Genomic DNA, 288,358 nt, shown 5'->3' on the forward strand with positions numbered 1-288,358 from the left:
AGATAGAAAAGGCTAATTTTTGTGGGCAATAAAATTAAAACATTTTTTTATCTGGCTTTATATTCTAGTTTAACGTTATAATTTGAATGAATACGTCAAATCAGAGGCGGGAGGGAGCTCTAAGCCTAAGGGGCCCCAAAAAGTCAAAATAATTCTCATTTGTCATGTGAAACATTAACGCAAAAATTGCTTGGACAATTTTATCCAATTATTATTTTCTTGAATAGAAAGCGCTTTGTCTTGGCTTTTCTTCTGTCTCGTGACCTTGCATTGCCTAACGATTTTAATATGTTAATGATAAAGCACCTCAAACTGCCACGGAGCAAAGTATGGGGCATTTAAATGCTTCCGGTGTTTTAAACTGAAGAAGGGTATGGATAATATTAGCAGTTCTTCCTTCGTTCCTACAACTTCAGATGCAGCTATTGCCCTCTGTAACGGGCACGAAGATGATTTATCTTCCGAATATCCTGATAAAGTTTTACGTTTCAGGAATGTGCTTAAATCTGAAATCAAGTTCTTTGGCAAAGTTTCTTCTCCTTGATAGCTCTACACTAGCTTCCAGTGTTCTCTGTATCCTGTACCGCCTTCTGTTTGTTTCCTACTCTTCAAGTAACAACCACGAAAAAGGAACTATATTTCTCAAAATTGAAACTTAGGAAAAACTTCTGAAGGTAGTGTCGAATGGTATGATTCAGCCCAAAATTTACCGCTCAGTAATCTCACTCTTGAACGAGAAAGGGCAAGATCTAATGTAAAAGTATCATTCGCTGCCCAGAAGCCAGCTTTCTGTTAAGCAAGGTGGTTTGATTTAAATCAAAATTTAAATTGGGGAATTCTATTTTAAAAAAATCACTTTAAATAAAATTACAGAATAATGTAAACAAGAAATTTGTAGATATCAGAATCACTTTTTGTGAAAGTATATTAATGGCGTATTCATTTAATGGTGTTTATTATGCTCTAAGAAAGGAAATAAAGGAAACAAAATATATGTTCTGATGGGGTGAAGCTCATACAAAAATAAATGTAATATGTCATCTGAAAAAAAAAACACTTAAATTTCCCTTGATTTAAAATTCAGTAATTTTTATAAGCAAAAATAGCACATTTTTTAAATAGAATAATATACAAAATACTAATCATGTTAAACCGTAAATAGTGTCATTTTCATTAAACTGTAAATAAATATGCCAGCTGATATTTGGCTAACTATCATTAAAACCTCTAAAATTCGGTTACAAAGACTGTAAATATTATTTTAAGTTAAAATTATAAAGTACATCCAGAATTTATATTTTCACTGTAAGAAAAGTTACTGAAATTATAATAGTTTCATTAACACACTTAACAAACATTTTCATATTAGGTTCATTATGTTCAGTTCCAGAAACAGAGAAATGCATATTTACATGTAATTTGTTATTTGCTTTAATCAAACTGTTCAAATATTCTACAGGGCCGTTTATCAGAAAAAGCCTTTCTATTTTAAAAATATGTCTATGTGTACGATGCCAAAGAAAAGATCGATTAAATAAAAAATATTGAAAAAACATTATTTTTATCCACCCAGCTGTTAAGAGGGGCGGGGAAGGGGATAAGTAAGTATTTGTATTTTCTTCTTTTGAATACATAAATGTCAAAGAAAGATATGTTAGAATATGTGAAAATTCAGAGGTAGAGCATCGATTTGTATAATTATTAATGTAAGTGTAGCCACAACCAGCCATTCTAAGTAATTACATACATTTCCTGGAAGAATCTGACTGTACTTGAGGGACCCAAATTTGTTTCTTGCGGACGCGTACTTTACGATTTTGTTACGCCACTGCGTCAAATATTTAATATTACAAGAACATTAAGACGTAACAACAAAATAGGATTCACAATTATCATTATCATCTAAGCCCTAAAATTCAAAGTAAACTGGTACAATTAATGTGCAACAAAGTCAAAATTGCTAATTAAAAAAGTCAAATTAGCTGTATCAATTGATTAACGCGTCTGACTACCATGCTAAAGGTCCCGGGTTCGATCCCCGGCCGGTTCAAATCCGGGAACTTTTCTAACGTCGGAAGCGGCCCCGGCGCCCACCCAGCGTCGAATAACAATGGGTACCTGGAAGAAACCCTGGGGGGTAAAGGCGGTCAGGGGCGTGATGCTGATCACATCACCCCTACTCACGACCGGATCAAGAAAGTGTGGGGCGTTACCCCCACACCCCCTATACGCCTTCATGGCGTAGTGCTAAGCACAGGGGAGCACTTTACTTTTTTTTTTTTTTTTTTTAAAGATTTCACACTTACGGTGCAAATGACTATCGTTTTAAGATTTGTTGATGTTGAAACCGATTGTGTCGAAGACCTTGAAGGTAGATACTTTGGGCCCCTAGACAGGATTGTGGTTTAGTGCAGCCCCTTCCCCCCGCTCTATCAACCAAAGACATTTTATGTGCGTCCTTCGATATTTTCTACTTAAGCCATGGTTTGTGACATTTACATCCTACAAATTTTGAAATGAGGAAACAAAGAACGACTCATTAAATAATATATAGGTTATATTTAAAGGTTCTTACTTAAGGATATTTCAGTTGTCTTACTGTCTAAAGAACATCTTAAAAACGTACTATTACTACTGCCTTGGTTAATGAAAATTCCAGCAGCGTGTTAATGTAGCTCTGCCAAGTGTAAATTTCTCTGTCGCGTAGTATTAAATATAATTTTCGTCATAAATTAATTATTATTATAGGTAAAGGTAAAAAGGTAAAGTGTTCCCCTGTGCTTAGCACCACGCCATGAAGGCGTATAGGGGATGTAGGGGTAACGCCCCACACTTTCTTGATCCGGTCGTGAATGGGGGTGATGTGATCAGCATCACGCCCCTGACCGCCTTTACCCCCCAGGGTTTCCCCCAGGTACCCATGTTATTCGACACTGGGTGGGCGGCGGGGCCGCTTCCAACGTTAGAAAAGTTCCCGGATTTGAACCGGCCGGGGATCGAACCCGGGACCTTTAGCATGGTAGTCAGACGCGTTACCGACTTTTTTTTTTTTTTTTATCAGCATATATACAAAATATGTCTGCGTTCTTACATAAATTCTGTTAAAGTATTGTATAGAATTTTTAACATAGTAAGTATTATAGTAAGAGTCCCATTTTGGCTATCTGATACAATATTTTTGGCGTAAACATGCATTTGTACCTGTAATATAAATATACATTTCTTCATATATTTAATACCTGTTTACACTTTCACACCACAAGTACATAATTATTGTTTTCTAAACAACACTGAGGTAGTTTCCAAAATACTCATACATTTTTTGGATATTGTAACATTTTCCATCTAGTTCTTTTTAAATACTGTGTGAACAAAATGCTATTGCTCTCATACTTTTTACAAAATACATAATATATTGTATTAGCTATTAACCAAATTACTGCATTGTTTTTCTTTTCTGGAAAATATTTGAAATCTGGTCTTGTACACATCGACGGTTGAAAGTATTGGGGTGATGTTCGACATATTTGTCCTAGATATGTCGTTAGGCATTTCCAAATTTCCTGTACTCCATTACATGTTACTATTCTATGCTCAATGGTGTCTATCTCTCCACATATGTTGCATTTATCAGTTGTTAGTCTATTGATATTATGTAAGCGTTCATTAGTTGGTATAATATCATGTATTACATTGTACCAAACACTATACACTGATGTATCCAGAAATTTCTTATTTAAATTTTTCCAAATATTTTGCCATCTGTTATTGGGAAAATGTTTTTCAATGCGGTGTGTTGGTATCTGCAACTGTTTGTGAAACAGTGGATACAAGTATTGAGAGAGTTTTACATCTTCACCTTTTGGCGGAAGCACCACATAACTGAATTCTTGCATCAAACTTCGGAGATATAACGGTCCTTTTTTCAATCTCCGTAGATCTGGCGGATTTTGGGGTGGAAATTCCTCCGTCCATAACTGTATCCATAATGATGTAATGGAATCTTCGATGCCATAGAGCGTATAGGATCTTGCCAGGAATAGGGATTTGCATTTGATCTCAATATTTGTGAGCTCCAATCCTCCTTTTAGTTTCATTTGCCATAGATTGGATAGTGGTATTCGAAAAAAATGGCCATACCACATAAACCAACCAATTGCTGAATTCATTATTCTGAGGTATTTTTGATTGATTGGGATCACTTGGGCCGTATAGTTTAATTTACTAAACATATATGTTTGCAAAAACCACACTCGTTGTATCATGTTCAACTGTCTGCTTCGCATTTTATAACATTGTATGCGAATGTCTCTCGCTATCTTTTGCCAATTGGATTCTAACATTTGTTCCTCGTCCCTGTGAAAAATTATTCCTAATATTTTAATTTCCTGTACATATGGGATCCCTATATCTGGATATTTTTGATCCCATGTGCCAAAGGGTAGCGCCTTTGATTTTTCCATATTTATTTTGGCCCCACTAGCACGGCAGTATTTATGTATCGCTGCCATCATTTTTTCCATTTGCTCGTTTGTGGTGATACAAGCGGATAAATCATCTGCAAAAGCAAACACTTGGTTTTCCTTAAAGGCGTGTATCGCGTCGGGAGTAGTTTTCCTGATATATTGCAGCAAAGGATCCAGGGTTAAAGCAAACAAGAGCATACTTAGTGGACATCCTTGCCGAATTGATCTTGTTATATTTATTGGGGACGACAGGAATCCATTGACCATTATCCGAGATGTTGCCCGTTGATAGAAACCTTTCAAAATATTAATAAATTTATCACTGAATCTATATGCCTTTAGCACCTCAAACAGGTAGCCATGCGACACTAAATCAAACGCTTTTTTGAAATCAAAAGCAAGCACACATGCATCAAGTTTCTGCACCAGATAATAGGATATCAGATCGCGAATCCCTCCAACTGCACTGAATATGTTATGCTTTTTGCCAATGCATGTTTGTTTCTCGCTGAGTATCCGTGGTAAAATTAACTTTAACCTATTTGCTAAGATCTTTGCCATTATTTTATAGTCACAATTTAGTAATGTTATTGGTCTGTAGTGGTCTACTTGTTTTGCATGTGTTTTTTTCGGTATCAATATGATGATGCCTTCATTTTGTAAAACTTTTCCATTTTTAAAGGCATCTTGTATGATTTTGATTAGTTCATATTTTATAATCTCAAAAAACTGCAAATAAAACTTGTAACCGATACCATCTTTTCCTGGTGCTCCTTTAAGATTGCATGTTTGTAACGCTTCATATACTTCTTCTATTGTTACTTCAGTATCTAAAAGTTGTCTATCCTCTTCTTGCAAACCATTAGTTAAAGAATTCAGTATTGTCTCTCTTGCTTCTGATTCCCCCTCCCCGGTTTGATAAAGCTCCCCATAATAGTCATAAAATATTTGCATGATTCCTGGCTGACTCGCATGCGATTCTCCTCCTGAATCCACAAGATTGTTTATCATGAGTGTTTTTTGTTGTTTTTGCATCTGTACATAGTGATACATCGAAGTTCTTTCATCTTGAATTAAATTCTTGGAATTGGTTCTTATTGTTATGCCTTCCATTTGTTGCCTCTGGAGTGTTAAGATTTTGGCTTTATACTGCTGTATGGCTTGGTAATTTTTGGTGACATCTCTCCCTTGACATGCCTCGTGTAAACACTGGTAATAAAAGTTGATCAATCCATTTCTGTCTTTTGCATTTTCTTTTCCATACCAGCAGAAAAATGTTTTTAATTTTGGTTTTACATATCGAACCCACCAGTCATTATGATTACTGTAATACTTTTGTTGTTTACACCAGTCGGCCCATTTTTGTGCAAATATTTCATTGATATGTGGAAGCTCTAATAACTGTATATTTAGCTTCCAATATGAAGGACCCCTGACTAGTTTTGTTTCTTCCAGGTTAATTGCCATTTTTACTGCCATATGATCAGTAAAGGGCGCTGGCAATGCTTCTATGGATGTTATATTTTTTATTTGATCTGTATTTGTATATAACCTATCGATTCTCGATCCAGATTTATTATTAAAATATGTAAATATTATATCCTGTCTCTTCTGTAACCAAATATCTTTCAAATGCAATTCTTCAATTAATGTTGCAAGGGCTGGACTCTTTTGATAAGCTCCTAAACAATCGCTGGGATTTAATACCTGATTAAAATCACCCCCAAATATTATTTTAGATTCATTTAACGGTAGCAAATATAAAATGTCCTGATTATAAAATTGTTCACGTGACTGTCTATTTTGATTGCCTGATGGGGCATAAATATTCACAAAAGTATAGTTCTTACTTTGAAAGCTAATGCCTCTCCCATCTACTAACTTTTTTACATTAGTAATGGTTAGGCCGTTTCTAACAAGTGTTGCTGTCCCACGGCCATTGATACCAGTATTAACTATCGCTTCGTAACCATATATTGATGGAAAGTCACACGTACAAACTTCCTGCAAAAACAATACGTCTATGGAGTGTACCCGTACAAATTCTTCTAACATTTTACATTTTACAGGCGAAAAGATTCCATTAATATTAATAGTACATGTTCTAGTGGTATACACCATTAATAAATGAATAATATAGCACACAGTTAATAGTACTTTCCGATCGTCCCTCATAACGTTGAAAAAAAAATGCAAACAACAAATGAAATATCAAATTAAATTTCCCTTTTTAGGGTTTACTTCTTCTGTTCATTACTCTATTCATACCTCCTACCTCTCTCACTGATCTCCTCTTCGCTACTGTGTTCTCGCTACCTTTCGAAGTATTTTTCGTCCGTTTTTTTGCACCCACCTGCTGAGATTTTTTCCACTTTGACACTGAAGTGACACTTTCGTCACTTTCTTCTTCTGTATTCAATTCACTTTCCAGCTCACAGTCTTTTGATGGTCCCTTGTCCTCCTCTTTTGGGATGTTGTCCTTTGCAGCTGGGATGGGAGGAAGATCAACTGAGTTTCCTTCGTCCTGCATCTGGTCATCCTGCATTTCTTCACTTCCTTTTTCCTCTTGTTTGTCTAAGCCCCGCGACAGGTTAAGTTTGCAGCAGGTTTTATGTATCAATCCACTCTAGAGCGGCACTCAGCATCCCCGTGCCAATCTTACCTTAACCGCTGAGCTGTTCATATCACAGACAGTGAGAAAATTCGCAGTATTGCAGCGGAACTATTTTCTCCGCGCACATTTGGGTCTATATATGCGAAAAGTTGCTGCAAGGTTAACCTGTCGCGGGGCTTAGGTGGGAAGTTCCCGGTTGTTTTGTGTCCATCGGTAATATTTTCTGGCTGTGTTCTTCCTTTGTGGTCTCCGTATTTACCGGTGGGAACATTTCCACCGGGCGGGTGTCACTTTATCCCCTTATCTTTCATTTGTTCTTTTATCACATTTTGTAAACCTTCCGACCTGTTTTGATTATTATCTGGTTGGAACTGATTTTTCACGTTCGAGGAACTCCCCCTTTCCACTACTATATCACTATAATTTCTCTCTCGGTTTTTATTCGCACGAAGCGTTGTTATCTGACGACTATCACATTGCCAGCTATCGTGTCCTTCTTTTCCACACACCCTGCACGTTCTCGGCTGTCCGTCGTATATCACATGGCATTGATGAGATTTTACTGTAATGAACGACGGAATCGGTTTTTTCAGTTCCATTTTTACTATTCTCACCCCGTTGTAAACTTGATATTTAAAGTTTTCAGACCACGTTTCTTTGTCTATACATTCCACCTTCCCAAATTCCGTCATTTTTTCTTTCACACAGTCATCATCTAGTTCTAGTGGTAAGTTAAACACTCTTACCGCTTTTCTTTCCCTCCCCGCATCACTCAAAAGCACTTTTACAGTTTCACCATTATCATAACAAAAGTTTGTTTCCGGACCACATTTCTCTAATATTCGCGTCATTATAACTTCTCTGGTACATTTTACGAAAACACATCGAAAATGCGTAGGTATTTGTATTCCCAAGATCTCATCTACGTGGAGTTGAAATTGTCCATGAATAAAGTCATGAATTTCTCGCGCCGACGGCCTCGGTGCCCCGAACGGAAAACGTATCTGGATGGTATTTTGTCTAATAATATTCATCTTTTTACTATTCTAAAGTACTTTTCCAATTCTACTTACTCGCCAGCCAACTGCACCAAACACCACAAGCAACACGCACACGGCACTCCCGCTCGTTGTTTCCTGAAGGCAACTTTTCACTGTTGAAAAGGCTTCCACGGAACTATGCCGACTGAGCCACCGCGGCCACAATTTATATTATAGACTATTATATAAATATAATAATTTGCTGACGTTTCCTTGATGACTGTATATCGATTCACATTGATATTTCAAACTTAAAGAACGAATGGAGCCTTGCATTCTAATCTCGCCCAGGGCCTCGCGATATGTTGCTACGCCACTGTACCTAAGATTTTTGTAACTCCTCAAATTAGTTTCATTATTATGTCAAACCAACTACCACACATTTTCCAAATTTGTTTCGAAGGTCTTGAAATAGGTTTGTGTGTCTTATTCATTTTATGTCACTTTTCTGGTCTTGAAATCGTAAATCTCCTCTCGGTTTCATTTTCACGTTGTTCGTTTGTTGAAATGTGTAAATAGTATTGCCTGCTATTTGCACCCGTATGAAGATACAAGCTAACAATAATTATATTTTTTCATCGTATTACTATCAATGCGGTCTGTAGAACTAGATAACTAGCAACAACATTTTTTTTGTACAGGGTACAGAGTCTGAAGAAAACCTTGCTAGAAGGTTGAAACGTTATGTTTAGTTTATGTTTTAAAATAAAATAAATTTCTGCGTTGGTCAGCATATTGAGTTTTTCATATCATGGAAACAAGGCTTAATGGTGTTACAACAACATGAGCGAACAACGATTTGTTGAAAAAGATGACAATATTCAAAAACCTTTTATAATGCAAATTCTGATTTCATGTTCCATTTTACGAACCATCGTGCCTTAGTGTTCAGGGGGGGGGGGGGTCTTGAGCAACTAATTCAAATATTGAATTGGCAAAATTACACCAGAGAGAAAATCTGTTTGATTGATTGATTCATTTACTTGGTCAATTTATGCACAATAAGGCTAATCGGGACTGGACCAATAGTTTAAAGTGGGATCCGAACCACTATGTGCCTCCACCGGGTATCGAAGCCAATACCCCTTGATTACAAGGCGACGACACTACCACTGCGCCAGAGGGGAGCACCCCCCCCAAAAAAGTATAATGTAGAACAACCACCAGTAACACAAAGTTCCAAAATATTTACGATGGCACTTTTTGCGAAACTTACAGGTGTCAGCAGTGGCGGGAATTAGGGGCGGGGCCGAGAGAGTGCAGTTGCCTCCCCCCTCGACTTTTTGAAACTTTTGCACCACGCTAACCTCATGTATCAAGGGAAATTAAACTGTCCTTGACCACCCCCCCGCACTTTTGCACCTTGACCCCTTAGTTTTGGAACCCAATCGCCGCCACTGGGTTTGAGTGATACAAATGTTTTCTACCAAGGAATAAATGTCTGCAATTTCAAAAAGTTGGCAACGGTGACTGCGTGACTCATGTATCTGGAGACGGTGCAAAACCGGAATGAGCGTTCGCTGAAGATAAGCGAGCTTCTTCTTGCAAGGCCTTCCAGTTACCCGTGGGCTTTCGATGCTTGACGGGTCAAAACCCAGGTATATAGTTTTACTCGCCCGCCCGACCAGCCAGGCGGGCCTACTAAGCGATTCTGACCAATATGCAGCCCTCTGGCTGCGCAACGTCTGTATGCAGAGCGGGAGATGTGAAATTATGTGATCTTATCATCTGTGTAGTACCAAAACGGTATGTTTCCGGACAGGGGTTCCTTATGAAAACTTGATCTACTAAGTCCCCTCTACAACCCCAAGAAGTGTGTAATATGAATTCTGAATCACCCTGTATAGTTCATGAGAAGATTGTCATCTGCCTAAAGCATATTGAAGGTTTTTCATTCTCAAACAATTGTGAAAATTTATTTGCAAGCATTTCAATTTCCTTCTTTAGTACCATTCAAAATCTTCCGAGAAAGAAACTTGGATAAGTATTCTTATATTGAATTCTGTTTGAATGATATTTCTAAAGTAATTAATCATGCTAAATATATATTCTATGCTAATGATATCAAGATATACGTACACTGAAATGGCTACTGACGATAGACATGTTCATTTGCAATCTGATCTTAATGCGGTCAGTAACTGGGTGGTTATAATCAACTTGTTATGAATACAGAAAAATCCTTTATTATTACTCTTACAATGAAAATTCAGTGGCGTAGTCATAATTATAAATTGGACTCATGTGCAGTAAAACGAGTTGAAGTTATTAAAGATTTGGGTGTCGTTTTAAACAACAGGCTTGATTTCAAAGATCATGTATATGAAATTGAAAGAAATGCTAGAAAGGAAAGCGGCCACTTAATCAACAAATGGTGAAATTCAAACAACCTATTATTATTACTTCAGTTATTTACTGTGTGTATATGACCTCTTTTGGAATACAGTATAACAACTTGGAATTTTGCATGTAACAATAATATTAAAATCAGTTCTTGAAAATGTACAGAAAAGATTTGTTTCATTTTTGTACTTTAAATTCAGACTCTTTAGGGTTTATTATGAATATTATAATTTGTTAGACAAACAAAATATTTCTTGCCCCTTGGAAAGAAGAAATATTAACGATTACAATTTTATTTGCACATGAATTAATGGAAAACTTGATGTACCTACCATATTTACTATCTAAAATTACACTAAAGACTCGTTACTGTGCACTCCGAAAAAACTGGTCTGCAATTTCTGCCATTTCTTATTGTAGACATAATAGGTATTTTAATGTTCATATGTCCCAATACGTTCCTAATCCACTAGAGTCTAATAACATATTATTATTAAAATAACATGTGTAATTTTAATCTTAACGTGTTTCTTAGTATAAGCGATTGCATTGCACTTTATAAATTTGTAATTCTTTTATTTTAACGTAATTGATCTTCTTACGTATTTTATCATGTAGTACACTTGTTTATTTCTTTATTTTATTTATTGTGTATATGTCATCATAAACTGTTGTATTGGGCATGTATGCTATTTTTAGCAGTATAATTAATACAAGACTTAAATAAATTCTATTGATCGATAATGGTCATGCGATAATTTGGATCCCGTGGCATCTATGGCCATGATCCATGTAGCTATGTACTCAAGCTACTTAAACATGTTGTGACGCACATTTCTCAACAATATTTTCTGCTTTACGATTAACCATGATTTTCTCAAACATCACTCTGATTAAACGTTATTACAGGCTGGATGAACATCATAGCCACTTTATACACGGGAATTGTCGGGAAAATTCCCTCCTGGGATCAACCACCCACAAAACGAATCTAGGTCTCCAATAAGGTTGTGAGATGCCCTATCGACTAGGCAACCAAGCGCAAGTTTTTAAGAAATCCAACTTATTTTTGAGCTTTCATTGTTTACTGAGTTGTACCATTGTTGATTGTTTTAGGACTTCTGATACATTGTTTAATTCACTTGTTGCCTGTGGGAAAGATACGTGCATGTGGTGAAACGTCAAAAAATAAAAATTTCTCAAGCACAAATTATACAGCTTATGCATTGGTCTTCACATATAAATTCGTATTCTGATATTAGCGAACCTCTTTTGGAATTGAAAAAAGTATTTTAAATTTTACTCTGAGCACAATTAGGCAGGTAAATAATCCACTGGAGTCGAATAACCTTTTATTATGAAAAATAACATGTGTAATTTAACTATTAATTATTTTATTTTAACGTAATTGGTCTTCTTACTATATTTTATCATGTAGTATTGTGTATATGTCATATATTAGGTATCATAAACTGCTGCATTAAGCATGTATGCTGTTTTTTAGCAGTATAATTCAAGACTTAAATAAATAAATAAATATATTGATCGATTATGGTCATGCGATAATTTGGATTCCGTGGCATCTATTTTAAATTTTACTCTGAGCACTGTTAGGCAGGTATATAAAGGCTGGTTCATCCACTTGGCTACCCAGTTGGATGTGTCGTCATCACAACTGTGAAATCACTTTTAAACTTGTGAATAATTATTCTCCACTTGAACTACGAGGGGCGTCCAAGACGAATTTAGAAACTCACACAAAGCGACCAAGCAGACGGATCATATTGTGCTAAAGTAATGTTTATACCTTTACCTATTTACTCAATTTTTTTACATGCTGCTATCTCTTTCCAGGTAATTGCTGAGACAGTTGAAAGTTACCCTTGCGACTGAAGAGCAATTGAAGATGGAACTGGTTCATCTTGAATGTATTTTCTTCCTCTCTTGAACTCGTTAACCCAGTTGTAAACGGTGGCAAGTGTCTTTGTATACCTTGACCAAAAGGGTCTGGCTGTGGATGGTCTTAGGTGGAAGGCCTTCCAGCATCAAAACTCAATCAGCGCTCGATACTTCAATTGCTGTTCAGCCATAATTTAGTCGGAAGGGTAACTTTTAACGGTCCCAGCAATTACCTGGAAAGAGATACCAGCATGTAAAAAATTGAGTAAATATGTAAAGGTATAAACATTACTTTAGCACAATATGATCCGTCTGCTTCGTCGCTTTGCGTGAGTTTCTAAATTCGTCTTGGACGCCCCTCGTACATATAAAATAACAAATATGTGATCAGTGACAAAAAAATAAAATAGAACTATTGATTAAATTTAATTTATTTTCTTGCCGATTTCTTTTACCCTTTTTCAGTCCCTACTTGTCCTAGTTTAGCGCCCTTTCTTAGTGTCTATGTCTCTCTTGTCCCTATTTACCTGGCTGGTTTCATTGTTTTTATTTATTTAAAATGAGCCCCCTTTATAAAGTGAAGTGATTATAAATATATCGAACCCCTTTGTAAAGGACAGCAAGTATAAATACATCGTAACGTTATTGGAAGAATCACATATATGAGCTTCTATTGTACATTTAATGTTATTTACAATAGTTAAAATTTCATATGCAGCAGTGGTCGAATTTAGGTAACTATCAAGAGAGAAATTTCAAAAGTTTCTCTTTTAGTAGTTTCACGTTTATAGTGCATACGTTGTTATAACAACAATACCAACAAACCTTAATTATTTCAAGGCCCTTTTTGGCAAAATATGTAGTTCATTTTTAAAAAGGCGTTGCCGAGAGGTGAAGACACGCCCCTCATCCCCCATGTGCGTGATTGTTAGCCAGATTTCCATCTCTTATACATGTACTTTTTAAGTATAATACATTTCGTAAGGTTCCCACTGACTTGGAAATCCTGGAAAAGTCATTCCAGCTACGCTGATTGGAATAAACAATGTGAGTTAAAGTGGACACTTTCACCGCAACTTGCGCATGGCGCAATCAGTCACTTCGCAAGTCAGCATATCTGTATCTATAGAGCTCCAACGCACTTAAAAACACAAGTCATATACTTATCACCAACAGTATTCACCTGTCATCTACACCTTGAAATCACAGCTCATTCAAGACACCCTCCACAGGAACAAAACAAAGTCAATGTATCACATCAGCCAATGACGGGTTGCATACCCGTCCACTGTTTCTTCAAATGATTGGTCAGTAGGTAACGCGACCTACACAACTCGTTTGAAACTACAAATCAGTCTTCTCATTGGTCGAGGAACTAGAATGGTAATTGAGCACTCTCGAAGGTACGTCGCTCTGTTTCACGTCTGCTCCACTTCATTGTTGTTCATTTCGTTTGTTGTAATCTCGATACCAAAAACCCCTCTGAGTATGGGCTTCAGATCCTCGAAGAATCTCTGCGTTCTTCTGGCTGTGTTCTGCAAGTAGAATAAAATGTATCGTTAACTACATGCTCATTGCCTTCTTTGGGTGCACAGGTAAAATTAATTTATAAAATTCTTATCTTTGAGTGGCACACATGGAAAAATTCTGATTACATTAATGAATATGAGACTTGTTGCAACGCTAAGAGCCATTGGAAAATGACAGTTTTGTTTCCTGCACAAGCAATGTGGTGTAGACTCGTTGGTGCCACTGTCTATTTTTCTTTTTTCTCTTTTAAATTGTGCCTTTTTACCTAATCGATCAGAATATTTTAAATTTTACCTTATGACAGAGAGGAAGTAATTTGGAACAGCTCGTTTTAGGATACGAATAATAGAAGAGACATAATGTGTAACACAGCATAAAAACTAAATTAGAGTTGGATAATGTTAAACTTTTGTGAAAATAATAAATGTTGTTTGCATACAATATAATACTTAGGCCATCGTCAAAATCCCTATGGCAATATCTGTCGATATTTCATGTCCCCAGTGAAAATGCAGTGTCAAGTAATATTTGGGTTTTGTAACTAAAATTAGTTTGAAATGTCAGTATGAATTTACAATACCTTCTCTGAATTTGTTCTGTAATGGTTAATCTTACTGTATGTTTTTTATTTTTTTATTTTTCGTTTATGTAGTCATGTAGGTTTCTGATTTCTCTGCTTAAAAACACCTACCATCAATACTGCTGTCATTTGGTTTATTATTTGTGTAGATGCTAAGTTCAAATGCAGCTGGTCTCATGCCAAATACATTGTCGTATTTACACATTCTAATGACTTTCGTCAATATTAAACGCGTACTTACATAATATTACTTGAAATATGAAGCAGCAATATTTTGAAACGTAATCAAGGGGTCCCAGGTCCGATTCCTGGTGGAGTCACATAGTGGTTCGTATCCCACTTTAAACTGTAGGTCCAGTCCCGTTGTGGCTTACTGTGCATAAAGTGGCCTTAAAACACCAAATCAATCAAATCAACGATGATAGACTTTTGATATCAATCACTTCAATTTATGGTGTAAGGTTCCATCTTGGGTTCATCCATCCTGTCAGCGAACTCATTAACAAAAGTATAATGATTTCAGCCCTTAAGATACACCTGTGTGTAAAATTTATGTTTGGAAATGGGGAAAATTTGATTTAGATTAATATTTAAGCTACTTAGAATTTGAATAATTTCTTATGGTCCTACTTAGAATTCGAAGAATAATTCCTTAATTTCTCCTGAAAACTGCTCCAGCAATCAATCAATGCTGTTGTAAGGTGATTTTTGTCCTCTGAGACATGAATGACGACATACTTACCATAATCGTGTTCCCAACAACTGTGGACACGTTCGTCACTAAGTCGAAGGCTGCGTTGAAGACGTTCCCTGGGGGCTGCAGCTTCACCGGTCCCTCGTCGAACTCCGGGATATCTTCCGTTGAAGATGCCTGGAAAAAATGAGCAAAGATTAAGTGAAGATGAGTTCCTTTCGTTGTTGTAAATGATGAAGATGGTCTATCGAGCTAACAATCAGACTTTCGGAGAAGCTGGTGTCATTCTCATCTTCCGGACGGTAGCTTCTCCGGCACCCAACTGGTAATTAACCATAGAACTTCTTCATTACAGATGAACAGAGTATTTAAGAAATAAGGTATGCTCTATCCCGGGAATTTATGGAGCAAGCGAACGAAAACAAGTCCTCTGCGCAAGAACTGACTCGAAAGGACTCGACCAATGAACGCGTGAGAGCGGAAGTGAGTGCATAGAAGGGAAAACGCTGCTGCATCTATGAACCGTTTCCAGCAGCGTGTACTGCTTTGCTCCACCAACTCGCATCCTCCCCTTCTCTACCGTTATGCTTGGCCGTGCTCTACAGATTCCACGGACAGAGTGTTGGTATTTGAAGGTATAGTCGACGCGCTAGCTACGTTAACGACCAGCTGGCTTTGAAGTCGACGTAGCGCGCCCATTGGCTCAAGGACTCCACGTGGAGTAGACGAGCAGAATGACAGCTGCGCCCATTGGCTCAAGGACTCCACGTGGAGTATACGAGCACAATGACAGCTGCGCCCATTGGCTCAATGACTCCACGTGGAGTATACGAGCACAATGACAGCTGCGCCCATTGGCTCAAGGACTCCACGTGGGTAGACGAGCACAATGACAGCTGCGCCCATTGGCTGAAGGGTAAGTGTCATTGACGTTAACGAAGTAAACGCGTGGACTATACAGCAAGGTCCTCATTGACGTATGATTACAAAACTAGAAATTTCAGAATAAAAACTAACAAACGATATGGTTGTTTCAGTTGCAGTGGATATGGGCTTTTTTAAAAATATATTTCTAAACCGTAATTTTATAAAAAATATATTATATTTGTATCAAAATACTCATTTGCAAGTAAACTACAATTTTAAAATCCAGCCTTCCTATACACTGAAGCCATTTCTACACTAAAGATTAAAACAATCCAGGAAAAACTAAAACATTGTTTCAAAATACTTGTAAAATTGAGAAAAATCGGTGATATTTTTTGTACGGAATTAGGTGATTCCATCTACCGTTAACTCTTCACGTGGATTGGATCTACATGTGTAATTCAACTTGATTGATTGCACATGTACATTACAATTTGCAAACTCATCTTTTATTACTTTTATTTGTTACTCCAAATTAATAATACGAATACACTGATTACTGATGGAAATCATAGCTATTAATTAAATTTTATATTTGTTGCTTTTAGACTTGACTGGAAAAATTATCTTTGAGCGACGTCTGGTAATTTCAAGCAATTTTCTCACAATTACTTTTTGTAATGGAATGCTGTTCCGGAAAGGTTTTACCGGACTTCTTCCTAGTTTTCAAAATACTGCTGTCCCGGATTCTAAGTTGATGGTAGGTGGTGAAAGATTCAGCTTGCAATTCCTTCTCGATTGATTGAGTCACTTGGTTTATTTTACGTCGCTTGTCTGCCACTTTTGGCTAATCGAGAAGCTGAGGATGGGGAATGAGTTATTGACTTGCTCTTTTTAGTCCACTTCGTGCACAGATAGGCTAATCGGGACTAGGCCTACAGTTTAAAGTTGGATCTGAACCACTGTGTGCCTCCACCGGGAGGAAATTGATGGAAGAAAACTCACAAAACACATCCACGCCCAGGTCGAAATTTGAACCCAAGGCCCCTGACGTCGTAGCGCTCTGTGCTAACCACTCAGCCACGGACGTCGGCAGCAATCTTTTCTCATTTTCTGTTAAACCATGTATACAGTTCCACGCTCCTTTGCATAACCAGTGTTTGGAGGCACATAGTGGTTCGGATCCAACTTTAATCTGTAGATCCAGTCCCGATTAGCCTTACTGTGCATAAAGTCGACTTAAAACACCAATTCAAACCATGATCAGTGTTGCAATTAGAAACATCACAAGGGAAGGGAGAAGTATAGCTTCCTCTGTTTAGAAGTCGGTGCCAGCCGACCTTTTAGGCGGTTGGTTAGAACAGGGGCCCCGGGTTCGAGTCTCGAGCTGGACATGGATGTTCTTTGTTAGTGTACCTTCGTCAATTTCATCACTCACTCTCATCGTGGCAGAATATCGACGCAAAATTAACCAAATCAATCAATCGGTAGAAGTCGATAATACAGAGTAGGGCAGAGAAACTTGATGATTTTTAAAATTATATCTGGTGTTTGAACAATGAAAGCGCGGTTGTAAGGTCCGCCCTGGATCGTTACTTGGTTGATGGATCTATTGAGCCTCGGCTTCACGCTCAGTAACTCTTCGGGGCTTGAGTCTCCTCGGCTTAAGGTTCGGGTTAATCCGGCTGCTTCAGTTCTCGATGAAAGGTCCGTCGTAATTCTGGGTCAAAGGTTCTCAATCTACTTATAGATCTTAACCAAGATTCTACAAGCAGTCGACAATCCTTCTTCCCACTAGGTTCTGTCGATATCTAGTTAAGTATTATTATGATATAAATCTAATTCTTGTCCGCCAAGGGACACGACAGATACAGAGTGGGAAAGACAGCCTAATCTTTCGTCTTTTCTCTGTGACAACGTTTTCATAAGGTAGAGTCTGCCTGGCTCTTACACAATAGCATTAGCTTTCTTGCATTGTTGTCACCGATCATAAACTTCCAGCTCAGCTTGCTGGCAGAAAGAAACAAACTCTTGGAACTTATAACTAACACCAGGATGTATAGTTTATATACGAGGTGTGTTCCACATTACTTGGTAATTAACCATTAACATATAGAATTATAGTTACAAAAATAAAATATTAAGTTTATATACATATTTGTAACGTGGACACTGCTACACGTTACACGATGCGTTGCGTTCCACGGCTGCATGGTGACTAAAATGTAGTAAGGAGAGGACCCCCACCACATCCCCTCGAACAACACCACCACGCGATGAAACGCAATACTAAAACAACAATCGGCAAGTTTTATCTTCCCCAGAAAAGAGACGTTTCAGCAAGCGATTACAGCAATGTGTAGGCCAAAATTGGCACCATTTGTAAGATGTTATTTTTCGCACTAAATATTGAAGTAAGTCATTTTTTAAAGAAAATAATAATGGCATACATATATATAGCTGTAAAGCTAGCACATGAAAAAAGTACGAACCATTTTCATTGACTGTGTCATATCATTTTAAAAATCATCAGGTTTTTCTGCCCCACCATGTACATTCCACACGTTTTCACGGCACATAGTGGTTTCGATGCCACTTTAAGATGTAGGTACAGTCCCAATTAGCCTTACTGTGCATAAAGTGGACTTAAAACACCAACTCAATCAATCAATCACACATTTTCACGGATACGCCAAACTGGTGCTGTAACACCACCACACCCAAAACGAACGCAACTGATAGGCAGTGGCGTCGCGTGCGGTTCACATATGAGTGTTCACAATAATGTTTTTGTACTGAATGCAGAGATTTACTTCTCTCCCTTGTAACTTCATATTCAATTGAATAACAGTTCAATTTATTTTCAACAATTTCTCCCCAAAATCACGCTATATTTAAAGTAATACAAGAAGGACCTAGGGGAAATTGTCCCTGTCCCCCTTAAAATCCGCCAGGTTTAGCGAATTGTCGCTAAAGTTTGCAACTATGTAGCACAGACCTTTTCGAGGCCCCCTAAACATGCCTTGTATATGCTGCACTCTGGTGCCGAATGTAAGAAGTATTGTCGCTTGCATCAGTGTTCGCACAGCGAAGTGAACATCTTTTGGGTATAGTGGCCAACAGCCCCTTAGCTACCAGCCCTATGCAACACGCACAGCAATTGTGTTCAACATCCTCCGTGGAACACCGTGAGAGTCAGTGTTACCAACTATCTAACAAAAAAGTTTCTAACAAAAAAGTTATCAGACGTGAAATAAGTCGTGTCAGAGTAAATTGTGTTTATATACTCGTACATCAAACATAGTATTTTTTCGAATAAATATACGTATGTGCTTGTGTGTGTGTGTGTGTGTGTGTGTGCATTTAATATGTACGTAATTTAAGACATATACATGAGTGTTTACGTGCTCATGCGAACATTATCAGGCGACGCGCCTGCCGATAGGACATTTTCGTGTCAATGACACCGCCTTGTAACTTTATCGCAACCGTGTTTTAAGGGAGAGCTCATACCACTGTTATGATAACATTCCTTAAGGTCCCAACACTTGTTTACACATTCCATTGTTTCTCATCATGTAGTCACTTGAGATGCGTGACAACATAGCAACGCATTATATAAATATGCATGTTCTTGAGTATAATTCCCCGACTTGGAATTCCACATGCAGTTTTCATCTTATCATTAATTGCAGAAAGGATACAAGAAAAACAATTGCTTTTATCTATACTATAAATGTTATCTAAGCATACCTTGTCAATATATAATGATTAACGCTGAAAGCTAAGAGAGAACATTCGCATAAGAATTCCTGTTTTGTGTTTTAATGGAAATATTTGTGGTGCCTGAATGTCTTGCATCTTTAGTATGTAGGGTCCAGTATATAGACCACGAATGACTGTAAACATTACTACAATATCTAAAATATACTTCAGAACAATTCCAATGTGCAACATTTGTATATTAATAATATGAATATTATCTGTACTTAGATAAACTTTAAGTAGGGTGTATGATGGATTGGCAACTGTGGGCAAGAGATTATATTTATTTTGTTTTCTTATATAATTTCACAGAGCTTTCACTAAGGTATTCATAACCGACACATTTTTTTGTATTATCTAGTGTTCATATGTTATTTTTTATGCTCAAAGCCAATGACCGGTTCTCATTTTCACTATTTTCTTCACTGCGCCACCTGTACGTATGATTGCACATAATAACATGCTCTTAAAACTTTGGATCGTTAAGATGTTATAATTTTAAATCTTTTTCCAAACTGGACATAACTGTAAACTTTGAAATTGACTTGTCTCTGATTCTCATTTGAGGTACATGATATTTCAATGTGGATAACAACATTTACAAAAATAACATTTCATAAGTTATAACACCATTAAGCCTTGTTTCCATGATATTGAAAAACTAATTATGCTGACCAAGGCAGTAATTTATTTTATTAAAAACATAAACTAACGTAACGTTTCAACCTTCTAGCAAGGTCTTCTTCAGACTCTGTATCAAGTACAAAAGTAACCAGATACAACAAAAGGGCAATATATACTATACACAAACATTACTCCCTCCAGACTATTTAGAAAGTTGTTTGGAACTTTCTAGCAGATGACTTTCACTTCCCAACTTTACTTTCACCTAAAAGGCTAAACACAATTACTTCCATAGAATGTGGTTGGACTTTTTAATCTCACGCTCTTTTCCCTTCATTTTTCTTCCTTCTCCTCTCCTCTTTTTCTCTTGTCCTTTCCACTCTTTCCAACATCTTCTTCCATTCTTTGTTTAACTTCAGTCCCCCATTCCAGTTCATTGTGTCTTCTTCACCTTTCTTCTCTATTTCCTTGGCTTCCTTCCATTTTCTAACTAGCATTCTCTTCTCCCTTCCTATCTGCTTAGCCTCATCCTACTCTATGTCATGTCCTGTTTCTCTCGTGTGTTTAAATATTGCATTTCTCTCTCTCTTAAGTCGTACATCATCCCTATGTTGTTTCAACCTGTCTTTCAGCCTTTTTTTCGTTTCTCCTATGTACACACTCTGACATTCTTTACATTTTACTTCGTAGATAATCCCTTCCTCTTCTTCTTCTCTGTTTTCCTTTTTCTTGTTAGCATTCCTCGCTATTCCTAAGATGCTTCTCCTTCCCTTCCTGTAAGTTTTAATGCCCGCTTTCCTAAGCACTTTGCATATCTTTTCTGTGGTCTTCCCCATACTCCTTATTCCTTATTCCATTCCATACTCCTTTTTTTTTCATTTCATAAGGTGTCAAATTTAAATTGAACTTATATTTGAGGTACGTGTGTTTGAAAATGAAAGTAAGAGGAAGTGTCCAATATAGCCAATATTCTAGTTGTAATGTATGTACTTTAGATACTTCAAATATCTCGATTGATATGTTATTTATGATTAATTTTCAATTTTTATGTGTGTTTATGCATATGTTTTCTTATGTATATACAGTGTGATTGAGAAGTCCGCGCACTCATAATTTTAAAAGAAAACTACTTAGGCATTCGTCTGGATGAGTTGGCAAGCCTGCCAGTAGGAATTGGTAAGACCTTGAATAACGAGTTTGTTATATTTAGAGCAGTGCCGCTGTTACAGTCCTCGGTGTGAGACATACAATCACAGTTTGTGAACAATGCTTTTTAAGCACATCGCCCACTGAGACACGGAGAAACTTCTGTTGTCTGCTTCTATTGAAATCAAATGGTGTAACGCCCACTGCGGGGTAACGCGCTGAACCGAATCATGGAATTTTCGTGCCAGAAGCAGTGATGTGCGTCTACGCGTATACGACGATAGTCTACATTCTACACGTAGACTATTTTATACACGTAGATGACGTAATCTATGTAAACAACATGACGAAAGGTGATAACTTAGCAAAGGGCGCCGTGGAATAAAAATAATAATATACTACGTATCAGTTGCTGATGTGTGAGGAGAACTTTTCATACTCTTTCTTCAAAATTCGAACAATTTCTAACCTAACTTAGGAAATATTCTAGTGTTTTATGGGGAAAAGATCACTCTTGCCTCACGACTGCCATCTGTTGTTGTTTTTTGCATACTATTTATCTTCTTTCATAATTGATGAGAGAAGAGAAGAGAAATTTTGTTGTAAATAGGATTCTTTGCAGTTTGTTAGGAACCAATATAGTTGAAAAAGTCATTTTCCTTTCATGAAACCCTTCAAAATTAATTTAAATGCACTTTAGATTGTCTACGTAGTCTATGTAAACTACAACCCAATGTAATCTACGCGTAGATTACGTGTAGACAACGCATGTAGACGTAAACTTATAGTCTAAGGCACATCACTGGCCAGAAGTCTGCAGGTTATCTTAAAGGCGTCAGTTGCGTTCTGTTGCCACATTGCTCCGCGCCTCAGTGGGCGTTATGCTTTACGCGCACACAGCGAGTCGCTATGTTGGAAGCATATTTTCAGTATGTCATATGAAAGATGGAGAAGTCTATATCCCCATGATCCGGAAATAGCTAAAACCGCAAAGGATAACTGTTTCAAATTTAATTTCAATATTCCATTTGTGTATTTCGACGCGCGGAAAGTCGTTTGCCATCTTGTCAGTGTGTTATTAGCCTCAGAGATTACAGTATTACTCACATTTAGTTTACAAATTATTTTTTTAATGTATTTATAGATATAGTTAACAAATGTATGTATTCATTACGTTCACAAGCTCAATAAATTAGAAGCAAAAAATTATCAAACTCTGAGTGCGGGTACTTTTTCGAACGCTCTGTGTAAGCCATAGTAAGGATTACTTAGGTTCCCTATTGCGCTTGATTACTGGGGTTCAATGTAGGCCTACTTGTAATCAAGGGATCTCGGATTCGGTCCCCGGTTGAGGAACATTGCACAGTGGTTCAGATCCCAATTTAAAGCTTAGGTCCAGTGCCGATCAGCCTTAGTTGAGCATAAGGATTACGCATATTTTTTTTAATATTTATGTGCCTTTATGTACATTTTGTCCAAGAACCGACAGACATATTTCATTATATATGCAAACCACATAACTAAGCTGTCAAGGGTAAAACACATGGAACGTTCAAGTTGTTACGCTTATCACATACTGTCCACAACGAACTACAAATTTTAGTATTTTCTACGCTTGAATTATAACATGGTGGAAATTGATGTATGTAAATTGAGCATATCTAAATATGATGATCAATTATTACTAACGTAATAAAGACTTATTTATATGTTATTCATACGGTGTAAGTTGTTCGTAAGTCTATGCATGTGCCAGAAGGTGTTTTGTAGCATCCTGTAGTTAATACGTTTATGAGAACTTTATAATATTGTCTCTCATTGAACTATCTAGATAGATCATATAAATGTTTTATAAATCATAGCTCACCTTCATCTTAGACCACGAAATTGATGATTTTTGTACTGTAGTAGAGATATTGGACCGGTTCTACGTCATACTTGGTACGAGGCCTATTATTTTTATTAATTTAAGCACAATGGAAAACCTATTTTGACGATGCTTTTGTCGATTTTATACTATTGCAAATCTGTGATTTTTCACCTCGTACTGCTCATAATTTTTTTTTGTTAAAAGTTAAGTATTTAATTTATTTTAAAGCTACGTAGCTCATAGTAATTTTGATCAGCTTGAGTTTTGATGTGATCAGATGTTACTTGTTGTCTCTGGAAATTCTGTATAAATAACATAGCTGAAAATTTTATCTTAATAGCTACAATTATTTTATTTTGAAAGTGGTTCAAGTTATTTTTCACACAGATCGAATTTGTATGAATTTGTATTTGTATTGAATTTTGTATTTTTTCCGAGAAAATTTATATATAAATATCAGAGCTGAAAAAAATATTATAATTATAACTATTGTCTTTTTTAAGTTACATTCTATCAATTATCGTAAATTTAAAAGAATCTTATTGAATTTTGACTTGATTGTGCGTCTTATTGTTATTTACTTAAAGCATATTTAAAAAAAATGTCATCTACCAATTTCATCAAATGTGCTATTTGTGGGAAATTCATCTCCAAAAGTAATATTAGCAAGCATAGGGCAAGATGTATCGAAACAGGTTCGAAAATAAATCGTTCGTTACCTACTAGGTATTGTACTCAATGTGAAAAAATAATTAGCATTGCTAATTTAAGTAAACACATGAAAATTTGCAAGGCATCAACCGGACATGGAACATTGAAAAGAAAAATTGATCATCCTGAAGCTGAAGCTTCTACTTGCAAACAAATTAAGATGTCTAATGATCAAAAGCCGATTAGATCTGCATTCAACAACCAACTCCAGGATTTCTGTTTTACTTCGAACCCACGCTGTGATATTTCTAGTTTCTTGAGTGAAATTAAAACATCTATCATAAATATTCTGAAAAATAAACTGCAAAACAACTGCATAAAAGTATATGTTGATCTAATTTGTGAATATGAGAAACCCAATGGTACAAGAAATATTTTCTTTCACAAAACGAAAAACCAAGTTCTTTATTTGGCAGACATTGATAATTTGAACTTTTCTTATTCTAATCTTACTAGTGAATTGATTAGGAAACACGATGAATTCGAGGCTAAGGGATCAGGTTGGTCTCTTTGCGGTAGTTCTCAAAGGTTAATCGCTTATGTAAAAAAAATTACACCTTTTTCTGCTTCGAGCTATGTTCCACTTCCGGTAGAAATTCAGCATAAAAAAGCTGTGCTGAAGATTCATAACACCGACAATAAGTGTTTCATGTGGTGCATTTTAGCAGCGCTTCACCCGGTTCATTATTCAAATAATCCATGTCGGGTTAGTCATTACACAGAATATATCGATGAGATTGAATATGCTATGACAGGCATCGAATACCCTGTTGCTATTTCCGACATAACAAAGTTTGAAAACAGGGCACGAAATGGAGAAGAAAAACGAGTAGCTATAAATGTATATTCGTATACTTCAGTTAAGCATTTTGTGCATCCTGTTAGGATAACTAATATTGTTGATGACGAAGCCATAGAAATCAATCTGCTTCTCATTGCTGACGATAATGTTCATCATTACACGCTAAGTCGTTCACTCTCCCGCTTGATCAGAACCCAAACAACCAAGTATGATGCACACATTGAAGTTTGTCCAAGGTGTTTAACCGTATTCGACAATCGTGACCGACGTAATTACCCACATTTTTTAAAATCAAGAAATTGCCAAACAAAAACTTGCTGAACATAAAATCTACTGTGGAGTTAACAGACCGGCTCGCATGTTGATGCCCAAAGCAAATGAATTCGAAGAATTTAAAATGCTCAAGGCCTTGTTGGAACATCCGGCCATCATCATTGCGGACTTTGAGGCTTTTCTCAAACCATTATCTTATTGCGATCCGGATCCCGAATTGTCTTCCACAACACCGTACCAGGTTCATGATCCAAATAGTTTTGGATATGTTGTTGTTTGGCAAGATAGGATAGATAAACCATATATATATCGCGGACCGAATGTTATTGAACTCTTTTTCAAAACGATGGTGGAGGAGGTTGAGAACATTGTCAGCTTCTTATGTCAATCGAAATCAATGCTTCCACTATCAAGCGATGAACTTCAATCTTACAATAACATTGAAACGTGTCCGGTGTGTGATCAACATTTCACGGATGAGAATCGGAAAGTATTTCACCACAATCACTTCACCGGAAACTACATTAGTGGAATCTGTAACACCTGCAACCTCAAGATCCAGAAGCCCAAATTCGTACCAATATCTTTTCACAATGGATCCAATTACGACTTCCATTTCTAAATTAGAAATCTTGGATACGATACGCAAAAAATAGATATTCTTGCTCAAAACGAAGAGCGTTATATTTCAATAAGTAAAAAAGTTAAGATTCCAGCAACGAATGAAATCATAGAGATGAGGTTTCTAGATTATTTTAGATTCCTATGGGCAAGTCTCGATGCTTTAGAGTGAAAACTTACTGACGAACAATTTAAAATTACAAAAGCTACTTTTCCCAACATACACCTAGAACTGATTAAACGTAAAGGCATTTATCCTTACGACCATGTAACCGATGAATCTAAATTTGACGATAACACTCTCCCACTTCAAAAATAATTATTTAGTCAACTGAAAAAGACCGGAATCACAGACGAAGAATACGAACATGCGAAATTAATATGGAAGGAATTGAGATGCAATACTCTTGGCGATTATCACGTTGCGTATCTCAAATTAGACGTAACAATACTAGCTGATGTTTTCAAAGTGTTTAGAAAAACAGCATTAAATATTTATAAATTAGATCCAGGATACTTCTACAGTCCTCCTGGTTTGGCGTGGTCTGCTATGTTGCTCCAGACCAGGATCATGTTGGAATTGATATCGGAGGTGGACATCTTACTTTTTATAGAAAGGGGGATACGTGGGGGGATGGTGCAATGTTCGCAGAGATACGCAAAGGCAAACAATATTCACATGTCTGGGAATCAATACGATGCAAATCGACCATCGAATTACATATTTTACGTTGAGGTAAACAATCTCTATAGATTCACCATGATACAAAAACTTCCATACGGAGGATTCGAGTGGCTGGATCCTATTTCAATTGATATTAATCATTTCGACGATCGTGAAATTGGTTTGTTCATTGAGGTAGACATTGAATTTCCAAATACTTTGCATGCTACTTTTTCCGGTTTGCCTCCGGCTCCCGAAATTAAATGTCCACCTGATTCTAATCAAAGCAAGCTTATGTTAACTCTAGAGAGAAAAGAGAGATATGTCGTCCACTACAAGAATCTCCAGTTTTTGATTGGGAAGGGTGTTCAGGTAGTAAATGTGAGAAGAATTCTCAAGTTCAAACACTCTCCATGGTTAAAATCTTATATTGAGACCAACAAGAGACACAGAACAGCTGCCATTTCAGAATTATATAAATATTTTTATAAATTAATGAATAATGCCGTTTATGGAAAAACGATGGAGAACGTCAGGAAGCATATAGACATAAAATTGGTTTCAGATAACAATAAATGTAGAAAATAAGTATCTGATCCTAGATTCAAATCGCGAAAAATTTACAACGAGAATTTAACACTTTTTAATCTAGATATAAAATTGATAAAATTCAGAAAACCTATTTACGTTGGCGCAACAGTTCTCGACTTGTCAAAACTGTACATGTTCGAATTTCACTATAATATTATGAAACCTTTCTATAACGATAAGCTGCCAATTTTGTACATGGACACCGATAGTTTTATTTATGACATACAAACACCTAACCTCTACGAAGATCTTAAACATCCTTCCATGCTTGGGTATTTCGACACTTCTTTCTACCCTCAACCCAACAGATTTGGAATACCTTCCCACAACAAGAAGGTTCTCGGCAAGTTCAAATGTATAGTGATACGGTGATATAGTTGTTGAGTTCGCTGGTTTGCGTTCGAAGAAAAGAGAGCAGCGTCACGAAGAAAGCAAAAGGAACGTGCAAAGATACTGTGGAAAACAAACTAACATTCCAGGATTATATTTGTTGTCTTTCTTCACAGTCAAGGATACTTCGAGAGGATAATAGAATACAAAGCTCAAACCATGAGATTACAACGAATAAAATAAAAAAAGTAGCCCTGGATCCACACGACGACAAGAGGTGTGTTCTCGAGTGTGGAATTCATACTTTGCCTTGGTGGCACTTTAGTTTAGAAGTTAATAATAATTGCAGTCAACACATGTGAAAAAAAATAAACCTAACATTAAACTAAAATTTTGAAAATAACAAAAAAATTTACACGTAGTTTAATTTTTTATATATTATTCGCTACTATTAAAATTTTTCTATCACTCTTTCATTTTTTACATCATAAATATATGATTTCTCCACAATTAAAATTGCACTGCATGTAGTATTTTCAGATAGGGTTTCATGAAATTCACATACTAATTTAATATTAGTTCGATCATTTATAACTACCAATTTTCTTTTTGACGCATTGATTAAAAACATTGGTCTGTGAATTATGAACTCATCTGGATTATAATACATGTCTATGTTACCTTCAGTTACTCTTTTAAATGCACTATAAGCTTCATATAATTTTAAATAAACTTGTTCTGCAATGTTTAAATTGTAATTTTCACGAGGAAATACTTCATTTCTGCCATTCTTCAGATACACATTTTTAACTTTCCAATTATCAAACTGGCTGCTATCCTTTTCCTGATTGTCATCTCTCCCTGTGTGAAACGGCACAGCTACAAACTCTGGCATGTCATATTGCAAAGATTGGAACTGATTAGTAAGATCAAATTCAAACAATTTACCCTCCACTGACCTCTGAATGCATTGATAAGTATAAAATTGAATCGGAATTTGGGGATTTTTCAAAATGTTGGCTTTGTATTTGAGAGCATAATTCAACTATAGGCATTGGCAACTCCATAGACTGGATCACACATTCGCAGCTTCGGGTAAACTAGCCTCATTAGTTGTTCCATCTGCATTCAAAGTTTTGTATCTTATGATGGCATTATAATCTTTGGGTGCTCTGCGAAATATGACACTCAAACCACTTTTCCACATAATTTCTTTATAATCAGAGAAAAATCCAAATATCAATCTCATGGGGAACAGTACTGTGTGACTTGTTGCTTGAATTTTTGTTCCAGCTTCGAACCCACCAACTTTATAATATGCACTCTCTGATTTGGACAGTTTCAATGTCCCTACTGTAGTGGATGTAATTCCAGGGCAATCAATCCTGTCAATTACTGTACCATGCTTTGTCACTTCAATTTGAGAAAATAAGAATGGAACAAAATTATCTATAAGTTTTATATTAGCCCCGGGTGGGGGATATTCTTCACCATTATTTTGTTTTACAATATCAAATTTTATATACAGATCAAATCTATGTGGATGAATGAACCCGTCCCCTACCGTGATGTCATACTGTATCTCTTTGTTGGGCTGACTCAAATTTGCAAATGTTCTCCTGTTTGGAGGGAAGGACTGTAATTCATAAATCTCGATATTTTCCAGCTTGGTATTTATTTATATATTTTAAATATTAATTTCTATTATCGCAGTGCTAGTAGCACCGGCAAAATCGATGATTTCATATTTCTCATTCGTAATAGTTATCTCTATGTAATTAACTTTATCAATAGAAACAGGGAAATAGACTGGTGGGAATGGGGGAATAGAAGATAGGTTCCATAAATTCCGAATTCGGTTTAAATGTAGCAATGATACCTGTCTCCTTGTGACTGCCATTCGAATTTTATTCTGCTTTGATAATCATACTTTGGCAATGTTACAGGGAATTTTGGTATAAATTTACCTATGTGCCTAACACCTGTTTCTAATTTGCTATTGTTTTCAAATCCTAAAAGTTCCCCCGTGGTAGATAAGTCCACTGTTTCATTGGTAGTTACAATCTCCATTCTGTGTGTTACAGAATTTTGAGAAAGCAAGACAGTGGTTGGAAGTTCAAATTGTAAAGTAGATAAGTTATACTGTCCAGGAGGAATAATTATTTTTTCATTACCTACTTATATAGTATTGTTGTAGGTAGTTACATTCGGAATCAGATACATACTGTAGAATGCTCTTAGAGCTATGGATTTTGGATAGATAATATCATTGTGAAGATGTAGTTTCAAAACCGAAGTCTCGCTGGAGAGATGGAAAATTCCCATATTTAATATATAATACATCTTTTTGAAAATCTTTTAATTTGATGTTTGGTATTTTATTTAAAATTCTGAGCATAGTAATGCAAACATGGCCACATATAATTTGATCGAAATCTTGAATACGATCGTCGTTGTAATAAATTTTAACATGTTTCAAGTAACGAATTAATTCTGTAGGGGGTATCCCTCCGAAAGAATCGAAAATAAAAGCATTGTCATTTTGTTTATAATAGCATATCCAGTGAGTACCAACGTTTTCGGACTTGTCCAAACTCACCACGCCACATTCTCGAGAGTGAGGACTACCTTTAGGGAGAGAATCAGACATGAAACCCCCCTGAAGTGTTTAATTTTAAATATTTTAATTAGAGATTCAATGTCTTGGTTCGTGAGAGCTTCTTCTTTTTTTTAACTTACTGAGTGCTCTAGACTTCACACCTTTGCCTATTTTTTTCTCCATGGCAAGATTATGACGCTTTTGCTCTTCTACACTCTGTAAAAAAAAATAGCATCACTTCATTATTTTTGGTCGTCAGCATTTCGCTCGTGAATTATCAGTTGTTTTATTGATTTAATTCGACTTGTCGATTTGTTTTCCTAACAATTATATAAAACACTATATCTGTACAATATATTTTTATTATTTAAGTCATAGTTACGTACATAATGCACTTGACAGAACTAATATCAAAATTATTGCAAATATAGCTTGTGGAACGTTTTCGCACAAAGACAATTTTTACAAGTAAAAAGATTGAACAAAGGTTTTAAATGTATCATGATATGTTAATTTGAAATGATAGTAAGTAAATACATTGACTAGTACTTAGTGTGGCCACCCCTGGCCTTCCTAAGTGCTTCCAACCTTCGAGGCATGCTATGAATGAGATTTTGACAATATTCGACCTCAATTCCATTCCAAACATGTACAATTGCTGCCATAAGTTCCTCTTTTGACATGTACGTCTGATTACCAAGTTTTTTGCACATCATAGCCCACAGGTTTTCTATAGGATTCATGTCTGGAGAGTTGGGTGACCACCAAAGTCTTTCAATATTCATATCATGAAACCAGTTATTCACCACCTGAACATGGTGACAGGTTTCATTATCGTCTTGAAAAATAAAGTAGTCCAAATTCTGTCCAGAAAAATGATCTCCTGCAGTCTGTAGAACTTTCCGATTCAGGATTTCCAGATATTGATCAGCCTTAACGGTCCATGTGCAAAATGCATCCTGCCAATCCCTTTTGCAGAGAAACATGCCCAAATCATAACACTGCCACAAAACTTCTGAGTTTCTAAAATACAAGATTTTGCAAGTTCTTCTCCCTTCCGCATCCACAGTTTAACTGAGCTGTCATTCCCCAGCAATTTAAATCGTTTTTCTTCAGAAAATATCACAATTTCCCAATCTGCATCATTCCATGCGCCATAACGTGTGACAAACTCATGTCTAGCTTTTGCATGTGCGTCAGTAAGTCTGGGTTTTTTTCGTGGGACGTGTTTAGAAACACCCTGTTTCTTTAGTCGGGATACTACAGTAGCATGAGTAAGATTAACTCCCACCTTATTTTGAAGTTTATGTGCAATTTGGCGTGAACTAATTCATCTGTTCTTCAGTGCCATGTCCTTTATCATACAATCCAGTCAAGGTGATGTCTTTTTCTTTCTGCCACAGTGACTTCTCAGTGATGATTTTCCATGTTCTTGTTACTTTTACAGGCAGCGGCTAACTGTGGATTGATGCATTTGAAGTTGTCGACCAATTTTTCTCTGAGAATGGACCATCCATATGCAAAGCAAGAACCATTCCTTGCTTACGTGGTGAAATGTCACACTTTCTGCCCATTTCTTTCGAGAAAACACGCTCAAATACACTACACAGCACCAGAACACTTCACAAATATGATAACGTATACAAAGTGTCAATAATGAACATGTAGTTTGCAACATAAAACACGTCACAAGTTGCACTACTAACAATCGTTTTACAGATTCCTGACAATTGATTACAAAGCCTTGCAGCAGTAACTGATTGCAACACCCTCTAGCGGACACTCCAAACACTAAATCAACAAAAGAATAACACCACACTACGTAGTGATACCAGACCAATACTTCAATCAATTGATTTCAAGTTGTGCAGGAAAGATGCATGCATGCGAAACTCAAAATTGTCAACATCCGTAATAAGAATACAGTGATGCTAATTTTTTTTTACAGAGTGTAGTTCTGCTTTATTTTTTTCGAATCAATCACAGTTTTGGCAATAGCAGCACTACCCCCAGCCAAGCTCCCAACTGCCCCCAATGCAGCCAGGATAGCTGGAATGCTGAATATGAATCCACCACTGTGTGTTTTCTTTCTTGCATTTTGCAATCGTTTTAATTGTGGCGTACTGAGTAATAATGTCATTCCGTTCCCTTTGGCTATACATTGCCTCTTCTTTTCTTGTTGTTTTTTGAGTTAAAATCGAATTAAGTTTTAAATTTTTAAGATCATGATACGGTATTTGATACACAACTCCTTTTGGTTTCATGTTGTTGTTGTTATTATTATTATTTTTCAGTGTATTTATATTACAAACCCCACCCTAATTTTTGTTTTGTATTCATAGCAATAGTTGTACCCAATGCTGTTATTTTTTCACCCAATGATGCATCTCTGCTTGTTAATCTTCCAAAAGCTGCCTCTTCCAGTTTTTGATCAGCCACATGACGATCATTCAGATCTTTGTGTGTGTTGTATGCAATATCATGTTTTTTGCAAGCTGCATCCAAAGGATTAATACCCCTGTCCCCTCTTTCTATTCGTTTCTCAAGTTTTGTACCAGGACCACAATATTGGTAACCAGGTACGTGTAACTCGAACGGAAGTTTATTAATAATATCATTCACTAAACCTCGACCCTCTGATATATTCCAGAATCTAGGAGGTAGAGTATTGATAATTTTAATTAAGTATCCTATACCTTTAGGATCGTTTACAATAAAATTAGCTAATTTGTCACTAATCATATTTACAATACCCATTTTCTCATTATGGAAATTATTGTTGCCAGCATTTTCCTCTCCTGCTATAACAAGCAACCTATCTATAAGTTTTCTCACATCGTTTACCCATACAAATTCCTTAGGTAGAGTATTGTATTGTTTTATACCACTACCGGTTTTGAGTTGATTCCAGATAGGTTTAATCAGATTTTTGTATTTATCCCCGCTGCTCGATTTCACACGCTTTTGACTGGCATCGTTATTTTGGTACAAAGCATCAGAGAGTGTCAAAATTTCAGAGTAACTTTGATAATCATCTTCTGTAAAATGTTTTGGTTGTTTTTTGGTAGTGAGCTCCCATAGCCCTACGGTACCAGGATATCTGGAACAGCTGTTTCTCCCACCCAAATTAACATTTATGTTGTCCCCTTCAAATGTTACTTTAGACTAGCCAATTTTTCCATACTACGCCTTCATTACCCTCCATAGTTGGATATAATCCAAATACTTCATATTTTTCGAATTTTCCTGTACTCAAATAATCCCTTGCCAGAGGACCCAACTCGATTTTCTCTGACTCTTCTTTAGCTGCTTTAGCAGGTGGTTCCTTGAGTACCAGAGGAGTGTGGATGCTAGACAATGGCGTAGGAGGAACATCTGCATAATTTTTAGCAGTAAGAGGTACCAATTCATTGATGAGGTTTTTATTTTGTTCTGTCACACTGTTAATCTCTTTACCAAGACCACTGATTGCATCGATAATAGGTTGGTCTTGACGCTTGTGTTGTTCGTAAAAACCTCGATTCTCTGATTTCCAACCTTTGAAACGTTTGGACAAGTACTCTCGTAATTTCGAATTATCTTCTATTTTATGTTTTGTCATATTTTTGTTTTTTTTATTAATGGTTATTTTATATCGTTTCAACTTTTAAAAAGTCATTGATTTTATTTCTAAATTTACCATTGTTAGGTTTACGAGTCATGTCGATAGTGACAAATCCAAAATCGTCGCTGTTCCAACAAGATGAACAGAATTTTTAAAATTGGTTGTAATTTAAGTCTCCTCCCACATAATCATCGTATACATGTTTCAAATTAGTATGATCTTGACGAAACAAACAGATGAAGTTTGTATTATCTCGTAGTAACTGTTTGGGAATTTTGGAATAAGTTTGAGCTAAATAAAAGCAGTCTATTTCTTTGTGACGACCCTGTGTAAAAAAAATTCTAATTTCATTCTGATTTTCTAGAATAACATCATCAAACACAACAGAATTTTTCAAACATTGGTCGAGAGGTTTTATTGTTGATGCAAATGTAGCTACGCCCAGTCCCTCGTACAGCTTCATGAGTTGTTGGTATTTCGGTTGTTCTAAACTCTTTGAGAATACATACAAGTGTCTATTTTTTCAATCTAGCCAATTGGGGGCAAGCAAGAAATTATCAACCAGCAAAGTGGTTTTTCCACAACCTGATGGGCCTGCAATAAGGCATCTTATGTTACCAGGTAACAACTCTCCATTTTTGTTATTGTTTCCACTACATCTGGTAAACGCTGTACCACATTCCAAGTTGGTATCAAACAATCACCTGGTTTGCTTCTATCCAACTTTTGTCTGGCAGACCTAACCATTTCACATACAATTTATTATTTTTCTTCTTCAATATTTTCTCGATTAGATATGTATCTCGATATTTTGTTTTACTAAGTTCCTCTTCATAGAATCTCCCTTTCAATATTTTGTTATGATTATCTTTTATGATATATGTATTTCTATTCCCTGGTAAAACTTGAACCACTGAGAATAACTCCGTACTCCAATTTTTGTGAAACCCTTCTCGAATAACTGTTTATATTTACTGACCCTTACCTGATCCCCTATTTTAAACTTTGGCTTCTTGATAGTGTATGTATACTTTTTACAATAAACAGTAGAAATCAATCGTTGCTCATCAGATTTGATACCTCAGCAGGTTTCATGTGAATAGTACTGTGTACTGTATTGTTGTAATCATGAACTAGCTCGGGTAACATTTGCACCCATTTATAATTGCCTTGCAGAGTGAATTGTCTCCACATGCGATTTTTTAATGTTCTGTTGAATCGTTCCACTATACTAGCTTTCAGATCACTCACTGTATGTAGAATTATGTTTAATATTATGTTGTTGCATTAACTTAGCAAATAGAATTGTAAAATTATTTCCCTCTATCTGTCTGTAAATATTTTGGTATCCTTCCCTCACTGAATATCGACTTAAAAGCCTCGGTAACACAAGTACCAGTCTTGGATTTTAGGGGAACAGCCCATGCATATTTGCTAAAAGTATCAATAACTGTAAGCATATATTTGTAACCATGATTTATCTTATCCAAATTTTTTAAAGTCCCCCTTGGAGGGGCCATCTCAATCAGATCAGCCTGAAACAGATCATTTATACCTTTTGTTACTACATTTAATCGCTTGTAATTTCGACGGGCTGATTTGTGTAATTCTTGAACTATATCTTGTCTTGACATCGAGTTCGAAGTGAGAATATCGCATAAAATGGATTGTCCTCTGGGTATAACCGCTTTATGTCAAATACTAACTTGTCACCAATTTCAATATCAAAAACTGATAATTGTTCGTCGTCATGTACTTTATATTTATTGGTAGACTCATCCTAGTATGCAATAGGTATTTGAACTGCCTTGTGTATACCATCTTTTCGTACTATAGTAAACTGAGGAACTTCAATATGTTTTCCATGTTTGTTTTACAAAACTAAACTTCAGAAATCGTAAACTACCATCAACAAAAAAATCATGTACACTGGCGAACTTTAAAAAAAGGTCTCCCTCCTCTTATTTAGATTGCAAGGTAGTTGGAAACACTTCATTACTCATGTATTGGATAAGAAAGTGGGGGAAGGCAGTTGCAGACAAGGCCATCACTACCCTATGCGCACGTAAATTTGTTTCCGGAAAGCTTTCTGTTGGAGTCTTGTCAGGCATGATCTGGGCAGTTTGTGGAAGAATTTTGTGTTCCTAACCCCCTTTCTCTCGGTGTGTGTGTGCGTGCGCACGCCGACACCTGTTTCTTTTTAAGTTTGGCGTATTTTTATTGCATCGAATAATTGGTGTTATGGCTGGGAATGAACCAGGTAAGCAATGGGCAAATAAAAAAGGATAAAAAATATCAAAATTCCTGGCATGAGTAGTTAGTAGTAGTAAAGGTTAGGTAAAGTTCCTCGTGCGTATAGCAACGTGCATTGAAGGCACATTTAAGGGATGTGGTAGTAGGGCACCGCATATTCTCGAGCTCGTCCATTTTAGAGGAGATACGATCAGCACCACGCTCCAGCCGTCTTTTTTTCGCCAGGGTTGTAGTAGAAATGAGAAAATAGAAATGTTTTGCATTCTGCGTATGTGACAGTATTCTTTGCATATTGTCCCTGAAGTATCCGTTAGCATCCTAACCCGCAGTTTTTTTCAGGATAAACTAGTTGAAGGTCGCGAGTTGTTCCTGAGAAGTAATGAACATATCACAGAATGCGCACTAGTTTAGCTCACGTTTCTTGGAGGGAGGGGGAGAATGATATACAAATTTATTCTACGAATGCTTACGTCATTGTGACAATGAAGTATATTTTGCAGACTAACGAGAATCTGGCGTCTAGACACAAGGCCAGTATAATTATATGTGAAGTTTGGACTGTGTCCTACGTTTGTGATTGCCTTTCACAAATTTCGTCTCAACACACCTTTCATCCTTATCTATGTGATTACTCAAAAGTGGAAGAAAAGCGAAGTAAAATAAATAAATCAATTGGTCATTGTGTCCCTGCGTTTTTCAATATTTCTTCCTGAACGAAAATTAATGTTTCACCGATGTAATGCATCACTATAGTCATGTGAATTATTATTTTCCGTAATCATAGTGTGCTTAATCATTCCTTAAAGCATAGACTTTAACGCTGTTGTCCTTAGTGTAAACGATCTTAACTGTGTGGAAGTTTTTATATAGGCAAAAAAATGGTTAAGAGTAAATCCCAATTGATTGTTAGAAATTTAAAATATTATAACTCTGACGTGACGCATATTAACTGTTCTTAGTTCGCTGTCAAGGAACGATTTCTCCTAACTAAAAAGGATTCCGGCCTCCGTGGTAGAGTGGTTAACACAGCCTGCTTAAACACCGCCTCGGCATTGTGTTCGTTCGGTGTTCATTGTGACTGTACCTTCATCAGTTTCATCATTTCATCGCTCACCCTCATCGTCGCGTTTAGCCAAAAGTGGCAGAAAAGCGAAGTAAAATAAACCAAATCAAACATAAATAATGTGACGGGAAAAATATTCCATTACCAAAAATAAAATATATAAATATACAGTAATTACTTTGTTGACACTGCAGTTTTTTTGGCAGTGTGTAGCTGTCTTAGGGTCGTATGTTCGAATTAGCTGACCTCAAAATATACGAAGAGTGAACAATTAATGGAAATGGGGATGCACATTTCAATTACTTTAGTAAGCGTTCAGTCGTAAATCCTGTGGACACAGTGTGATTTTCGTGCAAGGAAGGGTTCCTGGGACATCAACTAGATCGACGTTTACTTATAACATTACGAGGGTATGGATTTCTCTCAACAAGTGCAACAAATGTTTATGGTCATGGAAATTATTTATACAATTTGCTTGAGTAACGTCGATTTCTACCTCTTGAAATTAATGGTGACTGGAGATGAAAAGACACACGTGGCAGATTGTAACGTGCTTTGAAGACAGAGGTCTTAAGTTCGAACCATGATTAAGGCATGTTTTCCCCATCACATCCATGTTATCAATCGGTTAATCATTCTCATCGACACGGATTAACCAAGAGGCAAAAAGGCAACGTAATATATCCTAAATAGAAAATAATACAGAAAAGGGGCAAGGAAATGCACATATCGTGCCGAGTCGAGGTTGTGTGTTGCAAGACGGAAATGTGTAACTATTATCGCAAGAGCACGTTCGATTATATTAGGGCAGAACCATATATCACACAATACAGGTGAAATTGTTGTAGGTTGACGTGAATTGTTAATCTGCCTAAACTCTTAAAATACTCTAATATCAGGTTTTTTGTTCCACTTATTATTTCAATTTCGAGGGTCTTCATGACCGAGTGCTTTGCATATTGCCCTATGAAACCGGAGACCCTATGTTCGATTGATTGATTCATTGATTTGCTTTATTTTACTTCGCTTCTTGTGCCACTTTTGGCTAAGTTGCAAATATGGGGGAGGCCTTCCCGATGGCGCAGTGGTATCATCGTCGCCTTGTGATCAAGAGTTCCCGGGTTCGATACCCGGTGGAGGCACATAGTGGTTCGGATCCCACTTTAAACTCTAGGTCCAGTCCTGATTAGCCTTACCGTGCATAAAGTGGACTTCAAACACAAACACAATCAATCAAACTCAATCAAATATGGGGATGAGTGACGATATGATGAAATTGATGAATGGACACTCACAAATCCATGCCAAGGCCAGGATTCGAAGGCGGGACCCCTGGCGTCGTAGCGTGATGTGATAACCACTCTGCCACTGGGAGCGGAATCTATTTTCGAGGCTTGGGTAATATTTAAGAGCTTATTGTGTTCGTTCATTTTTTTCCGGTCACTCCAACATTCGTCCTTATCGTTGAAAGTAAACAAGAGGGATATAATATGGTCGTAAAAATAGCAAAGTTACCACATATGCCTGTCACGTGCCGAAAGAAACGACCTTCTTTGCTAGTTTTCTTTTTATATTTGTTTTAGAGCTAATGACCAAAGAGAGAAAAGAAACGATGAAAATGAACAACCTATTTTCATTCATGAAGGAAATAAATCGCCAGCTCAGAACCTGATTTCTTGAAAGCTCAAAATGGACAACAAATATTTCTTCCAAGGCCGAATGACCACAGAAAGAAACGCTGTGCTAATTCCTTGATGACTCATGGTTAACATTGCTCTTCCGTGTGGTGTTCACGACTGACAACTGTGCAGCTCTTCCTTATCTTGCATAGAGTTTCGGCATTGACGCTGGAGTGTTTCCAATTCAATATCGGTTTTTGTTTGTTGCTTCCAAACTAACTGAGAGGAGGGAGACCTTTTTTTAAATTTCGCCAGTGTACCTGACTGTACAGATATAATTTGTAAACATTGCCAGCATTGGCGTACGTCCAGTGTCCTTGAGCATTTGGAACACTTTGTAGCCTAACAATTTCCATAGAATAAAATTGACGATTATCTACGTCGTCTAGTCTGCTTAATACCGATTCCAAGTGTTCGCTGATAGTACGAACCAACTCACCGTAGATAGGTTTGATTTTTACATCAACATACAGTTGCTTATATTCCTCTTTGAGATCGTGAAGTTGAGTAGCAAAACCTGATAAAGAAGATTCTTGACTTGCTTCAAGAGTAGTAATTTGTAACGTAATATTAGAAATAATCTCTTGTAAATTTTCTACAAGTTTCAATTCAGAACTCTGGGTAGCAAGATCGTGTACTAGACTTCTGATTTCTGTAAATAATGCATGTAGTTCGTTAATTATTTGATTGTTGGGGAGAGTGGCAACAGTTTCTCTGATTTGCGCAATTTCTGCTTGAATGATTTTGATATCCTCAGATTTTAAAATTCGATGTACTGCTCTCCTCATAGCTCTGATTTCCTGAGAAGTAGGCAAAGCAGCTACAGTATTCTGAGTGTGGTGAGAGTTAATTTTATAGCATCGAGTTCTGTTGCATCAGCTGCATTTTTCAAAATTTCTTGCAGTTGCGTTATGTCATCCTGCGTAGGTGTAGACTGTTGCAGTGTCTCTAATTTACACTGAATGTCGTCAATAAGATGATGGAAATGCGATAATTCTGATTCAGTATTCAAGCTTTCAAGCTTAGTAACTTGCTGTTGAAGTATAGCTAGGATATCAGTAATGCCAGGCAGTTTCGATTCCAGAGTTTCCTGTACACTTGTTAGCTCATTTCTCATAGTTGCCATAGTATCTTCTATGTGAGCTATGGTACCTTGTATCTTCCCAAAATCTTCATAAGTCTCCAACTGCAATTTGATGCTGGCAACGCTCCGAGCAATAGCATTTAATTCAGAAGATGAAGGTAAATTATTGATAAAAAAACTTCCAATGTCTGCAGTTTCGATTGAACTTCTGTTATAGCTGTATGCAGTTCATCCGTCTGTAATTCAGATTTGATACTTTGTAATGTAGGAACTTCGAAAGATTGAAACTGTTCTTGCAATTTAGCAATACTAGCATTTACCTGCTCATATTCTTCTTGAGTTTTGATATTCTGGATGATGGTTTGCAGTTCGGTACGAATACTATTTGCCTGGTCATTTAATTGCTGTTTCAGCTGTTCGGTATTTGTTCTCTGGATTTGTCTAAACTTATCAAGTTCTTTTTTCAAGTTGGCAATATTCTCTTCTAAGTTCTGAAGATTATCTATTGAAGCTAAATTAGTATATTTCTCAAGCAAAGATTTGAGTTCTCCATCAATTTTTACTATAGGATCAATCAGTTGAGTTTGAAGATTTGTAATCTCTGCTTGAATATTTAGATTTAGCGAATTCTGTAATATGAGTAAATCTGATTTCAGTTTCTTTATACCTACATCTAAACTAGCAATCTCGCTTGAATTATATGGAATCTCCTGTCGCCTTCTATTACCAAATATATCCATAGTTTTTTTGTTTTTAGGTATTTTATATATTAATAAGAGGATAGATTATTCTTATTTCGTTAAACAGAGGAATCAATTTATCATTCTCTCCAATTATTTCAGCATACAAAAATTCACCAGCTTCCACATCATAAGACGTATCAGGAAGTAATGTACTATTTTAATTCTATAAAAATTTCGACCAATGTGCAAAACTGCCGCATTCGGTGGAGAAACGTTTATTTGAATTTTCCCACTAACAGGTAACTTATATGATGATAAGTTATTATTAAATACAAATAAGTGCTTTCCAGTATCCTCGTCAACATGAGACCAAATACTATTCAAGTGAACAAGAAGTAACCCTTTCAATTGAAGATAAATTTCTCTAAATACATCCATGTTTACTGGAATTCTCTCTACAGGCTGATTATGTTGTTGCTTTTTAAACCCAAAAATATTCAAGACGTTTTATTTTATATTAGCTATTTTTTATTATATATAAAATATATATTTGTACCAAGTATAAAAAATATCACCCTGTGCTTAGCACATGAAAAAAATTATGAGCAGCACTACAACAACACGTCCGCACTCTTCAAACACTCTCACGATACTGACTGACCTGTAATGCTTTCGCATTTAAATAACCTAAGTGCGGACGGCGTTTGAAAACATCTGAAACAGTGAGCCAATCAGAAGACAACACGTCATCGCATCACGTCATAATCGAACCAATCAGAAGACACCTATTACGTCATAACCAACCAAGTAGACCAGAAGTAGACCAGAAGTAAATTTGTGTGGGTGGGCGTGGGTGTGCGTGGGTGTATACTTAAAAAAACAAAACTGGAAAAAGTCACAGGTGTCTGTCAAGTGGACCGGAAGTAGACCGGAAGTAAACCGGAAGTAGACCGGAAGTAAATAGGTGTGGGTGTGGGTGAGTGTGGATGGGTGTAGATGGGTGTAGGTGTACTTTAACTCGTAAGAAATTATGACATTCGTATGAAGTACGAGATGAAAAAACACAGATCTACAATAGTATAAAATCAACAAAAAACATTATCAAAATAGGTTTTCCATTGTGGTTAAATTAATAAAAATAATAGGCCTCGTACCACTCGTACCAAGTACGAGGTGAAAAATCACAGATTTGCAATAGTATAAAATCGACAAAAACATTGTCAAAATAGGTTTTCCATTGTGCTTAAATTAATAAAAATAATAGGCCTCGTACCAAGTATGACGTAGAACCGGTCTAATATCTCTACTTACTGTATTTTATTATTGACATTACTTAACATTTCTAAATTAAGTAGATGTTTATTGATTTCACTGCAACAAAATACAGGGTGGTCCTAAAGAGTTGACGTACCCGAGTAAAAATAGGACAGCAAACCATGAATCAAACATGCCAATATGAAAGAGAGAGAATCTTGGAGTGAAGGTAATTTTTTTAAATAATGAAGGTGGTATAATCAAGGGGTCGATACCCGGTGGGGTTCAGATACCACTTTAAACTGTAGGTCTAGTCCCAACTAGCCTTCTTGCTCATAAAGTGAATTTTAAAACCAAAGCTTAAACTCAAGTAAGGTGGTATGAATAATAATAATACGTCCCTGCAGGAACTATACAGTTACAATTACGTTAATTATGTACGTAAATGTGATGATTTAAATGTATGTTTTTTTGTAAAAGTTTCAATAATAGATTGACTATGTAGAAACTTCCCATTTTGGCTCCAACGGTAACTGTGAATTGTGGCTCTTACCATCAGATTAATCATTCCTAGTTAAGATAACAGTTTAACACATATATGAGTCATTAATTTAAACTTAGAAGTAAATATTCCAATTAGTTTAGAGTTTCCACGAGGCAGTTAATGAAATTAATTAATGGATAGTATTAAGAAGAACTGATTAAGCAAGCAAGTAGACAGTGAGAACTATAGCTTGAGATTTATCGTAAAAATATTATAGACCTTGTATTTTTTTGTATGTCTTTTATTACAGTTTATAATTGCCCATTACATTTGTCATTACATATGAATAAATATATTTTTATACAAAATAAGAAGTTCGCATATGCATTTCTGGTGTATATAAATAAATGTGAATAAATACATAAATTATAGTATGGTAACATAATACAAAATTCGGACAATGAATTATATCTTACTAGGTACCGTTAATAGATTAATATATAGTTGTTGCAATAAAAAGTATAGTAAATGTAAACAACGCATATCTAAAAAATAATACATGGATATGTTGTTTGACTGTAACTTTTAAAAGATTAACAAGGTTAAATTGTCTGTTTATTTTTTATGAGTTGTGGAAATTTTTTATGACATATTAAAACTAATATTGTTGAGACAATAGAAAATAATTTCATGATTCAGTATTATGTCTATCCGGAGATCTATAAATTTTAGAGAATAACATTTTAGCACATTACGATAGTAGTAGATAAGATACTTAAGGCCCCAGTGACTGCTATAATGCAATCCATAGGTAACCAATGGGAGAGCTGTTTTAGTTCCAAATGTGCTGTGCTATGGGTATACGCTGGTTTACCCCTTGTGCTTTTGTGTATGAATTTCTTTTGGATGATACACCTTGGTGCTGTGTGTGATGAATAGTTAGTTACGTATGTGTAGAAAGTGCTGAAGGAAAAAAAAGGGTGATCGGACTGGAGGCACATCCAACTTTTAAAACATGTTCATAGCACCAAACCTCCTAAACAACTAAAATGCAAATTTTCACAATTAGAATTCCAATAATGCCTTCGTTGTTAGGTTAGGTCAGGTTTAGGGTTAGTAACCGATTTTCTAAACATGTTAGGAGCTGAATGTACCTAAATACAGACTCGATAAAGGGCTGGAAGGTTCATAAAACGCTCCACCTATTTGATCTTCATACGAAAATTTCCAAATTTGTGATTTGTGCTGCTAATTTTTATGTTTTCGAATAGTATTGTGTCAAGGCTGTTTCCGGGAGTTAGGCCAAATTATCCTAGTACACACCTTGTTTTGTATACAATAAGAATTCTAAAATGCAAAGAAACATTATCACCAATCTAGAGAAAATTAACGAGTAAGTCATGAAATGAAATAATATTACGAAGAAAACCATAATTAAACAAAAATTGCGCCATTTTTCAGCACCTTTTTGTATTACGTACATCTTCGATACCGATTTTTGATGTGATAAACTTGATCAGCATAAGAAAAGTAAAATCTGACATAAATGCAATATTTATTGTTTAGTTTTTTGTTTATCGTCTGTGGAAGATCTATAAATCTCAAACTTCAATAGAACAGAATCCTATGCTTCGATGATCTGCTATCGTGTTTCACATAATTCAGTCTTAGATTTAATTCCTCATAATTTTGAATTAGTCTCGGAGCGTTGAAACAAAATCAACTTCTGTCCAAATAGTAAAACAAATATTGGCTTACATAATCATACAGTGGATTCTATGTATTAACGCTATTAAATAAATTGTAAATGGTGAATAATTAGAAGTAGTTTAAAATGTGAACAAATGTCTTGTAGATATAGATGGAAAGAGTCGCCATCTAGGAAATATTCTAGAGACATTGATGAAGTGTTAAAAACTTGATAAAGTTGAAAATATATTCTTCCAATTTCCACTGTTTTAAAGTTTAGTCTTTGTTAGAATTTAAAATTAAAGGTTCTGTAAAATGTCTAATTATCAGGTACTGCTGAACTGAACCTATAGACTGGAGATTTGAATTCCATTGTTCTAAGTGGGAAACAAGTAGCTTAGTAATCTGATTATTTTTATGTCTCGAGAGGAAGTATTGCCCCCAGAGGGGCTAGGGTGGGCTTAGGCTGACACTGAAATAGTTTTACCTACCCTTCTGCCCACCAAAATAGATATTTTCATAATCATTTAGAATAAAGCAAGAAGCGCACACACAGAGAGAGAAAGTGATGGAAAAGGAAAAGGGAAGAAAAAGATAAATAATTATAATTTATTTTCATTAATTTTAAAAGTAAAGAACAAGAAAGAAGGGAAATGCAGAAACAAGAAGAGAGATTAATTAAAAACGAAACAAAGAAAAGTTAGAGAAGAGAAATAACTATGGTGACAAGAAGAAATTTAAAATAAAACGAAAAATCATATTGAGGAAGAGGATAAATTAATAATATTAAGCAAGACAAGAATTCAGGCGATTAAGAAGGAAAGACAAAATTCGGAACGAAAGAGAATGAGAAGTAATAAGAAAACAGAAACGAGAAGACAGACGTAAAGAACGAGATAGAAAAGGAAGGAAAAGAAATAAAATACAGAAAAACAAAAAGTAAAAGAGGGAGATACTTGAAGAAGGATACAAAAATAAAAAGAGAGAGATAAAAAGTGGAAAGGAAACAATGAATTGACAGACAGGGAGAGACAGAAAAAGGAGAAACCGATAAGGAAAAGGGAAAATTTGGAAGGAGAGAGAGGTAAAATAAAAGAGAAGGGAATCAAGGGGAGAGAGAGAGAGAGAGAGAGAGAGAGAGAGAGAGAGGAAAGGAAGTCATGAGAAGACAAGAATTTTAGCAGCTACAACCACCTAAGCAGACTTTACTTAAAAGTATATTGTTCATCTTTGAGGATTATCCATAAGAGTAAAACAAATTTAACAATCAGAAAATTGTATGCCTAGTCCCACCATGCCGAGTGTAATGGATAAAGAAGCACATCGAGAAGACAAAGACAAATGAGGAACAGGCCCTACGGGTAGAAAACAATGCATAACATTGTTGTCCGACCCTAACACAATTGAAGACCACTTTAATTGACCCTGAGAAGAAGCATTTGAAACAGCTCTACAATTTAACCTTGTCTGATCCTTTAAGATTCACACAATCAATCAAAAACAAATGTCATGGACTCTTTGAGCAACACTCAAGAATACAACAGCTGCAAAATTGAGCATACAAGAAACCCGTACAGGTACTGGCCACAGTGAAAGTAATGCCCCAATACAATCAAGATCGGAATTAAGCGGACACAAATTGTCCATCACCACATTTATTGGTTTGTTTCTTGTGACAGCGACAGTTAGATAATAGTAAGATAATTATCTTTAGCTCTTTGGATTATTTCTTCTTCTACGGTTGCATATTGGAATAGAGGTTGCTGTCCTCTGTTTATTTACTTATTGTTCTAATTACTTGGTCTCTTTAGATTCATCACTTAACATTTTAAATCGAGTAACTGTATGTCAGTTACTTTTTAACAGGTAATTCTTAAGGAGAGTTAGTCTAACTCAGCGAATTTTCAAGAGTAGGCCTACCAGTAACTCGATAGTTTTTGAGAAGAGTTACTATAACTCAGTTACTTTTTAAAGAATAACCCTACCTGTAACTCATTTACTTTCTAAGAAGCTTAACTGTAACTCGGTTACTTTTTAAAGAGTAGCCCTACCTGTAATTCAGGTACTTTTTAAGAAGCTTAACTGTAACTCAGTTACTTTTTAAAGAGTAGCCCTAAATGTAACTCAGGTACTTTTTAAGAAGCTTAACTGTAACTCAGTTACTTTTTGAAGAGTAACCCTACGTGTAACTCAGGCACTTTTTAAGAAGCTTAACTGTAACTCAGTTACTTTTTAAAGAGTAGCCCTACCTGTAACTCACTTAATTTGTAGAAGAAAAACTATAACGTAGTTACTGTTGTTGAGAATCAAGTAATGAAATAAGCACTTACTTTGCAGCTGCAACGTCAAGTAAACTTGAAAGGAGCAATCTTGCCACGAAGATTATTTTACATAAGTAAATTTATAAAATATCTGCTCCTCTTAAGGATTTCTGGAGGAGTTTATAGTACTTTGTTTTTTCCCTCTAAAAGTGAGCCCCTATGCTCCTCTCAGTTACTTTCGTTTACGTTTTTGCATGGAAGGAAACTTTGAATGGTTTTGAATTTCTCACCTTCATATTTTCATATTTAAACATAGATCAGGTATATTATCACTTTTAAAAAAATAATTTTAATTTTGGATGTCGTTAGGAAAAATACTACGATTGATTGATTTTTTTACTTCGCTTTTTGTGCCACTTTTGGTTTTTGGATGGGGATGAGTGATGATATTATGAAATTGATGAATGGACACTCACAAACATCCAAGACCAGGCCAGGATTCGAACGCGGAACCCCTGGTGTCGTAGCGCGATGTGCTAACCACTCCGCTACGGAGGCCGGCGAAAAATACTAAGAGTTACAGATGATTCAAAATACAGTAATTGTAAAAGAAACTTAGAATTACTTTGGCGTTAGTATAACTGAATTACTTTTTGAAACTAGTAACTATAACTGAGTTACTTTTTGAATGAATTTCTCGGTTACTTTAAAAAGTAACTTTGCAAAAAATCTTAAACCAAGAGTTGTAGTGTAGAAAACATATTCAGGGACACTTTGCATTGCCTACTATTATCTGTGTCGTCAACTGTACAATGTACATCTTATGTGCTTATAGGGTAAATGTCATGCTAGTAGTGTTAGCCTGTGTTTGCGCACACTGCACAGTGAACAAATATGGTGGAGGACAAATTGAGAACGCTTTTCTCTGAATCTGACTGTACATCCTTGAGTGATGTTTGTGTAAATATCTGACTACATTGCTTTTCTTAAACAGCACTAACATAATTCTTTGGTACAAGGTCTATAAAATACGATAAACTGTCATGGCCAAAAGGCTCGTTCTGTCCTGAACTCGGCTTGCTCAATCAGCTTATTTGTAACCTATAAATTCATGTTCAACTTCGTTCTCTACCGTTTCATCCGGTTTTGGCGTTGTCGTCGTGCGGGCATTGGCGCCTGGCCATCTTCCGGTCCTCTGGTATTCTGTGACGTCACCGAAGTATTTCGTTCCGGCGTCCAGAAGAGAATTGATTTTCTGTAACGAGAAGTAAAACATATTAATTTGATAAGCAATTTTTAAGGCAAAGTAAACAGGTGAAAAACAGGGGCGTAGGGCGTATTACCAGTTAAGTCTCAAAATACATTTTTTTTAAAAAAACAGAATTAATAACACAAACATTTTATAAATTGTTACACCTCTGCCTACTTCAGTAGTCCACCATACGTGGTAGAATACTTTTCTTGTGTTATGACGTCAATTGTTTAATTTAGTAAAATGGTTATTAACTAACCTGTTGTTTTTGTTTAGACATTTTGAAGTGAACCAAAAATTTGCTTTTGTAGAATTTTAGGAAGCATAATTAGATTTTTGTAGAATCTTGACAAGTATGATTTGATTTTTGTAGAATTTTAACAAGTATGGTGTGATTTTCGAAGAATTTTAACAAGTATGATTTGATTTTTGCAGAATTTGAACAAGTATGATTTGATTTTTGTAGAATTTTAATAAGTATGATTTGATTTTTGTTATTATCGTCGCTTTTCCGCCACTTTTGACTAATCGCGACAATGAGGATAAGTGATTATGTAATGAAATTGATGAAGAAACTCTCACAAAGAACATACCTGCGCAGGCCGGGATTCGAACCAGGGACCCCTAGCGTCATAGTGTTTTATGTTAGTCACTCCGCCACAGATGTCGGCGGAATTCTAATACATGTAATTGAAGGAAGGTTCTTCGATATCAATAGTGTTTATTATTAGTATCTGCTACAATGTGTTTATTGTTAATTGAGTGAAAACATGTGCTGTGGCGAGGATACTTGAGATATTTTATTAGTTGTTCCATAAATTTTATCACGTATGAGGCCATTCAGACCTCGTTCTCCCATAAGTAGTCAATAGGCCACTTTACCATGTTAATGTAGGTCAAATGCAACAATAATACATGCAACCCTTCTGCACTACGTGCTCTAAAATGATCTGTACAAAACACAAAATATAAAATAAACAATACAGGAAATTTCAATTAAAACAAAATTAATTTTGTATACATTGTAAATAGTGTACACTCTGTCTCGATTATCTCTGGAGCAAAGCCGCGCAAAGTGGCAGAGAAGGGAGGGAATCGAGTGGGTAGGGCGAAGCCGTATACGCTACTCGACGGCTGGTAACTGTAGTCACTAGTCCCCTCCACGCAATCCAGTTCCCTTTCACGTGTTCATTGGTGGAGTCGTCTCGCATCACTACTTGCGCAGAGACTTGTTTCCGTTCGCTTGCTCTAGAGATACCCGGAACAGGTAAACATTAGAAGGTTGAGTATGTAGCATTTTCGCTGTCTCATTTTTATGGCTTCAAACAAGATGAGGTGAAAGTAAGATGCCATAATCAGGTGAAAGTTACCGAATGTTTAGAGAAATCATATTTCTAATATTTTTCAACAAATGTACTCTATGTGATCAAAAGTATCCGGACACACCGCGAAACGTGTGTTTATCATAGAGGGCGACACAGTACTGCCATCTACCGTGCGGAACACATAGTCAGCGAACTCAGTAGTCTGCAGACAGTGTGAGATAGCAGTATGGGATGGTCTGAGGAACTCTCAGACTTTCAACGTGGTCAGTTGGTTGGGTGCCACTTGTGTAGGAATTCTGTGTGTGAGATTTCCACCCTCCTAAACATCCCTCTGTCCACTGTTTCCGATGTTATAGTGAAGGGACGTGTACAACCCAAAAGCACGCAGGCTAACCTCGCATGTTGACCTCCAGAGACCATCGAGTGTTGAAGAGGATCGTACAGCAGTAGTATAAAATACAATATTATAAACTCAACTTATAAGTGTAGAAAAGAAGAGGTTATTTGATTGAACAATCCGATTTGCCTACACTTAAAACAATGCCAAGAGGGGCTTATACCCCAATTCTTCAAGTGTGATATGCTCTTAATTTTAAGAATTCTGAATTCTAGTGTAGAAAAGAAGAAGCCTCAACAGCCCGATTTGCCTATACTTAAAACAATGCCAAGTTCCCATAAGATTTTATTGTTTACAGTGTGTTTTTTCTGTCAAAATCCCAGAAATCTTGAATTTTAGTGTAGAAATGATGAGCCCCCCCTCAGATTGATTCCGCCATATGTACAAAGGCTGAATCTCTCAGTTTGTTGTCTATAAGCTTGTCAAAAATATGCCCCTCTTGATATTGTTTTGGCTACACTTGAAATTAAGCGAAAAATACTTATATTCTTATGCAAGCAAAACTTCCCGATCAATACAATAGGTCAAGGGCAGGCTGTTTCATGTTCTTCTAATCTTTTGATCAGTCCCATGTCCCGGCCAGCAATAAATCATGCACGCCTGGGAGATTATATCTGCTGGCATGCAAGAGATATAATCTACACTGTGCCCTTTCAGGGAAAATTGCATGCCATCCATCATGTCATTAACTCCAAGGGAAATTCTTAGTAAAGAGAACATTGGCCTTTTGCATGTTGTCATGTCATATAAGCCTGAATTGGGTTCAGGTTTTGTCTCGTTCTGATAATATAAACACGAGTGGAACTTACAGATTATTCATTTCATATTTCTGTATTTGAGCTTCCCTGCCACGAGCAGAAGGGCTGTTAAATTTAGGTAAGTAATATATATAAAAGCTTCCCTGCCACGAGCAGAAGTGCTGTATTTGAGCTTCCCTGCCACGAGCAGAAGTGCTGTAGACATAGTTCCATGGCTTATATGTTTTATAATAAAAAGACCCCCCGTTTCAAACCTAGTAGAGTATATGGGCCTCCCCGATGGCAAAATATTAATATTGCTATCTTGTAAAACAAGAGCTCTGTGTTTGAGCCGGCCCTCTAGAATTGCTCTGTGACTCTCTCATTTCTTACATCATAAACATATGATTTTTCACCTATGAGAATAACACTACATATGGTGTCATCGGGGAGTGTATCGTGGAATTCATAGATAATTTTAATGTTTGTCCTGTCATTAACCACAACTTGTTTCCTTTTTGAAGTGTTGATGACAAACATGCGTCTCTGTGCTTTGAATTCATCTGGTGTGTAATACATGTCAGTATTGCCAGTAGTGACCCTTTTGTATGCTGTAAATGCTTCATATAATTTGAGGAAATCATCCTTGGACATGTCTAAATTATAATTTTCTCTGGGGAATACCTCATTTCTGCAATTTTTAAGATATATGTTCTTGATGTTGCAGTTATCAAATCTGCTTGAATTTTTTTCCTGATTATTGTGTCTTCCAGTTTGAAACAGTACCACCACAAAATCCGGCATGTCATATTGTATACTGGAGAATGAATTTGTAGCATCAAACTAATAATAAGTACCAGTTGCAGGCTTCTGTACACATTGATATGTATAAAATTGTAAAGGAACCTGTGGATTTTTTATTATATCAGCTTTGTATTTAAGAGCATAACTGGCCTCATATTCAACAACTGGGATTCTTAGCTCCATAGTCTGAATAATGCATTTGCCTTCATCAGGTAGGGTATTGGGCAGAGCTTCCCATGTAGAGTTTAATGTGCTGTACCTCATCAAAGCATTATTATCATTGTCAGCTCTTCTAAATGTGATTCTTAAACCACCCTTCCACATAATATCTTTGTAATCTGAGAAGAATCCTGGCAACAGGCGCATTGGAAACAGCACTGTGTGGCTCTTGGATATAATTTTATCACCAGCCTCAAATCCACCTATTTTGTAGTAAGAAGCCTCGGTTTTGGATAATTTTAGTGTGGCCAAAGCTGTGGAGGTAATGCCGGGATAATCCACTCTGTTTATAACAACACCATGCTTTCTGATCTCAATTTCAGAGAACAGATGCGGCACAAAATTGTCCACCAATCTTATGTTTGAATTTGCCGGATAATCTGTTCCATCGAGCTTTACAACATCAAATTTGATGTATAGATCTGCTCTGTGGGGGTGTATAAAGCCATCCCCTACATCAAGATCAACCTCAATTTCTGTGTTGGGTTGATTTAAATTTGCAAATGTCCTCCTGTTTGGGGGGAATGATTGAAGCTCATAACTCTCAATATTTTCCATTTTTTTTGTATGTATTTTTATTTAAATATTAATCTCTATGATTGCAGTTGTTGTGGCTCCAGCAAAATCAACTAATTCTTCTTTTTCATTAGTGACCATCAATTCAATGTTATCTATTCTATTATGGCACACAGGAAAATATAATGTTGGGGATGGAGTGTAGATGATGGGCTCCATAAATTCAGAATTAGGTTTAAATGTTGCAATGATGCCAGTTTGTTTGTGAGTGCCTATGCCATTTGATTTGGTGATCATACCCTCGGCCACATTACAGTGAATATTCAGAGTCTCTATGGATAGAAATTTAGGTATATTAATAGCAGTGTGTTTGATGTCTGGTTCAAGTTTTGTGTTGTTCTCAAAGCCTAACAGCTCTCCTATAGTACCCAGATCCACTGTTTCTGTAGCAGATACAATCTCTACTCTGTGAGTAACAGAATTTTGAGTTAATACTATACCTCTGAGTAATTGAGCATTTAGAGTGGACAGATTATATTGCCCTGGAGTGATGACAATTTTTTGATCCCCTACTGCAATTGTGTTGTTGTGGTGTGTAATATTAGGGATCAAGTACATGCCATAAAATGCTCTGAGAGCTATTGTTTTGGGATACACTATATCATCATGTAATTTGAGTTTTAATATTGAATTTTGGCTGGTGAGATGGAATACCCCCATGATGTTTCAGATACCACAGGGACTTTTGAAAATTTTCAATTGATGGTTTATTTATTTGAGACATATATCTAAGAACAGATAAACACAAATGTCCGCAATTAACATCTTTGAAATTTTGAACACGGGCATTATTGTAATAAAGATTAGCTGATTTTAGATATTTTATTAAATTTTCAGGTGGAACACCTCCAAATGAATCAAACACAAATGCCTCATTGTTTAAATATTTAAGATAGCAGATCCAGTGGGTGCCCTGATTTTTGTACTTATCCAAATTAACAATGCCACACTCTTTGTTGAGTGGTTGTTCTGGCAAAGAATCAGACATGTACACACCTCTAAAATTTTTGATGCCCAGTGGCTTGATTAAAGCTTCAATATCTTGGTTTGTAAGCGGCTCTTGTTTTTTTAAACTTATTCATGGCTCTCTTAACACCTTTGCCTTGTTTCTCCATGGCCAGGTTATGGCGCTTCAATTCATCTAATTCTGCCCTATTCTTCTTGGCATCTATTACTGTTTTTGCTATGGCAGCTGATCCCCCAGCCAAGCTCCCAACAGCCCCAAGTGCTGCTAAGATGGCCGGGATAGTAAATATGAAACCCCCCCACATGTGATTTTTTCTAGATTGTTGTAATTTTTTTAATTGGGGGGTACTAAGCAACAATTTCATACCATGGCCCTTTGCAAGACAAGAATTTTTTTTCTTCCGCTGCTTTTTGGTTAAAAGGCTATCAATAGTTTTAAGAGATTTAAGACCTGCATAAGGTATTTGATACATAACACCCTTGGCCTTCATTCTAGGTTTATTATATATATATTCACAGCCCCCACCCCAGTTTTTGTTTGGTGTTCATAGCTATGGTGGTCCCCAATGCTGCTATTCTCTCACTCAAAGAAGCATCTTTGCTTACAAATCTACCAAATGCAGCCTCTTCTAATTTCTTGTCTGCAACATGTCTCTTGTCAAGATCAGAATGTGTGTTGTATGCTATGTCATGGTCTCTACAAGCAGCATCTAGGGGATTAACACCAGGGTCCCCTCTGTTTAATCTATGGTCCAATTTTGTACCGGGACCACAATACTGATAGCCTGGAATATGTAGTTCAAATGGCAGCTTGTTTATAATGTCATTAACCAACCCCCGGCCCTCAGAAATATTCCAAAACTTAGGTGGTAGACTATTAATAATTTTTATAAGATATCCAATCCCCTTAGTGTCATTCACTATAAAATTAGACAATTTTGTGCTTATCATGTCCATATTTCCAACCTTTTCATTGTAAAAATTGTGGTTGCCAGCATTTTCCTCCCCAGCTATCACCAATAACCTATCTACAAGTTTCCTGACATCATCAACCCAGACAAATTCTTTAGGCAGGGTGTTGTATTGTTTGATTCCACTGCCTGTCTTAATTTGTGACCATATGGGCTTGATTAAATTGTTGTATTTTGCTCCACTGCTAGACTTGACTCTTTTTTGTGTGGGATCATTGTTCTGGTATAGAGCATCTGATTTTATTAATATTTCTTTGTAGTGTTCATAGTCTTGATCTGTATAGTTGCCAGGCCTTTTCCTAGTCATCAGTTCCCACAACCCAGGTGTGCCGGGATATTTAACAAAACCACCATTTTCTCCAAGATGAGATTCTGAATATACAATAAGATCATCTCCCATAAATGTTACTCTAAAATTGCCAATTCTATGTATGATGCTCCCTACACGCTCTGTGTCAGCATATAAGCCAAAGACCTCATCTTTGTTGTCTTTAGGTGTGCTTAAATATTTTTGAGCAAGAAGAACCAATTCAATAGGATCCAGAGTAGCTTCAATTCTTCGAGGAGCAACAGGACTAGGTGTATGAATACTGGAAAGTGGGGTGATTGGATAATCTAATATGTTCCTTGCAGCTACAGGTACAAGCTCTGTGATCAAATTTTGATTTTGCTCTGTAACAGTTTTGATATTTTTACCTAATTCACTAATAGCATCAATAATGGGCTGTTCTGTTTGTTTGTGTTGTTCATAAATTCCTCGGTTCTGTGATTTCCATCCCTTAAATCTTTTTACAAGATAATCTCTTAATTTAAGATCATCAATGATTGGTCTTTTCATGGTTATTTATATATGATTCAATGTCTAGAAAATTGTTGATTTTATTTCTGTATTTGCCACTATTGGGTTTTCTTGTCATATCAATTGTGACAAACCCATAACTGTTTTGATTCCAGCACCTACTGCAAAACTTGGAAAAATCATTGTAGCTCAAGTCCCAACCTACATATTCATCATGTATGTGTTTGAGGTTGGTATGATCTTGATGAAACACACATATAAAATTGCTGTTGTCTCGGATCAGCTGCTTCGGTATTTTTGAAAAAGTCTGTGCCAGGTAGAAGCAATCAATGTTTCTGTGTCGGCCCTGTGTAAAGAAATTTCTAACCTTGTTTTGATTATCCAGTATAATGTCATCGAACACAACAACAGAATTATCGAGACATTCATGGAGTGGCTTAACATCTGGTTCAAAAGTGGCTATATCCAATCCATCATATAGCTTCATCAGCTGCTGATATTTTAATTGTTCCAAGCTCATAGAAAAGACATACAAGTGCCTGTTTTTCCAGTCTAACCAGTTGGGTGCCAATAAAAAATTATCAATCATTAGTGTAGTTTTACCACAAGCCGATGGCCCAACAATAAGACATCTAATATTTTCAGGCAGCAACTTGCCATTTCTCTTAATCTGCTGTTCAGGTTCTGGCAGCCTTTTTATAACATCCCAGGTGCTCACATTATCACTTTGTCTGCATCGATCCAGCTGTGTTCTGGAAGTCCTAGCCATTTGACAAATAACTTGTTGCCTTTTCTGCGGATGATTTTTTCTATGAGATATGTGTCAGGCTGTTTAGTTTTGTTGAGTTCTTCTTCATAGAACCTGCCTTTGAGAATTTCTCCTCGTTGGTCTTTTATTATATATGTGTTAAGGGTCCCAGGTTTAACTTGAACCACTGTAAATAATTCAGTGCTCCAGTTTCTTGTAAAGCCTCTTTTGAATAAGTGCTTATATTTGCTGATTCTTACTTGATCACCCACCTTGTATTTGGCCTTTCTTGTTGTTGGCTGGTATCTAGGATAATAAACAGTCCTGATCAATTTTTGCTCATCAGATGAAGTTACTTCAGAGGGTTTCATGTTGATTGTGGAATGGACAGAGTTGTTATATTTATGTAGAAGTTCTGGAAGAATATTAATCCATTTATAATTACCTTGAAGTGTAAATCGTTTATACATAAGATTTTTTAGGGTTTTGTTGAATCTCTCTACAATTGAGGCTTTGAGATCACTGTAACTCGAATAATGTTGTATTGACTGGCTTTTAATAAATTGTTGGAACACAGAATTATAAAATTCTTTGCCATTATCTGTTTGCAAATAGCGCGGTGATCTTCCACTCTGATTGATGATTGTCCTGATGGCTTCTGTAACACATTTTCCAGTCTTGGATTTGAGTGGCACAGCCCAGGGAAATTTTGAAAATGTATCTATTACAGTGAGTAGATACTTGTAGCCCTTGTTGATTTTGTCTAAGTTTTTCAGCTGTCCACTTGCCATCTCAATCAAGTCGCTCTGCCATAAATCATCTATGCCTTTTGTGACTACTGGCAGTCTCTTATAATTATGTCTGTCTTGTCTGTGTAATTCATCAACAATAATTTGTCTAGACATAATATGAAAACAAGAATATTGCAACTATGGGGTGTTCAGCAGCTGATACTACAGGATTTTCTAAATATAATTTGTCTCCTATTTGTATATGAAATTCCAGAGAGCCATCATCTTCAGCATAAGATGTTTCTAATGTATTGGGATCTGTAAAATACTCTAACTCTGCACTGGTGATTTTTGCTTTGTTGTCAGCATTTGTTATTGATAAGGTGGGGTAGTGGTGTGCCTGTGGTTGAAGCCAATATTTGATCTTGATTGGTCTCAGTGTGCCCCCAACAAAAAATTGGTAATAAAATTGTGCAGGGGACAGCATATATATTTTGCCACCTGGTGTAAATGGTGAATCATATTCTTTGTTGGGGATGCTGTACAATTCAAGAATTACTGTATGTTTTGGATTCTCAATTATGCCTGTTATTTCTTTTTCTGCTGTAAGCAATCTGCTTGTTACAGATTCAAGGTGCTCATTGATGGTCCTAACAACATCATCATGGCCTGGCTTGATTTTTATGTCCACAATAAGTTTCTTGTATTGTTGCACAATCTCTTGAAGCTGGGTGGCAAAAACAGACAGAGCATTTGCTTGATTGGATTCCATGGTCCCTAGCTGTTGCTTGATATTAGCTACAATTTGTTGCAAATTTTCAATAACTGCCAATTTTGAATTTTGAGCAGTAAGATCATGGACCTGTCTTCTGATATCCTCAAACAGGGCATGCAGTTCATTAATATGTTGATTAGTTGGTAGAGTGGCCACTGTCTGAGTAAGTTGTTTGATCTCTGTCTGGATATTCTTGATATCTTCTGATTTCAATATGCGATTCACTGCCCTCTTTATATTTTTAAGTTCCTGTGATGTAGGCAGATTTGTTACAGTATTTTGCAAAGATTCAAGTGCCAATTTCACATTATTTAATTCAGAAGCATCAGCCACATTTTGCATAGCATTTTGGAGCAGGGCTATATCTGCCTGAGTGGGTGTTGATTGTTGTAAAATTTCAAGTTTTGTTTGGATATCATCGATCAAGTGATGAAAATGAGATAGTTCAGATTCAGTGTTGAGGTTTTCAAGCTTTGTGATCTGTTGCTGGACACTGACAAGTGTGTCTACAATACCAGGCAGGCGGGATTCTTGTACATTTGTCAAATCACTTTGCACTGCTGCTATTGTACCCTCAAGATGGGTTATGGTACTTTGAATTTTTCCAAAATCTTCATATATTTCAAGTTGCAGCTTAATGTTGGCAACACTCCGAGTTATTGCACTCAAAGCATCAGAAGATGGCAAGTTGTTCATAAAATTTTCAAGTGTCTCAATTTTTTCTTTAACCTCGGTTATGGCATTGTACAAGGGGTCCAGATTAGGTATCTGTAATGATTGAATCTGTTCTTTTAGAGTGGAAATCACTAGATCAAAATCTTCTTGTGATTTTATGCTTTTGACAATTGTTTGGAGCTGTGTCTGGACATTATTTATCTGCTCTTCCAATTGTTGTTTCAATTGCTCAGAGTTGGTGGCCTGGGTCTTAAATTTGGCTTGAAGAGCTGCTACAGCTTCTTCTAAACTTTGAAAATTATCCAATGTGGCCAAGTCAGTATATTTCTGAAGCAGCAATTTGAGTTCAGAATCAATTTTAAGAAGAGGGTCCATGCATTGTGATTGTAAATTTGTAATTTCTAGTTGAAGACTGGCATTAAGTGTGGTTTGTAAAGCTTGTAAATCACTTCTTAATTTCTTGACTCTGACATCAAGCATCAGAATCTCATCACTGTGATCTTCATGTCTTGTATGGCCAAATATATCATTAGGCATTTTGTTTTAGTGGTTATTTATTATTGAATATCTGATTCTTAATTCTATAAAAAAAGGTATAAGCTTGTCATATGATCCCGGGACCTCAATATATAAGCAGTCACCAGCAGAAACAGTATATACAGTGCCAGAAATCATGTTTGAGTGCTTAATTCTATAAATATTTCTCCCTATTGAAATCTTGACATTACCCTCAGGGGTTGTAATAAATTGCAATTGACCACCTACAGGTAATTGGTAATGATTTAAATTATTGTTAAATATGTACAATGTTTTACCTGTTTCATCATCAACATCTGTAAATATGTTGTTCAGATGAATAATTAACAAAGCACTTAGTTTAGATATTATATCAGAAGAGGGTTGTGGTGTTGGCATGTCCATAATAGCCTGTTTTTTGAACCCAAATAAGTTCATAGGCATGTTTATTTATTTCAAATCATGCTCTGTAATTGGGCATTGATTACCATTTTTCAAATCACAATGACCCCATGGTAGAGTATGTATGCCACATGATAAAATGCATCTCTTATCATCATGTGGGTCCAGAGCCACTTTTCTTACAGTATTTGTAGTCAACAAGTGATCCACACTCTGAATTCTATTTTCTGATGTTCTGATTGTGCTACATGATTTGAGGCAATTTTTGTAATCTTCAAATTCAAGCTCTTTGTCTACAGTCACTCTGCCAATGCCCTTGGCCTTTTTTGCAACAACACCACTACATGTTTCAAAACTGTACATCTTGGCCCTTAACCCAGCAAATGCCACAATAACATCACCAAGTGTCTCATCTTTTAACTTGCCAGGCACCTTTTTGTTGTGGGGTTTAATTTTTGAATGTTCAGTGGTATCAAAATATTTAAACAATTCAGGCTGTGCTATATCTTGATAAACATCTTCTGTTTGAATATCAAGAACAAAATTATCTGTGTCCATGTACATCAGTTTTACACGATCCTTATAAAAAGGCTTCAACACATCATAATACAATTTTAACATGTGTAATTTGGCCAATTCCAATATCACAGCCCCTACATAAATAGGCTTATCAAACTTAATCTTTGTTTTTTTCATGTTGAAAAGTGCCATATTCTCATCATAAATTCTTCTGTAATTGAAGTTGGGCTTTGCAATCAATTTTTTGCTCCGGCTGGGGTCAGTAATTATTTTAACATCAATATGTTTTCTGACATTTTCAATTGTTTTGCCATACACTGACTTGACCATCAATTTAAACAAGGTCTTATCAAATTGACTCATTGCAGATGTTCGAAGCTCTGTGTTTGTATCAATATATGGTTTCAACCATCTTGAGTGCCTGAACCTCAAAACTTTTCCAACTTTGGTCACTTGAACACCATGATGCATCAGGAACTGGAGGTTTTTGTAATATATGACATAATCCTGTTTCGGCTCTAGAGTCATCATCAATTTCTTCTGTTTAGAGCCAGGTGAACACTTAACCTCAGGAATTGGGGGCAGATCAGAAAATGTGTTGTGTAAATCATCAGGAATTGTCAGATCAACTTCTAAGAACAGGCCATAGTTACTGTCATCAAAATCCTGAAGATCTTCAATATTGAAATCTTCAACCCACTCAAGCCCTGCATATGGCAATTTATCCATCATGGCATAACCATAGAGGCTGTTGGCATCTACATACAGTATATAATTTGATGGCAGTGCTGGATCATAATCAGGAATATATTTGTTATTTGCTCTGGCATATCTCTGAGAACATTGCACCATGCCTCCTCTTATACATTGTTCCATTAACAGATACATATCTTGATCCTGGATCAGATCCAATTGCATTTTAGTGTTTAAAAACATTGCAGACCATGCTAGGCCCGGAGCACTGTAAAAATACATTGGATCCAGCTTATAATTTTGCATGGAAGATTTTCTGAATGCCTGCAGTATATCAGCTAAGAGGGTCACATCAAGTTTTAAATAAGCCTTGTGATAATCACCAAATGTCTGGCATTTTAAATTGTTCCACATCAATTGAGCATGGTGATAATCTTCATCAGTGATTCCAGATGCTCTGATTTTGCTGTAAAACTCTTGTTGTGGTGGCAGAGAACACTCATCAAATTTAGAAAAATCTGTAACATAATCATATGGATATACACCCTTCCGCTTAATTAATTTCAGATCCTGATTTGGAAACAAAGCACATGTGATTTTGAATTGATCATCAGATAATTGAATGGCCAGTGTAGCCAGGCTAGCCGATAAAATTCTGTATGAATCAAGAAATCTTAAGTGAATAGGAACACCATTAACTTTAATTATTTTGCTAATGGCAATATATTTTTCATTATTTTCAGCTAAAATATTTAAATTCTGCTTGTCAAACCCCTCGTACCTGATCAGATGATGAAAATCATAATAGGATGCACCATGGCAAAATATAGGGACAAATTTTGGTCTCTGGATCTTAATATTACAGCTATTACACAGGGCCATTTTGAATTTGCCATCTGTATGAGAATGGTGTTTCACCTTGATATTTGTATCTGAGAATTCAGAATCACATACCGGGCATTTTTCTGCATTGTTGAAATCTTCAATCTGTTTCTCTGTTAAAGGCAACATAGGTTTTGATTTTAATAATACATTAGATGCTATGTCACGGCACTCATTTTCTATTGTAAGTGCAAATTCTTTGATGGCATCTGCTCCCATGTATAAATATTCTTTACTAACAACCCCATCCTGTACAACCACATAAAAAAAACTAGAAGGTTCATGTAACTGGTATGGTGTAATTGAAGGTTCATCAGGATCTGGGCTACAGAATGCAAGGGGTTTGAGATTTGATTCAAAATCACAGACTATATATGCTGGGTGTTCCAACAGGGCTTCAAATTTTTTGAATTTGGCATTTTCACCTGGATTAGGCATCACCATATGAACAGGTTTATGGTTGCCACAGTATTTCAGATGCTCAATTAACTTGTTTTTAGCAATTTCTGCATTCACTTCCCGAACCCCATTTATTATTTTTTGACCATCAAATACAGACAAACATCTTCTGCACAACTTGAATATTGTATTGGATTTGCCTTGTTGTTTTCTGACTAAAGCTTCAAGACTGTGTATCAGAGTGTAATGATATGTGCCATCTTCTTCAATTAAGAGCAGATCAATCGGAACAGCAGAACCATCATCAAATGTGCTGATTCTGAGAGGTTCTATCAAGCAATTGCCACGGCCAGTAGAACAAGTAAATACATTAATAGATAATTGTTTACCATTAATTTCCCGGGCCTTTTTTTCAAATTTATCAATATTCTGAACAGACATTGGATATTCTAAACCCTCCATTGATTCATCAAAATTGTGTTCATATTGTTTATAATAAGTTATTCTCTCAGGATTCCTTGAAACTGGAAACAAAGCAGCTAAAATACACCACAAAAAGCATTTCTCATCATTATTTTCTATATTAACCACGGCTCTTTTGTTTTTAATATTGGCAGGTAATGGCAGATATGTAGATCCTTGTAATGGGCTGAATTCAGAAATATTAACATAGAGCTTGTGTGGAGAACCGCATAGGCTCCATCCAGACTCTTTTGCTGCAAATTCAGAGTGTTTAATATTTAATTGATCTATCAAACTGCTTATTATTTTGTCTAAATTTGCATTTGAATATACAGGTACAGTTTCTGTTATGTGGGGCTGTGTAAATTTTGTGCCATTTGGTTTCTTATATTGTGTAAACAATTTGAGGGACAGCTTATAAGAGCCATTTTCTGCATTTAGAATTGCCTGCACATTAGGATTTATACTGTTCAAAAAATTCTTAATGTCACATTTTGGCTCTGATACAAACCGGTGATCCCTTAATTGGTCATTAAAACTGCTATGGATAGGTGGTGCATAGCGTGGCTGCTTTGCTGGTCCAGCATTAACAGGTGTTTCATGCTTCCTTTTCAGACCAGATGTAGATGGTTGAGGGGGCAATATTGATGACTGTTTTATGCCATTTGTAATAAGCCTTGCTTAATATTTTATGGCATCTTGGACACATTTTTGTGGCCTTTCTGCATTTCTTAGGGTCACAAATATGCCGGTGTCTAGACCAATTAGAACTAGATATATTTTTATTACACTGATTGCAATATTTTTGATTTGGCATTTTTGTTGTTTGTTTATATATGGACAATATGCCAAAACAATTATAACAGCAGCTAGTGGCTGAGCTGGTGCTTTTATACCCAAACAACAGCAATAACTAGGCTCTGGTGATCCCCAATATAAAATAGTTTTGCTCTTTTATGCTGTTGTACAACACACTTTACCAGGTTTCAGATCTGGGAGCTATCAGTTGTATATCAACTAGCAGTAATTATTCTCAAAATCTCACATGTGGAGATATTATTTTGCCACATGTATTTCAATCTTACACATTTTATCAGAACTCAAACCCGAGCCTCTTGTTTACAAGGCAACAATATTAACACTTTGCAATCAGGGGAGGCTTCACATTTTATCAGGACTCAAACCCAGAAGCCTCTTGATTACAAGGCAATAAAAACCATGGAGCTATGCACCACACTCTACTGGGTCTCAGAACCCAGGAGCTATGAGCTTTATATCAATATATACATGGCGGAATGAATCTGAGGGGCGGCTCATCATTTCTACACTAAAATTCAAGATTCCTGGGATTTTGACAGAAAAACACACTGTAAACAATAAAATCTTATGGGAACTTGGCATAGTTTTAAGTGTAGGCAAATCTGTCTGTTGAGGCGTCTTCTTTTCTACACTAGAATTCAGAATTCTTAAAATTAAAAGCATATCACACTTGAAGAATTGGGGTATAAGCCCCTCTTGGCATTGTTTTAAGTGTAGGCAAATCGGATTGTTCAATCAAATAACCTCTTCTTTTCTACACTTATAAGTTGAGTTTATAATATTGTATTTTATACTACTTACAGCATTGTCGTCAATCATCCATCGCCACCATCACACAGGAATTCCGAACTGCATCAGGATCTACTCCAAGCACCATTACTGTTTGGCGCAAGGTGCGGCAACTTGGTTTCCATGGACGAGCAGATGCTCATAAGTCAAACATCACACAGACAAATGCCAAACGCCGCCTCGTGTGGTGCAAGGAGCGTAGAAACTGGACCATAGAACCGTGGAAAACCGTTGTGTGGAGTGATGACAAACAGTACACAATGTGGCGATCCGATGATAGGGTGTGGATGTGGCGAATGCTTGGTGAACGACATCTAACAGCCTGTATAGTGCCGACAGTGAGATTCGGAGGTGGCGGGGTTACAGTGTGGTCGTGTTTCTTCTGGAGGGGGCTTGGCCCCCTTGTTGCTTTACATGGCAATGTCACGGCACAAGCTTACGTTGACATTTTAACAGCTTTCATGCTGCCTACCGTCGAAGACCAGTTCGGGGATGATCATTGTGTCTTTCAACACAACCGAGCACCCGTCCATACTGCAAGGCTTGTGGGGGAGTGGTTTGACGACAACAACGTCCCACTAATGGACTGGCCTGCGCAGAGTCCGGATTTGAATCCCACAGAACATCTCTGGGATGTTTTGGAATACCGACTTCGTGCTAGACCACACCGATCCACATCAATACCTCTTCTCATTTTGGCGCTCTGCGAGGAAATGGCCTGCCATTCCTCAGGAAACCTTCGCACCTGATTGAAAGTATGCCTGTGAGAGTGAACGCTGTCATCATGGCTAAGGGTGGGCCAACACTGTATTGAATGCCAGTGTTTCCGATGGAGGGTTCCCAAACTTGTACTTTATTTTCAGGTGGGTGTCCGGATACTTCTGATCACATAGATAATTACTCAATGAAAATTAGTAAATTGGCACAAAAACTGCACATTTTGAAATTCAATTTCTTATACATCTGAATACGATAAAAATATTCTTATATGGGTTAAAAGAGCATTTTCTTATCTAATTTTCCTTATTTTCTGTGGAGTGGTTAATAGGAGTGTCGCATCCCCTGCCCCCCACTTGCACCACTGACTTTAAACATACTAATTTTAGGACATTCTGAAGAACATACTAGACGTGGTATATTGTATTATTAATATTATCCTTGCTGTCCCATACTTAACATTTTGGGAAAATCTGTTGTGGGCTCAATGTTAAAAACAGTTCTTACAAAATGTGGAGTTACGTAGAAGATCTTTAGAACGTAAGAGAAAATTGTGGTTACGAATTCCTACCCAGAATACGAGATCCAGAATGGTCCTTATTGTCCTCTTGTCCCTGTCCCCTCTGTAAGGAAGGAGTGGTCCAAACACATCCTCCGTCAGAGTCACCTGTTGAGAGAAAATGTAAACTACATTAATTATAATTAATACTCTGTACATGCATGTTTCTACATTCGAACTAAGGGTGCTAAGGAGCTATGCAACAATCTAAACACGTGGCGACATCTAGTGATCGCGATGACGGTTTCAATTGAGCATAATGTTTATTAGCTTTTATTAAGATGTACACCAAATCTAGGACGCTTGCATGAGTCCAAACAATTTACGAATTCATACTACAATTTTATTTAATATCCACAAGAACCCTTGTCTCGTTTATAGACTAAACAACACAATTTATACAGTGAATTAATTATCTTGGCTGCGGGTCCAGGCACCAGAGCCTGTAACACTGCAGTTACCGGCTGTACTACTGTACAGTCACGGACAGTTCTGGGTTGTAACGATTCCATTTAGCATTAATGGTATAATTACAACCCAGAAGTGTTCGTGACTGTACGTGGAAGCGAGGTTGATTTTTGCGTGCATTTGTGTGTGTGTGTGTGTGTGTGTGTGTGTGTGTGTGTGTGTGTGTGTGTGTGTGTGTGTGTATAATATATAATTGAGGAGTTATAAAAAAATGATTGCAAGTAAAGTATTGAAAACGTTCATGAAGCCAGTCCAGAACGCACGAGGAACTCAAACAGTTTTTCTATACACATACAAATGTGCCATGTGCGCACCACGGGTGATTTATTGATTTGGTGTTTTAAGTCCACTTTATGCACAGTAAGGTTAATCGGGACTAGTGTTGTCCACGGGACGAGACGGGACAGGCTTTTAAAAATTCGAGACGAGACGAGATTGACCATGTGTCATGAGACAAACGAATATTTTCGAGACGAGACAGCATTTCCACGAGACGAGACAGGCCAAAGTCTCGTCTCGTGGGCAACACTAATCGGGACTGGACCTACAGTTTAAAGTAGGATCCGAACAGTGATGTGAGTCTACGCGTAAACGACGATAGTCTACATTCTACACGTAGACTATTTTATACACGTAGATAACGTAATCTATGTAAACTACATGGTGAAAGGTGATAACTTAGCAAAGGACGCCGTGGAATAAAAATAAAATTATACTGCGTATCAGTTGCTGATGTGTGAGAACTTTTCATACTCTTTCTTCCATATTAGAACAATTTCTCACCTAGGATAAAACCTAACATAGGAAATATTCTAGTGTTTTATGAGGAAAAGATCACTCTTGTCTCACGACTGCCATCTGTTGTTGTTTTTTGCATACCATTTATCTTCTTCCATAGTTGGTGAGAGAAGAGAAGATAAATTTTGTTGTAAATAGGATTCTTTTCAGTTCGTTAGGAACCAATATAGTTGAAAATGTCACTTTCCTTTCATGAAACCCTTGAAAATTAATTTTAATGCATTTTAGATTGTCTACGTAGTCTATGTAAACTACAACCCAATGTAATCTTCGCGTAGATTACGTGTAGACAACGCATGTAGACGTAAACTTATAGTCTACGGCACATCACTGGATCCGAACCACTGTGTGCCTCCACCGTGAATCGAACCCGGAACCCCTTGGTTACAAGGAGGCGACGACGCTACCACTGCGCCATTGGGGAGGCCCTTGTGTTTCTTACGCGGGAGCATAGATACAAATCCCAAGGTTTCTTATTCTTAGTATCGTACGAATTACTCCTGTTTCGCCGAAACCTGTTTGTGTGAATATATACAGAATAATTTACTTGCATGTCAGAATGATGTTAATTTTATTATCTTATACAGCTCAGCGCTTGACATAAGTATGGAATTAGTTCTCAATAAGGAGTTGATCCCTTTGTTAGTTTAATTCTGAGATAATTTATCTTAAAAGACGATTTTCACTTTATTGCGAGAGCCCTTAACATTATTTTGCTTACAGTAAGGGGCTTGCTCCCGTATTATGTGACGGACTCGGTTAGAAATTATGCTACATGCCAAAAGATGGGTTTCATTTGAAGTCAGGATGCGCACAGCCGCCATGTTTGCGGCCAATTTGTTTTGTCGTTTGCAAGGAAATATCCACCACGTAGCGTTCGTTACATCTGCAATAACTGCAAGTTTGTTTTAAATCACGAGTATTTGTGTTAGTATCTCCCGCCCGCCCGCTTCAATTCCGTATGCTTACAAAATCTGGCCTCAAATATGGCTGCCCCGAAACCACAATGCAACAGTCTGTGACGTAGGTGGAACGCACCTGTAATTTCCAAATACATTTCTACAGTCTGCGTTTGAGAAACGAGACGGTGAGCACATTCTGTTAGCATTTGTTCGTTCGTCGATTACATCAACATCTGCCGTACGTCTGTCTCTCTTGCTATTATTGATATTTCATGACAGTCGAAACACGATGGAGACCTTTTTAGAATGAACGCTCTTAAATTTCAGTCCTCATTTATTTGAAATCGCTTTCGAGGTAAAGTTTATGAGAAAGAGTTACTTGTTTCTATGACACCTACCACCAAGCAAGCGTTGTCGAAGTTGTTTTGCGACACTCCGATATCCACATTTTTTTCTCTAAAAACTGGAGGTCGTGAGGGGGAGACTCACCTTAACCCCAATTTATTGTCACTACTGTTTTCCCACAATATACTGGAAACTTATCTATATTTTATATTTTAAAGCTACGGTGCTCTAGTAGGGAGAGTGTCTGACTGTCACGCTGGAGACCCGGATTCGATTGCCGGTATGGGTGAACTAGGTCGGAATTCTTGTCCGTACATGTCTCTGATTCTCTGGGATACACCCAGCCTCAAAAAAATAGGTGCCTGGTAGCATTGGCGGATTTAGTTGAAGAGACGCGCGGGGGCAGGTGTCCCTTCCAAAAACTGATGACCGAATAGCATAGAAAAAAAATTAGCATTACAATTCGAGCAATCCTTTTCCATATAGTGTACGAAAAAACAAAGTTAAACACATAAACATTAATCGAAACTAGATTTACTACACAATTATGTAAGTCGACGCTAGAAATCGAATCCGGGGCTTGTTTGTTGCAAAGCAATAACGCCAACTTATAAATCACACAAAGTAAAACAAATCTACATCAAATATTTCCCAATCTGTAACAGTATCGCCTGAGGTAATGAATTATTAAGCCTATCTCTATCTGTGATCATTGTTTATCTAGATAAAATATAACTATTTCTATTTCACAAAACTACTAATGATAACATCCCTTATAATAAAATGTTCGTGGGTTCATTCCCTGATGGAGGCACATTGTAGAGCAGTTCGGATCGGATTCCACTTAGAAGGTCCAGTCCCGGTTAGTTTATCAAACAACATAATGTGAATATACTCGTATATATATGTATGTATGTATGTGTGCCTATATACAGTAGAGCGTCGATTATCCGAACGTCGGTCAACCGAACGACCGCTTAACCGAACTGTGTACTCGCTCACTTTCAGATATCTGTAATGAAAAAAGTACGTGACTTAGCTGCTCGTAAGCGTGTAGGCTTGCTTAGACAGACCAAAATAAAGGATTTTTTTAAACGTTAATTTTGTGTACTGTGTGTATTGTTCATGCAAAATGCGTATGTAATATGTACATATTTTTGTTTAATAAACTGTACCACATACTATATATTCCTACTAAAGTTGCCTTTGTACGTTACTTTGTAATACATACTTAAAGAGATGCCTGTTTTTATGAATAAATTTACTGTACAGTACTTCTTTTTGGCAAATAAAGTTCGATTATCCGAACAAACCAGTTTTCCGAACACCCATGTCCCCCAATTACTTCGGATAATCGACGCTCTACTGTATATATATATATATATATACAGGGTGTTACAGTTCGTTTCCAGCGATTAGGAGGTGAATCTACAACTGAAACTAAACACAAAAGTTCATGTGGCGAAATGCCGAAAACGGCACCCATTCGGAGTTATTGAGGTGGGAAAAAGTGGGAAAATTATGTTTACAAAGAAATAGTGGCAGAACGGCCAACCATATGACCGCGGCGAAGGGCGTTCTACAAAGAAATGCGGCATGCTCTATTCAAAGAAAGACATGGCAGATGTGTGAAGTTGATGCGCAAGGGATTCCCAAAAGGAAGCGAATGGGTCTGTTGAAGTCATGGGAGTAGGGAAGGGTTAAGCGAGATGTGTTATCCACGAGAAGTGATATGTGGAGACTGACAACTAAGAAGAAAGCGAATATCCGTAGTGGACATCACCATTACGTAGAAAAACAAAGATGGTGGTGGTGCTGCGCTAGGTTGCATATGTGTCGACATGATCACTGTGTGCAGAGTGGTGCCGAGGGACGAACAGACGATGTTCAAACTGTCTGCCATTAACTTCCACGCAGAGATGACAGCGCCGAATCAACGATTGTCTAGTGCGAGCAAACAACCCCGAGGTGTCTGCATCGTCGCTGCGGCGACATTAATGCGTGCAACGAGATCCTCGGCCGACACGACAGGTGTTTCGCATACGAGGCGTTTCATCTCTCCCCGCAGAAAGAAGTCCAGGGGAGTAATGTCTGACGATCTTGCTGACGAAGGGCGTTCCAGAAAGATATGCGGCATGCTCTATTCAAAAAGCACATGGCAGATATGTGAAGTTACGGTGTTAAATGCTGTCAGGGATCGTCCTGACACCAGTACGCGCGCTATAGTCAGTGCCCACAACACCTCCCATGTTAATGTGTGGCGCGTCCTATTCGAAGAGGGAATGTACCCTTTCAAACTTCAAAAGGTGCACTTTTACCTCAGGACTTTGACCCACGTGTGGTGTTTTGCCAATGGTTTTTGCATCACATGGAAACTATCCCGAATTTTGTGAACAGGGTGTTGTGGACCGATGAAGCAATGTTCACTAAAACGGGCGTGTTCAATAGTAAAAACAGTTACGTTTGGGATTTTGCAAATCCACATGCAATTCTCGTGGCACACCATCAGCACAGGTTTGCGGTTAAAGTGTGGTGTGGGATAGTGCATGACCATTTGATTGGGCCGTACATTTTCCCTGTTCGCCTGTGTGGTGGTACATATCATGCATTTCTTCGTGATGTTTTGCCTGAACTGTTGAAGGACGTGCCCTTGGCATTGAGGCTAGGCTAGGACTATGGTTCCAACACGATGGTGCACAACAACATTTCGACCAAAATGTGCGTCACTTCCTCAATGGCTTGTTCCACAATCGGTGTATTGGTGGGGGTGGGCCTGTGCTGTGGCCAGCAAGATCGCCGGATCTTTTTCAGTTGCCAATAACTTTTCACCAAATGAAGTTACATGAAATCTGATTTCAGATTTGACATCCTGACAAAATTCTAGCCTATGGTCATGTATCACATGACCCACTCGTCATTTTAAGTAAAAAAGTTGAATTCAAGATGGCCGAACCAAGATGGCGGCCGTCTCCGTGACATACTACAAAAGGTCCCCCTAGGCCTATTTTGTGTCGCTCATATCAAATTCCATGAAAATACATCACTGCGGATTTGAGAAGGGATGGTAAGGGACTTCTGATACACACTGTATTCTCGTAAATTTATACCATCATATTTCCAACACCATGTAGCAATATCGTAACATTGCTCTGTTCTAATTTACCTTGCACTTGCACATAATACAGTATATGACATTTATATATGTTTTGTGTTCTGGGGTAGAAAGTATTTAAAAACATTATGAATTTCCACCACAGAACCACAAATTATTATTATTATTTTGGCAGTTTTTACACAGTCTCGAATTATCAGCATTGTACACCCAACATCTCTAGCGTTTGCACCCCCTCGATATAACTTTCCACTCTTTTTCTATTCAAAAACAACTGCCACAACTGCCTGCAGTCGAAGCGTCAGTATCGTGAACCAGGATCTGCACCAAAACGGTGGCGAATGGCCGATCAGAAGATAAACTCGTTTTGATGTTCCTATATCGCGATCAAGTGTTGAACCGTCTTCGTGCAATGGAATTTTCCACTGATCCTTTCCCGATCCGAGTTTAAATTTTTATCTTCGTTCGTGCACACGATCATCAGTCATGAAATTGGCTGTAGATTAACTGCTCTGTCGTTTAACGTTAACTTGAAGGTGAACGAACAACTGAGAGATTTGAGACGAGGCCGAGATAACCATCCTCATTCACAAGACGAGACGAGACGAGATTGCGACACAGAGATACTACCCACACAAGTATGTCAGAAGCACAAAAGACGCAAAATAAGTCAAGAACACGGAGTGAAGAAAACCTGAAGCAAAGAAGTCACCAAATAAGAAAGAAGAAATAAGATTATTTTAATTTACTCTCATCACTGACTAGTCAGGGAGTAATGGCATGTTTGTTTTGTCCTGTTTCCTTTCGAATATCACCACGGTGCTCACCGAAAGAAACGGTCTCCTTGTAGTTTATATACATAAACACACACACACACACAGAGAGAGAGAGAGAGAGAGAGTCTTAAAATATCATGAATCATTGTATTTTTTAGTATTTGCGAGAAGTGCTTCCTATTCAGAATTTTTATTTTACCCTGAAAAAGGAATTATAGAGATTTATCTCTAAACTTTAGACGTTTTTATTCGGCTGAGAGCGCTACAATAACTAAATTGAACAATTGCACATTCTACTATATGGTTTAAGAAATTACAGAACAATCCGTCAATACAGTTAGATATTTCGACTGTTGAATTTTTAATAACTTGTATTCAGCCAGTGCTGGAAGTAAAAAATCATATTCGGGCTTGGAAATTCCTCCCACCAGCGCTTACCCATTCCAAAATAACACCTCACATCCTTTGTAAAACTTTCATAGAAAAATAGAAAAGACACATTTCACACGAGACTGGAGTTGAGAACAAACATGTCTTTATTTTCCTGATTAGACAGAAAGTTAAGCCCTGTTGGACCTATTTCTAGCCCTGCAAAAAGTTAATAAAATCAGATAGGCTAAGTAATAAAGAACTGTATCGATCAATGTATTGCAAATTGAGGTTGTATTTAAAGAGTATTCCTCACAAAGAACTTCTGAGAACTTAAAAATAATTTCAAATAACTCAATAAACATAGATGAAACTAATACGTTTTATTATTTTTATTTAGTGCATATAACTGCAAAGAAAATTGCAAAAACTGTTTTTACATAAGTTATTTTTTAAAATATTATTATTTATTAAAATAGATATTTAAATATTAACTGCGCCATCTGTTGACAAAATGTATACTACGTAAACGCACGGAGAAGGGTTTATATTAATTCAAAGTTTCATAATTTTAAAGACTAAACGACATTTTTGCCTAGTTATTGTGGAATACATTTTATATATAAATCTAACTGCTAAAGAAAATAGAGAGACATGTTTTAGACTTGATAAACGGAACGGATCTTATCGATATCAGTGGAAAGTAAGTATCGTTCAGTCATTAGTATTCGTAGCTATGCCTAAAATTTTACCAATCTGTTAATTTCGTAAATGTTCCGTGGAAATCGGACATCTTCATACATTACCTATTTTGTTCATTTGCTTCAGTCGCAATATTATCATATTCATAGCACGTTTAGCCTATACTTATTGCTTAAAACAGTTGTAAACGATTTGACTAAAAGTATGTGCAAGAGTAGTTTGAAAATCGAAACCGTTAAAATCGGGACATTGGCGTTTTGATGATTTTCATTTTGTAAATATGTAGCTTACTACAGCTGCATTACAAGACAGAGAACTACTGTCAGTATTCATGGCATCAGTTATAAAATATTACTTAGTGTTTGTATTGTAGTAAGTAGATTCATCATTCTATTGAGATTTTATTCTATTTTCTTATCCAATATATATATAGCCCCAATCCCACCACTCACTCACTCACTGACATAAATGTTCTCCATGAAGGAAGCCCCGGAGGCGAAAAACGCCCGATTACGACCCCCCATGAAATCGTCCCAAAAGTCCAAGAAAATTCAAAAATCGCTCAATCGGCCCTTCCTTAAGGGTGAAAATGCCCTTTTTCCACGTCCCTAGCAACCGTTGCCACGGGCATTTCTTTTGCACACATTGTTTCCTTCAATTCTTAATTGTCCAGATACATTATATTTCTCACAGATCAATAGCACACAGATGAATGAACTCCTGGCTTTGAAAAGGTGCCTGAAATAAGGGTGACATCTACATAATAAGGAGTTTCAGCCCAGATACAATTCCGTATATATTGTTATACTCAATGCGTAAATATCTACATCGTGCTTGTTTAACTCAATGTTTAGGGGGTATAATGACATGCAATTCCTTAGAGCTTGCCGTACCTGTTGTTGTCCATGGAAACGGACGTTGCTAGGGAACTTAAAGAATGTTTATTTTCACCCCGAAAACTACTGTAAGGGAATTATGCTAAACTCTTCGAATTTCAAAATGCGAGCATCAGAATTTATTACAGAGGCAAGGTAGGAATTTGAGGGGAATGACGGAAAACAGTTATTATCCAATTACGTTAAAAAATGTGAAAATGACAAAAGAAGTAAATATAACATTTTCAATTTAGTGTCGCAATTTAATTCGGAAATGCAAAACATCCAACTACTTATCTTGAAACGGTTATTATTTACTCAGTTCATTATGAAGAAAATAGAGAAAAATATTTTGAATATTTGTACCATATTAGAGCCCATACACACATAAAGTTACTTTCTAAACTTTTCAAACTTATACATTTGTTTCCCATCATCCAATACAACATGCAGACATTTTCAAAGTCATTAAGATCTATGAAGAACCCTATATATAAGATGATTGCTTTTACAACGTGGCCGAATGTCATGCATGCGAGCGTACAAGACGTGGCCAAAGGCCACGTCAAAAGTACGCGAGTCCAATATATATATAGCCCCAATCCCACCACTCACTCACTCACTGACATAAATGTTCTCCATGAAGGAAGCCCCGGAGGCGAAAAACGTCCGATTACGACCCCCCATGAAATCGTCCCAAAAGACCGAGAAAATTAAAAAATCGCTCAATTCGCCCTTCCTTAAGGGTGAAAATGCCCTTTTTTCACGTCCATAGCAACCGTTGCCACGGGCATTTCTTTTGCACACATTGTTTCCTTCAATTCTTAATTGTGGAGATACATTATATTTCTCACAGATCAATAGCACACAGATGAATGAACTCCTGGCTTTGAAAAGGTGCCTGAAACAAGGGTGACATCTACATAATAAGGAGTTTCAGCCCAGATACAATTACGTTATACTCAATGCGTAAATATCTACATCGTGCTTGTTTTAACTAAATGTTTAGGGGGTATAATGACATGCAATTCCTTAGAGCTTGCCGTGCCTGTTGTTGTCCATGGAAACGGACGTTGCTAGGGAACTTAAAGAAAGTTTATTTTCACCCCGAAAACTACTGCAAGGGAATTATGCTAGACTTTTCCAATTTCAAAATACGAGCATCAAAATTTATTACAGAGGCAAGGTAGGAATTTGAGGGGAATGACAGAAAACAGTTATTATCCAATTACGTTAAGAAATGTGAAAACAACAAAATATGTAAATATTGCATTTTCAATTTAGTCGCTATTCAATTCGTTGATGCAAAACATCCAACTACTTATCTTGAAACGGTTATTATTTACTCAGTTCATTATGAAGAAAATAGACAAAAATAGTTTGAATATTTGTACCTTATTAGAGCCCATACACACATAAAGTTACTTTCTAAACATTTCAAACTTATACATATGTTCCCCATCATTAAATACAACATGCAGACATTTTCAAAGTCATTAAGATCTATGAAGAACCCCATCTATAAGGTGATTGCGCCCACAACGTGGCCGAATGTCATGCATGCGAGCGTACAAGACGTGGCCAAAGGCCACGTCGAAAGTACGCGAGTCCAATATATATAAAGCCCCAATCCCACCACTCACTCACTCACTGACATAAATGTTCTCCATGAAGGAAGCCCCGGAGGCGAAAAACGCCCGATTACGACCCCCCATGAAATCGTCCCAAAAGTCCGAGAAAATTCAAAAATCGCTCAATCGGCCCTTCCTTAAGGGTGAAAATGCCCTTTTTTCACGTCCCTAGCAACCGTTGCCACGGGCATTTCTTTTGCACGCATTGTTTCCTTCAATTCTTAATTGTCTAGCTACATTATATTTCTCACAGATCAATAGCACAGAGATGAATGAACTCATGGTTTTGAAAAGGTGCCTGAAACAAGGGTGACATCTACATGATAAGGAGTTTCAGCCCAGATACAATTACGTATATATTGTTATACTAAATGCGTAAATATCTACATCTTGCTTGTTTTAACTAAATATTTAGGAGGTATAATGACATGCAATTCCTTAGAGCTTGCCGTGCCTGTTGTTGTCCATGGAAACGGACGTTGCTAGGGAACTTAAAGAAAGTTTATTTTCACCCCGAAAACTACTGTAAGGGAATTTTGCTAGACTTTACGAATTTCAAAATACGAGCATCAGAATTTTATTACAGAGGCAAGGTAGGAATTTGAGTGGAATGACGGAAAACAGTTATTATCCAATTACGTTCAAAAATGTGAAAATAACAAAATACGTAAATATTGCATTTTCAATTTAGTCGCTATTCATTTCGTTTATGCAAAACATCCAACTACTTATCTTGAAACGGTTATTACTTAATCAGGTCATTATTAAGAAAATAGACAATAATAGTTTGAATATTTGTACCTTATTATAGCCCATACACACATAAAGTTACTTTCTAAACTTTTCAAATTAGCGAACTTGTACACATGTTCCCCATCATCCAATACAACACCATCTAAAACATGATTGTGATCACAACGTGGCCGAAGGTCACGCATGCGAGCGTACAAGACGTGGCCAAAGGCCACGTCGACAGTACGCGAGTCCAATATATATAAAGCCCCAATCCCACCACTCACTCACTGACTCACTGACTCACTGACATAAATGTTCTCCATGAAGGAAGCCCCGGAGGCGAAAAATGCCCGATTACGACCCCCCATGAAATCGTCCCAAAAGGCCGAGAAAATTCAAAAATCTCTCAATCGGTCCTTCCTTAAGGGTGAAAATGCCCTTTTCTCACGTCCTTAGCAACCGTTGCCACGGGCATTTCTTTTGCACACATTGTTTCCTTCAATTCTTAATTGTCCAGCTACATTATATTTCTCACAGATCAATAGCACACAGATGAATTAACTCCTGGCTTTGAAAAGGTGCCTGAAACAAGGGTGACATCTACATAATAAGGAGTTTCAGCCCAGATACAATTACGTTATACTCAATGCGTAAATATCTACATCGTGCTTGTTTTAACTAAATGTTTAGGGGGTATAATGACATGCAATTCCTTAGAGCTTGCCGTGCCTGTTGTTTTCCATGGAAACGGACGTTGCTAGGGAACTTAAAGAATGTTTATTTTCACCCCGGAAGCTGCTGTAAGGGAATTATGCTAGACTTTTCGAATTTCAAAATACGAGCATCAGCATTTATTACAGAGGCAAGGTAGGGATTTGAGGGGAATGACGGAAAACAGTTATTATCCAATTACGTTCAAAAATGTGAAAATGACAAAAGAAGTAAATATAACATTTTCAATTTAGTGTCGCAATTTAATTCGTAAATGCAAAACATCCAACTACTTATCTTGAAACGGTTATTACTTACTCAGTTCATTATGAAGAAAGTAGACAATAATAGTTGGAATATTTGTACCTTATTAGAGCCCATACACACATAAAGTTACTTTCTAAACTTTTCAAAGTTATATGTTCCCCATCATCCAATACAACATGCAGACATTTTCAAAGTCATTAAGATCATTGAGGAACCCCATCTATAACATGTTTGCGACCACAACGTGGCCGAAGGTCAAGCATGCGAGCGTACAAGACGTGGCCAAGGGCCACGTCGAAAGTACGCGAGTCCAATATATATATAGCCCCAATCCCACTGACTCACTGACATAAATGTTCTCCATGAAGGAAGCCCCGAAGGCGAAAAACACCCGATTACGACCCCCCATGAAATCGTCCCAAAAGGCCGAGAAAATTCAAAAATCGCTCAATCAGCCCTTCCTTAAGAGTGAAAATGCCCTTTTCTCACGTCCTTAGCAACCGTTGCCACGGGCATTTCTTTTGCAGCACACATTGTTTCCTTCAATTCTTAATTGTCGAGATACATTATATTTCTCACAGATGTACAATACACAGATGAATCAACTCCTGCTTTCAAAAGGTGGCTCAAACAAGGGTGACATCTACATAATAAGGAGTTTCAGCCCAGATACAATTACGTATATATTGATAAACTCAATGCGAAATTATTATCTACATCGTGGTTGTTTTAACTAAATGTTTAGAGGTATAATAACAAACACTTATTTAGAGAGTTTGCCGTGCTTGTTGTTCACCATTGGAAACGGACGTTTCTAGGGAAGTTAAAAAAGTTTATTTTCACCCCACAAACTACTGTAAGTGAATTATACTAGACATTTCGTATTTCAAAATACGAGCGTCAGAATTTATTACAGACGCAAGGTAGGAATTTGGGGGGAATGGCGGAAAACAGTTATTATCCAATTACGTTCAAAAATATGGAAATGACAAAAGACGTAAATATTGCATTTTCAATTTACCTTGAAACTGTTATTACTTACTCAGTTTATTATTAAGAAATTAGACAATACTCTTTTGAATATTTGTACCTCATTAGAGCTCATACACACATAAAGTAACTTTCGAAACTTTTCAAATTAGCGAACTTATACACTTGTTCCCCTTCATCCATTACAACATTCAGACATTTTACCCCATTATGATTACGCTCACAACGTGGCCGAAGGTCACGCATGCGAGCGTACAAGACGTGGCCTTGGCCACGTCGAAAGTACGCGAGTAGTAACTATATTCAGGAGAGCATATGCTGTTTTAAACTAGATATGAGTGCAATCATAAAGATATCAAGAAGACACCCGGAAAGATAGATAAAGTAATTAGACTACTTGGTCGTGGTTCTTTCCAAACTTGTCATAAAGGTTGACCAAGAGTTGAAAATGTTAATTGAATATTTTATTATTTTAACTACGTCTTAACCACACTTCTCCTGGTGTCATGACGAAACGCAATAAAGAGTAACCAAAAGTCCTACATTGTTACTATTTTAGCAGATTTTACTTTGTTAACTGAATAATATGAAGACAATGGGTTTTTCAGAGCTTCTGATTTTGACATTTTGAGATTCGAACAATCTGTCGTAAAGATAACAGTAGGCAAATTGACCACCGATAATTGCTTTCTTTCTCTTCTTTAATTATCATCTGTGTTTTTAGGGAATGGAGCTGTACTTGTTTTGCAGCAAAGGGCAATCGGGCTTTTTGTTTCAGTTAACCCCAGGTAGCGGAAAACTGAATGAATGAACCTGCTGATGGGCAATTTGCCTGCCATTAAAGTGTGTAGTATTTATGGAGTCATGTGAGTAGACAAATATTCCCGGTTTGCGGGTTGTCTAGAATCCCAAATATATATGCCAAGTTATTTCCATTTATCGAGGCGTAGGTTTTTCAATAAACGTGCATTATTATTATTATTATTATTGGACAGACGTATTAAACGCGTTACTGTTTCTCAATATACACAAAAATCAAACATTGGAATACATTTATAGGCCTGCATACACAGCCGTTCCTACAGAGTTCTGCATCTTGGGACGTTATTCGTGTTTAATAAAACAAAATATACAGAGCATTCCCTCACATTCGCTACGAGACTCGGCGGAAAGCTGCCTGGCATCAGCGCTTGTCTTTCCCGGTCAACGGGTCAGCGACAGTCGGCTATTAAAATTACAGTTTTCATATTGTGTACTAACCTTGACTACAGAAGGTGTTGAAAATGATGTCCCTCTGCTGGAACACATTCCTGGCATCTCCGAAGGAAATTGGCATTTACACGTGCAAGTTCGTCTACTGTAATTCTCCCGATTTTTCGTACAATACTCTCATATAACTCACAGATGGTGTGCGGATTGACTTTGTATACTTTATTTCCCCGCTTTTCTTTCCACTTTTATTCAGAACTGACCCTGTTACTCTAAACTTTTTTACAAGGTTTAATATAGTGGTTCTATGTGGAACGGGAACACCAGGAAATTTCGTTGCAAAACGTCGTCGCACTTCTTCACAATTTCTCTTTCCGAAGTAACACTCGACAACATAAATCCTTTGTTGTAATGTAAACTTTTGTGGTGCCATATTAAGCCACAATCTTCAACACGCGGACACAACACAACACAACTTCCGAGGGAGGATTATACTGGCGTCAGTCTGCAACGTCAACAGAAAGGGAAAGAGAGCGAAGGTAGGGAGAGCGAAAAAAACAGACTAGCGAAGCGACTGCCGCGGACCCGTTCACCGGGAAAAACAAGCGCTGATGCCGGGCCGCTTGCAGCCTAGTCTCGTAGCGAATGTCAGGGAATGCTCTGTATATATAAAATATTGATGGGGAAATTATTTTAATGGATGGGAACTAAATTAAGGATCTAATGGCTGGGAAAGAAAATGTACAGAGAGGGGAATTTCCCTAGCTTCATCGCTTTCAGCCTTGTGTCGTTAGCACACCCACCCTCTCCCACCAGTATTCATATTAATGTTTTTATGGCATATTTCTAATACTTGTCTTGTTTCCATTTGAGGAAAATCCCACGTGTCAGCGCGCTTGATCACCTTGAACTCCGCTAAGATTGAAACCTTAGCCTATCCGAGAATAGCATGAGAAACGTGGAAAAACTGCGTTCTTGAAGAAGCGATTCGACGTTGTGAAATTAAATTTGTCATGAGGTTACAATTTATGTGAAATTACAAATAATGTCCGATATATATGTGTGTTTTCTTTCAATAGTTATGCAAGGGGCATTGTGAAACAAAAGAGTGTAAGCGAATGTACAATAATTCTTTATTCGTATCAAAATTCTTATATTTATCCATATGTTTATGTTTAGCCACGTATATTTTAGCATCGGTAAAGCTTTATGTACACTGGCATATGTCAATGTGGGCACCATTTGTTGACAGCATATGAGGTGATATTAACGCAACGATACGCTGTCTCAAATCACCCATATCGAAATCGTGAACTTTCTTCTTATACTCAACATCTTTAATGAAGTCCCATGCAAAAAAAAGTATAATGGTGACAAATCTGAAGATCTCGGTGGCCAGGCAGTTTCTGCTCATGGGTGACTTTAACAGCACGATTGAACGTACAAGTGGACTACTGAAATCTGGGATCGACGGCCGATCGATTGAGCTTTACTACTGGACAATACAAGGAGTAGTTTTCGCATTGTAAGCAGTTATTTTTATACATGTACCTCTAGCCCGGACACTGTATGTATGTGTGTACGCACATAAACACACACACACACACACACACACACACACACACACACACACACATATATATATATATATATATATATATATATATATATATATATATATATATATATATATGAACCGGTGAGACCAAGAAGGGAAAGATTCCATTTTTTGAACAAATACATATCAGAGCTAAAATAAAGGTTTTTAAAACAAACCCCTTTTGGAATATTATTACTATGGTTATGATGAATAAGTTTGTAATTGTAAGTTTTTTATCCGGCTTTTAGTTTTGGTTGCAATGAGGGTTTTTTTTATTTCCCAAAAGTAAGGTCAAGTGGAATCTTTCCCTTCTTGGTCTCACCGATTCATATATATATATATATATATATATATATATATATATATATATATATACACCATATAATGAAAGAGTATATTAAAATAAAATCCGTAGCAAAATATTTTGAACTAAAAGGGATGAGAAGACAGGTGAGTGCAAAAGGTAACATAGTTTTGAACTGCACAATTTGCATTTCTCTGCAGATATTATTAGAATGTGAGAGGAAAGAAGAGTTTACAGGATTCTTGTTCGGATACCTGATGGTAAGAGACCAGTAGGAAGACCAAGACGAAGATGGAGTGATAAAATTGAAATGGACCTAAAGGAAATCGGTAAGGATGGAAAAGATTGGATTGACATTGCGCAGGCTACCGACAGATGGAAGGCTTGCAACCATACACCTTCGGGTTTAGGAAGGCTAGAGGGTTATATATAATGTATAAACACATACACATACACACACAGGGTGGCTAAAATGTTAGGAGACTTTTTTGGCTACTTTTTCTTGTGTTATTTACACTGTGTTTATGTTTGCTGTGTTCTTGAATTCCTTGTAAATGTTACATTATAAAGTGTTATTTAAGTAGAAATTTTCAGCGAAAAATGCAGGCTCGATCAGGACTCGAGGCCGGGCCTCTGGTATATCGTGCAATTTCTCTAACACTTTTATTTTTTTATTATTTTTTTTAATAAAAGGAATACCCCTATTCGGTGGTATCCCCCATCATTCACACTTTTTCTCAACATTCGTACATATAAATGTTTCTCTTTTTTCTAGGTTTTCTCATTTACGGACAACACAAACATCCATGTCCAAGCCGAGATTCGTACCCGGGATGCGTATTTCACATATGCACATTGAAATAGAGATTTGGGGCGTGGCTTGTAATGGAGAAGTTTCTAATTGGCTGGTCTATTTTTTCTTTATTGAGTACTTCTATGGCGTGCCTAACAATTGACTACAGGCTGGAACTTGTTGAATGATGTAAACCACTTATATTTTCCTTTTCCATCTATTTTCTACTTTTTATACATTGCTTTGATCTTTTCTACATCTTTCTATTGTAGTTCACTTTCACTAAATCCATACTTATATCCTCCAGCGATTTATTTATATTCTTTCACCTTGTGCTGCCATCTACTTTTCTTTTTTGAAACTCCTCTCTTCTCATCTTGTGTTGTTGTTTCCAATATGTAATATCTGGTTTGTAACAACTTTTTACAAAACAAATAGCCGCGCGCTTATATAGTCGAAATTAAGGTTTTGACGCTACACAAGGTTTTGACAGATTTTTAGAATAAGAATTAAAAATGCTCCTTGTTTGCATCTGACGAAAAGCGGAAAATGACCCAATATATTAAATAATCCTATAAGAATTTTCATCCAACGCAACATTTTAAAAATTATTGCCGCTTTTATTTCCAATAAGAAAGTCTACTCGTTTTTCGAGTATTGATTACTATCCGATTGCGTTGTATTTTTCCCACTAGATGGTTCTGCTTGTAGTCTGTGCTTTACAGAAAGTGTTCGCACAAGACAATGAAATATATGCCAGTGTCCTATCCTATATCATTGAGGCAGTCTGCTAGCCAATAGGGAGCATTCATACACAAACCACGCCCCCAATCTCTATTTCAATGTGCACATGTGAAATACGCACCCGGGATCCCTGGATCGGGGACCGACACCACTGAGCTACCGAGCCGGCCTGGCTTCGCCTGATATTGCGCTGTCGCTGTTTTACCTGCGTGGTGGAATCGTCTCTGCCAGTGCTACCGTAACTGTTATTGAAGTGTTTCTTTATGATGAAACACGAGCAGTTGGAAAACTCACGATGCTGGTGAGCGCCTTCAAAAAGTTCCTTTAGTAATGATAAAATTTTCACAGTAGACAGTGTGCACAAACGTTAAAGCCACCTTCAATTACTGAAGAAGGGGATAGAATAATTTCGCTGCTGTCGCTCGCCGTCAGTTCCGACGTCTGTGTTGGTTTACTTGCACAACAGGCGAAACACCCTTGTCGTTCATCAATGAGAATGACCAAATTAACGCTACTAGCCATCAGCAAATCGTTCTCCGTGCAAAGCAAACTATTGTAGATGGCAGCACCACCCCTGTTGTGTCTTCACGCTTTTGATGTGCAATTGTTATCCCATTTGAATACATGGGGAATTTGATGCTCTGCTGCTAGTATATTAAATTGCAAGTTAAATTTCATCTTAACCTCAGGAATTATGTCTGAACATGATAGTTGAATAATAAGTGCTGTAAAATTTAGATCTTTAAGAAGACGATCGTTAACAACAGAAAATATATCGGAAATCCAAAAGGCCTTAACATTTGCACAGCACTTGCTAACGTTTCTTTCAATTTTCACAATTTTAGTGCTTTTTTGTTGTGAATCCTGTAAAGAATAATACATAATAATTCCACGCGACTGTATTTCTATTTTTATAGTTGTTTTAATAACGGGCTCTTTTTATCTCGCGTTATATCATACTTGTACTTCCCCACGTGGCTAGTAAATATGGCCCTTTGCTTTATATACACACCTTTTTTCGAGAAGAATAGTTATTACGAAAAATATTTTATCTTCTGTTCCATGTCTCTAGGGATTTCTTATTTACAGGAATTATAATTTTAAAATAGTTGGACCCAAAAAAAAAAAGGACGAACATACGAGTGGAAAATGTCTGCTTAATACAATGAAAACATACGTTAATATTAAGTTATCGGATAGAGGCATAGTGTCGTAATGTACAGCAATAAAAATCTTGCCTTGCACCGTTAATACATTTCTTCTTTATAATTTTGAGAGTTTCTCCGATTCCTACTTCCGCTGTTGAATTACACATACTCGCAACCAGAAAAAAAAGCGTAGTGCAAGAATCTAAATTTTTGTATTATCGACCCATGGCAGCTACGGACGACCTAAATGACGTCACGTTTATGGTTCTTTGTACATAAGTAGGGCTCGGATAGTTATGCACTAAAAAGTGTAAAATATGCACTTGAATATGCACTTTAAAAACCCGTTTAATTTATAAATGCTGTATATTGCAAACTATGAAAGATTACATGCCAGGCAACAAATATGCATTATTCTGAATGCTCATTCGCGACACAGATTTTTTTCAATTAATAAGGTTCTGCGTTAAATGAAACGCAATACATCACAGATCAAGATAATGATTGCATTTGATAACAACATGATTTCTCAAATTTTCGAACTTGAAACTCCTTCTGTTTTCAGCTAGAATAGTCTTATATTCAGAAAACACACGTTCCACTTCGCAAGATACAAGTGGACTATATTTTAGGGCAACAAAGTCGCACACATCTAGTTCCAGATCATCCACACGTTGTCCATTTCTATGCAGAATTTTGCAAACTTTCACCATTGTTGCATACCCACTGTTCATTTTCAATACTGCATCCAATTTCTGTACATACACAGGATCTTCACCCTGGGCGAGGGCCTCTTTAACGTCTTCTATAATGTTGATGCTTGTTGTAACCCTTTGGTTTCTAATCGACGAGTGGAATTTTTCAGGCAAGACGTACTTGCCACATTACAAAAACTTATTTTCATTCAAATATGCACTGCATATGAAATATGCATTTTTAGTTAAAAATCCTTAAATATGCATTTGCATATGCAAATGTGCTTTAATTCTTAGGTTCAGGAAATTGTAATTTTCGGAAACCTATGATTGGCTACATAATCTTCAAAGCTTTACTGAACCAATTTGTATTATCGATTTACACGAGAAATTCTTACCTTCGTTGAAAATAACGTTTGAATAGCCATCCCATCATGCTCAAATGTAAAGCTTAGGACAATCAAATGACGAACGAAATTCTTCAGGGACACAACAGGGGTGGCGCCGCCACCGGAAAAGTTTGGCAATAAACAGACCCATTTTGGCAAAGACGATTTCAAGCTTCAGCAAGACGGGGCTCCAGCGCGATCAACAATTACAATGTGTGTGATGTGTTGTTCCATGGTTTTTGGACATGGGGCAAGGATGTTCGGCCTCCATATTCGCCGGACTTGAATGTCATGTTTGGTGGTCGACTTTGGAGGAGATTTCTCGTGTTCCATAGAAATCAGTTGATGCACTCAAAATAGTTTTAGGACATGCATGGGACTAAATTAATGTCAAACTATATGCGACCATTGTCAGTAATTTTCGGAGATTTTTCTCAACAGTTTCGAGGCAAAAAGAAACACTTATTGTATTGTTCTTGTTGTTCTTACTAGTCCAATAAAGTTTTGTAAAAGTTAGCAATTTAGATTTATATATTTATATTGTTGAAATATTTTTAAAAAGATTCCGAAACTTTTCGTCATCCTGTATATTCACCGGGTGTCCGGAAAAGATTGAACCTATTTCTTCGCCTTTGTTCTATGTAACCATTGTGCGAACCGTCATGTAACAAGCATTGATTGCAACTAGACTGCAGAAGTTTCATTTGAAATACCCAACGTGCGCATACGAACTGTTTGTGCGAAATGATGCTGACCAAACAACAAAAAGAGTTTTCTGATGTAGAATGTGCGAAAACGACGTCTGTGATCACAGTTCGACGCAGTTTTCGGCGTCAGTTAGTCTTGGATCCACCTTATAAAAGTTTCATTAGGCGTTGGTATATTTAATTACTGGAGAAAGGCTACCTGTTTGGTGGAGGCAGTGGATAGAATTCAGCAAGACTTCCAACACAGTCCCAGGAACTCAGTTCAAAAAACGAGGTGAGTTGGAAATACTTCACTCTACGGTATGGGAAGTGTTTCGTAAACGTTTGTTACTGAACGCTTACAAGGAAGCAACTTGTGCAGGCACTCAGTGAACCAGGCAAAGCACTTGACTCGGTCTTCCGTGTGAACATGCAGGAACAAATCCTCCGTCACGGAAGTGAGTTGAATACAGGGCTGAACTGGCCCACCGGGACACAGGGCAAAATCCCGGCACGCCCTCTCGTCTCGGCGCCCTTCCGTAAACACATTCGGCGCATTTTTTCCCTACTGTTTACAATCGGTCACGGATATAGCAGTGGTGAATTAACATTTTATTTACTGTTCCCCCCTGGACTTAAAAGTAAGAAAGCACGACTGGCGCCTATTGAAAAAAGAATCAATGACCATGAAGGATAAGTAAAAATCATAACTTTTACTGAGTTTTTCCTTTATTTTTAAAAATAGTTGTAAGAATTTGAAAATATATTTGAATTTCATTATTGTGGGTTAAATTTCTGTCCGTTTAAACTTTAATGAAACAACCTGACACTTCTTCTTTTGTTATCTGTGGGTTAGCAGTAACAAAATCTTGAATTTCTTATCTTCTTCTGTGTATAAAAAATGTGAATCCCAATTCAGCCTTTAGCCGACTTCCGTGGCGGAGTGGTTACACACCCCAGAGTCCCGGCTTCGAATCCCAGCCTGACCATGGATGTTTTTTGTGTGTCCCTTCATCAATTTCATCATATCACTCATCTTCATCCTTGCTATTAGCCAAAAGTGGCAGAAAAGCGAAGTAAAATAAATCAAATCAATAAAGACAATTAATCAATTCAGCCTTTACTGTAGCACTAGACCATTACAATCAATGTTTTTTGGGGGCACCCTGTTGATGAAAATTACCACCGCCCTCTTGGCAGTCCCAGTCTGGCCCTGGTTGAATATAAACTTGTCACGTATGTTAACAGAACTTAGATTATCTTCCTATTTGTTGTAGAAAGAATGCTCATAATGTATCAGGGGGGTTGAAACTGAGTGTTTTGAAAATGGCGCACTTTTTTCCCGGACACCTTGGAACCGCGATGATTCAGCTATTGCACTCTGTGGCAGAGTAGTTTGCAGAGTGCGTTGCGATATGGGCGGTCCCGGGTTCGAATCCTGTGAAAGACATGAATGTTTGTGTTCATCTGTCGTGAATAAAATGGTGGAGAAATGAGTCAAGTTGATATGAGAAGGAGATTGACTTACCGCTTAGGACGTTTCACATTTAAAAAAATCGTAGGGCGTCTAACTGTTACACAGAAGACACGAGTTCGCTCCCCGTGATGGATGATTTCAGGTGAAAATATTTCCAGCCATGTCAATGCATGGTCCTTTTCTTCACCAGCCTTTAATAAATGGGTAACGAGGGGATAAAACTTGGGGGGGGGGTAAATGCGACCGAAGCGTGGTGATGACCATATCACGCCCATAAAATGGTCAACATTGGAATTGGGATTCTTACAAAATGCTCAAATAGGCTAATCAGGACTGGACCTACAGCTTAAAGTGAGAGCCGAGGCACTATGGAATGTGCCTCCATCGGAAATTGAACTCGAGACCGTTTGCTTACAGTGAAACATAAATCCATGGTATCACATACACATTTCGTTTCTTCACATTTATTTTCACAAAAGTTTATTTACTTACAGTATTTTCTAACGATTAGTAATTCCACCGGCACACATATTACATTTTTATTACTGTTGTAAAAGTACATTATTTCTTTGGAATAGTCATGGACGTCCAGGGAGGGCGAAGGAAGGTATTTTTTTTTCCAGGGGTGCAAACAAGGCACATTTTCTCCAAAAATAGTGTTGTTCCCTAAAAAAAAATTGCTTAAATTTGAATTTATGATGTTCATGTAATAATTAACACATATTATTGTGGCTAAAATGAAATTATATGTGTGAAATACATAATTTTTTTATTGACTTTCATTTTCCAGGGAGGAGCCACGGCCCCACTCCTCCCTTCCGGACGCCCATGGGAATAGTTCTTGAAATGGGGCACGACCCAATGAAGCCCTCCTGCTAATCCACTCCACAAGGTAAACAAAATAAAGGGTGTCCCAATAAGAGTGACGGATTTAAAATGCTTAATAGAATACTTTTTTAAAAGAAGAATGACAAGAATATTTACATCATTACAACGGCTAAATGTTCCGATTTAAGAATGCCAAGTTTGATTTTCGCAACATGTCTTGTGGTTGGGTTGGTAACACTGTTCTTACAAGTTCCTTTATCAGTGATTGTTGCAGCTTAGTTGACATGGAGCGTTACACAAAGGAACAACGAGTTTTGATAGAGAAAAAATCATTACAAGAATGGCGAGTGTTATGCAGAGAGTGTTACAAAGCTTCGTGCAATCCTTGAACGTGGAAGTGCGCCTAGTGAGACAGTACATTTCGCAAGTTGATCAAAAATTTGAGGAAACAGCTTCGACAGCAGACATTAAAACACAGTGCTCTCGATCTAGTCGGGGGACATATGCCGGATGTCATCTTTCATTCTTAAATCGGAACATTTACCCGTTGTAATGATTTTAAAAAAATTGTCATCTTGTAAGTATACAGTATTTTCTTAAGCATATTAAATCCGTCGCTTTTATTGGGACACCCTATTAGCAAGGTTGGCAACAGTAGCTAAGCACCAGAATTCTGTTGCACATATTATCCAAGTGTTAAAAGTTCAATTTAAAACGTGAATATTTCGTCAGATTATACTTCTTTACTCTCACGTTAATCGCAAGAAAATAACCATGTCCATTGGTGTGAAGTCTCTACGGCATCAGAGGTTGGACTGGTGCGTCAGCAGTGTATGGAAATGAGCCACAGTTACTTCATCCCAAAAATTAACGGAGTTACAGTTACTTTGTCCAGAAAGCAAGTAGCTAAGTTACTTCGCCCAAGAAAGTAACTGGGTTAGTTACTTCGTCCAAAAAAGCACCTGAATTACAGTTACAGAAGAACGCGATAAGAAGGCTACGTTAAAGTTGATTGAAGAACAATACCAGCGTTTGTTGTGAGTGACATCTTGAAAGAAATACGTTCGAATTATACAGGGTGATTCATGTGAAACTAACACATTTCATTCACGTTTTATTTCAATACGAATACATCGTAAAGGTCCGTGTTAGTCTCACATGACGCGGGACATCTGGGAGATTCATACATTGTCAAGACTCAGCTCTGCAGGATTTGGTAGCTTTCATCGCCATATTGACTTAGTCCCAAAGAAAATGCAGTACAGGCTACGAATGTTCATGGTGTTTGTTGGGAAATTGAATGACATATAGCTGCGTCAAGGGTATTTTCAACAGAGGACTCCACGTGCACCAAATGAGTCATTGACGCTGATCCAAAGTGTATTTGAGGACCTGATAATGTACCTGAAACTTATGGCCACTGAGACTGCCTGACTTAAACCCCCACCTTCGACTTCTTCCTGTGGGAGTATCTCAATGGAAAAGTGTACGCTACTTGCCCTCAGACATTGGACGAGTTGAATGAGATCATTACAAATAAAATTACTTGCACTGTCAACAGCGAATGACCAGGTACAGCCACGGAAACTTCTAGGTTGTAACAATTCCATTGACTTTCATTACAATCCAGCAGTGTCCGTGACTGTACATGGAACGACGTGGACAGCTGAATGTGCGGGAGGGGGTGAGGATATCTTCGTCATGTAATGTAAAGAATAATAAACTCCCATATCTACGCTACATTTCACATGAAATAACTTGACGCTTTCTTTATTGTTGTTGTGCCTCCCCGATAGCACAGTGATAATGTCATCGCCTTGTACTCCCGGGTTCGTTACCCTGTGATAGCACATAGTGGTTCGGATCCCACTTTAAACTGTAGTTCTAGTCTCGATTAGCCTTACTGTACATAAAGTGAACTTAAACACCAACTCAATCAATCAATCACCTTGTAATCAAGGGGTCCCGGGTTCGATACCCGGTGTAGGCACATCGTGGTTTTGATACCACTTTAAACTGTTGGCCTGTGAATAGAAGTAGATTTAAAACAAAAGTTCAAACTTCTTTATTGTTCACATTCATTGATAATGAAATGTATCAATTTTACATGGATAACCCTGTATTATAAATTGAAACATTTCTCTTGTTTTTTTTTCAAATACTGACTGAAACTCGAATCAGCTACTTTAGTTTTATCGTATTTATAAATATAGCTTTAAAGTTTTAAGCTTACTGATCCTACAATAATAATAAAAAAAGATTTACTTACCTGTCCGGGAAAATGTGGCCTAAGATCACCAATGCCAGACTCTCTTTGTACCACAGGTGAAGACATCACAGCATGAACCAAGAGGTTCAGCAAGAGAGACAAATGAACAGCGAGACGATTCATCTTGTTGCGACCTCTGGAAGAAACAAAATAAACTTTAGCACTATGTGCGTAAGCGTAGAAACACAGCTCAGCAAACATAAATAATTGTATCTTGTAAGTGAGCGTTAGACCACTAGATAGCGCTGATGTTTTGGATAAATACTTTGCACCAATGAGACTTACGTGCTAATAATTGTCTCATACTCAGCCCAACAAAATTACATAATTTTTCCATTTAAAATGCATCATAATTATACAGTGTGTCCTAGAAGTCTTTCCCTGATTACAAACTTTACTCATATCCGCTATATGCAAGGTAGATATGTGAAAGTGGTGCTAAATGTTGGAAAACTAACGAAGTTTTTTTGTTGCAGGTTTGAGTAACGTGGCTGTAGTGTAGCAGTGTCAGTGCCAAGAAAACCGGAAATGTTCACAAATCAGGAAAAAGCTCAGCATGTACTCTGGTATCACGAGACAATAACAGTGCAGAGGAACTTTCAAATGTACAGAATATCTGCCATCAATAAGTTGGTATTTAGAAAATGGAATTTATCTTCATTCCCAAATCCTGTCAAGTCCAAGAAATATTGTATGGAAAGATGCCACTCGATGTCAAGAGCATTAATTCCGGATTCCTTGGTACTGACACTGCTACACCACAGCCACATTACTGAAACCTGCAACATATAAACTTGGTTAGTTTTCCAACATTTTGGCACCACTTTCACATCTCTACATTGCATATAGCGGATATGAATAAAGCTTGTAATCAGGGAAAGACTTCTGGGACACCAGTATATCGTAAACATGGGTTGTAAATATAGGTTAGACGCCAAATATTACTTATACTTATGCAGGAGGGAAAATTATAGCTTACCTTCAATAAATTTAAAGAAGCTAATTTTTTTATTGCAACGTTTCTTTTAATCGTGGAATTAAGTAAATAAATATTAAAAAAACATTGTCAAAACAGAAAGTCTTACTCGTTTACGTATAGCTGAGTAAAATCAGCCAGCTCGGTGCCCGAGTCGTTGCAGCGGAGTGGTTAGCGTAGCGCACTACGGCGCAAGGAGACCCGGGTTCTAATTCTGGGGAAGACATGGAGTTTCTTTGTCCTGAATGAGAAGGAAAGGCTTAAGATATAAAAAATGAGAAAGATAGTGGCAGAAGAAACTAACACTTAGGAGTTTTCCTTACATGCAAAGGTGGTGGTGGTGGTGGTGGTGGGGAGTTACAGGCAAATTTCAATCCTTGTTAGGGATGATGTCATAATACTAGACAAACAAACATTTTCCAAATGTAAACTTGTTCATGAAGTAAGTACTGTTTCGTTGAAGAGTACTGTAGCGCCACGTCTCGGAAAATATGTGAACTTCAAGCTTATGGACAAGCGGATGGAAACTTGGAAAATCCTACGGTTAGTAGTGTTGTTGTTATGACGTCACGTGTTAATTGTCTGCTGCTCAAGCTAAGCTAACACAGCACTAAACCTAACGTTCCTAACGTATTAACGTGTTTATTCTTGCTATTAGATGCATTCGTGATTAGTTTAGGTAGATCAGGTTTGGTGCTCTTAGCATATCTCTAAGATGCTACAGATGTCGCTTGTCGCTCGTTTCAAACGTAAGTATCTCGAAATGAAATATTGTTAGTCAAATTGTCCACGAGTTCCTTTCAGTAATTCTGCTCTTGCATCCTACGTGTTGTTAAGGACTAGATTCTTGCAGATGTCGGTTCAGAGGTTTTCATCAGCTTGTTAATGGGTTTTGTCAGTTGTTGAAGCTTTATATGGGTGAGCAAAGAGAATATACACAACGATGGACAACTTCCTTTCTAATATTTGTGCATCCCAGTATATGATCAAAACATTCTCAATATTTGATGTATTTGTTTCCGGTGGATAAAACAAATATATTGATATATTTTATAGACTATTAATAACATTAATATAAAATGTATATAACTAATAAATTAATAAAAGTAATTCAAGCAGTTTATTTGAGAGACAAAAACGTACAGTGTTGCGAGACATCTCATTTCAAGATTTCTCGCACAATAAAGCTGATCTCATAAAGTCGTCTTGGTAATTTATGCATAAAGATAGAAGAAATGTGAATTTAATTTCAATATTAGATCCAAAATGTATTCATATAACATACACATAACACATGTTGCAAACAGTGGAACAGTGATCGCTCTAGATATATATTTCTGTGAAGCAACCAATGAGTTATATTCAGTATTTTAATATATTGATAAAGGACATGCACTGAATGACTATGCATAAACTAGCTGTTATACACTAACAAACAACATAAATCCACTTCATGCACAAATAGGCCAATTGTGGGGACTGGACATACAGTTGTAGGTGGGATTCGATCCACTATGTGCATCTGCCGGATATCAAACCAGGGACCTCTTGATTACAAAGCGCCATCTGGAAGCCTCTCTATTACACAATAGATTAAATATTTCATTGAAACAATATATATTATAAACTGTAACAAGATATAAAAACAGATTGCAGGATATGCTGCAAAAACGGACATCTGGCAACCATTGTTACATCTAAAACCGAACTTCGTGCCGGAATGCTTAGCACAGCACGCTACAACGCCACGGATCCTGGGTTTCAAATCCCATCGCAACTAGTTAAAAGTTGAAGAAAAGTGACACTAAATGACAAAAATGAAAACAGCTTCAATTTTTTTTCTTCTCAAAAACAGGTTGGATATTCCCATTCCCACCCGAATCTAGCTGTGATATAATAGGAATACGTTAATATAAACGGAACCCAAAACAAAATATTTAATTCGCGCACTAACCCATGCCGTAGGTCATTGAATTGGTAACAGGAACATTATAAACAACATTTTTGGTGACAGAGAACAACATTCATAGCTTGGAGAGTATGGAAGTGTTATTAGTTACGCATTTCATGTGTAGATGGCAGTTTCTTCAGAATCATGTTTCTCCTTTCTATAATATTTGTAAGAGAAAGCAATGCAGTTAATTGTCATAAAATATCTGTAACAATTTATTCCCGGACATCAGAATATTATTTGTGTGACGGATTCAAGTCTTAAAAATTACATACCTGAAGCAAATATCATGATCACCTAGTCATCAAAAGAATAAAACCATATTAATATGCATGTGCATAAATCGCTGTCACGTATCCAGATTTGGAGAACGTTCCCATTTTTGTATATGTTCCCTAAAATATAGAGGCCACAGCCCACTTTTTACATGTAATAAAAAGTTCTCTCCAGTATGAAACTGACACAATGCTATCGTTAACATGTAAAAAAAAATGAAGAAATGAAGTTAGAATTCTATGGAAAGAAGCTAAAAAGAACGAAAGAGAGTAGGGAAGGGGGATAAAGAGAGACAAGTCTAAAAAGGGAGAGAGAGAAGATAACCTAGAGGAAGAAAGAAAAAGAAGGAAGTCTAAAGAAAGAGGGATAAAAGATAAGAAGGTAGAGAAAGAAAGAAAATGAAAAAGCTAAGAAGATAGAGAAAGTTAAGAAGCTAGAAGAAAAGAGAGAATGAGAGAAATGAAACTAAAAAGAGAAAGAGAGAAATAAAAAGAAAAGAAGCGAGATGAAGTGAGAGAGAGAGAGGAAAATAAGAAGCTAGAGATAGATAGAAAGGGAAGGACACAAGCTAAAAAGAGGAAGAGAAAAAGAATGAAAAGAAGCTAAGAAGAGAGAGATACAGAAAGATGGAAAATGTAAGAAGCTAGAAGAAGAGAGAAAAGGATAGGGAGAGAGAGAAAAAAGAAGCTTAAAGAGAAAATTAGAGAAGTTTTGAAAGTGGGGAGAAGGAAAAAGAAAGAAACAAATAAAAGCGAGTTAGCAATGAATAAATAATTTAAAGGCACATCTAAAATAATCATGTAAATAAGCACAAAATATGAATAATAAAGGAACTTAAGAAGGCATGTGGGTGGTTTTTGTACATTAACATATTTCAAGTTTCCTTTGGCGATAAATCATTTGAAGTTTTTGTAATGTATTGTATTTTTATTTTCTATCGCGTTTTTGCTACTTTTGGCTAATTGGGACGCAGTGGATGAATTATGATTATGTGAAATTGATTAAGGGACACTAACGAAAGAACGCCCTTACTCAGGTAAGGTTTCAGTCCAACATAATCAAGGTTCCGTACATTCTACATTATACTGCGTAGGAGCCAAAGTAGCTAAAATTCCGCTGCAGGATCCAAGGCAATATAAACAATTACAATAAAAGTGAGAAATCCTAATTGTTCTTCGAATAGCGGCTGCGCAGAAATCTTGCGCGTAGGAAAAAATATATATGTCATTGAACGTAGCTGCTACATTGAAGCTGTGGGACCTCACACTTATATTATGGGTTGTTCAGATACAACCAACATATTAATGGGCTCAATGGCTTCAGAACTAACACGTAGGAAAGGAATTATTTGCAAGAAATTAACTTTATTCTTAAAGTCCATGGAAATTTTTCAAAGAGGATAATTTCAGCCCTATTTGAGAAATAGGTAGGGGGAGAATGGGGTGAGTTATGTTTAAATTTTGCAGGATCTACCATTGATGAAATGCTAAGAGCAGTACCTGTAGTTTCCTCGATTACCATGAATTTTTATTTCACAATGCTCTAAAACTTGTAAATTTCTTGCTTGATTTTTCAAAGATTGTCAGTATTCTCAATTCACCCCGTATGTGGGCGTGAGGTAACTACGTATGTGTGCGAGGTCAGTTGCCAATATGTGTAAATCTACCCCTTATAAGGCTTGTAGAATTAATAGAAACATTTTGATCAATGAAAGATTTCTTCGATCCCAAAGTGACTTATGTTTCATATCTAATACCATAGAGAAAGTCTTGTATACTGAATTCCTGTGCACACCTTCGCCTTACTTAGTTCAATAATTTTTGAAATTCATGTCTCTTAAATATTTCAAATTCAACAATGACTGTGATTTTGGAAATCCCACCTGGAATCAAATGTACCACTGTTCGTATCAAATGCAACAGAGCTAACCACTTCGCTACGTGTAGAATACAGAGTGATTATAATGATGCTGCTCTCCACAAAGGGAGCCCGAAAAATGTATATGCAAATGGTAAGTCCGAAGTTGGACTGAAAATCGTTACATCTTGTTTGCAAGTTGTCGTTAAATGGAAATTTATTTTAGACAGAAAGAAAGAAAGAAAGGAAAGAAGAGAGAGAATAGAAGAAAAGAATAACGAAGGAAGAAAAAGAGAGAACAGAAGCTAAAAGAAGAGAGAAAAGAAAGAAAACAAGTTAAAAGAAGAGAGACAGGATAAAAAAGAAGAGAGAGAAAAAGAAAGAAAAGAAGTTAGAAGAAGAGAGAGAAAAGAAAGAAAGAAAGAAGCTAAGAGAAAGAGAGAAAAGAGAGAAGGAAAGGCAGAAAGATAAACTAGAGGCGAAAGAGAGAGAGAGAAAGATAAGAAGGCTAAGAAAGATGGAAAATGTAAGAAGCTAGAGGAAGAGAGAAAAGGAAAGAAGATTAAAGGAAAGAATGAAAGAAACAAAAGAAAGTGGAGAAGGGAGATGCAGAAATGCTAGAGACAGAGAGAGAAAGAAAGAAAATAAGCTAGAGAAGGAAAGAAAATGTAGAGAAGGAATGATAATTTGCGACGTCATAAGCAACATCATGTCAAACACACACACACGTCTCAATTAATTACACAAACTATTTACAAGATTACACACCTGTCGCTTGGCGTTCAGCCTTTAATCATCTTCGAACACGCTGTTCCATTTTCCTGGCGAGGACACGATTTTCCAGCTACCAACTCAATCTGATAACACACGAGCCAAACTGCGTAATTGATCGAAACAACCGCCCCGCGGCGCTAGTGTCTCTGGATCGGTTTGGTAATGAACCCTTTCCATGGAGAACTCGAACCACAAGGTTAATCTGCAGCTGAAGAATTTAATCTTGACTACTTTGGATTGCTTGCGAAATTGTAGTTCACGGACGGACACTAGGTGGCAACTTCATGAGAAGGTAAATATTTATTTACTGCTTCAGCAATAGCACATACTATTGTTGACCGCTATATTTACTAAAATAAAAACACTAAGTTTGTTTTTAACGAAAGTTACTTAGGGCTTGATTTACATAAACATGTGAGAAAAATTGTTAATAAATGACTATTGTTAAGATAGATTTGCTGTTGTATGCTAACAAGTACACCACCACTTTTCTCAATATCGATTAATTATGTTTAAACATCTGTGGTTCGGATTAAACATACAGGGTGACGTAAAAGTAGTAAGAGGCATAATCGAATTATTTGAATAATCGACATACAATCGATTAATAGAGAAAATAATGTATATGAATAATCGAATGATTATGTGGAATTGAATGATTTTGAAGCGAATTATAGAATATGAATGATTTTAACATTTATCGGACGGCTGGTCGAAATATGAACCACTTAACGCAAGATGGTCGAAATTTCGACAAGCAGCAACGCGGCAGCAATTAACGTGCGATTTCTAAAAAACTACACACGATGTTTCAGTTCGGTCCTTTTTGTCTTTAGTATGCATATGAAGGTATAACATACTCGATTTTCAAAACAATACATTCATTGTTACTACTATTAACAAGCGAAGTTTGAAAAAGTATTTTGTTTCCCGTTGTTTCCCTTTGATACCCCCATATTATTATGGGATACATTTCTTAAAGAGGCCATAACTTTTAAACTACTGCATCTTTTTGAAAAATTTAAATTCTACAAGCAACAATGATTTAAGAACATTTTAACGAACGCCCGAGAATTAAGGGTTCAGGGGGAACCGGGGGAAAAGGCCCGATTGTCGAAATTTGCCCCGACCACGTGTTAACACACGGTAGCATTTAACGCGCCATTTCTTGAAAACTATACATTATATTTCAGTTCTGCCCTTTTTGTTCATTAGATTACGTCTAAAGGTATGATATACTCGAATTACAAAGCAATACATCCATTGTTACTATTATTAACAACTGCCGTTTATAAAAGTCAATTGTTTCCCTTTTGTTACTATGTGATAAATTGAAGATAAAGTTCTGTAACTGTTCAACCATTGCATCTTATTGAACAATTTAAATTCCAAATGTAAGAATGAGTTACAGGAAACATTTTAAGTAACATCCGATAATTAGTGATGAGGGAAAGCAGGGGCAAAGGCCAGAAGTTCGAAATTTTCTTTAATACGCAAAATTTTCGAACATTGTAATTTACGTTTATTTTTTAGTTGCGGTAAGTGCATAACATATGCTCATAGAGCCCGACCCTGTGGCCGAGTGGTTAGCACATCGCGCTGCGACACAAAGGGTCCCGGGTTCGAATCCCGGTCGGGTATGGTTGTTTGTGAATGTCCATTTTCATCCATTTCATCATTTCATCACTCATCCCCATGTTCGCAAATTAGCCAAGAGGCACAAAACGCGAAGTAAAATAAACTAAATCAATCAATCAATCAATATGCTCATAGAGTGGTCTTTTGTAGTGCTTCTCTCCAGATTTGGTCCATCCAGTGTCCATAGGGCCGAATCTAGAAGCGAAATTCGGGTCTTTGTCCCGAGCTGGCAGAACTGCCGCCTTATATAATGATGTTATTTTTTTACTCAAGAAGTGTCAGTCTGATTTCAACGAAACTTTGCACGGTTGTAGGAATGTACCACCGATACATACTATATTTTTAACATTCACGTCAGTCTATTTAGGGAGGCACAGGGGCGTGCTGTAAGTCATTATGAAAAATAAACTTTTTTCTTCTTCTACTTCGTTTAACACTAATAGGAGGCACAATATAAAAATTTTACCTGTGTATAAGAAAGAAAACAAATGAAAATAATATTCTCTCTACGACAATTAGTTCTTGAGATACGATTTTTTTTTTATTTCGCGGCAAGTATGAAAAGCCCGCGCTTAAAAATGTGCAGGCGTGAACGAGAATACAGGCGCTCCAGAGGTCCGGCGAAAGCGATTATGGATGATGAATGATTTTGAAGAGATTATTATGCAGTCACTTTAGACGATCTTTTTCCAAATAAAGGAACTAATTCATAGCAAGCTGAAATTTGGTATGTAGCGTCTTTATAGCATTAGTAACAACATACCAAAGTCTCCGACGGTCACCCGTACGCAAAGTCCGCCATAATGAAAAATGGCGGGCAATGAAAGATTTAACGAAATAAGAGCTGAAATTTGGAGCATAGCTTCCTTATAACATTAGTAATAACATATCAAAAGTTCCCCGCGATCACCCTGTCTATAAGTCCGCCATAAAATGAAGTACAACATGTTAAGTTTTCTGCAGATAATTTCGCATTTCGCATTAGAATGGAATTGACATGTTACAGAATGGAATTTGGCAAATGTATTTGGTATGAAAAGTATGACAATATTCTGTAATATTTGCCGTCTCATCAGGCAGGCTATTGTTTTCACGTGTCTCGTTGTGTTCACAAACTAAATCATAATGTCACTATCCTAATGCACATCTGTAAGTGGCACACAACACAAAACATATCTGAATCAAAAAGTTCGACGCTTTCATCGTTGTCATGTTGGTCATCTACGTCTTCGCCATTGTCTTCTCTGGAGATACCGAAAACAAGAATGAAATTCGTACAGGAAACACCTTGGGAAGGGACACATATTTTGCTTGCATGCAACTACATTCTCCATCACAGTTCTTCGTAATAATAGTTCACTAACATTTAAGCGCCATTCCTGATCCTTATTCCAGTTTGACATTAGGTTCATTTCTATCCTTAACTGCACGGAAAATGAACCTTATGTACCATCGGGATCAGCTTGCCGATATTGTGACGGCGCGAGGCTTGTGTTTCATGTTGGTGTTAACAGGAAGACCCTTCAACAGGAAGGTTATATAGTATCTTCAAACATGTATAGTCGCGTGAAAAAGTAGGTCAGATTGAATTGTTTTGGGCGGCGTGTAAAAATGTTCATTTTCCTCATTTGCTCCCAACTGGATATTATCCGGTGATAAACTGACGTAAGCTTGTGAACTTTCATCTGGGAGAGAACAATAACCCGACGCTCACTTTCACCAAACAAAAGATCTCTTTTGTTTTTCCGCTTGAACAAGCCCTCTGCCGGATGTTTACGGAAGCTCTCTTGCTCGAGAGGGTGTGCTCGCTGCGAGACCAAAGGTTTTGGGTTCGAATTTAACATGGACGTAGTGGTAACCAGGGTCGTTGAAGGTCCAGGAATTGATACATTCTAATGGGTTCTGTAACATGACCGCAGACTTTTTCTCGCACAACTTAAATTCGGTCTAAGCCAAGTCGCGTATTGTTTTATTTCAATATGGAACTTGGACCCAATTTTTTTTTTTTAAAAAAAAAAAGGTTCCTGGACCGTATTTAAATTGATCCGGAAAAAGAAGTTCTTGGACCTAATTGAGATTCTTTACGGTCCACAACCTACGTATGCTGATTTTCTCTCCTGGACTTGAATTGAATTTATTTTATAATAGCGCCCTCGCATTGTAATCAAGTTCTACCGGGTTGGATCCCCTGGTGGAGGAACACGGTGTTTGGATTCCCACTTTAGCCGACCTCCGTGACGGAGTGGTTAGCACAGCGCACTACAAAGCCAAGGATCCCGGGTAAGAATCCCGGACTGGACATGGGTCCTCCTTTCATCCATTTCATTATATCATCACTCATCCTCGTCTTCGTGATTAGCCAAAAGTTACAGAAAAGCGAAGTAAAATAAATGAATGCCAAATCTCTATTTAAACTGTACGTCCAGTCCTGATTGTCCTCCCTATGTATAAGTGGACTTAAGTTTCAATGTTTGTAATAAGTCCATTTTAAGTAGATATACAGTAAACAGCAGGCTCATAAAATGAGCTTAAACACTTTCGAATTATGAATTAGAGATCATTCTGTCTTGTACACCCAACGGAAAAAGTAATAGTAGGTGAATTGCACATGACTTTTTAAATTCAATCTGTGAAGATCATGGATTGAAATAAAAACACCACTAAGCAGATGTCAACATCAGCTTCGTATCAACAGAATTCCATCCCTTAAAACAGCACAAGCTGTACAGTAAAAAAAAAGGGAATGAAAATATTGGTGGACAATTTGCTACAATTATCTTTGCCGTTGGCTGTACTCATACGCGTCATCACCTTTGAATTATTAGGGTTATGGGAGAGTGTAAAATACATCAATGTACTTAATACTTTTCTGGACGATTAGGATACGAGTCCCCGTGTCCACCGATTCCGACGCCAGAACGCCAGAACTTCCGCCTGCAATATAAACGTTTGATTGTTTCATTAAAAATACTTCTTTGCAATTTTTCATGCAAGAAATTTGAGAAATCGTCGTAGGAATTTTCACGGTGAGCTAATGCCCACCCTTGTCCCCTCACCCACAGAGAAGAAAATAACGAAGGAGCCAACAGATGGCACAGCTTAAAACTTCATTATTTAGAAGAAAGTAATTATTTTTTTCCATAATAAATACCTTTTGTCATGTTAAAAAATTTGCATAAATAGTCTTCGCTAAGCTGGATCGGAGACCCATTAAAATCGGATATTTTGTGTTTCGCATGGTTCGTACTTACCAATTGTCTATTGCGGAACATACTTCAAGATGCCATTATGCTTTTTACACGAAAACAAACGCAATTTTTCACATTCTGAGTGCTTTTTTTTATTCCTTTCTTCGCTTCCGGAACACACAATATGGCGGGCATATCTTGACTCACGTTGTGGGTATGCAGTGTTTCAACCTCCTTCACCGAAAAATACCTACTATCGTGTTCGTCACCGGTGGAAATTATACATTATGCATGAGTAGCGGACGGATAGCCCAACGAACCATACACGGATAGCCCCACAAAACATTCACAGATAGCCCCACGAACCATTCAGGGATAGCTCCACGAACCATTATGCACGGTAGGTGACCGATAGCCCCACGAACCATTCACGGATAGCCCCACGAACCACTTCCGATAAGGTTAGGTTAGGTTTGGTTACGTTGGGCAAGCATAGTAAAAAAAGGGGGTTTGAAACACTGACAGGGGCTTACGTCATCAAACGTACACAGCATCCGGTTGTCGTAGGGCAAGCAAATGAAAGCAATGACAATTGTGCGTCGGTGAGATATTTCTCTTGAAAAATACATAATTTCCCGGTCAAATATATTCCACGATGAAAGAAAATACCTCGACGAACGTTGTAAACCTTGGAGAAACTCATTTCCGTAAGTAGTTTATTGTGTGAAATTGAAGAAATGTGTCTCCGATGTATGAAACTGTTACCACCAAAAGTGTCACATTTTGCAATAAACTAATTTAATATTTAATCTCTTGCAAATTATTTTTGAAATTGTGTAAATAAATCTCATCGTATTATCCTGTTTAATTACTAGTTACTAAATACTGAACTAACTTGCGGACCAGTAATTTTTCATTTTATATTTATTAAACAATATGCGTCAGAGTTGAAGAAGGTCATTTTAATTTTGTACACATGTGGTAAAAGTTGCCTCCCCTGTGGCGCAGTGGTTGCGTGGTCGCCTTGTAATGAAGGGGTCCAGGGTTCGTTACCCGGTGGAGGCACGTAAGTGGTTCGGATCCCACTTTAAACTCTAGGTTCAGTCGCGATCAGCCTTACTGTGCATAAAATGGAATTAAAACACCAACTCAATCAATGTGATGAAAGTTCTCAACTCACAAAAAGAGTTGGGTGGTATAGGAATAGTTCCGAAGAGCAAAGTAGAACGTTAGATACATGAATTGATGGTACACCGTGCTCATAAATTATTGGTGGATTTCGTGACACCGTAATTTGAGTTGGAAATATCCCAAGGATTGTGACATTGCTGTCAATCACACACTGTGAATGTACATTTGGAATAGCCCTAGTACTCTGCTGCCACCTTGTGGGAAAAAGCGTACATCAGTGTCGAAGAAAATTAAGCCTTTAGCTTTTGGGGGTGATGCACACTCAGTGGAATATTTGTAAGTACAATTCGGAATGTAGGTTTTGGGGGGAAATGCAAATTGTGTATGTTAGCAGTCAGTTAACTAAAATATTCCTGCCTGGTTGTTCTAAATACCTTAGGCCAGGAGTTCCCAAACCTTTTCGTTTCACGGCGTCCTTAGTGTTTCAAGATTTTCCCGCGGCGCTCAAGTCTGCCTATCTAACACTTGCAACGCTCTGTTAGTGTGGTTAGGCTGCTTGCCTTTAGTTAAAAAATAAACACATATTTCAAATTCAGAAATATTTACATAATATAAAAGTACTAAATAAGCACATACATTGGAATAAGAGTCATTTCGATGAAAATGTGAGAACATTTCACGGCGCCTCTGCAAGCCATCCACGGCCATTAAATCTTATGATATCATTTAAATAGTGGCGGCGATTGGGTGCCAAAACTGGGGAAGGGAGCAGTTTATTTTCTGTTTCTAGACAAGGCTTAGCTTGAAGAGGCCACAGTGCAGGGGCAAAAAACACAGTGCAGGGTCGGTCAGTTGCAGAATGTTGTCATTTTTTTAATCTACAAGGCTGCATACACACAGAAAACTAAATACATCATGTCGATTGATGCACCAGAATGCACGTAGCACTTACCTGTAGCTCAGACGAAACGTTTAAGTGCATCATCGAAAAAATGCATTTTGGTGCATCAAAACGCATCAACTGATGCATTGAAGTGCATCTCGACTATAATAAATCCTCACTTGAATCAAATGATGCACTTCGGTGTTTCTTTCACGACATACAAAAATGCACCCAAATGCATCAAATGTGAATCTGATTCTTTGAAGAAGCGACAAAACACACTTTAGTGCATCAATCGATGCATTCTGGTGCATCAATCGACATGATGCATTTAGTTCTCTGAGTGTACTTTTCGGCTGGACTGGATCATTAATGGACATGAATGAATTTTCAATGTTGTTTGTTACATGCTTAAGCATATTCTATATGCTTTCAATTCCTTGAGGGAGATATAAACATCCTTGGCAGGGATAAAAGTAATTTTCTTTTGCCGGGAACCCCCCCCCCCCTTTAATTCGCACACTGGCCTTACCAACTGAACGCAGTTGGTATGTCCTGCAATATGCACGAAGTAACTACTGTGGAGGTTCGAAGAGCGTTCAAACGGTAATTTGGACGTCATGCTCATCCCACGTCATCAATATACGAGGGTGGTACGAACAATTTCGTAACAGAGGATGCATCTGTCATCAAGGAAACGCTTGCGTGGGAAGGCCAAGTGTTACTGCAGAAATGGTCTACAGAGTGCGTGAAAGTTTTGTTCTTAGCCCTAGGAAATCTCTGCGGAGAGACAGTCAAGTATTGCAGATACCGATGTCCACATATGTGGACAATTCTAGGTAACCGACTGCAGTTTTACCCGTACAAATTGCAAACTGGTACAAAAACTCCATCCTGATGATCCATCCAAGCGGCTGGAGTCTTGTGAGAACTTCTTGCCCACGATGGAAATGGATGATTGTTTTCGGGACGGATAATTTTTAGTGATGAAGCGACATATACTGAATGCATTTAAGGTCTGGGTGAAACTTCAAATATTCGTCTTTCAAATGGTGATAATATAATGTTTATTATTGATGAAAATATGATCTTACAAGACCGATCAATAATTTTTGAATACCCTGTATAATAGAGCAACAAAATAGCTGTGAACGCCTTTTTCCTTACGGCACGCCACTGACCCTGACACAAATGAACACGAGTTACGTGTGTGTGTGTGTGTGTGTGTGTATGTGTGTGTGTATATAGGCCTCTATATATATATATATATATATATATATATATATATATATATATATATAATGCACTGCAATTATATACTGAGGTGCAAAAAAAACGCAACACTTGAAAATTTTACAGACAAGGTGATATATTTAATCTAAACTCTTTATGACATGCTTCTAATTATAAGTTTTGCAGAAAATTGTGTATTTTCTTCTTGCTACAATATTTCTAACACAGAAAGAGTAATTTATTTAACCAACTCGCCATGAATAACGTAATGTAACGTAACGTATACTGTACAGTCATTGTGCGCACTGAACATTTCCCATGATTTTGTGAAATTTTTCTTCCACATTGATCTCAGGCATATTCTTTTGACTCCCTGTAGCACTTCACGAGAATTGTTTTTTACTATTCCGATCATATTCAATAACGTGTGTTGTTCCCTCTGGCATCAATTACAGCATGCATCCTGTGAGGCATACTCCTTATGATGGTAGCGATGTCCTGCTGGTTGATTCGCTCCCATTCCTGTCTGAGGACTTCTCGCAGCTCTTGCAGGGTCTCTGGGGCACGATGGCGAACATTTCTCCCTAAAATGTCCCAAACGTGCTTGATAGGGTTGAGATCTGGACAACGTGCTGGCCACTGCATAACTTCAATTCCAACATCATTCAGGTAACAATTGACACATTGTGCAACATGAGGACGTGCATTGTCATGCATGAGCATGAAATTCTCACCAATGTAGTGAGCAATGGGAATAACATGATCTCCAAGGATTTCTTCAATGTAGCGGTGTGCCGTGAGTGATCCCCCATCCACAAGAACCAGGTCTGTTCGTGCAGTCAAGCATATCCCTGCCCAAACCATCACAGAGCCACCGTTGAATGCTGTCCTTGACGATAATGTGCACGGTAAATACCTTTCTTCTGTTCTTCTCCAAACCTTTTCTCTTCCATCTGGAGATCTAAGGCTAAATCGAGACTCATCAGAGAAGAGAATTACTCCCCACTGCTCGTCATTCCAGTCACTATGGTGTCTTGCAAAACGCAAGCGATCCTTTCGATGTTTTCTTGTCAGTTCTGGGCCAGTAGCAGGTCTCCTGGATAAAAGTTTCGCATCATGCAACCTTCTTCTCACAGTCCACTTGCTGACATTAACACCTCACCTGTTCAAGGTGATTTCTGACTTCAACTGCAGTCATGTGGCGATTACGGAGAACCTTAAGGCGCAAAAACTGGTCATCTCTTGCAGATGTTGACCGCTGCCGTCCACAACCCGGCCGTCTAAAGTACGTACCAAGCTTTCTGTATCTCTGGATGGTATGTACGTGAAATTGTGGACGGTCTGGTAAGCAACACTTGAGCAACATAACGCAAACTGAGCCCATCCTCTACAAATGCAACTGCTTTGACAGCGTCCTCCGTACTTAATGGCATCTTACCTCCTTCAAGTGGTGGATTTCAGATTAAAAGAGAGAAGACACAATCAGTGAGTGGCAATAATGGCTTATTTGCTTTTGTTGTTGAAACAATCAAACTTTATTGCACAAGAATGCAGCTTAACGTGTATGTCATTGTGGTTGGGTATACACTTTGTTACCATTGTTGGCCATTGTTGAGCTTATTCTGCTGCTGAATTGTCTTTGTATACATTGTTGTCAATTAAAGTTATAAAAAGACCTACATAGAAGCACAAAGTAACAGTTAAAATTGGCATGTCATCATATTTATCAATATTTTTTAGGTGTTGCGTTTTTTTTGCACCTCAGTGTATATGCAACACAATATAAATATATATAATGTGCGTGTGTGTAAAAACTAAAATAAACACACATGCAGTTATTCCTACAAACTGACGTATAAAGGTAAATAATTATTAAACGTGGATATCACTTTCAATTACTTAAAATATTTCTTTTCAATAATATTTTCTTGTGTTTTATCTTAAGAAATCCATGTATTTTTATGAACATTCCAAAAATTATGTACTGATAACTTGGTGAATGAGGGATGGAAGGGGGTTACACACTGAAATTACAAATACGTCACATGAACACACTTTCCAGCATTTTTTTTTTTTTTACAAATTTGTTAGTAGAGAATTTTAAAGTAAGTCACACACTACCATTCAAAACTTTCTAGAACATTATCTAACTTTAACCGGTAGGAGAGCGACAGACAAAATAAGCAAATTTTCTGATAAAGATACAGTAAAAGTGTATAGTTAATGATCGTTATGATAGTAACCTTCCTTGTTTCATTAAATATTAACAACCCAAATATTGGAATGCATTTTTATTTGAAGATGTGACTCATTTAGAAATTTGACTTTTATCTACTGGCTCATTTCTACAAGAAAGTCTAGCATCCCCTACTAGTGCCATCTACCGACTCTGGACTCAAAAAGCGTCCCCAGAGACTCGCTCGGTTAAGGCTCGGTTCTGATGTTGTTCATGGGTAATAGCATTCTTTCTTATACTCATTCCTTCTTCTTCTCTTCTTACCTCCTTTCCTCGACTGTTTTTGTCTCTCTCCTTCTTTGTTTTCTTCTCCATGGTTTTTCCTTCTTTCAACTTATCTACATTTTATTTTCCATTCGTGAACTTCTTTGTAGCCCTCTTTCTTCCTATTTCCCTCTCTTTTCTATTCTACTTTCTATGATCCTCATTTTCCTCTTTCCTTCTTTCTCTGCATCTTTCTCTATTCTACTGAAGGGTGTGTGTAAGGGGTGTCCCTTCCACGTAGTACACCCTGGACTGCATTTTGCAGACTAACGAGGATCTGGCGTCTGGAGCTACGGCCTATGTACGACTGTGTATGTGTTGTCCTGTGTCTTCTCTTTATTTGTGCTGAGCCCCTTTACAGTCCCAGCTTTTAACACAAGTAAGAATACTTTAGTCATCCGACATTATAGTTACTTTTTACAACAGTAGCTTTAGTTATGGTAAGAAGCTGGACCCCGTATAAAGTGACGGGTGCAAAATAAGCCCAGTGCTGATGCACCCAAAATTTCAAATTCAAATTCAGCTCTATTCTACTTTCTATGTTCGTTTCATCCTTTATTCATCTTTCTATGTCTCTCTCTTTCTCTACCTAATTCTATTTCGTTCCCCAGCCTGCCCCTGTGGCGGAGTGGTTAGCACATCGCGCTACGACGCCAGGGGTCCCGCGTTCGAATCCCGGCCTGGACGTGGATGTTTGTGAGTGTCCATTGATCAATGTCATCACTCATCCCCATCTCCGCAAATTAGCCAAAAGTGGCACAAAACGCGAAGTGAAATAAAGCAAGTCAATCAAAAAAAAATAATCTTTCCCTCCTCGCTACATGTGTACGAAATTCTACCTCTGCTATAATATAAATTAATTTGAAAATTTTTCGTATGGATGGACTAAGGGTATTTTACGGTGGGTTAGGCGCCGCCCTCGCTCCCTCTGGTCTCTACGCCCCTACACTGAAAGTTTCCCTGCACTGTCTCGACAGCCCTTCTTGGTGTGAATTCAATCATGCTTCACTGTCTGCACACAAACAGCGCCTCTAGGGGACACAAGCAAGATCAATTGGAACCTTCATTCTTCATTTCCTTCTGTGGCTTTTATTTTACCAATCTCGATACAGGCCTTTGTTTTTACACCATTCTTAAATCAGCAATCCGAAGGAGCTCGATACCGACAGTTCCAGCCCTAGCATGGGTGTTCATTAGCGAATGTCACTTAATCCATTCCATGTACTCGTAATCAGCATTCTTTTGTGTCCCTATTGGGGAGGAAGAGGGGATGAGCCCGACAAAGTAGCATGCATGACAATTATTACGGACAGTCTTATTATCATAAAATAAAAGGTCTCGGGTTCAAATCCTGGCTTGGGCATGGATGTTTCTGATGTCTATTCATCAATTTCATCATATCATCACTCATCCCCATCTTCGCAAATTAGCCAAAAGTGGCACAAGAAGCGAAGTAAAATAAATCAAATCAAATCAAATAAAAAAAAACCACATCATAAAATAAAATAAATATCATAAATTATCGTATTAGAAAATATCTGGACCTATAAGGAATGAGGAGACAGGTGAGTGAAGAAGGTTACATAATTTAGAACTGCATAATTTGTATTCATGTCCAGATATTATTAGAATAATTAAATCAAGCAGACTTAGGTGGGCAACCCATGTGGCGCGAATGGGAGAGGAAAGAAGAGCTTACAGGATTATTGTTGGGAAACCTGATGGTAAGAGACCTGTAGGAAGGCCAAGACGAAGATGGAGGGATAACGTTGAGATGGACCTGAAAGAAATCGGTAAGGATGGAAAAGATTGGATTCATCTTGCCCAGAATGGGGACAGACGGAAGGCTTGTGTTGCTGCAGCCATAATCCTTCGGGTTTAAAACTTCTAGAGAGTTAGTTAGTCTCATTATCATTTTCCTGACACTTTTTTAAATAAGTGAAAATTCACTTCGAAGTCTATCATTAAAATTGCACTTATACTTTGAAAACTGCGGGCTGAACAGATAGGCACCCGAGCACGGACTGCTTGCAGTAAGCAGGTTATTATGCGAGACAAGAGAATCTTAACTGAAATTCTGCACTGCAAACAGAAGGAAATAAAATACCATTATTACTAGTCGACAAGTGCATTGATCAGTGCTATAGTGAAGTCAAAAATCTCTACAGCACATTCTTGTAACTCCGTAACTTTTGTATTATCGAGAGGGAGCGGTTTAATATACAGGTCGATTGTTTTGTACAAATAAGCATTACGTTCACGAATTTAAATAGATATAATCATGATAGTATAGTCTGAATCATTTCTGCTTTCCCATCCGATTCAGGGACATTACCGTGTCCCGATGAAACTTTTAGGGACTCTGGGACAAATGACACCGCCCCTAACTTTGTGACGTTTCTCCAGTTTCGGTTAATATATAAACGACCCTTCGCTCCCCTAGCGGCAAACTACGAGACGTAAACGGCATGCTCTGAGATCACCTCAGACATAGGCGCCGACTCCATGGGGCTTGGGGGGGGGGCTCGAGCCCTCCCAATGTTAACGATGTGGGGGCAGAGCCCCCAAATAATTTTGCTTTAGAGGATCTAATGTATTATTTTGCTTATCTTGTAAAGTTTACTCTCAATTGTGCCACATGAACTTAACTTTAAATACACATTTGAAATGTTCTAGACCATCGATTTGGGGGGCTGAGACCGCTAAACCATCAACTTTGGGGGGGGCTATGACCAGAGACAGCAAAACACATGAATTATTACTAAATAGTAAGTATGTAATTATGAGTATTGTTAAAATTTTTACTAAAAAGAGTTTCAAAAGACGATGTGCATGAACTAGGGTAGTGGATTGGACATTGGGCTACAATTGGCTCTAACATGACATTCAGAACGAGATCATTGATAGATTAGGGAGATCTGTTTTGCGCTCCGTTGTAGCAGATATTAAAAGTCGGGAATATTTTGCTACATATCCATCCGTGGACAATTAATATTCTGCATTAGAACTGTGAATAAAAAAAAATGACATTTTAGAGGAATTCATAGGTTTTTATGAGATTCCGAACACTGAGGCCAAAACTTAACAAAGGGAGAGAGTGAGTCATTCATTAATTTATTTCAGTGATCAGAGCCCCCCCAATAATTTTGACAAGTCGGCGCCCCTGACCTCAGATATGATGTAACAACTGATAAATTCGTGGACGTAATTTCAAAATGCTCATTTTTACAAAACAAATATCCACACTAAAGTTCATACCACAGATACCTTACTAATCTCTACTACCACTATATTCGTTCTACATACTTGTACTTCACTCTATAAATGAAACGCTGAAGGAAATAAATAATAATATCAAAAACAAAGTCAATCCAATAATGCCAGTTGTGACCTGTGGTCGCATGTATTCAGGATAAAATTTCGTTTTCAAGGACACGTAGCGTCGAAACGAGACGCCAAGTAGAAAAACACTATGAAGATAACATGTTTACCATAACGACCTCTATACGCTGTGAACTTTGTGCAGTGGTAACGTTAGTGCGTGTTTTGTGTATTTTGCGAGTATCGAGGCGAAACCGAGAACGAGTCGAGACGAGACTCTCCCCCAGCAGGGCCGGATTTATAATTGCAAGCCTAGTCCTAATATCATTGCAAGCCCTCTGTATACAATTTCAGTGATAACGTAGGGGACGTTAATGTCAGATGGTGAATTACCAGATTTGGTAATTAATTTGGGGCTATTCTAAAAGTACTTTTCCTCCAAAGGAAACCTTTTTGTAGATGGAGGCTCGGGGATGAATACCCCCCCCCTCTAAATTCCCCTCTTGAATCCTGATGTCCAGTCTCGTCTCAAAACCATCCTTATCCTGGAAGTTACATTCAGAATTCTTTATTCGGAATTTCCATCTGGAAGGGTGTAAAGGATTGCCCAATGACAATCAGCTTGGCAGGCCCAAGTAAATAGTTGTAAAGAAAGTTTACACCTTGTCACCATACTGCGATATGTGCGATGAGGCGGGGAGGAGGGAGGGGGGTGGATCGGAACATATTTCCTTAGCACTTCATTAACTTTAGCTGGTTGCAAGTCACTTTTGCTACTAGGTGTACCATATTTAATTCGTTATAAAGAATTTCGTGGGGGTAGATCAGTAAAGAGTTTAGTGAAGCTAAAATAAAGTGACTTTCAGTAATGGTATCATTAATTGCGACACACTGTCGCGATTAAATATTTTATAAGGATTATGACATGATCTTTGGTGACGCGCCATTGGCCTTTGGGGGATGGCCACCCCTGATTCGATCTTTGTGATAAGTTTTGGGGAGGTGTTTGGGGGGCGTCACTGCAAATACTAACAGAGTTTATTTTCACTACACCATTCACTACACACAACCCATGAACCCAAACGTAACTTACTCACCTGTCTCCTAGTCTACTAGCAACCATCTGCCTCAGTGGGAAATATATACACTCCAATCCCAACCACGAACCAGGGACCGGAAGAACGCGAACACACCTTTCACCGCCGACGCCAGTCACTGGCTTCCAAATAAACAACAATGCCTTGCGTCACCGATTCCAACAATCACCTTTTTTCAGCCGCCGACAGCAATCCGTGCAACTCGACACCTCACGTACATCCGAGTTACGTGCAGCAAGTGGTAAATCCCGTGGCGAAGTGATTCAAGGAGACTACCGAAAGAGCGCCCGGGAGAAAAGAGTTCCTATTGGGTCTGCCGCAGGTGTGGTCTGTGGCAATGGAAAGTGTGGGTACTTGAACTTCGTCCAAAAGCTTCCGTCGGTCTGCCTTGCGTAAGGAGAATCTCTCTCCTCCAGAGCCGAGAAGGAACTTGGACTCTCTATCTAGGACACCCGACACCCTCTCCCCTACCCTCTCTCCCAAGAAAGCAGCGGAGGGGAAACACTTTCTCGTTCATTACCATCGCACAGGCATCGCCGTGGAGGTATGTTGCTGCATAATATTCGCAAAGGAGGATCTGAAGCAGCTTTTCTTATCGCTAACACGAGATGTACTTGCTCATCTTTCTGCTGTCACCATGACCAGCACCATTTCAACATGCGTAGACCTGTCTCTACATCTTTAGTATCATTATTAATCGCGACAATGAGAAGTAATTACAATAACAGTGTCTGCTTTATTTTTCTTCTTTCTCTTTTACTTTGTTTATATTTCTTTCTCTTTTTCTGTTGCTTTATTTTTTTCTCTCTTTAATTCTTTCACAATTTCCCGATCAATTTCTCTATTTGTTTCTTCTTGATCCATCTGTTTCTCTACCTCTTTCTCTCTATTTATTTCACTGTTACTTTCTCTTTCTTCTATCTCTCTCTCTCTCTCTCTGTGTGTGTGTGTTTCGCACTATCTTACTTTATTTTCTCTCTCTCTCTTTCTTTCTTTTCTCTCTCTCTTTCTTTCTTCTCTCTCTCTCTCTCTCTCTGTGTGTGCGTGTTTGTGTGTGTTTCGCACTCACTCTCTCTATTTCTCTCTGTGTGTGTTTTGCACTCTCTTTCTTTCTTCTCTCTCTCTCTCTCTCTCTGTGTTTCGCATTCTCTCTCTTTATTTTCTCTCTCTTCTTCTTTCTTTTCTTTCTCTGTGTGTGTTCTCACGTTATCTATTGTTATCACTCTCTATATTTCTGCTCTCTCTCTCTTTCTCTCTCCCCCTCTGTGTGTGTGTGTGTGTATTTCTCACGCTCTCTCTTTATCTCTGTACTTCTTTCACTGTTCCCCATCTCTTTCTTTATCTCTTTCCCTTATTTGTTTCACTGTCTATTTGTACTGCATATATTCTTGTCTCTTTCTATATATATTATCTATATGTCCTTCCCCCTTTACTTCTTTCACTGATCGTAAATCTCGTTCTTCTTTTCTCGTTTTTTCTTTATATTATTTTTCTTCCGTTTATCGACTTTCTCTTTCCTTCTATTTATTTCTTACTGCCATTCTCTATCTCGTTTTATCACCTTCCCTCTGTGTTGTTATTCTCTTTCTATTTCTGTCTCTCTCTCTCTGCTCTAGATAATCATTTTCAAAGTTCCTCGTGCAGCTATTTGAGTGGCTTCGACACCAGAGATTGAGATAGAATCCCAGCTAAGGCATGGATATTTGTGATTGTGAGTCCCGTTGAAAAGTAAAACTGTGAAAGGTAATAATTGAAAACAATATAAATTAAAAATAACATGTGGAAAGGGTTGTAGAGAAATGTGGGCACACATTCACGTTGCCCAGGCTGGGATTCGAACGCAAAACCTTCGACTGCAAGATCGTGAGTCTTCTAACAGTTTGAATTTAAGTGGACATCTTAAGTAAGAGACTTGCACAGTTATGAAATGCGTTCACAAATCCTTTGTTTCACGCTGAGTATCGAACCTGTACTTCCCACAGGTAAGTGTTCAAAACCATGCTGAATATTAGTCGGGTTTTAGAAAGAGTGCATTGTGAATATGATCAGTTTCACCTGCCTCCGTGGCGGAGTGGTTAACACACCGCGCTACGACCTGAAGTGGAAGAAAAGGGAAGTGACATAAGCTAAACTAATCATGTGCGAGCAATTCGAGGGAAAGAGCTCCGAATGATCCTTACTGTAGAAAGTGCTGAGAAACTATATGCAGATGTTCCACATGTTCGTAACTTTCTTGTTCCAAATGTTCAGTGCCCATTTACGGCCAGCGACACCCATAGGGCACTTTGACTCTCACATGGCATGGGTGGTGCGCCCTCGGAAGAAGATTGTTACGTTTGTGTACTGAATATAGTTATTTCAACGTGAAGCGTGCAACTCTCAGTCTTCAGCACCTACTCGTCACGTACCGCCTTCTGTGATTATACAAGTACGGAAATCAATTGTTGTGTTCAGCCAGTTTCTACACAACAATTTCCTAATTGTTGATTTGTATTCTTTACAAAAAATGGTTTTGAACAACACTCTCCTCCTAATGGTATATTCTGCCGCTAACGCAGTTCAGGTGACTGAAACAGGAAAAAAAATATAAATTAGCCCTCTTCACTCCTTATCTCATTAATTGTTCCTCTGTTCCTCTCTCAATCTCTCCGTGTCTCTATTTCTTTCAATTTTCTTCAGTCTTCATTATTATATTTTTCTCCTTCATGTTCTCTATTTCTTACCCCCTATTTCTTCCATTATTAATACTTTCTTAATCCCCCTGTATCTTTATCTTTTCCCTTCTTAATTACTATGTTTCTCTACTTCTTTCTGTATATTTGTTTCACTTATATCTCTCTTTCTCCCATGTTTATTTACCTTTTCCTTTCTTTAGTCCTCTGTTCCTCTCTCCATTTATTGCTTCCACTCTTTTTCCATGTTATTCTTTCTTGATCTGAGTGCCTTTCTATCTATTTCTTCCACTTTTCTCTCTAGCTTCCCTTCTCCCCTGTATTCCTCTGTTTCTCTATCCTTTTCTCTCTGCTTTTTCATCTCTTTCTTTCTCACCTTTCCTTCTCTCTGTTATCCTTCTGTGTATTATTTCTCTGGCTTTCTGGGTGGCTGGAAGGGCTACACTGCTCGGATCCTCACCCAGCCTTAAGGCACGCACCACACGCACCTAAAGAGGCAAATTGTGAGTTTAACCGAATTCGCTCATGGTCAGGCATAGTGGAACCACAAGCAAAAGACAATGCGCAGAACCACGTGTCGTGTGCATCGTACTCGCCCATGGAGGAAAGGATTTTAGAGTGGAGAAGGCTTCACCGTGGGCTGAGCTGAACGAATGGAGGGGAAGATGTGCGAGGACTTCTAGCAGAAGGTTCATTTGTTTGTGATCATTCTACATACCGAACCAGTTTCACAGAATGATTGCAGACAGCCAATGGCGTCGTAATAGACAATGCTGTGGCGTCATTTGCTGAAATACTAAGTGTTTCAGGAAAACGATTAATTAATTAATTGATGCAAATACAGAATGTCCCAAACGTTTTTGGATTCAATCGGTGCTTCCATTTCATAAACAATCGGTTGATGATGGTAAGATCAATTTGGTAAAAAGTGAGCCTGTTTCTACATGATGGTGCGACAGATTACAACTCTTTTGAGCATAAATTTTGATTCCAGACATTTCAGACACATTGTATAATGGTGCATCCAGTTTTAAGGAGTTTTAACTTTGCTCTTCTTGGCCAAAATCACAATTTATTATTAACCAATCACTTTTTTCGTTTTAGGAAAACTGTGTCAAAAGAGGGGGTTAGAATCTGCATCAACTCCCCAGATCCATTGTATCAATAATAAACAATAAATATTCTAGCTGCCAGTTCATGTGTATTGCAGATTATTCATAGTGTTGATTCAGGAGAAATAGGCTTGCACAGGGAGGGTATTACGTAATTTGACCCTGTGTAGACAACAACACTGCAGACAACTTATATTGATAATTTCTTTGTTAGTCGAAGCCTCGTTGCACCACTAAGAACGAAAAACATATTTGCTCGTTTAATACGTCACAACTCTTTGCCTTCTGTATGTCATCGCACCACTCCCAAGATACCTTACACCTACGTAGTTAGGCACCAAATTCTTAATATTGTAAATTTCACTAATACAAATAACAATAACAGTAATTCTGATATGTTAATAGTAATTATAATAATTATATCAATGAAAATCTACCAATATTTTAATAATTTAATTACCAAGTTGGAAGGGATTTAACGACATTACATTGGGTATTTGCTCATCATTAATGCCGACATGTCTGAGTTAACAACCGAAGTGCGTTGCTGTGGGAACGACAGAAGCAGTCCGCGGACAGTGTAATAGTTGGTGGAGGAACGTGGGCAAGTTGTACAATGCCTCAACAGAGCGATTTACCAGAATCGTAGGCGCGGAGAGCCATATGAAATATGGTAGCTGGATAGACACAGCAAGAGATAGTTGTAGCCCCTGGAGTGACTTAAAGTGTCATTTTCCGCACTCCAAATGTGCTTCGAAGGCAATGTCAAGCTCGTCTGCGAGCAAGAATAGCAAGTGATGTCCGGTACCTCTTGTTAACAACCCATTGGAACAGACGACAGAATGCAACGGAACTGCTACGTGCCCGTCTAACAGCAACAAGTGTCATCTCAAACTGTCCTCACTCGGCTTCGTGAAGGTAACCTCTATAGATATAGGCTCATGGTGTGTGTTCCATTAACCGCACAACACTGTACAGCCCGTAGAGACTTGACTGAAGAACATCCTAGACTTGCTGAATTGGATTTAAGTCCAGTGATAACGCTGGCCACTCCATACCTTCGATTCCCTCGTCCACTAGCATGGGGGACACCGAATGGAGTCGAGTGCTGTTCTCCCATGAGTCGCGGTTCAGTCTCAAGCCTGACAATAGACGTGCCCTAATCTGGAGGGATTGTGGAACACCCAATAACTCTGCTTTTGTGCAAGTAACATTCAAAAAAGGATGTTGTGTACTAATAGTGTGTGTTTGGAATCAGAATTTTGGGACTTACGGACCTGCACGTTATCATGCCGTGCGTAGGTGCAATTAGTGCTTCCTTTTCAGCGACGATAATGCTCGTCCTCACAGAGTTCTGTTGGTGCATATCATGCTAGAGGACGAGGGCATCTAAGATTTGAAGTGGCCAGCTTGCTCACTGGACTTAAAACCAATTGAGCAAGTCTAGGATGCGCTTTGCAGCTAGGCTGGAAACGGAACCTTCATCAACTGTTTCAGAAGCGAAAATTGCACTAAGTGCAGAATGGCGATGTCCCCAAGCTCTCATCCATCACTTCCTCGAGTCCCTTAGTTAATGTTAAGGCCGGAAATTGAAAATTACCTCGATTACAAACAAAGCGCTGTAGCATCACGTTGTAAAGACGAATGTAAACGAGCATTGTAGGATGGTAATTTGAATCAGCAATGAGCAAGGTAAGCAGCACTCCGAACATAATTTCTGAGGAGGAATCCAAGTGACTTTAAAATCTTACAAAAGAAAACAAGGTCCGTTTAAAACCCAAGACAACACTTCGCCACCCGTTGCTACAAAATATACTTCGCAACAGATATTTAGTGAACAAAGCAGACAACATAACCTTAATGGTAACATAGGTTAGGAGCTATTCCTCCATCTACTGCAACAACGAAGTTAATCTAAGCAAAACCACCACGTGAATTCTGGGAAATATTTAGCATGCATTACTTCTGGCATTATTTTGAACATGAAAATATTGGTCGTCCTCATAAAGTCCAAGTACTTCAATGTAGAAGGTATGTTGTGTGGTATGCATTATGTGCCTACGCGTAAAATTCTTGCACAACTGCCTTTGGAACAACTAATATATTTCTCAAAAGAAACGTTCATTTCTCTTTATTGACTTCGTCCTTACAGTAGAGAGGGAGAGAATAGTTTGAAGTTCGTTATTACTGTATTTGAAGACTGGTTTACATTCATTCCACTCTAAGATTTCTCTGTTTGTGTATATTATGAAAATGCTCAGACAGGCTAATGGAGACTGGACCTACAGTTCAAAGTGTGTACCATACCACTATGAAGTATGCCTCCACTGTAGATCGAACCCGGATCTCTTTGATTACAAGCTGACAGCGTTACCGGGACCGCGTGCTATTAACGTTGTTGCCTTGAAATCAAGGGGTCCCTTCTTCGATACTCGATGGAGGCACACTTTAAACTGTAGATCCAGTCCTAATAAGCTTAGCTGTGCATAAGGTGCATACAACACCACTTATAAAAGCGACTGTCACTTGCCATGCATATTAATATATTGGCACCCAAATTAATTGATTGAAATTTAAATGGTGGGTGCTTCAGCACTAATGCTATTTTCATTCGTCAGTTTGTATGGAATCAAGCTTTGTGAAGCGGTGGGGGGATGCTTGTATGATTCAACATAGAGATAATGGAGGGATGGCTATGTAAATAATCCTAGCTGGAGAGATTGATTGATTGAGCCGCCTCCCATGGCGGAGTGCTTAGCACATAGCGTTACGATGCAAGGGATCCGGGTTCGAATTCCGGCCGGGACAGGAATGTTTGTGATTGTCCATTCATCAATTGCATCATATCATCACTCATCCCTATCTTCGCAATTGCCAAAAGTGGCACAAAAGCGAAGTAAAATCATTGATTGATTGATTTTCTTTATTTTACTTCGCTTTTCTGGCGCTTTTGGTTAATCGCGAATGAGTGATGATGTGATGAAATTGATAAATGGACACTCATAAAGAACACCAATGTCCAGCTCGCTGTGCTAACCGAGGGGGCCGTGAAAAATGGCTTGTGAAAATTTTTGTAGCTGGGGAATAGCATCCCTTCCCCCCCTCCACTTCGAGCACTGCTGAGGACTAAAATCTTCTTATTCATGTCGAGAACTTAGGCTGTAAAAGGCATTCAGCACACGTAAGGACAAAACACAGGATAACTCACAATCCTACAGAGGATTATACTGGCCGTATACAAGCCTCATTTGCTTGTAAGATTGCAGTTATTGGAGTGTACTTCCTAGTGGTGAGGTTGACGTGTTGAGGTCTTCAGAAAGAGTCACGTCTTACACCCCGCACTTAAACTGAAGTGAAACCTATAGTTCTTAAGGTAATTCCATTACAGTGTAACACGCTACCTTAAATGTCAAGCGGTAAGACCTGCACATCAGTATTCATGGAGCACGGCGAACCTATACCCTGTACCAGCTAACTGTAGACCAGGCGAACGAGAGCAAGTGTCTGCGCAAGTAGTGACGCGAGACGCCTCCACCAATGAACAGTGAGAGAACGGTATTGCGTAATGGGCGACTGGAGTTACCCGATTTCCATGCTTTGCTCTGTAAGCGTTGCAAACTTTTGAAAGCGACAAGCATGGCAAACGGTCCGTATTTTTGTCTCCAGGTCCGTACTATTGGTTTAAGAATTTCTTAGGGAAATATTAGGGATAGAACAGCAAGTGCAAATTTTGATAAGTCGTGCATTTAGCGTACGGACTAAGGCCTAGACCGCGCGTCCGTACATGTACAGTCAGGACCGTACGGTTGGCAACGCTGCGCTTTCACCACTTGATTTCCCTCCTTCTCCTCTTCTGCTATGCGCGACCCTGCTCCACAGTTAGCTGGGACAGAGTTTATGTGCCAAACCTGATGGTAAAATTCACTGACACTGTCACCTCTTCTGCCTTTACCATGGAGCGTGCTTCGATGGAAACGTTACATAAGATTGATGGGAACGTCTTGTTCCATGTGTCCTTACAACTGGACCGTCGCTAATCTCCAAGGAACATGGAAAACCTATTAGCTGAGAAGGGAGTGAACAAAGGCGCTGATTCCTACCGGTTGAGAGTCAAAAGCTCCTTCATAAGGCCTTTATCTGCCGAGTGCAAGGTAACTGCCTACCGAGACATTTTCGTAATTGTAGCGAGAAATGTTCGCTTATGATGTCAAGGACGAATGATAATTGTGGAGGTATTACTTGATGGGGAAACCGTACATACTCGCACGTAATGCACACTTTTTTTGGGCCAAATTTCGCCTTCAAAGTTAAAATGCGTATTTTGTCTCAGAGTGTAATACGTAACGTAACCTAATCCCATTGTTGTATAAAATTGCGTTATATTGTAATGAAATTTAAAGTTCGTAACACAAACTCATTGTTGCAAGAAATAGAGTTCTATTGCAGTGGTTCCCAAAGGGAGACGCGAAATATTACAATATTTTCACTGAAATGGCACTTACTTGTCAGTCTCACACGGTTTTAGTACTATTTACGCATAAAAGTTTCTGAATTAGAAATATGTGTTTATTTTTTAACTTCAGGCAAGCAAACTAAGCCCCGCGACAGGTTAACTTTGCAGCAACTTTTCGCATACATAGACCCAAACGTGCGCGCAGAATATAGTTCCGCTGCAATACGGCCGATTTTTTCATTGTCTGTGATATCAACAGCTCGGAGGTTGAGAGAAGACTGGCACAGGAGATTCTGAGCGCCTTTCTCGCGCGGATTAATAAATAAAACCTGCTGCAAACTTAGCCTGTCGTGGGGCTTAACCACACTAACTGAGCGTTGCAAGGGTTAGATAGGCCTACTTTCTGACTTGGGCGCATCAATTTTTTTTAAACTCTAAAGGTGCCATGAAACGAAAACTTTTTAGACCAATGTTCTATAATAATGAAATAAAAAAATCGTAACAATGTTATATGAATAGCGTTATATTGTGAGGTAAAAAAAGGTAAAGTGCTCCCCTGTGCTTATCACCACGCCATGAAGGCGTATAGGGGGTGTGCGGGTAAGGCCCCACACTTTCTTGATCCGGTCATGAGTGGGGTTGATGTGATCAGCATCACGCCCCTGACCGCCTTTACCCCCAGGGTTTCCCCGAGGTACCCATGTCATTCGACATTGGAATTTTCCCAGGAATGGGAAATTTTGAAGCCAAATTATCGCAGGCAAGGGGAAAGTGTGTCACATGGCAAGGACAAGAACATCATTGAACGCTTCCAACGTTAGAAAAGTTTCCGCATTTGAACCGGTCGGGGATCGAACCCAGGACCTTGAGCATGGTAGTCAGACACGTTACCGACTGAGCCACCGCTATATTGTAAGACAATTAAAAATTGTCATAAAACCTATTGTTGTGTAAAATAGTGTTATATTGTAAAGAATGGAAAAATTGTGTGTTGAAAATTCTTGAAATACCGTTATATTATAATAAAATCAAAAATTCGTAATATACTGTAAACCATTTCGAGTTCGATATCCAATGGATCCGAACATAAACTCACTGTTATATAAAGTGACGTTACATTTTAATATAATTAACAAAGTATAACTTAAAATTCAATGTTGTTATTCTCTAATAAAAATAAATTCAAAGCAAGGACCCATTCTTGTATAAAGTCGACTTTTTTTCTATAGTTTAAGGCTCGCCCGCGCACTAAATTCTACATATATTTGCATATTTTGAAAATTTAAATTCATATTTGAATCGACTAAATATCGTAGGTCTTTGGATTTTGCATTAAATGAGATAGAAATCTTCTATTATTAAATATCTCACTCTCTTTCATACATACATTCGCACTCTCTATCAAATGTATAGTCACAAGGAAAACTAAGCCATGTAATCAAAGAGTGTCTGGTTAGATTTCAAGTAGAGCCACAATACAGTGAAAGTTTTAACAGTAAGTGCAGGGTGCCCCACTCACTACGGAACCCGCAATTTCTTTAAAGAAAATTGGCACTAATGAAATATTGGAACGAAATTTGAAACGGGGGATTATCTACGTTTCTGAGAAACATGATGACATCATAACATGTCCTGAAAATGTCCACCATTTGCGTCCAGACAACATCGAACCCGAATCATATTTCGGAACATCCTTGCCAGTACGTCTGCTGTCACTGCCTGAATTAATTCCTTGAATTCTTTCAAGGCATCTATGGTTCGTGGCTTGCGAAAACTCTCCCTTTCAGATATCCCCATATATTCAGGTCGGTCATATCGGGCGAGCGCAGTGGCCAAGTCAAATCGAAATGACCTGGTCGCCCAAAAATGACTGAATTTCGGCCATGCTGGCGTCGTACAAGTGATTCACAAAGGTGTTGGAGATTTCCATACATGCATCTAGTAAGATGGTTGTACAGGTGTCGCTTTAACTTACTAATTGGGCTCTGGTTTATTACGTTTTTTGTAGGAGAGCTAAAATTGGTGCCGACGAGGTCGGAAATTACTCGTGTTTGCGCGCGATTATAAAAAAAAAATAGCCTTGATTTAAGGCTAACATGGTCCTGGCGACAGGACCAACAGTAAGTATAATCCTCTAGTGGAAGTTTTTTTTATCGAATCACATAGCCAGAGTGGGAGGGGTTGAAGTTTTCCGCCAGGAAACCTACAAATAACTAATTTAAATAATGTTTAGTGGTAATAAATTTTACTTCCATAGCAGGATAAACATCTTTTATAATAGGTTGTAATCAGAGGCGTATATTCGGGGCTATCCAGGCTATCTGCAAAGCCCAGACTCAGCGAATAAAATACAGAAAAAAAATATATATAAGAAAATGTGCATAAAATTGTTCATTTCAATAAGAAGATGAACCTGATTTCTTATGAGTTGGAAACATTGCCCGCTTTCATTGAATTCGCGAGGCGGTTGGCCAGCGCCGGCGGGCAACTCCACGGGGGTGACGGGCAAGCGTGACAGCGCTACCACAAAAATCACCCGATCAATGTTGCAAACCAATTTTTCACAGCATAATTTCCCAAGGAGCGGGGAATTGTGAAACCAAACTGTTACAGGAGAGAGAACAGGTTTACATATGGCGGGAGAAAAACCCTCTGAACTTCCTCAACATTCTGAGTCAATGTTGCAAACCAATTTTTCCCAACATGTAATTTTATCAGGAATGGGAAATTTTGAAGCCAAATTATCGCAGCCTAGGGGAATGTGTGTCATATGGCATTGAAAAGAACATCATTGAACGCTTGCAGAGGAGTTGAAAAAGAGTCCGTTGACCTTCAAACAACTAGAGATGCAGTGGGGAGTAGAAAATTGTTGGTTGACCGGGAATGGCTTATGAGTGCATCTAAAAATTACCGAAATGACAAGGACCAGTTCTAGTCTAGATCGCGTCGAGTGGTCTTGTTGGTTGGAATTTATTTAGAGGCAGCGTGTGAATACAGGAGTGAGTGGATTGTATTTTTGTAAATGATATGTGCTGTGTTGTGTAGTGAACTGAAACGAGGGACATAATTAACAAGCTGTCTATTCGGCTTTGGAATGACGATAAGCTCCAAATCGTTGTGGATTTTTCTTGTATGTCCACTTTATGAACATATAAGCTAATGCGGATCGGACCTACAGTTAAAGTGATATCTAAACGACAATGCATCGAACCCGGGACCTCTTAGTTTCAAGGCACCGACGTTACCACTGCGCCAACAAAGAGTACCCAAACTCAAAATCATGAAAATACGTAGATTGAAATTTTATTTTTATTCTCGTATATAGGCCTACATAATATATCACAATGATACGTTCTAGTCAGGCACAATTATTTAGAACGCGTCGATTTATTATACTATTAATATTAACTTAATAATACTCAGCGGTGAACGATGAGACTTGGTGAAGTACACAGACTCCTCTCAGGTACAGGGATAGTGTTAGGCAAAGACAATATTTACAGCACAGAGAAATAAAACCACATTACTGCCGTATGTATAAACTGAAAAGTTTTATTCTTTATTTATTGCAATTATAATGCAACTATACTTGAGACGAAGGCGAGGATTTCGCTTTGTCGATGAATTGACTCAATTAAAACGCATAAAACTCAATGCGTGGCTATCGGCAAGCCTATGATCACATAGACCTAGCTTGCGCCCCGAACTACCACACCAAGAGATATGCAATGACAACTGAGCCAATATTTGCTCTTTAGCCTTTTATTTCCAAATTAATCTTTAGGCTAACTTTATTATTTGACGTAGAATGGTTGCAGTATTGTGCATATCATCAATGCATGGCTATCGGCGTACCTATGATCACATAGGCCTAGCTTGCGCCCCGAACTACCATACCAAGATGTATGCACAACACCGAGGAGTTCTTTTTAAGTTTAAAAGCTTCGTCGATCCGTGGCGAAAAGTGTGATGATTCTTACGCGATATCCTCGCTTGTATACTATTTTCGAGAACACAGATTAAAGTACAGATGAATAATTCACTATCTACAAAAGAATACTATCAACAAAACTGACATCTATACATCTTTAGAAATACAAATTCGTATAGTGCACTCTTGCAAACATGAAGATACATTAAACTACTCATAACAGAGCATAAAATACAATAAACATTAAACAAAAGATATATATTACAAACAGGGACAATATTACATATAATAACAAAGAAATTACGCCTTCTTTTACAAAAATAAATACTTTAGTAACATATCTTCTACTGGTGACGTCACATAAAAATGTGGATCATATCAACAACATGGGCCTCTTATCACAAATTAGTTACAAAAAAACACCCCCACCAGCAAATTTTTGTCCATTCGAATACTATGATATGGTGTGATAGCCTAGGTTCTTAACCCAGTATACGCCACTGGTTGTAATATACTGACAAACTCATCTTTAGGGCTTCTCCCCCCACAACAGACCGGTGGTGAGGGGCAGGCACAGAGGGCACAATTCAAAGTTTTTTTCAAAAATATATAACGATGTCAGAATATGGGACCGAGAAAATTACACTTGGAATTTTATATTTCCCAAAGTAGCATTAATAATAGTATGTTTTTAAAGATGTTCTTCAGCCACTAAGATAAAACTGAAATGTTGCTAAATATGCTAAACTTTTTAAAATCAGAAATGAAAAACTACAAATCTTTAAATATAACCTACATAATTTTTATGAGTTTTTCTACTTTTCCTCATTTCAAAATTTAAAGGATATAAATACAGTAAAACTTCTCAATAACGGACAGGCCTGGCGGAAAAATAAATGTCCGTTATTAAGAAGTGTCCGCTATTTAGAAAAAAGTGTAGGATGTTACACCTTATAGTAGAGGTAAAGGTGGTATTATGAGCCCCCATTTTGTTTTGTATTTTTTAAAATTTGATTTTTAACTTTTTTGTTCAGATTCTTATGATAACTTTAACTACAACATTTCATACAACTATTGTTAAAATATAAACCAATTTGAGATACTTTAAGGATATGAAAAATAATAAAATGCAAAACAAGTCATTTTGTGGAAAAAAAGTTTTGTGCTGGTAATATGAGCCCCTAGGAAAAAATAATAGAATAACTGGTTTAGAAAAGTATATGACAAATCAAATCATACAAACAACATTTTATTCATTACAGAACCTTAAAAAAATATTATGATGTGAAATATCATAAAAGAGTTCTTAACAAAATCATTGAAAAAATCATTACAAAACCAATGGAAAGGGTCATTAAGAAACCATTTAAAAAGTTTTATTTTGTTTTTTTGTAATGTCTATTTACAAAAGTCGCAAATGTAAATATCCTTCTCGCATCCAGCGCATTCGTTGTGTGTCAACATTTCACAGATGAGACATTGCACCCACAGTTTTCCTCGGTTATCATCCGAAAATAGACTCTCGCAGAACAGACAAACTGCTTCTTCATCACCGGGATATTCCATTCCGATTGGTGTTTCTAAGACAGATTCCCCAGAATCGATATCTGATTCACAGTATTCCTTATCTAAAACTTGATGAAGCTTCGGTTTCACTGCATGCTTTATTTTAGGTTCTGTTTCTTCAGTAGGCTGTTGATCATCTCTTTTCTTTTTATCCTTCAGTTGTCTCTTCCCTTCAGCTGAGTCTGACTTCTTTCTTTTTTCTCCAGTAGCCAACAGAGCATCTTTGTACGGAGACGATGTAATCAAAGCTGCCTTGGAGGGTTTAGGACCTTCGTTAGTCACTTTCCTCTTTGGTTCGGGAACAGGACAGATATCTTTTGGAGACACAGTGTGTCCGGGAATCTTCTTCTCCTTATCTTTACACAGACCTGAAGGCCCTGCCCATGCCAAATCTTCAGCAGCTGGTTGGAATCTTGTTACTTGCACATTCTCCAAAACTACTGAACTTGCAGTTCCAGCGCAGTTTGATTCTACACTTTTCGTCGCAGATGCAATTTGATTATCTTCTTGTGGAGTTTCGGTACCTGTGTTTTGTCCTCTTACTGCATTGTTGGAGGATTTAGGTATTTTCCCTTTGCCTTTTCGCAGGGTTTCCAAATCCAGTACCTCTTGAGAGGAAGGTGCAAAGTCCACAGCAGAAAAAACATTCCGGTTACACGGATATAATCCTGTAACCTGAAACCCATTCACAGCAATGGATCCGGTGTGGCAAGTCAAATAAGCCTTTCCCAATAGTTCTGCAATATCATAGGGTCCAACAGGTCTCTCACTGTGAAGCATCCACTTGCGTATGTTTTCACTGTAGTGATGTTTTAAAGCGCCAAGAAATGTTTTGTCAAGAGGCTGCAGTTTATGCGATGTGTGTGGGGGTAAACTTACAATGGATATGCCATTTTCTCGAGCAAGATTCACAATGTCAATGTTTTTGGTGTGGGAGTTGTGGCCATCTAGAATAAGGAGCACAAGGTCATTTTTTGAGGGTTTAGTTTTGTCAATAAAGTGCGTTAGCCAGTCTGTGAAAATATTTGCTTGTATCCAACCGGACGGATGACATCTACCAATTGCCCCCGGTGGAGCGTCTTACATGAGAAGCTCAGACATATTTTTCCTGGGAAAAATGAAGATAGGAGGTACAAAAGTTCCCCTGCACTCATGCAACAGACTACTGTCACGAGAGAGCCCCGTTCAGCAGAACTTAGAGCTCCCACTTGGCTTTTTCCTCTCAACCCAATGATTCGAGGGATTCTGCTTTGAACGACTGATAGTCCTGTCTCGTCGACATTAAATACTCTATCTGCCGGGTAGTTGTGTTTGGCGTACTCGGCTTCCAGGATATCAAAGAAATTGTCGACTGCCTCTTTGTTAAAGCCATTTGCTCTTGAGAACGATGTCGCAGCAGGTTTCGAAAGAGATAAAACATTGTTATGAAGTGGTCGAACCAAGCTCTACCAACTAACCCCTCTTCTGTGAATGGATTATTAATTCCATTTCTTTCACACAGTTGGTAAGCTACTCTGCGAACATCTTGTCTGGTAAGACCATAGAATTTACTTTCCATGATAAGTAAATACTCGACTAATTCACTTTCCAGCTCCTCGCCCATTATAGGTTTTCTCCCTAATTTTGTTAAAGCGGCTTCTTCCGGTGGTTTGTCAACTCGAACAAGTCTTTGAAGAGTAGGTCTTGGAACAAGAAACATTTTTAATGCCTTTTTCAATCCCATATCTTTGTTTCTTACAGCCTTGATCGCCTTAACCATATCTTCAGTATTCCAGTTTGTCTTGTTTTTTGGACCTAGCACTTTTCGTGGCATCTGAAAAGACAAAGTTGAAAACACTCCTGTAGTGTATATAATATGAGCCCCTTAAAGTTTGGGGGCTCATATACAAAGCACGATGGGGGCTCATTTTACAACCCTTGCCATATTGGAATTGGAACATGCATAACGAATCTTTGTTACTTGCAAAATTGCATAGTATCTACACAAAAACAATCTTTTAAACATGGTTTATCCAATGCAATAATGCACTAGGATGAGTTTAAATGAATAAGTACTGCAATTAAAAGCAAAACACTTACCTTTCAAAGTTTTTCAGATCGAGAAAACAAAAAGAACACGTTCATTCATAAACTATCAGCTGCAACTGAACGAGAACTCTCTGGCGGCAAAAGGCGTTACTAAATTAGCAGTTCAAATCATCGCCACCAGGCTGAGGCCACTCCATGAACAGATATTGGGGGGGCTCATAATATATGAATGGCTCATAATACCACCTTTACCTCTACGTACTTTACGAACATAATGTTCTTTCTCCTACATTCAAGGAACAAAATACTGCACTACATACGGTGAATTTGAATTTACTAAAGTATCCCTACATACATTACAAATTTGAAAAGGAAAATATGCAGCAGAAGTGAGACACACTTCTCAAGATAACCACAAACTACTGTCTGCGGTTTTAAAAAGAAATACGTTAGATGTAACATGAAACAATGCGTGCTAGTTCGAAATACTGGCCATTGTTGTGTCGAATTCCAGGAATTTAAAAGGTTTTATTTCAGGCTGTCCGTTATTAAGAAGTTTTATTGGCGTTGGGGAGGTAGTTTTCAGTGTCTGCGTTCGTTATTAAGAATGTCCGTTATTGAGAAGTAATATTGCCATTAAACCCCATGTATTTCTGCCGGGGAATTTAAAAATGTCCGTAATTTAGAGGTGTCCGTTAGGAGAAGTTTTACTGTATGACAAACTTTGGCATAAGAAATAAATAAAATGTCGTGCTTGGTTGTGCGAAAGGGGGACGGGACAAACCACAATCCTGCCTAGGGAGACAACACATCTAGCTCCAGGTCTGCCCCCCCCCCCTTTCGCTTTTAGATGGCGAGCCCTCCTCCCTCTGAAGCAAATTCTGGCTACCGGCCTGTCTCTACCTGTTGATATTGATACCTGTTCATCCATCTCATCACCATTCATAGGAGCGATTAGCCAAGAGGGGCAGATAATCAAGGGAAAATAATAGAGAATATATCAATAATAGATGGCGTAGTAGAAGTCAATTTGTATTTTCGACAAAGCGTGGACATTCCTAGTTAGAAATATGCTTATTTCTATGATTTTATTGTGCTCCAATAGTATGAAAATAGTATGGATTTATTTTTAGTTTTGACCACTGAGATATCTAAATACCCGAAATGTGTCATGACCACTAAAATATTTGGATGTTTAAAATAAAAAGAATATGTTGGATAAGTAATAGTTATAATAATCTGCACATTTCAACGCCGTTCGAAAGTGAAAGTAAGAAAGGTGTAAAGGAAGATACCTTGTGGTTACGGATAAACAGTGCAACAAACCAAGGAATGATCAAGTGAAAGTTTCGGTAAACAACCAGCGCAATATCTGTGTGTACGTGATTCTTTAGGATGACTAAATAACTTTTCTCACTTCCCCACAAGTACAGTGATTATCATTTGAATAACACCCTTCATTTCCTTATTGGCGATTCTGGTCCCATCTCTTCTTCTTCTTCCTCACGCACAGGTGGATCATGGTTTTTCCCCATAATACAACGGAAATTTCTGAACGACTCAGCAAAGTCGCCCAAGTGGAATTTCCCAGCTATTGAAGTTGGCCACATGTCCGGTCTCCCACAAATTGGGTGGCGCTGGACGGGAATTTCGTGGCTAACTTAATGTCAGTGGAAAATTTCTAGGATTTGGTTCCTGCTACGGTGACGGAAGATTAATTTTACAAAGCGTCGGTTAAGGAAAGGCCAACTGTCTCCAATTACAGCAATTTTCTGGTGCTTCGGAGTAGAAATTAGCTTTGATTTATGTAGAAGTAAAGCAAACCGAATCACGTGATTCAACAACCCTTTCACGGTCAAGGTCTGCCAGCTGAGTTTTCTTTGAGAGGTGCGTAGTCATGACATCGAGTCTCATCGGCGCTGTTTTCTGGCTTTCGAGAACGGAATCCGCTTTACATACATGCACACGTGTGTATGTATAAGGTAAAATGTAATGTTACTACTGCACATTGCAAAGAAAGAAGCCGCGAAGGCACATGGGGCATACCATTTACTTTAGAGACACGCATGTCTAATCTCAGCCACTTTCTTTGATGAATTGATTGACTTGATTTATTTTCCTTAGCTTTTCTGCCACTTGCTAATCGCGATCATGAAGATGAACGGTGATTAAATGAAATGGATGAAGGGACACTAACAAAGAACACTCATTCCCAGGCCTGGATTCGAACTCGGGACTCCTGGCGTTGTAGCGCGCTGTGCTATAACTGCGCCACCAAAGCCAGCTTAGCCATTTTGTGAAGGTGACATGATCAGAATTATGTTCCGACCGCCTTAGCACCACCAGTAGGTATTTATTTATTAGAGGCTGAGTAAACCCCAGAGTCGCTTCATACAGAGACATTAGTGAATTAAATCCCCCATGAAATCAGCCCCCCCCCCCATAGAAATTAATTGGACCTCTTTCTTACGCGTGGTGGTCAGAGACCTGCTGACTGGAAGCATATAATAATAATAAAATAATATTAATTATATTGCTTCTGCCTCGAGGAACACTCTTACGACAGATCCTTCCCTGGGAGATTAATACAATGCAAACATGGGAAATGAGAATATACAATGAACAATATGATAAAAAAAATAATTACATGTAAGCTCAATAGATGTGAATTGAATATAAAAATATAAATTTAAAAAATAAAAGAAATTGTGGAGTGGTGTGCTCTGTGGCGTAGGGGCTTTGAAGTGAGGAAATGCGACAAATGTATCTATAGCGAAGGATGGAGCGTGTGAAATGGACACACAAAGATATAACACTGTTTTGGAAGGAGTTGGTGAAAGAAGAGCAATACTCTAAGTGGTCATGAACGGGAAAAGTAATTGGCTGGACACTGCCTAAGAAGGAACTGCCTCCTAAAAGGTGCCCTGAAAGGATAGAAGATATCAGGTGATAGATGAAGCTGACATGAAGCAAAACGCACAATATCAAAAAGTCTAGAGAGACTGCAGTGAAAAGTCTACCCATTAGGGTAGACAACAATGAATAACATATCCAGGCAAGAATTAACCACATATTTTTCTTCTAAGTATAACATATTTGAATAGATGTATACATTTTTTTTAAAAATAGAGCGTCGAACAAAATTAAATCTAAAATACTAATATACTATAATGTTAATCTACATTAACATTTTGTAAAAATAAATAATAAAAACAAATAAAATAAAAAAAAGAACCATCCTAGTGTATACTGAAATTAATACCTCTCCCAAAATTTCTCTATATACGATCTTCATAAGGAGACTATAAAGTGTACCAAACATTTAATTGCTTAAACTGCTATCGAACCTGGAACCTTTGGCTCCAAAGGCAGGAGTGCTTACGCCAGGGTCGCTGATCAGCATTCGGCTTCCTTGTAGATCCGCAGGTGACGTAAAACAAGTAAGCTTTCACCGAGCATGAAATGAATGTAGCCCCATTTGCAACAATGTAAATCCATTGTTGCCGTCCATCCCAGATGCCTAGGCATGCGCCAAGGTCACCCAGAGTCAATCGCGTGGTTTTCCATGAATTTAAATTTCTGACCTCTTTCCCCCCACTGAGTTTGGATTTCCCAAGAAAGTGAAAGTCCATAGTGACAGCAATAAAAAAAAATGAGGATGGTTTTATTGAGCGAGCTGCTTTAAGGAGGATGTAATGGCAAAGATAACAAAGGACCAACTTGGAATTTTATAACACCGCCTGATGGGAGAAAGGACATGACGTTAATTCCAGTGCGGGAAGACACGAAATTGTATGTTGGAGGAATTCTGGTGCAACGTAATAAATTGTGACCAAATTGCGAGTTGCTAAGCTCGATGATTATGATAATCAGTTACGAAACTGAACAAACATTAGGTCATCCACTAGTAGTGGTAATGTTCCGACAATGTTAGAGAATGGCTGACCTATTGTCTATCATCTGTAAGAACGAAGATAATGTCAGCAAATGCACTTGGTTTTTGAGAAACTCTATTGGCTGTTCAACGGCAGCTGTGCAGGAATCTTCCGCATTGAAACTTACTGACACGCACGTCCACTGGTCCTCTCGGCTGGGTCACCCCAAATCGGACTTCTCAGTTAGGCTAACAGGGTAGCAGATGACCAGGCCCTGACTGGTCACTGGTGTCGGATTTATGCCTTTCGTTAGTTGGGAATGAAATGTTATGGAAATTTATTCCAATAAAGTAGTATTCGTTGTCATTTTTGCACAATTACAATAAAACCTAATCACTGGCAATCCAGAATCGAGTTGACTGATTAATCAAGATTAATCAACGGTTTTTTTGGTATTGCAAAGAACCTTGCTGGAAAACAGGTTTATGAGGAAGTAGCCCAAGGCATAAGCCGATTCGCCCGAATGTAAGGATGGGTAGTCCTCCTTACAGAGTTAACCTGTGATACCAGCCTAATGGAAACCGCATAAAGGCCGGAGAGTACAGAATTTGGTCCCTTTTTAGGCAGAATCTTAATTGACAAAATACCAAGGTAACTTGGTCGATATTTACAGGTATCCATGGATTTGCATAATTACTTCATGTAATTTAGGCTTCTTCAATATCTACATAAAATAATTAAAGTTGGAAATTATATACCTTTCTAAAACAAATGCCAAAAGAGATTTCAAGATAATTAATTTTGATATCTAAAACGATTCCAGATTAATTCCAGAATGTTCGTATTTTGTGAATGGCACAGATTAATGCATGCGCAGATGCTGCAGTGCTGTTTTACAAATGTAAACAGGACCAGAATCGACTGGGGCGACACATAGTTCGTGTGATTAAGCCACATAATTCAATGTAGCTGCTATATTATGAGGTGTACATCTACGACCAACTTATTCATGCGCAGAGAAACGCCAGGACTTACACACATTCTTTTGTCAGAAGCCACGTGGTTTAGTACACATTGACTTTGTTCTTAGAGTGGATAGAGAATAGAATATTTTTATGGGAGGATAGAAGTTAACGTGAAGGTCACTTTACAAACATTCAATATAAATATATTACTGGAGTTGGCACTTTAAATAAAATAAATAAATATGGATCTTCCCGCTAACTTATCACTTTCTAATCAAGAGATCCCGAGCTCGTTGCCAGGTGGAATCACATTACACAGTATTTCGAATTCAACTTTAATTGTACGTCCAGTCCCGATTATCCGCTTTGAGTATAACATTGACTCAGAAAAACTTTGACTTTTTAAATATGTGGATATGATGTCAGCACTTCGCTAATAATTATGATATATTTTGTGTGTGATACATGTTCCCGTGCGTTTAGTAAACAAACCTGAATCGTATTGGATGGTAGAGTAGTGTTGCTTTTTGAATAAACCTTCAGATTAAAGAATGCACAGCGTTATTTTCCCAGTTACTTAACAGCAACTATTAATTAGGAAATTTATCTTAGAAGTAATAAGTAATCACCTTTTGATAATTTATGAATCTTCAAGACATTGAAATAGTATGCATTCATAAATATAACACTGAAGAAGAACAATACAACAGGAAGTGGGGAACGTTGTGAAATTTGTCCGACATAAAACTAATATAGCTTTAACATTGGCAACACTGTTTGAACCAGAAATCTGCAATACACACGTAGTTCCTAAAAACCATAATTACATTGTGCTTGTTACTTCCGTTATAAAACCAGGAAATTCCGAATGTGTTGATTACCAAACAAGTCAATTGTTGTCTTGTCATTGTTGTGGGAATCTAGATGGCGCTCAATTCTCTCTGGGAAATATCCCACGCCTTAACGGAAATTGTGTTAGTAAGATGTCTTTGTGCGAGATTGAAAGTGTTATTGTATTACCGTGTATTATAATTACATCATTTTGAGATCCTGATATCATGTTATTTCCACCCTTCTTTCAAATTCTTACAAGTTCTATGCAGAGTGACCTTCTGTAGTGCACGTAACATTCCTGAAATGACATTGTAATGAAGGATTATCTAAGCAGTTTTTACTTCTGAAGCTATTTGAAATCCATTAATAGAATATTGCCTGTGAAGTAGTCGGGTTCCTTGAACACATGCTCGTCTAGCCAGTCTTGTACCAGCGCTAACTTCCTCGACAGACAGATGTTATACTACTTTTTATATGATCTACAACTTTTGTTCACACACTATAAAGTTCACGGTTCAAGAGAATTTGTCGAACTTTTCACGACTCGCTCCGAAAAACTGACAAAATTGTTTTCCAAAATTGATCCGAATCCTAATAGACAATCAAATCGTAATAATCAATCTTTCATGTTTTAATTTGAAAGCCGGTTTCAAGAGAAATAATTTAAAAGAAACCGCATCGTTCTAGAGCAAATAGTTCGCACAGACCAACCGCTTTTATAAACAAATGCAGAAATCCAATATGACGAATCTCTCTCTTTCAAAATGGCGACGAACATGCACCGGGAATATTTGAAGAAGTTTTCTTGAGTAAAACTGAACCGGTCCCGCTTTCTTATTGAATTTCCATGTCAAAGTGTAATGGCCTTCGAATTCGACAAGTAAGTACACACGTCTCAGTAAGTAGTACAATAATGTGATGTCTTTCTTGATGTAGCATTTTTGTCCAAGGTGCGTTTCGATCTACTTCGGAGTGTACCAGTTAGATCTTCACGTAAGAGCCAATATGGACGGTAGAGGAGAGGAAGAGTTTACTTAAACATTCCTCGAAAAATGAAGATACTGTCACCTTAATTTGTACTTAAACATATAATTTATTCTTCTTTTCAATTTATTTTCTTTACATGGCTGACCTTCCACTTGATTGGAAAAGTGAACAGCCATAATATTTGGATCTGGGGAAGCCAGTATCCGCATGCCACTCTTGATGTGGAACGTGACTCACTCAAGGTGAATGTTTTTTTGTGCAGTGTCAGAGCGTCGAGTGTACGGTCCGTTCTTCTTTGAGGAGCCAACACTCACAGGTGAAAGCTACTTAACAATGCTACGTGACTTTTTAATTACTAAACTTGCTACACAGAGAGGTGACTACATTATACAACAAGATGGAGCGCCCACACACTGGCATCAATCTGTTCGCAACTTTCTGAACGACAACCTACCACACCGATGGATGGGACGAGCTGGACCCAAAGATCAAAAATCTATGCAAGTGGCCCCCACGATCACCGGACATGACAGTATGTGACGTTTTCCTTTTGGGGTTCGTGAAGGACCAGGTCTATGTACCTCCACTACCCACAACCCTGAATAATCTTCAGGAACGCATCAGTGCAGCAGTCAACTTCATCACACCGGATAATCTTGAGAAGGTGTGGTTTGAGCTGGATTACCGTCTCGATGTTTCCCGCGTAACAGGTGGCGCGCACATTGAGTGTTTGTAATTCCAATGAAAACCACCAAAAACTTTATGAGTTTATGGAACTAGTGTGAACATTTCTGCAGAATACTACTTTTGGTATTAAAGTTATACACATTCAAACCAGGGACTGTTTTTGTGCTCACCCTGTATAATAACAATTATAAGCGTGGTAATAATATTTATTATTTATCTACTATTCAAGTTTTATCATTTGCCCAACCCCCCTGCAAAAATTTGTGGCGACGCCCATGAGGACATTCCAAAATTATTGTCTGCACTTGATGAACTTTTACTGATACCTTATTATTCAAAGAAACTAATGTTGCCTCTGCCATCTATTGAGAAACTGACCAAGTCCTTGTGTGCTTCTCGTTCTTAACCCCAGCTTAGTCGTCCCGTATGGGAAAACTTACTTACCTGGTGTAGTGGGGGGGGGGGTTCACAGGCCACACTTTTTTTATTAAAAAATTCAAGAAACCATTTGGTTATCGAATAAATGCTTGCCTTGTAATTTATATAGGTGTAGTTGTAATAATAATAATAATAATAATAATAATACATTTTCTTTATTAAGCGGGTGAGGTTCAGCCAAGGGAGAAATGAAACAGTGGTAGATAGAGTTGTGGGAAAGAGAACAATGCTGGAGAAAATCATGAAGAGAAAAGGGAATTGGTTGGACCACTCGATGAGAGGAAACTGTATCCTAACTGTATTCTATTGAAGGAATGGTTGAGGGAAAGAAAATCCGGGAAAGAAGAAGATTCCAAATGAATGAGGACATCAAAATAAATGGGTCCTACACTGCTACAAAGCGAAGAGCTGAAGATCGAACAGCATGGAGTTGCAAAGGAAAGACCTTCCCCTGGGCAGAAAACAATGAATGAATGAATGAATTAGAAGAATTACCATAATTCATCAAAAATAGTAACCAATTATTGTATTAGTGTCGCACGCATATTTTATCATTAATTCAACCTAAAAAAATATATTAATTTTTCATCAATGCTTTTTTGTTTACGTATCACAAGTACAGTTATATATTAATTATAATAATAACAAAAAATAATACAATTACCAAGCAATTGTACATTGTCACTGGCACGAGCACACATCCAAAGGAGGTGCCAAATACGCCAACCAAGTGAATTTTGCCTCCTATGTGCATTACTTTTATGTTTTTATGAACAAAAGTATCTAATACCGAAATAATGTGAACACTCTGTGGAAAAATGTAATTTATTTTCAATGTTTTGTTAAAATAGTCACAGTTTAAAAATCGAAAAACAAGAGGTGGTGGGCCTGACAGCACATCTCCACCCCTCCCTCGAGTAAGTTAAGGTTAACGTGTAGTTGCGTCAACGCCCGCTAGGAGGCAGTTTGAGCAAAATGGTAAACAAAGTAGAGAAACAAATGAAAAGAAAGAATGGAAAGAGAAAAAAGCAAGAAATGAGAAAGAGGGAGACAGCGAGAAACAAATTAAGGAAGAGGTAAAAAAGAATAAACATGGATGAGAAGATGGAATCAAAGGAACAAATGGAGTAAAAAAGGAAGAAAGTATGAGAGCGGAAGGGAAGGAAGAACGAGAATGCTGAAGGAAGGAACCAAAAATGAAAGAAAGAAAATAAAAAAGAGATGAAGAAAAAGAGATTTGAAAGATAGAGAGAGTGGAAGAAAGATACAAAGCTAGAAAGAAAAGCTGAATGGAGAAACAATCAAAGAAAATAGAGCGGGGAAGAAAATAAAAGAGGTAAGAAAGGGATAGCGGAGGAGAAACAGGAAAAGAAGAAAAACAGAAGATTGAAGAAAGACAGGTATAAGGAAAGAGGGAAAATCTTACTTGATCACCAAAGCATAACTCACCAAATCAAAACTCTATGACAACGACCACTCGATATCTGTGGAAATAACAATAAGAAGATCTGAGATTTTCTAACTAACTAACTCCCTATCCTTCTTAAACCCGAAAGTTTATGGCTGCAGCAACACAGGCCTTCCATCTGTCCCTATTCCGAGCAAAATCTATCCACTCATTTCCATCCATACCGATTTCCTTTATGTCCATCTCAACGTTATCCCTCCATCTTCGTCTTGGCCTTCCTTAAGGACTCCCCGATGTAGCCTTATAATCAAAGGGCGGGTTCGATAACCGGTGGAGGCACATAGTGCTTCGAATCCCACTTTAAACTGTAGGCCCAGTCCCGATTAGCCTTCCTGTGCATAAAGTGGACTTAAAACGCTAACTTATTCAATCAATCCTCTTGGCCTTCCTACTAGTCTCTTACCACCAGGTTTCCCATTAAGAATCTTGCAAACTCTTCTTTCCTCTCCCATTCGTGCCACATGGCCTGCCCATGATTTAATCATTCTAATAATATCTGGACATGAATACAAATTTTGTATTTCTAAATTATGTAACCTTCTCCACTCACCTGTCTCCTCATCCCTTTTAGGTCCAAATATTTTTCTAAGGATTTTATTTTCAAATACTCTTAATTTATGTCCCTCTTTCAATGTAAGGGACCAAGTTTTGCATCTACAAAGGAAAACCTAGTAAAGATATTATTCCCACGCTGCTTTTGAGTAATGTTAGTTACTGCAACTTTTTCTCAGGGCACGGCAGTGATAATGAACACCACCGTCAAAAGAGGCAGAAATAAATCTTAATTACAGACCAGGTTCACACGTGATTTAAATTAAGCATAATGACTTTCATCTCTCACCTTGTATACACAGGCATACCCATATTAGTAGTCCTGCTTGCGTTATTCAGTTCTGCTACCCCTCTCTGTTGTGTTAGTCTTTTTGATCATTATTTTGAACAGTAATTGACGCCGTGGCTGACCTTCTACATAAGTACTTCGGTACACATGTTATTCTCTCTCATAATGCCTCTCAGTGCGGACGAAATGGTCATTGAGAGACAAGAACAAAGAAAAATCCATCTGGAGGACAAAGCGACTTAATTTTTAAGAAGCAAACCTTATATTTTTTTGTTCATTGATTGAGGAGAGATTAACTTTAGCAGCGACATCGTCCTTGCTCAAAATAATAAGTGCTGTGAAACGGAATTATTGTAGAAAGTTCTCTTGTTTTTTGTTATGAAATTGAAGGACTATATTTCTTGTCCATTTTCTCTTGCCTGCATCATTTCAAGCTACATTTCCTTCGCTGATGTCGCAAGGAAATAACTCGACGCTACTCTTTCTTTCAGTTGATAATTGAGGTTGAATGAGTTTGACGGACGTAGGGAATGTCAGTGGTTCGTTTCAATTTTCGACCTTCTAAGGAAAATCGCGACGAAGAAAGTGAATGATGACAAGATGGGTTTTTGTGTACAGATAGCCTAATTAGGACTGGACCTACAGTTTAAAGTGGTATCCAAACCATTATGTGCTACTATCATCTTACTTCCCCTTCGATCTTCATAATTTTTCATATAGATTTTTTCTTTATTTTCTCTTCTTCTTTTTCTTATTTTTACTATTTCTAACATTTTAGAGACTTTAACTTATTTAATATCCATTAATATCGTTCTACTCCCCCTGTCCTAACACATTACACCATTGTTCTATTACTAACATACTGACACACACACACACGCACACACCCCCCCACACACACACACACCCACACACACACACACACACACCCCCACACACACACACACACACACACACACACACACACACACACATATATATATATATATATATATATATATATATATATATATATATATATATTAGAGCTGAGCCGATACCACCATTTGCCGATACCGATACCATGACCGATACCCACCGATACCGATGCCGATACTTGTATAATTCCAGTATAAAATAACAAAGGCTAGTTACCGAGTCATACTAACTCGTCGCATCACTACACACGTATCTAGAAATATATAATTTGGGGAGCCAGTCCGAGCCAAGTCTCTCAGAAATATAATAAAAAAAAAGTGTTTCTATTTAATACGTAAATATAATTATAGGTCGATTCGTAATAAAATGTAAATTAATTAATTACTACTTAATTTCTCCGATGCATATGGAGTATTATTGTATGTAACCACAGACTAAGAAACGGAGGAAAGGCAACGTTAATACCTATTTCGTTCTTTCAATATTGACCAAAAAATATTGTTATTACATAAATAGTAAAAAGGCGCTATAAAATCAGAGAAAAAACAGCAAATATTCATCATCTAGCTTACGTGTAGTTAAGACAGCTAAAATTTGTGTAAAAACAACAGTCATTTCAAGGAAATTTATATCAAAGAAGGAAAAATTTAATATTTATTGAATAATAAAAGGAATGATGATGGTATGTGCATTTGATGAAAGTAAAGTTCCTGTTAAATACATAAATCTTTAGAGGGGCCTCCCCGATGGCGTAGTAAAAACGCCGTCACCTTGTAATCAATAGACCCCGGGTTCGATACTCGGAGGTACATAGTGATTCTGGTCCCACTTTCAAATTTAGGTCCAGTCCCGATTAGCTTATCTTTTTTAGTACTGTCATTCAAAGCCGTACGTTCCCAATCTAATCTCAGCGGATATAATTGATTGACTGATTTGCTTTATTTTACTTTGCTATTTGTATCACTTTCGGCTAATTAGCGAAGATGGGGATGAGTGATGATGTGATGAAATTGATGAATGGACACTCACAAACATCCATGCTCAGGTTGGGATTCGAACCTTGGCGTCGTAGCGCGATGTGCTAACCACTCCGCCACGGGGACCAGCTTTCGGCGGAAATAAATAGCCATCATTGGCCGATACCGACAGTCACACGAAAGACAGAAGTGAAGAGAATAAGTATAAATTGCTGATTCCCTTACCAGCTTCAACGTAAATATAGCAAAGCTAATTTCACAGTGACCTTCATTTCTCTTTTCCAAGAACTCCGCAACTACCTGATCCGGCATTAGTGCGGCTGGGGGTTAAAAAAACATGCATGTATCTTACGACCACGATCTTCAAACAAGAATTGGCAATGAATGGTTTATTTCTCACAGCGTTAACTAAGCAGTTACAGCCTTCATAGTCACGTTTGTGTTCAGTTTTCACTTACCCATGCTTTTGATCTTGCCATCTGCTTCCCAGGAGGGTGGGGTCTTATCCAGTGTTTCTAGGAAAATCTATGGAACTTCCTGTGCGGTGAGTGTTGCCACATGAAGGGAAATTTCCCTTTTGCAGGGAAATTTGGACAGAAATTTTATCCAAAAGGGAAAGGGAATTTCTATGAAAAATACCACAATTTCAGGAAAATTTTATGACATCTGACTCTACATTATAACGGTATTATGTTAAGTTTCAGTTTCATATCCACATTTTTATTTTTTTCTGTTCCTTCTTATTTCTGCTCCCTTGAATACAAGCCTGTATCTACTTATATTTCTTTTAAGTTTATTGTACGTCGCTTTTCTGTATCTTCGGATAATTGTAACGATGAGAATTAAGGATTTAATGGATTCCTGACCAGGATTTAAACCTGGAGCAACTGACCAGGATGCGATGAAGCTGACAATGTGAACATTTTCTTTCATTTTTTATTCACACGAGCATGAAACAACGGAAATATTACTACTACTACTACTACTAGCACTGCTAATAATAATAATTACTATTATTATATATGTTTAGGTGAAAGGGAAAAAATGTTTCAAAAGGGGAAATTTTGCCTCTTTGGAAAGATAAATTGTGCCCTCAGATTGTGGCTACACTGTGTGCTGGTCTCCCAGTCTGTCACAAGGAAGGGTGAACGAACTTTTAAAAAGGACAAATGTTGAGACGAATGTTTCCTTTGCCCGCTTTTTCAAGCCGCTGAAAATCTTTGGTATCGGATGGTATCGGTAAAAGAAAGTCAACCGATTCTCACCGATGTCGATACCGCCGATATCGGCATCGGTATCAGCTCAGCCCTAATATACATATATATAGCCTATTACTTTATTGCACTACTAGCACATAAATCTTAACTGTAAACGAATCTTGTTTCTGTTACGCCGAAACAATCTTGGTCCACAAAATCCACGAAATGTTAACCAGTTGTGGGTCATCGCCTAAAACATGTACAATTGAAAGCATCAAGGAGAGAAAGGAAAACGGGGGAACCGAAAAACATATTCTTTACTAAGTAATTACCTTTTACTATAGCAAACAATATCACATTGTTTTGAGGAGAAACAGAGGAGAGATCGGAGCATCTTAAATAAAATGAAATCCCTTACTTGTCCGTGCACTGACATTAACTCTGTGTGCTTTTGATTTAGAGATGAAAGATGTGTGCGCCTTGGTCACGAAAAAATGGTTACGGTCCGTTTTTGTTAATTGACACACTGTTGAATGTTAACGGTAGAATACCATATATTTTACGGTAAGTTATGACAATATAGTTCACTGTACGTCTAAGGTGGTGTCAGAGTGTAAGTCTAATTCGCAGCTTAGAAAGCGGCGGGTAAATTATATATTGATTGACAGCTGGCGTAACGTCACGGTATATTGCTTCGAGAGAAATTACGGGAGTGTTTCCCCGACTGGGTACTGGTAACGCACCTAATAATCAAAGGATACCGGGTTCGATACAAGGTGGAGGAATATAGTGGTTCTGATTCCACTTTAAACTGTAGGCCCAGTCACGATTAACATATCTGTGCATAAAGTGAACTTATAGAAAAGAAATTACTGGCGTTTTCCCTCACAAGATAATTTTCAAATGGGCCCTATGACACTGCACAAACAGCCATACTCTGTCTCGGGTATCTCTAGAGCAAGCGAACGAAAACAAATCTCTGCTCTAGTAGTGACGCGAGACGGCTCCACCAATGAACACATGAGAGAGAATGGGATTGTGTGGAGGGGGAAAGCCACTAAAGTTACCAGCCTTCGAGCAGCGTGTACTGCTTCCCTCTTCTCTGTCGCTATGTGCAGCCCTGCTCTACAGATTCCGGGGACAGAGTATAGCAATTGTAGAACTACGATATTGATTTTGTTGTTGATCTTTACTGCCACTCATCACGACGATGAGGATGAGTGTTGATTAGTCTAGATGAACTTGAACAAAGAACTGGGAATCGAGCACGGACCCCTGGCATTGTAGCCCGCCAACGTATTTTCAAAGAGAGATAATATCGTAGTTAAAATTTTGTCCTTGGAACAACTAGAAATTTCATCATTATTATGTAGTGTTCTTCTCGCAAGTATTTAAGGGCAATTATTGAGAGTCATCCAAGGACCCTGTCGGGACATAAAAATGTGCTTTGGTACTAATGAGGCTTGGTTTTTCAGACATGTGTCGCCAGACTGGAATTGGTCGTCAGTGAGGTCGCCTGAGTCAGGGCTGGCTGCAGGGGTCATGTGCTTAGAAGACGAAATTAAGTACTTGCTCGCACACACAAGAAAAGCGGAGGTCGTCTGTATAATGATCGTTGGATAGCCCCTGTCTTCACTTCACACTCGGCAATTAAGCCTCTGATATCCTACAGCAAGTGAGTTAGTGCTACTGAATGGGGCAATTAGACTCACGGGCGTACAATTGGGATAATGAGAGATTGTATTAAAGAACTGAAAAAGGGAGAACCCTCGAAGTAGGCCCGCCTCCACCCGCACGCATTCGAGGGTATGCGCTTACTGTCCTGGTGCCTTTAAATAAACCAGGACGTCAGTTTCTCTGAATTTAAACGGTTCCCCCGCCTTTTTCTCTTTTCTTTTCTGTTTATTATTCAAAATATACAATATATAATACAATAATAATAATAAAACATCGTAGTATAATATTGCTTGTGAGATTTTACACTTTTGAATTTATATTAACCCATTCTAAGAGCCAGAACGGTAATTATAATTAGTTTTGTTAATATAAGAATATAATTAATTAGAAGTTAGTTAATAGAGTTTAATTATAATTATTATTATATAATTAATTAGAAGTTGGTAAGAAGATGTAAGTGAAGAATTAGTAATAATGAGTTATTTATATTTTTCTATATATTATGTTCTTTTCGATTCGTGAATTAGTTATGGAAGAATTGAATGTATTGCATATACTTTGAAATGGGTGATATACAGGGTGTTCATAAATTGTCTTTACAACTTTAGACTTGAATAACTTGAAAACTATACTAGATAATGACATACGGTTTTCAACATGTGACAAGAAAACTCATAAAGTTTTTTTTTTATTTTCCAGGTGACGCAGATTTGACGAAATTTGTGGACGCCACAGGAAAAAGCTTAGTGTGTAGCCTGGTTTATAGAGACGAAGTCCGATACCCAAGTGCAACGAAACTTTCGGACACAGTATGGAAGGGAAGCACCGTCCCGACCCACCATTCGGGCTTGGCATACGTCATTCATGGAAACGGGTAGGGTTCTCCATGAACAGGGAGCGGGTCGACCATCTGTGTCAGACGCCAACGTGGACAGGGTGCGGCAGGCGTTTGCAAGGAGTCCGATAAAATCAGTGCGTACGGTGGCCAGAGAGTTGGCAATGCCACGAGCAACAGTGCACAAAGTCTTGCGTAAGAGGTTACGTCTGTATACCTACAAGGTGCAGCTGCTTCAGGCACTAAAGCCTACGGACAAACCTCAGCTCGAAATATGTGTAGTGGATATGCACGCCAAGATTGACGCAAACATGGCAACTTTTCATCTATCCGGCAAACTGAATCGTCATAACGTTCGTATATGGGGATCAGAGCGTCCTCATGTTACACGTGAAATGGAAAGGGACGGTCCCAAGGTCAATGTGTGTTGCGGATTATGCACAATTGCATCATTGGTCCATTCCATTTCAGCGAGTCGACCGTCACTGGTGATGTTTACCTGGACATGTTACAGGAGAGTTTGCTGTGCCACAATTGGATCACCTGCAAACTGACGTCATATTCCAGCAGGATGGGGCACCACCTCACTGGTCCCTAAATATCCGTCACTTTCTGCATGAAAAGTTTCCGGATAGGTGGATTGGACGAGATGGTCCGATTCGGTGGCCGCCACGATCACCTGACCTCACACCACTAGACTTCTTCGTGTGGAGTTTTGTAAAGGATCAGGTGTACCGAACCAAGGTTACAGACCTACAGGACTTGAAGACACGCATTCGCAATGCATTTGAACATGTCACCGTGGAGATGCTGGTGCGTACATGGAGAGAAATTGACTACAGACTGGACGTTAACCGTGCCACTACGGGTGCACACATTGACGTGTATGAATGAGGAAACAAAATTTATGAGTTTTCTTGTCACATGTTGAAAACCGTTTGTCATTATCTAGTATACTTTTCAAGTTATTAAAGTCTAAAGTTGTAAAGATAATTTATGGAGTGTATGTTAACCATGATAATAATAATAATAATGAGAAAAAATCTAATGATTTGGTTAGTGTAGAACATTTCCACAGGTAAATTTAGATAAAATTTGCTTAAGTTCACTATTATGTATTACTCTCTCCTTAAACACGTGAGGACGTTCCTTTCCCGATTCTGGAGGCCAGAACAGGTCGCAATTGCCCGGCTGCAACAAGCTATCCTCGGTATTTAAGACAGTGTATAAAAGAATAAATGAACTACAGAGAACTACAAGATATGCTATAGAAGAGGAAACCCTTTAAACGTCGAATCAAACTAAAGTTTGATTAGAAATTAGATGCCTAAATCCATGGCAACACATATGTAAGCTGTCAAGGATGGACGACTAATAAAGAACATCAAAAAATTATCTGTATTTGCTACACCTTATCCTGCCATGAGGGGAAAAACAAGGAAATCGAAACTGCGACAGTTGCGGGAAGGACTAAAATAACTTATAGCAAATCCTGGCATGCCATCAGTGCGATGAAAATAGTGAGTCAGAGCCCAAAAAGGGCTGACACTCAAATACAAACACAATCCGCCAAGATACTAACTTCACTTACCTACAAGAAGAAATCAAGTGTCACATAATAATCAAAACTCAATCATAGGCATAGATACATGGGTGGCATCATAGAGTGGCTAGAGAGGGCCGTGTCCCACATTATTAAAACATTCCAGGTAAAGTTCGTGATAAAATAAGTGTGCAGATAATGATTAACATCATTGGCACCTATCTTATTTCGATAGGTAATAATCAGAAAGCGGTGTTTTATATGTAAATACATATCTTAATATTATGGTTAGAGTCAATTTTATTTTCACTACGACGGGTTCGAATCCTGGGCTGGGCATGGGTGTTCTATGTGAGTCTCCCTTCATCAATTACATCCTATCATTACCCATCCTCTTTTTCGCGATTAGCCAAAAGTGGTAGAAAATCGAGGTAAAATGAACGAGATCAATCAATCAATGTTATTTTACACGTATCTCCTGGCAGTTAAGTTCGAAAAATGCAATTTTTAATTTCCATATTTTTACATGTATTAGCTTGTAGCAGATATTTTACATATTTTAGTTATTTTTACATATGATTTCCATATTTTCAAACATTTTTCGATTTATTCCATATTCATGCAAGTGCATTTACATCTTATGTTAAATGTTATTCTGTATTCTGTTCGTTTTGAACTCTCTCCTTACTTTAAAATTGACAATAGACGATAGTGAATAAAAGCTCAAACTTTCGTGGTAAAATCCCTTTTACATGTTAAATATACTCCCATTATCTCATCCGATCTTTAACGCAGTTTCAGTCAATACTTTAAGGACAACAGGTGGAGCTTCATGTTTCAACACTTACAACAAGAAAGTTTGATTGGTAATCAATTGTTTTGCTAGCAGAAAATAAATTATATTTTGCATTGGAATATTTCATGATAATTAATGCCATGTTTACCTGATGCACTTCAGTTAGGTAGACGAGCAGTTATCTTAATGAAATATACCAGTTTACACAATTGAAAATCCAAATTTTGACTAAAAAATGTAAATTATAAAAGACTTGCGTATGGCCACTCAAATAGTTGACAGCACACTATTAGACCACTAGCACTAGAATTCTGGGATCGTCACGGACAAAAGTAACAATTAATTTGAATCAGCTTCTACATTCTAATACTTGGTATTATATGAACAAGTTAAATTATATATAAAGAGGAAATTAAAAGTAGGCTTCATTTAGGTGAATTAATCTACAAGGTTAATAATGTATACAAGACAGTAATCATGTCTGTAGCTTTGTATGGGTGTGACACTTTACACCAAAAGAGGATAATGAATTAAGAGTTTCTGAATATGCATTCTTAAGAAATATATTTGAAACTAAAAGAGACAAAAAACAAAAGGTTATTAAACTGTATGATCTATATTCATTCTCTGATATTCGATTGATTGAATAGTTGTTTTAGGTCCACTAATCGGGACTGGACCTACAGCTTAACCCTTAAAGGACGGGCCGTGACACGGGTGTCAAAGCAGAAGCAGCTTTTTCTCGTAATATGTTACATTTTTAACATACTGTAACTTGGATAATGATCGGAGATACATATTTTGAGTTCTGCATGAGTCTAGAGTTATGTAATTAACAATTAGTAAAGTTTCAGGCGATGCCTTAAAATTTGTGATTTTTTCCTTGCGATTTATTTTCATTGGTTTCAAAAACATCGCTTCTTTCTCAATTTTGCTGTTTCTAAACACACTTTTGGCAATAAAGTACAATCTTCCGACATTCTTGGTGCCAAAAGCACGGGTGGGGACGGCGGGAGTTGTGGCCTTCCTTTGGAGATTCACGTTCTTTCGTAGCCTGCGTGGGGCTCAGATGGTTTCAAATTTCGTGTAAAAATAGTTACTTTCCCCTTTATTCTTCTTTTTCTTCTTCTCACTGATTACGGATTTTTTTATCAGGATTATAGCCCCAAGTATATATACTGAACAAAACAAGGTATCATTTGTACCTATAACGTTCTTAGTCCAAGAAATATGAAATTTCATTTAGAAGATGCAGAATTTCAAATTTCCCGCTGAAAACACGCTCGGCGTTAGTGCAAATACCTGGAAAATCAGCCTCGTCTTCCAAGGGTTGAAGTAGGATCCCAACCACTATGTGCCTCCACGAGGGTATCGAACCCGGAAGCAGTTGATTACAAGGCGACAACGCTACCACTGCGTCCTCAGGGAGGCTCTCTGATATTATAAAATAACAGAATATAATGTAGAGTTAGACTAGAATTTGAATGGAATTGAAACGGCATGCGTGTTTCTGTCTCATGCATTAATAAAAATAAAGAAAGAGAAAAAACACAATGATCTTGACAATAAAATAAAGATAATACAAAGATTATACAATGATGAGGCAGTACCTTGAATTGAGTTGTATTTATACTGCGATCTATAGGTAACTAAAAAGTATTTAGCAGTATATTGTGAAGGAGGGATACATTATATGGTATAGAGTTTAAGTGTGGGTGCGGTAATTAAGATTGATGCAGACTAATTAAGCCAAGAAGACTTGAGTGGGAAGCCTAATGGTAAGAGAGCCGTCGGAAGGCCAAGACGAAGATGGATCTGAAGGAAATTGCTAACAATGGTCAAGAGGGGATTGATATTGACCAGGATAAAGTCAAGTGGAAAATTTACGTTGTGGCAATGAACATTTGATCTAGGGATGCCAAAGCATAGGCATCCCTAAGACCTCTAGTAAACTGACCTTGTCGCTCACCAATTGACACCCAATCGACGCTACAGCGTAGATACATTTCTAAGCAACAAAAACAACAACATGTAACAAACGGAAGTAAACGAGACACTGCAGAAAAAATATATTACGTTCTCATCAACATCACAAGGAATGGAAAACGTCAAATATAAACACATGACCCTGTTTTAAACTACACATCTACTCAACCACTGGCTCTAAAAGCAGAAAAAAAAACATTCTCCAGAAAAATCATGAGCTATGAATTTCCTCCTCTGACTTTAGGACGTAAATTACATAGTTTGTTAGATATTTTCTGTTGTTTGTGTCGGAAACCATCTTTTACGATAATTCTAAAAATAAAGTAGCTATTTGAAGCAGCTAGTTCAATTAAGATTGGCTCCATCAAAGAAAAGCCATAATGAATCAAATTTTCTGCTCTTTCATTTTAGTTATCTTCACTTTTCGTGTACAATGAACTGTTTTCAAGATAGTATTTTTTTAAAAATTTTCAAGATGAACATTTGGCGCCATTGTTTAATCTAGAGGCAGTTGGTTTAATTTCTCTTCCTATTAGTTCTTCAGATGGCCAAAAAATTGCATAAATACGCTGCACCAGAAGTATATATACTGTCACAACTGTGCAGCTTTACCGAGTTATATTACCATGTAATTAAAGTAATCATCTGTGGGAAATCCGTTTCACAAGAACAATATTTTCTTTAAAATTCTTATTTGAAAATGAAATCAAGTTTTTCAAAATATTGATCAGAATATTTATAAAAGCTTTAAAATATTGTAAAGCTTTCAATTTTTTAATAATTTGATTTGATTTGATTTTGATTTTAAAATTTTTGGGTGCGTCAGCACTAAGGCTATTTTGCACCCGTCACACTATATGGGGTCCAGCCCCTTACCGTTACACGTAACAACTCTAACGTTGCTTAATTAAAATCATAAAAGATTAAAATGTTCTGACTGTTGTTAAAAGCCGAGGCTGTAAAGAACACTCAGCACAAATAAGGAGAAACCACAGGACAACACAAACAAAATTATACTGGCCATGGGGCCAGTCGCCAGAGCCTCGTTAGTCTTTAGTCCAGGGTGCACTACGTGGAAGTGAGGTTGACTTTTGGGCGCCTACGTGGAAGGTACCCCATACACCCCTCAATTTTTTAATGAAATTTACAAAAGGAAAATGTTCATGATTCTGTGCTGCTATCTATGAGTAAATAAATATAACTTTTCCTTTGAACTCCAGGCTTGGCTGTAACTCTATAATGCTTCTCTGCCTGGTCTCGGGTTTTAATTATCTGCCTCGTATCGATCTGTAAGTAACTATCTCGTTCTCGGTCTCTCTTACATAAATCCATCTCGGTCTCGTCTCGAGTCTCCAAATAGAGTATATAATATAAGCAACATATACAGCCCGTCAATACACAAATTACCTTAGAGTCATGTGTAATGTTTAGGCGTCATTATGGCAAAAAGACTGTTCTTATTAAATGATTATCTACGAACTCTCGATAAGCGGAGTTTTACCCTGACCTGAGTGTGTAGGCAACCACGCAGGACAGGCTCAGAATTCACTCATTTGGATTTACTTTGCAATTACTGTAAAGAAAATGTTTGACCTGTCTATAATTAATGAGGTAGATATCTGTTTGGTATGTTTGAAGTGAATTTGTGTTTAGAATGTCTTCAAAATTATATAACAATAGTTTGGACACTAAGGCTCGGTAGCGACCTTGCCGATGGCGCAGTGGTAGCGTCGTTTCTTGGTAATCAAGGAGCCCAGGGTTCGATACCTGGTGGAGGCACATAGTGGTTCAGATTAAGCTCTAGGTAGTACATTCCCTATTATTCTTTTTGTGCATAAAGTGGACTTGAAATAAAAACTTAAACTGAGCGTCGGTCTCTTTTCAATTTTTACTATGGTTGTTAAAGGTTCAGGAACTCATAAATTCTTTTTTTTAACAACCCTGATATTTACCAGGTCGTCTCTGAACTATAAATAGGACTGATGAAGGCCAAGGTGTAACACTTACAAACCTTTGACTGATAAAGGACAAAAGGGCGATAGACGAACTCTTCTTCAAGACTCGAAATGGACCGAAACGACCCGGAACGACGATGTAGTTCGTGAATTTCTGGAATCTTCCCGTACAGTCTCGTCACAAATGCAAAGTTCTAGTTTGTATAATTTTTAGACATTTTCACTACATTTTCCTTTACAATGTAAACTTAATTCTAATACTCTTTAGCGTACATATTATAGCATTCATATAAGCTTCCCCTCTACGTGGAAATGCGTTGTTGCAGCGAGCGGACTTAGCATAGTATGATGGCATCTGTGGTGCTTTCATCTTTGTGTACCTTCTGATTCTCGGTTTTTCTTATTCGATATTGTTTATCGTGTCTTCATGGGCGGCTGAAGGCCCGGGCGGGTCAGGAATCAGGGTATCCTCGTTGTTCGGCGCCAAAACCTTAATTTTGATGATATAAGGGTGGCTATTTGTTTTAAGAGTTGTTAACAAACCAAATATTTCATATTGGAAACGATAACACGAGATTGAAAGAGGAGTTTCGGAAAACAAGTATAGATGGCAGAACAAGGTAAAATAATATAATTATATTTTGGGGGAATAGGTTTCTACGTAGTGAAAGTAAAATATGATAGAAATATGTCGAAAAGATGAAAGCAATGTACAAAAAATAAATAATAGTGAAAGTAGAAAATAGAATGTTTTTCATCATTCAACAAGTTCAAACCTATAGTTAATTAAACTGTGCAACAATGTTTAATTTCTTTCTGTTTCCTGAATGACAGAGCTTTTGTCGAAGGTTTCGTATTTAGCTGTATCACCCAAGCTTCTTCTGAAATTCTGAATTGTGACTCTCACCAGGAAATTCGTCCATATAAGCCTTTCAAGCAAAATGCTTTAATGCGTCTCTTGTGATTATCACCTGGAAATTTATAATGTACAAGAGCAGAAGTTATAGATAACTGAATTTATTGAAATCATGTATTTCAGAAGCAGTGGGGTGATTAGGTTGATTGATTGATTGATTTGCTTTATTTTACTTCGCTTTTTGTGCCACTTTTGGCTAATTTGCGAAGATGAGAACGAGTGATGACATGATGAAATTGATGAATGGACAGTCACAAACATCCATCCCCGGGCCGGGATTCGAACCCGTAACCCTTGGCGCCGTAGCGAATGTGTGCGAGTGGGGGAGGGGGGCGTGAGGGACAGTAGCCCGCAATTATTGCCAGTTTTGCCCCCGCACTATGCTAAACCTTATCTACCAAGGGAAAGTAAACTGTTCTTCCCCACCCTCTTTCTAGGTTTGGACCCAACCGACGCCAGTGTTCAGAAGTGTAGTTTGAGGCTAGTTGTTTCAGAAGATCTGCGATATGCATCATAGAACTGCACAGAGAAACCCTGGAAAGTAAACCAATATTATATTCTTTCACACCTACCTAATTGCTTCTATTCACCTCAAAATGTATGTCACACATTAAAAGGACATGTATCTATAAAGCCCTGCGGAGAATTGCTTGATATACTGGGTGAGTCTGTTAAAAGAGGCCCCGTGAAAAATGCGCTCCTTGCATGTAGGCAACCCTGGTGCACCGAAGAGAAGAGCGGGGTAGAGAACAGTCCAGGATATCGGTGCCAAGCAGTTTCGACAACATGACATAGAGGGGGATTGAAAAGAAAGTGTTCAGTAGTGACCTTGAGGCAAGAAGCGTGCAGGTCAGTTGAGTGTAGTTGAGCGGCGAGAAAAGTTGTGAGTGCGGTTCGGTGGGTCAGCATGGTGTTAACGGTGCAGCAGGGTATCTTTGTTGTCGATACGTATGCACGCCTCGGTTCTTGGAAACAATGTGCAGATTTGTTTACGACTGAGTTCGCCGTGAATGGATTTCCAGCGAAGGCCCCCAACTAAATCAGTAATGCAAAAACTGATTGCAAAATGGCGGGAAACCGGATCCGTGATGAATAGGCCAAAAGTGCGTCCAAAGACTGTCCTCACTGAGGCAAAGGTGGGCGACGTAGCGCAGCTAATGATACGCAGTCCACGAAAATCATCTCGGCGTTTGGCACAACAGTTGCTGGTGTCCCAGTCAACCGCTATGCGGATCCTGAAGCAGGACTTGAACGTGCACGCATTCAAAGTTACCGTGATGCATCAGGTGCGGGATGTGGAGAAGGCAGCTCGCGTGCAGTTTTGTGAGTGGTTTATGTCCAATATTGCTCCGGAGGTGCTGCAGGATGGTCACTTGTTCATTTCCGATGAAGCATGGTTCCATCTGTTAGGCTACATAAACTCACAGACCAAACGACACTGGTCACGTGACAATCCACACGTGTTCATGGAAGTTCCAATGCACGCCCAGAAACTCGGTGTCTGGTATGCCGTGTCGTCACGCCGCATCATTCCCGTGTTCTTCCACGAGACTGTGAACTCGGCTCGTTACATCAGTAACATATTCAACGTGTGTGTTGAACAATTGACCGATGATGAGCGAAGGAACGCTTACTTTCAGCAGGATGGAGCGACGGCGCATACAGCATACGCAACGATCACGCACATTGATTCAGCGTTCCCGCCTGATCGCGTCATGAGCCGTGGCACGAGCCAACCTTGACCACCTCGTTCTCCAGATTTATCACCCTGTGATTTCTTCTTGGGGAGCTCTAAAGTGACAGGTGTATAGCAACAACCCTCACACACTCGAAGAACTTCAGAACAACATTATCACAGCTATCCAGGCCATCCCGCAGGATGTCCTCGCCCGTGCTTTTCAGAACATGTGGTATCGTCTGCACACGTGCCTCGAGGTCAACGGAGGACATTTCCAGCACCTCCTCTAGGTAGGTTGTTGTCACGCTGTACTGTATTTACAGAAGAGATGTTTCATTCATATACGTTTATGTCAGGTTGTCTAAACTGCTTGGCACCGATATCCTGGACTGTTCTCTACCCCGCTCTTCTCTTCGGTGACCAGGGTTGGCTACATGAAAGGAGCACATTTTCCACGGGGCCTCTTTTAACAGACTCACCCAGTATATCTATAAATCCCTGTGGAGAATTGCTTTTTTAGACAAGTTTTAATTTTTAATAGCTTTGCAGGTTTTCTCAATGACCATCTGTTTTTTTTCTAATTACACTAAGTAAAACGATATGACAAGTTTGCATGGTATCTGTACTAAAAATAATCAAAAATTACATAATCGTAAATGAATGAAGTGTTAAGAGGAACTGGGTAAGCTTTTTACCTATTCAGAATTTTGTCCTATTTCCCAGATGTCGTATGAAACAAATGTTTCCAATGTGAATCTGTGAAATGAGACAAGTCTTCTCACTTGTACCTATGTCCCAATATTGCCATCAAACCGCCAACACCATTTCAGCAAGAAAACCAACCAGAATGAGAGAAAATAACGTGGAAGATTTTTCTCGCCTTTCATAGAGTTCTTTACACCCTTCACTTCCATCCCTATATTCTAAGCCCCGCGACAGGTTAAGTTTGCAGCAGTTTTAATGTATTAATCCACACGAGAACGGTGCTAAGAATCTTCCGTACCAGTCTTGCCTCAACCGCAGAGATGTTCATATCGTAGACAGTGAGAAAATCTACAGTATTGCAGCGGAACTATTTTCTGCGCGCACGTTTGTGTCTATACATGCGAAAAGTTGCTGCAAACTTGACCTGTCGCGGAGCTTAGAATACAGCATTTCTGCCTTTCGTTTTCACAACTTCAAGTCCCATATGAGGTCACTTAATCACATTACCTTACTGTGGTTTATGTACATCTTGCGGACTGTCTGGTTCAATTTCTGTGGTTACGAAATCAGTTTTATTTTCACATGATTGTGGCTTTTGGGGTGTTTATGGAGTTCTACAGAATGTCGGAGAGGATGAATTGCTGGTGTTGGGCCACCAGTGGCGTACGCAAGGGGGGGGGGTCACCGGGTTTAATCCCTCCACCTTGAGATTTTGAAATATTATGGAAAATGTTGTGGATTTTTTAAATGGCCAAAGATCTGCGACAATAGTAATAATAATATTAAATATTTGAATTATTATTCCCATGCAGAACGGAGAAAAGCACAACATTCCAAACACACGCGTCTTTAAGAGCGAATGACTTGAAAATAAAGACGAATTGTTGGAAGAAATAAGACGAGGGCACATATGACTTAAAACAGAAATAAACGTTTTGTATCTCAGCAGCAACAATGTTCAACGAACATGTGTTTCTTTTTCCTGTGAACAATAAACAGTAACTAAAGAAAGTTCTTGGTTCGTTGTAAGCAGCTAATGAAGACAAGGGTTAGGCCGACAAAAATTCAGTCACCAGTCCTCCTTCCCATAGTTTACCGCGGCACGTGTGAATTTCTGAATTTGAACTACGATAAGTCTAATTATTGTGATATGTTTTTTTAGGTTAGAACAGCAAGACAATCCAGATGTGAAGTGAATTATCGTGCACGTGCATAATAGATTTTGAGAGAGGCATTGACACGTTTCTAATTTAAACAGAAATCTACAATGTCCTTGGGGATCCGTCGATATGTCTAAACAATCTAAGTGACCGCAAAGTTCAATATTGCATTTTTGAATTATTTTTTTTTGTGCAAAAAGTCGGGTAGTGACTCTCGCGAGAATTGTGTGTATTCCGGTACTGATTTCACACCCCCTTGTGAACTCTCAAGTGATGCTGAATCGACATCCACATCACTAAATGTTGTTGAAGAAGTGCTCTGTGAATCACCTAGAAGTGATAAATGTGTTGCTGTTTAAACTTACTTCTGAACGAGGGGTTGGGTTCCCCGATGGCGTAGTGGTAACGTCGACGCCTTGTAATGAAGGGATCCCGGGTTCGATACCCGATGGAGGCACATAGTGGTTCGGATCCCACTTTAAACTGTAGGTCCAGTCCCAATTTGCCTTTCTGTGCACAAAGTGAACTTAAAACAGCAATTCAAACAATTATATTCTCTGTTATATTTTCCCTGATTACTCTAAAGGTATAAAGTAGCTTGGCCATCCTAAATCAAACAAATTAAATCCTTGGTCTGGCATGCTCTTTATTTTTCTCATTTAATATTTCAACAAAGCAGCGCGTCATGCCATTAGTAGTTCATTTCGTCGCTGTAGTAGTCAGTCAACAACAACAACAAAATAAGACAACAGCATGATAAGGAAAGTTATTTCCATTTCGAGTCCTGCTTCTCGTGCCTTTTGGGACTCTTAAGCGCGGCAGGGTGCAAAGAACAAAGGGTGCCTCACTTGAATGTTGCTTTTTGGGCCTTCTGGGCTCTAAACTCTTCCTGTATTTATAATGTGTTGACGTGATATTATTAAGAACAAACAGATCTCACATAATTTCCCAAATTCCTGACTCTCTCTCGTTTCCAAAATCATGAAAGTAGTTTTGCGTGACTTACGGTGGGCTTTCGTGCGAGAGTACAATATAGAATTTCACTGAAAAGAAAAACAGTTACTCTCAACTCTTATCTGGCCCTCTTTCTTTAAAATAAGCAACATCCTGTAGCTCTCTCTGCTAGGATGGACACATAAAAATAATTGTATTTCTTCCCTCCCCCCCCATAACCTGGAAGAGACAGGTGACAAGAGACGAAAGGGGGGGGGGGGGTGTTTGTTCACATTGAAGTGACAAAGAAAACAGGCCCCTTCCAGTCTATAGCATGCGCTACCGACAGACCAGGCGACACGTGCAGCTTGTTACATTTCTATCTGTAGGTCAGTTTGCAAGTGACAAGTGTGGCTTGTCACCTGTCGCGGTTTGAAAACTCTCTAAACTAAATGTCAGACAGGCTTTCAAAGCAAGTAATTCGAAACGACGGGCTTAAGAAGGTAAGTTTATCAAATGGAACCTCCAATTCCCCATCACTTGACTTTTGTGAGTTTCCCCTTTGCAAATCATTAAGTAATTGGGACACCGATTCCCGGCTGTGTGTTCGTTGTGAGTGTACCTTCTTCAATTTCATCACATCATCGATCATTCTCATCGTCGCGATTAGCCAAAAGTGGTAGAAAATCGACACTAAATAACAAGAATGAAATCAAATCATTCACTAGTTACAAGAAATACATACTTTTTGATATGATATAGCCTATAGTGCCAACGTCTTCGCCTTGTAATCAAGGAATCTCGGTTTCGATACCCGGTGGCGGCACACAGTAGTTCGAATCAAATTTTAAACTGTAGGACCAGTCCCGATTATCTTATCTGTACATGAAGTCGCCGTAAAGATAAAACCTAAACATACCTTTCCGGGGGAATATAATGTGCAGATATCATTTGACATTCTAATTGTGTATTTTTTTATTTATCAAACATTAACAATTCTAAAAAATTGTAATTTTCCGTATCAGCATAGCACTATATAGTGTAGGGCCTCCCCGATGGCGCAGTGGTAGCGTCGTTGCCTTGTAATCAAGGGGTCCCGTTCGATACCCGGTGGAGGCACATAGTGGTTCGGATTCCACTTGAAACTGTAGATACAGTCCCGATTAGCCTTACAGTGCATAAAGTGGACTTAAAACACCAACTCGCCATTACATAGTGTATTCAGAAGCTAAGAACTCCCCTCCCTTAGCCAGTTTGCTGTAGGCGAGCTTGCACTCATGGACGTAAGCCGACCTTCGTCACGGAGTGGTTATCACAGTTATCACAGAGTGTTACGACACCGGGTTCGAATCCCGGCCTAGGCATGGATGTTTGCGAGTGTCCATTCATCAATTATATCATATCATCCTCGCAAATTAGCCAAAAATGGCACAAAAAGCGAAGTAAAATCAAGCAAATCAATCCATCAATGAACCAATCAACTGTTACATTCAAGAAATTATAAAAAAAACTATTTATATTGATCCTCAGGTCCAAGGAGGTTAATAGAAGTACCATTATTTTGAAAACTTTAATAAAATTTAAAATTGGGTCTGGAGAAAGTGCCCCTTGTCCCCGCCAAGTTACGCCACTTGATAACATGTAATATTCCTCCGCGCGTCCGTCGATCCAACCCACCCACAGCTTCCTTGACTTAGCATCCCGAACTGACCGGATGTTTCTCCACGAGAGAGTAATCACATCTCTTAATTACGCAATACGGAGATCACTTCCTGAAACCTCTCTTTCTCTCTCTCCAAGCCAAAGTTACCCACTTTCCGGTTCTGTGTTCTAATTGCCCGAGATTTCAATGGAACTGGTTTTCGTTTTCTTTTTCTTTTTAACATCTCGTGCCTAGTCTGTGCTTCCGAGTCTGGACTGAAAAGGAAGTGAGACCTGCTTCACCGGACAGCTGATAATACGATTACAAACGCAGAAGTTACAGCACTTGCTTTCTTTTCTTTCTCCCTCGTTTCTGTTTACTTTCACCTGCTGTCCCTTTAAGCAGTTGGACATGCGACGCTAGGTGGCGGACCTTTTCCAGTCGACTCGATGTAATTTTTTATGTTGTCTTCTGAGCTTCATTGTTCACATGCGTGTTTTGCTTTCTTAACTATTATACTTTCTCTCTTTTTGCGTGCACATTCTTCTATTAATCGTCTTTCTTCTTATATCCTTTCACAATCTCCCAACTCTCTTATTTCTGGTTTCTACTTCCTGCGTTCAAGAAATACGACAAAAATTGCGAATATAGAACTATAACTTTGCCAAGGCAAATTTTGATTATAATTATCGTAAACTTCAGGAATCACATAAAAATGTAAACGAGGCTGTAGATTTGTTTTATGAAATTATTTACAAAATTTTTGATGAATATGTCCCTCTAAAGTAAAATAGTAATAGGAAATACCCGTGCTCGTTTAATAGAAGTACAAAAGTATTATCAAAATTATAAACATCAAACAATACCACCATAGGAAATAGGCAATATATAGGCAAGAGATAGGAAATAGGCAATATCATTACAATAAATTTAATGAACTACGTGTAGAAATTTGGAAAGATATAGATGGCGCTTATAAGCAATATGTTGCGAACTCCGAGCTAAGTATTCAAAAAGATAGCTCCCTGTTTTGGTCATACATTAAAGACAGAGGCCTAATATTAATAAAGGGTAACAGTTAGATATAGTGAAAACAGATTTCTTCAAATTTACAGGAGAAATGACGGGAAAGTACTTACGGAATTGAGTTCCTGTGGACTTTTGGAAGCTGGGAATAGTGTCTTTTCCATTCGTGCAACATATTCGGCCGGAAAATAATGTCATTTTCGACATTAATGTATCACCGTCGCACGATAGCTCGTGCCACCATTACCGTCGACTACGTGAATCAAATTTTCCGTGCGTTCGAATATGTAATAACCCCCTGTCAGTGTAGCAACCACGCGGTAGTTTTACAAGATGACGTGTGAGCGGTTTTTTTTCAATATAATTTTCTATGTTTGCCTAACCTAACTGAACCTAACCTAACCTTCCGTGAATGGTTTGTGGATCAATTTTCGCTTAAAAACCTTTTGTGAATAGTTTGTGCGGCATTTTTCGGTTCATAAGTTTGAAAACACTGCATATCAGCTGACGATAGACAACGTGAGTTAAGATTTGCCCGCCATATTGTGTGTAACGAAAGCGAATTAGCAACGACCAACAAATACTTGTAATGTGAAAAATTACGCTTTTTTCAGTGAAGAAAAAACATAATCCCAAGTTGAAAAATGTTCCGCTATGCATATAAGTATAAATGTAAATAATTCAGAATTAAACGAGTTAAATGTGTTTTCACTATATCTAACTGGTACCTAATAAAGATTCAGTGCACTTCAAAAACAACAAGTTGAGAGATGTGAAATCCGTAGTACAAGCTTTTGCGCAGCACTTTCAATCAGTATATAAGACCTCCACACCCAAAGTGTAGAAGATGCAATTAAGAAATTAAAAACCAAGAATTCGTCAGGACCCTATAAATTACCGCCTTATGTGATCAAAAGATGTGGAGAAATTGTATAATATACCCACTCTAATTTTTAATCTAATACTTTCAACACATGGAAAGTTACACCAGTCTGTCCTATTCCCAAAAGCAACGACAAAACTATAGACCAATTAGTATACTATGAGCCCCAGCAAAGATACTTGAGAAAGTCTTAAACAAATACATATTTGATTATGTAAAACCCGCCATATCTAAGTTTCAGCATGGCTTCGTTCCATGCAGGTCAGTTCAGACAAATCTTTCCAACATAACAGATTTTATTAGCACAACGTTAGATAATGCTGGGCAAGTTGATGTGCTTTACACGGACTTTTGCAAAGCATGTTTCAACCCGTCGGAGATAAGTGTCACCTCAGGAGTGCCTCAGGGATCCAACTTAGGGCCATTACTTTTACGTTACGTATAAATGACTTAACAGACTGCCTTGAAAACAGTAACAAATTACTCTTTGCTGACGACCTTAAATTTTGCAAGGCAATAATTACAACAGATGACAACATCCAACTACAGAACGACATTAAAAAATTACAAAAGTGGACAAACGAAAATGACTTAGCACTAAATATAAATAAATGCCATTACATAACATGCACACATAAAAAGCACCCTGTAGAATATATGTACAAATACATGCGACGCAGTAAAGGATCTGGGGATCATTTTTTAATCTAACCTTAGTTTCAATTAGCACATATATCATGTAATTAGCAACGCGCTGACGATCCTAGGGTTTATTTTTAGACAGAGAAGGGAACTTCGAAACACCGAAGCACTCGAGGCACTGTATTTTTCGTATGTAAGACCAACGCTCCAGTATGCATCCGTGATATGGAATACAGACACGATAAAACATATTAAGGGAATCGAGAGAGTTCAGAATAAATTTCTTCGGTACATAAAATGTAAAATAGGGAAAATATATACTACATTTCAGCACTATGACAATCTTGTGTCAGAGTTTCACTTCACAAGTCTACAAGAACGGAGAACATTTCATGAAAATATACTCCTGTAGAAATTAAAAAATAACGACATGGACGCAACAAATCTCTTACCAAAATTCAGACTTCGGGTTCCCTCATTGAGAACGAGACACAAATATGATATATTTTTAAGGAAGCGGGCTAGAACTGACATCCCCAAAAATCACCAATGTATAGAATGTGCAAAAGTTATAACAGTCTAGTAGCTAGGAACAAAAACATCGACATATTTTCTATGAACATAAATGAATTCCGATTAAATATCCTTAATACATTTCATAATTTATGACAATTGACGTAATAAGTTGAAAAACTATATGTATATATATATATATATATATATATATATATATATATATATAGTAATCAATTTATATACTTGTACTTATTTTATTTTTATGTCTTCATTAATTTATATTATCTTGTATTGTGTATCTTTAGTAAATGTATTCAATTGTATAATTGTATCAGTTAAGTTTGTTATAATTTATAGAACGCTGAATTTGGGCATCTGCTTGTTGTGTTATCAAAAAATAATAAAATAAAATAAAAACAACAAAAAATAAATGATTACAATTTCCTGCTTTATTATTCGTGTTTCTTTTGTTTGTGGCCTCTTCCATCCTCTTTAAGAATGATCATTTTAGTTGTCCTTTCATTTTTAATTCTCTTTATGTTTCTCTCAATTTTCCCCTTATCACTTAGTTAGTGGTCTTTTAAAAATATTTCATTTCGTCGTACTCTGTATAATTATTTTAACTCTGTATTTATTTGATTTCCCTCTCGCTTGACAAGCTTTTCCACGCGTTGTCATAATAGAGACTATGCCTTCAAGTCTTATCGAAACGAGACCGGTGCCCTTTGGGATGAATGGTGACGATTGGGATGAATGGTGATAAGATAAGATGGATGAAGGGACATTTAGGAACAAAACAGCACGAGGATTATACTGGCTGTGAGTCCAGACACCAGAGCCTCGTTAGTCGATAAAATGCAGTCAGTCCAGGGTGTCCTGCGTAGACGAGAGGTTGGCGTTTGGATGTATTCATAAAGGAACGCTCCTTATCTACGCTCCACTTTGAAGATGAGTGACGTAGCTCGTAGCTCGTAGCTCGGATATCTTTCATAAACTTTACTTTGAAGATGGGAATTACTTAGCTCGGAAATCTTTCATAAGTTCCACTCTGAAGATGATAGTTCCTTAGCTCGGAAATCTTTCATAAGTTCCAACTTAGCTCGGAAATCTTCCCGAAGCTTCACTATGAAGATGACAGTGACTTAGCTCTCGAAACGTCTCAAATCTTTCCAACGCTCCACTCTGAAGATGAGAGTGACGTAGCTCGGAAATATTTCACAAGCTCCACTCTGAAGATGAGAATTACTCAGCTCGGAAATATTTCATAAGTTCTACTCTGCAGATGATAGTTCCTTACCTCGGAAATATTTCATAAGTTCCACTCTGAAGATGATAGTTACTTAGCTCGAAAATCTTTTCAAAGCTTCACTCTGAAGATGAGAGTGACTTAGTTCTCGAAATCTCTGAATTCTTTCCTACGCTCCACTCTGAAGATGAGAGTGACTTAGCTCTCGAAAATCTTTCCGAAGCTTCCTACTGAAGATGAGAGTGACTTAGCTCTCGAAAGCTCGGAAATCTTTCCAGTACTCACCTGGTCAAAATCCCGAAAGAATCTGTGCATCATTATCTGGCTTGTCTACCAAACAAAGAAACATTTTAGGGCATGCTTTAAAGATTCCATAACAAGCGAATATCTTCAAACTTTACCTTCCTCGGTCACTATATCAAGGCGGTACACTTGAAAAGAAATAACTTTTACTGCAGCAGGATACAAAGGATGAAAAAAATATGAAGATTTTCCTCATTGTAACTCGTCTACCAACACGTCTGTGTCGACCAAACACCTTTCTGATCTCGAACCACGTGTATCGAAATCCTTGAGGGCAGGCGGGTGATTGGACGGGGTCGCTCGCTTATGAAATTGCACTGGCAATGTTCTAATAGCTACTTTGGTCTCTCCCGAAGCCACGAAAAATGTGCTGCAACTGAACCTCCCATTATTGATGCGATGTAATGATTATGTGGTGCATTCGAGGCAAGCGAAACAATGAATCTGCAAGAGGAATAGCTTCAGAACATCACGCGGTGCTAAAAGTAGTAATTGCACTTACGCAACTTTCTCCTCCATTAGAAAAAGTTGCAACCATCATTTAGCATTCGGCATTGAGATAATTATTACTTGGATGAGTTGTGTTTCTTTTCTCGTACTATTAAGTATAGTTACAACCAAGCTATTCCAGAAGAATATATGAACATTTCTTTACACATTGATATTAGAGGGTATAGAAGACGTTGACAGTTATTCTGCTCACAAACATATTTGTTCTGCTCAGTGTTCGGAAATTTACTTCTTAAAAGTAAGTAATTTACAGTTAAAGGTGCTCATTGTAAAAAGCAACTAAGCTGCAGTTACTTTCTGCTGGGAATTACCTTGCAAGCACATTAGACACAACGACATGTGTCTTATTGTTGTTTCTTGTTCGAAGAAATTGGAGAAATTTTAACTCTAAACGCCACATTTCCACCTGGTTGATAAAATTTGAACTAGGTTTTTCCGTTAGCACTCGCTTTCCCAAGGGCTCCAAAGGTCTCTGGACAGTGGTATTTTAATTATAGCCACCTGGAGCTTTAGGTCAATGATCATTCATTTTATTTTACCCTCTCTACATAAGCACGCTGCCTTAAACCACATTATCTTATAAGCAATGACTTCTTTCTAACCAGACTACCACATTCTAGTGAATACAGAAATCCATCCAAAATAACGAAGTCTTCTTGTGCAATTACAAATGAAAAATTGCAATAAACCGCGGATGTTCTAAATTTTGCATGCAATGAAGCGTAACTTCTTTGCCTCAGGCGATTCAACAAACATTATTTCATCTTAGCCTAGTTCGTTGCCAAGTGTAGTTCCTTTCTCACGTTACAAGTTAACAATTTCAGTGTCGTAACTTTTAAAAGTAACTAGTTACGGTTAGAATTCCTTTTGTTTTGATAAAATAAATCATTTTTCCAAACAATTTATCGTATTTGAAAAGTTTGAATTTTCATATTGAACAGTAGATGTTAGCCGATGTTAGCACAGCACACAACGACACCAGAGGTCTCTGGTTCGAACATTTTTAAAGGGTGTACTGTATGTTTCCATTAATATTGGATTATGTTTCCAATGTTATAACTAAATGAAATCATTCAACTTATGCAAAAGAAATTCCATTCCTGATGATGATCCCTTCAAATTTGGCATAAATGGGCCATATTAAAATAGGGAGGGCATGTTTAAAATATGAAACGCTTATTTTAATGATTGCATTGTAACAAAAATATTACAGCAGTATTTTAATGGCACAATGAAAAAGTTGAGAAAAATACTTTAGAGACCTGAGTAATAAAGTCCTCTTCTTGAGCTGTTTCTACCTGTCTATTCGAAATCTCTCCAAAGTGCCTCTTTTGATAAGTAACCACACTTGTCAGAAGAACATTTTGCACAAACTCTCGAATTAGCATGATTTGCACCAACGTGTATTTGCAGCCATATCTTCATATACGGCTGAGGATTCAACCGATCACGTGAAAGCAGAAGTAAGGTACATGAACCCCAATATGGCCTATTTGCTGTTTTGAAGTAGTTACATGGTTAATTCAACATATGACGCTAGTATGTCATTTAGACTGTCCCAATGACGTGCTGAAGCCTGTTGGCTGTACCTATAGTGCAGTACATGAGGACAAAGAAGCGAAATAGTTGGACCTCGTGATTATGTTCTAGGTGATCCACCATGTAAGGTGGACTCAATATGGCCTTCATAAGAATATATCGTAAAGGACATGTGCAAATGTGACATTTGTTACTCTTATGTTCACGTGGAGTGTCTGGATCTCACTAAGGTTGATGAAGAACCTTTCATTTGCCCAGAATGTGATGCCTAATCCATGGTCTTCTGGAAACAAATTATGACATGCCACTCCCTTGTTAATTGGTTTGTAAACAATTTTATTTCTATGTGTAAGTATAGCAGTACATTTATCCACCTATATAAACAACTGCGTGGTACTTCATTTACAATTTATGTTCCATATTTTGATGTGAGAGAACAAAACATATGACTAGGCCATATTGGTACATATGTACCCAATATGGCCTAAACTTAACTTTTTCATAAATTGTAAGGGTTACATCCATGTTATTAATTGGAATTGGCTCTAATTTTCAATAAACGTCGAGAAATGTTCCCTCCTTTGAATCTTGCTATTTCTTTTACCATTCTGACGTTCTGCACCATTAGAAACAATTCCTTAGGTAGGCCATATTGGGTTCAGGTACCTTATTTCACAGTAATAAACTTACTGGAGTAATGGCTGAATTATATACCTAAATAAGTGTAAACGAAACGAAAGCAGGGCGTACTCTCATTGTTGCAGAAGCTATGCTCGATTGAGTAGGCTAAGTTTTACCAGAGGGTATGCGGCATATACGGCCGTATGCCCTCACCTACAGCCTACGCATTGGTGTGAGTGTCCCTTCATCAATTGCATCACATCATCACTCATTAATCAAAAGTAACAGAAGCGAGGAAAATATACCAAAACAATCAATCAGTAGATACAACGTACAAGAGTGTTGGTGCAGAGAGGCAGTATTCGCAACTCCAACGTGTTTACATTTCGCTTCCATTGTTGACCGTGTGAAAGCGCAAACAGCCCTGTGCATTCGGCACGCGTGCCAAAGGTTTCTCCGTGTAGCCTTCGTACCAGACAGCATGCGCTGCGGCAATATGCTGAATCGACGATTAACGACTCGCTGCCAAGAGAACGGTCAGCAAATATCGAGGGATGGGGGAGTCACGATATCGAGCGACACACTTTTGCCGCTCAAGGCTTCGGGTGAGAAGATCTTCCACGTGTTTGTTTATGGCTCACGTGAGACACGTGACGCTTTCAAATGTCCAGTTGTTTCCAAACATAAAGAGCAACTTGCAAATTCACATTTGGGAGAAGAATTGTTTTTATCTTTATTTATTAATTTTTGTCGATTTGTCTCCCTGCACAGGTACAGTCATTGCAAGAGCCGTAATACCAGTAGTCTCATGGAGGAAGTTTTTCTTTCCACGACTGTACATAAAGTGACTATGAAAACATGACGAGGGCAGGAAACCTAACCTACTAACATGCATAATTTTTATAATTAATATTAAGGCCAACTTTGATAGGGGTCTATAGTGCCACGTAGCATGGTGCAAAGTGCGTGGGAAACTTTACGTTTATCTACCTACTTTCAGCAATAGTGTACTTCCAATTTGTTTTAGGTATACCATACGTTTCGTGAAACTTTAAGAAGAAATCACATTTCCAATAACTTTGGTTTATACAGAGTGTCCGAAAAGTCACGCAACCCGGTGTTTACGACCGTATAACTAAATAGCGAAACGGAATGAGAAGAAACGCTTTCTGACAACAGAATGCCCAGTATATTGGGAAAATTTAGAGAGACAAACATATGTAAGAACATGCATGTTTTAATAACAAATAAGCAAAGTGTTGCCAAAGTCGGACATTTTTTGTTTTTTGCAAATCGTGTGTATTGATGCACAGAACTCAAATTATTGCAACATTTCACATTACCAACGAACAATTTGGATGGCCATCTATTGAATTTGACAGAAAAAGGACTTTGACGAAGTTTCATAAACATTGCACAAGCGAATAAATGGGTTGTTCCAAAAGTCGATGTTTTCACAATATTACGAGGGACACTGGCAACACTGTTGCTGTCACGTGTCACTAACAGACGTGTTTCACCTCAGGCTATCACACTAAGGCACTTTTAACGACAAAGGAGAAAGTTGGTTATTCTCGAACATATGCAATAAAGTATATCCATAAAATTACTTAACATGATTGCATTTGAATGTAAGGGTTACAGTTCAGCATTTTATTATATTTCATTATCTCGATTTTTGTTTTGTGAATGTCAGCTAGTATACTGTTCGTAACTTTAACAATACTGTCAATAAAACTAAAAATAAAATACTTGGAAAAATACCTAGAAGACACTACTTACATTGAGCAATTTAGTGTTCCCTTTCTTACTAAAAGGAACTGGTTACCATAGCTTAAGGGGAAGAGTGACAATTTCGCACCAGTTGTGTATTTATTGCCATATCGTCGGAATGGGCACTACTACTAAAAAAAAAAACCTTAACTATAGAAGAGGGTATGAATTTCTCTGACCGTTGCATCTGAAAGCGGTTCTTTAAGGTGATCATTAAGCTAGACACGACGATTCAAAAACAAGATTGATGAATATTTACAGAATCCCATGTATTCCTTATGGAAATCAAATTCAACTTCAGGTTACGGCTAATCAAGTGGGAGTTTCGACTTTTCCTACGAGTAAGACATAGTTCAACGTGTCCTTTTTACTTCCATGTACTATTCTACGTCATTGCATGTTTGATATTCTCGAGAGAACGAATACAATTATGGTCACATTAGAGTAATCCATTTCTCCTTGCCTTCTACGACCATCCTGGCAGTGTTGCCAAACCTGATGCACATAAAAGAGCTAAATTTCCCCTTAAATACAGCTAAAGTTGACTTTCAAGGAGCTAGACTTACAAAGGCTGCATAAAGTGCCTCCTAGGGTAATTTTAGGTTTCAGAGGGGTGGGGTCATTGCTATTGCCGTTAACTTTATAGTGATGACAATTTATTCTAAGTTTTCACCTTCTAGATCTGACGGCATCACTCATCTCAATAATCCACTAATGGTTGCATGAAATTGGAAATAAAGGAATCCCGGATAACAATATTATGTCATCTTCACGTCAGCCACGGCGCTATAAAAGCAGCTGAGAAGGCGGGAGGCGGTGGGACGACGCAGTCCATACAACAGTATCACATCACGTGCAAATATATACTCATGGCAAAAGTTGGTCTTCGTGCGTAGGAGCCAGTAATGGCATCATATTGAGGCAGAGGGCGGGTGCCACAGTTCACACCCAAACGAGTGCACGAAAGAGCCAGATCTGGCTCCAAAAGACAGAAGCTGGCAACAGTGCTCGGCAGCTGCCGCAGAGAGAAGGACCTGGGCGAAATTGTAAGCTAAATTTGGGTGTAACTCTTTCTTAAACAGGTCTTGGCTAATTTTTAATTGAAGTCTATTTCGATACGTTCTCATCCCGTTCATCAAAATGGACCAACCGACGTGGCAATGTCATTAGGAGAAGAAGCTGCAGTTTGGTTGGCTGTTCGTTTTTGCTTTATGAAAATGAACGGTTGGAATATAGAAAGGAAAAATATTGAGCACGACATTTATCCCGAAGTAGACCACTCCTGTCTGCAAAACTCTTATAGCGCAGGAAAAAGTCTGTAAATAAAAAAAACTTACAGTTGCTTAGCAAAGCAAAAGAAATTTATGGAAATGGTGTGGTGAAAGTAACATTCCGGTATTGCCAATAGTTACGATTTTATAAGCAGTTTTTGTTCAGCTTTATGTCAGAATATGGTACTCGTTAGCCTAGTATCAGAGTTCCACACGAAAGGACGCAGTAGCAGTTTCTTCAAGAAACAGTGGCGTATCCTGAATTTGTCAATTAGCTAAATTTAACCTGATTCACCGCAACAACTCTTATTTATTATAAAACATGTATTACACCCTCCATTATTTAGATGTATTACATATAAAATACACCAATGCAGATATGCAAGAAACAGGAGTCAGACAACTTAACATTTTCCCGCCGTTTCGATACTTTTAATAAAATTTCCCTTTCCACCGAAAATTTGACCTAGATTTCCCTTCGCCAAGAGACATTTCCCTTCATGTAGCAACACTGGCTTTGCCGAGCGCGACACAAGAAGCAGAAAGAAACAAGCAATTGAAGACTAAAATTGGTAAACGCTGTAAGTGCCAAAATAATTCAAACACCCTTTACACGTTAAACTGTTAAAATGTGCCATGCTTGATAATGTGGTAAACGTGAAAAGTGGCTGGTAGCCCTCTAAGTAATTCAAAGGGCGTGTAAAGAGGTCACTAGTGTGAACGTTCTTAGGGGTTGATGTGCGGAACGATGCGATTTCATGGAGAATACGTCACCGGAAAGAAGAGAAAAGGAAACTTGGAAGTTGTTTGTCAGATGTTTTGTCAGTGATAGCGTTCTTGAGGGTTGTGTTTATTGAAAATTTAGTAAGAGCTAACTCGAAGTGTGCAAATAAGAAAGAAAACCCGGCATTTTGTTTTGTCAGGTATTGGCGGCTACAGAAGATGTTCGGTGTGAAATAATCTTGTGCATGGTACATTGTTGCAACCAAACAGTGTCCATGACTACAAATAGTTGATTCCCGATTCTTATTGTGCAATAATTCGGACCTGGATAATTATGTAAGTAAATATTTTGATACGACTGTTAACATTTTTAGATCAAATCATGAAATGTTGCCATTCCATGCCAAATTGAGCATATTTACTCATAAATATATACTCGTATAATGACATATTTTGCTCCATAAGTACTTTCATATTTCCTGGCATTTTTACATTTACTACATATATAATACACATATTTCCTGACATTTTTATGTTTAATACACATGTACAGTCACCTACAATAAAAGTGAGTCACCTATATGCTGAAATTCTGGCTATCCTGCAAAGCGTTTTGTGTGTTGCTTACATCTACGGCGTTGAGCCAACTTCAACAGGAAGTTTTAAATAGGGAGTTTTGATATCTCTGCAGAGTTAGGCAACATGCATAACTTTATGTTTCAGGATGAATGTGTCCCATTTTTATTGCGGTGACTGTACAACAACAGAATGTATGTCATAACAGCTTTATATTGTTGTGTGTAGGAGGATCAGTTGGGGACGAGGGGAAGATAAAGATATCTTCCGTTTTGGAGGAAACCCTATGGTGTTTATTTCTCTTCTTTAGCGTCGCTTTCATGCTACTTTTGGCTGATCGGGATGATGAGTAGATGAGTGATGGTATGATGAAACTGATGAAGGAACACTCACAAAGAACACCCATGGTCAAGCTGGGATTCGAACCTGAGATCCCTGGCGTAGTGGGGACCCCTGTGCCAACCATTCCACCAAGGAGATCGTCGAAAAGCCATAGTGCAATACAATTTTAGCTATTGATAGGGTGCTGCATGTAGCCAATTGATCAGACGCCTTGGGAAATGAGTACACACTCTGTGCAAGTTTAAATATGTGCCACTACTTCTTGCGAAGCGGAAAGTCCCGTTAAAGCTAAGCTTTCCCAGAACTTGTCGCCCGACGCAAGGAACTGCGTCTACGCTCGCTACCGGATGGACTTCACACATCCTTTATTGTTTCAGTCACATGCAACAGTAGCTTTACGTGAGAACAGGAGAAGTCCCATATTTGAAACTTTAAGCAGGTTTGATCTTCTTTACTGTTACGGCGATTGGAAGAGCAACAGGGATATGTAAAATATTATATTGAATGTTGTATTTCTGTTGGTTTGTCCGACTTGAGTACTTTTATTTAAAAAAAATAGAACGACAATGCTGTTTTGATATTACATACTATTTCTTACTTTTTCAGTACATTTTCTAAAAAAAAATACTACATATACATATTTGACTGTTTCTTTACATATAATTACCCGGACACTTATAATAACCAATTTCTTTCCTAACATTAACCACAAAAATGTTACCTAACTTCCATTTATCATACATAAGGAAGCCTTTATATAAACCGTAAGCATCGGGGACCGGTCCCTTAAATTCACTAGCCTTTGTCCGTAATTAAGTTCAGTGGCGACTGGTGATATGGTTCTATGGGTGTACGTACAATTCAGCCTCGCATCCAGAAGTGTTATCACCCCTCTCAATAACATCCACTTACATACTGATGCTAAATGCATTGGTAGCACAAGTTATTCACTTGTAATGAAATTATGGCAGACTTTAATTTCATGAAAAATTTTAAAAATAGGATTTTTTTACAAATTTGAAATACCTCTAAGATTTTACCGTCGATCATGAAAAGAGCGATGTTACTGGGCTATAGATAATTCAGAATTCGATAAATTTACAAAATCACTCAAAACATAGAAATGTCGACCTATCAGTATTATTGTCGAATTGCATTTTTTTTAGTTAAATCTTCCCTCCTCGCTCCTCTGATAATAGTGTACAAGAAGATTAATAACATTTGCATACACCAAACAAAGCCGCCGATGTAGAAAATCTACATCTACCTAATATAGAAAATCAATTGCAATTTATGTAGCGGTTGTTTATTTGTATCAATGCGCCCTTTGCTGCATGAGAAAAGCGAATGGAACCTTATAATTAGGGCTAGGATGTTGATACAAATTAATCATTTTTTTTTCGTAAGGCAGAAACATTACATAAGTAGATAGAAACGTGTTTTACAAGTAAGTGAATTAATTGGGATGCCTTTGTTAGGGCATTTTCTTTTTGCATGTTTTGACTCTTTTTGGAATAAAGGTAATTTTTTCCAACTTTTTAAACCGTTTAAGTCATTTTTTGGCCTTTTAAAAGTCATTTTATGCATTTTTCTACATTTTGGTGAAAGAAGGGACATTTTACATGCAAATGCAACCCTTTGAAGGAGAGGAGTTCCCGACTCTCATCTCATTGCCTTCAGCGCAGTTCTGAACGACTGTGTTTGAAGAAACAAAGAAATTCTGTGCAGTATTGTTAACACAAGCTGTTGTGTAACAATTCAGCTCAAACAATGTGATTTCCCCCTTTATCAGTAAATATATTGTCGCCAGACGGACTATTGTTAAAAAAACAAGGGGTACAAAGTTTTGTGTAGTGTATCGGAAATTTTGTAAGGGAAGCAATTTGCACTCTATGAAATTGAAAGTGACAACAGCAAGTGATATTGTTCATTTCAAGTACGCTCATCTTGTGTCGGTGGAAGTCGAGAGAAATCTTTCCGTGTACAAGGCTCTCTTGTCCGAAAACCGACAATCATTCACTTTTGAAAATTTGCATATGACTTTCTTTGTGTACTGCAACTCAGTACTGTAAAAGATGACAAAAAGTGAACTTTCTTACTTGTACTACTATACGCAATGAACATGTAATAGATACTGTAACGTTAATTTGTAATTTGAATTTCTCTTGGTAGTTTATAAATTTGTTTTACAAATCTTTCAGAATTTTTAGGTCATTTTTCTAAGTTTATAGGGCATTTTCTTGCATGTATTATGTAGGTCATAAATGCATTTTGTAAAGGTCACTTTTTGGCAATTTTAAGGTCATCAAAATCCTAGCCCTACTTACAATAATTGGGTAACATAAGTGATAGCTGAAAGAGATTTGGAAAGGATCAATATTCATATTCAACTCTCTGCATTTTGCATACTTACTACAAAGGCGATATGATCTTCCCGAACCATATCAAAGATTCGGTCATTCTTAATATTATTCTTAATTATTTTGCTTTTTATATTCACTATAAAACGTTATGAAAGATAAGATATTTAATAGTTGACCTAATGACATAATTCTGTCATTCGAGAAGTTTCGTGTTTGTTATTTGCAAGCTTCTTGAAAGCAAAATCTTTCATTGTTGACAATTAGTCAAAAATATGTGTTCTCAGTTTTAGAATCAAACTATTATGAAAGCCATAAGAGCTAAATTTCAGTTGGAGTTATTAGAAATATAAGCCTTATGGACATTGGAAAGAAGTTTTTAAGAATGTGACAACTTTGTAGTAGAGAATATTATAGAAACTTCAAGGATCATAATTGTTGTCTTAGACATAGAAAAATGAACCTTATGGAACATACTGTTTAATCTTTAGAATATTGCCATTATACACAAATTAGTTCTGCATATCACAGCTGTAGCTATGTTTATCTTTTGAGTCCCGGCAGGCGCTCTGCTTGACATGCGGGGGTATAAATACAGCTTCGGAACCTAATTCTGGGGCATTTTTCATCACCGACTCCGATGGATTAACATCTTAAATACTGAGCTCCCTTTATGGGAGGGTTCAAGAACTCAGTCTTCGTTCCCACCCAAATTAGCTTAGAGACATAGTTATTCTGTCGTATGGGTAGGTTCGCACTGTGGACATGCTAACATGTCACCATACGAAAGAATAAGTTCATTTCAACTTTATTTTGAAGTTTTCTGAAATTTTAAATAAAATCTTAGCAAAATAATGTTAAATTTCGACTCAGAACTTACTGTTATTCTGACGCATGGTTAAGTTCGCCCTGTGGACATGCTAACATGTCACCATGTGTGAGAATAAGTTAATTTACGATTTCTTTCAACCTTTGTGATAATTCAGTTTGATTCCTTCGAAACTTATACGTAATATATTTTCAATTTTTGCATAATGCAACAGGACTTAATGTTATTCTGCCCTGTGGGCATGCTAACATGCCATCATACGGAAGAATAAGTTCGGATTATTTCGTCTCCATGATTATTATTTATTGATCAGGTTATTCATTATTGATATCTGGCATGGTTAGGTTTCGCCCTGTGAACATGGTAACATGTTGCCATACCCGATATCAAGTCGATGTCTCTAATATTTTACGAATTATAGCAGTTTGTATTTCTGCATATATCTTGAAGCCAAACCATAATGTCCAATTCATATTAAAATCAGTCAATACTTAAAACCTTCGCCAGTCATGTCAAAGTTATGCTTCATTATGTCAAGGAGCGTTCATAAAGTTCCAAGCAAGCGCCTGGTCGTCTTTATATAACTGATATGACAGTTTGATCCATATTATGTAAATAAACTGCAAAAGTCACGTAGATTTAATTATAAGAAGGAAATCTGTTCTGTCCTTTATTTATGGAGATATGTAACTAAGATGTAAATTTATAAAAGTATCTTGAAAATAAACCATCTTCAGGAAAATAATTGCCCATAAAGAAGCCTACAGATGTTATTCATTTATAAAATCTCCCTTTTCCATAGCCTGTCAAATGATTTAGTACATAACAGTTGAAGCTTCATATCCCACGTATTTCTACCACTGCACCCGTACCTGAGAGGGGTCAGAGTATCCCATTAGCCCACTGAATTAGCCGAGGTGAAGAAACAGATGAAATAGGATATTGAAAGGTGATTGAAGGAAACAGGAAGGTAAAGATGAGGATGGACGCTTTGTCTTCGTGATTTTTTTAATGTAATAGCTGCGATTGTATGGTTTTTTGAAGGCGTCTTATGCTCGAGGACGCTGACGACAGAGGGTGGCCTAAAGGTTCGAGAGAGGAACCGCCACGAAGCCTAGTTCGGTATGAGAGCAGCCTAAAGTGTCGCGATGGATGTTTCCGCTCACTTTCTTCGTCTCCTTCGAAGTTTAGAGCTGGCGATCGAGCGCAGGTCTCTCCCCAGCCATGCAGCTAAGCAATGATGATTTTAAAAATATATTATTTGTTTTATTTTGATTTTGAGCGTTTTCCCTCATCAGTTGTTATGTTTTCCTTCCTAATTTTGCGTAACGCTATGCGTCGCTCTTCATAGTCATTCACCTGTTGATAGGTGCTGATAGGAATATTGGCAGCCCTAAAAGGATTCCCTTGGAAATGGAGGAAAGGAAATGAAGGAAGTGTGATGATGGCACCTTTCAAAGGATATTATTAAAAGTTCATTGCCGGAGATTAACTTCATGGTTTGCAGTGTATATAAACGTATGGATTTCTGCATAATTAATTACTCGCAGGACAACTTTCTCATTTTGAGTAAGGAGTGAAAATAAAAGAGATGTATGAAAGTATTTTGATATTAAAATCTTCCCTGACTATGTTCATACAATGTTGTGCTGCCATCTGTTAACTGAACAGTAAACTTAACTTCACTACCAAACATAGTCCCAGCCTGGGCATGGCTGTTTTTTGTGTGACCCTTCATCAATTTTATATCACCACTCATCCTCTTCGTCGCGATTCGCGATTAGCCAAAAGTTAAGAAAAATCAAATCAAGAATCTGTAAACTACAGACATGGCCGAAGATACACCTCTCTTCTCCACCAAACCTCGGAACGAGTTGCGTAGGAACGTACGCGGATCGCGTAACGCACCATTCTCTAGGAGAAGTCTCGTGGTACCGGTATGCCCACTTTCTAGCCGTTTCACAGGTAAAAGCAGCTTAAATGAGTTCATAAACTATTTGATTTGTGTGTGGACGTGCGTGGACCAACCACTTCTCACGCTTATGTTTTAACTTCCCCTGTCTGTAATCTCTGTAATTTTCGACTCTGTTCCATTAAGACATGATGGGAAAGCGCCCTCGCTGAAGGCCACCAAAGAGTTCACTCAATTATATGGGAGTTCAAGGTTCAAGCAAGAGCTCTCACGAAGGAAGGTTACGACAGTGGATACGATATAGCTTTCGTCCATTAACTTCCCCTAATATATTTTGGAAACTTAGGTTTCAAGTTCGCCATTTTCCAACGCGTTGACCGATTTAATTCAAATGCAATACCACACCAGTCTTCTTTTGTCCATTACTTGTAATAATTACAGGGCAATAGTAATAAATTTGAGGAAGTTACTAGCCCCCTTCCCTTCGCATTACTTAAAAAAAAAATCACTACGTATATTCAAACCCGCCGCTCTCTTCGATTGACATGTCCCATGTCCTATACGTATGGTGTGCTTACCTTAAATGCTTATATCTGTTACTAGCTGTCGGTAGATATGCAGCATCTCAGAGTTACGGGTTGTTATATGTAGATAGAAAATACACTACATGCGATATTTTTATCCAATCAATACTCTCTGAGGGGCATATTAACTTAATATGTGTATTTCCATACTTGCTCGATAGTGTGTCGCCCGAGTCGAATTTGTTCATACTTCCATTTGAACTTAGGAAGTTCAACATCTGCGCGAGCTTACACTATCTGTGACTTGCACAAGATTAAGAATATTCCAGAATTAATCTGATTTTCTTAAGAACAACAAAATTAACCATTATGTAAACGTTTTTGGCATTTGGAAAATATATTAGAAAGGTATGTTGTTTACAACTTCAACTATTTTATGTAAATATTGCAAAAGTCTATTTTAAATGTCATAATTATGTAAATCCATAGAAACCTGTAAATATCCACTAAGTTTACTTGTTTTTTTTGTGAATAACTGTGTAGTATAAAAGGAAGCCGGTTTTCTGTATATTTTGGCTTTCTTACCCTATTGCTGGTATCACAAGTTTACCTTGTAGGGAGAACTACCCGGTCTTCGGACACTGCAATTTGCTTTGGATAGTTTCTCATAACATGCTGCTTCGGCTCTAGTTGCTTGCGATACCAAAGCAATTGTGAATAATCTTGGAAGGGTTACCCGTTTCAGATTTGTCAACAAATTTGCGTCAGTTAACCTAATCTAAGATTGCAAGGGATTAAGTACCATTGTACAGGTTGTACCAAAAGTCCCATTACTCCCCCCCCCCCCTTTGAATTGCAGACAAACCTGCAAAATGTTATTTATTTTAACAGCATGCGTATGGTGAGAGGATGGTATACCATTAAATCAGACGAATGACTACCATTTATTCCAGAGGATCTGTGTGCATACAGCTATTTTCATGGCACAGTATTATTCGCCTCCAGGAGCGATGTGAAATCCTCCGTAGCATGGCTGGCGTGAGGGGAGCAAACGCACTGGAAACAGCTTCTTGAAGTTTCTCAGTTGTCTGATAACGATTTTGGGCGACATTCTGTTTGATATGCCCCCATAGAGCATTATCACAAGTTGTCAAATATGGACTTCGGGGTGACCATTTCAGAGGTGCTGGTAAATTTGGCGATTCTCGTCCAATTCATTTGTCTCAGAACACATCATTGAGGTATTATCTTACACGTGCCAGCACCTCTGAAATGGTCACCCCGAAGTCCATATTTGACAACTTGTGATAATGCTCTATGGGGGCATATCAAACAGAAAGTCGCCCAAAATTGTTATCAGACAACTGAGGAACCTCACATCGCACCTGGGGGCGAATAATACTGTGCCATGAAAATGGCGGTATGCACACAGATCCTCTGGAGTAAATGGTGGTCATTTGTCTGATTTAATGGTGTACCATCCTCTCATCATACGCATGCTGTTAAAATAAAATTTTGCAGGTTTGTCTACAATTAAAAGGGGCGGTAATGGGACTTTTGGTACACACTGTACATTGTGCATTATTGATAATAAAACAATCTTTATTGGAAGGAAGTTCCATAAATTTTCATTAGTTAAAACTTAAGAAAGGTATAAACTCCGACGACACCAGTGACCAAGTCAGTGCTGCACTTTAGTTACCCAATTAAGCCAACTGAGAAGTCCGATCTAGAATAACTTAGTAACCAGACCTGTGCCCTAGAGGACCAGTGTAGGTGCGTGCCAATAGTTCCAGAGATATAACTGTCTTACGGCATATTTCTTGAAAAGAAAGGGCAGTTTAATAATTCACTTTGTTTTACGTGTTGCACTTGGTGGGGGACACTCACGAAGAACGTCCATGCCCTGGACGGGATTCTAACCAGGGACCCCTGGCGTCGTAGTGCGCTGTGCTGACCACTCCACCACGGAGGTCTGGTCACTTTGATTTACTTGCTATACTTGATACACTCAGGACAGTTCTAAGATATTGATACACCAGTCTGGAACTTGGAATACTAGACCTCTAGAATCCCCTGGCACTGAAACTTTCTGGATTCTGGAACACTTGAACTTGGGGATATTCCGGAACCGTACATACATCCTTGTGGAAAAAGGGGTTCAAGCTGTATCAGCTTCGTAATCCTTGTTTCGATTTCAGCTTGAGTCTCAGTGTGCGAATTAACGGGGAGTGGGTGGACAGGGTCCCCACCCCAGAGGGAATTTATCCCCGGCAAAATATAATTATTTTTATCCTTGCCGGGGATGTTTTTATCTCCCTCAAAGAAAATGGAATTGTAGGCATATTGCATACCATTTCTTAAGTAAGGAACAGACACAACTGAAAAATCATTCGTGTCCATTAATGGTCCAGGTATCAAGGCTATCCCTGCCGAAAAGCTGATTTGGTTTGATGTTTTAAATCCACTTTATGCACAGTAAGGCTAATCGGGACTGGACCTACAGTTTGAAGTGGGATCCGAACCACTATGTGCCTCCACCGGGTATCGAACCCGGGACCTCTTGATTACAAGGCGATGACGCTACCACTGCGCCATCGGGGAGGACCCTGCCAAAACGTATGCAGCCTTGTTGCATTTTGCAACTGCATAACCTCACTGACCTGAGACAACAGAAGGATGTTTTCTACTAAAGCTTTTACGGCATAGTGCTGATATTTTACATGTATTAAATTGTTCACAAGAAACTTGTAGGTAAGTTAGATGGACGTTAAGTTTAGGTTAGATGAACGTTAAGTTAAGGTTAGATGGACGTTAAGTTTAGGTTAGATGGAAGTTAAGTTTAGATTAGGTGGACGTTAAGTTTAGGTTAGATGGAAGTTAAGTTTAGGTTAGATGGAAGTTAAGAATAGGTTAGATGGACGTTAAGTTTAGGTTAGATGGACGTTAAGTTTGGGTTAGATGGACGTTAAGTTTAGGTTAGATGGAAGTTAAGTTTAGGTTAGACGGAAGTTAAGTTTAGGTTAGATGGACGTTAAGTTTAGGTTAGATGGACGTTAAGTTTAGGTTAGATGGACGTTAAGTTTAGGTTAGACGGAAGTTAAGTTTAGGTTAGATGAACGTTAAGTTATGGTTAGATGGACGTTAAGTTTAGGTTAGATGGAAGTTAAGTTTAGATTAGGTGGACGTTAAGTTTAGGTTAGATGGAAGTTAAGTTTAGGTTAGATGGAAGTTAAGTTTAGGTTAGATGGAAGTTAAGTTTAGGTTAGATGGAAGTTAAGTTTAGATTAGGTGGACGTTAAGTTTAGGTTAGATGGAAGTTAAGTTTAGGTTAGATGGAAGTTAAGTTTAGGTTAGATGGAAGTTAAGTTTAGGTTAGATGGAAGTTAAGTTTAGGTTAGGTGGAAGTTAAGTTAGGTTAGATGGACGTTAAGTTTGAACTTCGCAATATCTAATTGGTCAAATTTTCGGTGTTACTAGTTCGAGAGTTTTTTTTATTGCAGCTATGAACTTGGGTTCTCTTAGAATGTAAATAAACAGTTTCTAAATTACGTGTAAAAGTTATAAGATTTAATGATCTAGGTTAGAACTAATGTTCCAAGGTACTTAGAACCCAGTAGTTTAGTTTACTGACTAGTAAAAATTTGCACTAGCCTGTCTCCGTGGCAGAGTGGTTAGCACTTCGCGCTTCGACTTCAGGGGCCCGGGTTAGAATCCCTGCCTGGGCATGGTTGTTTGTGAGTGTCCAATCATCAGTGTCATCATGGGAACCTAAATTATTAAGAACCATTATTTTGAAATTCGAAAGAAGAAAAGTGATATTTGGATAGTTGTATTTTTTAATTGGCTTCATTTTTTTATATGTTGAAGTAGGTCACGAGGAATGAATATTGTACAATTTTGAGACCTTGAAAAATGTTTCCCTCTCCTGTAGAAAATGTCAAAGTTCAAGGTCAGACCGCCTATTTTCCATGAAAAGTGAAACATGGGTAAGTTCGGAGTGCTGTATTTCTGGTAATCAACAACATCCCAATTTTTTTTTTTCTTAATGTATATATTTGGTTGTAGCTTTTCAGCTATGCACCAGTTACATTTGTTATACATTTCATAATTTTACAATTTCATAATTTTATCCCAAACTTTTGTTTTCATATGGTGTTAATATAAGACTGGTTGCTTATATACATTCAATTGTTTTTCCTGTTTTCGGCCCTTATATCTTGGTTAAGCAACAGTACTCCAAATATTTGTTTACTGGGCATTGAAGCTAGTAGTATTGATCCGCGCCAGTGGATGTTTTCTTCGTGGGTGGTCTTTTATTTGCACGTACTTATAACTAATTTGCACGTACTTAGAACTAATTTGCGCGTACTTAGAATTTATTTGCAAGTACTTAGAGTACTTTACATTTATGTATTTGCATGTTTATAACTTTTTATGAATATATAATTATTTATTTTATGAAAAATATGTATATAGAAGGTAATTAGAGGTACTAAACGCTATGCATATGTTTTTATATTCATTACTGCAAAGTATGTAACGTATAAAATGTTAATATTAATGTTTATAATATTGAAAATAAGTTTTCTATGGTTTATGAACCGCTATGAACGGTGGTAATGATACGAAAGAAGACGGTCCCGGTACTCGAACCCGCGATATGTAATATTATTAATTAGTACTATGTAATAATGTATGTTATTATGGTATGAAACACGGTGGTGCAACACGCTAGACAGAAGACGGTGAACTCCGCGCTCCGCGCAGGTAGAGGAGAAAGGAATTTGGGGGAAGAGCGGTCAAGGTCAAATGACGTCAGAACGTCAGAACAAAGGAAGAAGCTGATTGACCAATCAGAGAACGCGTCGGTAGATTTTCAGAACCGGTTTTTTTCCCAAGGTTAACCAGTACGCAAGAACAGGGGAAAGCTATGCAATACTGTAGGGCAGGGGAGGTATTCAACCAGACAACAAAGGATGTCTGAGAATGCGCAGCAAGGGTCAAATCTCTGAAGCTATGCGGTTTCCGCCGCCAATTAATATTCCGCTCAGGGTTGCCCCAAGGCACAGGACGCTTTAGCGCAGGTTTTTTTTTATCTGTACTATGAAGAAGGGAGAGCTATTAGGGACGGGGCCTACAGTTTGCACCATTTGCTTTTATCACGGGTAACGAACCTAGGACCCTTTCATTATTGATTTAGGTAGTAAATGTATGTTACTGTGTGCTATTTAACTTAATTTTGAGTTTATTTTTTTACCAAACTTTGACTTTATGTCAAACATTTTCACAGCTTATCCTTATTTTTACCAAAATAACACTATTTGTACTATCAAGCAACATTTTTTATTAAATTTTGCATTCACAAAAAACATTTTTTCAATTTTTAATTTATTATTTTACAATTTTATGTTAATTTTTTACCAAAATAACACTATTTGTATTATTCAGGCAACATTTTTTATTAAATTTTGGACTCGCAAAGACATTTTTCAACTTTTAACTTATTATTTTACAATTTTATGTTAATTTTTTACCAAAATAACACTATTTGTACTATTCAAGCAACATTTTTTATTAAACTTTGCACTCACAAAAAACATTTTTTCAATTTTTAACTTATTATTTTACAATTTTATGTTAATTTTTTTACCAAAATAACACTATTTGTACTATTCAGGCAACATTTTTTATTAAATTTTGGACTCGCAAAGACATTTTTTCAAATTTAACTTATTATTTTACAACTTTAAGTTAATTTTTTACCAAAATAACACTATTTGTACTATTCAAGCAACATTTTTTATTAAATTTTGCACTCACAAAAAACATTTTTTCAATTTTTAACTTATTATTTTACAATTTTATGTTAATTTTTTTACCAAAATAACACTATTTGTACTATTTAGGCAACATTTTTTATTAAATTTTGGACTCACAAAGACATTTTTTACAACTTTTTAACTTATTATTTTACAATTTTGTACCTATTTTTAACCTAAATAACACTATTTATACTATTAAGGAAAGACTTTTAGTTATATTTTCGACACACAAAGTGTGTGTTCTCAACTTCTATCTGTTTATTTCACAAGTTTAGGCTTATTATTATTCAAATAACACAATTCAATCTGTTCAGGAAAGACTTTTAGTTACATTTTCGACACACTAAGTGTGTGTTCTCAACTTCTATCTGTTTATTAGGCTTATTATTACTCAAATAACATTATTTATACTATTCAGGCAACATTTTTTTATTAAATTTTGGACTCAGAAAGATATTTTTACAACTTTTTAACTTATTATTTTACAAGTTTATACCTATTTTTAACCTACATAACACTATTTACACTATTCAGGAAAGACTTTTAGTTACATTTTCGGCACACAAAGTGTGTGTTCTCAACTTTTATTTGTTTATTTTACAAGTTTAGCCTAATATTTTCTCAAATGACACTATTTATATTATTCAGGCACCATTTTTATTACATATTGGACTCTCAAAGACACACACACACAGAGCGAGAGAGAGAGAGAGAGAGAGAGAGAGAGAGAGAGAGAGAGATTTTTTCCAAGTTTACAGGATTATTCTCTAGTTTACTCAAATAACACAATTTAGATGTGTTTTGAATTATATTTTGGATGCAAAAGTATGTTTTGACAAGTTCTACCCTTTTATTTTACAAGTTTAGGCTTATTATTACTCAAATAACACAATTTAATCCAGTCAGGAAGGATTTGTTATCATATTTTGGATGCACAAAGAGAGGTTTTCAACTTTTTTATTGATTTTTTGCAGGGTATGTATTAATTTTTATTTATTTTGTTTTGTATCATATATACATTTACAAATTTTTAACTTAGAGTTTAGTATTTATTTAATTTTTTTCAAAAACACTAAAAAAAAGTACTTTTAGCTAAAATGTAAGCCACAGAATATATTATTATTATTATTATTATTATTATTAGGGTTTACTGATTTCCACTATGCTATTTTTGGTTCTGTATTTCTATGTGTATTTATTTAGGGCAGGTTACGCCTGCCACGTAGGAAAGTTTGTTTATTTTAGAGTTTGCTGAGTATTTTGTTACTGCTATACTAGGTAAAAGTTTTCTAAATATACCAGATAGAGCTCTATATACTTTTGTTTTTGCTATTTTGGAGATGATGCGATCAGCACCACTCTCCATCTGCTTTTTATTTTATGTACCCAATATTATTTTGAGGCTTAGTGAATTCTAGAGCCTATTTATGCAGGAGAGAGGACTTGAAAATTTTGATCTCAGACAACCCACAACTATTTGTCTGAGTATTTTAAAGGATATTTTATACTTATTATGTGCCACTAGAATATCAAAGCTTGCTTAATTTTTATGTCTGTAACGCATTTATTGTATTTCTAGCTAAGGCTTACTGGATAAAGTACACGAAATGTTTAACATTTCAACTATTTGCTTTTATACGAGGGCAATTTTTTAGTGTAACGAAAATTATGATGTGTCTATGAGGTCTGAAACCCCTTTACCGAGGGTCCATATTTGGACGCTTACTAATATTGTTTTTTCCCTTTACATATAACAATTTAACAATATAATTACAATACGAAGTTAACAGATGGCTTAGGGGCCTAGGTCCACTTTCCAAACTTTTTTACTATTCTAGAAGAATTATTTAGCTTTATAGCCTTTTTCAAGGTATTTTTGAAGTATTACTGGCTTCTTTGGGTGCATCAACACTTGGGTTATTTCTATTTGGTTTATTATACGAGGCTACAATCACTATCTGAACACTGAAATCCTCAGATTGAAACTTAAAGCTTAGGCTGTAACTAGGCACTTAGTATGTATATCGACAATTTATAGGACAACACGAACCTTACAAAGGATTATAGGTGACGTAGGACCACACGCCAGAGCTTTGTTAATCTGCAAGAAGCAGTTGCAACTAATGCTATGAGGAAATGAGGTTGATTTTTCATTGTTTCAAAAGAATGCTATCTTTTTATACACCCAATATTTGCTTTTTCAAGTAACTACATGTGCCAGAAGCACTTACAGGCCAACTCTAACTAGACTTCGATTTATGTAAATGTAGCAAGAACTATATTTCTGAGGAAGCACGCAAAAGCAGATTACCAGATTAAAGTATCAGAAAAACAGATTTTTCTATGCAAGTATATTTTTATTGACTGGCTTATTTAACAGATCAAACAGAAAGACGGCAAAATTCACTAAATGTAGGTGATTGCATGAAAATAACTAGATCAAGGGGTGACCAACAGTGAGCTGAATGTATATATAGAGGGTTGCGCTCTATTATTCTCACCTTCGCTGGATTGGCGAAGGAACGCACTTGTGGGCGGTAGAACCTGAACGGGCTCCACCATGGCATCGGAGACTCGAAGCAGATGTTTTGGAGGATGAACCCAAGTAGGGTCATAGGCGCTACGACCAATTTGGTCATTGCTTTTTATATGAGGAACCAATTTGGCCCACTCCCAAAATTAACTTAGATTGCTTATAACTTATGAAATTTGAAGTCTGCTAAAGATCCGATGACAAAATTTAAAAATTGTAATCGCCCAGACAGGGACTCGAACCCTGGACAGATAGGTTAAAAGCCTAATGCTATACCAACTAAGCTATCTGGGCACAAGGTATTTTTTTCTTGAAAAGTTAGTTATGTTAAGAAATATATTGAAACACTTGAGAACACTTTTGGTCTGGTTCGACAGACAAGGAGACAACATTTCTAAATTTTTACAGACTGGGTGTATTTTTCCACTATAGAGGTATGTAATTCGAAACGCTAAAGTTCAGCTAGCTTCCAAAATTGAGGTAAAGATTGTGTTTGGCGAGATTAACAAGTTACAATTATATCCAGTTACGGACAAATAAAGCTAAAACTCTTAGATTTACTGTACTAGCCAAGTTTTAGTAATATTTTCTTCACTTTAGTACAAATACCAAAGAAATAGGTATATTTTATTTATAATTTGACAAAATGTACTAGTATTTAATTTACAAAGTTAGGTAAAAAGCAGTATTTTTTAAAAATATTGTTACTGCCTTCAAATTTTATGTTATTTAGCCACTAACAACTGATTTACACTGTTTGGCATCCTTTAAATAGGAAAAGAAGGAATTATTTGTTTATTATTTTTACTTTATATTTATATTTATTTAAGAAAACAATTCTACAGTTTAACTTAATTTTAACAAATTGTTACTAATTTATATATCAAAGTTATGTTATTTAGAGTGTATGAAGGCGTATAAAGTTAATATTTGTAGTTATCAGTTCAACTAACAATTATATTTTACACACAAAAGATGATGTTTACAGTTAAATTACTTGAATCAGAGAATAATATTTTACAGTAATTGATTCATTCAGCACTAGTCAGTACTTTTATGCATCAGAAAGTTTTCTTAATTTTCTATTACGCATGCTATTTTGGGCTATTCTTAAAATGTATTTCTAGGGCAAACTGGTTTAATTTTCTGCTTATAATGCAAAGTTGACAGTTTTCGCACAATGCATTGTACATTTGTTATATTCTCTACATACAATCCAAATATTATGCTTATTTATTGTATAACTAACTAACTCTCTACCCTTCTTAAACCCGAAGTTTCATGGCTGCAGCAACACATCCCTTTCATCTGTCCCTGTCCTGAGCAAGATCTATATACTCCTTTCCTTCCCCACCAATTTCCTTTAGGTCCATCTCTACATTATCCCTCCATCTTGTTTTGGTCTTTCTATTGGTCTTTTACCATCAGGTTTCCCAACAAGAATTCTGTATACTCTTCTTTCCTCTCCCATTTGTACCACAGGATCTACACACCTAAGTCTTCTTGATTTAATTATTCTAATAATATCTGGGTATGAATACAAATTATGTACTTCCAAATTATGTAACCTTCTCCACTCATCTGTCTCCTCATCTGTTTTAGGCCCAAATATTTTCCTAAGGATTTTATTTTCAAATACTCTCAATTTATGTTCCTTTTTCAATGTAAGGGACCAAGTTCATTTACTGTATTTAACTTTTATTTTTTGTAATTAACAAAAATTAAAAGCTTATACTGTAGTTATTATATCTTTTTCTATCAGCTTATTTTGAAATTAATATTATTAGGTATAGTCTTTGATTTATAACTATATTGCTTTTTTATCAATTTATCTAAGAGTACACGCAGACAAACACATGTGTACACACTTTTATGTAAATAGATATGCTTTTTTTCAATATTTTAGTATGAAGATTGCACTTTAGCTATTTAAGCAAGGGTAGGAAAGGTAGGATTTCTGAGAATTTGTTGCAGGATTTTGTTGTCCAAGTATAGATGAGAACTGAGCTGGGAGACTGTTTTGAACCTTTTCATGAGAGTTTGCATGTGAACTGTATGCAAATTGAACACTATTGACTGTGCATGCTTCTAAGTTTTGCTGTTATTTTACATCAACTTTGTGAGACTGTAGACAGTTTTCCCATTTCAAGTAGTTTTTATTGATTGTATTTGTATATGTTGTGGGGACTTAGGAGTTTTATGTTATGAGGCACTTTGTTGTAGAATATTTTTACCAGATTGTTTTGAGATATTGAGTGTCTGCTGTTTTACTTGTAATTATTTTCCTTGTTGTGTTGTGTATTTGACTATATTTTGTCCAAGTTCGTATTATTTAGAATAATTGTTATTGACTTGTAGATGTAGGGAGTAATAATCCTTTGCAAGATGCCCTATACTTTAGTCTGAACATTATTCTTAGTGTTCACTTTTGAAGCCTTAGTATTCTGGTAGTATTATTAATGTAGAGGTAAATTAGGCTGAAATGTAGGCATTTTTCTGATAAATTATACTAACTTAGTTGTTTCAGCAGGTAGAAGTTGCATGATGGTTTACTGCTGATGATGTTAATTTGCTCTTCTTATGTACTACGTATGATGTAGCTTACTTGAGTAACTGGAATTTTCTACTAAAAAAGGATTGCTTGTCTATTTTATTCCTATGTTGTTGAGTTTGTCCATAAGCAAGCCATGTTTTTACTCTATTCTATGCCTTGGAAGAATCTAGTTATATTGTGTTTGCAGTTTTATGCTTCTCTAAGGTTTCAGCTATGTAGTTTATTAAACTGTGCTATGGCTTAACTATTGATTTCTCTTTCTGGATGCCATGTTGGTTTCTGTGTATTCCTCTTGCTGCTTGAATTTGACTTAGGTGGTTTGCTTTTTCTTAGATATTTTACATAAAAAAATTCAAAGTACATTGTTAAAGTCAAAGTGTGTTAAAATTCAATTTTTCATAGTTAAAGTTTTAAAAATACAATTTTCTAAAGTTAAAAGTTATAATAGTATATTTTTGTTAGTAGAAGTTTTTATACAAGGGCAAATTATTTTGTTGTTAATGTAAAATTTGTTAGTTAATGTAAAATTAAAGTAATTAAAAATCAATTTTTCAAAGTTAAAGTTTTAAAAATACAATTTTCTAAAATTAAATGTTTTAATAGTGCATTTTTGTTAGTAGAAGTTTTTATACTAGAGTAAATTCTTTTGTTGTTAAAATAAAATATATTAGTTAATGTAAAATTAAAGTAATTAAAATTAAAAAAAATAAAAAATACTGAATGATCTAAGAAAAAAAGCAAACAACCTAAGTCAAATTCAAGCAGCAAGAGGAATACACAGAAACCAACATGGCAATCTTTACCTCAATTTTGGAAGCTAGCTGAACTTTAGCGTTTCGAATTACATACCTCTATAGTGGAAAAATACACCCAGTCTGTAAAAATTTAGAAATGTTGTCTCCTTGTCTGTCGAACCAGACCAAAAGTGTTCTCAAGTGTTTCAATATATTTCTTAACATAACTAACTTTTCAAGAAAAAAATACCTTGTGCCCAGATAGCTTAGTTGGTATAGCATTAGGCTTTTAACCTATCTGTCCAGGGTTCGAGTCCCTGTCTGGGCGATTACAATTTTTAAATTTTGTCATCGGATCTTTAGCAGACTTCAAATTTCATAAGTTATAAGCAATCTAAGTTAATTTTGGGAGTGGGCCAAATTGGTTCCTCATATAAAAAGCAATGACCAAATTGGTCGTAGCGCCTATGACCCTACTTGGGTTCATCCTCCAAAACATCTGCTTCGAGTCTCCGATGCCATGGTGGAGCCCGTTCAGGTTCTACCGCCCACAAGTGCGTTCCTTCGCCAATCCAGCGAAGGTGAGAATAATAGAGCGCAACCCTCTATATATACATTCAGCTCACTGTTGGTCACCCCTTGATCTAGTTATTTTCATGCAATCACCTACATTTAGTGAATTTTGCCGTCTTTCTGTTTGATCTGTTAAATAAGCCAGTCAATAAAAATATACTTGCATAGAAAAATCTGTTTTTCTGATACTTTAATCTGGTAATCTGCTTTTGCGTGCTTCCTCAGAAATATAGTTCTTGCTACATTTACATAAATCGAAGTCTAGTTAGAGTTGGCCTGTAAGTGCTTCTGGCACATGTAGTTACTTGAAAAAGCAAATATTGGGTGTATAAAAAGATAGCATTCTTTTGAAACAATGAAAAATCAACCTCATTTCCTCATAGCATTAGTTGCAACTGCTTCTTGCAGATTAACAAAGCTCTGGCGTGTGGTCCTACGTCACCTATAATCCTTTGTAAGGTTCGTGTTGTCCTATAAATTGTCGATATACATACTAAGTGCCTAGTTACAGCCTAAGCTTTAAGTTTCAATCTGAGGATTTCAGTGTTCAGATAGTGATTGTAGCCTCGTATAATAAACCAAATAGAAATAACCCAAGTGTTGATGCACCCAAAGAAGCCAGTAATACTTCAAAAATACCTTGAAAAAGGCTATAAAGCTAAATAATTCTTCTAGAATAGTAAAAAAGTTTGGAAAGTGGACCTAGGCCCCTAAGCCATCTGTTAACTTCGTATTGTAATTATATTGTTAAATTGTTATATGTAAAGGGAAAAAACAATATTAGTAAGCGTCCAAATATGGACCCTCGGTAAAGGGGTTTCAGACCTCATAGACACATCATAATTTTCGTTACACTAAAAAATTGCCCTCGTATAAAAGCAAATAGTTGAAATGTTAAACATTTCGTGTACTTTATCCAGTAAGCCTTAGCTAGAAATACAATAAATGCGTTACAGACATAAAAATTAAGCAAGCTTTGATATTCTAGTGGCACATAATAAGTATAAAATATCCTTTAAAATACTCAGACAAATAGTTGTGGGTTGTCTGAGATCAAAATTTTCAAGTCCTCTCTCCTGCATAAATAGGCTCTAGAATTCACTAAGCCTCAAAATAATATTGGGTACATAAAATAAAAAGCAGATGGAGAGTGGTGCTGATCGCATCATCTCCAAAATAGCAAAAACAAAAGTATATAGAGCTCTATCTGGTATATTTAGAAAACTTTTACCTAGTATAGCAGTAACAAAATACTCAGCAAACTCTAAAATAAACAAACTTTCCTACGTGGCAGGCGTAACCTGCCCTAAATAAATACACATAGAAATACAGAACCAAAAATAGCATAGTGGAAATCAGTAAACCCTAATAATAATAATAATAATAATAATAATAATATATTCTGTGGCTTACATTTTAGCTAAAAGTACTTTTTTTTAGTGTTTTTGAAAAAAATTAAATAAATACTAAACTCTAAGTTAAAAATTTGTAAATGTATATATGATACAAAACAAAATAAATAAAAATTAATACATACCCTGCAAAAAATCAATAAAAAAGTTGAAAACCTCTCTTTGTGCATCCAAAATATGATAACAAATCCTTCCTGACTGGATTAAATTGTGTTATTTGAGTAATAATAAGCCTAAACTTGTAAAATAAAAGGGTAGAACTTGTCAAAACATACTTTTGCATCCAAAATATAATTCAAAACACATCTAAATTGTGTTATTTGAGTAAACTAGAGAATAATCCTGTAAACTTGGAAAAAATCTCTCTCTCTCTCTCTCTCTCTCTCTCTCTCTCGCTCTGTGTGTGTGTGTCTTTGAGAGTCCAAAATGTAATAAAAATGGTGCCTGAATAATATAAATAGTGTCATTTGAGAAAATATTAGGCTAAACTTGTAAAATAAACAAATAAAAGTTGAGAACACACACTTTGTGTGCCGAAAATGTAACTAAAAGTCTTTCCTGAATAGTGTAAATAGTGTTATGTAGGTTAAAAATAGGTATAAACTTGTAAAATAATAAGTTAAAAAGTTGTAAAAATATCTTTCTGAGTCCAAAATTTAATAAAAAAATGTTGCCTGAATAGTATAAATAATGTTATTTGAGTAATAATAAGCCTAATAAACAGATAGAAGTTGAGAACACACACTTAGTGTGTCGAAAATGTAACTAAAAGTCTTTCCTGAACAGATTGAATTGTGTTATTTGAATAATAATAAGCCTAAACTTGTGAAATAAACAGATAGAAGTTGAGAACACACACTTTGTATGTCGAAAATATAACTAAAAGTCTTTCCTTAATAGTATAAATAGTGTTATTTAGGTTAAAAATAGGTACAAAATTGTAAAATAATAAGTTAAAAAGTTGTAAAAAATGTCTTTGTGAGTCCAAAATTTAATAAAAAATGTTGCCTAAATAGTACAAATAGTGTTATTTTGGTAAAAAAATTAACATAAAATTGTAAAATAATAAGTTAAAAATTGAAAAAATGTTTTTTGTGAGTGCAAAATTTAATAAAAAATGTTGCTTGAATAGTACAAATAGTGTTATTTTGGTAAAAAATTAACTTAAAGTTGTAAAATAATAAGTTAAATTTGAAAAAATGTCTTTGCGAGTCCAAAATTTAATAAAAAATGTTGCCTGAATAGTACAAATAGTGTTATTTTGGTAAAAAAATTAACATAAAATTGTAAAATAATAAGTTAAAAATTGAAAAAAATGTTTTTTGTGAGTGCAAAGTTTAATAAAAAATGTTGCTTGAATAGTACAAATAGTGTTATTTTGGTAAAAAATTAACATAAAATTGTAAAATAATAAGTTAAAAGTTGAAAAATGTCTTTGCGAGTCCAAAATTTAATAAAAAATGTTGCCTGAATAATACAAATAGTGTTATTTTGGTAAAAAATTAACATAAAATTGTAAAATAATAAATTAAAAATTGAAAAAATGTTTTTTGTGAATGCAAAATTTAATAAAAAATGTTGCTTGATAGTACAAATAGTGTTATTTTGGTAAAAATAAGGATAAGCTGTGAAAATGTTTGACATAAAGTCAAAGTTTGGTAAAAAAATAAACTCAAAATTAAGTTAAATAGCACACAGTAACATACATTTACTACCTAAATCAATAATGAAAGGGTCCTAGGTTCGTTACCCGTGATAAAAGCAAATGGTGAAAACTGTAGGCCCCGTCCCTAATAGCTCTCCCTTCTTCATAGTACAGATAAAAAAAAACCTGCGCTAAAGCGTCCTGTGCCTTGGGGCAACCCTGAGCGGAATATTAATTGGCGGCGGAAACCGCATAGCTTCAGAGATTTGACCCTTGCTGCGCATTCTCAGACATCCTTTGTTGTCTGGTTGAATACCTCCCCTGCCCTACAGTATTGCATAGCTTTCCCCTGTTCTTGCGTACTGGTTAACCTTGGGAAAAAAACCGGTTCTGAAAATCTACCGACGCGTTCTCTGATTGGTCAATCAGCTTCTTCCTTTGTTCTGACGTTCTGACGTCATTTGACCTTGACCGCTCTTCCCCCAAATTCCTTTCTCCTCTACCTGCGCGGAGCGCGGAGTTCACCGTCTTCTGTCTAGCGTGTTGCACCACCGTGTTTCATACCATAATAACATACATTATTACATAGTACTAATTAATAATATTACATATCGCGGGTTCGAGTACCGGGACCGTCTTCTTTCGTATCATTACCACCGTTCATAGCGGTTCATAAACCATAGAAAACTTATTTTCAATATTATAAACATTAATATTAACATTTTATACGTTACATACTTTGCAGTAATGAATATAAAAACATATGCATAGCGTTTAGTACCTCTAATTACCTTCTATATACATATTTTTCATAAAATAAATAATTATATATTCATAAAAAGTTATAAACATGCAAATACATAAATGTAAAGTACTCTAAGTACTTGCAAATAAATTCTAAGTACGCGCAAATTAGTTCTAAGTACGTGCAAATTAGTTATAAGTACGTGCAAATAAAAGACCACCCACGAAGAAAACATCCACTGGCGCGGATCAATACTACTGAAGCTCACTATTAGGATAAGCTACTTGATATAGCACATTACTGGGATATTGCTGCTGGTAGCAGATATAACCCTATGAATACTCAAAATTTGCGAAATCCGCATGTTTAGAATTAGGCCTATCTCAAAACAGCATCAAGGTAAAAATACACGAAGGATGCCAACTTGTAGGTTAATATAAGTACTAACACCAGGAAATGAAAAAAACTTTGGGGCCTCGTCCCATTTTTGAGAAAATAATTTTTAAAGTATTAGGAAATGCCAATGTAAATTATCACACTTCCTCTCCTATTAGAAAGTCGAACAGAACTTTCTTCTACTTTTCTTTGTTCCAAATGCAACAGCCCATGTCTTGACAAGTTGTGGGACAGTTTTAGTTTTTCTTTCTTTGATGGATAGCATAGTGGTAACGTCGGGTCCTTGTAATCAAGGGGTCCCGGGCATGATCCAAGGTTGAGGTACAAGTTGTTCGGATCCCACTTTAAACTGCAAGTCCCCAGTGGGCTTAAAGTGGGCTTAAAAACAAAAACAAATAAATCATGCAATCAAACATTCTGCACACCAAATTCTGCACACTGACAATTTTCTTGCTGCATTGCGACCAGTTTAAGAACTAAACAGAATCTGGATCCAATGTGAATCATTTGAATCTCGCGAATCATTTGAGGAAGCACTCGAAAGTTTTCGCCGTTTGTTGGGTGAAGACTCTTTGCTTGCCTGAAATCAGCGTCATATGACAGGGTGTCTATTAGTCAACAAAATCAAGAGGTAGGTCAAGAAATCATGTTTGTGGTTAAGAAAGTTTGCTAATTTTTTTACAGTAAAGGGTAGTTTCATTGTTATGTGTCTGTACTTATATTTTATAAAATTAAATATTTGGAAATCTAAAATGGTATTGAGTTACTGGTTAATATTTGTTCATTTTGTTCCTTGATAATTATATTCTTGTACACCTTATCCAACTATAAGTAAGAAGGGGGCGATTAAATAATTGTTACGAAATAGGAAAAAATGTAAAGAAAAAGGATATAAAGGTCAAGAATCTTGGATTTGTTATTTTGGTATAAATTACCTACATAAAATTACTTGGCATCCACATAACGAAAGCCCTCTTATGACTAGTTAACTTGGCTCAGTCAAAGTAAGGCGAGTGGTTATTCCTAATTGTTTACATCACCTCTCATCCTTACTTTACTACACTATAGTCATTATTTTAATACTTCACTAATAATTTAACATCATTTTTGTTAAAAAAATGTTCAAATTTATTTGATTTGTGCCTTATGAACTTATAAAATATATACCTCGTGGTGCTGCCATCTATAATTATTCATTTACGTTTGCTGTCCTTCTGGCTTGTAACAAAGGCATAAATAGTGGAAGGCAGCCCATAAACATTTTTCTCATGTACCCTTTAGTCCTAACTAAATGTCGAATAGGTTTTATCCGAATAGAGGGTTTTGGGGAATTTTATTGGTTGCCTGATTGGTGGGGAGTTTTTATAGTGCCTCCCCTATGGCGCAGTGGTAGTGTCATTGCCTTGTAATCAAGGGGTCCCGGGTTCGATACCCGGTGGAGGCACAAGTGGTTCGGATCCCACCTTAAACTGTAGGTCCAGTCCCGATTAGCCTTACTGTGCATAAAGTGGACTTAAAACACCAACTAAAAAAAAAAGAAGTTTTTATAGTATGTTAGAGACGTGTATCTGCAATGGAGCAAAATGGCATTCGGGTTGTATGTGGGAAGATGGTAAACAAAAAAACATTTGAATTCTGCGTTTATTATTTGTTGGGTGTTCCTACGATTACATCCTTCATGATTAGTTATAAAAATAAAAATGTGAAACACGTACATGCTTAGAAGTACATGAAAACTTTAATTTTCGTGTATTTTCCCATTATTGAAAAACTTAAAGAACAAAAATAAGTTTGTAAACAATGTGTGTGGAGCACAATTTTGGAGTCTTGATTGTAAATCCTCAGAATTTCTAGTAAGAAGGATGTACCTGCATAGCATGTCACGTACACAAACTGGATTGTTGTTCTTTGAGGTAGAGGATCATAGATGGCAGCATGCAAAAAGAAAGACGTTTATATTTGATGATGCATAAAGCAGTTTAGAAAGTGCGCCAGTGATGGCAGAACCCAAGAAACCTTATACAATTGTAAATAGAGAAAAAGAAAAGCACTGATGTGGTGAAATACTGATTGTAGATATTAATACTAATTATAATGAAATAAATAAATGAACTTAATACAATAACAGGATATAAATAAGGTGGCAAGGGTAATTAATATTCAGTAATAGCATAAGTGATCATTATATAAAAGTAAAGAAGTCGAATTGTAATTACGTTTCTGTGTCTATTTCGGTTCCCACGAGCTGAGACTTTCGTGCGGGTTTTGGGTTGGTTTTCTCAGGTGTAGCGCCATCTTACGGCAGGCACCGAAGCACTTTTGGTAGGCGCATCTATTGCAGCTCCAAGTTAAGGTTAGCGCCGGCCTGGCGGCGATCTTTAACTAACCCCTTTCTCTTTGTTTGTCTGGGAGATCGATTTTTCTTAATATTTCAGTCAATTTGGATAAGATCGATAAAGAAGCCCAAAGAAGAAAAAATACACAATATGTAATAATTATAAGAAGAAGATGCTTTATTAATTACAAGAAGAAGAAGCCTTAGTAATTACAGGAAGAAGAAGCTTAGTAGTTATAAGAAGAAGATGCCTTATTAATTACAAGAAGAAGAAGCCTCAGCGATTACAAGAAGAAGCCCAAAGAAGAAGATTGGCTACAATTAATAAGAAATAAAAATAGAAGAAAATATTGTATGAAAAGATTTTACAAAGTTATCTAATATTTGTACATGATTATTCAAGAATATATCACGAGTTTTACCCTCCGTAGTGGGTTAAATCTATTGTTTCTTTCCATATATTCGTAGTGTTAGTCACCCTGATCTGTGCCTAGAGGTATCTCATTGTTTCTACCCTGTGCTAAGCTGGCAGATGCTCACGTGAGAGGACGTGGCAAGCCTGACACAGTTTCTTGATGCCTGGTTATGCACTTGGAACTTTCAAGCGGATTCGGCTCCAAAATTTAGTTTACTTCGGTACTTGTATCTTAGGTATGCCATGGATGAAAAACCACTCTCCGAGCTGATTGCGTACCCTCTTCAAATAGTTCATGTATACCTGGGGGTACGCGCACCACAGTTAGAGAACCACTGGTGTAAGGGAACATGTATCATAGTAAAAGTCTTGCCAAAAATTGTAAAACGTTCTCTGTCTCTTCGAAAGGCAAAAGCAGACATGGAGCATTTGTTTCGTTGAAAGCACTATTGCCAATGCAATGATGCACAAGAGAACCTTATGCAGACACACACACCTCATAGTGTCGGTATTACCAGGAGAACACCATACAACGTGATTATTTCCGAGGTGCTGCGATCCTTGTGTGGGTTGGCATTATGATGGGCTCTCGTACACATCTCCCCGTCTTGTAGGGGTTTCTTCGCTGCCCAGATTACTGGGATGTGATTATACAAAAATAGTATATCTGTTCAGGGTGCAATGGGACTTGCTTTCCTGTTAATGAACAATTAATAGAAGGGCCCACAAAGCGGTCCTTGTTAATGAGTCCCTGGAATCAGAGGACATTCGTCGGAAAGATTGGCCGGCGAGTTCCCCTGATATGAACCAAAAGAACGAGCGTGCGATATGCTCAGTATTGCAGGACGGAATCTCCCTCCTCGGTCCCTTCAGAGCTGCGTACAGCAGTGTTGTAGGAATTGGACGCTATTTCTCAGGAACAGCTCAATACTGTTACCCGTAATATGCCACGACATTCTTATGGCATGCATTCCTGTCAAGGGACACCATATTCGCTATAAACATTTCTGTGCAGTATTCAAATTTGCCTTTGTGTGCAGATTTACCAACAATCAGCGTGTAGCCTTACATTTTATTTTCATTTTTACATTTACAGTAAAACCTTGATAATCCGGAACCCAATAAGCCGGACTTCGCTTAATCCGGACAGGCAAAAGGAAAAAAATGCAGAATGCAAGGTTTGAAATGTGGCTAGTAGCACTGCATTGCTTTACATTTTACTGTATTGTATAGTGTATTTAGGCCTGTTCAACAGGACTTTAGTTAAACCGGTCAACTTATCCCCCCATTAGTCCGGATTAACGAGGTTTAACTGTATTGCTTTCTGCCACGCTTCTTACTTCATTGTGTATTCTTAGTGTCTTCAGTTGTATCTCACATATGTAAACTAAATTGATGCCCTTTAGTGTGTCTGGTGTGCCATATCACTATTCTATTGTCTTCATCTCATTTAACTTAAATTCTGCTAGCAATGTTTCTTGTTTTTTCTAGTTTGCGGGGGAGGGGGATTTGTCGAAGTGTCTTCACATCACTGTGTTTACATTAGCGAGTTGCTCTCATTGCAAAATAGAATATTAGGCTTGAGGAAAGTTGTCCCGTGTTTTGGTGGAAAACATTATGGCAGACTTAAGGATATTTCAAAGATTTTTATTGAAAAAGTGTATTATATGTGATATCCTATGAGTTGCAGGATACTTAGCACAGCGCGCTACGACATCAGTGGTCCCAGGTTCAAATCTCGGCTTGCGCATGTCTCTTCATCAATTTCACCATATCATCACTCACCCTCATCTTTGAGATTAGTGAAAAGTTGTAGAAAAGCAAAGTATAAACCAATTCTACCAATCAACCATCTTTGACCTTTGTTTAGAAGTCTCCGCAAATATAGTGTAGATAGAGTCCTGAAAATTTTCAAAAATGGTCAACGCCATCTATTCCATGGATTCATACTGTAAAGGTGATTGCGCGGGTGGAACGGTGCTCTAGCCGATTCGGACATGGCCTTGGACTGTGACCCTGTTAGACAATCTCCTGTAACCGGATAATTGGTCTTGGGTGATACACCTGTTTCACGCCCGGCAAATCCCTTGATATAAATGTAGTGGGTGAAAGTATTATCCTTCGAGTGCGAGACGTAAGCAAGTTTAAAAAAAACTTAAATATAAAAGGGAAAGCAGTTTCCAAAGTGGTTCTACTACTTCCTAAAATACTGTAGTAAGGTTTCTCGCTGGGACTGCATTCTCTGGGCAGATTGCCAACCGCGTGTTTTAGATAGGAGTGCATAGCACAGTCTCCTGGTCATCTGGTGAAAGTGGCAGGAGTCTGTGAGTGAGTCACGAACCTGCTCCGATACGGATATGATAATTGCCCGCCAGTTACTGCAACCATCCTAGACCTGCCTTAACTCCCACCTAGAAGGTGTGCAATGCCAATTATAAGAGATCTGGGTCGACTGTCATTAGTCAATAAATATAAGTCTGAAGCTACAATTTGAATTATTTTGCATCTTGTTTAGGAAAGCCGAAACGAAAGTTCACAAGAAACGTTTTAATCATGAAAATAAGTAACAACTATCGATATATATGTACTAAAAAGAAAGAACAAAAATTAAATACTTGTGCCCGATAATTTACATGTAAACATTTTTTCTTTGCCTTTTTTGAAATTGTATGTATTCTTTGTTTTGCATGCCCCCGTGGCAGATGTCCCGGGTTCGAATCCAGGGCTGTGCATAGATGTTTGTGAGTGTCCATTCATCAATTTCATCACTCATCCTCAGCTTCACAAATTAGCCAAAAGTGGCACAAAAAGAGAAGTAAAATAAAATTAAATCAATCAATGATATTCTTTGTTTTGAGATTCAATCTATATTCATTAAGCTTACATGTAATCCTTTTCATAATTTCTCAATGTACACTCTTTATTCCATCTTGCAAGAACAGGCACCTAAGGCCGAAATATGCCCACTCTAATAAAGCTATATTATTATTATTGCTCAGTTAGATGTCCATTGTTTCCGTAACAAAAGGAGCCAAACATAGCATCTTTGATGGGACATTTTATTATTTACTTTTTTGTTGATTTTGCAGGATATTGAATTTTTAGATGGTTTCATGGGATTTTTTGTGCTTTATTAAAAAATTAAGATCATTATCTTGCTTTTGTATGTTTCAATTAGAGAAGGGACATTTCTTAGTGTTTATGATTATTTTCTTAAAAATAAACCCATTTTTTCCTTGCCAGTACGAAAGTTTAAGAAAAATTACTTTAGTTTCAGGAAATGTGGTAAATCCTTCTCTCTGAAGCAGAGACACCTAGTGGAAAAAGTGGCAAGTTGCTTGGAAAAAGTTCCCTGGAAAGTAGGAAAGGAAGTAGCCAATAAAATGATTCTGGTTTTGAACAAATATGAAGGGTTTAGTGACCTATGCTAAATTGGTTATGTTCTGCCTTGAGAAAATTTTAATATTGGAGATTTGTAAGCTGGTAACATAGTTTACTTCAAGTATGATCCTCTCGTCGTTCTTAAGAGACAATTGGCCGTCACTTTGCTATGAGATCCTACGTATGTTGCTACTAGTGTATTGTAATGCAGGACTGATGAAATAATGTAAAACAGCTTTTTGAAAAAAAATATAGAGCGTTTTGTTTGTTCTTAGGGCGTCAGATGAAGTCCCGGTACCATTACAAAAACTACATTATTCTGAAACTACATGCAATAGAACAATGGGGGAATTCCAGCCAACCATAATTTTTCAACAAGATGGGGCACCTCCTCATTGGTCCAAGGATGTTCGAGGTCTTCTGGATAGGCATTTCCCTATCATGTAGACAGGCCGTGATGGAGCTATTTCCTGGCCACCGCGCTCTCCTGATGTCACACCCTTCTTCTGGGGTTATGTCAAAGATTGTGTCTACCGCACTCCTGTTCCAGACGTTGCTACTCTTCGAAGAAGAATTACGGAGAGTATCCTAACTGTTACTGGTGATATGCTGTGGTGTGTATGGGCAGAAGTGGAGTACCGCCTTGAAGTTCTGAGAGCAACTAGAGGGGCGCACATTGAGGTGTATGGCATATACACTAGGAGAGTTGTTTTTTTTATTTTTTTTATTTGATTTAGTTTATTTTACTTCGCGTTTTGTGCATCTTGGCTAATTTGCGAAGATGGGGATGAGTGATGAAATGATGAAATTGATGAATGGACATTCACAAACAACCAAGCCCGACCGGGATTCGAACCCGGGACCCTTGGCGTCGCAGCGCGATGTGCTAACCACTCGGCCACATGGTCGGGCTAGGAGAGTTGTAGCTCATTATGAAATCAACAGGATTTTAATATTGCATGTAGTTTCCGAGCTATGCTTTTTTGTAATGAACACTTTATGAACACCCTGTACTATCAAGATTAAATTATTTCCCTCCCGCGCCGTTCCCGATGGCGCAGTGGACTTTTTACCCAATTAAAACAGTACATACAGTAAAGTACAAAAAAGTAAAGTTCTCCCCTGTGCTTTGCATCACTTGAAGCGTATAGGGGGTGTGAACTTAAGGCCGCCCCTCTCTTTCTTGATCACAGCCGAAGGTGGGGATGATGTGATCAGCACCACGTCCCTGGTCGCCTTTACTCCCCCCCCCCCCTCCCGAGTTTCTTCCAGACACTCACATTATGCGACGCTAGGTGGGCGCCGGAGCCGCTTGAACAAGGTGGAAAAAAATCCCGGTTGTCTCGCATGGTAGCAAGTACATACAGGATTTTTCAAAATGGCTAGCACGCAGAATCTGCATTGTTTTGTTTTGCACTATCGAAAATACCAGAAGACTAGTTTTTGGTTTCTTTTTATTTATTTAATTCAACACAAATACAAAGATTCTCGAAAAGTTCTCCTTGAATCACCCAAATTGAAATTCTCATTCAACTAGTTAAGTTGCCTCAGTCCAACTGAAGCGAGTTAATATTCCTTTTTGTTTCTATCACTTATCTTTCTTCATCTTTAACATTACCAATTCTTTGTTTGGCACTTCTCTAATAATTTATCAACACTTTATTTACAACGTGTTCTTAGTCTCTTTGATTTATCCCTACAACAACTTATAAAATCTTTATTTTTTGGTGCTGCCATCTATCTTTATCTGTTTCAGTTTGCTTCTCTTGTTCCCACCTACGTATTTCCATAGCTTGATCACAGGTAACCAACCATGTATTGGTTAGTCGCTCATTCAGAGGCGCAACCATAATTTTTTGTCTGGGGGGGGGGGGGGGGGAAGTACATTGAGTACTAGGAGGTCTGCTATTTTTTCAACACTTTCAATTTCACATTAGCTAATATTGGAAAACAAGTACCCCAACTGTATTTTTGAAAGACAAAAATGACGAATATAATTCCTTTTGTACATATGACATGTGTAACTTTCATGTAGAATATATGATTTACACGCATGCAACACGGAGGGAAGTAAATTAGGAAAACACGTACGCAGTATCTTAACACAAAATTGTGCACGTATTCAATGTTTCTTTAATGCATATAATCTACGTATTTAAGTGCATTACATAATCAATTCATCCACCTCATAACAAGTCAACAGCAAAGATGATATTGTCTCTCACATTTGCGTGCTCCATTTCCTCAAAACGATTGTTCATACATTTAAAACAAAACTGTTTAGCAACAACAGTCTGAAGTACACATGAAAACTAATTCCATCTTGAGTATCATTTTTTCCTGCTACTATTAGATTCTGCTAGCATTGTTTTTCATTCATTTCAATGTCAACCCAGCGTAGGCTCGCTAACTAGACTGGCGAACCAGATGAAAATTTTCGAAAATAATGTAAGCATATTCTAAATACTGAAGTGTAAAGTAAAAAAAAATAGGGCTCCTGGTTCTAAAGTAGGGTTCTTCAATGGACCCGCAAAGTCCGTATCGTTGCTACTACTGTTCCTGCTTAGCTTTCGTGGCGCCAACTTATTTTAGGCCAGTGGGGCTCGAGCCCACCTAATAATTTATCGTGTTATTTTTGTTATTGTAATTATTATTTTATTTGTTATTGGGCTTCGTCGTGCAGTACTTGTTCAAATCAGCAAGTAACAGATTTTTTCTTAATAAGTGAATGTATTTTTGGTGTGCATTAATTTCACGATACATGGATTTATGAGATTAATTTGTGAACTTATAACTCAAGTGTTCGGGACCACCAAATGTGTTCCAAAAGTTGGCACCACTGTCCAGATTATCCGCTACACGTTACACATGTCAAGCCTGAATTCGAATCAATGAACCCTGGGTTTTTGCAGCGCTGTGGTAACCACTCCGCTACTCGTTATATTAACTTTCATTATAAAGGGAACAGAAAAAAGGGCTTGTGGCGGCGATTGGGTCACAAGACTGGGGGGCAAGGTGCCAAAATTAGGGGGGCAAAGACAGTATATTTCCCTTTGTAGATAACATTTATCATAGTGCGGGGGCAAAAGTGACGAAAATTGGGGGGCAACTGCCCCCCTCGCCCCCTAATCGCCGCCACTGAGTGCTTATTATTACGTAAAAGCCAGAAAAAGTACGTTAAAGTGAATGAAATATGCCAAGTGAACATGGTTGGCAAATTTCTTTGCCATTGCCCGAATACTCTGCCAGATTATTGAAATTTTTGGGTGGGGGTTTCACCCCCTGAATTCATCACTGAATAGACCACTGGCTTAGATTTTGCTATGTGAGCTTGGTAGGAAAATACAGTGTTATTGTAAAACCTCCTGTATCGAATTATTAATACATACTATTATTTTATTTTAATGTATATAGAATTATGTAATCCAATTACAGTTTTAGTAATTGTATAATCAAACAATGGCGGCGATTCGGTTTTAAAACTGGGGTTGGAAGGACAGTTTACTTTCTCTTCGTAGATAATGTTTAGCATAGTGCGGGGGCAAAAGTAGCAAAAAATGGGGGAACTGCCCCCACGCCCCCCACTAATCACTGCGACTGCGTATAATAATTAGTGACTATTATTTGGCAATATAATCATGCAATTTGAAACGCTAATATTTAAAATCCTGCAAAATTACTTAGTGGTATGGCGAAATTATGAATTTTTGGTTTAATGGTACTCTAGTCGAAACGTTTGGGTCTAAAACTCTGTGCTACTTGGACATTTAATCGATTACATTGTATTAACAGAAAAACATTGTGCAAGAAGATATCGCACGACACATATTTAAGTAGTAAACAGATGGAAAGCATTGTGACCACGGCTCAGAATGAACCGGACCGGCGTTCTGTTTTTGAATATATGGAACCTTTCGTCTCGGCAGAAATGGCAAAGGACCGTTCTGGTTCGTCTAACATTTTTTAAAAAATATTTTGTTTTCCAATGTGAACTAAATGGACATGCAGATGCGGTGTTGCAGCGAGGGAGTTTAGCAGAGTTGCCTTCATAATTTGTTCCTTGTGATTTGATTTTTATTTGTATATAACACTGGTCAACAAATTTTAATTTTTTTTTTTTTTTTTTGCGACATGGATGAAAATTCATTTTTCTTTATCAATCCATGATGCTGAACACGAAACTGACAATGAAAATGCCACTCGACTTCCGGTTTAAGAATTATACGAGGTATTGTCGAAAAGTCGGGTTTCCCAATGTTCTAACGTAGTGGAATGACGTATGATTGGTGTGCATGTGACTTTTACGCTTGAACTGTATTATGCGAACAGTACAAAACGTGGGTACATTTCCATTTGCCTTTCCAAGTAAATTCATGAATCATAGTTTTTACATTAATCACAAAATAAATATTTTCTACTATACTACTGTATGGTGTGTTCTCTACTACTTACGTGGGATTAAATCCGCTTCCTCTTTGCTTCCCTCTTGTAGTGAAGTTCAGGATCATCCCTGGTTACTGTCCAGCAATAGTCGGCAAGCATTCCTCTACTCCATTTCCCTTGGTATCTTTTATCCATTACAGATATTTGTTGGTGGAAATTCTCACTGTGTACATCACTTACCTCCCCACAACTTTTCAGGAAGAAATTGAGATGAGAGTAGAAAATGCAATTTAAGGAACATATTGCAACCCATTTTTTGATACGATGAAACCAAATTATTTACAAGTTTTTCATAGTCTTCAGCACGTTTGTTTCCCAAAAAATTGTTGGAGACTTCTCCGAAAGAACTCCATGCACCTTTCTCAACATCACTTAGCAGGTGTTCGAAGATCTCGTCCTGGTGAAGTTGACGAATTTCCATAGGTATGTACCTAGTTGTTGTATTTAACTGATTGAAGGAGGAATTTTAGGCTATCATACGATTCTTTCTTTTACACAGTATAACCAATAAGGATTGACGTCAATTGATTGCTGTTATGAAACAGTACAGCTTTTAGACTTTATACCGATGCATCTATGAACAACCGCCACTCTTCGCAGATGTGCTTAATGCCCATAGCCCCCAATAAACCATTAATATCACTGCAGTATATCAGATCTCCTTCGGTAGAAAAGTATTCTTCCAACATTTTTTGACCGTCACGATAAAATGACACCTTGACATTACTAGCCAGAAAATTCCATTGTTGAACTCTGGAGGCTAATAACTCTGCCTTGGCTAACCTTGTGCTGTTCTGTAAGTTTAACATCACCTGCAAAGTCCGGATCTGTAGATGTGGAAGGTTGTGGATCGTACGGTTCGTCTTGTGAGTCTACGGAATAAGATTCAGGGGGTGTTGGAACAGGTAGTTCATTACTATGCGCCACAGGACGAGAAGCAGAACGATTATTTGGAAATACAATTGTCTTCTTTTTAGTATTGGACATACGTTGTATTGATGGGACCATACAAAAAAATAAACAATCGTCTGTATGATTAGTGGGATCCAGCCAAATCAAGGGAATACTAAATTTCATCAATGGTCTTCTGTGATTCATCCAGTCCAGCAGATTCGTGTAGCAGGTCTTACAACGGAAATGTGGAGCTCAAGTCTTATCTTCATCTCCGAATTTGCAGTATTTACCGAAATATAGATTGCAGGCTGTTCTTACACCAGGGGTAATATTTCTCCGCTGTCCAAAAAACACAATATGACCATAAACATAACAGACATTGTTAGCATTGATAATGCATTTACGTGGCATTTTTTAACATCACTCAGCAATTTAATTAAATGTCAACCTTGCCAGAAACGGACCACGTAATACGCAAACACAATCTTCGATAAAAGCACACACTCAACCTAGTTTTATAAAGCCACAATCACGTCTGCACAAATTAACATCTCACAAAACAATGAATAAAGAGGTTTTGTGGCTGGTCTTGAACAGTTCCCCCTTTCCTTACAACAAATAAAAAAAAAATAAGATAAGAAAAGAAAAACTCAACATTTACTTCTTACAGCTATGCAATACCATATATATAGGGAACTTCTCCAAATCAACAATGCCCTGTAACTCAATTATAATTAGTCCATTGCGATTTTTAACTACAGTTTCGTATTTAGGACACCAATATTGACTAGAAATTGTATATATCACTCATGTCGCATTTTGGCTGTTGACCAGTGTTATTATTATTATTCATGTCTTGTAGATTCTATTATATCGACAGTGATATATATCTTCCTATACACAAATTCGAGTTATCTTTTCTTTAGTCACTTATTTATCTTAAGATGGCGCTGACGCTCTGAAAAATTAATTCGATCCTTGATCATAAGCCAAATAACAATATGGAAATATCTTTTACTTGCACAAATTGATAATTTTTATGAGCATTATCAAGACACTGTACTGATCACACGTACACTTAAGTCCGGTTGGGTGATCTGACTGCCATTCATGATTCCGTCTCTTTAAATTTTACAAATTGAAGATAATCCCGGAAGACTCTTGTATGTACAATGTACAATGTATTTTAATCAACTAATTTCAAATTCACATAATAATCAAATAATGTTTTATGCAAATATTTTAATATTTACTGTTATTAATTGTAACACAGCGTGTAATTTCACTAGTCGTTAATCTCGTCGCTGTACTAGTCGTGAAAATTTCCATTTCGAACCCTGATTGTGATTAATGTTTCTGTAGTTGACGCTCGAGCTGACACCTGGAGGGAAAAGTGGAAACTGTACTACTCGGGAGAATGATCGGCTAGGGACAGCATTAGCATGCAATTAGGTTTGGCAACTTATATTTTGCTTATTAAAGCTATTATGTGCATACGTGTATAGGTTAGGCAGTCCAGGTTTGGTGCTGTTAGCATGTATTTCCCAAGGTGCTAATGCTGTCCCTAGCCGCTCGTAGGGAGTCTTTCGAATCAGGGTATAACTGATCGCACGACACTCAAACAACATTTTGCTCAAGCCCCACCCTTTGTCTTCTGAAGTAAGTGCGGAATGCTTTCTTTGTAAAGTTTGGTTCTCCTTTCTCCAGTGAGCCAGTAGGGCTCTTTAGAATGATTGAAGTGACATATTGTTTATATAAACGCTCGGATCATTTGCTACCAATTCATTATAAGTTTTACTCATTTTCCACATCGGAGATATCTTTACATGATTGGTTCTAGATTTTTGTACATGAAACAACCCGGGTTTCGGTCTGCTTCTCATTTGAGGTACACGATATTGTAATGCAGGTACTGACCCATACAGTCTATTTTGTTACTTAAAATTTTATATAGCGTGCTCATCAAATTTAGATTAAACCTATTATTTATGCTAATAGACGTAAACCTATTACCCCTAACCTAACAACTAACTTATTTACCATGACGTCAGAAGACGAAGGGCGGGGCTTGACCAAGAGGTTGTGTGAGTTTTGTATAAGTGAGACGCTTCCAGTTATTCGGAAGACATTGACAATTTCGTGTTCTGACGTCAGACGTGGAATGTCCTCTTGGTTAGGTTTGGTTCCCTTAGCATAAATATACAGCAAAGATATTATCAAACCTAACCTAACAACTTAGACATTTAGCGTAACAATAAAAACAGTCCGTGGTTGTGCGATAAGGCAGACTCTGACAATAAAGAGAAGCGACAGGAAACCACGTTACGACGGTCTTGCAAGTTCGGACACAGCCAAGGGGTCAGGATTGTATCCATTGTGAAGGTCAGTTACAAGCTCACACAAAATTGCAACCATAGTAATATCAATCGAACGACAACCAATGATATCAGCTCGGAGTCAACTATGTGACGTCACCATTTCATGAGCTTCAATTACCATTAATTTTGACACTGCATAAAAACTCGAGCAAGAAAATGGTAGGCGAGGAAAAAACAAAAGTAGTTCATGGATAACAGCATGCTTTTCCCTCACAGTAATCCCTTTTGAGGCTGAATCATTAGAAGAGGTAGCAATCTGAATTAACGGCTTCTTTTGATGTCGAGAAGAGTTCTTGAACCACACAAGGCAAGCCCATGAGAAAGTGAGAGTGCATGCATGCTTTCAGAAAATAGGAATCCGCCTTCGTATGATATTAGCCGGCGCATAGTAACTCCACTGCAAGGCGAGCTAACAAAAAAATCACAATGTCCTCATTGGAGAATCTCGCTAAGAATTTACTTGCGTGCAAAAATTGTTGACTTTTCTTGCTTCCTATTTCTTTGTGACTCCTCCGTGTGAATGTCGCATGAAGAAAACGTCTACGACCTTTGGATTCATATTCCTTTTTAGTTGCCGACCTTGGAGTTCCACGGTGGATGTCTTCGGGAAAAAGAGCCACGATTGACCAACTTTCAAGGTTACGACCGCGTGTACGTAATCGCTGGTGTGGAGAGAGAAATCCTACGTGAATTGTGCACGTAATACATGTGTAATACTTGTGCAGTGATGTTTTTGTAATGTATTATATTCGGTTGTTTGAGTTCAAAGGAATATTTATGCATTCATAGCAAAAGAACCTCATAAATTTTTGCCAACACCCTTTTGAGGTTGTGCTCAGTGCGATCATTCATTCTTTGCCAAACGTGTAAAGTGGGTCATACATGTCAGATATGACAACGTGCTATAATTTATCACAAATCTAAGACTTGTTATCTTCCCAGCTGTTTGTCATCTCTGTTGAGCCATGACAACAGTGTTTTATCAAATGTTCTTAGCTTTTTGGGAAGAGCGGGACTCTTCCAGTGTCTGGGAGGAAGCGTTTTGTATATTCTTACTTATTAATGTGTTGTGTTTGTCTGGCGCAGGACAAATACAACCTTGCATTTTTAGTTTTTCCCAATGGGCTTTTTTCAACCCTTATCTTAAATTTTTAAATAAGAATATTAGATTAGGGGATATTTCCCCGTATACATTGAAGGGTATAAAATGGCATAATGTGTCGACACACCCAAAAAATTTCAAATGCATCAATGACTGCACAGATAAGATGAATGGCGGTATTACTCAACTGCTTACCCACACATTACCTCCACTCTTCAGGCTCGGTGAACCTCTTACTCGATTCTGATTGGTCAACAGTACTACTGCAAATGAACTTATAGGCGCTTATATTCTATGTGGGATGTAAAGGTGTGAACCAAAAATCAATCAATCATCGTTCACTATACTCTGTCCCAGCTAACTGTGGAGCAAGGCGGCGCATAGCGTCAGAGAAGCGAGGGAAATCGAGTGACCGGAGCGAAGCAGTACACGCTGCTGGGAAGGCAGTAGTTTTCCCCCACTCCAAGCAATTCCGTTCCTTTTATGTGTTAATTGGTGGAGCCTTCTCGCGTCACTACTTGCGCAGACACTTGATTTCGTTTGCCTGCTCCAAAGATAGATGGGAAAGAGTATAGGTAAACAGTTTTTCGTGATTCTGTGTGATGCATATATAACTTTAGTGCTGTTGCTGCTACCTTTAAATAAGGACAAAGCTCATATATTACTACAGGGTGTTTAGAAATTGTTGAGCACATTTCAAGGATGAATAGAAAAGAACTAAGTAAAATATCTGTATTTAGTTTGTTGCCTTTAATAGACCATGTTGAACGGAGGACTGTACTGATTGTGAGTCCATACGCCAGAGCCTCATTAGTAGTGAGGAACATCAGAACGAAAGGAAACTTCGCTCACTGAGCAACGCTTATTTGTCTCTCAGTAGCAGGGCAAGCACTGAGTGTTCAGGTGCTTGGCGCGCTACTGATTACTTATCTTCTCCATTTTTAACGAGGCCTTGCGTCAAAGCATCACAAGATCACGCGTTCACTTAATATGCGTCTGGCGCTCACACGATCCAGTAAAGAAAATGATACGAGGAAAGAATTCCAAACCGTGCGATAATAATTCCACAAGGAAACAGGAATAAATCATGACATAACACACGTGCGAATTTGGTATTGCAATTAGATAAGACAGCGTTGCGTAAATATTAAGAAGTGGAAAATTCCCTTCTCATTGGTGGCAAATTCAAAACTAACAAGAGAGTCTCTTCGTAGTGTAACAATGTGTCCCGGGTTCGATGCCTGATGAAGGTAAATTGCACAATGGTTTGGATCTCATTATAAACTGTAGGTCCAGTCCCGATTAGCCTATCTGAGCATAAAGTAGACCTTAAAACACTCTTTGTCAAAAGTGGCTGGTGCCGAAACAGTTCCAAATTGTTTTTTTCACACACTCACAGACATATATTACAGAGACGTCGTGGCTCATTTGGTGACCCGGCTTCGATTCCCGCGGTGGCTGATGTTTTCCCTGCATGGAATGGCTTTTGGATTCACCCAGACTCTAAAATGGGTGTCTGCGGGTAACATTTTGGAGGCATAGGTGGCCGGAGCGTTGTGCTGATCACATCACTAGGCAGAGGTTGTGAATGTGTGAGACCTTACCTCCAATCCCTCCATATACCTTCACGTAATGTTGGCATGCGCAGGACGTAGTAAAATTCCTATTCGTTACAGCCCTTTTGGCAGACGAGTCAGGTAATGGTGGAAAATCAAGAGGCATTGCAAGATACAATGTTTATCAGAAAACGTTGTAAATTGTAGAATATTGCAATGTATTTTCAAAAAGTCCCCTAAAACGGCTTCTTCCTGACTATACATCATCAACTAAGGTGTCTTTTTTGTAATTGTTTTGCTTCGCTCTTCTGCCACTTTTACTCCGTCGCGACGATGAGTAAGCATAATGGATGATATCCAGGGACGTTCGAATAACAAGCAGAGCTAAATCTCAACTGGATTATGAATGAAACCAGTGGCAGCGGTTGGGTGCAGGGAGTTTCGGGTGGTAGTTGCCCCCCCCCCCCCCTTCCACCAATTTTCGCTACTTTTGCACCCGGAATATGCTAAACCTTATGTATCAAGGGAAACTACGCTGTCCTTGCCCCCCCCAAGATTTGGAACCCAATCGCCGCCACTGCTTTTCAGGAATTCAATAGCGAGGGTGTACTGGGGGAAAAAGGCAATAATTTGAGTGACTTCGACAGGAGCGGCTCAAGACAAAAGTTTCACCCTACCTCCAACTCCCAATAAAAACTTTGACTAGGTTACATATTTACGGTTTTACATAAGAAAATAATAGCCTATTCTTAAATACTTAAAGTATTTCTGTCCAAGAATAACGTTTATTATAGGTATGCATTTATTTCATTTCTACATGATGAAATCAAAATAACAGTAAGTAATCTCTTAGCTTAAATTAGGATATGAATTTGCAATGTATATATTATGTTATACAGAACTAGATAAGAAATTTCCTCCTTGAAGAGAGGGGACCAAGAATTCCGTATAATGAACTGTTCTTCTTGGACTACATTGCTTACTTCCTTGAATTTGTGTTTGCCTAACAATTGACTGCAAGATTGAACTTGTTGAATGATGATAATCATTTCTGTTTATATTTCGATCTATCATCTATTTTTATACATTTCTCTCGTATCTTTTACATATTTCTAGGATATTTTTACTTTCAGTAAATCGACACTTATCCTACAACAATTTACTTATATTATTTTATCTTCTGCTGCCATCTGTATTTCCTTTTTAGAAACTTTTTCTTTCCATTTGGTATTATTGTTTCCAATACGAAATATCTAGAGTGTAACAACTTTTAAAAAATCCACTCTTACATCAAAATTAACGTTTTGGTGCTGCGCAAACAGCGTCTCGTCCTTGGCCTTCCACCCCTTTTTATTCCTGTTTGTACTGAGACTCAACTAGCAGTGAGTTGTGACGTATTACAGTTGCAATACTGGGTATGGCTTCTGAGTTAATTACGGACACTTAAAGGCAATTTCTTTCATAAGTCGGTGCGGTATTTGAAAAATTTCTATGGAGTTTCCCACCCAAGAGTCAAAAATTGGCAAGCAGAGGGGAGGAGAGTATGTGGGTGATTCTACAATTTTACTTAGAAAACATTTTATGGAAAAGTTATGACGTTTTTCATTCATACTAGCTGTACAATATTTTGATGTTATGCAGGCAGAAGAACTGAAATGTTAATACTTTTATTTAATTATTTAAAATTTCATCCATCATGGTGACATACTGTCCACTCTAATGACATGCTAAGGATCTACATATTACTCCTCCATACCTTCCACGATTCAAATTCAAATTTGGGGAGTAAGGGTTCACCCTTCCACGAAGTACATCCAAATGACAACCTCAATTCCACGTAGTATACCCAAATGTAAACCTCACTTCCTAGTAGTATACCCAAATGACAACCTCGCTTACACATAGTATACCACAACGTCAACCTCACTTCCACGTAGTATACCTAAATGTCAACCTCACTTCCCCGTAGTGCACCCAAACGTCAACCTCGATTCCACGTAGTATACCTAAATGTCAACCTCACTTCCTTGTAGTACACCCAAATGTTAAACTCAATCCCACATAGTATACCTAAATGTTAACCTCACTTCCACGTAGTACACCCAAATGTCAACATTACTTCCACATAGTACACCCAAATGTCAACCTCACTTCCACGTAGTACACCAAAATGTCTACCTCACTTCCACGTAGTATACCCAAATGACAACCTCACTTCCACGTAGTATACCCAAATGTCAACCTCACTTCAACGTAGTATACCCAAATGACAACCTCACTTCCACGTAGTATACCCAAATGTCAATCTCACTTCCTAGTAGTATACCCAAATGACAACCTCGCTTACACATAGTATACTACAACGTCAACCTCACTTCCACGTAGTATACCTAAATGTCAACCTCACTTCCCCGTAGTACACCCAAACGTCAACCTCACTTCCACATAGTATACCCAAATGTCAACCTCGATTCCACGTAGTATACCTAAATGTCAACCTCACTTCCTTGTAGTACACTAAAATTCAACCTCAATCCCACATTGTATACCTAAATGTCAACCTCACTTCCACGTAGTACACCCAAATGTCAACATTACTTCCACATAGTACACCCAAATATCAACCTCACTTCCACATAGTACACCCAAATATCAACCGCACTTCCACATAGTACACCCAAATATCAACCTCACTTGCTTGTAGTACACTAAAATGTCAACCTCAATGCCACATAGTATACCTAAATGTCAACCTCACTTCAACGTAGTATACCTAAATGACAACCTCACTTCCACGTAGTATACCCAAATGTAAACCTCACTTCCTAGTAGTATACCCAAATGACAACTTCACTTACACATAGTATATCACAACGTGAACCTCACTTCCCCGTAGTATACCCAAATGTCAACCTCATTGCCTCGTAGTATACCCAAATTACAACCTCACTTCCACGTAATATACCCAAATGTCAATCTCACTTCCTAGTAGTATACCCAAATGACAACCTCGCTTACACATAGTATACCACAATGTCAATCTCACTTCCACTTAGTATACCCAAATGTCAACTTCAGTTCCACGTAGTACACCCAAATGACAACCTCACTTCCACGTAATACACCCAAATGTCAACCTAACGTCCACGTAGTACACCAAAATGACAACCTCACTTCCACGTAGTACACCCAAATGTCAACCTCATTTCCACGTAGTCTACCGAAATCGCATACTTACTTCCACGTAGTACACCCTGGACTGCATTTTGCAGACTAACGAGGCTCTGGCGTCTGGATCTACGGCCAGTATAATCCTCTGTAGGGCTATGTGTGTGTGGCTGTGTTTTGTCCTCATGTGTGCTGAATGCCTCTTTACAGCCTCAGCTTTTAAACAAGTAAAAAAATTTTAGTCCTTCGACATTTCAATTATGTTATATTTTACTTATGATAAGGGGCTGGTATTCATGGTATTTTCATTGTTAATTCTATACATTTTTTAATTTTATAAATAAAAAGTAACCCTTAAACTTTAATACGACACATGACAAATTACATGGTTTGAACAATTTTTCATTGAAATTGCTTCGACGAAAAGGGTTGTAAACCTAGAATATGCCAAAATGGTTAGAATTGCTCCACAAGTTTAGTAATCAGTGGCAGTGATTTGGTTCCAAAACTAGGAGAGCAAGGTGCCAAAACTGGGGGGGGGGGGGGGCAAAACAGCTTAATTTTCCACGTAGATAAGGTTTAGCATAGTGTAGGGGCAAAAGTGGCAAAAAGTGGGGGCTAACTGCCTCCTCCTAACCGCCGCCACTGTTAGTAACCATTGTTACAGGTCTGGGACTTTAAATTGTTTCCTAATTGTAGAATAATCCATGTAGAAACGCTCCTACAAAAACAGTCGTGAGTGCACTATAAAAGAATTGAAGTGTTAGTGTTTACGTAACATAATTGTAGCGTGTGGTGAAAACCATATGATAGCACACGTATACAGCCGACAAGCTTTATAAACCAAGGAGAACGGCCTGCAATCACTCCGACCCACCTCCTGTAGGAACTGAGAGATATTTTCACCGTCATATAAATTCCATATTTTCTCTTTATGGTGCTGGGTGTGGTCCAAAACGATTTTAATCTTTGTTTGTAGTGAAAGTTTCTAATCGGAGTATGACCTTGAAATACTATTTTTCTACTAAACGAAGTACAATTAAGATTTCTATTAAAACTTCACAAAGTCTGCAAAAATAATGTTGCTCACAGCTAACGACACTATTTTAGGGTTTTTAATACCTGACAACAATGCAGCAAAATATAATTAGATTTTTTGGCGCCAACAATTCTGGGCGGTCATCTTGTTTGCAGTGTTACCAGATAAAACACTAAAATACCGGCGTTACATGAATGTCCCAGAAGTCTTTGCCTGAGTACAAACTTTATTCATATCCGCTATATGCAAGGTAGAGATGTGAAAGTGGTGCCAAGATGTTGGAAAACTAACCAAGTTTTTTTGTTGCAGGTTTGAGTAACGTGGCTGTAGTGTAGCAGTGTCAGTGCCCAGAAAACCGGAAATGTTCACAAATCAGGAAAAAGCTCAGTATGTCCTCTGGTATCACGAGACCCGGTCACCAATAACAGTGCATAGGAACTTTCAAATGGACAGAATTCTTTCGTCTAGAATATCTGCCATCAATAAGTTGGTATTTAAAAAATGGAATTTATCTTCATTCCCAAATCCTGTCAAGTCCAAGAAACATTGTATGGAAAGATGCCACCCGATGTCAAGAGCATTAATTCAGGATTCCTTGGCACTGACACTGCTACACTACAGCCACATTACTGAAACCTGCAACATATAAACTTGGTTAGTTTTCCAACATTTTGGCACCACTTTTACATCTCTACATTGCATATAGCGGATATGAATAAAGTTTGTAATCGGGGAAAGACTTCTGGGACACCCAGTATATTTAATCATTCTAGTCGGACGCGCGTGGAGATTTTAATTATAACTTTGCAAATCACAAGGAAAAGGCATTTCAAGGTCATATAATACGATATGACCTGAACACTTGAAGATTATTTCCAGTGGCTAATTTGGTGGCGAAATGAATGGGAATAATGGTAGTAAAAGGTTATGCCGTCGACCTTGGGAACATAAGTAATGGCACTAGTTGAATTATAACGGTCGTCATAGCATCGCTGCGCAGAGACAAAATGACGGCGGTTGCTAAGGGAACTCTTCTAACTACGTGTAGGTAAGTGCGGAGTTGACTTGGAGAATTCACCACACGACAAAACATCCTTGACAAGAAATATTTTATTTCATTTCGTCATGACTTATTCCTTCCCTGGCAATAAGGAGCGTGAAGAGAGTGTGGTAATGCAATCAGCTCTTTGCCGTGTAAACTTGTTCCTGAGTTGCGTAAATGTGATTTTCTTCAACACATCATCGTCATCTTCATTCACTACCAAGTGTTTGTATTATCATAAAGAAAAAAAACCGTACATACCGAAGTACCGGGTGGCCAGAATTAAAGTTATCCAACTCAGAGCCCTCTGTAGCCTGTTTGAGGCATCGTAGAACTCTGAAATTTGGTGAATCCACTATGCAGACCATGGGGAAGAGGACAGCGATAAAAAATAGTTCAATTTTCCGCCACCAGGATGAAATGTGGCGCTGTACTTCCATGATGGGTTGTAATAATGACGTAAACTGCTCCAATAGGTTATGAATTTGCCTTAATCGTGCAATAAACGAGAGATTATTCTCTCGCAACTTCTAGCCACTAACAAATGTCTTTCTAATTAATAACTCAGGTAAATCACTTATGTTTTTCAATATTCATTATTACAGCGCCACATTTCAACTTGGTGGCGGAAAATTGAACCTTTCTTTTATCGCCATCCTCTTCCACATTGTCTGCATAGTGGATTCACCAAATTTCAGAGTTGTATGATGCCTGAAACAGGCTACAGAGGGCTTTGAGTTGGGTAACTTTAATTCTAGCCACCCGGTATTTAACATCGAAATAATGGCGGGAAATTGTCAATTAGGAAAAAGCGAAGGGGTAGCTAGAGAAGAAAACAAAATGACCGTTACTTGGTGAGTTTGCCGGGGACTGGTGTTGGCCACATCCAGTTGCTAACAGACACTAAAACAAATTGCTAAGAGGTCTAAGCCTGCTTCTCCTAACCTAACCACCCATGCATTATTAGAACTAGGCGGGATTGTAGTTTAGAAATTGTTAGGCTAGGAAAGCCAGGCTTAATTTCTTAGAGCTTTTTAGCAATTTGTTTTTTAGTGTCTGTTAGTATCTGAATGTGCCTCGCACCGGTTCACGGAGTTCTCCCCACCTTGGTTGAGCTGTACATTTAAGTCAGTTTGTTCACACGATCCTCATCGAAACTACAGCTAAAACTGACAACTGACAGAGTCAGAGGTTGTGGGTGGGAGCAGAAAGGGTGTGTGTCGTCAGTCAACCTTGCATTATCTTCAAAAGTTGTGGAAACTGGTATTTTACCTCGAATGCGCATTTTTGTGTGGTATTTAATGGTATGTTGCTTGTGACTGCACCCAAGAAAATATTTCCCAAATTGTTCTGGGTCCTACTATTTTTTTTCTGGAGTCGTCCCTGGACGCGAGCATGTGGGCCCGCAAAATAATAATAATAATAAAAAAATGGGGGATCAAAACCAACATTTTATACATAATCGTAAAATATCTATAGTTTAAGAACAATCTCGAGCGACAGAGGTCAGAGATACGAAGACAACAGCAACGCCAATGAGGGGAGGAAACGAAAAATCAATCAGCCAGTTTAAGATGGAGAAAGAGAGAAGGAACTTATGACAGAGACGGATAGTGGTAAAACTACAAAAAAATATGCGACAAAACAGCCTTATGATGATCAAGGTCAGTGAAGAGGGTTCTAATTGAGTGACTCTGCGGTCAGTGTTACATCCGAACTGTCTTATGACTTTCTGGACCTTAACCCGCCACATTTTTTTAAGCAGCTCCTGTTCACACAATGGCGGGGCAACACTGACACACGCTCGCATCTACTGCAAGACGTGGTAGCCTTGTATACCTCTTAATGTTTTGCGTATTATTCAATGGCGGCAACTTATATGGACATGTGGGGCTGGACCCCACACAATAAATCGCCTGTTGTTAAATGTTATTTTAGAAATAAAGTCCTTAGCCTTTAGAAAACAAAATGTTTCATCATTATATATTTAAAGAAATCTCACAACTTATAATTGCTGACTGAGTATTTTATTACTCATAATCTCCAATGTGATACTTTTTAGTGTCCTGTATTACTTTCACTATCCGAAGGCACGTAGTCATTACAGGAAAGCAATGGAGGAAACGAGCTTACAACCAGGATGAGAATTGATAGCCACAAAAAGCTCTAAAAAAGAAGCACCGAAAAATACAAAGTAGGCATTAAAGTAGTAAATATGGACAGATTTTCCATCATTTGCCAGGATTAGGTACCCAGAAAGCAGTTATCTTCTAAATAGACACTTATCCTATGACTTAAATTGGCAAAAACAACCATTAAAACATTCATGTATTCATTTCAAAAATGGCCTTAACGGACTTTTGAGTCCACTTTTATGCATAGATAGGTTAATAGGGACTGGACCTACAGTTCAAAATGGCCATTATGTACCTCCACCTGGTATCGAACAAGGGACCCCTTGATTACAAGGTGACGCTGTTATCATCGGGAGGCTGTGAAGCGGTTATTAAGCGTAAAAGCCTACATATTCTGGGCAAAGAAAAAAATACATTTTAAGACAAATGCTCAGCGTACTTATAACATATTTTTGCATATAATTAGAGACCTAGAACAAATCTTCGAGTTCAGCCTGCCCAATGTTTCTCAAAAGTTGGCGTTACTGGCATTATTGACGATCGAAGTTAGGGTTACACAACTTTTGTCACCCTGTAGCTAAATGGTTTACCACTGCTCTGTAAACGCAAGCAGGAACCTAATTTTATATAAGCTTATGTCAAATGTTATGGCTTATTGTCGTTTTCTCTTCCTTACCCGACATAACCTTGGACTAAAGAAGCACTTACCTTACGTTTCCCGCCGCCAGAAGCGCTCACAATGTTCCCAGTTGCACCACCGAACCGAACTGCCCGATATGTTTTCGCGCGCTTTCAATGTCACCGATTGAAATCCCGTTCATCACATGCACACGCGCGCTCCAGATAACCTTATCACAGGTGCAATCGACTCGCGACTGTCGCGGTCATCCGAATACAGCAACCGGCAACCTTCAGGCGATGCGTGTCACGTGGCCTGTTGCCGATTTGCACTCGCTTTCTTCGTCGCTAAGGCGGAACGAATTTCACTTCCTGCATCTAAATGGCTTCTTCCACGGGAGTTTCTTGCGCGCCTCCTTTCTCCATACACTGTAGTGTCATTCTAGTACCGGCCTTTCACCAGCATGCACTTTTGCTAACACTTTTTCCCCACCTTCGCAAATTTGAAGACACGACAAAACACGCCATCTTGAGAGCCTTATATCACAAAAACGGTTAGGATTAAGGAAAAAATTATATGAAGAGAAAAGTTTTGTTTAATCAATTAAAACACTTTTTGTTTTAAACTTTTTCTCGTATTTGCTACGGTTAATCAAATATTTGCAAAAAATCAAAACGGCGGCCAGTTTCCAAGATGGCGACCGTTCAGGTTCGATTTTAGTAGGAGTTTAATATGTTTATTAGGAAGGCAAGTACAGCATTACTCCCAAATTTCTTGCTTGTCCTATTTTACTTAATTTCCTGTAAAATCACCTTATGCAGCTCCGTGGCGGAGTGGTTAGCACAACGTGCTACGGCACTTTGAGTCGCAGGTACGAATCCCGGCCTGCGCATGTGCATTCTTTGTTGTTTCTATTCATAAATTTAATCTTATCATGACACATTCGCATACTCGCGATTAGCCAAAAGTGGCAGAAATGAGAAGGAAAATAAACCAAATCAATCAATCAATCAATCAATGACGTAGCTGTGCAACGTGTCATCAAAGACCGTGACAACTAGACTGCCAAAATTTCATCAAAATATGCCGGGAATGTATGAACGCAGTTGACCACCACTTTGAAAAACTCTTATTATACAAGTTAGTACTCTTTATGCACTTGGGTCCAAGGTTCGATACCCGGTGGAGGCACATAGTGGTTCGAATCCCACTATAAACTGTAGGTCCAATCCCAATTTTCCTTACTGTGCATAAAATGGACTTAAGACACCCACTCAATCAATCAATCAATTGTTATGCATTATTAGTATAATTGTCTGCATGCTACAGATATGTGCGTAGAAATAAGCGAGACGTTACAGATCGAAAATTGTTGATCGTTCAACTTGGTATGGCTCTTGAAAAGGTCCTGTTTTCAACCAGTTCTCAAATGTGTATTATCTTTGAGTCATTCCATACCAAATCAACACAGATATGTGCAATTTCCAACCTGACCATGTCCGATTTTCATGAAATTTGGGGAGTTGAAACTATGAATGGAACTTAGTAACTACGAGAATTTTGAGTCTCGTGCGTCTTGTAATTGTTAAATTATTCAAGGTCAAAGTTAGCATAAATTGTCCTTTTTGAGTCCGCTTAGCTATACTAAATGTTCTGTAACTCCGCCCCTATTTTGCCTATAAAGCTCAAATAAAGCTTATTGTACAGGGAATTGAACAAGCTTTCCAGTGATATATAACAACCCTACCTTTCAATAAAAATATAATTTTGTCACTTGATCTTGATCTTTGACCTTGAATATCTCAAAACACGTCATAACCAAAAATCGTGAAAAAAATATATTTGGTCCCTCATGCCATACTCTTAAACATATCAAAAAATCATTCTGGGACTGTAATGGGATCAGAAGATACAAAATGATATGTGTAACTATGTGACTGATAAAAGCCTCATTACATGAACTATGACGTGTCAAAAGTCCCTTAACACCCTCTACAAAATGTAAAGGAGTTATACTGGTCATGAAAGAAATAGGTTAGGCACAGGGAGATCCCTAGCTGTGCGTGTCAAGCGCAGGTCCGGCATATTGTTGACCGCCATATTGAATTCAAAGCAAAGGAAAGGGGGTGATGTGATATATCAAGTCAGGCTAGAATACTATAATTTAGTTTGTTTGCAAGAAGAGGCAATTTCTATAGTTCGAATAAATCACAAATCGGGCAAGTATCTTATCTGACACACTCGAAGCAATATTAAATTTGGTCTGAAAAATGTTGCGATAACATTCTTAGGACACAGGATGTTCTGAGTGTATACAGAGTGCATCTGATACATGTATTTAATGTTAAATTCTTTTGCAAGGTAAATGTTAGAGGAATCGTGTGATGTCTGTAGTAAAAAGGTCTGCGATTCACTTACTCGCTGAAAACTTGATGGACCATCTTCGCCGATATGGATATTCATAATTGCATATGTTGCAAGGACGGTTGTTACAAAAAAAAAAAAAAAAAAAAAAAAAACAGGAAGATTCGTTAATTTATTTTTCCAGCATGATGGTGCGTAGCCCCATTTCCATAAGGCCGTTCTGAGTTGCCTTCACGCTGGATCGGGCGTGATGGAGATGAAGAATGGCCCCCAATGTCACCGGATTTGCCTAACAGAGACATCTTCCGATGGGCTACATCAAGGATTTTATGTATGTTCCACCCTTACTACAAAAAGCAGAGGACCTCAAGCATAGATTCGAGAAGCTGCCACCACTGTATCAATGATATACTAGAAAGGTTGTGGTATGAGCTTGATTAGCGTGTGAACATCTGCGGAGATACACGTGTGATATTTGCGGAGTTACACGTATCGATTCTTTGTGATGTGAAAACAAGCTTGATGTATTATTTGTACTATTTACGGAATGAATATAGAAAGGTGTTATATGTATACCCTGTACCACAGTATTAATAATTATGTCGGTCTGTAAGCATGACTACATTTCCCTCGTTTAGCTTTATACTTTGTATACCTTCTTCATCACACAAAACTTTCCGTACATTAACTATTTGTAAAGCTATTTTTTTAATAAATACAATATAAATTACAAAATACGTTATTCTTTAAGTTAGATGAAAATAAATATTCCAATTTACACAGTTAATTAGGTCAGAATTACCTGGTGTATTTCACAAGGATCTTGCTTTGGAAATGTAACAATACTTAACCTGCCACCTAGTGTCAAATTATGAAACTACCCATAACTACGTGGTGTTCACATCAAGAATAATTTCTGGCTTGTCACTTTTCGATTCTTCTTCACGAACGAGATAAGCAATTCACAACTTTCACCCGATCCCTTGTTCAAATGTAGCATACGACCTCGACGCTTTCATTGCATAGCAAGTGACGGAAGCTCAATCCATGATTTTTTGTTCGTCCACAAGGAGAAATCAGTCCCTGTTACATGAACAGTTACAAACTTGCAAATTTATATTCGACAGATGGCGCGCGGATGGCTTTGTTTATCACCTTCTTGCTTCAGAATGTAAAATTACATGTGTTCATCCATACATTAATATTTATTCAACGTTACATAGGTAGTTATAACGCATCCAGAAAATTGGGACGTGTTTGCTGTGTGGATGCAGTTAGTGGATGTTTTAGTAATATTTCTCGAGCTATAGTACGGAAAGGTGGTTGTTTTAAAAGTGACGTGTATATTTACTATAGAAAGAAGTTTTCCACTGAAGGACATACCTCTCTCTGTCATTACAGTTGACTTGAGGGTTCAACCGCCTAAAAATTTCCGTGAAATAGTAGTACAAAAGTTGAAACATGTAAAATTAGCTTTCTTTGTTCACTCAAATAACAAAACTCTTATTGTATCACCCACAGATGGAGCAGAATTGCTATAAACAACTATGTTTCTGTTTTTTTCTTCTGTAACTCTTTACTTATACTTTCCCACTCAAGGCCCATTTTTAGCCGTGTAAAACATTAAAACTGAAATAGAAGTGTGTTTTGAATGAATTCATTACAGTTGTACAAAGAAGGGAAACACCGGGGTCAATTTGCTAAGTGCACAGTCATTTGTCCGCTCTCTCAGTATTTCTCCGGTTGCTCCAGAGTGCACCCGAGTTACCATATTAATTTCCCTCCCTCCCTTTGTTGTTTAAAAGTTCAACAACGTTAAATATTGCATCTCTGCTTTTGCTGTGTGACACTGAATAATTTGATTTGATTTGGTGTTTAAAGTCCACTTTGTGCACAGTAAGGCTAATCGGGACTGGATCTACAGTTTAAAGTGGGATCCGAACCACTTGTGCCTCCATCGGGTATCGAACCCGGGACCCCTTGATTACAAGGCGACGACGATGACACTGAATAAAAACGACGACGCTGTGTTGAGGAACTTTTTGGCAACGCAGGGGCAGAAATAAAAGGCGATCAGCTGATTGCATCGCCCACACACCCTTCGTTGAAAACTCGACTGGAGCGACACTGTGGCCGAGTGGCTGTCAAACCTCCGTGGCGGAGTGGTTAGCAGAGCGCGCTACAACGCCAGAGGTTTCGGGTTCGAGGCCCGGGTAAGGCATGGGTATTTGTGTTTGTCCAAATGATAAGAAACTGAGAAACTGTAACAGTTGAAAACTGTAAAAATGAGAAAAAAGTGTGAATGGTGGGGGCTACCTCCGCGTAGGGGGTATTTCCTTAAAAAAAAAAAGTGGCTGGCACATTGCTCCCGGGTTCGAATCCCGCTCGGGCTTGGTCGTTTGTGAATGTCCATTCATCAATTGCATCAATGCCAACATGGATATCATTATTCGAGGTACTTTCACAGACACTGAATTGGTTTTGAATCATGAAAAAAATTACATTGTCCTAAATAGAGAACAGTACCCATCATGCGTCTACAAATCAGATGCGATCTTCGACACTTACAAAAACAGATTTCCCACACAAGAAGACAGATTCAGATCTATAAACATTATAGGAGAACTTTACTTCACCTTCGAGGGCAGTGGAGAAAACATAAAACTGGAAATCACCAACACCTCTGGTGGAGTCACCCTCAACTTTATACAGTGGCGAAAATTTCTCTCTTACTACAAATCCCTCATGGAAGAATTTCAGCAGCGGCTAAATCGTAATCCCTATGTGACTTTTGCTCTTTGGTAGAGTACTTTTCATATATGTAAATCTGATATATATTCTATATTTGTATATTAAATAAAAGTAAACTTAAAAAACTAAACTTCAGTGTTTTATTTGAATCCAAAATATATATGTAATCTAATAAAAATAATTTAAACTTTTTAAATATTATTGCTAAACAGTCACAAGACAACAACATTTTCCCCATATAAATGCTTTTTTGTAGGCTAATAAGGCTCTGGCGTGTGGGCCTATGCCTCCTACAATCCTCTGTAAGGTTCGTGTTGTTCTGTGATTAATCAATATACATGGTAAGCCTAAGCTTTAAGCTTCAATCAGTGGATTTTAGTCCTCATAGACTTATAGTGCTTGTAGTAAAAATAAGGCTCCTATAACTCCTGGTATTAAGAAAACCTGTAATACTTGAAAATACCTTGAATAAAGTCTTTAAAACTAAATAACAACATAGAAAACACTATTTTTCACAAATCTTTATTATTTGCACTAAAATACATTACACATTAATATTTTTATTATTGTACCAACATATAAGTCTTTGAACATTTCTGAATGCGCAACCTTGTTCAGCTGGGGGAGAAGTATCAGAATGATACTTGCACAATCCTCCTTGGAACATACACAAATTCTTAAGAGATGGACAGTTTGCAGTTTCTAAATCAACAATTTTATCAATATTAAACAAATCTTCGATAATTTGGGATTGCACCATTTTCGTTGTTATTGGTCAGAATCTCTTTATTCAACTCTCACAAAAATCCTGTGCTACCATAAGTAAGCTCCGCTTCGCGTATATGCGGTATAAGAGTTTTTACTAGTTCGACATCATTTGAAATTTCACACAACACACTGTAAAAGTCTCTGTATCCTGTCGATTCCTCCTGTGCCTTCAAAGCATCAGCAACATCTTCATGGTTAGCAAAATAATAATCAAAAATATGCCTTGTATTGTCCTGATCCTGCAAATAACACTGGATTCTCTCGCACATCCACTCAACACAATGCTGGCATTAATTCAAACAGCTTTCCCCTTGGCAAATAGGAAAACATTCGGAAATCAGAAATTCATCTTTACAGCATACGCACTCACACTCGTAGAAATGGTTAACAACACAATCGTGGGCTAGTTGGTTGCCTTGATTAGAATAACATCCCCAGCATATAATATACTTGCCAGGTGTATAAAAAAAGGTAAAGTGTTCCCCTGTGCATTGCACCACGCCATGAAGGCGTATAGGGGGTGTGGGGGTAACGCCCCACACTTTCTTGATCCGGTCGTGAGTGGGGGTGATGTGATCAGCATCACGCCCCTAACCGCCTTTACCCCCCAGGGTTTCCCCCGGGTACCCATGTTATTCGACGCTGGGTAGGCGCCGGGGCCGCTTCCACCGTTAGAAAAGTTCCCGGATTTGAACCGGCCGGGGATCGAACCCGGGACCTTGAGCATGGTAGTCAGACGCGTTACCGACTGAGCCACCGCGGCCACTACTTGCCAGGTGTATACCTCTTCAAAGTCTCCAACACACAATCCTTATAGATACAGAGTGTCCGAAAAGTCACGCAACCCGGTGTTTACGACCGTATAACGGAATAGCGAAACGGAATGAGAAGAAACGCTTTCTGCCAAGAGAATGCCCTGTATATTGGGAAAATTTAGAGAGACAAACATATGTAAGAACATGCATGTTTTAATAACAAATAAGCAAAGTGTTGCCAAAGACGGAAAAAAAATATTTGCAAATCGTGTATATTGATGCACAAAACTCACTGAGGTAAATTATTGCAACATTTCACAATACCAACGAACAATTTGGATGGCCATCTAATGAATTTGACAGAAAAAGAACTTTGACGAAGTTTCAAAAACATTGCAGAAGGGAATAAATGGGCTGTTCCAAAAATCGATGTTTTCACAATATTACGAGGGACACTGGCAACACTGTTGGTGTCACGTGTCACTAACAGACGTGTTTCACCTCAGGCTATCACACTAAGGCACTTTTAACGACAAAGGAGAAAGTTGGTTATTCTCGAACATATGCAATAAATTACATACACCTTGCAACCCTGAAATGTGGGTATCGCTACAAATTAAAGCAAATGTTTGAAGTGTCCACCATTTTCTTGAATACATAAGTTGGTTCGCTTGATCATGTTCCCAGATACCTTCCTGAGGGTTGAAGCACCGATATTATTAATTTCCTGTGTAATGTTTCGTTTCAGCTCCTCCAATGTTCTGGGTCCCGTTTGGTATACTTTCCCCTTTAAGTAACCCCACAGAAAAAAAATCTCCAGATGTTAAATCGGGCGAGCGACTGGGCCATAAATCCTTGGATATTAGACGATCACCAAAATATTCTCTCAGCATATGAAGAGATTCATTAGATGTATAGCAAGTTGCTCCATCTTGTTGTAGCCAAACATCACGTTCGTCTTCTTCCAGGAGAGCAATTATGAGATCCATTATGAGATCCCCGTACACAGCACTGTTGTCTCAAAGAATAACGGTTCCACAATACGACGTCTCGATATTCCACACCATACACCGATTTTCGGAAAGTGCAAGGGTAGTTAATGCAACTGATGTGGGTTTTCTGTCGACCAATGCCTGGAATTTTGGCTGTTGACATACCTATCCAATTGAAACCACATTTCAGGGTTGCAAGGTGTATGTAATTTATTGCATATGTTCGAGAATAACCAACTTTCTCCTTTGTCGTTAAAAGTGCCTTAGTGTGATAGCCTGAGGTGAAACACGTCTGTTAGTGACACGTGACACCAACAGTGTTGCCAGTGTCCCTCGTAATATTGTGAAAACATCGATTTTTGGAACAGCCCATTTATTCCCTTCTGCAATGTTTTTGAAACTTCGTCAAAGTTCTTTTTCTGTCAAATTCATTAGATGGCCATCCAAATTGTTCGTTGGTATTGTGAAATGTTGCAATAATTTACCTCAGTGAGTTTTGTGCATCAATATACACGATTTGCAAATATTTTTTTTCCGTCTTTGGCAACACTTTGCTTATTTGTTATTAAAACATGCATGTTCTTACATATGTTTGTCTCTCTAAATTTTCCCAATATACAGGGCATTCTCTTGGCAGAAAGCGTTTCTTCTCATTCCGTTTCGCTATTCCGTTATACGGTCGTAAACACCGGGTTGCGTGACTTTTCGGACACTCTGTATAATTGGAAAAACATGGACATGATGCAATTATTTGACTCATGTCCTTGTCGGTTACTTTGTTGGCGTTATTTCCAGTAATAGATCCTTCCACTCACAGGTACACAAATAAGAACACCTGAAAAATAGAAACATAGTTGTAGTACTTGTTTATATTACGCATATTCATTTCTGTATTTACCTTTTTTGTTTCTTTGTTTTCTGGATTTATATATTATTTCAAAAACTAGTGGAGAAATATACATTCCAGTGGTAAAATCTCTTGCGAGGTACTCACCGCAGTGTGGTTAGCCTTGTTTGTGGAGCTTGAAGACGCCATCTTTCACTAATGGTCCCTTTCAGTCACACATACAAAATTAGAAGCACCTGAAAAATAGTTGTAGTACTTGTTCACATTACGCATATTCTTTTTGGTTTGCATTGACGTTTTCTTCGTTTCAATATTTGCATTTACATATTATTTAAAAACACACTACATAATAAAAATCATTTACCTTAATTATAGCTTCTCTTGAGTTATTTGTCCGAAACTCACGGCCAATAATCACAACTTGATGTCTTCTCTGACACAATGCTTCACAAATACTTCTCAAAATAGCTTCTGCTTGCTTTTACGCAGTTTTTATACCTCATAAGCAAAACTGACGCCTTCTCTGATTGGTTGAAATAAAACCGACGCGTTTTCTGATTGGTGGAAATTAAACCGACACATTCTCTGATTGGTTGAAATATTCTTAACATTAGTTCATCCAAAAACCTAATAGTTATCATCCAAATGCATTAACAAATACACCCTGAAAATAGTTTGAAATATTATACACACCTTAGAACTTTGTAATATCGAATGTGAGATACAAAACGCAATAAATTGAAAATTTAATACAAAGATTTAAAAAATCTCTTTGTAAGTCCAAATTGGAATAACAAATGTTGCCTGAATAGATGAAATTGGTTATTTGAGTAATAATAAGCCTAAACTTGTAAAATAAAAGGGTAGAACTTGACAAAACATACTTTTGCATCCCAAATATAATTGAAAACTTTCTTGAATTGACGAAACACACTTCGTGTGTACAAAGTTTAATTCAAAACACATTTAAAATGTGTTATTTGAGTAAACTTAGAGAATAATCCTGTAAACTTGGAAAATATATCTGTGTGTGTGTGTGTGTGTGTGTCCAAAATGTAATAAAAAAACACTTTCAAATCGTGTTATTTGAGTAAATATTAGGTTAAACGTGTGAAATAAACAGATATAAATTGAAAACTCACACTTTGTGTGTCGAAAATATAACTAAAAGTCTTTCCTAAACAAATGAATTGTGTTATTTGAGTAAAAAATAGGCATAAACTTGTAAATAATAAGTTAAAAGTTTAAAAAATCTCTTTGTAAATGCAAAATATCCTGAATAGATGAAATTGTGTTATTTGTGTAATAATAAGCCTAAACTTGTGAAATAAACAGATAGAAGTTGACTAAGCGCGCTTTGTGTGTCGAAAATGTAACTAAAAGTCTTTCCTGAACAGATTGAATTGTGTTATTTTGATAAAAATAAGCATAAACTTGTAAAATAATAAATTAAAAGTTGAAAAAATTCTTATTTAATTTAAAATATAATAAAAAATGTTTCCTGAATAGATAAAATTGCGTTATTTTGATAAAATAATAAATTAAAAGTTGACAAGACACACTTTGTGTGTCCAAAACTTGAAAAATAAACAATTAAAAATTGAAGAACGCAGTTTGTTTGTTGAAAATATAATAAAAACTCTTGCTAGAATCGTTTAAATTGTGTTATTTGAATAAAAATAAGAATAAGCTGGAAAAATGTTTGACATAAAGTCAAAATTTGGTAAAAAATAAACTCAATATTATGTTAAATAGCACACAGTAACATAAATTTACTACCTAAATCAATAATCAAAGGGTCCTAGGTTCGTTACCCCATGATAAAAGCAAATGGTGAAAACTGTAGGCCCCGTCCCTGATAGCTCTCCCTTCTTGATAGTACAGATAAAAAACCCTTACGCTTCGTTCTCCTTGTTCAAGGTAAAATTTTCGCTCCAATCTAATTGGGTATCCAAAAATCCTTTTTTCTTGTGTACTGGGCAACCTTGGCCTACTTTGACAAAAACCTGTTCTGACATGCAAGCGTTCTAACCTAAAACCTGCGCTAAAGCGTCCTATGCCTTGGAGGCAACCCTGAGCGTCGCGGAAACCGGTTCTACAAGCGACGCATAGCTTCAGGTATTTGACCTAGATCGCGCAGTCTCTGACATCCTTTGTTGTCTGGATCAATCCCTTCCCATTCCCTACGGCGTTGCATACCTTTCCCCTGTTCTTGCGTTCTGATTAACCTTGGGAAAACCGGTTCTGATTGGTCAATCGGGTTCTTTCTTTGTTCTGGCGTTCTGACGTCATTTGACCTTGACCGCACATCCCCCAAATTCCTTTCTCGTCTACCCTCAGCGCGGAGTTCACAGTCTCCTGTTTCAAACCATCGTCTTTCATAACATAATAACGTACATTATTACATACATAGTACACTATAGGCCTAACCATTTATTACCGTTACATATCGCGGGTTCGAGTACCGGGACCGTCTTCTTTCGTACCATTAACACCCTTCATAGCGGTTCATAAACCATAAAAACTTATTTTCAATATTATAAACATTAATATTATCGATTTATACATTACATACTTTGCAGTAACGAATATAAAACCATATGCATAGCGTTTAGTACCTCTAATTACCTTCTATATACATATTTTTCATAAAATAAATAATTATATATTCATAAAAGTTATAAACATGCAAATACATAAATGTAAAGTATTCTAATGATATGCAAATTTATTCTAAATTATGCAAATTAGTTCTAAGTACGTGCAAATAAATTCTAAATACGTGCAAATAAATTGTGAATATTAAATAGCGACCGGCCTTGGCTCAGATATAAGCTACTCAAAACATTTGACCATATGATACCCCGTCCGAAAATTAGTAGTTTTCGAGATAATCGAATTTCTATTGGTTTTTTTTTAAATGACAATTTTCCACATAAAAAGATGAATTGAGAAAAAACTGCTCATTGTATGGAACTTATTTTAGCGTTTTCTGATAGCTAACAAATAAGTGGTTCGTTGAAAAAAAAGTTTTTCCCAAATAACAATCACATGTAAGTAACGGGTGGGTCTAAACTTACAAGTGATGATAAAATAATTCATTCTTAGTTTACTTGGCTACGTATTAATAACAAAAATGGCATGACACGAAGCGTACAAATTACTTAAATTACTTCCTTGTGTCATATGCTATCCAACAAGGTGCAAATGTTGCTAACATTCACATTTGTGTACAAGAACTATTACTTCATTCACCTTCATGTGAATGGAATCAATGAAGAATAAAATTAAAGAACATTACACGTCTTGCTCAAAGTGGGCACCTCCGTTACGAATGCAGGCACGCAGGTTTTTACGGACATTTGTTCTCTTAACTCGTGATGTGATGGTGTCCTTGATGTGTTGACCAGCTGTTAAGATCCTGTCCCTGAGCTCTTCTTGCGAGCAAGCTTTTTAAGCAAATCAACTCACTTTCATTCATATTTTGGAACTTATTATTGCTCGTACACTTTTGCTGCTATAATGGAGATTAACGATAAAAATGGGCTACATGGAGAAGATAAAATGTAGGTAAACATCTAACAAGAAACGAAACCTGAGTGTCCAGTCCATAACATCTTTATCCACGAGCAGATATATCAATACAAATTAATAATAGTTAGTAACATAACAACAACAAGAGTTTTAAGTCAGTTTCCTAGCATAGTGTTTTCTAATAACATATCTGCTTTAGAAACTACTGGTGCTAGTGTTGAAAAAAGACATCATAGAGGACGGATACCGATAACAGCTATTAGAATAATTTCTTGTAATAGCAGAATAGCATAAGTAGATGCATCTCGTGTCGTATTTTTGAACCAATGTAACAAATTCAGTATTCTTCTTCTTCCTTATTCAGGTCTGGGCAACCGAAGCTATTTCTGCGACTATAAAAATTGATCATTCCATCGACGATATGACCTTCCATTTTTCCTCTTAGCCCGTAACTTAATAATTTTCGAGGTATCGTCAGAACATGTTTGTTCCACTTTAATTCATATTCTTGAATTTCTTCCACCATTGTATCAATGTTTAATTTATTTCTGATTTCTTCACTTCTAATTTTGTCTCGTAAGGTTACTCCACTTAAAAACTGCAAATATCTAATTTGTGAACAATTTATCCTAGTGATATCATGTTGACGAAGAGTCCAAAAGAGTGACCCTAATATTTTGACCCAAAAACGAACATCCCAAAGAAGTCAGTTTAATAAACCCATAAAAAAATCGGTAAGGCCTAATTATACAAGTACAGGGTGCCCACAAATGAAGTATAAAACTTCGGAGTGTAATTGTATAGGAATGTGTTTCATTTATTCTTGTTTTCAATATTTGGTTTTGATGATGTGGGTTAAATTACTTTTGTTGTCAAGAGATGGCGTATGTAGTCCAAGTATCAGCTGTTTGCGTGGGCGCCAAGCAGAGAGAACGGTTAACGAGAGAGAAGCAACATGGCGCGAATCGCGGGGACATGCAGCTGGACATTAACAAGAACAATCGTCGTCTGATGTGATCAGTATTGCTTTTCAGTTATTCTCCAATGTAGTGCTTAACAGGTAGAATATAGATATCTTAAAAGAATCAGCGTGTGCATTTGTGATTGTGTTTTCTTCCGAGAATCAACGCAACTCCCTACAGTCATAAAAAATAAAATGGCAATATATTGGAAACAGTTTGACGTGACAAAATAGTTGGTAACTGTGGGAGTTCCTTTGCAGACTGAGGACGTCCCCGATGGTGTAGTGGTAATGTCGTCGCCTTCTGATCAAGGGGTCCCTTGTTCGATACATAGTGGTTCGGATCTCACTTTAAACTGTAGGTCCAGTCCCAATTAGCCTTACTGTGCATAAAGTGGACTTAAAACACCAGCTCCATCAATCAATCAACTAAACCTTTGTAGACTGGCAACATTGCGCTAGTTCAAATTAACAGATATGGTGTCTCCTCAGTAAGAAGCAGTATGTGTGTGTGTGTCTTGCGGTTTGCAGAAATATCTCTAACTCTAGTGCAGCGAAATTTCAAAAGACTGTACAACAGACAATTGCCGACGCGAGAGAGCATTGGTCAGTGGATTAAGATAGTATTTAAAGAGATAGGAATTGTTTTAAAGTGTACGAACACTGCTGGACATTTGCGGGAATGATATAATATCTAAAGAAATTGGAACCAACAAGCGCATGTGCAGGTGTACTAACCATCTTCTATAAAATATCCACAGTTGGTGTGTACTGTAGAAATATATTTCCTACTCGGAGTTCTATTTCTATTACAATCCGAAATTGTATACTTCATTTGTGGACACCCGGTATTATTATTATGATAATATCTATCAAAGTATGGATCACAAATGATATAAACAAAGCATTATTATCATTACTATATAAGTATTTTTATTAAATACTTTATTAAAGTATGTATCACATAAGTTATATAAACAACTAATCTCTATCAAAAGGTATTAATTACATGTAATTATAATATCAGTATGACTTACATAGTGTTGTTAACCCCCACCCCCCGCACCGATCAGCCTTTGATATTAGGCCTATGCTGAAGTTAAGAACAGCCTGAAACATTTATCAGAATGACTAATCTTCTTGAGAAAAGCTTAATTCATCACCAACCGTTCATAAAATTCCCCGCAACTCTTGGTAAGGGTTATGTCTATGTCAAATCAATAAATAAAAAATATATATTTTTGGACTTTCATGATTCAGATTTTTTTCTGTATTCATTGTACCTGTCAAGAGGACAAAAATTGCCAAATTTCAGATTTTCTGGGCTCTTAGTTTTTGAGTTTCAAAAATGCAAAAAATCCGAAAATTTGACGACATTTTGAAATTTTTAAACAGCTGTAGAACAAAAACATTTTATCCTAGTGTTCAAATTGGTGTCATTCTCTTCTTCTTTTATTGAGCTTTAATTTGAAATGCACATGACTGTGGTATTTGAATTTTTAAAATTTTCAGAAACCCGAAAAACTTTTTTTTTTCGAAAATCTCAAAAACACCCGCTTCAATGTTTTTTTCTTTTTTAAATATATGTTTTGAAGACATCAATTGACTATTTGTGTTCAAAATTTCAGAATGGGACGGGAATGGGTTCGTATGAAAATTATTGTTTTGTATTGTAATGTGTGTGAAATATGCTAAATTTTTTGACTTTCATGTTAAACCCATGAAACTATATGATGAGTGGTTGATGTTGAAGTCTTAGGGATTTGATTCTCAGTCTAAACTAGAATCCGATCCGCTGTCAAAATAGCACTACGCGGCATCGGACACGATGGGACACACTCAGTGAATAACACGTCCATGCCTTGCCCAGAGTTCGAACCTGAAACCTATGCATTCGTGACAGAATCCACTTGAGAACGTTTACCTTGCGGCAAAGGAGTGAGTTTGGTCTTAAGTCCCCCCTTGTGCCTCTACCGGGTATCGAACCCGGTACCCCTTGATAATAAGACGAAGACTATACTGCTACGCTTTGCGGCAAATGAAAATATTATTTTTTTGCTGTTAAATGTTGAAGAAGCATAAAAGGCTGCATATGGACCCAGGGGCATTCTTATCTTGGCAGTCCTGGGTTCAATATCCGGTCGAGGAAACTTGCACAGTGGTTCGGATTCCCCTTTAAACTGTAAGTCCAGTTCAGACGAGCCTATCTCTGCATAAAGTGGGCTTAGAACAATAATTCAATTGAATTCTTATCTTGGGCATGAAGAAGTAAAACGAAGCTAAGAAATGTCATAAAATGACAAAAAATTATAATTAGAAAACAAGAAATGACCAACGAACGGTACGTCATAATATAATAGAATGTATATAAATGCATGTACTATGTACTAGTATTAATAGCGAAAGAAAGATTACCTTTTAATGATCTTGTAAATATAAAATTTTGTCTTTCGAGGGTATTAGCAAATTATTATAATCGTGATAAGTTATTTTATTGAGCATACAGAAAGAAATATAAATAAACTAAACAAAGGATTCAAGATTCTTACTCAACAGCCTTTCGCTCTTTGAGTTAATCTTATGGACCGTGCTGCCATCTTCACAGAATTTCCTGTACTAACAAGTGCTTGAGAGAAACGCAATATAGATGTCCTTCACTTCCATGTAGGCAATTTTACGTTTACCAATCTTTCAAAATGTTCTTCTTATTATTAAGATACAATAGACATAACCTTATTAGTGGTTACATAAATGTTCTCTCTTTCCATGTAAAGCAAACTATAACCGATAGATCGCATCGCAAGCATATACCAAATATATATCTCTTTCATCCGGCCTGTCAAATGCAACATTTTGAAGTGTAGGTAGAATCTATTTCTTTCAAAGCAGGGTGCTATAAATGTGATTAATGTTGCAAATATATATATATATATATATATATATATATATATACGTGTGTGTGTGTGTGTGTGTGTGTGTGTGTATAGGCTATATATATATATATATATATATATATATATATATATATATATATATATATATATATATATATAGTATACCTTCTTTTGTGATACGATGCATAAACTTCAAGGGAATTTATATTATTTTAATAAATAATACGTGAAAGAAAGAGTATTTGCTATGCTTTATAAGATAGAGGAAATTCTTTAGTTACTGTCAGAACTTGAGACGTCAAAAAAATAACGGAATCTCAGAATTGATAAAATCAAAATTGTTGAAAATTATCGAATTAAATACGTTCAGAATTCTGCATTACAGTTCGTGTCTGTTGTATTTCTTATGTTATGAAAAGGAACTTTTTAAATTAAAAACAATGCACTACTTGTAGCTTGTGTCAGAAGATTTCCTTAATAGATAATTTCGACAAACTATTTGCTGAAGATAGGCCAAACATCCACGTGCAATCTAACGTTTCCCATAAGATGACATTCTAATAAACTCTTTCTGCATTTTTATTGATATTTTCGAACAAATCAACGGGTCCCGGGTTCGATGCCCGCTGGAGGTACAGTCACGGACAGTTCTGGGTTGTAATGAATGCATTGACTTTCAATGGAATAATTACAACCCAGCTGTGTCCGTGACTGTACATGGTAGTTCGGATTCCACTTTAAACTGTATGTCCAGTCCCGATTAGCATTTCTGTGCATAAAGTGGACTTAAAGCAACAATTCAAATTCGAACAAGAAAAGAGATATACACAAAAAATAATTTAACAACGATTTCGGGTTCCCAGTGACAAACTGCCATTTTCTTCTAAATTGCCTACAGGGTGGCCAAGAATAGGTAACTGAAAGTAATATATAATCAGTATTTCTGTGACTTAACTTCGGACCACTCTGTATAATTTTAATATTTCATTTGTAACCGTTGAAAATTTTTAAATGATCGAAAGATGGCGGTGTAATTTGAGATTGAGTCTTGAGTTAGGAAAACACCATGATTGCGAGCAACCGAGATATGCATCATTAATATATTTGTCTAGTTAATTACTAATACAAAATAATGCGAAAGGGGCTAAAATTGCAATGCAAGAAATTATACAGTATATCGTAAACAATAGTATAGACATTGCTATGATTCAGGAGCCTTACCATTGTAAAGGTAAGCTTCTGGGTCTACCTCAATCAGTCCGTGTATTCACCTGCACAAAGTAATGAATGAGGATATTCAAGTCATGTGGAACAAGACACTTTCAACGTCACATTGTATTGTTCTAGATGTGGATATGGGCACTGGCCCATGGACTTTAGTAAATGTATATTGCCAGTTTAAAGACCCGATATCACCTAACATACGAATGATGGAGAGAGCAGTTCATGGATTGGTGGACCGTAAGGCCAATGCAATAATTAGTACAGATGCCAATGCCAAATCTCCTTTTTGGTATAGTGACGAATTGGTTGATAGGGGAAGAGAAATGGAAGACTTCCTTTCAAGTGGAGGATTTTGCGTGGTAAACAAGAAGTCAAATACACCAACCTTTTGTAGTAGTAGTGGTGCCAAGTCAAATATTGATATTACCTTGGTTAATTATGGTGGACGATCGTTTCTGAATAACTGGTAGGTGAAAGACCTTACCACCAGCGATCATAATGTTATAGGATGGAACATTAGTCTTGAAAAAGAAAGTTTACAACAGATAGCAAATCAACCTCAAAAAAGGAATTGGAATAAAGTGGAGCAGAACCAATTAAGATCTAAGGTTACAAGTCTACTCGCAAGCAAACCTGTATCTCTGGATAATAATATAGAAAATAATATTCAGATCATTACATCTATAGGCTTTTTTCCGGTGCCGCAACATGAAAAAAGGAAACAAACTTGGCCAATCTATCTGTTGAAAAGAAGAACCACTACAAGACGGCTAAGGAAATTATTCCAAAAAGCAGTAGGTCCCAGACTTAAACAGCAATATTTAGAGAAGTACCGGAAGTCTAAGTGGATTTACGCAGATCTGATTAAACAATACAAAGTCAGGATGTGGGCTCGACTTGTACAAAGTAAAATTACGAAGGACCCATGGGGCATTCCATATAAAGCCGCAACAGGCAAATTAAAAGAGATCTTTACTCCTACCACATTGAAAAAGATGGAAAACTCATATACAACTACTTGGGAGGACAAAATCTCATATTTAATGGAGGTGTTTTTACCATCAGATAGCGAATTGGAGGACTCACAAATACATCAAAATGTAAGACGACAATCACGGGAGCCCTATGAGAATGACACACTGGTTTATCTATTTGCCAAGGAAGAAATTTCCTTAATAATAGATGGACTGAAGTGCAAAAAAAAAAAAACCTGGACCTGATGGCATCACTAATGAAGTCATTAAGATATTAAAAAATGAAATGTTGGAGTGCTTGCAAGTGGTGTACGGATCTTGGTAGGTTCCCAAGGGAATGGAAACATGCAAATCTTACTATACTTCTTAAATATAAGAAAAGAGATCCTGAGGAACCAAAATCGTATAGGCTGATATGCTTATTAAATGTTTTTGGTAAGATACTCGAGAAACTTATAGTATCAAGACTTAATGAAAGAAGACAATTAGCCAAACATTAAGGAAAACAGTTTGGTTTCATTCATGGAAGATCAGCTGAGGATGCACTTAACTATGTTATGAATTTCGTCCATGGAAATCAACACAAATATGTACTGGCCATCACTCTAGATATATGTGGAGCTTTCGATAATGTGTGGTGGCCATACATCCTGAAAGTACTGAGGGACAATTATATACCAGGACCTCTCTATAATCTGATAAAGGATTATTTAGGCAATAGAAGCGTTCAGTATACAGGATCACAAAAGGTTATACTTCTGGAAGACCAGATACTTGCAACTCCTGTTCCTTTGGGAGGCTTAAGGTCTAAGGACCTATATTACTCAATAAATGTACTAGATAATATCATATATTCCAAGTTAGTATTTTATTATATTTATCATTATAAATTTCCGTAAGATTTTCAAGCTGAATATCAGCACCAAAAAAATCTTTAACATATACAAGTCAATTTAGAAATTTTGGAAACACTGGTCAAACATATATATGATTTTATTTGTTATATTTTATATTCATATTCTGTATATACTTTTCTTTTATTATATTTATTCCTCAAGTACCTACAATAATCTTAGAAAACACAAACATATATATACACACCTTGGTTTTATTAATAGGCACCAAGGTCTGAAACTTCTCCCTACAAATACTCGAATCCTCTTCCATATTCCAATCCTAAACGGGACTCTTCCGCTCTTGGCGAAATAACAGCTATGATAAGCAATCTACGCAAAAGTATACCAAGAGAGAGGGTTGCGTAGTGCGAGTGGTGAGAGGAGGCTGGAGGACCTCGTCCCTCAGTGTCCCGGTCCTTTCTTAAAGTCACTAGAAAATATTGAAAGAGAAACATAATATTGTTGTGTTCAATTTACGTAAGGTAAAACTCTTGAACCTTTCTTCACAGTAATGGAAAAAGGGCAATTAGAGATTCTTTTTTTTTTTTTTAACAGTTCCACGTTTTAATTCTAATATCTATTTTAATTATTCTTAGATTAACTCTAAAATTGCTAAGTGTGAATTTAACAAATAACTAACGCACGCAATTTGTCATCTGAAGAAAGTTATGGGAAAATTCTTGAAAGTTTAAAGTATAGCCAGCCCTACACCTTAATATATATATATATGTGTGTTTTGTATAATGTTGATGTATACCTTGACAATATATTATAAATCATACAGAACAAAACAGAAGAAATGAGTACAAGTTCTTGTGCGATCTTTCATCAAGAGACAAGACATCTAACTCATAGGGCGTACCAAAAGGGGAGTATTCAACGGGTTGAACACACACATGAATAAATTAACAATTAATATTGTTCCATGTACAGGAATATCTTAGAAGAAGATGAATTTAATATTTAAAATATTCCTCAAGGGAAATGAACTGTTAGAATTATTCAATCGACTTACAACAGTCAATGCTGCGGTTAACATATTCCATATTATATTAACTTACTTGGTCTATGTTAAAAATAAACATTATATATAGGGTGATTCAGTAAAAGCGTGAAAAAACAGGAAATAGGTGATGCGCCACTATGGTTGGAGAAGCCAGCCTAACGAGCTATGAGCTGAAACATGTATTGTTCTACCATGCCATAGGAGTGGCGAATAAGTGATATGTCTGGACAGGTAGTAACACTGCTGACGTACAATGAGTACGTCATTTATTGACATTGATTTACGCGTATGAGTTACATTCTTGACATTTGGGAACTAGTGTCATAGCATTGACAAACAAGTGCTACCAACGTACAATTAAGAATCTCACTACAGTTGTTCAAAATGACGGCGATAAACCACAATGGAGGAGATTCAGGTTGGGTGACCCGGCAGGCCATGGTATCTCCTCATGCAATTTTGCGAACAGGAAAGGCAACATCCAGATAGTTGAGGACATCTACACTGAAGCGTGGCAGTGCTCCGTTATGTTGGCTTCTCCGACCATAGGCTCTCTACCTCAAAATTGTCAGTGGTGTCGCACACTCACACACACATACAAACAGGCACACTTCTTTTGCATATTTCTGCATATCATGAAAGTATACATGTGATGTGGCGGACACTACACATTCACAATCCTGGTCATTTGTGTAAATGACATGATTAACACCACGATTCGACCACCTGAACCCCACGCCTGTCCTTAGGTACCTATTTATTAGATGCTGGATGAACCCCAGATTGGCTCCATGTAGGAACATAGCTGGAAAAATTCCCACCTGAACGCCCACCCCAGGATCAAACTCGGGTTTCCTGCGTAGTAGTCAGATGAAATAGAAACTTCTTATATATTATTCTTCATACTCGTATCAACTATTCACTTCGCTTTTCAATTTTCACAAGGACAAACAAGCACAAATATTCATGTCGTACGGAGGATTGGAAACCAGGACCTGTTTAGTAGCTCGCTGTGCTGACCACTTCGCTATTGAAAGACGTTACGTATTTGGAGGAATGACCAGGGTGTCTACCATAATTTTTTGTCTGTGGAGGGGTGCAAGAACCAGAATAAACGTACCAATAAAAATAATGACATTATTGTTATTATTATTATTAGTAGTAGTTGTAACACTAGTACTAGTATCAAAGATGTTATTTTCCTAGTAAATTTAGCAAAAATGGGGTAGAAGTCGGTGCTAAAGCATTTGTTTGGAACAAACGGTTTGAAATATTTTTTCAACACCTTCAATTTCACATTAGCCAATAATGGAAAACAAGCACACAAACTGTATTTTTGAATGGCATTCCAAATATAATTCTTTTTGTACATATAACATGTATAACGTTCATGTACAACATATATTTTACGCATGTGCAACATGAAGCGACGTAAAATACGAAAATACATATGGTAACACTAAATTGTGTAGGTTTTCAAAGTTTATTCAATACATACACATACAACATATATTATTTAAAATCATTAGAATACAGAAAATAAACACATTGCGAGCGAAGCGAGAAACAACATTTTTAGAACCAATTCTTCGCAAACTGAAAACAAAAATTTGATTTAATTGGCTGAAAATAATTTCACGAGGCGCCATTACATTCTCTCATTTACAACTTTTTCACTTAGATTGTTCGGCGTCCAGGGCCGTCGCCCCGTAGGTACGGCTCTGAACTTGATGAGACTGAGAAAAGCAGACTAGATAAGCGAGCAAGGAAATTTTACGAAATGTATTTTTAATTGCATAATATTCGAAATCGAGGTGGGCATAGCCTCTGTGTCCCCCTTGCACGTGCCTTTGGCTGTTAATATTTGCCCCCTTGCTCCCCCTAGAATTGACTTTCATCCAAGGTTGGAGAGGAGGGTGAGCAATCACCGGCTGCGCCACTGAGAATGTCCTAATTCGATTATACTTCCAAATTTTAACAGCCTATATCTCTTCACATTCCAGGTTCACCCACTTTCAATAGAAACCTCATTCACTGACGTGTCCTATTGGAAATTAATAAATGAAGTACCTTTGACTGAATTACGGAGCAGTTCCAAACTCGTGATGTTTGAAGGTACGCGTTTCTCCTGCAGTATCTTCGAAAAATTCAAGATCCTTTCAAATACACAAAAAGAGGAACAAGAACACACAAAAAATCGGGAAGCAACACGGAATGAAGAGAAATCATGGAACAAAACCAGAGGAAAAATGGAAGAAAAATATTAGGTGACACAAAATGATAAAGGAAGACGGAAGAGGGAAGAAGAACAAGCTGGATTGAGATGGTTAGATAGAAAAGGGGCTGATAGAGTGGATAATTGAAGAAGAAAGTGACTGAGAGAGGGAGAAAGGAGATGGATGGAGAGACAGAGGTGACAAAGGAAGAAGAAAGAGGGGAGAAAAAATGCTGTATTGAGATGGTTAGATAGAAAAGGGGCTGATAGAGTGGATAATTGAAGAAGAAAGTAACAGAGAAGGAGAAAGGAGAAGGAAGGAGAGACAGAGGTGATAAAGGAAGAAGACAGAGGGAAGAAGAAAAAGCTGGATTGAGATTGTTAGATAGGAAAGGGACTGATAGAGTGGATAATTGAAGAAGAAAGTGACTGAGAGAGGGAGAAAGGAGAAGGAAGGAGAGACAGAGGTGACAAAGGAAGAAGAAAGAGGGAAGAAGAAAAAGCTGGATTAAAATGGTTAGATAAAAACGGGGCTGATAGAGTGGATAATTGAAGAAGACAGTGACTGAGAGAGAGCGGGAAGGAAAGACGAGAGTCACTGATAGACATACGCAAGGTGGAATGATTTAATTCACGATTTAAATCACGATTTAAATAAATAATTTACAGAACCATGTACATAAGGATTTTCTATATATCAGAATCGCTTTTATTAAAAATACACTAATCTTGAAATCATTTAATGGTGCTTATTTTGCGTTTATTAGGCTCTAAGAAAGAAAAAGAAAGAAAACAAAATATATGTATACTGATGGCATGAAGCTCATACGAACAGAAATGTAATATTTAAACTGTAAACGCACGTAAATATCTCTTGAAATAAATTTCAATAATTTATATGGGCAAAAATTGCAAACATTTTGTGTAGAAAAACAAACAAAATACTAATCATGTTAATAAGTAAATAGTGTCATGGCAGCTGATATTTTGCAAACCATCATTAAGGAAATTGCAAAAATTGAGCTACAAAGCATGTAAAAAATATTTTAAGTTACGATTATAGAGTACATTCAGAATGTTTCATTTCCATTACAAATAAAGTCACTGAAATTATTATAGTTTCACTAACACACTCAACAAACATTTCGATAGTAGGTTCATATTAATATATACAGGATGAGAAGCAGAAAAATGTATGTTTACATTTTTTATTTACTTTAATGAAACTCTTCAAATATTTTACAGGGGCGTTTACTTGAACAAACAATTTCTATATAAATTGTGCCAAAAACCATACTCAAAATTTAAAACGTTTTTTTTAAAAAAATAACAAAAATCGATTTAAATTTTTAAAAAACCCATTTAAATAAAGGAAACATCAAAAATGATTTTTGAATAAAAATCATGATTTTTATCCAGCCTGATTGAACGTTTCTGTAGATGTTTGTTTTAAACCCAATTTACACACAAATAGGCTAATTGAGATTGGCAAAAACAACAAAACTTTATGGTGATAGAAAATGGGTTATTACCACTTTTATATTAAGTATAGTTATGTTTTGGCTACACTACATAATTATTTAGGCCATTATGCACACGATGCGTCGACACGCCACGACAATTGATTGCTTACGAGACCAAAACGTTGCCCTCCTAACCTAACACTCTAGGCATTATTAGAACTAGGACGCAGTGGCTTCGATTGGGTTCCAAAACCGGGGTGGCAAACTGGCAAAACTGGGGGAAGGGGAAAGACAGTACATTTCCCTTTGTATATAAGATTTAGCATATTGCGGGGGCCAAAGTGGCGAAAAGTGGGGGCGGACAATTGCTCTCCTCGCCCCCCGCTAATCGCCGCCACTGACTAGGAGTAATTATAACTAAAAATAATGTAAAGTGCAACACACATATCTTTGCCATTGCGCACATACTAATTTTCGTTTCGTCTCCCTCTCTCTTAGCATCACGTGTTCTGCGCTGCTCGCCAACCTTCGCTATTGTTGCCATATTGTCATTCCATTCCTGGACACACTCGCGCAAACATCATTGAAAACAATTGAATAGCGCTTCAGCTCGCGGTTCACACCGTTTGGCAGGGACGGTAATATGGCAATATAGCATGACGAAGAGGTTGCTTCTTTTATGCAGTGCATGTTCATTGGCTAGCTAGTAACTAGTGTTGCCAACTGTAATAATGAAGCACTATTTCTGTCATGGAAAGGTAGTTAAAGTGACGGTGAGTTTTGTTGGATTGGAAGCACCATATTTTTATTTTATACTAAGTATTTGACCGGTTTGACGTTGTGTGCGTATACTGCGTGTGTGTATGTGAAAGTGTGTGTTTGTTAATAAACGTTAAATTCCATAATGCCTCAGTTCTGTCAAAGTTGAAATCAAAAACCTTGCATAGCCAAGGAAATTCACAAATTGTTCATATTTCATAATTTTGGAATTGTTCAAAAGAAATAAATTATGTGGCTCCATGAGCATTTCAACTCTTGGCTCCGGCACATGTTCTTGTAGAAATTGCATAGAGAAGGCTGTCATTTTTGCTGCTTAATGCTATGCATATTGTTTTCTGTGTTAAAATTGACATGCTTTGATGGGTGACACGTTCATAGCAAAAAAAAAAGAAGAAGAAGAAGAGTCGCTCAGCTTATCGTCTAGTGGCAGAATATGTACTTGTTATTGTTGTGGAAGCCGGCATCGTTTGTAAATGTACAACAAAGGCAACCGACTGTCGCCGATCACAGATAGGCAATAATAGGCTACTGCTTGAGGAGGAGTGTTATGGTCAAATTGTCGTGGTTTAACACGTTCGCATGTTATTAGTTCTCAAAGCAGTGGTAGTGGCGGTCGTGTATTATCTGTCGTTGCAGTTCCGTACCAGTGTAGACTGGTTTTAGGAGTGAACAGTTAGAACGCCGCCAGTGCATTAATGCAATGGAAAATAATAAAGTGTTTCTTTTGTTTGAAATCACTCAAATAAGGAATCACTATGAAGAAGTCTTTTTTGCAGCATTTTTGGTAATTTTACGTATTTTACATATTTGGCGAATTTTTAGTCCATATGTATGTAGCTATATACAAAGCTACTTGTTAGTACTTATTAATCCTAGTCCTGGTATAATGCATGACGTTTAAAACTCAACGTTAGATAGACCTGAATTCTCTAATGGTCTTGTTGTACGTAACAGTCAGAGTAACAATCGCGCAATACAGCGATTTTTCTATCTGCTCCATTAGTAACACTGCTTCTTGAGTTGTGTCGCGCATCGCACGGCAGAAATATGTGTGTTGGGCTCTATGTTAGGTTCCGTGCTTTGAGCATATTTTTTTCACTTAATGCATAATTGGCGCTGCTTTCGAATGTATCCTGTGCATGGAGACAAAAACACTCTGGCGAGTATTCACTACATGGCCCAGAGTATCAAATACAGAAGGTCGTTCGATATCTTTGAGGACAATGTTGGAAGGGTGATAAGTTCATGAAAACCCATGTCGCCACCAACGTTCATGCTCAATTGGAAAACCAGCATTCCGTGCTATAGCCCGACAAAGTAATTTCCATTGCAACAGACTTTTCCGAAGAGTTATCATGTCCAACTTTTCCCACTCCTCCTGAGAGGCTTTCCAGAGGCCATTGAGAGTGTGTGGACGTCTCTTTCCTAAGACCCGTTTTAGGAGTCCAAATGCACAGAAGTCCATGGGTGACCCATCTGGCGCCTTCGCTGGAATGCCGCTGTAAGGAATTGCACGGATGCCAGTTTCCACCTCCATTCGCTGTAAGAACAGACGAGTCGAACGGGAGGCATGGCTGGATGCTTTATCTTGGTGCACCCAGATCTGGTTTTTGGCTCCCCCATACGGTGCCAGGATATCTATGTTATAAATGGGTGTTAAAACCTCATCCTGATAGTACGTGGAGTTCACCTTCACATTATTAGCTACACGACGAATTGCTAGCTTGCCATTATAGCAGTATCCAGATATTATCATGAAACCCCGTGGAAAACTTTCCTGGCATTCTCGATACAATGTTTGATAATTGTTTTTGTCGCGAGGGCGGTAGTAAATCGCACGGGGTTTGTGACAGTCACTAAGGTAGACATATGCTTCGTCTAATGTCACCACATTTTTCCATCTCTCCCCTGCAAGATAGGTCTCATAGAGCTTTCTAGCGTTCGTGCGACGTTCCGCAATGTGACGAGGCAACAGCTTGTGAACTCGCCGCTTATGCCGCATTTCTAGTTGCAGGTCCTTCTTGATTATGGTGTTCACTGTTGACACAGACATTCCCAACTTACGTGCGATACTCCTTTGGGGGGCAGGGTTACCACCTGACACAAGGGCCTTCACTTTTCTCACTATGTCCGGTGTACGACTCGTAGCTGCTCGTGGATTTGCCTGTTTCTTCCCCTGTGGAATTAGGCCCAGTCGGCCTTTGCCTTTTTTGTTCAATACCGCACCGATCCCGTTCTTCGATATCAGAAAACCACGCTTCTTCCACATTCCTTTGATTGCCGAATAGCTATATTTAGCATCGGAAAGGGCTGTTATGTAGCCCTCCCAGTATGGTTCAATTTTCTTCGGCATGGTAGGTAAATGGCACAACACTCTGCACACGCGTTCTCGGTACTGACGTGACTCAACATGCACCGTTTGGACGGACTGACGTTGATAACAGCGCCGCCAGCGGCTTTCAAAATCGTCACCAGAGATCCCGAACAACCTTCTGTATTGGTTACCATTAAAATTAAAACATTAATATATATATATATATATATATATATATATATATATATATATATATATATATTAACATCGAAACTATCTGTTGGCTTTCTAAGGTTATACAAACCAGGTTTATTAAAGGTCCGGGAACCCATCAAATCTAATGGGTTCTATTGGGCTCCACAACAGGACCGGAACCTTATTTCTTGCACAATTAAAATTCGGTCCAAGTGGAGTATTGTTTCACCCTATTTAAACTGATCCGGAAAATTTAAATTCATCCGGAAAAAAGGTTGCTGGACTGCATTTAAATACATCCCGAAAAAAGGTGCCTGCACCATTTTAAATTTATCTGAAAAATGGTTCCTGGACCGAATTGAATTACTTTAAAGATAAAAAGGCTCTTTACAGTCAAGAACCCATTTACACTTGCTGATTTTCTCTCCTGGACCGGAATTGAATTTACTGAAAATTCTTGGACTATTATTATCAGCCATGATACAAACTATTACGAGTACAAGACAACAATGTGGGGCCCACAAATCCAACACATCTTGTATTGCGGGTGCTGCTACTACGCCACTAGACTCAATATCTAGTAACACTATTATCGGATTAAAAATTATAGATACTCAAGTTTAGACTGCAATTAAAAATTAACCAATAGACCTATAACAAAACGAGGTACATCAAAATTTAGATTATTCAATTCTGCGTTAATCTATGATAACGAATTTTATTTTTGAGGATTCCTTATATTTTTTACCGTCTTGAGAACAAAAAAAGGGCCGCTTTCTTTGAGTCTTGCAAACGATCGCTCATATTGAAATTCTTTATCCGATCTTGATAAAATTTTGGTATGGTGCAGGTAGAAAGGTTTTAAATATAAATCGTAATTTTAGATTTTTAAAATTGTCAAAAAACAGTTGTCATCAACTTTGCGAAACAACGTTTTCTTAGTATTGGGTACAATATTGGTCTTAAGTAGAAATTTTCAGCGAAAAATGCAGGCTCGACTAGGACTCGAACGCTGTGTGCGGTGTTGCAACGTTCCGTGCTCATCTTCACTCTGCTGAATTAAAATCTGTATAAAATCGGTTTCTCAATGTTAATTGACAACGATAATGATTATTATATTGAAAATAATTGGAGTATCTAATATTGTGTATTTGTTTCAATTCATAAAAAACATAATTATTTTGCCACAATATGTAGAATAATTTTTGGAACAAGCTTTTGATCAAAGTCGACAATTTCTGAAGAAGTTGGTCCATAGAAGATAGAGATCATAACATCGCGTAGGTAAAACAAAAAAAATTGCAATTGAAGAAATATTCCTCATCCGCAAGTTTCAACACCGGTTTTGGAATTTTACAATTGTGACCAATAGTCTGGACAAATATTATCTTTAGGAATATGTCCATTGTAGGTTTCGACATACTTCTCACATGTCACAAAAATATACGTGGGACTGGAAATAGGAAAATAGGCTAGCAATTATGATAATGGGTCTGTATTTTGGTGGTTGTTGGTTCAAAATCTCTTAGAGCTAATCCTGATGGCTGATGGGTGATATTGTGGACCTGGTTCAAGTAAATGCTGGGAGAGTGCAATTAACGGACACCACTGTCCCTTCCGTTCATTTTCTGTTCGTTCACTGGATCATCCTCTCTCCTAACCTATAATGGCACACATAAGTATCTTAATAGATGAAGATATCAACAGATTGGGAAATAACTGTGTTGAATGCAACAGTTATCAAAGAAGTGCACACAGGAACAAATGTGTAGGATGGAAACAAACTGAGGTTCCATTTGAGCGAGTACATGTTGATTTGTTTTTTAATATGAAGGAAGACAATTTTTATTATTCATTAATAGTTGTTCTAGATGGGTGGGAGCGTGGCAGGTGCGTTCGACAACAGGAGAAGAAACTATACAATGTTTGAACTGAAACTTCCAGATATTTGGTTACCCTTCTCTTAATATAGTATCGGATAATGTACTCAGTACTCATTTCAGAAGTATTACGAAACCCACGGGATAAGGTTGATGCATTCACAACCTTCGAATCCTGAAAGCAAAGGATTAGCGGAGAGATGGGTTCCAAGTGTTGAGATTTTAAAAAGGAAGAAATAATTTCAAAATAGAAATTATGGACGGAGCATCGACTGGAAGCAGATGATACATGGTATCTTATACTATTTAAGGTTTTCCAAATTGCTACAATTAGGGATGTCTCCAGCAGAGAGAGTTTTGAGTTACCAGCCTAGAAGTATATTTAACTGACCGAAGTGTCAAATGGAAGAAAATACAGATAATGGTAGATGGGAGGAAGAGACTTGGATGCCTAAACCCGGTGAAATAGTGTGGATAAAGAATTTTCCATCACTACCGCCTATATTTATAACAGCTCAAGTGATCAAGAAGGTAGGATCAATGCCTTTGGAGGTTAAGCTCCAAACTAGAGTTACAAAAAGGGTACACAGGCATCAAGTGGGTAGAGTAAAGACAAACTGGAAAGATCGAAGAACGGAGGTAAAGAAGAAAGAAGAGGAGTTGGATGATTCCTGGGCATTTGGAAGTTCCTCAGGGACTACAACACCAGGCTTTAGGAAACCAGAGACAGCTGCAACCTCACAAGGAAAGACCACAGGAAACAGAGAGTTGAGGAGATCTTATAGATCCACGAGAGAATCTGATAGACTGAATGTACATTCTGGTAAGATGACCAATCAATGATTTATTTTTGTTAGAAAGAGGGGAGTTGACAGAGGTTGAGAAGAAGATAAAGAATATTTACAAATAGCCTGTGGATATTGCTATGTGGAGATAGATTGTGTTTTGTCTTTGTTTATGTCTATAATGGAGGTTTTGTAACATGAAGAATGCAGTGGTTGTAGAGATCTTTCAGCACAATGCAACGCGTGAAGACGTGGTTAAGATCAACAATGTTCCGTGATCGACTTTCAGGAGTGTATATGTTAAGCGTTTAGTGACTAAAATTGAAAATGTGATCCAAACTTTTACTCTAGAGTGATTGACTTATTTGACAGAGAGCCGAGGCATCTCCGGGAATAGCTGTGTTGTGTCGCCTTCTACAAGTGAAGGAAGTGGTAAGCGCTCATATTTTTATCTGTTCATGTATTTAGATTTGTGTTTAGCGTTTCGTAAATGAAACGTACCTGCTTTTCTTACATTTTTAGAGATACTTTCCTCTGGTTCTCATACCACGAATTAAGACTGGCTGACCAACTCTAATTAACTCCTCCTGCTCTAACACTTCAGTGGATTACACATTTTTCTTTAGTTATATGAATTTACAAAATCGTCTTTCTGTTTATGTGAGTGTGTGTGTGAGAGAGAGGAAGAGAGAGAGAGAGAGCGAGAGAGAGAGAGATAGCAGGGGCAGCGCCAGAAAATTTTGACCGGGTGGGTAAGAGCCTAATACTGATCAATTAGGGTGGATAATTAGGGCAGATATAAAGTGTGGGTTTCACAAACACGTATTCTCTCACACTCTCCCGAATTCCTTTGTATTTATCTCACCTTTTATCTTTTCTGTTATACGTCTTATTTATCTTTTTCAACTATTTTCCACTGCTGTATTAACCCACTCCTATCTCTCGCTTTCACACATTCGCGGGTAAACTATTCGCCAAATCTTAATTAAACGTTTTTCTATCCACTTTAATCTAGATATAGTAGCTCGAGGACTTGATTTCGTCACCTGTTCTAAGGCCGCTTGACAATCTTTTCTATGTCAATCTTGATATAATCTCCCTATCTCTCTCTCTCTCTCTCTGATGCCCTTCAATTGTTCACCGTGTACTTCGCTTTGTACAGGGGATATTTTATCTTATCACTTTAAATTAAGAAGGAATTTAACATTGGCCATAGTTCATTAGGTGAACGAAGTAGATCAAATTAATTGATTTTATTAATTTAATTTCCCTTTCTTCCACTTTTGGCTAATTACGAAGATGATGATGATGATGTGGATGATGATGATAACAAGTCCTTTATTTAGCGGGCGAGGTTCAGCCACTAAAATTCAGATAAAGTGTGCAACGTCCCACCACACTCTAAACACTTCAATTAGGAGGACGGCAAAAGTCTACCCATAAATGCTAACTTCTTACCAGTCGTTGAACACAGATTCTAGATATCTCAGGGCTTGCTGGGTAAAACGTGAACAACAGCTTTATATGTATATATATATGTTTATTATAAACTTATCGTAAGAAAGTCTGTTAGCACACTAGTCTTTAACCTTTATCACTTAAGTGCATTTACATTTACCATACACGTGCATTCACCACTTGTGGATTCAAAAGGGGGGAAGGGACCATTCAATTTATTCCTCGCAGTGAGGCGCCAGGGGGAGTATAGGGACCTAATTTTATTTAGGGCGCTGTTCGCTGCTGACGTCACGGACTCCCCTGTAAGAGAAAGTAGTATGTGCGCGGTGCACCCAACCAAAGCTAGGAACTGGCCGTAGCCAGCCGGCACCTCCGACAAGCGGGCGCTGGGTAAAGGATTAAAGGATGCCGCGACACCCCCGGCGTTAGCTAGGAATCGGCAAGCCGACCGGTGTCTCCTGTACAAGGGCGGCAGGTTAGGAAGGAGGTCTAGGTGCTCCTAGACAAGCCAGGCAGGTAGAACCTGGCACCTAGACCGGGTAGTTAGGTTGCTGCTAGGCTCTTCTTCTTCTTTCTTCCTCCTTCCTTCCTTCTGGGATGGCTGCTAGGCTTCTGGCTGGATGGCCGGTTTTTCCCAAGATGTTTGCCAGTTGACATCCGGGAGCCAACTGAGCTCCGGTCTCGCTGTGCTGGGTTTTATACTCGCGGTGGCGCATGGGTGGTGAAAATTTTTACTACAAGTACGCGTTGCTAACTCATTTTTTTACATATTGCAACCTTCGTACTGAGAAATATCAAGGTTTTGACATTGAGAAATCACTAGTGGGAAAATCACTAGATGCACGTGACAATATAAACTAAAACTGTGTGCATTCAGATAATACAATTAATAATGAGCCTCGCAGGACTCTGCTATTCTAAACAACACGTTGAACAATGTAAATGACAATAATTGATAACATTAAAAATAATATATCGACCACGCAGGGTCTAATAATGAGTGAAGCTCGTAAACGTAGAGGTGGAACCGTTAACGTTTACTGAATACATTTAAACTAAAAGCGTACGCCTCGCAGGGACATTCCGCTTAACTCTTTCATCAGATTAAAAAGAATATAGTGACCACGCAAGGTCTAATAATAATTAAATGGCGACCAAACAGGGTCGTTACATATGCCCCTTCCTCGGGCGAAAATTTTGAAGAAATTTAAATCTTACAATTTATGAAAAATTTTCATGAAACATTGATTTCAAATTCAATAGAAAAAATGACAGTAATAAGAGTCTGTTTCTCCTACACATTAGTCACTAGGTCATCTTCTTCCCCTATCACTTCTCTTCTTCGCTCCGATGAACACCTGTAGAGGCGAAGGTTGTCGAAGTTGACTCGGTCGACGTGTTGCCTGGTCGTGGGGTGAACTAACATTGCTGTGTTGTTCCGAAGATCAGTGGCTAAATAAGGTCCAATATACACTTCGAAGAGCTTAGCTATTGTTTTATTCTTCCTCGAACTATGCTTATGATTTCGAACAAGAACCAAGTCGTCTTCGTGCAGCTCGAGCGCATGGTCTTTAGTCTTAAATTTGCGTTTGATATTTCTAGAGCGCTCTTTGGACTTGGCTAGAAACAGCTTTTGATTCCAGTTGGAGATTTGCGGGTCTACTTCGTTGATAGGACAGTTGTAATGATGAAGGACTTCGTTAGGCATGAATACATGGATTAATGACCCAAGAAAAGACATTGTAATATCTGACACAGAATGTAGAACAAAGTAACTAGCCAGCTGATAACCAATACACTCAGAAATAGATACCGTGATGGTCGGATAATGTTCCAAGTCTTCCACAGACTTCCAGAACTTCCATCAGGAAAAGTGGCACAGAATACGGCGGGTAAAGAACTGTTTCGTTGCACTGCAACATCTCACTCTTATCTTCCTTCACTGGCACGAGCTTCTCAGGGATTCTCTTCAGAGTACAGTCCAGCACACTTCTCGACTCCTGTGTTTGGGAACCAGTCAAAATATCTACTGACTCTACTTTCCGTCGTAGGTCCGCGGATTTATACATCTCAACATCCTCTTCCTGGGCCATGTGGATGTACCGCACTGCTTCAATATTCAGAGGATTCCCTTCCTCACGATCAGGAGTTCTCCAGAAAAATAACTTCACTGAGCTTCTTCTGAATCGCATCTCTACATCGTGCTGCTCATTGAATTTCATGACTAAAAGAAGATCTGTAACAATATATTTCACAATTCCGATCTCCAGTCCCACACGTCTACTTCCGATGACACGCTTCTTATGACTTCCAGAGAAATCTACCAATCGCACCCCTGGAACTTTCTGGATATGTATGCCAGGTATCTTATCAACTAACTTAGTCCAGATTGAATAATTAAGGATCGAGCATTCACTTCCAGTACCAATCAAATAGGTTACTGTGAAGTCCATTAATTTAGCTTGCACCACTGCAGATCTGTATCTAATTTTGGATTCCCTTGCAGACTTCAATTCCTTTTGTAAAATGGTCTCTTCAGTTTCTGTTAGCTGGAAATTTACTAGTAACTCTTGGACATCTTTATCTATTAATTTGGGCCGCTCCATCGAAGTCCCTTGCCTAAACAGGAACGAAGCATTTAGTCAAGGTCCTAGTTTGTCTGGCTAGACTGGGACCTTTGATTTTGATGAAACTCCCGCGCTGTTTCTACGGCCTCCTCCTGCTCCGATGTAATGTTTTGTCTAGGAGATGGAGGTCCGCGATTCTCATTCTGCTCAACCGCAAATCGTCGTCTCGGAGGACCAGGGCTACTTCTACCCTCACGGATACTTATTGGGTCAGGAGATCTACGTCTTTGGTTTTGGTAAGGTCGGAAAGAGTTTCTTCTAAAATCACGCCTGCCTCCTCTTTCATTAGTGAAACGTTGAGGGCGCTGATAATTACTTTCTGACCTCGTTTCTATGTTCCGGACTTTATAGTTTCTTGAGGAATTCTGTTCTTTTCCCTTCGGTTCATATTTGTTCCTCCATGCATCTGGCTCATCATAGATTTCAAAATCCTTGAGGAAATGAGTTAGGTCATCTACCGTTCTAGGCGCATGTGCTAAACAAAGGTTTCGCATTCTATAAGGAAGTTGCCCGATGATCAAATTAAGTACTTCTCCCTCATTAAAGTTATCACTCAGGTTTCTATAGGCCGCATAAACGCTCCAGGCAAAGCTCTCCATACTTTCGTGGACAAGTCTGGAATATCTCCTGTTTCTCACAGCTGTTAGCTGCCGTTGTCTAGCCTTCTCAGAAGCGAATTCTTCTTTGAACCTGGCGCAAAAGTCAGCATAATTCACGAAACTATCAATATTTCCTGCCAGCCAGTGTTCAGCTTTATCAGTGAAGACTCTAGGAAGCAACTCTAGCCTATAATGTTCGGGTACCACATAAGTTCAAAGCTGACGTTGAGCTCCCGAAGATATTTTTCAGCTGAATGAGCTTCAATGTCGCCTTTAAATTTAGGAATGTGGGCGATATCCGCCATTCTAGGCATCTTAAAATCTGGCCTTCTTCTAGGTGGCGATCCATCTGAAGTATCATCGTACCGAGGCCTCTTTCTTCCGTCAGCCTTCATTCTGTTGGCAGCGAATAGAGGTTTGTCAGCTAACCTGGACGGCTCATAAGGAGTAGCATCCGGATTCAGATCTCTATCCGGAGTAAAAGGGCTGGGATGAACATCTGGAGTGGTTTCTGGCTGAACATTCAATCTTTGGAACTGAACCTGAAGTTCGCTTACCCTCTGAACAAATGTTCCTGTCTGATCTTGCATTTCTCTTCGCAGAGATACTTCAAGCTTCCTTGTGTCTACCCTAAGAGAATTCACCTTCTCTTCAGCTGCCTGCTCTACGTCCTTCCGCAGAGTTGAGGTCATTGACTCTATCACTTCCTTCTGTTCCTGCACGACTTTCTCGATGGATTCGGTCTTGTCACCCAAGTTTTGGACAGCTTTCTCAATGGACTCCACTGTAATCTCTACTTGTCCACGCCACTGAGATAATGGTTCCAGTCTTTCCTGAAGTACCTCTTTTACTCTCTCCTCAACCTTTGCTATCTCTTGCTGAGAAGTAATTTGAATACTTTCTACTCCGGCCTTAAGACCTTCTATGTCAGTCCTCTGCTGGGCAAAGAGGGCTTGCAGTTCATTCCTACGCTTCTCTTCTTCTTCCTCTTTTTCTCTTCGTCTTCTGGCTTCTTCTTCCTCTTTTTCTTTCTTTCTTATTTCTTCTAGGCTCTCAATTAAAGCTCGGAGAGTTTCAAAGTCTTTTTCCCTTTTCTTCTCAATTTCTCTTCTTTCTAGCTCTCTCTTCTCTTCAATCTCTCGTTTCTCAAGCTCCCTTTTCTCTTCAATCTCTCTTTTCTCAAGCTCCCTTTTCTCTTTATGAAACTCTATTAGGGATCTAAGTTCTATCAGTTCCTTTTTCCTCAGCTTTTCAGCCTGAACTGCCTCTCTTTCGCGCACTTTCTCTTCCTCCTGTTTCTCTTTCTTTCTGCGCTCTTCGTCTTCAAGTCTCTCTTTCTCTCGGCGTATTTCTTCTTCAAGTCTCTCCTTCTCTCGGCGTATTTCTTCTTCAAGTCTCTCCTTCTTTCTGTCTTCCCTATCTTTCGTCAGCCATTCCAATAACCAATGGTCTGATGGAGGGTTGGTCAGCGGACTTAATTCTTGTATTGCGGTCTCCGCTACTTGAGTCTGCGGAGCAGATTCACACGTCTTGCATTTAACTCCTACAGCGGGGAAGGTAGCCACATCTTTTCCATCACAGCTCCAGTGAATTTGGCGCTGGCACTGGCAACACTGGAAATGTGCTGCCTCTTCTCCCAGTTCTTCACAGCAACCATATCCAGTCTCTGAATCCATGGTCTTCCTCCCTCTACTTCTCAGGTTCATACCAGTAAATTCTTGGTCCATGTTTAATACAGTCCACACTTTCACTTTCACTGGACAGTCCTTTTAATGCACGGTTCGGTTGGCTTCACTTAATTGCACTGTTATGTCGGGCCCCACGTTATGGCGCCAAATTCTTTTGCAACGTCCCACCACACTCTAAACACTTCAATTAGGAGGACGGCAAAAGTCTACCCATAAATGCTAACTTCTTACCAGTCGTTGAACACAGATTCTAGATATCTCAGGGCTTGCTGGGTAAAACGTGAACAACAGCTTTATATGTATATATATATGTTTATTATAAACTTATCGTAAGAAAGTCTGTTAGCACACTAGTCTTTAACCTTTATCACTTAAGTGCATTTACATTTACCATACACGTGCATTCACCACTTGTGGATTCAAAAGGGGGGAAGGGACCATTCAATTTATTCCTCGCAGTGAGGCGCCAGGGGGAGTATAGGGACCTAATTTTATTTAGGGCGCTGTTCGCTGCTGACGTCACGGACTCCCCTGTAAGAGAAAGTAGTATGTGCGCGGTGCACCCAACCAAAGCTAGGAACTGGCCGTAGCCAGCCGGCACCTCCGACAAGCGGGCGCTGGGTAAAGGATTAAAGGATGCCGCGACACCCCCGGCGTTAGCTAGGAATCGGCAAGCCGACCGGTGTCTCCTGTACAAGGGCGGCAGGTTAGGAAGGAGGTCTAGGTGCTCCTAGACAAGCCAGGCAGGTAGAACCTGGCACCTAGACCGGGTAGTTAGGTTGCTGCTAGGCTCTTCTTCTTCTTTCTTCCTCCTTCCTTCCTTCTGGGATGGCTGCTAGGCTTCTGGCTGGATGGCCGGTTTTTCCCAAGATGTTTGCCAGTTGACATCCGGGAGCCAACTGAGCTCCGGTCTCGCTGTGCTGGGTTTTATACTCGCGGTGGCGCATGGGTGGTGAAAATTTTTACTACAAGTACGCGTTGCTAACTCATTTTTTTACATATTGCAACCTTCGTACTGAGAAATATCAAGGTTTTGACATTGAGAAATCACTAGTGGGAAAATCACTAGATGCACGTGACAATATAAACTAAAACTGTGTGCATTCAGATAATACAATTAATAATGAGCCTCGCAGGACTCTGCTATTCTAAACAACACGTTGAACAATGTAAATGACAATAATTGATAACATTAAAAATAATATATCGACCACGCAGGGTCTAATAATGAGTGAAGCTCGTAAACGTAGAGGTGGAACCGTTAACGTTTACTGAATACATTTAAACTAAAAGCGTACGCCTCGCAGGGACATTCCGCTTAACTCTTTCATCAGATTAAAAAGAATATAGTGACCACGCAAGGTCTAATAATAATTAAATGGCAACAAAACAGGGTCGTTACAAGTGGGACAATCACAACCACACATGGGCAGATCACAAAACAAGCTCCCTAGATGATTGTACTGGTTGCGAGTCCAGACGCTAGAGCCCCGTCAGTCTGCTAATTGCAGTCCAGGGTGTACTACGTGGAAGAAAGGCTGGCATTTGAGTGGCAGATTAGAATATATTGTTTAATTCATGCGACAATTATTAAAAGCATGAATCACATTCTTTACAAATGCAAGAAACACCGAAGGCTACAAGAAGTAGCCGTTCCCAGGAGACCGGTAAGATCCCGCGCTTCATGGAGGGAAGCAACTTCGGAGCAAAACTAATGTAATTTTATCGCATTTGATTCCGAAAGCAAGTTATGCCAAAATTCGACATTTACAGTTGAGCAAGTTTCAACTGTCCGCCTTCATTTGCTACTGTTAACTAACTTTTCAAAACGAAATAACTTGTTTTCTCTTGCAATACAATGTTGTATGTCCCGTACATCATATAATCAAGGATGTTGACAGAAAGTATGGTGAACACCAACAATAAGGAAGAAATATTTTTGTTTTCTCAATAATTCAAACGAATGATCTTGAATATACAGATTTAACAATATTATGAATTTTTAACTAAAAAGTGCACTGCTTCTTCGTTAAGAGTTAATTAATGATCTATTTACTTGGCTCACAGGGGTGTTCCGAATTAATACGAAAATATGAATCTTTGTATTTAATTAATGTTTTGTTAGGAAAGTTTTAAAGTACTTTTGTTCATTCTGCATTAATTAATTTTCACACAAGACAAAACAAAAAAAATAGTAAAGATAAAGGAATTTGTGCAAAATGAATATCGAGATGCTAGATATGGTTCGGTAGAAATATGCATAGCGATTGAGAAAACAAATACATTTAAATATATTGTAGGACTACCATGCTCAAGGTCCCGGGTTCGATCCCCGGCCGGTTCAAATCCGGGAACTTTTCTAACGGTGGAAGCGGCCCCGGCGCCCACCCAGAGTCGAATAACATGGGTACCTGGGGGAAACCCTGGGGGGTAAAGGCGGTCAGGGGCGTGATGCTGATCACATCACCCCCACTAATGACCGGATCAAGAAAGTGTGGGGCGTTACCCCCACACCCCCTATACGCCTTCATGGCGTGGTGCTATGCACAAGGGAACACTTTACCTTTTTTTTATTGTAGGAAGTAATTTAGGCAAAAGAAAAATATGAAATTTGATCATGGCAGCCATGTAGCAATTCCTCTCTTGTTGACATCTTACACATCTCTTGTCCATTGCGCTTTGAAACTCTTGGACATAATGTCAATTACTGGCAAATTACCACACGAGCGAAATAAATCGTCCATTACTCAAAATGCTAGGTTATAAAAGCCTAGTCATGAATCGAAGTACTTTTGTATACTGTTTGGAAGTAACGCAAATATGTTTTTATTTATTTATTTGTTCGTTAATCATATATCATCATTTTGTACTCCCACCTTGGAAAAAAGTGCACTTTGGTTGTAGATATTGCAATACTTCTAGAAACAGAAGTGTTACCTCGATCACAAGTCTTATGTTTTAAATTTTAAATACGAAATAAAATTATAAATAATAGGTATATCTGTCACCGTATTTTGTTACGATTTTCGCTACCTTACTAAGTAAACTAATGTAAATCCAAAGACAGCGAAACGTCTTATAGGATACTAATTTGTGAGCCTTTCCAGTATCGACCATATTCATAAAAAAAAATATGCGCGGAGTCAAGACAAGTATATCTTTTATTGAAGCATTCGTAATTTCCAAAATACTTATTAATACTTCTTGAATCTGTTCAGGTGGGCAATCGGGTGGGCGGTTGCCAACCCCCTCTCACCCGTTGCGCCGTGCTGGGAGAGAGAGAGAGAGAGAGAGGATTGATTTGGTTCATTTTACTTCGCATTTCTTCCAACCATGGCTAATCGCGAAGATAAGGGTGAGTGCTGATATGATGGCATTGATGAAAGGACGCTCGCTAAGAACGCCAATGGCTAGACAGCAATTCGAACCCAGTCCCACTGGCGTCGTAGCGCGCTGTGCTAACTACTCCGCCACGTAGGTTGGCAGACAGAGAGACTAACTCGCATAAATGCAAGGATAATGGCCATAGTGTGAGAGTAGTAGAGTAAACGGTACCTTTCAGGCCACCCCCTCAAAATCTAACAATTTTATAGTGATCTCTTCAAGTGTAATTTAATCAAAAATCAAAAATTTAGCTGTTTTTCTAAGTGTAAAAAGTGAAAATTTGATATATGCAAAAGTTCAACATTCAATTTTTATAGAGTACAATCGCAATATTTAGAAAATTTCCTCTTATCTTTTTAAAATTTCACTTTTTTAAAATTCTAAGTGTAAATAAATAACTATTTTTTAAATAAATGTTATTTATTTGTTTTGAATAGGGTTGAATTTCAAAATCCCCTTTCTATTGCAGATTTTTCTAAGCAAATTGAATATTAACACAAATGTTGCAGGAATTCTCATGTAGTTTTGTCACGAGAATTCTTTGCATTCCAAACATTCCTGAGTGTGTGTGTGTGTGTGTGGAGATAGATGCACTTATAGGAGCGTGTGAACATTGAGGCATTGACCTGTTAAGAATGTCACATCAATAATCCTGGCTTGGGAATGTCATGACCCCCCCTACAGGGTGTCATGTAACTTGTGCTGATTCGTTGGCTAAAGGGAATTTCCCGATTAGCAAATTGAGGTTATAAATAGAGATTTGCTATCTTAAATTATTATTTGTGAATTACTAAAATTATATAGTTTTGAGAAGAAAAATATAAAAAGTAAATATTTACTGCAGTGTATAGTATATTTTTTATAAAATTTTCTATTTTTCTACAGATTTTTAATAATATAAATTTATAATTGTTTTTAATTAAATATATTAACCTAATTTTTTTATATATAAAACCTAATTATAAAAAAAATGAAATGAATAACAAACAAATTAAATTAAACCAAAAGCAAGAAAATTTATATCATGTTGTATATGATGGAACAAATATAAATAATGAAGCATTAGATATTAGAAATTTTCTAGCTAATCTTAAATCCAAAATTAAAAATGAAATCTGTAAAAAACTTACAGAATATTCTTTCAAAATATATTTTATTTTATCATCAATGTATAAAAATCCTCGTAATGAAAAGAAAAATATTTTCATGCTACCCGTGTGTTAATTTTACACTATGATGACATTCATCAATTAGATGATATTTATGATAAAATTTGTGAAGAACTTAAGTTAAAACAACAAGAGTTCCAAGGAAGATGTTCGGGTTGCTCACTTTGTGATACAAACCATAAACGTGAATTGAAAATAGCAAAATATACTCCTCTTGTGGGTGGATCTAGTTATATTAAATTGCCTGGAAAGATCAGAAGCAAATTGGCTGTATTGAATATTAAAAATAATGATAATAAATGTTTTCTCTGGTGCATTGTAGCATATTTTCATCCAGTTAAAAATCATAAATACCGTGTCTCCCAATACAAAAAAATTGAAACAAAATTTGAAAAAGTCATGTCAGGAATAAAATATCCAGTAGACATCTCAGCTATCGAGCAATTTGAAAAACAATATAAACGGTATAATAATCAATCGATAGCTGTGCATGTTTATTGTCATAATGAAAATCATGATATTAATATACTCAGACACCATTCACCACCATATGGTGCACATATTATAAGATATTTATATGTTACAAAGGGAAACAAGAAACACTATTGTCTCATACAGGATCTCCCAAAATTGGTAAGAAAACAAATAACATCACATCGTCATAAAATTACTATATGTGATAGATGCCTGTCAATATTTTATGGAAGGGGTAACAAATCAAGCAAACAAGAATTTGAGGAACATATTGAAAAATGTTATCTTTATCCTCATGTAAATTACAAATTTCCATCCAAAAATATAAAATTTTCTAATTATAATTCATTAATACAACATCCATTTGTAATCTATGCTGAATTTGAAACAATACAAGAACCAATGTCAACATGTATCCCAGATTCGAATGTATCAAGTACAACAAATATAGCTAAGCATGAAGCCTGTAGCTTTGGACTAAATTTAGTAAAAACTTATGAAAAAAAACAGTCCACCTTCATATATGTATCGAGGTGAAGATGCATTTCAAAAATTTATTCAAACACTTCGAGAGTGGGTGAAGAATCTTGCTCCAATTTTACATAATGAAAAACCAATGAACAATCTTACATCACAACAAAAATGGGAACATGATAATAGTTTAAGTTGTAAATACTGTAATAGATATCTTATTTTTGATAGTGAAAAAAAGAAACACCACAACCATTTTAATGGAGAATATATTCATACAATTTGTAATTCATGTAACTTGAAAATACAGAAACCTAACTTAATTCCAGTATTTATTCACAATTTTCAAAATTTTGATGCACATTTATTTATCAAAGAATTGGGAAATGGGATATGGGAATTATACCACGCAGTAAAGATAAATATATTGCCATAGAGAAAACTATTATATTAGAAAATGGAAAAAAAGTTGTTCTTAGATTCCTGGATTCATATCAGTTTATTTCCAGCAGTTTGGCTACTCTAGTGAGTCATTAACCAACGACGAATTTGTTCACACAAAATAATATTTTGGTAGTGATAACGAAATTGTTAAGGAGAAAAGGGGTCTACCCATATGATTATATGGATAATTTTGAAAAATTTAATGAGACACAGTTACCATCGAGAGATAAATTTTATAACAAACTTCAGGATGAAGAATGTAATGAGGAAGATTATCAATATGCACAGAGAATCTGGAAAACACTAAATTGCAAAACAATGGGGGATTATCATGACAAGTACTTGAATCTAGATGTTATCTTGTTAGCTGATGTGTTCTAAACTTTTAGAGAACGTTGTTTTAAATTATATGAAGTAGATCCTGTATTTATGTACACAACACCCGGTTTATCCTGGCAAGCTATGCTTAAATATACAGAAGTTAAAATTGGTCTTATTGATGATATCAACCAGCTCATGTTTGTGGTGGCTCAGTCGGTAACGCGTCTGACTACCATGTTCAAGGTCCCGGGTTCGATCCCCGGCCGGTTCAAATCCGGGAACTTTTCTAACGGTTGGAAGCGGCCCCGGCGCCCACCCAGCGTCGAATAACATGGGTACCTGGGGGAAACCCTGGGGGGTAAAGGCGGTCAGGGGCGTGGTGCTGATCACATCACCCCTACTCACGACCGGATCAAGAAAGTGTGGGGCGTTACCCCCACACCCCCTATACGCCTTCATGGCGTGGTGCTATGCACAGGGGAACACTTTACTTTTTTTATCATGTTTGTTGAATCTGCTAAACGTGGTGGTATAAACCAGTGTCCTTTAAGACATGATATAGCTAACAATAAATATTTATCTACCTACAATCCTCGTCAAGCATCTAAATACATATTTTACATTGATATGAATAATTTATATGGGTATGTCATGACTCAATCACTCTCAATTGGTAATTACGAATGGATGACCAATAAAGAACTTGAAGACAGAGATTTCTTAAACTGGTCTGAAGATCATCCAAAAGGTTGTCTACTGGAAGTTGATTTGGGATATCCGTCAGATCTCGATGACAAACATCAGGGATTAGCTATGGCACCAGTTTCTCAGAAGGTCCCGGGTACAGACGAAACAAAATTAATATTATCATTTAAGAACAAAAATAATTATGTTCTTCATTATCGACTGTTACAATATTATTTGAAACATGGTATGAAATTAATAAAAATCCATAAGGGGTTAAAATTTGACAAAAAAATGGTTAGCTCAATATATTGAGAAAAATACAGACAATCGAATACAAACAAATTCTGAAGTTGAAAAAAATCTTTATAAATTAATGAGTAACTCCATATATGGAAAATGTATAGAGAACAAAAGAAATCGTGTAAGGTGTAATGTGGTGTCCGATCGAAAAAAACTCCAGAAACTTATTGCCGATCCCACATACAAAGGTTTTACAAGAATTACTGATGATCTGACTCTTATTAAAAGATCCAATACCAATGTAATAGTTATGTGATGCACCAACAGCTGTGGGTGTTACCATCCTAGAATTAGCTAAATTGGTGATGTATAAATTTGATCATGATGTTATGAAACCTAGATACAAAGATAGAATTGAAATAACATACATGGATACTGATAGTTTTATATATGTGATAGAAACATCTGATTTATACAGTGATTTGATTTCTATGAAAGAATATTTTGATTTTGGTAATTATAAAGAAAAGGATACATTATACAGTCTCGAAAATCAGATGATCCCTGGGAAAATGAAAGATGAGGCAGCAGGGTCTATAATAACAGAATTTGCTGGTCTAAGACCAAAAATGTATTGCCTAAATATTGATGGCGAAAAAGATATTAAAAAAGCTAAGGGTGTACAAGAAAACTTACAATGAAAAATTTAAAAAAATGTTTATTTGAAAAGAAAACAATAAAGATGTCTGCATGTCATCTTAATTGCAAATTACTTGGTGTCTATACTACAAAAAAAAACAGCTCTTGATGGCAATGATAATTAATTGCAAATATTAGATTGCAATGTCCATACTAGAGAACATGGACACTATAATACAAGTAAACAGTGTGATGAATGTTAATTGATATAAATATTAATATTATATATTTTTAACAATTTTCTTATTTATTGTAATATCTATTTGCGTGGTTAGGTGGTGTAGAGTAGCCCTAAGGCTAAATTTTGATCTAAAGTAAATAAATAAAAATATATTGTATTTTATTTTATTCTATTAAAATTGTTCTATCACTCTTTCATTCTTTACATCATATATGTATGATTTCTCTACAATTAAAAATTGCATTGCATATGGTATTTTCAGGTAAAGTTTCATCAAACTCACATATTAACTTAATATTTGTTCGATCATTAATAACTACCAATTTTCTTTTTGATGCATTTATTAAAAACATTGGTCTGTGAATTATAAACTCGTCTGAATTACAATACACATCGATATTTCCTTCAGTTACCCTCTTAAATGCACTAAATGCTTCATATAACTTCAAATAATCTTGATCTGCAATGTTTAAATTGTAATTTTCACGTGGGAATACCTCATTTCGACCATTCTTCAGATATACATTTTTAATTTTATAATTATCAAACTGGCTACTATCTTTTTCCTGATTGTCATCTCTCCTTATCTGAAACAATACAGCTACAAACTCTGGCATATCGTATTGTAGGGATTGAAACTGATTAGTAATATCGAATTCAAAGAATTTACCCTCCGCTGACCTCTGTATGCATTGATATGTATAAAATTGTATCGGAATTTGAGGATTTTTAAAAATGTTGGGTTTGTATTTGAGAGCATAATTCGATTCATATTCAACTATAGGCATACGTAACTCCATAGACTGAATCACACATTTTGCAGCTTCGGGTAAACTAGCATCATTGGCTGTTCCATCTGGATTCAAAGTTTTGTATCTCATTATTGAATTATGATCATTGGGTGATCTGCGAAATATGATACTTAAACCACCTTTCCACATAATTTCTTTATAATCAGAGAAAAAACCAAATAGCAATCTCATGGGGAACAGTACTTTGTGACGTTTTGCTTGAATTTTTGTTCCAGCTTCGAATCCACCAACTTTATAATATACACTCTCTGATTTGGATAATTTTAATGTCCCCACCGTAGTGGATGTAATTCCAGGATAATCAATTCTGTCAATGACTGTACCATGCTTTCTGATTTCAATTTGTGAGAATAAAAATGGAACAAAATTATCTATAAGTTTTACATTAGCAGTAACTGGATATTCTTCACCATTACTTTTCTTGACAATATCAAATTTTATATACAGATCCGATCTATGTGGATGAATAAAACTGTCCCCTATTGTAATATCAAATTGAATATCCTTATTCGGTTCATTGAGGTTAGCAAATGTCCTCCTGTTTGGAGGAAATGACTGCAACTCATAACTCTCGATATTTTGCATTCGTATTTATTTATTTATTTTAAATATTAATTTCTATTATTGCAGTGGTATTAGCAACGGCAAAATTGATGATCTCGTTTTTCTCATTTGTAATTGTTATCTCTATGTAATTAACTTTATCAACAGAAACAGGGAAATAGATTGGTGGGATTGGGGAATAGATGATAGGTTCCATAAATTCTGAATTTGGCTTAAATGTAGCAATGATACCTGTCTCCTTGTGGCTACCAACTGAATTTTCTTTAGCTCTGATAATCATTCATTTAGCAATGTTGCAGTGAATATTCAATGTTTCTATAGCTAAGAATTTTGGTATAAATGTACCTATGTGCCTAATACCTGCTTCTAATTTGCTATTGTTGGGGAAACCTAGAAGTTCACCCATAGTAGATAGGTCTACTGTTTCTTTGGTAGATACGATCTCCACTCTGTGTGTTACAGAGTTTTGAGATAGCAATACAGTGTTAGTAAGTTCAGATTGTAAAGTAGATAAATTATATTGTCCAGGAGGAGTAATATTTTTTTCATTACCTAGAAATATAGAATTGTTGTAGGTAGTTACATTTGGAATCAGATACAAGCTGTAGAAGGCTCTTAAAGCTATGGATTTTGGATAGATAATATCATCGAGGAGATGTAGTATCAAGACCGAAGTCTCGCTGGAGAGATGAAAAATTCCCATATTTAATATTCCACACTGCTTTTTGAAAATCTTGTAATTTGATGTTATGTATTTTACTTAATATTCTAAGCATCGTAAAGCAAACATGACCACATATAATTTGATCGAAATCTTGTATACGTTCGCCGTTCTAATAAATGTTAACATGTTTTAAATAATGAATTAATTCTGTAAGCGGTACCCCTCCGAAAGAATCGAAAATAAAAGCATTGTTATTTTGTTTATAATAGCATATCCAGTGGGTACCAATGTTTTCAGACTTATCCAAATTCACCACGCCACATTCTCGTGAGAAATGGAAACTATCTTTAGGGAGAGAATCAGACATGAAAACCCCCCTAAAATGTCGAATTTTAAATATTTTGACTAAAGATTCAATGTCTTGGTTTGAGCGCTTCTTCTTTTTTCTAATTTTCTGAGTGCTCTAGACTTCACACCACTGCCAAATTTTCTTTAAATGGCAAGATTATGGCGCTTCTGCTCTTCTAGTTCTGCCTCATTCTTTTTCTAATCAATTACAGTTTTTGGCAATAGCCGCACTTCCACCAGCTAAGCTGCCTACTGCCTCTAAAGCTGTCAGGATGGCTGGAATGCTGAATATGAATCCACTACTACTTGTTTTTTTTCTTGTATTTTGCAAACGTTTTAATTGTGGTGTACTAAGTAATAATTTCATTCTATTTCCTTTGGCTATACATTGTCTCTTCTTTTCCATTTGTTTTTTAGTTAAAATTGGATTAATTTTTAAATTTTTAAGATCATGATATGTAATTTGATATACAACTCCTTTTGGTTTCATGTTGTTTTCTGTTATTATTATTATTATTATTATTATTCTTTCAGGGTATTTATATATATATATATATTACAGACCCCATCCTAATTTTTGTTTTGTTTTCATAGCAATGGTTGTACCCAATGCTGTTATTCGTTCACCCAAAGAAGCATCTCTGCTGGTTAATCTTCCAAATGCAGTTTCTTCCAATTTTTGAACAGCCACATGACGAGCATTCAGATCTTTGTGTGAGTTGTATGCAATGTCACGTTCTTTACAAGCTGCATCGAGAGGATTGATCCCCCTGTCCTTTCTTTTTAATGGATTTTCAAGTTTTGTCCCAGGACCACAGTGTTGTTAACCAGGTACGTGTAACTCAAATGGGAGCTTATTAATAATATCATTTACCAAACCACGACCTTCGGCTACATTCCAGAATTTAGGGGGTAGAGTATTAATAATTTTAATTAAGTATCCTATACCTTTGGGATCATTTACAATAAAATGAGCTAATTTATTGCTAATTATGTCGAAAATACCCATTTTCTCGTTGTAAAAGTTGTTGTTTCCAGCATTTCCTTCCCCTGCTATAACCAGCAATCTATCTATGAGTTTTCTCACATCATCTACTCACACAAATTCTTTAGGTAAAGTATTGTATTGTTTGATACTACTACCGGTTTTGAGTTGGTTCCAGATAGGTTTAATAAGATTCTTGTATTTGTCCCCACTGCTCGATTTAACACGATTCTGAGTGGCATCGTTATTTTCATATAAGGCATCAGATAATATAAAAAAAAACTCTGATAATCTTCTTCTGTAAAATTCTTTGGTTGTTTCTTGATGATGAGCTCCCATAATCCAGGAGTGCCAGGATATCTGGACCAGCTATTTTTCCCACCTAAATTAATATTTATGTTGTCCCCTTCGAATGTTACTCTAGATTTCTCAATTTTCCAAACCACTCCTTCGTTTGTTTCCATGGTCGGATACAATCCAAACACTTCATCTTTTACAAATTTGCCTGTACTCAGGTAATCTCTTGCCAAGGGACCCAACTCAATTTTCTCAGATTAACTTATAGCTTTAGTAGGTGGTTGTTGGAGGGTCAGAGGAGTATGGATACTAGATAAAGGTGTAGGTGGAAAATGTGCATAATTTTTAGCAGTAAGAGGTACCAATTCATTTATGAGATTTTTTATTTTGTTCTCTTTACCGAGACTCCTGATTGCAGCAAATAATTGGTTGGTCTTGACGTTAGTGTTATTCATAAAATCCTCGATTCTCTGATTTCCAACCTTTGAAACGTTTTGTGAGATAATTTCAAATTATCTTCAATTTTATGTTGTGACATATTTTTTTTTTATTAGAGGTTATTTTATATCGTTTCAACCTCAAAAAGTCGTTGATTGTATTTCTAAATTTTTCATTGTTAATTTTTCTAGTCATGTCGATGGTAACAAATCCAAAATCATCACTGTTCCAACAAGATGAACAGAATTTTGAAAATTGATTATAATTTAAGTCACCCCCTACGTAATCATCGTATACATGTTTTTAGATTAGTATGATCTTGACGAAACAAACAAATTAGGTTTGTATTATCTCGTAGTAATTGTTTAGGAATTTTGGAATAAGTTTGAGCTAAATAAAAGCAGTCTATTTCTTTGTGATGACCCTGTGTAAAGAAATTTCGGATTTCGTTTTGATTTTCTAGAATGACATGATCAAAACTACAACATAATTTTTTAAACAATCATTGAGAGGTTTTACTTTTGATGCAAATGTAGCTATGTTAAGTCCCTCGTACAGCTTCATAAGTTCCTTGTACTTTGGTTGTTCTAAACTTTTAGAGAATACATACAGGTGTCTATTATCCCAATCTAGCCAATTAGGGGCAAGCAGAAAATTATCTACCAGCAAAGTGGTTATTTCCACAACCAGAGGGGCCTGCAATGAAGCACCTTATATTATCGGGTAACAACTCCCCATTTTTTTTACTAGTTTCCACTAAATATGGTAAACGCTGTACCACATTCCATGTTGGTGTCAAAGAATCACTTGGTTTGCTTCTACCCAACTTCTTTCTGGCAGTCCTAGCCATTTAACATACAATTTATTATTTTTCTTAAGTAATATTTTCTCAATTAAATATGTATCTCGATATTTTGTTTCACTGAGTTCCTCTTCATAGAATCTCTCCTTCAATATTTTAATATAATTATCTTTTATGACATATGTATTTCTATTCCCTGGTAAAACTTGAACTACAGTGAATAAATCTGTACTCCAATCTTTGTTGAAACCCTTCTCAAATAAATGTTTAAATTTACTGACTCTTACCTGTTCTCCTATTTTGTATTTTGGTTTCTTGGTAGTGTCTTTATATTTTTGACAATAAACAGTAGAAATCAACCTAGACTCATCAGACTTGGTTACCTCAGCAGCTTTCATGTGAATAGTTCTGTGTATTGAATTATTATAATTATGATCTAGCTCGGGTAAAATTTGTACCCATTTATAGTTACCTTGTAGAGTAAATTGCCTCTACATGCGGTTTTATAATGTTCTGTTGAATCGTTCCACTATAGTAGCATTCAAATCACTGTATGTAGAATAATGTTTAATATTATATTGTTGCATTAACTTGGTAAATGTGGAATTGTAAAATTATTTTCCTCTGTCTGTCTGTAAATATTTTGGTATCCTACCATCACTAAATATGGACTTTAAAGCCTCAGTAACACAAGTACCTGTCTTGGATTTTAGAGGAATAGCCCACACATGTTTACTGAATGTATCAATAACTGTGAACATATATTTATAACCATGATTTATCTTATGTAAATTTTTTAAAGTTCCTGTGCTGATTTCTATCAGATCAGCTTGAAACAAATCATCTACACCTTTCGTTACCACACTCAATAGTTTGTAATTGCGACGAGCTGCTTTATGTAATTCATTATCTATATCTTGTCTTGACATCGGGTGCTATAAGAAAATATGACATAAAATGGATTATTTTCAGGGTATAATTGTTTCACTTCAAATAATAATTAGCCACCAGCTTCTACATGAAAACCAGATAATTGTTCATCCTCATGCATTTTATATTTCTTTGCAGATTCATCCCAATATGCAATAGGTATCTTAAGTGCTCTGTACACCCCATCTTTTCTCTGTATGGTGAAATTTGGCACTTCCACATGTTTTCCCTTCTTTACATAGCCAAATTTTAAAAACCTAATATTACCATCAAGAAAAAATTCATGGGACTGACTGTAGGGATACAATTTGTAAACATTACCTGCATTAACATAAGTTCAGTGCCCTCGTACATTTGCTACACTCTCAAGTCTAACTATCTCAACAGTGGAAAATTCACGTAATTCAAGATCGTCTAATCTGCTTAATACTGATTCTTGATATTCGTTTATGGTGCGTACCACTTCATCGTAGCTGGGTTTGATTTTCACATCTACATTCAATTGTTTAAATTGTTCTTTGAGATCATGAGGTAAAACTTGATAAACAGATTCTTGACTTGTTTCGAGAGTACTAATTTGTAGCTTAATGTTAGAAATAATCTCTTGTAAACTTTCTACAAGTTTAAATTTAGACTTTGGCTTGCAAGATCGTGTACCTGACTTCTGATTTCTTCAAACAATGCATGAAGTTCGTTGACTATCTGATTGGTAGGCAAAGTAATGATGGTGTCTTGAATTACAGCAATTTCCGCTTGAATGTTCTTGATGTCCTCCGACTTGAGTTTTCGATTTACTGCTCTTTTTACAGATCTTAACTCCTGGGAAGTGGGTAAATTAGCTACAGTATTTTGAAGTGTGGTCAAAGCTTGTTTGACAGCATCTAACTCCGTAGCATCTGCAACATTGCTCAAATAATTTTTAAGTTGTTTTATGTCATCTTGTGTAGGTGTAGATTGTTGTAATATTTGTAATTTGTTCTGAATATCATCTATGAGATGGTGAAAATGGGATAGTTCAGATTCAGTATTGAGATTTTTTAACTTAGTAATCTGTTGTTGAATTATGTTTAAAGATTCGGTTATGCTTGGCAACTTAAATTCCAGAGTTTCCTGTACATTTGTCAATTCATTTCTCATGGTTGTCAAAGTGTCTTCACTATGATCTATGGTACCCTGTATCTTCCCAAAATCTTTATAAGTCTCCAACTGTAATTTGATACTGGCAACACTGCGTGCGATAGCATTTAATTCGGAAGATGAAGGTTAATTATTGCTAAAATCTTCCGTTTGTAGTTTGGGTTGAACTTCTGTTATGGCCCTGTGTAACTCTTCTGTTTGCAATTCAATTATAATATTTTTTAGTGTAGTAATTTCGAAAGATAGAAATTGCTCTCGTAATTCGAGAATACTAGCATTAACCTGTTCGTATTGCTCTTGTGTTTTGATATTTTGTATAGTAGAAAGCAGTTCGGTACGAATAGTATTTGCTTGATTGTTTATTTCTTGTTTTAATTGCTCTGAAGTGCTTTGTTGAATTTGTCGGAATTTCTCAAGTTCATTTTTCAACTTAGCTATGCTCTCTTCCAAGCTTTGAACATTATCAATTGAAGTTAAATTGGTATATTTTTGGAGTAAGGATTTAAGTTCGCCATCAATTTTCACTTTGGGATTAATTAATTCAATTTGGAGATTTGTAATCTCAGCTTGTATATTTAAACTTAGTGAATTTTGTAAAATTAATAAATCAGCTTTAAGTTTCTTCAGACGCTCGTCTAATTTGGTAATGTCGCTGGAATTATCTGGTATCTCTTTTCGCCTTTTATTTCCAAATATATCCATTATTTTATTTATTTATTTTATTTTTTTGTTTTGGTATTATTATATATTCATGAGAGGATAGATTATTCTTATTTCGATAAAGAGAGGAATTAATTTATCATACTCCCCAATTATTTCAGCATAGAGGAAATCGCCTTTTTCTACCTCGTATATTGTGTTGGGAATCATATTATTGTGTTTAATTCTATACAAATTTCGACCTATGTGTACAACTGCTGCATTGGATGGAGAGATACATATTTGAATTTTCCCTGCGACAGGAATTTTATAAGACGATAAATTATTATTGAATACATATAATTGTTTAACCGTACCCTCATCAACTTGATACCAGATACTATTTAGGTGGATGATAACCAGGCCTCTTAGTTTACGATGAATATCCCTAATAATATCCATGTTTACTGGAATTCTCTCTATTTGTTGAATATGTTTCTTAAAAACAAACACATTCATAGGCATTATTTCTTTTTGGTTATTTTTTTATGAAGTTTAGTATCAAATAATAGAGAACATCAAAAACAAACAAAAAACAATGAAAAAATCACACCTTTCTACGTTACTTGGTTCTCGAGATATAAGTGTTTAAATAACTTGGAAAAATTCGGAGGAAAAGAATCAATAGCGGTATACAAATATTGCAATACATTGCATGATTAACATTTTTTGCATAGCTAGTTGACACAAGAAACACCAGACTGTCTCTCTCTCTGTAACATTCAAGCATGTGCATGTTTTATGTCTGTAACATAAAAATGTGTTAACATAAAAATTTGAAAATTTAAAAAAATCTTTTTACGCATTGCATATAATGTGTCTCCGATGCTCTGGTGAAGTCTGTTCAGATTCTATCGCCCACAAGTGTTCCCTTGCCAATCCAGCAAAGGTGAGAATAATAGACAGCAACCTTCTATTTATACTCTTAGGCAAGCAGTCAGCAGAGGTCACATGACCTTTTGACATTCTTAACAGGTCAATATTTCAATGTTCATACACAGCTGTAAGTGCATCAATCTCCACACACACGCACACTCGGGAATGTTTGGAATGCAAAGAATTCTCGTGACAAGACTATTAATAGGAAATTCCCCTTAGCCAACCAATCAGCACAAGTCACATTGCACCCTGTATGGGGGTCATGACATTCCCAAACCAGGATTATTGATGTGACATTCTTAACAGGTCAATGCCTCAATGTTCACACGCTCCTATAAGTGCATCTATCTCCACACACACACACACACACACACACTCAGGAATGTTTGGAATGCAAAGAATTCTCGTGACAAAGCTATTGATTTGTCTGAGTAAAAAATAGGTTACACGAGAATTCCAGCAACATTTGTGTTAATATTCAATTTGCTTAGAAAAATCTGCAATAGAAAGGGGATTTTGAAATTCAACCCTATTCAAAACAAATAAATAACATTTTTTTTAAAAAATAATTTATTTACACTTAGAATTTTAAAAAAAGTGAAATTTTAAAAAAATAAGAGGAGATTATCTAAATCTTGCGATTGTACTCTATAAAAATTGAATGTTGAACTTTTGCATATATCAAATTTTCACTTTTTACACTTAGAAAAACAGCTAAATTTTTGATTTTTGATTAAATTACACTTGAAGAGATCATTCTTATTTGTAGCTAATCAGTGGTGATTTATTCATTCTAGTTGTTTTGGACTTTTAACCACTGTTATTTAAAATAACAGTGGTTAAAAGTCCAAAAAACTAGAATTGAAGAGATCACTATAAAATTCTTATATTTTGGGGGGGGGGGTGGCCTGAAAGGTAACGTTTACTCTACTTGTGAGATACAGAATAGTTGCAAGTTCATGACAACATGCTCTGTACTGTTAAGGAACCCACCAGTAAAGAATAATTTTATGCAAGTAAAATTATTTTGGAGCCCTTAGAGAAAAATACATTAATAGATACAGTTTTTTTAAAAAAAGAATGGTACATAAGTAAAGTTAATTTATTTTTAAGTGAAAGAGATACAAAAGCAATTCTGGTGGAAAGAAGAAAGGAAGGTTGTAAATTTGCGTGGGCAATTACAAATGTTGGATATGAGCACCCTGGGTAACACGGCAGATGTCAAAACGATAATCCATTTCTTGCCATTCCAACATATCCATGGTTATCAGCGCCACTGCATGAGAGATGCGCTGCTTTAAATTATCCAGGTCCTTTGGTAATGGAGGAACGTACACAGTGTCTTCAACAAACCCCTATAAAAAGAAGTGTCTCTGAACTGTAACAACTGCCACTGTTCGTGCAAATTCCATTACGCAATATGCTTGCTCTACCTTCGTTGTTGCCATTTTGGCTAAGAACAACAAGTAGCGCCTCTAGCGGATTTTACGTCAACTACAACCACAGGCTATAAATTTACAACCTTCCATTCTTCATTCCCACCAGAATTGCTTTTGTATCTCTTTCCATTTCAAAATAAATTAACCTTACTTTTGTACCATTCTTTTTTAGTAACGCTGTATTGATGATGTTAGAAGAGTGGTTGTGTATGCCGTCCACCTTGGACACTGTTGCTCTCGATAGATCTAACACGCTGGCAGTCTTCCTTACACCTGCGCCAACTAACCGCGCTCCTACAATCTGTGCTGGTTGAAAGTTGTAAAGGTTGCCTATCCTACGTCTGACCGATTGACAGAGTGGCGTCGCCAGAAATTTTTCTTTGGGTGGACCAAAGGGTGAATAAAATATCTTTAAGTGGGCTCTGGTTCTGTGGTCATGGCCAGGGCCGGCCCTAGGAATTTTTCAAGGTGGAGCGACATTTGATCAGTTTTTATTAGTATTTAAAATTCGGCATATAAATATCCTGTATTTTGTAAATAATAATAATAATAATATATTAAGCGAAATAAGCTTTCTTCGGTTATAGAAAAACTTCTCTAAGCTTTTAACAAGACAAACAAAGTTTGCAAACGTAATAATGGGAAAAAATATATTCAACTGATAACACTTAAAGAGAAAGATTTAATTTATCAAAACTCATTAATTCACAGTTACCGGAATACTGCTGGCGCCCGTGGCAGAGTGGTCAGCACATCGCGCTACGAGGCCAGGGTTCGTGGGTTCGAATCCCGGCCTGGGCAAATCAAGTTACCGGAATACTAAAAAGAATTCTGGAATAACCAATTTGAACAAATTTATTCAATATTTTTTTCCTATTTTTGTAGGTTTACTTATTGTTTATACACGTGTTATAAGTTCAATTTGATAGTTTTTGCGCACGTAATCATTTTTCGCACGTTAATGAGACGAAATCAACCTAATGGAGAATCTAGAAAAGTTCTTCACTTTTGAAGTGAAACTTAGTTATGCTATTCAATTGTTAAGGCCGCTTTGTATGCTTTATACTATAATATATAACATGTATTCGTTCTATTTGGATGGGCAGACGGGTGGGCTGAGACTATTTTAAGGTGGGCTAGAGCCCAGCCTCGTCCTCCCAGTGGCGACGCCCCTGGTACACCAAGCGGCGAAAGAAACAGTAGGCGAATTGTCCACCACCATTTACATTCGGTCTGTATTACACGATGTGATTACAATGAATTGAAATAATTACGTCAATAAGCAGAGAACAATCCCTGCTTCGAACAAACATATAGTTTCATTCCTTAAAATAACACAGGATGTAGAATAAGAAAGTAAAGAAAATTGTGGTAGAGAATTTGCCTACCATTATCTTTGCCGTTGACTGTACGATCCATATTTATATAGATTCGCGAACTTTCGACATGGCCTTTGACACCGTCTTGTACGCTCGCATGCTTGACATTCGGCCACGTTGTGGGCGCAATCATGTTATAGATGTGGTCCCTCAATGATCTTCATGACTTTTAAAATGTCTGCATGGTGAATTGGATGAAGGGGAACAAGTTCGCTTATTTGAAAAGTTTAGATCGTAACTTTATGTGTGTAGAGAGAGCAAGCAGGATCCCGTTCTAGTAGATCGTGCACAGACCAAATATGTACATTAAGGATTATCATTGAGCATTGCATAGAAAGCAATAGTAGATTATATAACATCCTTGTAGATTTTGAGAAAGCCTTTGATTCTATAGCAAGGAAAAGAATGTGGTAAATATTAAAGCAGTTTGGAATACCAAATAAGATGAAAAGGATAATCCTGGAGTCTTATCGACAATACAAGAGCCAAGTTATTCATGATGGAGAAGTTACAGAACCATTTGAAATAGAATCTGGAGTGAGGCAGGGATGTATTCTGCCGCCTCATATCTTTCTTCTGGTAATAGATACGGTAAAAGGAAAAAGAAGAGGAATGCAATGGGCCTTATGGATAGATTAGAAGATCTAGATTTTGCCGATGATGTGTGTCTGTTGTCAGAATCTTATAGAGATGCAAAAACTAAATTGGAAGATCTGATTGTAGAAGCTAAAAAAATTCAGACTGACGTTAAATAAATTAAAGACTAAACAATGCGATTAAATGCAAGAACTCAAGATCATATTCAACTAGAAAACGAAACCCTAGAACATGTAGATAATTTTACATACTTAGGAACTGCAGTTGCAACAAACGGAGGAGAAGAAACTGATGTAAAAGAACGCACCAAGAAACCTAATGGGGCCTTTGTGCAACTTTCTCCAATATGGAAAAGTAGGATTATAACTACAGAAACAAAGTTAAAGATTTTTAGAAGCCATGTCAAATCAGTCTTGCTATATGGAGCAGAATCCTGGAAAGTCATAAACAAAATCACAAACAAATTACACGTTGTCATTAACAGATGTCTCAGGAGAATATTAAATGTACATTGGCCAGAAGTAATCACAAATCAAGAACTTTGGACATGAGCATCAGAACCAGATTAAAAACCAAATTAAAAGAAGAAAATGGAACTGAATAAGACACACACTAAGAAAAGCAGACAATGCAATCGAGAAGCAAGGACTTGACTGGAACCCTCAAGGCGCTAGAAAACGGGGAAGGCCCAAAAGCTCATGGAGACGTACTGCTGAAGAAGCATGACAACAGGGGGAAAAGTTGGAAAGAAATGAAGAAGATCGCATGCAACAGAGTGAGATGGAGATCCTTCGTGGATGCCCTATGTTCCAGTAGGAACTAAAGGAATTAAGTCAAGTTATGTGTGTACGTGCTCTAATATCGTACAAATATTCAACATTTTCATAATAAACTTGGTAAATATGGTCCGTTTTAAAATACTTAGAATTTCATATAAAAACATTAAATAGCGACACTACATTGGAAAAGCATTATTAACGTCTATTGCCATTTTCACATTTTTAAACGTAATTTAAAAATAATTGTATTCTTCTCAAATTCCTACGTCTCCTCTGTAATAAGTTCAGACGCCCATATTTTGAAATTCGAAAAGTCGGGTATAACTTCTTTGGGCACGTTGTGGGCGCAATCATGTTATAGATGGGTTCCTCAATGATCTCAATGATTTTGAACATGCGTTCATGTTGTATTGGATGAAGAGAAACAAGGGTATAAGTTTGCTTATTTGAAAAGTTTGGAAAGTAACGTTATGTGTGTACGTGCTCTAATATTGTACAAATATTCAAAATATTATTGTCTATTTTCTTAATAATAAACTGAGTAAGCAATAACAGTTTCATGATACTTACTTGGATGTTTTGTATCAACGAATTCAACAGCGACACTAAATTGGAATAGCAACATTTACTTCTTTTCTCACTTTCACGTTTTTAAACGAAATTGAAAAATAATTGTTTTCCGTCATTCCTCTCAAATTCCTACCTCTTGTAAAGTCTTTCCTAGATAACCTAGAGTGGAAGCAATGAGGGCATGATTAATAACCACAGAGGTACAATCTACGTGGCGAATAACTAATCGAAGAACCACGACTACAAAATTATCCTTGTTACGGGGTTTTGCTGAAAAAAGAGATAGCTTCGGTCCCACAATAACAACAGCTTGAAGACACGTACATATCCACACCAAATTCCCATCCAAAAATCAGAATGCAGTTACGCTACAACTAAATCAGCTATTCATCTACTCATGCTTGACTTCAATAAAAAATGTCACGTTCATTAAAAATACGTTTATAACAATTCATTGAACATTCCTATAGTATATAATCTGGTTATTTCTTGTTTGAAACAACGTAGCAGGTTCTTGATCCAACATGTTATAAAACACCAGTTATAACCACCAATAAAATATGAACAACGTAATGGACATTAATCAGTGCATGCATTAGCCTTCAAATACTCGCATTACAAATTTATATCAGTTCAGTTGTTCACAATTAATCCCTGTACAGGGTTGGCCATAAGTCCCTACCCATTCACATATTTTATGTGTCCAGTGTATTTGTGTGCTGTCCTTCATTCTCGCTGCATAATATTATGCGACGCCATGTTCTGTGAGACATTTTTCGCAACATAGCAGGGGTTATTGTTCCAAATGCCGCTGTAACAGCTGCCCTTAACTCATCATTGGAATTATAGCGTTATTTCGACACAATGTCCTTTATGTATCCCCAAAGAGAGTTATCACACGTTGTCAAGTCCGGACTTCTTGTGGGCCATTTCATAGGCACCTGGGATATTTCAGAACGACTAAAAGTGTCATTGAGATATTCACGCACACAGAGGACATAATGAGCCGGAGCCCTATCTTGTTGAAACCAAACCTCATCTCTGAATCCAAGTTCATCGAGTTTCGGTATATACCATTGTTGTAACATATAGAGATATGAGATATGATTTACTAGCCCATCAATCATGGCATCGCATAACATTATTCACAACAGCACACAGAAAACTCTATACACTAGATACATAAGATATATGAATGGGTAGGGACTTGCGGGCCACCCTGTACATATTAAAATTCATAGAAGAAGACAACTGACACTTTAAAATTACAAAATGAATTTCTCTGCCTAATAAATTATGACTAATTGCTCGGAGTGTGCTCAAAGGTGAAATTGGGAGAGTATATGAGAAAAAATCTCAATATTACTTCCGCACAATCCTTTTACGAGACGAGATCAATTTTATCTTGATTAATCACAATTGGTAATTCACGGGTTTGCACTCGATTCACTTAAGCACTGATAGACACGATTTTTATCAAGTTAGTACGTCAGTTATAACAACACAACTTATTGCGCGACGTAATCATTTCAAATATTTTCCCCTGAAATCCAATAATACACAAACACAGTCTTCCAAATAAATGGGCTAACGTAAATGTGAAAGTTATTTGCAATCTATCGAAAGGCACTTTAGTTCAACAATGTTATAGTCAAGAGCAAGAGTTTACGTAAGTCAAACAAGCAATTTCATAGTTCATGTTTTCACTGTAACAGCACGTAATATTTTTACAAGGTTCTTTTTACTGTTCAACCAAAAACATAATAACACTTACGTACCTTTCAAAAGTTCTCGTGGAATATTTGCAACCCTATTCACATCACATCTTCTTCTTCTTCTTCTTTTCCATTCCCTTCTGCCATTAAGCGTCGGGTTCCATCATCCACTTCCTGTACACTTTTCGGTCCAAGGCTAGTTTTCGGACCTCCGGCATTGTTTTCCCTTTCTTCTTTCCTACTTTTCCACATGCTCTTCACATTGAACTCTTGGTCGTCCTCTTCCCCTCTTGCCTTCTGGTCTGGCCTCCAGCACCTGTCTAGGCTTGCGATCCTCCTCCATTCTCGTAACATGTCCAAACCATTGCAGTGCCTTTCTCTCTATTGTTTCCAATAGTGGTTTTTGCTGTAACTGGTCTCTAATGGTGTATTTCTAATCCTATCTCTTCTAGTCTTTCCTACTACTTTTCGTAGGTATCTCGTCTCTGCTGCTTGAAATCTGCTATTCCGTTTTGGTAATAATGTTAAGCTCTCTGTTCCATACAATAATGTGGGAATGTAGATTGTCTTGTAAATCATCATCTTCGTTTGTTCACTTATTTCCTGTTTACCAATTAAAGTGTAGTTGAGTTGATAGTACACTTGGTGTGCCTATTGTACCCTATTATTCACTTCTTCATCCATTCTTCCATCTGAGGTTGTGATTGTTCCTAGGTATGTGTATCTGCTTACTTGTTCCAGCTGCTTCTCCTTCCACTGTATATTTAGGGGTGCAGTTTCTGTTTCTTTTGTCACCACCATCACTTTACTCTTATCTATGTTCATGCTCATTCCTTTGTCTTCTATTTTACTTTCCCATTCAATTACCGCCTTCTGTAACTCCTCTCTATTCTTAGCCACCAAGGCAATGTCGTCAGCATATACAAATGATTGTACTTGTACTGGTCTCATCTTTCGGTTTCCTACTTTGTATCTCCCAGTTCTTAGTTTACATTGTTTGATAATCTGGTTCAATAAGATGATAAACAGAAGAGGGCTCAGGCTGTCTCCCTGATTTACTCCTATTTCTATCTTAAATTCATCTGAGCATTTCCCTGCTAATCTGACTGTTCCTTTCACTCTTTTGTATACACTTTGTATTCTCTGTACCAGTGCAGGAGATGTTCCAATTTTCACCAGTGCATCCCATAATTGTTTTCTTGGTACTGTATCGAAAGCTGCTCTCAGATCCCGGAAGGCCACACAGATTTCTCTTTCCTTATTTAATGCCTTCTCAATCTATATGATCATGTGTCTGACGATTCTTTCTAATTGCAGCTTGCTCTTCTTCTAGTCTGTTTTCCACTTCGTTTCTTAATTTCATTCCCAAAATTCTTGTGTAGAACTTCATACCTACTGAGGACAGGCATATGGCTCTGTAATTCTCACACTTGATTGTACAGTCACGGACACTTCTGGGTTGTAACGACCCTATTGAAGAAGCACTGAAACAAGCCATCCATGTCTGACCACCAAGCGCCTTGTGACTAGACAATCCAACCAGCATTGCAATTCTGCGACTTGTATACCAGTCACGGCTATACATCTCTGTAAATTGAGTAGTGATGCCAAAGAGAAATACAAGATGAAGATTGTCGATCGTAATGTCTCGTGTTCTCGACATAGAATAATACTCGGTCCACGTTACGTTCCATTATTTAATGTTGTTTGGGAATGAACCTGACGGACTGGGTTTATATTTTCACTCCTTGCATTACAGTAAATTCCATATTTTACAATTACATTAATGCCTTGAACGAAAATAATGCCCAGAAAAACATCGAACACACGTTCACACCATTCTTCTCATACACATGCACGTGGAAACAAACACACAAAGCTAAGTTTTAACTTCCAAGTGAATGTCCAAATAGTCCTCCTCCGTAGTCGAGCGGGTTAAGGCGTTCACTCGTCTTGTTTGCTGCGGGACGGCGTAGGTTCGAATCCGGCTCTGGTCGGAATTTATTCGGTCTACGTATAGGGCCGATGGCAACCCACCATCGTGAGGAAATTGGGAAGTTCCGAGTGAGTGAGCGAACCCGGTCAAGAAGACCTACAACAACGGCTGGGGGTTTGTCGGGCTGATCACCCGTCACCCCAATACTGGTCTAAGACCTCCACGCTATAACATGTGACAGAGGAACAGTGTGGGAGGGAGACCAGCAGTCGGTAGGTAAGCCAAGGCCCTTCAAAGGGCTGTAGCGCTGTGGGTTTAGTTTAGAATGTCGAAATAACAGTAAATGAAGAAGCACGATGTGCGCGACATGGGATTTTGCACAGAAAGAATGCGTCTATTTGTGACATACGTGGTTTCTATTAATAGACAATGAAACAATTATGAGAGAAATTAACATGCATTTTAGTCTTCAGGTGCTGAGGAAGGAAACAGACTGACTGGAAAAAAGAAAACATGGTGGTATTGATAGAGTGTTGGTTAGCGTACAGAGCTTTCATCAGTGAGGTCTAGGTTCGATCCCCACCAAGGACATTTTTTTTATTTTCTATTAGTGAAGAAGTATGTAATATTGTTTTCTAGGCATTTTGACGAAAGGATACGCATCAAATTTGTTCGTTTAATCAGTATTTTCATTCTTCTAATAAGTTCTCTATCGCAATGGGATATAGAGATTCTCTATCTAGGCGATGGATATCTTCTCAATGGTTACGTAGCTGCGATTTTCCAGTCCCTTACACCCACTTGTCTTATTTATTTACTTCATTTCATATCTAACGAAAACACACAGATATAGTTAGAACAACCTCGCGTCGAAGGTTCCACACTCGAGTTCTGGCTTTTTTTTTTTTTGCGAGAGTGATTAATCTTGTGTGTCTGTTTATCATCTTTGTCAAAAAAATATTCCTCATTATTGCCGTGGTTAACCTAGGGAGAGACCAAAGCGACTGAAATAACAAAAGTACAGAAAATGCAAGACACATCTGCCTGGGCATGTTATACCTTAGGAATTAGAAATCTGAAAGTTAACTTGCGTTTCAGTCGACTACTTGCGAAAGAGTTTCGTGTTGTCTCGTTGGGAGTGTTGGTTATCGTGTCGGACTATCATGCGGTCAACCCGAGTTCGAGCTCAGCGGAAGGAAAGTTTTTTTGTTTTTTTGTCTAATTTCATCCAACCTTATTTGTAAAACTGAGGTTTCCTCAAAACCTTTTGAATTGCATGCCACTTCGTATGTTGGTAATCTGAAAGCAGCAAAGATGAAAATTTGATGTTCCGAAGCGACGATGTGTTGAAAAAACGCAGTTATTTATTAGCGAAGAACATGCAGCCACGTGATCATTGAGAACGCTTCCCAGTTGTCAGTGCTAATATGGCAGTAGCTTCAGTCTGTCAACACACACCAACTTTCACGTTTCCCGTAAAATGATTACCTTTCCACGTTTCAAAATCATGAGTGCTGCCTAAAGCAATACTTTGATACTTGCGTTTGGATGTTCGAATCTAAAGTAATACGAAACTTTTTTCCCAACAAATGACATTGAAACCATTAATAACTGTTTGCATTGTGATATTGATATCATATATGGAAAGAATAAAAATGGAGAATTTCGCTTAATACAACTTATAAATAGGGAGCGGAAGTTGATGAAATGTCATCTTTTTTCTGACATCTCGGACACGATGCCCATTAAATATACACAATATTACACTTCATCTAGAACCCAAAAAAGGTAATTTTAAAGTGCATTTTTTTGCATTTGTTGCAATTTGTCAGGTTTTAGGTCATTTTCTCCGATTTTCGGCATTTTCCCGTCATTTTTAGCAATATTCGGTATATTGTTTCATCATATTTTGTCACTTCTTTAATTTTGGATTCTGACAATTACATGTCGCTGGTGGGCCCATTCTACTTCAACCTTATGATCACCATCTACGTCACTATAGATTACCTCAGCACCAAAATCATTTAGTAACCGTTCTCCTACTACATTTGTCGCAAATTTCACGTACAAACACTTACGAAAGTAATCTATTTCAAAACTGAGCACTTGGTTCGTAGGCACTTGGTAGACATCATGAAACCATCGATGAAAATCCAATGACGTAGGTCGCGTTTTGACATCAATGAAAACAAATTTCAAGGTGTTTTCTCTTTGTGTATTCATCGTGATCTATTTCATCGTATCTTCACTGGCGCACGGTAATTGTAGTCAAGACCTCGCTTGCACTTCAAAGGAAAAAAAAACTAACTCAACACTAGCAAACCGTATACGGCCCTAGCTAACTCGGACAGTTCGATCGCTAAGCCTTCTTACGCGACGAGCGGAGCTCGCTTCGAACTGATACCTGCACGAGCTGCAGGCAGACTAACTTTCCTTCCGCTGAGCTCGAACTCGGGTTGACCGCATGATAGTCCGACACGATAACCAACACTCCCAACGAGACAACACGAAACTCTTTCGCAAGTAGTCGACTGAAACGCAAGTTAACTTTCAGATTTCTAATTCCCAAGGTATAACATGCCCAGGCAGATGTGTCTTGCATTTTCTGTACTTTTGTTATTTCAGTCGCTTTGGTCTCTCCCTAGGTTAATCACGGCAATAATGAGGAATATATTTTTGACAAAGATGATAAACAGACACACAAGATTAATCACTCTCGCAAAAAAAAAAAAAAGCCAGAACTCGAGTGTGGAACCTTCGACGCGAGGTTGTTCTAACTATATCTGTGTGTTTTCGTTAGATATGAAATGAAGTAAGTAAATAAGACAAGTGGGTGTAAGGGACTGGAAAATCGCAGCTACGTAACCATTGAGAAGATATCCATCGCCTAGATAGAGAATCTCTATATCCCATTGCGATAGAGAACTTATTAGAAGAATGAAAATACAGATTAAACGAACAAATTTGATGCGTATCCTTTCGTCAAAATGCCTAGAAAACAATATTACATACTTCTTCACTAATAGAAAATAAAAAAAAATGTCCTTGGTGGGGATCGAACCTAGACCTCACTGATGAAAGCTCTGTACGCTAACCAACACTCCATCAATACCACCATGTTTTCTTTTTTCCAGTCAGTCTGTTTCCTTCCTCAGCACCTGAAGACGAAAATGCTTGTTAATTTCTCTCATAATTGTTTCATTGTCTATTAATAGAAACCACGTATGTCACAAATAGACGCATTCTATCTGTGAAAAATCCCATGTTTCGCACATCGTGCTTCTCCATTTACTGTTATTTGGACATTCACTTGGAAGTTAAAACTTAGCTTTGTGTGTTTGTTTCCACGTGCATGTGTATGAGAAGAATGGTGTGAACGTGTGTTCGATGTTTTTCTGGGCATTATTTTCGTTCAAAGCATTAATGTAATTGTAAAATATGGAATTTACTGTAATGCAAGGAGTGAAAATAAAAAACCCAGTCCGTCAGGTTCATTCCCAAACAACATTAAATAATGGAACGTAACGTGGACCGAGTATTATTCCATGTCGAGAACACGAGACATTACGATCGGCAATCTTCATCTCGTATTTCTCTTTGGCATCACTACTCAATTTACAGAGATGTATAGCCGTGACTGGTATACAAGCTACAGAATTTTAATGCTGGTTGGGTTGTCTAGTCACAAGGCGCTTGGTGGTCAGACTTGGATGGCTTGCTTGAGTGCTTCTTCAATAGGGTCGTTACAACCCAGAAGTGTCCGTGACTGTACTACCCATCTTGTAAATTGGTATTATTATATTTTTCTCCCAGTCTGTTGGTATTTTGTTGTTCTCCCATGCTTCTTTACATATTCTCCACATCCACCGTATAGCCTCCTTTCCTCCACATTTGATAAACTCTGGGGATATTTCATCTGCACCTGCTGATTTCCCAAGCTTTATCTTTTCTATTGCCAACTCTACTTAAAAATATTCTATGCCATTTCTATCTTGTACTCTCTCTTCAGCATTACCTCTCTATTCCGTTTCTTGATTCTGTTTGAACATTTCTCCATGATATTCACTCCATACTTTTACTACTTCCCCTTTTTTTGTTTTGATGTTCCCTTCTCTATTTTCTATATTCCTTATTCTCTTTTCATATTTCCCTTTAAGGTTTTTGACTGTTTGCCAGAATTGTTTATCATTTCTTTGTTAGTTCTCTTCAATTTCTCTTCCAAAATCTTCCCAAGCTTCCAACTTTGCTTGTTTTACTGCCTGCTTGGCACTATTTCTTTTTGTACATATTCATTCCAGTTATTTTTCTGATTTATTTCTGATATACTTTTTCCAAGCTTCTTTCTTCTTTTTAACTTCCTCTTTAACAGCTTTGCCCCACCATTTTGTTATCTTCTTTTGTCCTCCTATTGTGGTAAGTCCGCACACCTCTTATGCTTTCTTAAGCAGAGTTGTTCTTAACACATTCCATCTCTTTTGCAATGTATTTTCCCCATTAATTTCTTCTTCTCTTATGCTCAATTCTTCTGTCACTCTTCTTTCAAATTCTAATCTTTTCTCTGGGATTCGTAGTTGGGCTACTTTTATTTTTGTATATCTTTCTGTTTTCTGCCGTCTTGGTTCTTTAAATCCTGTCTTCATGATGAGTAGTCTATGTTCAGTGCTTATCTCTGCACTTCTATATATCCTAACATCCTGCACTGCATATCTCATTGTTCTAGTGTACGTAAAGTAATCTATTGTACTTCTGGTTCCTCTATTTCCAGCTTCAAAAGTTTTTTTATGAATCTGCTTGTGAGGGAAAAATGTGTTACCTATGAGCAAGTTCTTATATATATACAAAAGTTTATCATTCGCTCTCCATTCGTATTTACTGTTCTTTCAGCTCCATGTATTCCCATACTCCAATGTCCTCTTCCTTCTTCATTTCCTATCCTACCATTCCAATCTCCCATTATCACAATATGCCTTGTAATATCTCTGGCTTTATCAACCGTCTCTTGGAGATTTGTGTAAAACCGGTCTTTTTCAAATTCTTCTTCATCTTGGGTTGGGGCATATACTTGTATAAGTGCTACTTTTTCTGCTAGATCTAAATTTACTCTTATTATTCTGGAGCTCACTGGTTCCCAATCTATCACTTTTGGTCTGTAGTTTGCTTCTAAAATAATTCCTACTCCTTCCTTAGCCCTGTTTTTCTTACTTATTCCCGAGTAGAAAAGTGCGTAATTTTTATCCAGGATCTTCTCTCCATTTCCTTTTTTTCTTAGTTTCACTAACTCCTAGTATCTTAATTTTATATTTCCTCATTTCTCCAACAATTTCAGTTTCTTTACCTGTTAGAGAAGTAATGTTGCATGTTCCAAATGTCGTTGTCCTATCCTGGCCTTGTTGCCTCCAATGAATCCGTCCATATTATTCCCTTTGATTTCTCTGAATATTTGTTGTTTCACTCTGGGTGGGTTATTGGCCCTACGCCAGGCTAGCCTAATGGAGGGGCTGCCTCATCTTGGCCTCTAGGCTTGCCAGAGTTTCTTTTGGGGTTTCTTCCCCTAGATTTTGAAAATCCCTCTTCCATCTGCAAGGCAGCAGATCCTCACTTTTAGACTCTAGTGAGATTGAGTTGCCTCTTCCGCCATCCGTGCTAAGAGTTTCTTCTCTGCCACTTCCGCCGTTGAGGACTTCACCGTAACCCTGGCAAGGGCCCCTTACAAGGTACTACCATCCTGAGCCAGATGGACCAAGTTTTTTTTTTAAAGAGGTATTACTCCTCTAAGTTCCTCCGCCTCCTCAGCCGTTGAGATGCCCATCCATCTTCTTCCGCCTTTGGAGCCGTTGACCAGACCAATAGAATAGGGTAGGAATATTAGGATAGGATATATAGGTAACATGGGACGTTGCAGAACGCCTTAATCTGGCTTATCTTCTGAGACCTGTCCAGCATGGGTGACCCTGCTGGTAGAAAAATCTACCGCTGGCATAGCTCTCAGCCTCAACAAAGCACGCAAACCCCTCCGCCCGCACGGTCAGTGGTACTCTAAGGCGGCGTTCCCTGGAAGGTCACATCACATAAGCTGTACAATTGGGACGGTCAAACTCATTTGACGTAATTACGTAATGTCTTCTCTGGGCTACTTCCTTGTTCAGGCGTGCTCATCACCTCGTGGTTCTGAACCAGAATGAAGTGTACAAATTCAAGGTTCAAATGGAAATGCCGGAATCATAAAGTTCGTTTGAAGCAATAAAACATTCCTCCATTTACTATCGTAATAAAAGCTATTAGTCTTCGTAGATTATTTTTAGCAAAATAATATCTTAAAATAACTGGGCGTGGTAATTAACAATGCCTATTCAGGTTCTCGATCAAAGCTTAATCAATTTTCTTAGTTACGGGAAATCCACAATTAATATAAATGTTGACTTGACTTCTAAAAACACTAAGAGTCAGATAAAAGTTCACAATTACGAGTACATGCCTAACGTGATTATTCAAGTTCAATACGTGCAATCGTATATGAGCACATGATAAGGATAGGGGAGGGGGTGAGAACCTCCAGCCTCCACTCCCTCTATCTTCACCCTCTGTCTCAGAATTATACTTATTCAACGTTGAGTGCCATCATGGCTATCGACGTCTGAGATCGGTGTGTACCAAGGAATGGATATGCTTAGAGGATTAGGATTTGACTTCAGGGTTGAAGAAGAAAGTAAGAGAGATTCTAGAGAACCTTGGTACCTGAAGATGAGATCGAGGAGTGTTTACATTTCCTATGTTCCAGTCTTAGAATTGGATTTGAGATGATAAATTTAAGACAATAGAACGATATGCAAGAGATAATTAAATATTTGTAAAATAAGATAATACTCAATGCATAGGGTCCTTAGACCCAGAAGAGAGAACAACAATAGGAGATAAAACTAAATAAAAATATTAGAGTAAATATAAAAAGGCAAGTAGGATTAAATAAGAATAATATATAAATAGAGGATATTAAATATCAGAGAAAAGATCCGTGGATCTTAAGGCTACTCAATTAAGGGGCTTTACCTTTTCCAGCTTGCCTAATGCTTCTTCTTCTTTCTTCTTTAGAATGCCAATCTTCATCTGGTAGCATCTTCTTCGCGAGTGATGAAAGATGAAAGAGACACTTGAAGATAGAATTGAAATGAAGATGAAGGTGAAAATATATCAATATAAGAAGGGTCCTTAAACCCAATATAATTTGATGATTTACTCTACATTCATTCAACAGTAGAATCAATGATCATAAGTTTGCTTAGAAGAGAAGAGTAATAACATTAGAGCTACCATTAAAGTGTAAATAGAGTGTAAGGAACACTGGCTTCTTCTTCTAACTTCTTACTGAAGCTCGTCCTTTATTCGAAGCACCATCTCCAAGGATAACATTCTGTTGTTCCTATCAATCAAGTTTGGTCTCGTTAGGTCTATAAGGGAAGCTTGTACCGAATTATTAGGTTCTTCAGTTCTAATAAAAATATTAGTTACCTCAGATTGGAACAAGACATTACAAACCGAATGCGTTAGACATTCACTATTCACTTCCTATTTCTTGTTGTTGAGACAGTTCCACTTTAAAGAACCACCTCCGCAAATGAGGATCCACCTTAGGCACTCACCAGGGATCGTCCACTCGATCCCATCACCTCACTGTTGACTTTTACTCCCTCTAATTGATGGGATATAGAATTTCCGCCTATTATAGGCGCACGGTCCCTTTTCATAGAATCTAGTTTTACGTGGAAGTTTCTGACTGGGGTGCTGGTTTGCTGATATCTCTTGTTGATGATTTTTTATTGAATTTAATCTCTTGCTTCTTATTTTTATTATCTTAATGTTTTTTTTTCTCTTTTTGACTTCTAGGATGATCTTTAGGTGTACCCAGATAGTTTTCCCTTTCCATGTTAGAGATGAGATCTCCAAGTCTGTTAATGTATACATAGTCTTTAGGGTTGTTCATAATTTGAGTGACATCTTTCAATCCAATTTTCTTTCGTAGCAGCAAGCAATCTCCTTCATTATATATCTTGCAATGAAAGAGTTCATGCTCTGGAGTATCTTATTCCAAGTAGCACTGTTATCTTCTTCACTAAGAATCTTTTCAAGTATGTTTTATATGGCCCATGGGCAGAAATGAAGTGGGTTAGGCCTCTGGATGGTAAAAAATGTTTATTTAGAAGTCTCTGATGAATGTTCGGGATTTTCCTTTTTAGCTTGTCTTGATTACTGATACTCCATCCATTCATTGTTCCAAGAATTCCAGAACGCATGATCAATATCTTTCTTAGTCCTAATGTTCACAGCAAGTAGTTCGTTGATCCTTTCCATCCTCTGCCTCTTCCAAAAATATCTCGTTGCTAATCTTATAACCTCCATTTCCTGCAATAGCAATTAGCGATAACGCTGAGGTGGTCTTAAAAGCCCCAAGTATTCTAATGAACACATATCTCTGGGCTCTTCTTAGTAATATCTTAGTTTGCTTGAGTTGTATTTTATTTATCGAAATGGCAGCTCCATAACAGATGGTGGGAATGAAGATAGCATTGTAATATGTCAAGGATAACCCCTATGGTATTTTATACGCGACATTTCCCATATTTAAAATCTGATGGAAAGATGCTTTGGCCCTTTCAGTAGTCTCTGCAATGTGTTTATTTAGATTTAGTTGTTCTCCAATATGGATCCCAAGATATTTAATGTTCTTAGCATTTGGCATGCTATTGTTATTTGAACGTACTATGGGAGTTCTCATCATTTTCCCGTTTAATAGGATTAGATTTTTCACTCTCAATCTTTATTTTGGATTCCTTAGTCCAAACTTATACAATCTTAAGAGCTGTATTGGCCTTGATTTCTAGCTCACTTCTATTATTCGACTTTACCAGTATTTTAACAACATCCGCATATGCGGTAACACACTTAACATCTTCAGATATATTTAGTTTCTTTAAAAGGGGTTCCATAGAGAGATTCCACAAGGCCGGGCCCAAAACTTAACCCTGGGGACAATCTTTACTAATCATCTTGCTGATTGTTTCCTCTCCCCATTCATAATAGACTTCTCTATTGTGTAGGTAGTATTTTATTAAGTCATATAACGGCCTAGGTATATGGTGTTCCCTTAATATCTTTAAAACATAGAGCCACCAGATATTATCAAATGCACCACTGATATTCATTGTGATGGCCATACCATACTTATGGGTGCTACTCTGGATTTCCTCAATAACATCATTCAGTGCATCCTCTGTTGATCTATTAGGGGTGAATCCAAATTGTCGATTTGAAGTGTCTGATAACACTAATCTTTCTGCGAGTCTTTTCGCTATTAATTTTTCCAAGATTTTCCCCATGTTGTCCAAGAGACATTTATTTATTAATTTTATTTATTAACCAATCACCTATAACAGAGCGAATGCTCCAATTACAATAGGCATTACAATTTGCTATATACAATATAATTTACATAAATATATAATACATGATACAAACACATAGTAATTATTACACAAAACATTAGATAAATATGAATAAAAAAGTTATACAAATACAAAAGTTACACAAATACAAAAAATTACATACATATACATATTACAAATTTTGAACACAGGAGAAAACTAAAGGACAGAAGAAAAATTTTTTTTACAGATTCGTTATAATCATCATTCGTTACTGAGTGAATGTTAAGACAATGAGTTACTTCAGTATAGGAAGGTTCAGGAATTGAATATGATGAGGGAGAAGAGGAATACACACTGTTAAAATACTTTGCATAGGAATCGGCAATTTCCTTGCTGGACTCAAGATTTTGGGCTTCATAAGTCATTTGTTTCTGTTTACTTAAATTTCTCTTTTTGTTTTTAATGAAATTCCAAAACATCAGTGATATTTTCTTCAACATTTCTCAAATAAGACTTGTATGCTTTACTTATCATACCCTTTAAATTCCTACGTGTCTCTATGAACATAATGTTGTTATAATAGGATAAGTTCTTCCTTTTCCTATAATATTCTTTGTTCTTTAAAGTTCTTATTATTTCAGATGTGAACCAGCTTGGATATGATCTTTTATATCTTTTCCTTTTAGGGACATACCTACTTATAACTGCGTCTAGTAATGAGTAGAATTGTGATAATGCAATATTTGGATTATGATGTTTAATTATTTGATCCCAATTTACTTTCTCCAGGTCCTTATAGAGGCCAAGAAAATTCGCTTTTGAATAATTATAAGTGGGTACGCCACTGATCTTTTCTCTGAATTTTATAAAATAATTTACAATTTCGACAATCAATGCAGGGTGATGGTAATCTTCAGGTACAATCGTATCAGTAGCTCTAATGACATTAATATTAGTTAAATTAGTTAATACTAAATCTAAGGTTCTTCCATTGCCATTCCTAATACTATTGGAAGAATGGAGATTAAACATAGAAATAAAATTTTCTAATGCTAAACAAATACGATCACCTTCCAATAGATCATAATCTGGACCACTTATAAGAGGTAGATTAAAATCACCAATAAGTATAATACATTTTTCACAATTTCATAAGGATCTTCATTTGGGTTTTCGGGAATGCCGAAAATTTCCACTGTATTTCTTCTCCCGTATTGTTCAAGTTCATCAAGCTGCAACTGCGTCTCCTGAAGTTGTTTCTTGAGTTGAGTGTTCTCCTCCTGCAGCCGTTCCACCTGTCCAAGACATGTGACGATGGTCTCGGATTGCTTTTTTATTAAATCAACATTTTCATCCAGTGTTTGATGAGCATAATCCAATGATTTGCTCAATTCCCGCTCTGTCTCTTTATTTTGCTTCCTCAGTTCCTCCACTTCCTTTGATAGCGTTTGCAATAGTTTGGACATATGGATCTATAGGATTTAATTACAGATGGATCTCTTTTGTTATCCTTAATAATTATTACAGTTCTTCAAACTTCCATTTATTAGGAAATTTTCCTAAGGCAAGACATTGATTGTATATATATATATATATATATATCTTGGAGAACATTCAGAAGTAGGTTTTTACAATTTTTTATTGCTTCATTGGGTATCCCATCGGCTCCAGTAGCTTTCTTATATTTCAGCTGGTCTATAATAACAGCTATTTCCTCAATGGCAAAAGGCAAAGTTAATGTAACATTTTGATATTCCTCATTTACAATTTTCCTGGTTTTTTTGTGGTTCCAACTCATTAGTGTCCATATCATCAGGAAGCAGATTTTCCAAAAGTAGCAGGACTGTGTGTTTCCAAGACTTAGTGTAAGTGTCGTCCGATCGTTTTAATGTTGTTAGACCTATTCTGCTCTAATCATCTTTGCAGTCAGCTTGTAGGATAAGCTCCACGCATTCTTCTTAAGTTCACTCTGTACAAAAGTTGCCCATCTTTTAACTTTGTACTGCTTTACTAAATTTTTGTACTTCCATTTTGACGACCGATATTTTTCAAGAATATAGATTCTGTCTTGGTCAGTCTTCGCGTGTTGGTAAAGTTCTCGTAGTCTATTTGTTTGCGTTTTCCTTTTAAGGATATATGGAGGCCAGATTTTTTCATTTCATTGTTCAAATTTCCTTTATTAGTCTTTGTTGCCTGGGGCAAGATATCCGTAAGAAGCTGGATATTATGCTCTAAGTCATTTTCCATATTTATTTTATCTATCAATTGAAGTTCTACTTCATTTATTAACTGTATCTGTTCTTTAGGTGTCCATTGTCTTTTCAATTTAATGGTCCTATGACTGTTATTGATTCTGTTCTTATTAATGGAGATGTTCCATCCTATCAAACTGTGTTCGCTGGAGGTCAAGCTTCCTTTAATCCACCAGTTATCCACATATGTTCGTCCTTTTCAATTAGTTAAAGTCAGATCAATATTTGAGCTTCCACCAGAACTGTTACAGAATGTAGGTGTACTGGATTTCCTATTCACAATATATAAATTGTTGCTTGCGATGAAATCTTCCATTTCAACACTTTTGTCGTCCGTAATCTTGCTAAACCACAAACGGGATTTAGCATTATAATCCATTGCCAATAGTATTTTTTACTTGACAGATCATTTACAGGTTTTTGAATAAGTTGAATATATGGATCTAATGGATCTCTAAATTGACAATATAGATTAATCAGTATCCATTGAACTCCCATGAAACATATGTCAGTGACAATACGATGAGAGGTTGAATATTGCTTTAGCCAAGTATTCTTGTAATGATTATTAGCTATTATAGTTAGAGCTTTCGATTTTTCTGTCATTGATATTGTTTTCTTATAAATTTGTATTCCTGGAAATTTTCCCCTGGCATAATATGACTCTTGTATTAGAGCGATATCTACTTTGTTGTTATTAATATAGGCATATAGCTCCTCAGATGCTATTTGCGATCCCTGAGCATTCATTTGGATCACTCGTAACTTCTGTGTTGTGATACTTTCAAAAGATTGTGGTTTATTATTCACAGTCGATCCTTGATAGCAATCGGTCGTATAGATCCCTGTAAGTAGGACAATACTCAACATGACAGTTCCTACTTCGTCTTTTGCATGGGATACATATTCTGATGTTTGCTTTATCACAATCTTGAACTTCATGACTTTCTCCACACTTTCTACAAACTTTTTCATAGAAACAATATTTACTAATATGACCGTAGTCCCCGCAGTTATAACATCTTGGTAGTGATATATAATCTTTAACTCTAATGACATTAAAGTTTATGTAGAGCTTTTCCTTTCGAATTAGATCATTTCTCATCATCGGAGATGTCTCCATAACCACATGCCAGTCATGTTCATTGCGTTTTTCAGTTTTATACTTTATTCTTAAGTTATAAAGCATCTCCTCTTTAATCATACTTTCCCCATAATTAAGATGTTATATTTCATCTAATAGTTCCTCATCCTGATATGATTTTGGTACATTATACAAGATAACATGTGGATTTCTTTGGTTTGTTCCATCACTAAGCCATTAGATATATGTGTTGGGTTTTCCAGAATTTTCTCTAGTTCCTGATTTGTTGCTGTTTCTACTATAAGTGTATTATTATTGGAGCGCATATTAGATAAGCTGATTTTATCTCTGATTGGTACAATGTTCTTTGTTATGATTGTCTGAATCTCTTTTGAGGTTTTTTAGGTGCTTTGATAAAGATTGTTGGTTTTACTGGTTTTGATGGCTTTGGAATACTATGTTGAATATTTTGAGTAGGTTCTTGTCGTAATTTCTCGGCAAATGTGATACATGCCTGTATTTCTTGCATTTCGTGATGTTCAAATTTCTTGATTTCATCTTTAAGATATTCTCTTTCCCTATATATTTCCTCATGTAGTGCCTTACTAACCTCATATCTTGTGGTAAGATTTTCATACTCAGCAGAGATCTTAGTTGTAATATCAGTAGGCAAGGTTTTCGCTGAAACCCAGAGCTTTTCTCTAGCAATACAACCATATAGTTCCTTAATTAATTCTCTGAAGTAAGACATGGGAGAGCCATCACTTAGTCGTGTATAATCATTCATTTGGTACCCCTCAAAAGTCACACTTTGCGAATCTTCCACTTTCCTCTTGTAAGCTGATGACAAACATCTTTTCCTATCCATTCTTATTCTTTAAGTTAAACATTATTACAAATACACAAACAGACATAAAAATATCATATCCTCGTCTATGCCCATCAATCATTACTTATAATTCAGATCGGTTACTGCTCGTCTAATCCACCTGGTTCCTTCCATTGGAACTCCTTATTTTTGACAAAGGACAATATCAAGTACCTCAAAGAGACAGACAATTAAAAGTTCAAATATCGACTAGTGGCTTAATCCCCCACACATTAAAACTCCTCGGGTTATACAATAAACACAATTCCACCTGGGGCGAGAGTCCCAGATCCGCCCGGCCTCAGCTGCTCGCCTATCACTTTCCAACAGTAAGGTGGATCCCCTGACTGATGATGAGGATGCTAAATCTTAGTGTTCTATTTGGACTTCAACAGTCAGAGGGGGCCGGTAGCGGGGGTCGGGTCTCATTGAGTATTTTTGGAAGACTGAAAAATAATACTTATATATGCAAACGATTAACTCAACAAAAAAATACAAAATTATCCTTGTTACGGGATTTTGCTGAAAATAGAGATATCTTTGGTCCCACAATAACAACAGCTTGAAGACACGTATATATCCACACCAAATTCCTATCCAAAAATCAGAATGCAGTTACGCTACAACTAAATAAAGCTATTCATCTACTCATGCTTGACTTCAATAAAAAATGTCACGTTCATTAAAAATACGTTTATTACAATTCATTGAACATTCCTATAGTTTATAATCTGGTTATTTGTTTTTGAAACAACGTAGCAGGTTCCTGATCCAACATGTCATCAAAAATCAGTTACAACAACCAATAAAATATGAACAACATAATGGACATTAATCAGTGCATACATTAGCCTTCAGATACTCGCATTACAAATTTATATCAGTTCAGTTGTTCACAATTAATCCCTGTACATATTAAAATTCATAGAAGAAGACAAGTGACACTTTAAAATTACAAAACGAAT

At 37.3% G+C, this 288,358-nt stretch overlaps 1 protein-coding gene across 4 annotated transcripts; it reads right to left on the minus strand.

Annotated features, from left to right (window-relative positions):
• Window positions 1-12,774: 12,774 nt before the first annotated feature.
• LOC145997240 (uncharacterized) lies at window positions 12,775-213,004 on the minus strand. Of its 4 annotated transcripts, none has more exons than XM_083134067.1 (6): window positions 212,850-213,004; window positions 88,639-88,774; window positions 63,828-63,923; window positions 47,216-47,338; window positions 15,215-15,343; window positions 12,775-13,897 (listed from the first exon to the last, which is right to left on the minus strand). In XM_083134067.1, exons 2-6 carry the CDS (start codon window positions 88,759-88,761, stop codon window positions 13,781-13,783), a joined length of 588 nt encoding a protein of 195 aa, XP_082990193.1. In that variant the 5' UTR covers window positions 88,762-88,774; window positions 212,850-213,004; the 3' UTR covers window positions 12,775-13,780. The 4 variants fall into 4 exon arrangements, with proteins under 4 accessions (XP_082990193.1, XP_082990194.1, XP_082990191.1 ...); XM_083134068.1 differs by lacking the exon at window positions 212,850-213,004 and adding an exon at window positions 109,633-109,848; XM_083134065.1 differs by lacking the exon at window positions 212,850-213,004 and adding an exon at window positions 109,464-109,848.
• Window positions 213,005-288,358: the final 75,354 nt, after the last annotated feature.

This window comes from Lepisma saccharinum, chromosome 13 (assembly GCF_977018435.1).
Source record: "Lepisma saccharinum chromosome 13, izLepSacc3.1, whole genome shotgun sequence".
Classification (NCBI taxonomy): domain Eukaryota; kingdom Metazoa; phylum Arthropoda; class Insecta; order Zygentoma; family Lepismatidae; genus Lepisma; species Lepisma saccharinum.

Bases quoted from the DNA above. Each gene is read 5' to 3' on its own strand.
- LOC145997240 (XM_083134065.1), bottom strand. From the start codon at position 109,489: ATGGTTGCTAGTAGACTAGGAGACAG. The intron at 63,924-88,638 runs GTAAGTAAATCT...TTCTCTCAACAG, and splicing joins GGCCACATTTTCCCGGACAG to GTGACTCTGACGGAGGATGT. The intron at 47,339-63,827 runs GTAGGAATTCGT...TTCTCGTTACAG, and splicing joins TTCTGGATCTCGTATTCTGG to AAAATCAATTCTCTTCTGGA.